This window comes from Cyrtonyx montezumae, unplaced genomic scaffold (genome assembly GCF_038088225.1).
Source record: "Cyrtonyx montezumae isolate F1298 unplaced genomic scaffold, pur_monq_1.0 scaffold_18, whole genome shotgun sequence".
NCBI classification, from domain to species: domain Eukaryota; kingdom Metazoa; phylum Chordata; class Aves; order Galliformes; family Odontophoridae; genus Cyrtonyx; species Cyrtonyx montezumae.
The window spans coordinates 6,961,784-7,250,141 of NW_027071914.1; the positions used below are offsets into that span (position 1 = coordinate 6,961,784).

Here is a 288,358-nt window from a genome sequence, read left to right on the forward strand (position 1 = left end):
GAATCAGGTTATACAAATATAATGAAAACCTACTATTCAGCTCAGTTTATATGGCTCTAATTTTCTTCATAGGCATGTTTATATATCTATGTCTTTTGGCACTGACTGAAAATATTTATCTTGTCATGTTTCAAAAACGTGAACCTTTTTCTCAAACATTCTGCAGCTTACCTTATGCTTTCTCATTGGAAATTGTTATTTATTTATTGTACTAATGCATTTCTAAAAGGATTTGTCATACTATTCAAGGTTTTCCTCTCCTCGTATTGGCCATAGGAATGAGAACTTTAAAGTCATTTTCTGAAAAGAAAGGCAGGATTACTAATGAGTGTATTCAAAACATAATGATACCAGAGTGTTTGCATTCCTTGCAAGAGATAAGTTCGTTGCTGCCAATAAATTTATGACATTATTTGAAGGTGATAAAATAGGAGAAGGGAATGAAAAGTAATTTGTTTTTTATTTTCCTCAAAACAAAGTCAAAAACTGAATGGTGAAAGAATCACTTTTATTGTAAAAGCAGTATAAATTTTTAAAAAAATCTATTATGTAGATGATATAATAAAATTTTATATTTAATAATCCAGAGAGAGAGAGAAAAAAAAAGTCATTCACACAGAATTATATGTGTCAGTAATGGACAAATCTTCTGTATGGCATGTTTCCCTGTGGGACTATAGAGTCATACAACATTGCCTGAAAATTGATAGGTTCAGTTAAAAAAAAAAAATTGTGTGTATGACAGCAACATCCATCAGATTTGCCCTGAAAAGAGAACTCTTATCTGTAACCTCAGCATTAGATTTTGACCATGTTAACCGTATCTTTTATTTAGTGTAAAACGTCACAGTAGGGAACTGAGAAGTAGAAGCTGATCGAAGTCAGAACAGCATCTAAACATTTTTATTTTTTTTTAATGGGAGTCTGCCTTTTTTTTTCTTGTAGCTAGTGTTTAGCCCACCATTCCTGATATGTTCAAATGACTCTTGATGCCTTATGGTGATATAAAATTATCGATATTTATGGAGTGTAACCGGAAAAAACTGAGATGATGTTTAAGATATATATCCAGTTGTTTCTGAACTTGAAACCTGAGATGTGATAGACATAAAGTCCTTTACCTGTATAGAGGAGCTTTGCTGAGGAAGTTATATAAAGCAGCTGGCTGTAACCAGAGTTAAGCTAAAGACACAAAGATAATTATTTTTTTTACAGAGAGGGGGTGCTAATTCTGAACTCTACTTCCTACTTTTTTGTAATGTTGTGAACTTTGTGGAGATATTCCTGATTTACATTGGCAAAGATATCCAAAATTGCCTCTTTAAGACCCAAACATTTTTTAAATGCAGAGCAATACTTTGAGTTTGCTGTGTCACAACGTCAAATACTGGTATTATTTGGCTGCTTTTTCACCTGTGAGAATCAGTTAAAAGCTAATACTATCATTAATATTACTACCCAGAGCTGTTCTATTTTCAGTGACAGTGACTGACTGTTGGTTGGTCTGGTTAGGGTTCACAGGAGCTCTGAAGACAGTCCTACTGCCTAAGGTTCTACTGACCTGTCTATAACTGCAACAGTAAGACAGTAATGCTAGTTCTTAAAATGGCCTTATGCTGGTATGCAGTGGGATAGATGTGATATGTTCACAGGCAACTATTGGAACAGTAGTTCACCAAAATCAAATAGGGGATGCTAATCTATGGACAATTGTTTCAAATCTCTTATGCTCCCTCTACCATAACCTGAGGACTGAGTGTAATTGCACCAGACCTCTGTACAGTAAAACACATCCTCCATTTTGGAAGATTAAGCCTCAAAAATTGTAAGAATCTGGATGTCTTCATTTCTGTGTAGTACTTTGTTAGATAAAATTATAATATTTATTTTAATTTCCCTGGAAGTGTGGTATGGACCATATTTGTAAGAAGTTATTGGATAATCATTACTCTTGGGCACCCTTCCAAATTTCTGCCCCTTGGTGCCTTGTAAGGTGAGCCTTGTTGTTGCTGAATGTGGGTTTTGCTATTAATCTCAGCAGGAATTGGCCTGGGCACATACCCATCATGTGCTTAATCTACATCATATTTGGATTTGACATAATAATTTGATAGAATGTTACTTACATGCGTTAATGAGACCTTCTTTGAGCTATAGTTTTAAATTACTAAGTACAAGCACAAAATCAGGTGGGAAAGGAGAATGAATGATAACTACATATAGAAACATTGAGATATTTTAGAGAGCTTTTTGGATGTATTACTTAACTCAAGATGTAGCTTATTGAGAATGATGATTCTACTCAAGTTTGATTTGGGGTTGGTTTGCCGTTTTCTTGTTTTGCTTGTTTTGTCCTGGCATTTTGAATTGTTTCCCCAAGATTATTAGTATTTCTTCTAGAACTACTTTACTTGTATTTACTTCGTATTCCATGCTAAGTTTATTTTATTTGCTGATTTCCACTTCTACTCTTGTGGTTCATTCACTCATCTGATCTCACTTAATTTGCAGTGCTTTAGATGTACTTTGCATACATGGCTGTAAATGTAAGTTGCTGTTTAGTGCTCTTTCTCATAAGTCGAAATACTTAATTTGCATTTGTCAGCTAATGCCTTACCATCTTGACTGGCATTAGGTCTATGTCCATGGTATACCCTTCAAGTAGTAATGCTGTTTCTGTAGAAAAGTGGTACAGCTCTAAAAAACGCTTTCAATTCAGTAAAACTATTCCAACAAGTCTTAGTAGTTTCTGCTGAACAGAAACATCTGTATATGATGTTTCTCTCTTCCAACATCTTAAGAAGATAACTTGCAAACCAAGTACTGATTCCACAGAACCTTTGTCCTATGTGCACAAAGTTAGAAATCATCAGTCAGGGCAAACTATGTGGCAAGATGTGTATTTATGCTTATTGTGGCGCTGTGGTTATTGTGGGACACAAGCACCTCACCAGGACTGGCTGAGATTTTAGAGAAGTCATAAAAGAAAAGGAATATTGGCATGAGCTCATTTGGGGTAGAAATGCAAGAAGCTTAAAAAAAAACCAAAACCATAAAATCACAGCATCGTTTGAGTTGGAAGGGATTTTTGAAGGTTGTCAAGTCCAACTCCCCTGCAGTCAACAGGGACACCTGCAGCTCTATCAGGTTACTCAGAGCTTGGTCCAGCCTGACCTCCAAGAGCAGGGCTTCCACCACCTCTCTAAGCAATCTGTTTCAGTGCTTCACTACCGTTTTCATATATATATATTTTCTTATATCCCATCTAGATCTCCCCCCTTTCAGTATCAAACTGTTTCCCCTTGTCCTAACGCAACAGACCCTGCTAAAGATTCTGCCTCCTTCTTTCTTACAGCATCCTTTTAGATACTGAAGTGCTATTCTCAGGTCTCCCCAGAGCCTTCTCTTCTCCAGGATGAACAGCTTCAGCTCTTTCAGCCTGTCCTTGTAGGGTATGCTCGATGCCATTGTCGATGTCATTGATGAAGTTATTATAGAGAGTCAGTCCCAGTATTGGCCTCTGAGGAACACCGTTTGTCATTGATCTCAATCGAGTCATTGAGCCATTGACCACCACCCCCTGGGTAAAATCTTGTAACAGCTTCTTTGTCCACTGAAGAGTCCATCCATCAAATCCATATCTTTCCAATTTAGAGAGTAGAACATAGTGTCAGAGTCCAGATAAATGATATCCAGTGGCTCCTCCTTTGTTCGCTGATGCAGATAAACCATCATAAAAGGCCACTAAATTGGCTGGGCAGGACTTGCCCTCGCTGAAGCCATGCTGGTTATCTCGTATCACCTCCCTCTCTTCCATATGCCTTAGCATAATTTCAAGGAGGATCTGCTCAATGATCTCCAGCACAGATGCAAGGCTGACGAAGCAACAGTTCTTTGGGTCATCCTTTCTACCTTTCTTAAAAATGGGTGCAATGTTGCTTTTTTTCCAGTCACCAGAGACTTCACCTGACTGCCTGAATTTTCAGATATCAGTTAGAGTGGCTTAGAGATGTGAAGGGGCATTGTGTATTCTCCATTTGCTCTCAGAAAAGAGCAAGCTGTAAACCACTGTACAGTCAGATTCAAACCTGTATTCCCCTAGTTATTAAAAAAATATGCTTGAGAAGCAGCAACAGTATTAATAGCTTCTGTTTGTTGGTAGTACTTCTCTTTGAATTCTATCGTTGTTTCTGTTTTGTTAATGTACATTGTATTTTACCAGATGATATAACAAGCTTCTTTTAGTTAGAAAGCTTATTGAATAATACTGTTATCTTTTTAATCAAATGTGTAAAACATTTGTCATTTTTAAAACGGAACAATAGATGATACTTTGGCTGTCAAATGCTAGTCACAGTTTCTTTGGGCTTTGTTTACTTTCATTAAGACATTTTTTCATGTGAAATCTCTTACAACTACAAATATCAAATTACATTAAAAGCATCCTTTGAAGGTTCCTTATTTACAAGAAAAATAAATACACTGTTAAATCTCAAAATATTTAATCTGGATCAAAACATGTTTGATAGTTGGTATCACATTGCTCAGGAGTCTCAATGATCATTTTTCAGTAATCTTCTTTTGTCCAGAGAATAAAGAATTCATGTAGAAAATGTTTGATAGCTGAGATAGAAGGACTGTTTCATGTTTTCTATGTTAGTTTAAATGAGCAGTAATTTTTTTTCTTACCTGGAATCCCTGTTAAATAAAGGCTCTCCATTCTTTCTATTTCTTTGAGTTGGAGCCTTGCCTCTACTATTATTCCTTCTCTTAAACTACTTTTCCTGTCTCAATTCCTGCCTGTTTTTTTTTTAACTCCAATGTCCCACCTCATAAGTGGTCCAGGTGATGGCCTTAATGGGGAGGAATTCTGTGAGCCAGTGAGGTCCTCCCACCTAATAAAAATCCAACTAAAACCTTGTATGTCCTTATTTAGTCTTAAAACTTGAAGATGTTTTTAACAGGCCCAAGATGACTTTAGAAGCTTAAATCACTTCTAAAAGAAAAGTATTTTTATTTTTCATCAAAAGCTTCAAACCTAAAAGTCCTAGAACCCTCAGATTCCATTTTTAACAGTACTCTGGAATGCGGTATCCAACAACAGCAAAAAAAAAAAAAAAAAAGAGGAAGTCAACTCTGTCCAAGAGAGCTTAGAAATGAAGACCAAATCCTGCAATCAATTGATGCAGACAAATGCCACTCCATTAATTTAATAACAGGTTTCTGCAATCTGCTTTCAGGGCTGAATCTTACACAAACAGCATGGAGGAGATTTAGACACAGTGACATAATCTTGGTATACATTTTGTACTGCCTTTCAAATGTTTTACTGTCCTTACTTTTTGCAGTCGCTCCTGCCTTCTTGTCAGGGGATATGTATACTGTAGATATTTGGGAGCTAACTGAGTGACAATGTAGCTTAAATTAAGGAATTAAAATATTGTCCATGTAACTGTTAAACTAATGTATTCCACCACTTTGAAGGAAATTGAGCTTTTAATGGTGCTTTCATGATGTGATAACAGGATTTCATTCCATCATAATTCCAAGTGCCAGACATTTTCTATTCCACTCCAGTCCCTGCTGAGTTGCTAACAGTTGCCTCCAATCAAAACACTCGTTTCATCCATTTTAACTGTTTTATTCTGTAATTTGATTTCACATTAAAAAATCTACTTCAGTGTACATCCAAGGTACAACATATTTTTTTATTCTGGGATTAAAATATCTTTGCTAAAAGTTCTTATCCATGGTGTCTTTATCTTGAGGGACACCGTGCAGTTGGAGAATGAGCATATATCAGCCTCAGTAAATAAAATCCTACCTAAATGTATGTAAACCAACTGACTCAAACCAAATACTTCCCCCCCTTTTGCTCTTCTGCTACAATTAAGTGATACTTACACTCTATCAAGTGATACTTGTTTCCTAAGCAACTTATCACACTCAGTTGCTGTACACTGCTGATGATTTCATCTGCTTTTCAGGGATGAAAGCAGTACAATCAGCAGATCATACACTACTGCCTTTGTTGTTTACTTTCCTGCTTTGGAAATGTCTAAATGTATGGTATTTAAAACCTACACAAATCTGAAAATCCTATGAAATTTTTGCTGTGCAAAACCAAATTCTATAGATTATAAAGAGCAGAATCAATGTACACCTGCATGAGTCATCTTGTCTGTGTATGTACTGTAATGGCAATGTGTATGCTGATAGCCTGCTTGCGAATGAGATGGTGTGGTTCACAGACTGTGGCATATCACATCTGAGAACCTGGAATGACAAGTGAAACCAAGATGGAGTACTTTGGAACTTTGTTCGTGACTTCTGCAAATAGAAGACGTATCAAAATAAATTATTGCAAGCATTCTTGAAAATTACAGAATAAAAATTGATCTGATATATGGAAACAACTCTTAGCAGAGTGTTTCTGATACTAGTGCACCTTATCAAGTGTTCTAGAGTTTAGGAAATATCACTTCCAAAGAACAATAAGCATAGCAAGCCATTGATGTGAAGTGAAAGGACTTCTCTGTCAGGGGGGTTTCGCCCTAGTTATTCACAGCACTTGTGGTGGAGGTGGAGTTCTGGGATGGATTATATCAGTATCTCTTCTGTGCCTAGTGACTCCAGTGGCAGTAACACGTGACAGCCTGTCATATCCTATATGAAAACATACTGTATTGAATCTATATATTAACTGCAAACTATTTTATAATTACTTTAGAACAGTTCTCCATATGTGACCTGGGTTGTTGCTCATGGTGACAGGAATACACAAGGGCTGACAAGACGTGAAATATGATATTGTCTGTAGCCTAATTCTTGCAGTGTCACACACAGGCCAACAAGGAACGTGGGACATTACTTCAGAGAATTTCAATTTTATTTGTGTATTCTTTTCTACTCTTCCAAGTTGAAAGCTAAGAGTAAAAATGATTTGCAATTGGCATGTAAAATGGGACCATCTTTGCTGTTTTGCTAGAAATTTATAATGAGGTATTTTTAAAGCTCTCAGTAACTATCATATCCAACTAGGAACTGGGTTGTTTCCCCAACATAAGACATCCAAAATCTTAGATAACAATCCTCAAGTGTGTTACGTGAATGTTTCTGCATCTTGCCAATGTGGCTGTTAGCACCGGTTATTTAATTTCCTTTTCAAACAAATGCACAAACACAAGAGAGAAAGGGGAATGATTTCATTGATAAGTATGTGGGAGATTTTTAAGGCACTGAGAAGTTTTGAATGACAGAGATGGACCAGAACTTCTGTTCAGACAAGAAGTGGTACTATCAAAAGAGCATAGCAAACATAAAACCATTTGCAAAAGGAAAGTATTGTATGATTTTGTATTCTATGTGCATAATGATATCCTTATCTCATAGGGCACATGAAGACAGGAGTAAGGAAGTGTTACTGTTACAGACCCACTCATATAGTGAGGCATCCACACCTAACAAAAATCCTAAGTTATACAGATCATCCAAGCGTGGTTCAGTAGAGGTATTTATTTTTATTTTGAAAGAGTGGGGGCATACATTAATCTTCTATACGAAATGCACCACTGTATCTGTATGCACTGACTTTATTTGAGAGATGTTTCATTCATTTTTACTGGAGAGCCAGACTGAAGTGGGTTTTGCTGCACAGTGTGTCCTGGGCACAGAACCAACGTGCCCTCATTGTTAACACATGCACCAGAGCAGGGAACAACTGCTGGATATATTGACATGGCTTGAATTCTCTGGGTGTACTTATCGAGCGGTCCAATGAAAATAGAGTACTCTTCCAGCCCTAATGCTATGCTAATATCATGCTAATATCTAAATAAGAAATTCCTGTCAGCTTAGCACTGTATATTAGCAGCCTTCGGCCTCAGGTTCTTGTCTGCTTCACGTTCAGATACGGTGTGTGGGACGTTTCTGGGGTGTAATGATAGCTAATTTCAGAGTCAGAAAGAGAGCAGAGATTGGGAGTGTCGGTCGCAGTCCCAAGTTCGCGCTTGCAGGTGAGTTTCACAGTGCGGGATCGAAGTGTTTTCCCTCCTGTTCTGTCATATGATTGCAGGAGGGAAAGAAAAAAAAAAAAAAAGCATATTATGCACCTAAGGTAGCATGATTCACTGCACAGTGTCCACCATCTTCCTTTCAAGGGCCGTATTTCAAGAGGTTTGAGAGCGAAGCAGAGCAGCAGGGTGAGAAGGGGGAGCTGCGATGCTGCCGGGCCGGGCGGATCCGGAGCGGGAGCGGGAGGGGGGGGAACTGGGTGGGGAGAGGGGGGGTGCCGGGGCTCGTGATGAGGTTGGTTGGTGCTGGGTTTTATGGAAATACGCGAATGAGAAATGTCACATTTAGCACTTAAAAAAAAAAAACAAAAAAAAAACCCTTGCCTGTTTTATCCGGAAAATCGTCTTTCCTTCCAGTGTAATTTTAATTGTTTACGAATGAGAGAAGAAAGTGAAGGTAGATAAACCCCAGCACCACCCCACCCCCCCAAGGAAGCCCGGGTACTTCCTTGCTCTCCAGGGCACGACGTGATGTTTCAAGGAAACGACAGCGGATGGGGGCAAAAGGGGCGCGATCCGGAGCCGGTGTCCGTGCGGGACGGGCTGTGCTCGGGGCAGGTGCTGCTCGGAGCCTGGAGCTGCCGGGCCGCGTGAAATGGCTGCCTGCTTTTCGGGGCTGCCGCCTGCTTCACGCTGCCGCTGTTCATTTTTTTAACGTCCCCCCCCTCTCTCCGGCTCCCCAGGGGCAGCACCCGCTGCTCCTCTAAGTGAGGCTTCGTCCCGCCGCCTCCGCATCCAGCGCATCCCTTCCCCTTCAGGGCGGCCGCCGCCTCCTCTTCCTCATCTTCCTCCTCCTCATCTTCCTCTCCGGGCAGCCCCCACCCCAGCCCTGCACCCCTCCCGGCTGCTCCCGGCCCACGTGGCAGCGCCTCCGCTGAGCTCACGCGTGGCCGTGGGGCCGAGTGCGTGCGGGACCGAGCCGTGCCGTGCTGAGGAGCAAGCGGGTTACGCAGCCCGCCTCGCTCCGTGCAACACCCTCACCTCACCGCGTCCCTCCCCCTCTCCCCCCTCCCCATCTCGTTTTCTTCCTCCTCCAGCCTCCCGCAGCTAGTTAAATATTTCTTTTGTTAATTGGCGCCCCGAGCGTTCCCAGCCCCGCGCAGCCCGGGCCGGCACCGCCAGCACGCCCAGATCCGCGCGGTGAGCAGCGCGGCGCCGAGCGGGGATGTGCGGGAGGAGGAGGTGTAAAAGGGGCGACCGGCTCAAGGCACATTTGCGAGGAATCATTTAAGCCAGCTGATATTTTTTTTTGTTTGGTCGGTCTGGGGAGGGGGGGAAGGTAGGCTTTTTTTTCCCCTACTTCTCTCCCTCTCCTTTCTATTTCTCTCTCTTTTTTTCCTGCTCAGGATTTAAATACCACTCAAAGCATCCCTTAATCAGCGCTCGACTCGTCTCCGGTTCCTTCTGAGGCATTAATTGGATCATACGCTGCGTCTGAGAAGCTCGCGTGCTTTACCCGAGGAGGTAAGGGGGCTGCACCCGGTCTCTATGGTCGCTAAGGCACGGTTACCTTCGGGATGACGGCTTTCCCTTTCCCGGCCCCGCGGCAGCTCGAGCTTTACCTGCGGAGGCCCCCTCCCCTCCCCGGGCTGAGCGCGGAGGACGCGCGGGGGGGCGGTGGATGACCCGTGGGAACCGGCGGCGGCAGCCGGCCACCTCCTCCCTCCTCTGCCCCGGGAGCAGCCCGGCAGCGCCGGAGGCCGGCAAGCATCCTAATCCCCTCTTTCAATAAACTGTTCCTCTCCGTTTTCTTCTTTTTCTTCTCTCTTTTTTTTTTTTTTTCTCTCCACGAGAAATACTGTAAGCGCCCATCTCCTCCCCCACCGCCCGCCCTCGTCGCGAGCTCCGGCTCCTTTGTCCGCACCTCGCATCGCTTCGGGCGGTTCCTTGCAGGGACCAAAAAGTTCAGCTGCCCACCGGCGGCACACACGTCCGTGCCAACCTCTCCCCCCTCTGTGTCAATTCCGAATCCGTTCAGCTCCCCCCCCCCGCATTTAAACTGGGTTACAAAGCCGCCGTGCCCTGCACAACTCCTTAAACTTCTCCGCTCGCTGTGATTTATATTCTATCCTAACAAAAAAGGACAACAAAAATATACTCCATTCTCCCGTGGATGACTTTTTTTTTTTTTGTCTTTAATAATGCGTTTCCTTCTTCCCCTTTAATTTTTTTTTTTTTTTTTGCAAGGAAATTTGCTCCATCTCCAGCAGCAACCACTGCTCCTTTTGATGTTGTGGTACGCCGTGCGCATGCGCTTCACATTAGAATTACTGCACTGGCCAGAATAAGTTGGATCTCTTCTTCTCTTCACTGAAACCCTAAATCATATCAAAAGCTAAAGGGATGTTGAGAGTTCGGAAAAAGGGTTACTTCGGGATTTGGTCATTCCCTTTAATAATAGCAGCGGTGTGTGCACAGAGGTAAGTGATGAAGGCATTGCTTTACTTTGAATTGCTCTGCATGTTACCGCTAAGGGGAACGCACAGCTCGGGTTCGAGAAATAAGAAATAACGCGTTGTTATCATTTTTTTCCTCAGTGTCAATGACCCTAGTAATATGTCACTGGTAAAAGAGACTGTGGATAGACTGCTGAAGGGCTATGACATTCGCTTGAGGCCAGATTTTGGAGGTAATTCGACAGCTTTTCCATCAGAGACGTTACATATCCGGGCTGTTGTACCTTCTCCGTGCGTGGCTCTCAGACGTGCGGTGGGTGCTGTTGCTCTGGGGTGTGCGTGTTGCCATTTTCTCAAGCTGATCCAAAGTTAAGCCAATTGTTACTCTATTTTCCTGGCGCAGGGGGCTCTTAATGCGATCGTTTAAACCTTTTGCATATCTGGAATCGGTCCCTCATTGTGTGTGTTGATAATTTGTTAACCTGTAATTAACCCCTCGTTTAACTGCTTTTATCGAGATGCACATCTCTGAAGTTTACCCAACGTTCGCTCCTCTGAGCCCGTGATCACGGTTACTATTTTTGAGTACGAGATGCGCTGCTAAGCGATACAAAAATGTCATTTAACCCCCTGCGTGCTCTCGCTCCCAACTACTTCGTTTATCGATCGGTATCGGACGCGCTCATCGGGGTCCCCGCGGGGCTGAGGCAGATGGGGGCCGGGCCGGGGATTGGAGGGGGGGTCCCCGCAGCCCCCTGCCCACCTCGGGCTGCGTGCCCAGGGCTCCCCGGGGAGCAGTCAGCTCCGGCCCACACGTGTGCGCGTTATATAAAGCAGCGCTCGAGCTGCCGGCGCGCAAAGGGTGAATCCGGAGCTAACGCGCTTCTCGCGGATCGATGGCAGCTTGCTCGCTCGCTCGCTCGGGGGGGCGGGGGAGGGACGGGCTGGGGGACGCTGTTTGTCGCCCTTCCAAGCTTTTTATTTATTTGTTTGTTAATCGTTTCATTATTTATTTATTTATTTATTTGCTGTGTCTTAGTCCTTGTAACTCTGGTAAGAATGAGTTAAGTTCTTCGCGATCACATTGCGGACCGTCTTGTTGGTTTGCAGGTCCCCCAGTGGCTGTGGGCATGAACATAGACATTGCCAGTATAGATATGGTCTCAGAAGTCAATATGGTGAGTATTTAGGGTTTGGGGCTGGGTGCTTTCTGTTGTGGGGGGGGGGACGGTCGATTCCCCCACCTCTACCGAAGCGGAGGGGTGCTCGTTGCCGGCAAGGGACCCGGGGCAGCCTCCTACCCCGGGGGGAGGGGGGCGGGGGCGGGGTGTCCGGAGGGGCGCCGCGTCCCGTCCCACCCCGTCCCGTCCCACCCCGTCCCGTCCCTCTGTTCACGTGGAGGGGCCCGGGGAGGAGGGATCCCCGGGCCGGAGGCACCGGCCGCGCCGCTGCTGGTTGCGGCAGCTCCACAGCGCTTCCCGCGAGCAACGGCGCCCCCTGCCGGCCGCGCCGCCGCACTGCACCCCGCCGCCGCCTGGCCGCCGGGCGGAGGGGTCGCTCCGGCGCAGCCCCCCGAGGCAGCGCGGGGCTCCGCTGCTCCCGTCCGCGGAAATACGGGTGAGGTTTTAATCGCTAACCCGTTTTAAGCCTTCCTTAGTTTCTCTTTCACCTCCCCGCTTTCTTCTAAACGTTAAGAAATAGTTTGCTTTGTTTTGTCTCAGCCGGTCTCTTCCAATTCATTAAAAAGAAAAAAAAAAGTAAGAAAAAAACATGAGGAAAAACACCAAGCAGGTGTATCTCCTGTGTGTAACCGTTTATTTTTATTTTTTGTGCCTCGGCACTGCGCTCGTGGTCATGCTGAGTCAAAATTGACCTATTTGTTTTCTGGGGTTTGTCTCTTATCTCAATTGCTGGAACTGACAGTGCTCGAATGCTGGAGTTGGTTGTGGGTAATAACTCTGTGGTTCGTGTGAAATGCTTGCGTTACCTGGGAGACATTATACAAGTGTGGATGAAACAGGAGAAGGCTCGGATACATGTTGCTGAAGTGGCTGTCTGTGGTTTAGGCAAAACTTTTCTGTCACTTAATGGGTAAAGTCAAATTTTCAAGTTTTTATGTCAGCGTGAAACTGTTTAGGAGACAGTTGGCCCTGTACTGTGGGAATGGCAAGATGGAGATGCTGAAGCAGACAGCAGCACCTGACACAAAATGAATGTGTTGGGGAACATTTTCAACTACATCTGTTTGAAACAAACTTTCCAGCGCTCTTGAAAAAGAGTTGCAAGTGAACATCCTTCTGAGTTCTGTAACTGTAATCTGGAGATAATATTCTGGAAGTTATCCACTGTGTTGGTGTGATCCTTCTGCTACTGAAATATTTTGTGTGCTCTCCCAGTGGTATCTTTGATTTCTCAGAAGTATTGCACTGAATGAATTGGTAAACAGGAGTTTCTTCAAACAGCGTGTAGCCCTGGGCCTGCCTTGGGTGCTGGGTTACTGGTGATTGTCCTGGAAGCTCAGCTGTGTGAGGGCTTGCTGCTGTTTTTACAAGTTAGCAGGAAGACGCTGAATAATCTCTCCCTGAGCAGCATCACCTGTGAAGTAAGGGCTTCTCAACTTTGCATGCACTCGACTTGTGGTTTAGGAGCTATTGCAATCGAGTGTTCTCCTTTCAGGAGTTTTAAAAGCAAAGAATTAAGATTGCGTTGCATCTTAAAACATTTGTTATGAAAGCTGGTCTGGATTGGAGACATATGGCGTTGTTTTCTAGGCAGCCAGGAGCAGCGTGGGAATGGTAAGGGTTTTCTTGGTTGAGGTATTGTCTGCTGCTCGGTGTTATGTATCTCATCTCTTCCAAGGTGGAAGCTTGTGCAATTGCTTTTTCCTCTTTGCTTAGAAGAAGGAAGAATGTTTCAATGACTTCCAGTAATTTGGTCTTCACTTAAAGGTGATACCTTAACAGAATACTGTGATTTGGGACTTGGACTGTGTCTATAAAGCTGCATATTATTTTTAGTATTCTAAAGTCAGTTTATTATGTCTCTGTAATGAAATGCTTGACCTTTGTGGGACTTTTTTAGACTGCCTGTAAAACTGCTGGGGGAGATTATGCATAGTTAATTTTGTCACACAAGTATGTCTGAAGCATTTAAGCACTGAGCTTAAATTACTTTAAGATAATACCTATTTCTTAAAACTGGACATTTGATTTCCAGTGGTTTTTTTTTCACTTTACAACTTAAGAAGAGATTCCAAACCAAGATTATTTTCATAATCCACTTGAATGCAGCACGTTCATTATACAGTGAATTGTACACCTTTACAAATAATAATGTATCTTGAGAAACCTAAAGTAAACAAGAAAAGGGACATTTCATCAAGAACAAAATGGTTGGTGTGCAAGGCCTTAACTTGTTCACTGTGAAGTTGCTAGAATTTTGGCTTTTGATTTAGGAGGGCACCAGAAGGAATACCATTGAATACCAGCTGTATTTTTTTTTAGATGTAAAATCTGAAATGATGAGAGAAAGACAGAAATAATCTTTTGGATTTATGGAGCTGTTTTCTGAGCCATGGGCTTGCTCTTGCTTACCCTGCAGTCCTGGAAAAATGATCGGCCTTCCATTCTTGACACATTCCATGCCCCATACTAATTCCACACCCTTTGGCAGGCAGAAGCCTTATCTTCAGCATCACAACGTTAATCATAAAGTTTATTAGACAGGAGAATTTACAACTACTTATAGGAATGAGATGTAAGTTTGGGATGGTTGTTAACTTACAGAGGTGATGAATACTGCTCATAACCAACTCGTAGTGTAACTGGGCTTTACAGTTGCCTTGCAGAAACATTTTGTATGCAACAAAGTTGAATGTGTAACCTGTTTTCTTGTTTAGCGCTTTGTAGACAGAAACCTCAACTGCCATACATCCTCTCAAAAAACCCCCTAGCCCAAGGGGATGTGCTGGATTTACATGAGAAAAATAAGAGCTTCAGGCATATTTCGTTGTTAATAGGTATCATGGCTATCTGTACTCAATCCTTTTTTTTTTTTTTTTTTTTTTTTTGGAAGAAAACTATTTTTGGAGGAAATAAAGCCTGTATAGTAAGTTTTTATGTAGTGCAGTAATGACTGTGGCTAATTCCACTCACTTCTTCGGACCAGGCCTTGCAGTTGGGTGTATGGTTTATGCTAGTTTTTCTGCAGGTTTTCTTAAAGTTTACCTTATTTATGAAAAGCAAACATGGAGAAATGTAAAAACTACTTAAACTGAAAGGGTTTAATGAATTTGATTTTACATAAGATTAGCTGTGTTACTGTGAGTCTAACACTATATGCAATGTTCCCAGTAGAGTTTCCAGGTGTTTGTTATTGTACTTGACTTTTCTTCTTGGCTTCCTTTTCCTTAATAAAAACTCTCTGTAAAAGAAAAAAAAAAACAAAAAAAAAAACTTTTTTTTTTAATAACCAGTGCTAGCTGAGATGCTGTATTTCCACATCTGGATCTCTATTATTAATTACTGAGCAGACTGCTTGACAACACAGGAACCAAGAAAAAGAGTTGGTGCAAGTTAAGTAGTACAAAAATGATATTATTCAGAAGTGTTTCAATATTGCACAGAATGTTGCACATTTGATCCACTCAAATAAGACATGAATATTTCAGTGGATAATATTGGTTATATGGTGGTTTTCAGTGTCTTGACTTATTTCGTATTAAATAGGTCAGTTTGTTTTGTTTTCCCCTTGGTCTATGGCTATTTTGAGCTTCTAGTACAGGACGTCTTGAAAAGATGTTCCATGGTTATAATTTTTTATCCAGTAAATATATATGATTTTAGGTGATAGTTTGTATGTTTAATTAAATATAGCTAGCTATTCACATTGGGATTTTGTGGGAAAGAGTCGTAACAGTTTTTATTTAAATATTTGCTTATCATTGTTCAGATTTTGGCACATAGGTTTACTGTGTATTCCATGGAGTTAATGGACAGCAGACTGGCTTGTCTTAGAGGGATCCACTCAGATTGTCCAAGTGTGTAATCCCTATATTGAGTGGGAGTTGCAGAAACAAAGGAGCTCTTACCTTCCATTGGGGTGAAATTTACTTGCTTGTGTAAGCTAAACTTTACACAAAGGAGCCTACTGATTTCAGTGCTCTTAAAACACATGTACATCTTATATTTTGACTTTTGCATTCAGAGTTTATTAAAGTTACAGATTTAGGAAATAATACAATAGTCAGAGATCTGAATAATGTCGGTTCAAAGAAGTACGAATGCAGCAGTATTTTGCTAGTAGACGTCTGGCTTTCAGTTGCTTTTGATAACAGAAACCCACTCCTGGCTTTCTTAAAGTCTTCTGTGGCTCCTTGAGGTGTTTTCATTAACAAAGCTCAGAAAACAGGTTTATATAGTGAAAACATCAGAATGTGTGTTGCTACCTCTCTAGTAGCAGCATTTAGCTTAGGTGCAGAAAATGGATCATAAGCTACCTCATCCTAAGAGAAGCAGGGGTTAAGTGCTAAGGACCTGTAGTGTAGAGCTATTCCAAACCAGAAAACTCTGGGTAGAACACGGATAAAGTCAGGTAAAGAAAAATAGTGAGAAAGAGGAGAAGAGAATATTGAAGTAGGGAAAAGTGCCTCATGTATACTGGTACAGGGAGAAGTGAGAGAAATGTTTCCTGTCAGCAGTATCCTCTTTTGTTGCTCCATTGTGGTTGCATGTTTTACTGTATGTGATCTATACAGAGAGCAGGGAGAGAACAGGACTGGAGATGCATTGAAAAATAAATATTAGGAATACTGGAAGGGTGTTGCTTCACTAATCCTAAACACTTTCTGTTGCTAGAGATGGTTTTATTACATCTCCTCTATCATGTGTATATGCTTCCTCATATAATGTTTCTTGGCAGATAGCTTGAGCTTGGCTCTTGCCAAGTTATTGTACACAACTGAAGTACCTCCCAAGGCCCCCATCTCTTTTAAATCTGTAATCTTTTAATCTGAAAGGTTTGTTTAACCTGCTGCTCTAATTATTGTCCAGGATGCCTTCATTCTACGTTTATCTTCCAACTGTGGTGCATTAACATGGATTTCCATTTAGCATCTCCTGTCCTACACAACTAATTCATGCATTTTTCTTTCTTAGCTTTAAGATAAGGAAAAATAAATAAGAACTCCCAAGTTCAGGTGAAAAGTTTATCCATGGGAACCTAAGCAAATATTTTTATGGTATGTTGCATGTGGATTGAAGTTTTACTGCTGGTTTTGATAGAATACGCATAGCCATCATCTGAAATTACTTATTTAGGACACGTATTTGAGTGTAGCAAGTTGGAACCCAACTAAGCTAGTTAAGATGTGATTATACATTATGTATCTTTACATACATGATTTATGTTGTGTGCCAGTATCATAAATAGTAACATTAGGCAATATCTGGAGATAGATATTTTATAAGAAATTAAAGGAGGGAAAGGCTTTTTAATTTCAGAATATTTACTCCATATGTCCTAGCTCCTACTTACAGATTTCAGCTGTAAAAGTCGACTCCTTGTTTCATTTTATGCTTGAGGAATTCCTCTTATGATGGCACTAACCCCTGTATAGCTGTAGTTCATGTGGAACGTTTCTGAGGTCTTCAAATGCCTGATAAAGGGGGAACTCTTGGATATTTGCTTTTCTTTTTTGCTTTCATGTTTCCCAGGTGAAAACTTCTCTTCAGCACTGTTAGATAGAGCTCATAGTAGCTGTAGATTCAGGCTCATGATGTTTTTACACGAGAAGGGGGAAAAAGTGATTAGGTAGATGTTCTGTAGTCATCTTTGTGGTCATCATCTGTTTAGTTCTGTGGCCTCATCTAATTTGTTTTGAAAAAGGAGCTCCTGGGAAGCACCTCAGACTGTTACAGCAGTATATGTTCCTGGTTTCTTTTATTTATTATTTTGTAAGGTGAGTTACACTATGGATTACCAGTAGGCCTAGGTATGAATTTTAATTTCACAGAGGTGAAAAGCAAGCTGATTAGAGCTGTTGGTTCTGTAGGCACTATCCTTCTGCAGTAATAAGAACTCTGCTTTTCTTTTTTCTTTCCTAAAGATAAAGCTTTTTATTCTCACATTTGAATACAGTGGGTGCCTGGTTGCCCTGCAGGTACCAGCAAGAGGTTGGTGGGTTTGATGGATCTATTTTGCTATTCAGTGTTGATCAGTTGTTATAGTGCTGGTAGCTTGCTCTATACAGAGGTCAACCATTGCTCTTTACTGGGCCATTGGATGTCATTCTGTGCAGAGCGGTTTGAGCTATGAATAAGCAGCTAAAGGACCTAAGGAAACCAGGACAGATCTTTTAGTAAATCTATGTAATGAGGAATCTCTGTTTTTAGTTTTTACTTTTTTCCTTCTCCAAGAAGCAGGATGTAATTCTTCTATTTCTTTTTACAGTCAATATAAATAGCTAGTTAATTGGATTGCACTTTGAGTGCTGGTCTTGCAAAACTTCAATTGGTAGGATATCTTCTTGGTTCATTGGTGCTGGTGATTTCTCAAAGTGATTGCTCTCGATGTTTCCTGCAGGCTGGGGTATGGTTGTCAGAAATTTAACGAGATTGCTTTGGAGATGATTTGTACAATTGAAATAATAATTATTGCTGCCTTGTTTTTAGTAAGCCTCGGCCTATAAATATCTAAGTAATTTGACATCTGCCATATAATAAGATAGATTTGTCTGTAATACATTTTATGGTCAGTATCTTAGTGGTATCTTAGTGCTATCATGTGGGAATGAACATGCAGTGTAGTTTGTAAGCTCCTAGTACAGGGCTGCTTTTTCATAACTTCTCTATTGAAAATCACATAAAATCTTTATAGGCGAGCTGTGTAGTAGAATGAAAGATTTTATTTTGTGCTCTATAAATTTGTTACAAGTTTAAGCTATTCCCATAGCAGTGTTCATGCTTCTTAGTGACTTTAAAAGTCTGTCAGTACACCATGACTAAATCCTTATTATTCCTCCCTCCTTTTTTTCTCTTCATACTCTGTGCAGCCCTCTCCAAGATTTATATTACAGCCTTTAGTACTCAACCATGTTAAAGTACAGTCTTATATAGTAATAACTCCTATATATATTTTTTTTCCTAAAAGTAAGCCAAATCCCTCATAGGCTCTTAGTGGTTAGTACCATAGGTGTCTGCAAGTGCTTGTATGAATTCAGGAAGCAGGATTTGGCAGCTGCATTTCAGAGGAGGGTATTCTTCCATGAGGTTGGTTTTTAATACCTCTTTAAAAAAATAAAAAAATGTAAGGAAATGGTATTGTCTTTGGAGTTAAGAGCTTCAGGAATAGTCTAATGTCTTGAGTTATTAACAGTGAAAAATAGGCTACTACTGATGGATGCAATCTGTAATTTAAAAATAGACAGATATGCATAATTACATTGAGTTTATCAGCATGCTGTAGGTTTACAGAAAGATAAATGTGACAGAAGCAGCATTTATGCTTTATGGTAATTTATTTTGCTATGCTTCTATGAGGATTCCTTCCTCACTCACATTTCTTGATAGCAGTGCTATCTACGGTGGATTTGTAATGGCTTGCATAATGCAGGCTGTGTAGGAATAAGAGAATAATGGGCATTTGTATGGTTAGTCTTACTTGTCTGATGGTCAGGTTTTGATGAAGTACGAGCACTCACTTCATAAATTTTGTCTTTGCTTGTGAATTGTCTAGCTCAGTATTTTCAGATGAGCTAATCAGTGCAAAGATTCTCTCAGACTTGCAATCATGTCTACTGCATGTGTCCTTTTGGATGACTTCTGCAATTATGTATGCATTTGCCAATCAGAACCAGAACTTATGTTCTAAATATGAGAAGACATTTAATATTCACAGGTTGCTATATGTGCAACAGTGTAGAATTCCTAAGTCATATTTAATGTAGGCTATTAGAGTCCAGGAAAAGCATCTTGAGTCAGTGGTCTTCCCATGATCTGAGACTTGCTGAACAGGGGAGCTGCATTTTCTGTCTGTTCTGGACGGCTTGTTCATGTCTTTATTGAAGTTAAATCCTTCTGCTTTTTATTCTGTAGATACTAAGAAATTCATTTATTAGGCCTAAAAGAATAAGAATTTAGCTTTGGGTGAAAAGAAGGTGGGACAACAACCCTTCTGAGAGATGCATTTTGTACTTCAGGTGAGGGCTGTTCTAGAAGATATTTCAGTTATATATATTTGAAAATCAGTGGAATAATCCTGGTTTTATTGTAACTGTGCTGAAGGACAAATTCAGCTGTATATGTTGAACAAGAAGTACAAAAAAATCTGTAAGAAGCTCAGGATTGGATAAGGGTAGTATATTAAATTCCCCTAATGTATGCGTATTGAAAACCAGCTGCTTGAAGTGCAGAGTCCTTGTTCTAGCCCTTGCTCTCTGGGGACTGTTTTTTCTTTTCTAATTCAATGAATAGGCATTTCCATTAACTAAGCAACTCTGTGAAAATGGATTTAAAAAAGAAAAACACAGAATTTTCCTTCAGAGTTGTGTGTCCTGATTGTTGCTCCTGAATGCTTCCTTCCTCTGTTGCTACAAGTTTGGAATTGTTGCTGCATGGTAGCCAAGGTGCAGTGAGCTCCTCTCTATTCTAGAGAGTTTACTAGCTTCTGATAGTTGTGGGTAGCAGTATTTGGAATGCAGAGGGACAAGAACCGAGGTCACTTATGCCATGAATGAACCCACAAAAGGCTGCTAGCACATCCTTTTCCTTATCTTCCATCACTGGAATGTGATGTTTTTTGAATGAGAGTAGCTTTGACTGGCTGTTGTGTCAGACATAACTTGAGGATACCAGACATATCTGGTATTTTGTGTGACTGAAATACTATAAGCCTGTCTGTAAGTAGGAGCAAGGTGCCTGCTCAATTAAACAAACTGTGTTCTGTGTAGAAGCACAGTACCAGTCTTGAGAAACTAGGAAGCTAGTCAAGCTGGTGCCATCTTATTGATGTAATTTTTTTCCTGAGATTAATTGTCATGGACAATTTTCTTGAAAAGTTGTTTTGGATTGACATAATGCAAAGGTCACCACGTCTGCTTGTCTGCACTAGTTGTGGCCTGTTTGGTTTTAGTTATGATCTTTGGAGAAAAATGGGACTGAAAAGCATAGCATTAGGTAAAGATCATGTTCAACCCCTCTGAGTTGAGAAAAATGTTTGTTTTCATATATAATTTGAAATATATGACCTGTGGGATGTCTGAGAACTAAGTCTTATGGTTTTGATCATTAGAAGTGTTTGTCATCCAGGTTCTTCCAATGGGTACCTAAGTGTAATGGCCAGAGGTTCCTGCTGCTTTTAAGCAGTTAAAAGCTTTCTTCTCAGTGAGAGTTACATATTTAAAACATTTAATAATTAATTAATCTGGATAATACTGAAGACTTCTGAAAAACTAATCACTGCTATAGGTGCAGACATTTTGAAAATGTTACTAATTTCCATTGTATATTTTTTTTTACGTTGAATTCTAAATCATTTTTTTAGTAGTTGGAACAGAGATTCATTCTGCTTAATGAAGTAAAATTGGTGCTCATGTTTATTCTCTGTATAGGTTTTCCCTTTTTTAATGGCATGCATCCACTTTATTGCATCCATTTAACAAAAGTAGTGAAATAAGTTGAATTTGTTATGATCTGAAAGTGTAAATATGCGTTGCCATTTGCATAGCAGTTATTACCCAATAGTCCAGAAGTCATTACGGTCAATTTTGTGAATCTATATTTATATTTGCTTTATAATGTGTATTTTGAGTTAATAGACCCTACAGCTCCAGGGGAGTTGTAGAGCATTGTTGAATTCCTCTCTTTTTTCAAGGACTGCTGACCTCTGTTGGCTCCCTTCGGGGCATTGGAGTAACAGTGTTAATCTGTGTTTGACGAGATGTGCACTGAAGGAGTCATAAAATTTAAGTAAAATGAAATTAGTATGAAGATCCATTAGGCTGTGTTTCTAAATTTAGGTATGTAACTCTTATCATTTCTTATTATGCAATGACATTCTTTCAGATAACGTGCAGGGAGGAGAGAAGTATGATTTAATAAATGCACATGTCATTATGTACGTATGAAAAGCTGCATATTGCAATGTTATTTCACTAATTGTGCAAGTCCAGAAATGAATGGGGAGATCTTCTACTTGGTCTGAAATCTTAAGTTTTATATGAATGCTCAATCTGTTCTTCTGTCCCATTGCTCTTTTTCAGTGACATTTTGCAATCTAAGATGCATTCAGAAAACCTATCCCTACTGCAATTACAAATATAGCATTCATATCTGGTAGCATATGCCTCTTTAGGTTGTTCAGGATAAAATACTTAAGAACCTAAGTAGACTGAAAAATTGCCTTTTTCTTTTTTTTCCCCCAATTTTGATAGAAGCCTTTTCAAAAGTTGGAATTTTTACCAAATTAAGCACAGGTTCTTAACAATTTTCAGCCAAAAGTATATTATTATAGTTGATATGCAAGTCCCTGAAAACAGATTTCTAATGGAAATCCCAAGAGACCCTTAACTATAATTGTTCTTGTTAGTGTAATGCATAGAAATGTGTTGCATAATGATAGATCAATGAAAACTATATTCAAGTGTTAGAGAGAAATCCATAAATCTAGTTAACTGGCTGCATTCAAAACTGGAGTTAGAAGTACCTAGATCTATGTATAGGCTTTGCAGAATGCTTGTGTAAGCTCAAGTCCCACATGAGTCTTGTTTGGAAGCCTTAATGTGTGAATGTGATGCTGATTTTTCCGTTGAGGCTATTTCTGCCCTGTTTTCACTGACGATTTGTGGATATTTAAATTACAGGAAATGCACTGATATGTCTTCTGTATTTTCTGAGACGTGTGTGAATGTGGTCAGGGTACTAGTCTCAAATTATTGCTGCGTGATAGGTGTGCTCTTGAAATGAATGGGAGTACTTAGCTGTTCTTATTGGCCATAAAAATTGTAATACTTTGTAGATATTTGATTTAAGGATTTTTAAAAGCTGAAGAGTCCAATCATAGGAGGAGTGCAATTTTTCACTGTTAGGCTCAAGTCTGTATGCCTTAACTAAACGTATTGGCGGGGCCATGTTAAGGAGGCTCAGATAGTTCCTACCAGGGTCTAACTTCCACTGTTGATCAGTGGAAGACATCAGTTTACACCTGTACCTTTCTTGTATCTTGTTTAACTTTAGATTAAATGAATAAAAATTCCTTTTCACTCCAAGTTGTAAAATCATCCTAGGGAGTGCAGAAGGTAATGAAAAGTCTTACATGTACATTTTAATTTTGATCACAATTAAACTTTTTTAATTTTTTTAACCAGAATGACACATGAACATTTGAGGTGTCATTTGACATTTTAGAGATTGGCATCTATGCTACAGTGGCATGCTGACTAGGTAAGTTTTGTAATGGCATAAAGACAGCAATCATTCAGTAAAGATTTAGAATGAGAGATTTCATTCAAAATTCTTGCTCTTGTGTTGAAATGGCTTTTGCTGTAATTGGTTTCATGGGGAGAAATTGCTTTTCTAAGGTAGTGTTTCATATTGCATGTGACTGTAATTATATCTTTTGAGTTATTTTTAATAAAAGGATGTCTGTATGCATTTTCTTAATAAATACGCTTGCAATAAATAAAAATCGCTTCTCAATAAATACGCTTGTAGTACTGAAGACTGGTAAAAGTCATTCATTTTTCTTTTGTAATTTTAAATAGTTTACTTTTATTCCTTACTGTGTTAGAAGAAGCATATATTTTTTAATTAGATATTGTGATATTACAGTGAAATAAAGTATTGACTAAAACATATGCAGCCTTTTTATCTTTGTAGGGATTAAGCACCAAAATATTTAGCTGGAGAGATTAATATTTCCACTTAGTTTCTGTCTAGGAAGATACCACAACTCTTACTTCCCCTCCCCTCTCCCTCCCACACCTACACTCTGCTGTGCCTCTCCCATGTTAAAGGTGAATCCCTGTATGCTGGTGCCTGACTATGACTCAGGGGTGAAACTGCTATTTGACTTGGGAAAACCTTTTGAGGTGTCTGCGCTTGAGGAGCATTTGCTGTTGAAACAAACATGTCGATGCACTGTTTGGCTCTTGTGGAGCTTGGGTTGGCTGTGGCTGCTTTGAAATGAGCATTGACAATAGCAAGATGCAATATGACAAGTAACTTGTTGAAACCACAGCAGAAAGATTCTGGTCAAACATTAGCTAAAGCGGAGTACAAAACCTGAAGTGCTGGGAATGATCATTTATATTGTTGAAGAACTACTGTGATTTTGTTGCATGAGGTCACAGTTAAGATTGATCCTACAAGGGAGAAAGGACAGGGCTAGCTGATATTTTGAGGTGCTTCTCCCTCTTGTGTCATGATGAAGAGAAGATTTTTTGTAAGGCTGAATGCATCTCTTCTGGATGTGGATCTCTGTATCTATTTGAATCCAGAATGGTTGCTGCCTTTTAAAAAAATCTCTTTTGAGTTCAGGGAGAGCTGTGAGGGCATGCATTCAGACCATTGTATTTGCTTTGCCTTCTACCTGAGCCTTTGCCTTGCATAATGTCTCACCTGTTTCTAACTGATCTATTTTTGCATCAGTTCTGAAAACTGATATACATCAATAGCGCTTATTTGTCATTTGAGCTTCCACTGTGAATAAAGTACATTTATTCTTCACCTTTATGTTCAACTGTAGAACTGTTGCCTTATACCTAGAAGAGGTCTGGGTGCCAGCTTGTGAAATGTTTTTTTCACAGAAACCAGGAGGAACTTTGTGGTTTTTTAATGTATTCTAGTAGTCAGGAAAAAAAGCACACAAAAAATATGCACCATTTTGAAATTATCGCAACTGAATTCAGAGAGGAGAGGATGTCAGCATTACAAAATGACCTTCAAGCTGTGCATAGAAACCAGAGTGTGGAGAAGTGGGTGAAAGTTTGGAATGAGAAATACACAGGAGGAGTTGTGTGACATAAATTTACGACTTTATTGCACTCGGCATTCTGGACAAAGATTTGCATTTATTTATTTATTTAGAATGAGAACTGTGTTTGGGTGTATGGATGGCCTGAATTTAGAAATAAAGTGGTAGGACAATATTTGCTATTCGTTGTAATAGGTAACAGGGAGCTGAATGTTAAATAAGAGCTTTATAGACTAATAGTATTAATGCACTGCATTCATGCATTATTTTTTTCATGCAAGCTCTAAAAATTGAAAAGTAATTCTGTGCATCTAATGGACAAATCAGGAAAATTCTGTTGTAACACATAAGTAGAACTGCCAACAATTGCTGAAAAAAAAAATATTTTGCTTAAAATTTCCTGCATTCTCAACCTAGAAGAACTGAAGTCTCTTTTGTGTGGCATCACTGAAGTAATAGTGTTTGGCCGTGCTTCTGTGTGATTACATTAGACTACTTGGTACAGAGTGGAAGTAATCATGACAACAGAAAGCCTATGCTGGGATTTGAAATGGGAGAGACTGTATTTTTACTCCTAAGGGTGATCTCTTCTCTCAGGATGTAGTCTAGAAGATTTTTTTAAATATATATTTTAATTTCAAACTCTAGTGGGATGAATGTTGTTTTACGTCACTACCTTTATCAGACCCTACCTTCAGTATACTGTGAAGACCACAAGACTATGTCACTGAGCATTTTGCACATCTTATTAGTATGTAAACCATACCTTACTAATTTAGCTTTATTCTCAGCATGTGAGACCTCTAGCACATTTATTTGCAGCGTATCTGTGCTACTGTCCGTAAGTTCTGGTGCTTATTGAGCACATACTATGAATGTAATGTTTGCATTGTTAAGTGCCTGCTGATTTTGCCAATGATCTACTGAAAGGATATTCATTTCCAATGAAGTTTTTGAAATACATGCAGTGATTATTTGGAAGCAGCACTTCATTGCTTCTTATTTTTATGAAATAATAAGATGACTTTCAACCTAAGTGGTTCTAACTGATGTCCCATGAGTTGAATTCGCTAAGACCTGAAGTTTTTCTGGGGGAAGGAGTCTTCCTGCTTTTTTTTTTTAATGTTGATTTGAATATTTGTGACTGGATCTTCTAGGACCGTTTTTTATTCCTTTGGCAGGTGTGCCAATGTACCAACATCAGTGTAAGCAATTTTCTAAGAAATACTAGCACTGAGTGCACTGAGATTATTATCCTGGTAAGTGGGTGTGTATTTCTTAATTATCAGTTTAAGGAGAGGCATTACATGAGGCAAGTTTATAGCTGTGGAGTTGGAGATTTCATTTCCATTAATGACACGAGGTCTTGTCATGCACTGAGGACAGCAGAGCTGCTTTGCTATGCTTGCTACTAGGCAATTAGTTTGTAAGTGGTGGCTCGCACAGAGGTGTGTTAAGAGGGAGTCTCTTTGTACCTCATCTACCTGTGTTTCAGGAGAATATTCAGTTTGGTGTATATTGATCCGTCTTCCAAATTCAAAGTAGTGAAGGAAGGAAGTAAAAAGGTGCATATATAGTTTTGGGAGAGTGCTAGTGGAAAAGAGTGAATCTTTAGTAAAGATGTTGATGTAGTATCTTGAATTTTTATTTTTTTTTAATGTAAGATATAAACAAAAGCTTAAATGAGAAAGATAGGTTGAGGTAGGTTATGGATGAGGGTTTGGTTTTGTAAATCAGTATTCCTGTATTTAAATAGAGTTTTAGTTGATGGTAGGTCTCATGGATTGCTTAACAGGAAAATACATGGTTCCGTTTTAAACATACCACTTCTGACTCACAGCCTCCATCTTATGTTAAAGCACCCTTAACAGAAAGATTCATCTGTTCTTGAAGATTTATATATCAAATTATATCAAATCTATGAAGCATGTAGTAGGCTTTGAATTTTAAACATTCATTTAATTTTCATTGGACTACTGAATATTGACTAAGAAGTTATACCTGTGACTCTCTTTCTGTTGGTATATGCCACTTTTCCATTGTGCACCCATTTTGCATGCAGTGACATGACATTTTCTTGAGAATCTTGGCCTTAAAAAATGTAGTTATTTTTTCTTGTGCAGTAGTCCAGTTTTAAAAAGTTGGTTTTTTTTCTTCACAATAAAGTGGCAGATTTCAGATGGTACAGACTGCTTTTACTGTAAACTGGTAGACACAACTCATTGCTTTTTAAAATTATTATCTTAATCTCTATGTTGGATTCGAGTTGTTACGGACAGCTTGCCTGGGAGCCCTTTGTTCTTGTTGATTACAGATTGACTGTAGGGAAGGGTAATCTGGGGTGAAGTCAGCCTTCATGGCTTGTATGATTTTCATGAATTTTCCTGTCATGTTCTTGGGGTATGACCACAACAGTTTGGGGCAACACAGGCAGACAAACTGTGTGTGCATGAATGTTGAAATATTTGTTCATACTGATCATCAGCTGGAGTGTGAAACTCTATGTCGTAGCTGTCCTGCTTCACCAGTGTTCTTGTTCTTCATGCTTACTGTGTGTAAAAATTCATTGATTTCTGCCATGTTAGGCATGACTGCAGTGCGTTTTTCCTCCGTTGTGCCTTTGTACACACATGTAGCAGTTCCCATTCCTTCAGTTGCAGGGTCTGTTATGTTTAATCTGGCTGCTAAAGTGAAATGATCGAGTATTAATGGCTCAGCAAACGTAAGCGCGTTTTCAAACAAAAAATGTGAATGTCTGACAGTCAGCCTTCATCTAGGTGGCACAGCTGTGGTTATATCATGGTACTGCACTGTGGTATCTATTGCAGTAATAGCAACGCGATGTTTACCGAGCTAGAAAAAGACATTTTGTGCATTTTGGTCTTTATTTTGCTGAAGATGCATATCCTTTAAGACAAGCATGTGCTGGAAGTTAAGCTTGTAAGTGTTTTGCTGAACAGAGTCCTTTTGATCATCCTGGCTTCAGCCTGGATAATTGCACAGAGCTAAGAGGTGAGGAATTTTCATTGTAATGAATGGTATTGTCATAAACAGGATTATGTTGTGAGTTATATGTGGCAGATTAGACAACCATCAAGAAAGAAAATGTTTTCCAGCAATTATGCTCAGTGACTGAAAAACAAAACAACGACAACAAAAAAAACCTTAAGAGAAAAAAAATGAAATAATACACAGGCAAAATTGTTTCTATGCACAATTCTTTTTTCCCCCAATTTCCCTTGAGGCCTCAGCTGTTCTGTGAACATCCAAGGAGCATGTTGTGCTTCTGATCAGCTTCCCACTCATTCTCACCCCCACTACTTTGCTGTGTCATCTTAATGTCATTTTTAAATACTAACAAAAGAATCACTTTGTTTATCATGCAGAAATAAAAAATCCTGAGAGGCGAAAGAATGTCTTTTGTATGTTATTCTGGCAGATCAAAACTGACTCATAAGAGTAGCAAATATAACTGATGTATTTAAAATGCACAATTCCTGAATTATGGATTTAAGTATTTGATTATAGTCATGAGATTTCAGACTATTTTTTTTTAATGATTATAATTTTTAGAAAGCTTACCTTGCTGAAAAGTATTACATTTAAAATATTTAAAAGTATAGTGATTTGTGATGCTGGATATGTAACTGGAATTTTAAATAACTCTTGTGTGTAGTTGAGCAGTGAACAGGTAAACTGATGGCCAGGTAGGAAGACAGAGAACAGCTTTTTTTCTGGAAGTAAAGACATGGCATAATGTGGAATGGGAAGTGTTAGCCAGCTCTCATCATTTAATGCTTTTCCAATAGCCTGGTATAGGAAGTTACTAGTAAAAGTAGGAATGTGTAACTGGTACCAAAACCCGCAAGTGTTCATTATGGTGAATGCTCTCTTGGAGCTACAAGGTGGAAAAACTATTCCTTGAAAAATCTAGAAGCTTAACTCATTTGCTTCCACAGGAAAGAGAAAAGTGTTGGTTTTAGTATGGGAACTTGATCTTATTGATGGTGCAGCATAATGAATGTCTTAAAGTAAAGAAAAAAATGGTGTACTTTTCTTAAAGTAGAAAAAAAGAACTGCTCCAATCACATGTGAAAACCACTTGTAGTGTATGAATAGCATTGAGAGAATGAGCATTTATATTAACTGTACCACATACTATCAGTAGAAGTATTTTATGATGTCTGTCCTGTATGTTTACAGACCAAAATCAGACTATTTTTAAATTTGATATTACTTATACCATGGGCAATCAAAGTACTCATCTCCACTTCTTTTACAGCCATTGAGAATTGTGATTGGGTTTTCATTCAGCTATGGTTGTCTTGAGATATTTGTAGCCATGTCTTCTCTGACTTTTTAGACAAAAGTATTTTTAGATTTGAAAGAAGGTCTAATTTGGCTCATAATTTTTTCTTGATAGTCTGAGATTTTTCACATGTACCTTCCAAACTGTGGGTATGTAGTGCTACCACTGCTGCTGCTTCTGCAGTAGCAACTGCAAGCCCTTAGAATGACCTTGTTGCAATAAGGACAAGAAAGCTTCTTTTTAAGACTACTCTTTTCCTTTTTTCTTCCTCTTAGCTCCCTTTCTATCCAAAGGATGCCCCAAAAGATTAATTTAGCAAAACATAAAAAAGCATCTACAGAAAGCAATGGAAACATTGCTCACAGTTTCATACCATTATTACTGATTCTGGAAAAATTGCCTTCCTATAGCACTTAGGTTTTAAAAACTAACACTAACAACTATCCTTTTCTGAAAGGAGACTTGTTGCTATTTCACAGATGGAGTTTACATAGAACTTCATTTGTGAAATAGGAACATTTGCCTTGTTGCTTCTGTCTTGCAAGTCTTCAACAGAAGAAAAGGATTACTATGTTGGGCTGTTCCCTTTTTGTTTTCTAAATATAACTCAAGTGCAGTCTGGTTTCTGAAGTACTGCATTAATATGTCTAGATAGCTTTTATTAAAATATCTGCTAGATATTTTATCCTAAATTTTTTATCTAGTAAAATATCACTTTAGTTGCTTATTTTGTAAATGAATGTAACATGGCAAAAATGAAAATAATACTTCATAATGAGCTAGCCTTTTAAGCAGAGTTCTTAATCAAAGAACAGAGTTTTGTGAGATTAATGATTGTCTCCTGCTTATAGGCACCCAACTCTGGAGTTGCGTTCAGAATATTTAGGACTGAGTTTTGAAAACGTGCTCGTTATTCACCTTCCTCTGAGATTTTCATTTCCTCTGTTCTCAGCCCCAAGCATTATTTAATAGGATAAGGGCAATGCTTCCTTTTAAGCCTTATTTTGCATGAGGATGATGTGAACCAGAGTAGCAGAAGGGCAGGAGGTTTAAAGTGAACAGATGGAACTCAGGTAAGCCTGTGGTCCCAGCACAACAGTTGCATCTATTTTCCATAATTATTATACTTATGAAAACAGCATTTTGGGGTGACACAGACTAAATAAAATAACCAGTATTTCATTTTCTCAGAAGTGTTTCTAGGTTTCTGACCTTTTTTTTTTTCTTTGTTGTTTGCTTGTTTCCTTTCTTTGGTTTGATAGTTTTGTGCATTTGCTTATGGTCATAAACTATAATCAAACCTTCCTCCTCATTCAGACCTGCAAAGATTTTCATAGAATGTTGATTGTTTAAAAGTGGCATTTCTTTATATATTTTATTCATTATTTCTCTCTTGTACTAAAAAGGGCTATGTTGTTCTTACACTGCAAACCAAAACTGGGGGACTGCTGTTCTTTGCCTCGCAGATGCACTCCTCATCGACAGGCTACAAATCCTCAGTGTTATCTTTGTCCAATCCTCTAGGTGTTGCAACTGTTACTTTGTGCTCCTTTATATTTCTTAGTTTTTTTATTCCACTTTTTGGTCCATCTATCTTGTCTTTTCTGAGGCCAAGTGTAGCAACACCAGCAGGTGACTTAAGGTGGTTTACAGCTGAGCATTTGTTATTGGTGGTGCTACTGTGTTTATTTTAACGCAGTAATTTTTTTTGTTGGAGTTAATTAACTGCATCATTTATAATGATGGGAAACATTTATGAACCTGTATGTTCATTATGATAAATAGTGTTATAATAGAAATAGTTGGATTTATGGCTCTAGACTACCAATATCTTCCAGTTTTGTCACTTAACAGGTCTCTCAGAAGGCTGCGCAGGCTGGATGCACGTGACTTCTCTTGTTTTGTTTAAACATGTATTTTCATTCAGGAGTCAAAGTGACAGCTATAACAGTCTTCAGACAGTGTCCAAGTCTTTTAATTGTGTGTATGTGTTTCTTTAGCCATATTCTTGCTGTAAATCTTGTGTAGTTTAGCAAATTAAATGAGTGGTCTAGCTGAATTTAAATGTCTGGCTCTAGACTGTTTGTGTCACAGAGGGAATCAATAACATAATTCTTGTTTTGCTGCCTCAAAAAGCAGTGACAGTAGCACTTAGTCAGAGGCTACTGTGAGTATCTCTAGTCAGTGTTTAGAGAAGAAGGGATGATGTATGAAGTAGTACTAATATTTCACCATTTGTTAATTTTTTCCAGATACTGTTAACCCGTTTGCTTAATGGCTTCTAAAATTTGTCCTAGTTTTCTTAACGCTTCCCAAAACTTTCATTACTGATCTAATATAGTGAAAGAGAAATGTATGATAAGAGACTGAATAATGTTTCTGTATTCCCCTGCTTAACTGGTACTTTGAGAATTTTACTCACTGATACTGCCTGTAAGAAAGGAAATCCGTCAGAGAAGACTCTGAACATCTGGAGTGCAAGTATGTAGGTCAACAGCTGACAGTTAAGTTGTTGCTTAAAGATAGTACAGGATAGTATGAGCTAAGAACAGGGGTTGAGCCTCACTTCTGCAGGATAATCTCAAATTTACTTTGTTGCTGTTCAGTGATTTATTCAAGTTACTGTGAGAACATAATTTTCAACATCAGTAGCTTTCCGCACCCTTTTCTGCCATGGATGAAGTGATTTTATTGGTGTTGTTATTAGTGTGCATCAGAAAGTATGGTACCAACAAACTTTGTTACGTGAGGCGTCATTTCTTGAGTAACACTTGCAACTAGGGATAACAGGCCATTGGTGCTTGAATGATTTTTCTCTAGAGAAGAGAGATTTTCCTTAAGATTTTTCTTTAAATTTTCACTGAGTTATCTGAGTAAGCACATATGCCTTTCTATATTAATAATCTATAGCATTTTTACTGAAAATTAATGCATTTCCTTGAATATTTTTCTTGCAAACTGATTACCCTCATTAACAGGGATGCCAATACAATGGGTTAGCCATAGTATGTCTTTATGGGAACTGCTGAATCATGACCTGAACCACTGATTGGTCACCTGAGGTGAGCACCGAGTCAGCCATGGGGCCACAGGTGGAGGTGATACACCTGTGTGATTGGAAGGGGTGGAGCCTGGCTCCACCTCTCCCAAACCCCATTTAAGGGCTGACCACCACCAGGGAAGGATCTCTTCTCAGAGATCCCTCCCACGTTGAGTCCCCTGCGAGCCTTGTCATCCTGAAGGTGAGCCATCTTCTCTTTTGTATTATTTGTATCCTATCTATATAGAACTACTCAAAATATACCATCATCTATACTATTTCTTTGTGAAGTACCATCCTTAGGAGTTATTTACCCCACACATGTCCACATGAGAACATATTTTAATATGTAGAAAGTTATACAGGAAATAAGTCAGCATTAGAGCTGTACTCCACCTAACAACAGAAGAGATTGTTCTTAAAGTGTTTGTGAATCGTTAGAGAAGAATCCAGAGAAACTTATTTCTGTCACAGTAAACAAGGATAAATAAATGAGATAAGATGAATAAAGGCTAAAATTAGTAAGCAGCTACTGATCTGCTCATCTGATCATTGCTTGGGGCAGTGCACAGCTGACAAGTGACGTGTTGACAGACAGCAGAAAATTTCTATTATTAGTCCACAGAAGGTTGGAACTCAAGTAATGTTATTTGACTTTTGTATTGTGGAAGCCTCGCTGTAAACATAGTGTTATCTCTGGAAGAGTTTCTTACATTTGAAAAATCTTCTAAGTCTTCAATTTTTAGCCAATTCCAAATCTGTACTCCTGATGATACTGGCAAGCTCACTGGGAACTGTTTTTTATCAGTCTGATCTCTAAGCCCCATGTTTTCAGGGAGTGAAAGCTCTCTGGTATCTTCATGCTATGTTCTGGAGATGACTGAAATTGAGCTTTCCAGGAGTTACTTCTCACCTCTTAGGACTAAATTCAAGACTATGATTACAGATCAATTGCAGAGGTGCTACTACCTCATTTTTTTGGGGGGGAGAACTCTTGATGCAATTAAAAATGACTGGAATTTCCAAGGACCTTGATTATAGGAAAAAGATTTTAAAAAGCTCCAGTATCACAGTAATTGCCTCTTGTGTTTAAAGCGTTTATTTATTTTGTAATTTATATGGCTCAATCAAGAATATCAGACTGATAGTAACAAACAGTTATTGCAGACTGCAGCTGTATGCCATAATCTATTTTTCAGAGTTGGTATTGACCAATTCCATTTTCTGAATAATCTTTAGGGTAGAAAATTTTAATTTTATTTCAGTGAACTTTCATAGTAGCTCAACTGAAAAAAAAAAAATATATATATATATCTAAATTAGAATAAAAACAGAAGTCCAAGGCCTAAGAAATAGTAAGTTTTAGAGCAGCAGCCATTATATTTGATGAAAGTCATCAGTGTTACTTAGGTGGTGTTTAGTACTCAGGGAAGTGCTTTGTTTCTTAATCTTGCTGTTACTTCTTGTGACAGTAAGTCAAATGAACCGAGAACAAAAGAAGTGAATGAAGTTGAACAGAATAGACTAAAATTAGTAACAGTGCTTTCTTGCTGTGAGCAATGTATAGTTGATTCACGTTGCGAGTCAGGAGACAAATCTCAGTTTTCAGTTTGTGATCTATTTGTTCTGTGTGTTAATAACTACAGAATAGGTCTTACTGACCACATCAACAGCAGCACCCTGTGCTTTGTTTTATTTGGAAATCTGGCAATTGAGGAATCCATCTTTTTATTTATTCACTCTTCCCAAACTGTTAAATGTAGAGGTCTTGCCTATTTGGGAAATTTCACTTCTTTCTTTCAGAGTGTTGATATAGCTGTTTATAAAGTGAGGGGGAGGGGGGACTGTAGGGTATATAAGATAGTTCAACTCTTCCCCCCCGCCTCGTCCTCCAGCAGGTTATGAAGAATGTCTAATCTGAGTGCACTCTGTAAAATGGATTTCTGATTCATCACTTTCTGCTTTCTGAAGATCTTGCTTTAGGTCTTCTGCTTTAGCTACACTGCCTTTCTGTATGGGCCTGCTACAGTCCCTGAGGTCTTCATTTATTTGTATATATGCCTGCCATGTTCTGAACTTTGTTCCATAAACTGCATGTTGAGACAGAAGACAAAATATTGATTTTGAAGAGTAAAGTATCTCCAATTGCTGTTGAGAGAAACAGATATCACAAAGAATACTCCAAAAATAACAACTACGCGCACTTCTGTGAGTTTACATTTTAAATTAGATGTACTACAGTAGAAATTTATCTGGCCAGTGCCAAAAAGTGTCAAACAGCAGTGAGGGGGCCAGTCTAAAGAAGAAATATGTCTAAGCAGGCATCTATTCAGATACAGACAGCTTTTTAACAGGGAGCCATGACACAAGGGAAAGAGGATAAATGGATGATATATGAGGCAGACGAAATGTACAGTTCTGTGCTGTGGAGAATGCCAGCTGTGAAGAGTGGTGTTTGTGGTGTTTGGGATGCAAGTCTGTGAAGATAATGTTGTCAGCTTTGCTTCATAGGTGCAGTTGGACGTGTGTTAGACTGAGTAATTTTCAGCCAGCTTTTTTGAGGCAGAGCTCATTCTTCTGCTACATGTTTGACTAGTGCCAAACTTGTTGGGGCTTTCATCTATTATCAGAGCTTTGGAGTGATTAACATAGGCAGAAACAGTTGTGCAATTACTGTTGTCAGACTAAGAATCCGAGACAACTGGTCTAAAGGAAGGTGCATAGCATAGCTGTGTATCTTTATTAACAAAACAGCTAATTACAGGCAGAAGAGTTATGTTCAGAGCTATTGCTACACACTGCAATTTCATTTGTGACTTAAAAGTGCTTAACTCTACACAAACATTTAAATGTGGAAGAGTCAGTAATAGCAGTTGAGACACAAAGAGCTATTAAATTTTTAGAAGTTATGAGGTAAAGAGTGCAAGTCACCTTGCTGTAAGTTTCCAGGTAACTGCTGGAATGAGTGGGTCTGTACAGGGAGACGCTTCAGGAAATATGAAATAAGAGAAACTGAATCAAAGGAACATTTAGGCTGGAGAAGACCCTCAAGATGAACAAGTCCAACCATCAACCTAGTACTAGCAACTCCATTGCTAAATCGTGTCCTTAAGTGCCACTTCCACACATCTCTTCAGTACCACCTTCAGGAATGAGGACAGCACCACCTCTCTGGGCAGCCTGTTCCAATGCTTGTCACTCTTCCTGTGAAGAAGTTCCTCCTGACACTCAATCCAAACATCCCTTGGGACAACTTGAGGCCATTTCCTTAATTCCCATCACTTGTCACCTGAGAAAAAAGGCAATCAGACTCTTTGCTTCAACTTTGTCACACAGTTGTAAAGAGCATTGAGGTCTCCCTTCATCTTCCTCTTCAAACTAAACAGACCCAGTTTCCTGAGCTGCTCCTCATATATCTTGTTTTTAGACCCTTTGCCAGTCTCACTGGAGTGTATTCAGATAATGACAGTGACTTTGTGTCCTTCTTGTATTAAAGGGCATAAAACTCAACACAGTACTCAAGATACGGTCTCACCAGTGCCTCATACACAGGGACAGTTGTTTCACTACACTGTGATTCAGGCCAGGATGCCATTGGCCTTCTTGGCCACATGGGCTCTTTGCTGGCACCCTTGGCCCCTTTCTTCCAGGCAGCCTTCCAGCCTCTCTTCCAGAAGCTTATACAGCTTCATGGGGCTGTTTTGATCCAAGTGCAGCACCTGGCATTTAACCTTGTTGAATGCCATACAATTGGACACAGTCCATTGATATAGTCTGTCCAGGTCCCTCTGCAGAGCCTTCCTACCCTCAAGCAACTTGATGTTCCTGCCCAACTTGGTTCCACCTACAAACTTGCATTCAATCTTGTCATCAGGATCATTGATAGCAATATTAAACAAAACTGGCCCCATTATTGAGCCCTGGGGATCACCACTTAAGACCAGCTGCCAACCACGTTTGTCTCCATTCGTGCTGGCCATTCAGCCAGTTCTCACCAGTGCACAGTATCTCTGTCCAAGCCATGAGCAGCCAGATTTGCCAGGAGGATGCTACGGGAAATGGTGACAAAAGCTTTACTGAAATCCAAGTGAATAACATCCACAGTGTTTTGCTTGTCCACTGAGCATGTCAGCTCATCGTAGGAGATCAGGTTAGTCAAGAATCACTTGCCTTTCATAATCTTATGCTGACCAAACAAAAAGTAGAAAGATATTTGAGGTGTCTTCAAAAAAAGATACAAGAACTGTTATGGATAAATAGCATGATACATTTCACTGTTTCTGAGACAGGAACAATGCAACTTACTGTCAGATTTATATTACAAGAATTGAGACTTTTGTGTCACCAAGCAAAAGAAGTCTGTGATACAAGTGAAATCTATGATGGATGATTCATACCAGTTTATCTACAGTTAAGTTTTGTTCATGTCTGGATTTACATTTCAGAATAATTTTTTGGATGTGAGGTAGTAATATGTCTTTGCCTAGACCATAACTGGATAGCAAAGCAGTTACTTCTCATCTTTCTGTACTAACTGAAGAAGCAATGAATTTTTTTTTATTGCAAAAATTTATATTCTTCTCACTGTATGCTTCTTATGTCAAATCTTCAGGAGCAATGAGTCACTTCTTGTCTGGTGGAACGTTTGTGTTACGAACTTAAGGGGAATAAGTATGCTTCTTCCATGATGTTGGAGGTATTAAGAATCATCGAATAGCGATAGTTACAAATCCAAGGCCCTAGATAAAAGTGAAAACCAATTTTTCACTTCAGTAAGAAGAAAGATGTATTTTGCTTTTACTTATCTCCTTTCTCATGCCTTATACCTGCATCCATGAGAAAGTTCTATGGTAGAAGTAATTACAGTTTGAAAATCGGTTTCATTCCACTCAGATTTGTGTGTATGTGTATATATGTGTGTGTGTGTGTGTGTATATATATATATATATATATATATATATATCATTTTTTTTACAAGATTAGTTTTGGCAACAGGTATCAAGACCAGAGATCTCTTATGGGACGCCTTGTTCACAGGGCAGAAATAGATTCAGGAAGACAAATGTCGTGTTAAGCCGAAGGAAAACCCTTTAGCCATGCAGGAATGATCTGGTTAGACAAGTTTGGAATTCAAGTTTGTACTGTTTTGATAGTTGTTTTTAGTAGATGTATGCTAAGTGCTTTGATTAATTTCACAGTATGCTTGCAGTTATGCTAACTGGGGTAAAAATAAGGTGTTTCAAGGCAGTAACTGTTAGCTTCTTGTTCTGAGAAGAACGGGAACATGTAATTCTGAGAGATCTGTGTCCTTTTGTAAGACCTCAATTAGAAGGAATCTTTATCTGAAAGACTCTGACTGTAATAGATAAAAACAACTTTTGACCATGTGTTTTCTATAAATACTTTGTAGTACATTTGTTTCCAGGAGTTTTGCTTGTGTAATGCTCTAAGAGAACTTATTTTTTTGAAGATGGCTTTCAAGCAGGAGTAATTCTCACATTTTAAGAATGTGTGGAATTTTTTTTCTTTAATCTGTCTGCATGACTTCACAGTGGCCAAATTATCATCTATTAGCTTTATATTAATTTCATACATAATCTACAATGGGAAGAACTTCAGTAGTGTTTTACCCTCTGGAAAAAACGCATCTGAATCACAGTGTGAGTTTGGGGAAATGATCAGAAATGATTTACAAAAAATTAAAAAAAAAAGGAAATATGTTTCAGAACAATATAATTCTCTTTCTCTTTGGTAATATTCATCCATTTTTTATGAATGGAGATTTCTCTCTGTTTCGGTGTAATACACAGGATGGATTTAAAAACGTGCAAGTAGATTGAGAGCATTTCGTAGGCTGTGGCCTGAAACATCTGAAATGGTTCTGTTACAGCCTGGTTATGGTGATTTGTTCTTTAACAATCTTATCAGTTGGTTCTGACTGGCTGTGACAACTTCACGATGAGAATGAAACACTGGAGAACAGGGGAATTATCAGGGTGATGCTTATTTCTCTCTGCCCCCTTCCCCTCTGCTCTGTCCTGTGTTCTTACAGTGACTTATGTTGTACTGTGCTATTACACAGTTAATTTGTTTTATTCCATTAATATCCCAAAATACTGAAGTTGCAGGATACTAGGCAAGTTGAAAAAATGGCAAAACAAAAACAACATAAAATTCAGCAACATTATGTGTAGACTGTGGATGCTTCTATAATGTACTATGTAAGTTTTTCACTTCCTTATAGAATCATGATATCCTCTCTCTAAATGAGACTACGTTTTGTCTTGCTTTAAGCAACTTGAGCTTGGAGGCAGTATACCAAATGATGATAAAATGTTACATGCATGTTTTTATTTCTGCATGTGATTCCCCCTAGCTGTGGAAAGCATAGTGATGTGTTGGGATCATTACTGCTCAATGTGTAGTGGAGAGAGAGCCATGTTTTTTTAATCTCCATTTTACAAAGTATTTCAGATTTTTAAATCCAGTATTATTGTTCGTATGAGGATGTTGCTCTTGGTTAGATAGAACACTGTTCTAATAACTACCGAAGAACTATAAAGAATATATATTCTTAAAATGGTTTTATTCATTCTTGTCTTGCTCAGAGATAATTATTAGTGCTATATGCAAGTTGCTGATCAGCTTATTGGTCATCTTTTTTTGTTGTTTATTTTTGTTTTCTTCAGAAGTGACATTTGTTTTGTAGCTGGCTACTTGTCTGTAAATTATCACTTTTTAAAATATAATCATGGTAATGTGTATTGATTACAAGCATGCAGACATCATTTCTTAAAACTTGCATCTATTGATGGACTGTTGTGCCTGTTTTTTTGCCTTTTTTGTGTGTGTGTGGGCAGTGTTAGGAACATCTATGCTGCCAGAAGCTTCTGACAGAGGCTCCTAGGGCTACCCAGTGTAGCCCTTATCCATTGTGAATAAAAACCACTACCAACTTAGGAACATTTCACTGAAATTTCTTCTTTACACATTGTGGAAAATGTTATGTAAAAGTGGAAATTATTACTTTTTCTTGTATACTGTTAGATTAAGTTAATGTACATTTCACAGAACTGAAAAGATAAGTATATACTGCCTTAATATCTATTAGATTATGAAATTGTTAATGCAGTACTCATCTGAAAATAATCAGGTCAGCATTTTATTATAAGGCAGGCAAAAAAATAGTAATAATAGTTGTAGGTATCGTTCTGGAAAGAGAAAGTCAGATAGACAACACTTTTACAATTGAAGATTATGTTACCAGCTGTTTTATGGATTGGTCACTGGAGCTCTAATGTGAGCTAATTAACTCTACCTTACATAAGGTAAATTATGCTTCACCCTTTGGGTGTTGCTAATGAAAGACCCCTTAGGAAATTGTAGAATGAACTGCAGGATCAATTTTTAAGTCTGTCTGGTGCTGTTTACTTTTGCTATCGCGTTACCTTATGCCAAAGGGAGTATGAGGAAGCAAGTAACAATTCTTTATTCAGACATACATAAACATAAATGTGCAGAGCATGCCATTTGATCCTACCTCTAGAGCATTTAGCAGTTCCTAGCGTGTGCTGAGATGCGTTTTAAGAATCTAGAGATCTTTTGGAACTATAGTAGACTTTGGCATGTCCAGATCTTCTAGCAATATATGTACTCCCCACTCCACAAAGGCAGGAAAATAACTTCTCTGTCTTTAGTGGTTTGTTCCTGATTACAAAAGAAGTTTACAGAAGGCAGATGAACTTATCTGAAATTCAGAGCCACTAGGCCACAGATGAAGGAAATGTAACTGAATATGAAAGAGGATATAACAATGCCCTGGGCCTAGTTGGCCTTCCCACATTAAAGCTGAAAGAAGAATGATTAAAACTGATAAGGAAAAAAATGAAAAAGAAAAAAGCAAGCTCACAGCTGTTCGTGTAAAGTTCTCTGAGAGGGCCATTTTAAGTTTTTATGTCATGTTGTCTCTGTATATGTACGTTTCCTTGTCTGACCTGGATGGGCATTAATAACTTAAGTTATCTCTGAATTACTTTTTAGGGTGTTTTTTTTTTTCTTGTGATAGATCCAGTGCTTTTATCAATTGTGAAAGCACTATGAGAAATGACTCACAATTTGGATATAAATTGAAAGAAAAAAGTAACAGGTTGATCTGTGGGATACACAACTAAACTTGAAGTTTCTAAAAGGAGCAATGTGAATTATATGGTAAAATCTAATTTTAAACGTGACATCCATGACAGATAATTGGAAGTAGTTGGATGTGAATTATACTAATGAAACGAAATATAAGAGTGGAAGCAAGCTTACAAAATCAAAAATTTCATTAGGTTTTTACTGCAGAGCTTCTCTTTGTGGAGATGAATGTGGTAGTCATTGGAACTGTAATGGTTTTCTTTCCATGGATTGTGTACATGTGTTGTAGATGTGAGTGTTTCCAGCTCCCAGACTTCAACTAGTTAAAAAGTGGAATGGATCTGGTGTACCTTTGTTGCTCTCAAGTGCTAATTGAGTTATAGATAAGTTTAATTTTTTACTATTTTCAGCTGGTCCACCTAGGAATCATTGCTTTAATTAGTAAATTATTATTCAGTTATATCTTTTTGTAGACTATTAATGGTTGAGTTTGTATTGTACAGTTGTGCTTATCTGTTCTGTCAGCTTTTGCCTTAGGACACCAGCCCACCTCTGCTGTGAAGGAAGGAAACCAAGCAGTGGGCCATGCTTGCTTAAGCTTAGAAGCTTTTTAAGCTGTGAAATACAAGGCTACAGAGTGATGCATTAGAAGATCCCGATTATTCAGCTTAACTCTCTGATACAGTAAATGTTTAAAAGCTTCTTTATCACAGGTGCATCACCAGTGCACCAGCCTTTGCATGTTCCAGTGGAGACAGTTTTGCCCCTTCACTTGTGTGCCTCAAACCAACAAACAGCATAGAGCAAACCTCATTCGCTAGCATTTATTTGTGCTGTCAGAGTCAAAATTACCACTGTTGGTGCTAACGATGTTAGATCATATGACTTTGGTTTCCCTCATGGGACTTCATTTTAGTATGAATAATTTTGACCTTTGGATATGTAAGCATTTCTGTTTCTTCAGTGGCACTATTCAACAGTTAGGGCAACTTCCTTCCTATTTTATAGCAGCTAAAATGTTGCAACAGTCAACCTAACATTTATATTTATCTACTACTGTTGTACGGTCTTAGTAAGTGCTATGGATATTCAGCTAGGCACTAACAAGCCCTGATGTAGTAGTTTCTTTTTACACTAGGCTTTGCCTCACAGGTCATTACAAAATCTCCATCTGTCTAAAGAAAATTGAATGCCTGTACAAAGACACATCCCTTCCATGCTTGTGTGAAGTCTTGCTCAGACTTTCCTTGAGAGGATGAAGAATTGCAGGTCTTCTTCAGGAAGTTGCTTGTTAATCTTGGTGCTGGAATTCAGAAAAGAATGCTGTGAAGGTGCTGACTAGATCATGCTTCTTTGAGTTTGAATAAATGAGTTATTTCTGATCTGAGGCCCCCACTGTGCAGGACTGGTGTGTGATCAAAGGAAAAAAAGTAGTCTCTCCAGATACCTACAACTCTCCAAAATATGATGTCCATGTGCCCCCCACGCTTGCACAGCATACTGAAGGCTGAAATGGAACCAACACCTTCACGATGAAGGTGTAAAACACATATGTGGGCTTTTCTGTGTCCTTACCGAAGGGCTGTAAACCATGTTTGTAGAAAACTTCTCTCTTCTTTAAGGTAAATATTTCTCTGTTTCTGCTTCTGATCATGCTACTAAGCTGTACTCTTAAGATGTGTGAAATCTTAGTTTCTCTGTCTACGAAATGGCCTTAGAAATATTTATGTAATGTTGAGACTTGGCTGAGATTACAACCTTGGATGAAAGGTAGTAAATGCAGTGAAATTCAGTCGAGATCCGTTCAAATACTGCAGGTTCAGAACAACACATTTGAGCAACTGCTGCTCTGTCACAGATATCTGATCACATGACTGAATCAACATGCCCTTCTCTGTGTACTAGCAGTGCCATTTGTAGTAGAACATTATCATAGGATTAACGTCTCCTACTTTGCAAATAAATGGCTTAGCTGTGCCTTGGCATTTCACAGCAGCAGGAGGCCATTATCTTCTAACAATGTACTACTTCACTGACATTATCTCTTAAGTTAACACAATATTACAGAAAGACTGTTTTCTAGGCAGGAAACACACAGGCATGCTCTCACACACAAAATTAACAATGTAAATTCAATATTTATGTTTATGCAGCTCATTTCTGCTGATCTTTTGCATCTTCCTTTGAGGTGGGATGGTGAGCATGATGCGTGGGTGTTTTGTTTTGTCAGGAAACAAAGTTTTCATATAATTAGAATGTAATGAAGAAGGGTAGTCTTGTTTTTGTTTGTTTGTTTTCCTGGTGAATTTAGGAAAGTAGAAAATGTATAGGGCTTCAATTAGCAAAAACACACAAAGTAGCCTACTTATTTGGAGGGCAGCTTGCTGAATTATAGTATGACAGAAGTCACTAGACAGGGTTCTGGATTTTGCAATGTGCTATGTGATACCATCACGCTGTTTATGTTCAGTAATAGATCATAGGAAGAACAAACAAAAATCGAAATGCATGCAGATAATTAAAGTGAATGTGTTGAAGCATCCCAGCATCGGTGTGTTGGGAGGAACTGCTGAATATTGACTTCTCTAGAGTTTGATTTCCCTAAACATTAAACACCATTCATTGCAGTAGCTTTATCCTAAGAATTTCTGCATCTTTGATACAATATATACTCTAGTTAAATATCTTCAGTGAATAATAATGTCATTCTCTGTGTTGCAAAGTGGATAGAAAATGTTGTTTTGCAGAACCAGAAATGCATAATATTAGGATGTTTATATGGACAAGCAATCTCGTTTTAGACCTGAATAGTCAGAGGCTTATTTTTTGCATCTAGAAAGACTGTCTCGATCTACACTTTGTAGAAGCAGTTGTAGAACAGCTAATTCTAACATTTGAGAATGTATTGAGAAAGTTCTATTACCAAAATAAGTCCACTGTACTCACTTGTACTGGTCAGTTCAGCTTCCTGTCACAGGACTAGATTTTAATAATAAAACTTGGACAAATACTAAAGTACTACAAAAAATACTTCCCCCCCACCCCCCCCCCCCCCCCGGGATTCTGCCTTTGAGTTTTTAATCTAAAGTACAGCTGGAGTGGGTGGTTATTTTGAAGCAAAATGTTGCTAGACATCATTTTCCCATTTGTCCAAACAACACTGAAGAGCAAATATATCTTACTATATTATCAGTAATCTGTTTGTTTAAATATCCAATGTAGAAGAGGAAGCCCAGTGAATATATTGTAATTCTCAATAAATCCTTCTGTGTGTGATGTGATTAGTATGTTTAGTAACTACCTATGCATAGTAATATACAACGGACTGATTCAGAATATGACATAGAAGAATATGAGATATGAATAGACAGCAATTCTTAACTGTGTTGTAAGCCAAAAGTGTCACAGGAAAATTAAGATACTGCTTAACTGAATTATTAGCTCCACAGCATACACGCGTTATCACATACGCATGCCTACAACTGTAGCCCAAGTAAAATGATGCTTTGAACTCAAGTAGTCTGATGCGTCAAAAGATCTGGGTTTAAGCATGAGTACTCTTGAGACAAGGATGAAAAGGCACTATTCTCTGCTGCTGAAAGATGGCAACAAACTGTTGAAGTCATATTCTGCACAATCCTTTTTCTACTCCAGCAAGGCTGATTTCTGCACTGCATGGAAATAACGTGTGTTAATGCTCGAATGAAAACTTTAGCTGAATAATGAAGGTACCTGCCTTTTTACTATGAACAGAAGTACTGAAGGATCATCTCTAAGGTAGCTGCTACATTTTTAATAACATGACATTGGGGGATAAATAACATTAATAAGAATTTCCCGTATTATCTCATTTATTTTCCTGATACTTTAAGTATTTGGCTACACATGAAAATATTTTTATATACTTAATATATATGCAACAATGAAGTATAGATAAAATCATTATCTTTAAAATCAACGATTCTGATGGAGACTTAAGGAGGGGAAAATAAAGTCTTTTCTAAGGGTTGCTTACAAGTGATGTACCTTCATCCACTTCTTGTAGTTACATTCCACTCACACCTATTCTTTCCCAACTTCTTTAGAAGGTGAATTATCACTTTATTGCAGTGTCAAATAGCTGTAAGACTATAAAGTCATTGATTTACTGTGATCTGTGATGTAGCATCCTGAATTCTTGAGATAGGCAGCTAAGGACTCAAATCATGGCAGTATAGGAGAAGTGAACATGTTTAGCCCTTCTTTCTCAGTTTCTTTCCTGTTCTCTTTTTGATTAGAGGTCTCAACTGAGATGATTTTCTGCTGCCTGTGTGATGGCATATTGTCTTAAAAGAACATTTTTCCATAAACATTAGTTCCATAAGTAATTTTAACTAATGTCAAATACTTATGAATTATCCTCTTATCACTTACAAGAGAGAACTTCTAGTCTTCCATCTGCTTCTCCTTAATTTTCAGCATTATTACACACGCAATTACAATTTCCCTCTTCTAAATAATTCGCTGCACAGTTCATTTCACACAGAAGGTAAATGAATAAAAATTTGTTTTCTTTAGTGTTAGCCTGTTGATTCTCTCTATGTGGCTGGATTTCAACATCCATTTATTTTGTAAATGTGAGTTTTAGTGTTAACAGGTAGTGTATATGAGTACTGTGTAAATTATCCATTGAAATCTGAATTGTTTCTTGTTGGATTTTACCCTTTCATTCTTGCTCTAAGCAAGACTTACCCTAAGCAGAGTGACTGATTAAACTGTGAGCTAAGACAAATGTGGAAAGTTTAAGCATGAGATTTTGAATATGCTGAGATTTATTTATTCACTAGAAAGTTCCTGGAAGTCTTTTACTGTTTCTGAACGCAGAAATAAAACAAACAAAAAAGATCTGGCAGTGATGATAGCAGAAATGTTTTGGTTTTTTTTTTTCTTATAAAACTCAGTTTGATACCTGGAAGAGTTAAGAAATATAAGTGATTAGCAGATCCTTAATAGTTGTTGACTTAACGTGCTTTTGCTTCGAAGTGCTGGTCATGCAATATGGTGGGCTGCCAGATTTCTACTGTCCTGCAGAGAGAATGACAAAATAATGGAGGAGTCTTTTGCTAATTTCCAAGTGAAAGTTTTAGTCAGTCTACTAGGAGAAACAGCGCGTCCTCTAAGATTGCATAATAAATTAAAATGTTGTCCTGAGTAGCAGGTTAGATTTTACTTACTGAGTGTACAATTATTGTGTTGCTAGTTTCCAGTGCAGTAGGCAGTGCAATAAGTACATATATAGTAGTACTTAAGTATCACAGTGATCAAGAGTATATTTAATATATCAGTATTTCTGTTTTGTTCAACTTCATCAGAGTAAAAGACAAGGGTAGAACTTAGTGACTCTCAGCGCAGTGTAATCATACAAGTAAGCTCTGTGGTATGGAGTTCTATGTATCTGAAGAAATCATTCCAGTAAGTATTTGCATATATGCAACTTGATACAGCTGAATACAGAAATAAATATGCTCTTGTTAAGAAAAATTATTTTGAGATGTTTATGTCAGTGTGGTCTCAAATCATAATCATAGTGAAGTTCGAATAAATTTATACTAGCGAATAAAAAAGGTATTTACTGTTTGTTAAACTGCTTAATATTTACTTTTCTGAAACAATATAGCAAGAATGTAAACCAGCGTAAGCATGTGAAATAAAGTTACTGGAAATGGTATCAGATATTTAGGAACTTTCCATGGACCCAGATCTGGAGAAAGGGATTTAAATAGAATCTCAAGACTCTTCTTATAAATGGCCTGTCATCAATTAAGGGAAGATCAGAATTGCAACTGCTTGTGTAAGTAGTACATAAAATTCATAGACCACTATTGAACTTCAGCCTATGTGACACTTTGTACCTCAAATTCTGAAGTTCAGTGCAAATGCAAAATGGATCTATTATTGTATTTCTTCCTAACCTAGTGTGTGTTAACTTTTTTTTGTACTTTTCTCAGTACTGATGTAGGAAAATGCTGAGAGAATCTTTTGGAATGCACTGAAGGATATGGTTTGTTTTAGGTTCTAAACACTTTCCTCAGGAGATCTGCTTTCATGAGGCCTTAAGTACATATTTATCTTCCCTTAGTGAAAAATCTGCTATCGTTTTAGTTACATATATTTCTGTTATTTCATTTAAAGAGTGTTTAATTGCCACAGATCTTGAGAGCATATTTGGAGGTTCATTTTCCTTGCCAAACAGCTCAAACAAGCAAGATTTATATTTCAGTGGGTTCCTAAATAAGTGTGTTTGAGGGTGCCTGCAGCATAACCCTTATTTGTTAATTATAAACTGCTACAGATGATCTAATTTTGCCATAGGCCAGCTGAGGTTTAGCTTGACTTTTTGAACAGTGTACAGATTTGAAGATAATTTAAGAGAAGTGATTAATTGTTATAAATGGTGACATGAATAACAAGTTGTCTAATGCAAGGAATAAAGCAATTAATTTATGGTGCTCTTATGGTCTTAGTGTTCAGAAAGCCCAACATTCTTACATACCTTCTCACTTCTTTCTATCCATCCCTTGCTGAAAATAACCTTAAAATCTTGCAGCATTTCTGTTAGATGAGACTGCAAATTAGAACATGCATCAGTGCCTAGGCTAGCAGTCACATTTTTATTAGAGATATTAGTGCCATAACAATTTGCTCTTTGCATTATATACTTTAGCAAATAGGAACAGAGCTTTGGTACAAGTAAAGAAATATTACCAAGCTATAAAGTATTTGTAGCAGAGTTATAAATCAGAATTTCTAGCCAATTTGGCATATAAGTGGTAAGTGATGACATATCAGACATGAAGTAAAATCAATAATGACATTTCCAGGAAGAGCAGATAAACAGTGACTCTGAAATACTATTTGAAATTAATGGCAACCATTTGCTTATTTTTAGATGGATCTTATTCAACATATTAGAATTGATTTAAGCATAGGGATAGTAATGGCATGAGTCAGTATAAATGTCTCTACAGCAAGGCTTATTGGCAGGATGTTCATAATCCTTTGCATGTTTACAATTCCAAAACATTTGGTATATTCTCATTATTTATTTTAGATTTCAGGTCAAAAGAAAAATGCTTCTGTTTTATGCTGTACTAATAGGTTTTTGTCAATGTATTGATACATCTGTCTGTTGTCTGTCCTTACTTTAACCGTTTGTAAGAATCTCTTCTTGCCTTCTTTATTCAGGCCTTCTTTCTTTTGCTAATATGCTGTAGATGTTTTGACTTTAATGTTCTTAGATGTAATGTATAAAAAAGTCAATATACATGTCTAATTTGAAAATCCAACTACCAATTAAGTTTGTACCTTAAATTTAGCATTACATTTATCTCAAAATAGTTGCACTGCCAATATCTCTTCAGTAATGAGACAGTGCATATGAGTTTCTACTCAAGTACTGAAATTTTTTCTTCATGTTCAATTATTTTTTTCTGTACTTCTGTGATAAAGAACATATAATGGTTGGTTATGGACTGGCTGGAAATAAAACAAAACAAAAATGGAAACCAAAAATACCCGACTTGTCTGTAATACTGTAATGGATCTCAAGACCCCTTTCAGGTGGTGTTGGTACCAAAAGTGGGTTCCATGGAAAAGGTGATTAGTAAAATTGAAGATTTTGTGCTGGCTTTTTTTCCTAATGGGAGGGAGGAAAATGAGAAAGAGATTGAGAGATCACTTCAGTGAAACATCCTCTTTGTCAAGAGTGCAGTACTTAAGATTTCACGTTTTCAAATTAGGCATAATACTAATATTAGTAAAAGGAAAATCTTGGGGAACTTCTGCATCATTTTAATATGATTGAGAAAGAATGTGTGCCAAAATAAAATTTCCTAAACAAATAAACCCACTGTAAGCTTTAACTAACTTGCATATAGCAGTACAAGAATAACACTGCAAAGCATTTTGGTGGCTTTTGAACAGGCAGCAATGATGTTATTTAGGAAAAAGAAAAAATGTTGTAAAAATCAAGCCAGTGAACTGATATGTAAATGCAAGCATTTCATGCATGAATTAACCATCTACAAACAAGTGAATTTCGATTTGATGTGTTCTGTGTGCCAACTGTAACATAGGGTTCTCAAGCAGAAATACTGTATTAAGCACATATGAGGTAGCAGCTCATAATGTATAAGCTATTTGAGTTTTTGCTTGTTCAACACCTGCTGAAGCTGTGCACTCGCTGCAATTGCTTCAAGTCTAATCATTCGAGAGAGTAAACAAAACACTCAAGCTAATGTCTTTTTGAAGCTGTTGAGACTAAAATATTAAACCAAGTCTTTATTGTGGAGTTGGAAAACAAATTCACAAACCTAGTGTTAAAAATTCATCAAGACTGACCAGTTTACCAGGAGAGACCCAGAGAGAGCCATTATTTTCAGGATAGTCTCAGAGGAATTGCAACAGGACTTCTTAAAATTTCTTTATTATTTATTGTCTTTTATTTGTTACTTTTTTCTGGGCTTAATTGTTTAAAATGGATCTTCTTAGTATGTATTATGGAAGCGTATAGCTATGGATGCTGTATAACTGGAAGTTAATGAGTTAGGAATCTATAATTTGTATGGTGCAACAGTAGTTTATTTGGCAGGGAGTAAAAGTGAACATACATGCGGGCTTTAGTACCAACTGGTTTGTGATTATGATTATGATTATTATTTTTTTTTTTGCATGGTTTTATATTAAGTGGGGGTAGACAGGCACACCAACACAGTTTTAAAAAGTTGATTCTAACATGGATTTATTTTTTTTTTGCTGCAACGATAGAATATTTTTATGCTGCAATGGTCTATTGTCAAGAGAGAAATACTTTGTGTCATTTCCCGTTAACCATTTACCTTTACTGTCTTGAGAAAAGTCTAACTTCTGTCTTGCTCTTGATGTTTCCAGCTGTCAAAGTAGTTACTTCCATTTGTTCACTCAAGTATAGATGATAAAAAATATCCCTATTGTATTCTTTCTGATCTTTCCTGTTGTCCTTCTGGTGTTCTTTTCACATTAGATTTTTTTTTTTTTTCAGTTCTTTTTGTGGGGTATGCATGAATTGTGTAATTCTAGCACTCATAGCAAGCTCTCTCTTACTGATCACCTTGAAATAGTTAGGTATTGAGTGCTAGATAATTGTGTGATGGGAGTGGAATGCAGGTGTTTCCAAAGCATTCACATCTGCTTTCCTCATTTTTTTTTTTCACATCCAATGTTCCTCTCAACAGAAGGAAATACTAGCATGAAAAATAAACTTGTAAATAATATCTAATTTGTGGGAGTTTTAAGAAACATTTTTGTTATGAGTTTGGTCCATAAAACCTCTGAACAAAAGTATAAGATGAATTCAATACTTTGTTGATACACTGTTTGAATAGAATTGCCCTTTAGAGGCTGCAAGGTAAACTGATTAAATGCATCTATTTCATGATGAATTTTCATTAGGAGAAAGAAAACAGATTTGTTGATTAACATTTTTTTTTCCACATTATTGTGATAGATGTATTAAAAATTATGGGTGTACATTTTGGATGTTGTCGTGAATAGAATTATATAAGTCACTCATAAGAGTGAAGCAGCAATGTATTTTTTTTATATAAAATAGTGATTTAATACAGCTTAGTCATGAATACGATAGAAACCTACCATGAATCAAAATGGCAAGGTACATGTGAATGTTTACTGCATAGAGGGTAAACATGTTTCCAGCTGTGTCCATCTGCTGAATCCCAAGATTTAGAGTGGATCGCCTTGCTTTCTAAACACAGAATATAGTAATTTAATGCGTGACCAAATCCAAACTTTTAAGGAAAGTGTCAAATTTTGATGGTTGATTAGATAGGGCATTTAATTTAGTAGGAGATGGACAAATAAATGGATCCATTCAGTGGTGAAGCCTGCCAGGTCATTTGTTGGTGGTGGTTGTTTTACTCTTGGTGTATGTTTCTGAGAATTGATAGCAACAAATGTTATGTCCTTAAATTAATCGGTCTTGATAGCGGGAAAGCTTCAGTCTGACAAAGTGTAATTGATATGCTTACAAAGTAACTACTGTGGAAAATGTAAATCAATTATTTAAATGCATAGAAGGTTCTCTGGTACAGATGGGAAACCTTGAAGATTGTCCTCCAATAAAAAGGGTGTAGAAGAATTAAAAAACACTTTGAAAAAATAGCCTCTGTATGTAAACAGGGAATAGTTTTATGTTAAATATGAAGTTTTTGCTAGTTTTCTTATTTTTCACAAAAATTGGCAAGTGCAGGAAGTACTGAACAATGTGAGATTAAAAAAGTTTATTTTGTGATGAATTCTTGTAGTTTGAATATACAGGTTAAGTATGAAAACTAGCTGCTATTTTTATTTTGTTTGTTTGTTTTTGTGGGTATTGCAGTTAAATCTTTGCTAAGAAGTCTTCTGCATCTGTCAAAGAAAACAGATCCTTGTAATAGAGGCACTTAAAATGGAAATTCTTCCCTGTGGGATATTCTGACAGGCTTTGGCTTTGCTGAACCATAACAGTTTAAATATAATTAATGCAGGTGCAATGACTGTTAAAAAAGCAATATTTTTGCAGATTTTTAAAAAAACCATTTTCTCCTTAGAACATAATAATCATCTCTTTTTCATCTGAATACATCACTGATTCTCTTGGAAGCATCTCTAGTAAGTGTTTTCTCTTTGCTGAAGCGTTTGGCTGTCATGCAAATTGGACTTTCTATCAATTTCCACAGGCTTGTCATCAGTATGAAAGAAATGATGTGCGCTTATTTAAAATTGTCCTTTTTACTTCAGTGCTGCCAGCACTCTGCAATGCCTGACATTTTTGAGAGTAGCAACCTGTCACATCCTGGGTTATGGGGAAAGCATTTAAAATACCAAAAAAGCCTACATGACATGGCTCTATTTCTTTTTGTTCTTTTTTATTTATCCTCACTCTCTTCACTGTTCAACCCTATGAAATCTGTACATAGGGTTAGAGAATTCAAGAGCATTGCTTGAGTAAAGTAGCTAAATAACGGTGTTTGGTCTATTCCCACAAGATTTATGTGTAAACTGTAAGGAAACACATTAGTCTAAAGTGCAGTGTGTAGCCTCCAGTGTATTAGACCATGATATATAAATGCTTATAGGAATGTATCTGTGGGAGATTTGTACTCTCCAGAGTACATTGCTTCTTTAGAGACATCAGTTTGTCACTAACAGATTAATGAGCCATTTTAGAGAACTTGGAATCAGCAGGCCAGAGAGAAGAGGAGCAGATTCTGTGAAAGCGTTTAAGAGAAACGAATTGCTGCTGGTGCTTTCTATGTGAGTGCAAAATAACTTTAAAAATAACTGGCACATTGCAATTGCTTGGAATCATTTCCATTTGTGCTTCCTAAGTGGGTGCGTGTAATAAGAGCAAAGTTGGGTGTTTGGGTTTTTACCTAACCATTCTTACTTTTTATTTACACTAAAAACTGAAGATCAAGAAAAGCAACCTAGAAATCTAGTAGAATGTTCTACTTTGAAATATCGGTTCTTAAAGCTTCATTCTTTCATTTTTAATTTTAAAATGAAGAGAAAAAAGATAACAGCCACTCATCTGAACTTCATAGACTCTCCCAACCTGAAAACTCCATGCATGTGTTTTCTTACCTGGGGATAATAGACTGGGTTCAGAAAGAATAAATACTCTGATGTTAAGTGAGATGATACCAAGCTTCTTAAAATGTCAGGGGGGTGTATGTTAAAGGGATGAGCTCTAGCTGTTGATGTATGTTTAACAGGTTTTGCAGCAGGCAGTCCATTTTCCTGTCAGCTTTGTTTGTTTACACCCTCCATAGTTGGTCAAAAGACAACCTGTTCTAGTAAAATGCTGAGTGTAACCCAAACTTATTAATTCTCATTAAATCTTAATTTCTATTCAACCAAAGCCTGCAGTTGGGAGTTTAGAGATTGTACGTCCTTCTAGAAGTAAAAAAGGCAGGCTAGCTAGCTTACACAACAGCAAGCACGTGAATAAATCTTCTGCCACTGGAGTCTCCTTGCCATCATAGAGTGATCTTTCTTTACAAGGAAGGTTGTTTATCAGCAGGGCTATATTTAAAATGTGTGCAAGAGCACATATATGTTCATTTTCTTTTCATATAATACATCTTATTTTGATATAAAAATTATTGCAAAAAACTTAGAAATAAGTATTTTATTATTTAAATGAATGTACATTCATTTCATTATTAATTTTTTAAGTTGTTCAGGAGTTATTCATGATGATTCAGAGCAGTATTTACTTCACATTTCTTTCTGTTTCTGAATGTGTTCCAAAGGACTCGTTTATATTCTAGTATCTCCAGAAACTCTGCTCCAGAAGTAATGCATCCTATTTATTTCCATGGAAACTATTATGGATACAAAGAACACAATAGCTGTATTTGATAGAGCCAATTCTCAGCTACCATTAGATATGCACTCAAAAATCTGAACCAGTGGAGGTGACCCATGGTTTCACAGCTGCTGTAATATCAGCACTGCTAGGAAAATGCTGCCTACACAGTACAATGTTCATTGGTCCAAACATATGGAAGGCAGGAGGCACCAAATCTGGACTATACAGTGATTGCAGTGCAACAGTCAGAGTTGGTGGTTTGTCTGGGTTCTAGAAAATCCAGGAGAATCATCTTCTTCATACCCAAGAAGAAAGTACGCATCATTTTTACCCACTGAGAACTGTGTCTTGTTCATGTTGCACCTCCTTGGACTGCTGGTTTGACTCTAGCTTGTAGCAATTACATCATGTCTCATTCCCACTAATGATGTGATCCAGGAAAATGTCACTTTCAGCCTCCTATGGGTTCAGTAGGTCCTCAGAAGTTCGCATATAGTGCTCTTTCTGTCCCTGTGTAACTATCTGTGGGGCCCATTTGGCACAAACTTTGCAATATTCCAGTGTTGCTATCGTTGTAGTACACAGTGAATGCAAGACAGTGTTCAGTTTTTTGCACAGTTCTCTGGTTATAATCCCTGCTTTGTGTGTTAAAGACCCTCTTAATTTTGTTGTGTGACAGCTGGGCATGGCCATACATTTTTTCCACACGGAGGAATTCACTGAAACCCCCTTGCTCTATACACACTTCCATGTCAGATGTCACACTGCCCCTCCTCTTGCTGTCTGTTGCACAGCAACAAAATGTAATGGAATAACAGTGGGAAGGTTCAAACTCTGCTGCTGTCCCAGCAACGTAGTAAAATTGGAGGTGTTATTTTCATATCACTTGCTCAAATGTTACGTCATTTCAGGTCTGCACATAAAGTCAAACTGAGTTCCTGTGTTTTACTTAGAGTCGATCTCACTATCAATTACTATATTCCTATCTTGAAAAAATATTGTTTTATTATTCTTTAAAACTGCCAGTAAGACATACGTGTTTCTGGTAGCGGTCTCTTCTTCAAAATAATTATTTACTCTCATAAAAGTTTCCAATTATGCCTCTGGTTCTGCTTAATCACCAGTTTATTTCCACTCTATTTAAGCCGTTCTGATTATTTTTCATATTTGATATACTGCTAATAATGAGTTACAGTAAGGGAATCTTGGTAAAGATAGCAATACAAGTGATTACTGTTGTAGTTATTTGCCTTTCTAACTACGTGTATTTTTGTGAAATTGCACATGAACTCAGAATTTTCTTCTCTGGGAAGGGCATGAGATTTAAAATACAAAAGTAAACTAACTTTCTGGTTAGTTCAAAATAGTTTTGGTTCAAAATAGTTTATTCTACTTCAGATACATGACTAAATAACAGTCGCACATAATTATGTCTGAGACATTACAATACTGTATGTATATTTTTTGTTTAAGGTGAGTGTAGTTTAGATTTATTCACTTTAATTTGCATTTGCACTCCTCTGTTGAGAATCTTGCAGAGCATTATAAAGAGAGAGGACTAGATCCTCTCAAAAGAGAAAAATCTGAAGATATCAAGGCGTGTGACTCCAGACTTTGTGCGTTACTGCTTTCAACCCAAGTTCGCTTTTTCAGTCTTCGTCTTATTATCAAGAGATTGCAAGTCAGAGAGCTACAAGATGTATGGCATCTGCTTTTGGATTGGAATGACATGCAGATTCCTGGATGGGTAAAAGTGCAGTATTATAGTTAATTCTGGATGACTTGTCAGAAATGAAAACTGAATGACTCAGTGTCTTGCTAAACAAATTGAACTGATGGGAAACACATAAGCTATAATGGCTTTATTTCCTTAAAGTGTGTGAAATACAGTGATGCTGTATCACAATGCAGTGGATAAATCACTGCCAAGAAACCTCAGTAATAGTTAAGGAGACAAATATTCATAATCTTGACACTGAAACAATAAGCAGTCTGTTAATCTCAGTTTCATAGTATCAGTAGAAATCAGCTTCATATTTAGCACTTGGGTTGTTTGCCTTCTGTACACAAGTCTCTAGCTTGATTCAGTAGCAGTGTGTTTTTCCATGAACCTCATTGCAGAAGATAAACAACCCACCTCTGTTTATTTGTTCAACTGAAGAATGAGAATAGCTGATAAATAATTTGGAGATGGTTGCATCAGAATAAATGGTGAGCTTCGATACTGGGATCTTTTCATGTTTTGGAAATATCATAGACTTCATATCATAAAATTCCCATTAAGAAAAACTACCTGCAAACTTTTAGGAGACACAAATAACTAAAAGAATTATCTCCCTTAGGAAGGGAGATTTGATGGGCTGATAGAGTACAACTTCAATTTTGTGTAGGGTTCTTGATGTTGCTGAGTCATTTGTTGTTGTTTTTGAAGTAAATATTTCCAGAATGTGTAAATGTTTGTATTTTTTTTTAATATATATATGTATATAGCCATTCAATATGATATTTCTTTTCCATTATTCATTCCTAAAAGCCCAATTTTTTTAACAATTAATTCTGCTTTTAGTCAGAGTGACCAAAGTAAGTCACTTAGTGATGTCTTCAGTTCCAGTGGAGCAAACTTTCCATGTTAATATTCTTGACCTGTCTGAGATAGGTAGCTATCAATGGAACATGCAATGTTAGTTGTAAAGAAGATGAGAACTGAAGGGATTTTCAATGATCTGCTCTCAGGGAAATCCATTGCTTTTGAAATAAATCCACTGATGCTTCTTTTGCTTGAAGTGCTTTGTTTTGGTTTGTGTTCTCTACAATTCAAGCACTGGAACATGCTTTCTGGTGTAGAAGTCGTACCCTTTCTTGGTAACTTCATTGGAGTCTGAGGAAGAGAGAGGTTTTACACTTACCACTTTCTTTGTGACTAAATAGCTTTTAATATATTAAGAAACATTTTGCAGCACAGATGTATACCCTTCATAATAAGCAGTACTTAAATATGTTGTAAACAGACAGCTATTTGAATGTGCATAGTAAATAAATTCAACATTCAGGCAAAATCTTCAGCTTCAAGTATTTTCAAAGAAAATTAGCTGGTTTTAAGAATGCTGTACTGGGAAATGCAGTAAAGCATTTTTTCAATGCAACTTAGAAATAACCAGGAAAGTGATGAGAAGGGACTTAAGCCAAATTGCAAATGAGTTCTCCATTCAATACTAATGAGTTGAAATAAATAGCTTATTCAACTCCCCACTGCTGTATGTTGTATTTATAATACACAAAATGTTCCCTAGACTTATTTTTTTCCTCCTAAGTGTCCTGATGATATTGCTTCCAAAATGTTCTAGTAGCTACTTTATATCCTTTTTAATACGTGTGCAGGTATATATTTTCAAGCTACTCTGTGAATCAGTCCTGTTTCTGAAATGTAAAGTAAAATAACTATGTTTTAAATGTTGTTATTCTGAAATTGGTTAATCCTTTGAAATGCATGGAAAAAATATACATTTGCATCTGTCTTTTGCTTTAGATTCCCACAGTCACTGTGAATATTTATGAAATTTATTTCTTTTACTGCCTCGATCCTTCTTCCAGCATATAAAGAGGACCAGAAATATAAAATTTGAAAATTACTGACCCAGGGATGTGTCTAGTTAAAAATGGAGTTCTGATCTGTTTGGCTAGTAATAGTTCCAAGTAGGCATTTTTATCTTTTTTTTCTTTCTTTCTTTCCTTCCTTTTTTTTAGTTTTTAGTGTTAATGATGAAAGAATATATATTTGTATGTATGTGTGTGTGTGTATATATATATATATGTTAAAAAGAAGACAAATATTATTAGAAAATATAAGTAAGAGTGCCAGTTTTCAGATGCAATGCTTTCCCACGCATTAACCTCCCCAGCTTGGCTGCCTATAGCAATTATTTAAATTTACACTGGGAGATATGTGTCTAGATTTATATTTGTTTGCAGTAAATGCATTTTCAGACAACTTTCACACCAAGGTATCTTGTGAAATGAGGATAAAATAAAAGTATTCATAAATGCACTCAACCAAATTAGTTATTTTTTAAAATTTAACTGCAGTAGTAGAAATTTGAACAATGCATTTTAAGCCTTGTGTTCAGGGTAAGTGGTGAACCTATTTATTTATATTTGCAAACTGCATCTCTGTATTCACGTGTTTTAAACAGGCTGTGTGTCCGTAGTTGGTCTGTATTAAGTTCTTCTTGTAGTTCTTCTTTAGGGATTTGATTTAGTAGTTGGGTAGGGATAGTGATAGGAGGATGGTTGGACTAGATGATCTTATAGGTCCTTTCCAACCTTATGAACTTATGTTATAGAAAGCATAGTTAGCACAGTCACTATGAGGCTTGATTTCATTACTCTCTTTCAGTCTGTTACAATTAGTGTCTTGTGCCAGACTTTTTGCATGAGTTGGTTTCTGTTTCATCCGTATACTTACACTAAACTAATTCTGTGAATTTAATAGCATCCTGAGGTCCTCCTTACTCAAACTACTTTCATCATCTACTAGCCACTTCACTTCTTCCACTTCTTCACAGTGAGTCTGTGTTCCTAAAAAGACAAGATATTTGCGTGTTTCTTTTGATATTTATCTTAACACCAGGGGAATTTCCATATATATTGTGAAATTAGCAGACTTTTATTCTTAGTAGTATTTCTGCAGGGTGAGGATGGTCTTAACATCAAAGTGACATGGGACAGTGCAGAAATATTTTGTGCCTAAGAATCTTTTTCAATTTGTTGGAATTTTGTAAACAATTTTTTTCCCTCCTCAATAAGGAATGAATTGAAGCTGGTGTGAACAGTTTTCATCATTTTGTACCTAATCAAATATTGAGATATATAGCTTGATTTTTTTTTAATTGAGAAGTTTTATAAAAAAATATTTAAGATATCCTATTTTGACCATTGAATGCTGGAGCCATGTCAGAAAACTAGGGCCATTTTATGCTGAGTAGTTTTTAGATGGTAAACCAGATCTGTTTCTGGGACATAATCCCTGAACTCCAGCGTCATGCCTTGGCCTTTCTTTCAGCTATACCTGAGCTCCAAATTTACAGATTTATGCAATTCATTTTTATGCACATGTTTAGTTTTCTTCCTCCCCCTTTTCTTCTTTTACTGAGGTGTAAAAGGGAAGGGTATTCTATATATGGGACTTATGTATGACTAATATTAAAAACATGTAGATTGTACTTTAGAGTAAGAACAAACTGCAATATCCCAAGGATAACAGGGAAGTGATTGTTACAGCCCATCTATTTTATGTTAAGATATGTAATTATAATGGAGACTAATACATTTTCTTACTGGCAATAAATGACTGAACATTTTCTTGTCTCTACTTATGAAGTAAATACTGCCATACAGTAGAGCACAAGAGTGAAATTCTTCTGATGTAGGTGGAATGCTCATGCAAGTGGACTCTAATCCTAATTCTGGGGAGGGGGGGGGGAACAAACAAGAAATCTTCAGATCATTAAAATCGACTAGGTTAGAATATTTAACAGGCAAATACTTTTGGTATTAAGACAGGCAGATCAGAGGGTCACCGTTAGCACGCTGGTTTTGTATTGGAAAGGAAGAATTACCAGAGCTATTCCCAACAGGAATGTGTGTTTCTCCTTGCTTCCATGAAAAACAGAAGAGACGTTTTGATGTTCGTGTACTTGAAACATGTGTAAAAAAGAGTGTTTCTGCAATGGAAATGCACATCTCAACAGAAAAAGTTAATACTGATTCATCCCAGACCATACTGCTCTGCAGAAGAGGCAGGGTTAACTAGTTCCTTAGGTAACTACTGCAATAAAGAGCTTTTCATGTGCAGGTTTCAAAGGCCTTTCCTAGTGCACATTTTTAAAGGCACACTGTGTATATTTTAAAGGGAATAATTACACCAAACTGATTTAGGTCTAAAATGTTTTATCAGTGCAGAGAGGAGAAATAGGTTTATGGGTATTATAAATTATAGTATCTGATTTTTATTTCCTTTTCAATGTGCCATTGACAGCGGCTTTCATTCACTTCAGTGTTGGTGTCTTGCTGAGGTTCATCGTTTAGGACTGGGTGCTCTAAAGGCAGTGGAGGGAGATGTGTATTTGAGTGCTTGAGGCCTACCTCTGCGTAACAGTGTGATCATTCACCAAGGAAGGCAACTTATTTCTTGCACCTCTTGTATGATTGTTACTTTTCAAGTACTTGGCTGTACTGTGACAAGGTAACTTCTGGAAATGGGAAACTTTTTTTTTTTCCGTTACAGTACATTTTAGTGATTTTGTAGGACATTTTTGCAGGTCTTCTGAAAGTCTGGGTTGCAAAACTGCAACCCAGGAAAATAAATTTATTTAACTTTTTGGTTTCGTAAGAAATTCTGTGTAGGCTTTGTGCCATCATTTATTTATGTATTTTTTAATGAGAATGTTTAGATGGAAATGCAGTTATAACAGGCACCTATTTATTTGTTAGCCAAAATAAAAATGTTTTCTGTCTTTTGTCACATCCTTTAAAATATGCTAAAGGGACAAGGAAATATAAACTAACAATTGAGAACCAATATTGCAATTTTTTGCAATAAAATATTCATATCTTACATGATATTCTGTTATCCAGTGCTAGAAATTGGTTTATATCATCACAATACACTGAAGGGGACTGTATGAGACAAAGAAAGCCAGCAGTCTCCTAATACTGCTAATATTTAGCCAGATGCTTAATTGTGCTTTCTGAATTGTCCCACTGAAGTAACCAGAGTCACTTCATCTGTAAAATTAAGCATAAGACTCTGCAGCACAGAAACACTGGAGACTTCCCATTGATTTCAGTGCCCAGGGGAAAGTTGACAGACTGAAGAGTTTTTAATTTAGAAAAGCATTTGGATGGGTAGCTGCAATTTTAGAGATGCAAGGGCTTATCCAGAGATCTGACATTGCTGGATATGGTGGAGGCCATGAGGTAAAATTTAGATCTGTGAACATATACTTCCTAGAATTTGTAGGCTTGTAAAGTGCTACAGAAAGTGTAGGTTGTTAGCCATCTGAAAGTATTATTCTCTCTCTCTCTTTTTTTTTTTTTTTTTAATATTGAAACAGCACATCAGTCATAAAAATTCAATCTCTCCTATTTTTTCATTTCTGTTAAGTATACACAAGCTCTTCAGCATGGTAAAAATAAGCAGATTACTTATGTACATTCTGAACTGAAACAAGAACTATCACAATGGATAAACTTGTATATCTGTATGTGTATACTGTCTATTCTAGTGTAAACAATCTTTTTCTTGTTGTTTTTGTAATCACAGGACTATACCTTGACAATGTACTTTCAGCAAGCTTGGAGAGATAAGAGGCTGTCATATAATGTAATACCTCTAAACCTTACTCTGGACAATAGAGTAGCTGATCAGCTATGGGTTCCTGATACCTATTTCCTGAATGACAAGAAGTCATTTGTACATGGTGTCACTGTGAAGAACAGAATGATCCGTTTGCATCCAGATGGGACGGTTCTTTATGGACTAAGGTCAGTGTGAATCATTTCTGACTCTTGTATTTTTAGTCCTTTAATCGTGGCTTCAAATTAATTCCTATTCTTTGCCTTATTTATTGCTGTTCTTTTTACTGCTATGTTCTGCAAAACTGCTGATATTCCAGAAACAATTTCAACTTCAGTATTTTAAGAATGAATAAGGATTTTTTTTTGATAAAATTTGGAGATACACTTCCATTTTTAGTGCAGTTCAAAAACACTTGTTTTAAGAACAGATATAACTGATATTGTAAATACACATTCTGGATTAAAAACCATTTTTAGAACTGCTTCCTCCTAGGATTTGAAATAAAATGAGGATTAGAGGGAAAAAGGAAAATGTATATGTCTGAATTGATTGTTTCGCTAAATTATATATTTCATAAACATTGTTGCTTAAACATTCAATAGGTTTGTATGCCACTCACATGAAAATCAGCTGATTTTTTGCTGAAATGAGGTTTGATCTGAAATGTCTTTCAGCTTAGTGTTGTGAATACACGACTATATCGTCATTAAATAAACAAATTCTTACTGACTGGAGAAATAAATGGAAGAATTTGTGAAGGTTTGAAATGGGAGAATCTCTCTTTTTTTTTTAATCCATCATAGAAAAAAAAAGAAAATAATTCCCTTGAGAGATGTAAATACATTCCTACAAAAGACTACTGACTTAATATGATGTAGTATGTAACAAAATAGAAAATGTTGACTGGGTTAAAAAAAAAAATATATATATATATATAACTTCTGTCAGTTGTACAGTGAATTTGATCCTGAATGAGGAAAGGAACTTGGGCTTCTCAATTCCCTGTATATTCCTTAAGTGAATTGTCTGTAATTTTAACTAAACAAGGTATGGGCCAGATTCTGTTTTCCTTACTCATGCAAATAGTTCAGTTGATGGTCCCAAGAAATTCACCACAGAACTAGTGCTGCTGTTATTTCTGACCCACAGACTGAAGACCAGCACTCCCTCTGTGGCACGAAACAAATTGTAAATTTCTCTGCCTCAGTTGTTCCATTTATTACATTGGAATAGTACCTTCTCACAAGGGTGTTGTGAAGATTAATTAATTAGTTTATGAAGTGCTTTGATCTCATAAAACACTGTGTAAGTGCCAAGCATTATTATGAAGAATTATAAAATTCCAGCCTCGATATGCACTTTGGGATGGTAGCTGTTTCATACGTACAAATCTGCTCCGCTGTCCTTAGAATCACTGTTGCTCTTCTTCTGCATAGCAACACATTGACAAAACGAGCCAATTTTGGAGATAGATGCAATTTTTGGAATAAAAGGGAGACCGCTGACAGTCATAAGGATCTTTCTTCTATTTAGGACTCTAAGATTAATGATGCAGTTTTCTTCACAACACCTCCATCCACAGCAGGAGGGCAGGCAGTTGGATTTTAAATACCTCTCCTCTCCAAAAGAAAACAAAGATATCTTTTACTTCAGTTTCTTTATTAGATCTTCAGTGAGGATAAGTATTCAATAGGGTCTTTTGCTTTTATTTTATATGAAGTAGCTGTGAAATCATTAGTATGTGAATAATTAATTCAATTAAGCTTAATAGGGAAAAGGCTTTAAGTCACAGGAATCTCTTCCATTAAAAGCCCTATTATCCAAGATTATTACATTGCAATCAAGTGAAAAAAAATCAGAGTTTTATTGCCTAACAGACAAACTCTGGCATTTACTCTCTATTAGCAAGAAAATCTCCATCAGCTAAAGAACCGTGTAATAGTTTAAGTTGCTCCGAGGATATTGCATAGACGCATTCCAAAAACAAATAAGGGTCATCAAACACTTAATCTTAAATTGAAATTTAAATATTAACATAATTGAGAATTACAGCAACACAAATCTATCTGATTTTCCTTCTGTAATGTATTCTATCATGGTGTTTTTGCTGGTTCTCGGTGACTCTGATGGTGGAAAATTTTATTTAGGAAAGATATTCTTATACAGAATGCTCTGATTAAGCCTCAACTAATGTGATGGATGCTAAACGTGTATTTAAAGTTGTTATACATAGATTTAAATATATAATATGTGTATGTAAATTACATATAGACTGTATGTAGATATATATAAATTTCGATTAGCACATTTTTTGAAATCTGAAATCTGATGATTCTGAGGTGGATGTTGTAAGTTGAGTCTGGATTGTTGAGCACTAAGGGTAAAGTTTTCAGGCCTTGTGTCTGGAAGAGAAATGAGTCTGTTTTAAATTAGTAAAACTTACTTCCCTTGTTTCTATTTCTTACACAGAGTTTTTCTTGTGTTTCTGTAGATAATCTTTCTTTTACATTGTGATGAACGTTAGAATAACATGTTGGAAACTACTTAAGTGAATTGATTTTCTTTTTTTTCTGGAAAGTGTTTTAAGAAGCTGCAAGCACTAGATGTTTCTTTTCATTTCAGTTATATCTATAGTTTTATTTTTTATTTTTTCTGAAATATTTTTCTTTTTCAATGCACTTTCTTTGAAGAGAACAGCTGATTTGTCTACCTGCTGTTTCATCTTGTTTTGTCACAGACCTTTACAAAATGGTAAATATGTCTTCTGAGAAATAATTGCCTAAACTGCAAAAATCTGTCTGTTATTGCTGTTATCTTTAATTGAAAAGTCCAGGTGGTTTCCACATTTCTTGGGACTATATATATATTTTTAAATTCCTCCACAAATGTAAATTTAATTTGGACCTCGATGTGCAAAGTACTTGAGGAAAGCCTTTCCTGGAACAATATGCAATCCTGCTCAGACATGGAGAAGTAGGATGTTGCAAGAAATTCTCTTCTTGTGGTATTTCCAGATAAGTTCTCTAGACTTAACGGATATGTATAAACATTGCAGAATGTGCTTTTAAGCCACATTTATCCCGGATTGTAATGTTAGATGTTTAAGCAGCAATGCAGGCATTCACTGTAGCCCTTTAGTATATGCACGTTTCCTTCTGAGTAGGCATCCCTGGAACAGTCCCTACTTCTCTTAGCCTAGAACCATGTAATTTAAGGAGAAAGAAAACAGAAAAGTTTAGAAAAGCATTGTTTTAAATTCACTTGATTATGCCATCTGTACGAGCAGATGGGAAAAATCTCTCAGGGCCGGAGGGAAACTACAAGATCAAATCACAAAGAAAGAACTTGCATGTAGGCATGCTCACAGTGTCAGAATTGAAAGGACCTTTGCAGTTACTGCAGTGATCTGACCTGGAACCTAGCCCCTCAGAAATTGCTGTTTTTATAGCAGATGACGTTACATCTATATCGTATAGATCCCTGTGGCCTGTAGCCTGCAAACACTCGTTTCTGAAACAGAAAAGAACAAATGATCGTGTCCCTAAATTATTTTCACATGTGAACTGTAAATCCACATTTAGCACTTCATGGGGATGGTTTGCCAGAGCATGTCATCCCCCCAGTTACTTTCTTAATTGAGTGACTGTTACATTACAGACTACAAAATATACCAACAAGGCTGTCTCTGTTGAGACCATTGTAAAAACCTGATGCTTAAAAATATTTGTTCCAACATTTTGCCTGGAAAAGTGAAAAGTATGTAAAGGAATATGACCTTTTAAAAGACTTTCAGATTAATGCTACTTCTATCAAATCCTTCTGCAGGGTGACAATCACTGCTAGACCAAGTTGTACTGAAGAGAGTGTTGCATGGCTGTGTGTTGCCTAATTAAAGTGTTTATTGAAGATGTGTTCAAAAGATACTGAAAAATGTTAGTGTTTCTCTTCAGCATCAGAACAGAAAAAAAACCTAGGATGGAGTAGCTGTTGAGGAAATGCTTTGAGATATGTTTCGTGACAGATCATTAAATTTTTATCTCAGCTAACCTTCACTAGTGCTGTGGCTGTTCATCTTTAGTCTGTTGGCATTTTCTAGAAGATAGCCAAAGCACATATAAGTTACAAATATTCTTCTAAAGTTGTCCTTAATTACATTTGAATACGCTTTCATAGCATTAGCGTTGCTGAAGAAATGTCATGTCATCCCCTCTCTGTCTGCCACACATTTTTTTTACTGTTGGATTTTCCAAGGGATAATAGAGTAACTGTAGGACAGAAATATCATTAGTTATTTTCAGTAGACATGCAACAGAATAAGTTTTGGTGTGGATAATAATTATCTGAAAAAAATTTATACCTCTCTAGGGGCTTTGCCTTACATTTTAAACAAACAAATGGGAGATGAGAGCCCCATTATTTGAAACTAAGAAAATCTTGATGTACATATGGGTTGAGAAGAAATCTTCCTCTGTTCATGTAGTTCTCTGGTTACCCACTGAGATGCAGAAGTTGTTGAAGCCAAACTTTGTCTCATCATCATCTTTGACTTAGTTGTATGAATTCAAAGTCTACAAGGAGTTTAAATATAGTGCTTACTGTTTATATTGTTATATCTACCAGTTTGTATGATTTATTTGCAAAACTGTCAGAAAACATTACATATCTGTGAATTGGTTATTGTGGTGGTTTGGTACTTTTTTTCTCTTCTGATAGTATTTTATATCCACAAGTACTGAAGGTGTTTACATATATTGAAGGAGATAGAGTCCAATTCCATCTGTCACATCTTGTCTGCTTCACCTCTTTAGGGTTTCTTTAAGCTTAATCTGTTCATTTTATTTCAATACAGCTTTAATTTCAATATAATCTTTATCTGTGTTTTTTTTTTTGTTGTTTTTTTTCTTGTGAGATTGATAGGAAAATATGCTGTATACTGGCCATAGAAATAATAGTGAAAAGTATTGGTGACGGGAATACAACCCCCATAAGAAAATATCTCACTGAACCCAAGAAAAAAAAGACATGGAGAATAATATTTGTTCAGTGTCAAGAATGAAAGTAAATATTGTTACCTTTGTTATTCAGTACAGTGATTACAGAATCTTGGAGATAAATTGAGAGGAATGAATAGATATTAGATCAATAAGAGGCAATTAGGAAATACATGACTAATAGATGGCATGCCTGAATTATGTACATTCAGAAAGGGAAAGATGGTTATGACTTAACCTTGTGAATGAAAATAAAACATTAATAAAACAATTTTTCTCTCATAGATTTATATTTTGTTTGTTTTGTTGCTGCAGTTACATTTGTCAGCACAATAAATAGCAAAAAAGGCTTTTAGGTTTGTTTCAGTAGGGAATGGAAGTGCTGCATATTGTGCTTTGTCTTATGCTAGATATGTTACAGATGGCTGAGATGATACACCTAGAAAACTTGGTTGGGCCTGAGCAAATATCTCAAATTATTATTCCTGTACTCCTGAACTTCTGAAGTCTGCAAAATGGGGTCGGTTTTTCTTCCAGTTACAGACCTTGCTCATTCCTTAGCCATTGTTTTCTTCTAAAATTTGCTATATGCTCTATTTTCTTCTTCATAGTAAAAAAGTGCTTTGAAGTAGGCGGAGGGAGCAGTTATTACCTTAGATTAACAGTATTAAATTACCAATTTATCTAGATGGCATGCTTCTGCTTACTAACAGTCACTTCAAAATCCATGATTTTCACCCAAATCCTGTGAGGCCATTGCTTCTATTGTTTGTAAAGCCACTGTAAATGGTGACAGCCACAGTAAATGGTGAGTTTTAATTCGTTTTACTTATGAAGATTAGGATCTTGGCTAATGACTGCATAGTCATAAGTGATGATGCTTTTTCCTCCCACGGTCTTGCTACTTAGAACATATATTAATTGTGCAGATGGTAGTGGCTTAGCTATGTGTTTGCTTTCTATCTCCTTCTCTCACGACATTTACACCATGCAAAGAGGCTGTATTGCCATCTCCTTATGTATGAAGACTTGTGATTCATCACCTGTCTTCTAAATCAAGTACTAAGATGATATTTTGCTGCTAAGATGCAGAATTTGGATGTATGGTTTCTTGTTTTAAGAACACCTGTGCCGAGCTTTGCCTGAAACCTTCAAGGAAATAACATCCAGTACTGTATTTTCATATTCATTCCTTCCGGCAAAGGTGAAACTTGCAGTGCATATTTTGTGTGGTTCCTAAGATTCACAGACTTCTCTAGTTAAAGAGCCCAAAATTTACAGATATCTGAGTTTCACTGTAAGCTTTTTTTTTTAACTATTAGATGCCAAGTGTGACTAGTATGTGATAGAAGATAGAAAATAACTGCTTACATGTTGTTCTTGCTTTCTTTTATTACTCATATTTATTAATTCTTACAGTTTGTTAGAAACAACAGGAAAAATTGCAATTAAGGTACGACTGATAAAGATAGTTCCTTAAGACTTAATTTCTTCATTGATGTCACGTATCTGTCATGATGACATTGCACATCAGGTTATTACTTCTTTCATAGAGAAGTAGAATTTCCTGTTGGGTTTGTTTTTCACCCGTTCTATCTACTTTAGTGTTCTTAATTTTAACTCTTGTTTACTGTTAAGCATCACTCCTAGGTCATTATTTGCAAATTAATGGACAATTTCTTTTGGTCTTCCTTCATTATTTTGCTCTTCATTTGTTTAGGAAAGTTTCTATGTTGCAGATACATTCAAAGGGAGCACACAGAATTACTTTTTAAAATGGATTTGTGTAATCTGAGAAAATGATTCTTTTCCTGTCAATGAATTCTACCTCTGGTGTCTCCTTACCAAGTGTGTACAACTGCGTACGGTGATATGGGGATTATAATCACTGTACTTGAAGCTGCTTGAGAAGGAGACTGGAGCTGGTTAGCTTTTGAGTCAGAGAGGAGTGTTACATTAAAGAAAGTATGAATGGCTTTGAGGGTTGCCTATGCAATGTGTCAATTTTCCTGAAAGAAATGGTCACAAAACATGCAGAGAAATACCTGAGGGAGGTGGAACTAGAAAGAACTTGTCTCTTCTACTTCAGAGAATTGCAAGCTTGCAAATAGTGCATTGTTCTTGTTACCAAACAATGATGCAGTAGCAAAGGCTTTGTGTAACATTTCTTTTGTCTTTTGAGTTGCGGGTATTCTGGATACGGGAGTCATGCTGCTATTCCAAGTGGGGAAAAGTTACTGGGGTCTTGTTGAAGCACTGCAGTTATTGAACAAGTTGACTAACTAGAAAATGGCTTTGTTAGAATAAGTGAAAAGCTGAGATAGACTGTCTGTACCACAGATATACTTATGTGCCTTCAGTGTTGTAGATTTAAGATTAATGAGTGTTGAAAGTTCAGAAAAATGAAGCAGATTTGAGTATGATAATTATCATCTCTGTGTCTGTATAATGTAAGTTACAATGCAAGCAACACTGCACTAAGGATGCCTATGATTAGACTTCTTATTAATCGGCTTGGAATAACACTGAGAAATTTAACCTTAATAATGAACTTATTAAACTTTGCTAAATCTCTGATCTGTGTTTAGAAGTGAGATTTTCCACCTATGTGACATTTTGCTGAGTCAGTAGCTGTAGCGTTAAGTTAAAGGATCGTAAGTGATGTGTGATGTTAATGATGAATTCTAGTCCATGTCTGAAATATATGAAGGTAAATTTTTAAGAAGTCTTGTGACAAAAACAAAAAGCTTCTGGATATTTCTACCTATGCAACTTTTAATAGAAGGGAGATAGAAAGATAAAGGGAGTATATATTGTGAAATGAATAAGCTTGAAAACAATATTGCTGCTGGCCTACACAGGTCTATCTCATCTACTCAAGACATGACAAAGATCATTTTCATGTGCCTTACTACTTTTCTCAGTGGAGAAACTTGCTTGTTGTTCTTTGTATAGCATAGTTTACTACTGTCCCCATATTGCAAGCAGTGCTGACTTGAAGTCCACATCCATGCTAAGGCTTCCTGTTGAGCTATTAGTTGAAAACAGTCTCTCCAAACATCTTTCCTGTAAGTATTATGCCTCATGCCAGGATTGATGTAAGGTATTATTATTCTTGTACACTAAGAAAGTTAAAACATTCTATCCCAGTAGTTGATGCAAAATTTCATGTCCTATTACTGTTATATGATATCAAATACCAGTGTTGACAAGCTAGTGTTAATAATGAATTTGAAAAATAACATCTAAAAACCATTCACAGTGGAAGCCTTTGATAAACGCGGTATCTGATGCTGGAGAACAAACTTAGACTCTTGAGTTTTGAAATTCCTGCTTTATAAATGTGAATCCCAGAACATACTTATTTTGTTGCTGGAAATTCCCTGCTTTAAAGCCTGTCAAACAGACTGAGTTTGTGAAAAGCTACCTACATCTTTCCAAATGGCTGTGGCTGGATAGCCATTACTTCCACATCTGAGGTCAGAAATGACTGAGAGTTTACCAAAGTGGACACAGCAGCCTCAAATTCACTTCTGAGTCTGCTGAACATGCTGTGCAAAAGATGCTTTCACCTTTCAGACTTATGCCAGGGCTTTCATTCACCTAAAAGTACCTGTGCATTTAATCAAGTAAACATTTATCTGAGATAATAGTCATTGCTGTGAATTTGATTTCCTGAGTTTCAGCAAGTATTGTCCTGTCATATATGAACAAACAGTTTAAGTAAAGACCAGAAGTTATTTTAGAGATTGTATTAAAAAAAAAAAAAAAGACACTTTCTGCAGCACAATATCTACTTTAAAAAGATCCTTGCATACAGGGAATGGCTCCAGAACATGTCCAACTTACCTCAGATAAGCCTTTTTTTTTCCTATAAAACGTATATTTAGTGTATTCAGTTACGACTGATATTTTTCAGTTGACTCATCATCTACCTAAGATGTGAGCTAGTTGAAAGTTTTCTTTGAAGAAAAGGTCTTATGAACAGTGAAGCTCCAAGTATAGTACATGAAAAGCAATAAGGAACACATTCTCTAAATTATAAAAGCACTCAATATGGAAAATAAAATTCATGTTACAGGAGATGTTGAATTAATACATCAGTCATATATGAAGTGTTAAAATCCAGATATAAATATACAGAATGGTAAGTAGAAATATATGTAACAAAGTTATGGAAAAAAAAAACCAAACATTAGAATCAGTTGAAGTTTTGTGTACAGAATCATTCCAACCTGTTTGGCAGATCAGAGTCGCATATCTTCCAAATATAATAATTGGCTTTGTTTATCACAAATGCCAATAACTAACTGTAGAAACCTATGGATCTTAGTATTAAAAGAGAAAATGAGAGAAAGAGATCTTGGTAAAATTAATGGGCTTTCTCCACCATTGTCTATCTGCAGAATAGCCTGAAGAGGAAGATAGTAGTGTATATATACAGAATAAACAGTTCATAATTTGTGTAAGTCAGACCTATCTTAAAATGTTAATTTGAACAAGGGTTATACTTTCCAGAATTATAAAAACAATTGATTCAGAAATGACCCTTAAAGATCATCGACTCCAACTCCTTCCAACAAACAAGGATATGCATAGCTCCATCAGGAGCTCAGAGCTCACCCTGACTTCAGGTGTCTGCAGGAATGGGGTGCCACCACCTCTCTGGGCTACCAGTGACAGTGCCTCAGCTCCCTTATTGTGAAAAACTTCCTCTTTATATCCAATCTAAATCTCTCCTCTGTCCATCTGAAGCCATTTCCCATGTTCTATCACAGCAGATCCTGCAAAAGAGTCATGTATATGTGTTTGGTTTTTTTTCCTTTTATAGGTGTCTATACTAAGACTTTTCTATTTGTGCTAATAGAAATGTGTCATTTGATGACTCTATGCTGTGAATTAGCCTGAAAATCATCCCTTAAATTTTAGCTGTCCTCAATTAAATAGCATCCAGATGGAAATAATTATTTAGATGTGGTATGTGGATGCCATGCAAACAGGAGATTTGTTAAAGGCAGCTTAAACGCACCAGATCTGGCTGTTAATTGTGGTGGAGAATCTCCACTGATGCTTGGTGAACACAGGGCAGAGGAGAAGGGTGAAATTCTATAGCTTTGTATCTCTGGGGGTTAGTTGTTAGTCCATAAATATTGGACTTACACAATATATAGATTTTTATTTATTTTATTACTAGTTATAGATTTTTTTTGCAATCTGTTTTTTGTATTAACTGAAATAAATTGTTGCTAATCTTGAGAATTTTAGTTGTCATTTTAAGTGAACTAACTATTTCCGTAGTGTTTCTGTATTATTTCAAAATGCTTTTTTAGAATGGATAAAGTGTAATACTTTTCGTAGCTACATGCCAACAATTTGTATTTACTTCCTCACAGCATCTGGTTTACTTAGTACACAGAATGGATTTCTGATTTCTTCATGTGCTAATTCTCTTTTAAAAATCGTTAGGAAAACTAACTTTATTTGCAGTCCACTCTCACATCCGTAAATCAGTAAGTGATTCAATTAGGCATATATATATATGATATTCTGCTTGACATATAAACCTGTCTGCTGAAGTAAATTGGAAAAATAAATATGACCACTAAATTACTAATTGTTAAATAATTTATGTTTTAAGAATATTAAATAGATCTTTGTTCTACATAATAAATGACATGTCTTGATTAATACAATCAAAACATTTCTTCTAAACAATGCTGAAATAAAACCAAGTACTTCCAACCCAATTAGCAGGATAGCTTCTCGTCCTTCTTTACATGCCTCCCATGTGCTAAGTAATGCAGTATCAGCCTGTTTCTTTAGACAGTGGCAAGCACATTAGGTGATGAGTGATTCCTGTGGAAAGTTAAAAGCAAAAGAAATAGCTGGAAGTATTCTGTGAATAACTCTGTTGGTCTAAAGAGTGTGACTGTTGAATATTGATGGAGTTGTGTCACTCCATGAGTTCATTTTACGTGAGAAATGTCTTTAGCCCATCTCTATGCAGTTTTGTGAGGGATCAGTTCAGCAAGTGATACCTACAAAATGTTTTAAGGTGCTTTGAATCTACAAATCTTTCCAATCTGTGTTTCTGCAAGTAGATGAGTCTGATGTAATTTCTATGCAGTGCGTAATTAACATTGATATGAAAACAAAATTTTATTATAGAGGTATGGTTTGGGTTTTTTTTTCCCATTTTTCATTTAAAAATGTTAGTGATTCTGGTACTTTTTAAATTACTGCTTTTTTTTTTTTTTTGTGATAGGAAAAATCCTTCTCACATAGAAACTAAGAATGATAAACTCAGTCTGTTCAGTAATATCTAGTCTAAGGACATGACAGTGGCTTCAGAAAGAACCATGAGATCATCCCCCTGGGCATGTAATTTCACAGTGCCCCTTCTAATTCTACGAAGTCCAGCTTGCAGTGTATTATGATAGTTATACCACTCTAATGCCTCAAAGTAGGCCATCAGTACTGTTTTATGTACACTTTAAATGCATGCTTTTGTGGTTTTGAAAACTGGCTGTGAAATCTGGCCAGTGTTGTATTTCTATGAAGTGTTCATGATGTGCTGACATCACAGCTTTCAAAAATAAATAGATACAGTCAAGTAGTTCAGTGCCAAATATTGTGACACTGGTGGTGGTGAAACGTTACCATCTGCTGATTACAAATAGTAGTCACTCAGCAAAATTAAAAGTGAAATGATACCTTAGAATAAATGTGCTGTATCTAGATAACAGCGTTGTTAATATCTGCTAGTATTATGGACCTAAAGTCTGAGGGCAATATATAAGATGTATAGGATATTTTGAGACTTCGGAATGATCTGTGTTGCTTATTCCATTCTTCCTTTCTCTTTATTGACAGTTAATACAGTGATATTTGAAAGGACATCAGTAGGATGAAATTACATTTCTGGATAAGTGCCTTTTATTGTTCTCTAAATACCAAAGCAAAGCTGAAATGTTTATCTGCAAAGCAAGAGACACTGATCTTATGATAATAGTCAATTACAAAGATATTTGGTTTACTCTATTGAATGAATACAGTAGGTTTAATCAGCTCAATTCAGTAGTATAAAACCGTAAAGTTTCTCATTCCAAATTTTTGCTGGTTGCATTGGGTTAAGATTTAGAAGGGAGGTGAAGACAGCTGAGAATTTACCTATATCAACATGAAAGACTTTCTGATGTGCTTAGCTGCTGCTTGTGCTTTCAATATTCACTGGAAATAATGAATCGTATTTCGGATTGTGTAGAAGCTTTCAATAGTGACTTTACTCAGGTAGAGAAGGGGAGATGCTGTCCTAACAGAGGTAATGTGCTCCATGAGAGTACTTCAGGCATGCAGTTAGAGCTGCAGTAGGTGAGGTAACTGCTTTGTAGCAGATTGAATTGTGTATTTTGGGGAACATTGGGTTAGTTATAGAGAGAAAGTAAAAGAGTAAATGAAGAGAGGGTGATTAAAAACCTAATTCATAATGATGTTGTTCTGTTATGTCGTGGGTAGGAGAAGAAGAAATATGTTTAGGAGTGTTTTTTATCTAGAATAATAAAAATATTATAATAAAGATATAATTTATTGGGGAAAAAGATTTAGAAAGTACTGGTCTAACTGAAATCTTACAGTCATATATGGAGGAGGCGCAACTATTCTCATGTTCCAGTCTGTGGCTGAAATTTTCTAATCGCAATTGATTTAATAAGGATTAACCTGTGTCTATTCTATAGCGCTTTACAGAGTTTGCCTTAGTTCTGACAGTTAACTGTCTCCTTGTATGATTGCTTTTGAAGTACCAGTCCCAGTTTAGATCAGGGAAGTTCGTTTTACTTTTGTCTTCAATTTTTCTGAGGGTTAGAATTTTACAGGTCACTGCTTCGCTTTAAAGGTTTTCAAAAGAAACATAGTAATTTCAAGTCTGCATTTTTTTACTGACACTGATTTTTTTACTGACACTTTTTCCCCCTTTTTGGATCTGAGGGGTAATTCTGGAAGAATCCACATAAATTTAATATTTCTATTGACATTTCCCTGTGGAAAATGAGACTTCTTATTCTGACTCACAAAAGCTGGAGGAACAGGCACTTGGGCTCTTATCTTTCTTCTTCTGTAAGAATTACTAAATATGCTGAATTATAATTCAGCTTTTGCCTTTTCTGCTGAAGGTTGTTTTGACTTTCACATTAATTTTTAAGTTGGGTAAAAATCTCCTTCTCCATGGTTCTGAAAACATCTTATTGTCAGATCATCCACTTAAATGTTTCCCAGAATAGGCAAGCAATTAGAAATACCATTGATGATTTTTTGTGAGAGGAAAGGGCTTTTCAGGATTATTTCTGTCACCAGCACCATCTGCCTTGAAGGAAGGATCCGTCCATGAGCAGCTGCGCCCAGCAGTTGTTGGTGATTGGCCATTGCTAACATTTTCAGGATGGGGTAGAGAAAGTTGCACACTTACTTCTAAGAAGCACATGATTCAACATTTAGACACAGATTCCTGAGGGAAACAAAACTTCATACAAGTACAGGCATTGCCATATAGAATGGGAGTGCTTCTGTAGTTGTTACTCTCTAAAGATCCAATGAACTGGTAGGCTGTGGGCAATTTCATACTAGATAAGCTATTATAATGTGTACTTTTTATTCCACATTTTTAGCAGCACCATTATCTTCTAAATCTGTGCACTGAGGCAGTATGTATTTTGTGTAGAAGATGCTTCTTTTTTTACTTTTGCTTTACAGTTATTTAATTAAGCATTGTATCTTTATTATCCAAGAGAAAAAATGATACTACAAGGTATGTATGAAGTTCAGCATACTGGTTAGTACAAACTAACAAATAGACACTGAGAATTATACACCCAATCTTTGTAGTGCATTGGAAAACTCTAGCTTACTTCCAATTCATTATTTCAGAACAGTAAGTTAACTGTTTGTAAAGATATTGTAATACATTTTATTCTTTTCATACCCTTACATGAAGTTACATTCCTTGAACAAAAAAAGAAAAGCGAGAATTATGAAAGTTTGCGGTGAAGGTGTTCCATACATTCTGAAATACATGAAACATTTTTCTCTTAGAACTTGAATGATATTTTTTTTCCTTTTGAAAATGGCACAACTTGTTCAGAGATGTTTTATATATATGATGGATTTTTTATATGCAGAATGACTTGTGTGGAAGGAGAATAAATTTTTAAGAAAATAAAATAGCTGCAGTTACGCAATTTTTATTGCAGTACTGACATTATCATAGTGAAGTGGATGTCATAATTCCTACTGGAATAAGAAACACATTGTGCAAAATGTTTGGAAGTAAAAGTTTTCATTTTTCTAGTGTTAGGCATATAACAGAAGAGTTAAAAACTATGGAAGACCAGAGGAGATGGGCTGGCTCTCTCTTCTAAGGCTGTTTCGTTTGTGGACTGACTCGATCACTGTGCTCGTATTGCTTCAATGTTGTTTAAGTCCTATGTTTTTTTTAGGGAACTTCCTTTTATTTATTCATTATTTCTTTTTAAAGGGAGAAATGAAGTGAATGCTGAAAGACAAAGAGACATTTCCCAGTGATAAAATATTAAAATTCTGAAGTGCACCTCCTAGATTCTGGTTCATCTGCTTCATTGTGTTCCATTGGTGTTATCTTCCAGAGAAGCATGTGGTATTTCAGGGTTACTGTACAAGAAGATTTTTCTGTGAATAGTTGTGTGCTTTTTGTGGGGATTTGAATTATGAACATGATGTTGTGGCTGAGTTTTGGACTACGTGACAGGATAGCAAGCAATGCTATCTAACCTAAAAAACATTTAGAGAGCTTTGTGGGGAAAAAGATGGCACAAAACTAGGCATCAATGCACACAAATCTACAGCAAAATTCTGATCCTTCAGCATCACCATTCTTATACTATGAGGTAACAGCCAAATTCTCCAGTTTCCCATGAGTCTTCTGAGCTGAAGTTCATATAGAACAACAGCCCATCCTTCAGCAGAGACAGGTAAACTAAGAAAGATCACAGACATATATATTTAATTTGCTCTGGAAAATCATGAATGCTTTTTTAATCAACAATCTGAAAAACAACATGTAGATGTCAGCGATTCTGTATGTGTTCTAACTCCCTGTGTATTGTCAGCTGCAAGAATTCTTCCCTATCCTGTATTGCCTTTAGAAAAAGTTTTAGCATCATATATTTAGAGCTGTGCCTTCTAGCCTTAACATGTACACTTAGATGTTTTAGGGAGTGCTTAAATATGTAAGAGTGGGACAGGAAATAAGCAAAGAGAATATTTAAATGTTATTAGGTAGGTGGTCTCAAAATGAGCAAGAAAAGCAAGAAAAGTTGGAGCTTAGGTTGAAATATTCATGACATTTTGAGAAGAGGTATTAGAAGATGGCATATTATAGATTCTATGTGAACTGAGTGTATAATTTCTTTTCAAACTAAACTATTGACACGAATAAAAGCATTTGTACATAGAGAAACTCTGAGCAATTTGAGATGGAAAGATCTTTGCAGTCAGCTGGATATTTGGCTTCAATGATGGACTTGTAGAAATATTCCTTGCTTATCTGTTGTGAAAGCTCACTTTTTATGTGAATAAATGAATGAAAAATTCTGTGAGCTCTCTAACTAGCAATAAATGTCTTTTAATTTCCAGTTTGTTCTGTTAGTACTTCTAGCAGTCTTGTAACACATTTATATCCAATGTTATTGTTCAGGAGAATGATTTGTTGCGTCACATTTTTTCCCAGATTGCCACATAGTTGAAACGGGGTGTGCTTTGCTGCTGCCAGTGCTTCCAACTGTCACAGAGTAGAGCTGTTTCCAAGAAGAAGAGGTGGTCAGTGGGTGTTGATGCAGTACATGGCTTCAGTAACTGATTCTGAGAGAAACAGATAGCAATTCCCAGTCAGCGTGTGCAGAACTCTCTGATGATGTATGTGATGAAGAACTGCAGTCTGTTAAGGAGCATGGTTTCCTTCCAAGCTCCTTGGATTGGTCCTGAAACAGTTAATAGAGAATCAGATTCTGCCTTAATATGCCTTAAGATTTATGGATCTGAGGTGGAATTTCACAATGCCTTTGACAGGACGTGTGTGTTACATTTGAAGGAAGAATTAATCCTTCAATTTTTCTGGGTTTCAGCTTTGTCTTTTACTCGGTAGGGTCACAGTCTGTCAGTGCGAGAGCAGAGAGTGTATTACACAGTTCACATACAACCACTCTGCTCAGAGGAACTATCTGAAATTGTCACCTTCTTACTCAGCATTTCTCTTCTCTTCTGTATATAATAGGTCAGAGCTGCTTCTTTCCAGGGCAGAGATAAGTTTCTACTGCTTCTTATTCCTCATAGTTTTGCAGAGCCAGTGCAGCTCCAAAAGGAATTCAGGTTCTGTCCATCTCCATGTATCAGTAGCAAGGCTGTCCTGTCTCTCAGTGATGTTCTTTATTCAGCAGTGATGTAAAAAGTATTTAAGTTGCTGTTCTGATTTTCAAATCACACTTGAACTCGTAGAAAGGACAAAGTCTATTAGATTTTGGAAAAATAGCTGCTGTATTAAAAAAAAAATTAACACTACTGGGACAATATTATTTTCTTCATCACTTAAATTCTAAGGGTTTTTTTAAGAGTTTCTTATGATCTTCAACTTTGGTCTGAGAAAGGGGCAGAGTTCCAGTTTCTGGGTCATGGAACCTCCTCAAAATTGTGAGACAAGGGCAAATTTTCAGTTTTCTTTGAAGTAATACTCACCTGAATTATTGGGGATTATTGACAGCAACTTCACTTTCCCTATAAGATATTTGGGGTGCAGATTTCTTTGCACTGAAGACTGGTTTTATATCAAAAAGGATCAAAGGTTCATAAAATGAATTATCACAATGTTTTTCTCTCTCTGACGGCAGATAAAAAATGAGTGCTTGAGACAGTTCTGTAATGTGTTTCACTTCACAGTTTTTCCATGAAAGCACTGTTATTCCATTATCATTCTTAATGACTGGTGGGTTGAGTCACAGTGTTGTTTTTATAAAGCTTTTATTTTCTCCATTGTTTGTTCTCAAGGTTACATTATGAAAAAAAAAATCTATATTTTTTTCACTAGGCCAGGCTGTGTAAAAAATATTTGTAGTTCTTTTATGAAAATTGAAACAGCTCTGCTCTGAGTAGGAGGTGATATTCCTGTTTCAGGCATTACTAACTATAAGGAACTGCTGTTTTTTCCTCTGAAAAGATGTAGGTTGTGAGTCATGAATTTAAGATCTTTCAAAAGTTGGTAATTCTTCCATGCTCTTTCATTAGTAATATTGTTTAGCTATTCACCATGAATTGCAAGCCATTAGCAATTATCAGAAGGTTTTTTTGTTGCTTAAATACTTTTGAAGATGAAAGGTAAGTATTTCTATTTTCCAAAGGTGAGAAAAGTCAGGGTAAAAAGTATAAGGAGATGTGAGGAGAGGACAGATTTCATGTTCAATTCCAATGGATTTGCATTATGGATAAGAAATGAACAAGTGAGTTGAATTAAATCCATTATTGAAAACTACTGTTTTGATTGAAATTCTGACCTACTAGTGATATTTATTGATGTGGTTATTTTGTTTTGTTTTTTGTTTGTTTGTTTTTATTTTCTTCTTTATTTTTCTGATAAGTAACTGTGCTTTTTAATGATTTGATAGTGTTCCTACAGAGCTTTTATCCTTTCTGCAGCCTTTGCTCCCTTTTGTGATATTTTCCTGCACCCCTAAATCCCATAGAATGTAAGTTAGGATTGACAGTGCTCATCTGTATAAATGGATGTTTTGCTGTGGCCAGTACTAATTGTGTTTTTTGCCTTTGTTTTGAAGGCCTTGGTTTTGTAGACTCTAGTGGGAAGTGCAGAGGGGTATTAGAAAACTTAGTAGTCAGCCAGGCTAGTAATTCTCGTGAATCTCTTGTGCACTTAGAATGTAGGTAAACACTCAAATGTATTCTTCAGTTGTTTGCTTTTGTTAAATGCTGGAAGATTTCCACTCAGGAATAGGCGAAGGATACTTGTTCCTGTTCTTTCCATTGGAAAGATTACAGGGCTGCTTTATTTTTTATTTTTGAATTTTTCTGGAATGAGAGCAAAACTTGAGCTTCACCAGTAATGATACTAATGAGAAGTATATATTGTTTTTAACATTTTTGAGGTGCCTTGTGGAGAGGATTGTTGAAGCCAGTGTGGAGTAAATTTTGAGTTTGAGGCAGTTGTATTTTTCTGTTTCTAGTGAACAGTAGGTAATTAGGAAGACTGAAGTCCATCAAGAGAGAAGTCTCTTTCTGTCAAACTGGAGCGTGTAAAAGAAGTTTGTGAACAGTTACTGAACAATCTAAATATCCAACATGGAAAACCTTCAATTCTCTGAGAAGATTGTATAAATTGCTAGGCTTCAGTGTCTGTGTAGGAGTTGGGCTCTTAGCAGATGGAGAGGGGGGAAAGATAGGCAAGAAATAGCTCTGTTTATGCTCTACATATCCACTTGGAATACGCTCAGGATATACCTCTTTTGAATACTGGCAGATGCCAAATAGCATTATTTTAATCGCTACAGGTATTACATGTCCTCAGGGGGAAAACGAAAAGATTTTTTTGTGCTTACACTAGAAAGACTTACAGGTACACAGTTAATAAAAGGCTGCAGAACACTTTGGATTGATTCATGTTATTATGCTTGGGATTATTCCTGTTAGATCTATCTGTAGAAGATTTACTGATGGTACAGAAGTTTGTCTTCATGTCGAAGTGAGACACATGGCCTGTGTAAGGGTTTGGTGTTATCTAGAGACACAAATGTGGTCTAAACCTTTTATGAAAACATTCCTGAGAGTGTTTGCTTGTTAATATGGAGGTAAAACATCACTTCATTAGCAAAGCACTGTTGAAGAAAGGAAAGAATAATTAAGTTTCATATGAAGGGATTTAAGTATTAACCCAGGATATGAAGTATGCCTCTTTCTTTGTTCATCTTTGGATTTTTTTTGCCACCTTGCTTTTTTTTGTCTTCTTTGGTATAAAATGGAAGAAATAATGCCATTCTAATTCACAGTGATTTTTTTTCAGAATAAACTGTTTGCTGATCATTAAAGCTTGCAATACAGTGATAATGTGAAAGAAGGAGAATCTGTCTGCTTGCCCACCAGAGTGGCATAACCTTTTTGGAACAGCGTTAGTTACAAGTAACCAACATACACAGTATTTTAGTAAAAATAGGCAAGTGTCTGTAGAAATATATTTTGTCCTTTCAACTATGTGCAGTCAAAGAAAGATTGGAATGAGACGCATTAACAAGCTCTTCTTTTTGCTTCCTAGAATTACTACGACAGCTGCTTGTATGATGGACCTACGGAGATATCCGCTGGATGAACAGAACTGCACACTGGAGATTGAGAGCTGTAAGTACTTCTGCAAATCCTACTTATTCTGTGGTCAACTGCTTCAGACTTTTTTATTTCTGTTCATTTATATATATTTATTTATTTTATATGCTACTAACCTAGTTGTCTCTCTGTCTGATGACATTTAGATCCTTGTAAACACATACAAAAAAATAGCTTTCCAGATGGATTAGTAATTTGTGGCACAAGGATTAGCAAAAGTTATTCTGCTTTGATGGACAGTTTTCAGCTTTAAAAGTCTCATTCAAATGCCTTATTGGAGTTCATGTGAGGAGCACGAGGATTATCATCAGTTCTTTATCCTCCCTAACAGCTGAACTATTTTGGAGCTAGTTTCCATTTATAAATGATGGCAAAAGGTTAGGATTGTGTTTTCAGTAGGTGTGTTATGATCTGTTTCTTTTTCTAACCTCTCTCTGTTTAAGGTTTCAATACATGCAATGGAACTTCTTATATATCCTGATTTAATAGCTAGTCTCTCTGTAGAGATTTCCATGTAGACAAAACTTATGTTGTGAAATAAAATTTCAAATCTTTTTTGCTGAATTATCTTTAGTGTGCTTTAAGTACATCAAATCAAAAACTCACAATCATTTATATAAAGACAATGTTGTAAATATGCAATACTTGATGCTAAATAAGATCGTATCAGCAGTTTCAAGATACATGTCCTTTTTCAGGAGAACCATACGTAACAGATGGCATCTGTTATTAAGTTGAATGGGACAAGCAAATGGGAAGTAATGGCATTAAGACAGAGTTAACAAAAATGTATTTAAAAATACCTTATGCATTCAAAAAATTGTACGGGGTTTTCGTGTGCATGAACAAAGTGATTGTAGCTTGTATAGCAATTTGCTAAGAGTTTGGTATGGCTGATCTTTTTAGCATTCTAGAAGGTGTTCCAGAGTATGATGTAAACTCAAATGTAGTTTTCACTCATTTAGTGTAATTATAAAGATATATCAGAAGCTCTTTCTGGATTGCATTTGTGACACTGCTGTTTAATTAATGTTTACATAGTTAGCAAAAGAGTCTTTATCATTAAAGTTCACTTCTCTAGACTGAAATACATAAATGTGATGGACTTTGGATAAAATCTTTGGTGGGATATATATATTTTTTTTTTGCAGTTCATAAAATCAGTTATATTTGATTATATATTTATATTGATGTCATTTGATTCAGAATTCAATACCTGTACCCTTTAAAAATCAGTCTTTTCTGCTGCTAGTGTGTGAGAGAATTTTGTGCTGATATAACTGTATTTAGGTTTACAGAGATTCTTGAAATTGTTGCACTTGGAATGAGATATACAGTATTCATTATATCATTGAAAGTTTAATTTCCCATGGCAGCTAGAATGCTTATGGGAATGCTCCACTGTGAATCTATCTCTTAGCTCAGTTGTAGCATTACAGTAGTAAAGTGGATTTAAAACGGGATGCTGTGTTTAGCTGGCCTGTCTTTCATTGCAGTAATAAAGGTTATTAAAGAACGTGGATAGAAGTAGTGCTTGAACTGCTCTTTGAAAGAATTTCATGCTGCTTTAGAAAATTATTACTCTTTATATATGTCACTCTGTCCAGGTAAAAATCTGTATAATCTTTATGAATTACTTCAGAGAAAACTCTAGTAGGTAGGGAGAGTAAATAAGACTGGAAGTGACTTTGAGTCATTTTATGCAGATATTCAACTCATAATCACTGATTAATCTCCATAATCTCTGTGCTGGAAGGAGCTTATTTTCTTGGCCTGCTGGTTCTGGTGGACACTTCTTTCACCATTGCTTTCTTGTGATGAAGGATAGAAGGACTCTAAATTCCGTGCCAAGACATAAAATTATACTCACCTCTTGTGTAAACTGTCCTTTTTTTTAAGTTCATATTTCATTTTAAACTTAATGTCTTCCTCAGCCCTGCTGTGCCTGCTACAATATGTCTAAAGGAAGTCGGCATCGTCTCATAGGCTTTGTATCATAAAACATGCGTATCACAAACCATATCCTAAATTTTTCATCAGTGTGGTCCCAGAGCCACCTTTGCCTTTTATCACAGCTGTGTAACTTCTGTAGGTGGTAACATTTCCTGGAACATTCCAGTGCGTTTTTCCTTCCTCACTGATCTTCCAGCAGTGGGATCTACCCCTTGGTAGAAATATTTTTCAATATCCAAAGGAGACGTGACTTAATATTTTACAGCATTCTTCACATTCTGAATTTAGCTACACACTTAAATATTATCCAGGTCTTCCTATGTTTTGTCTGCACAGTGCTTTTCTTGCATAGACCTATATCAAAGATTTTGATAAAGTACAGGTTAGTTGTACTTGGCTTAGAAATGTAGTTATGATCTGGTAGAAAGATCTGGCTCAAAACCTTTTTAAGTTTAGTCATGATAGATTTTTATACCATTTCCATGCCTATTAATGTCTCTAATGCCCTTCCATTCTTCTTTCTTTTTCCTTTGTCCCTCCTCCTATTATTGATGCTGGTTGTCTGGCTTCTTGTTAGATGCAGGGATTACTTTTTTTGCAATGTGTGATTGTATGTACTGAAGTATAGGAGACCATAAATCTAGATTAATTTTCAAGATAGAAATTATGGTAGAACAGGGTTTTATGTCAAAGCTAAAACAAAATGAGAGAGGCTGTATAATCTAATATACAAGAAAAGGCATTTTACCTGCTGTATTATTGAGACTAGATGCTGAAAACACAAGAGAAGATATTATTTGGTTCAGGGAATATCAATTTTGAGAGCTGGAATCCTACTTTTTTCTTTATATATAGATAGTTTGTTTCTCTGTGATCATTTTTAGCTTTGCTCAGAATTAGAGGGGGCAGAAATATGTATAATGTTTGGTTTTCCTAATATACTTCTGAACTTTTACGATGTCTTATCTATAGTGGAGTAATCTACCCACCCTCCCTTTCATTATTTCCCAACACACTAAGTTGCAGGAATATGATACCGGAAGGAAATCAACTTTTCTCTGCGTTCTTTTCTTAGATTCCCAATTTGGAGACAGCAGAAGAGAGCTTGTTCTTTATTAGTTGTATATTGACTTAGTACTCTGCTTTTTGCTTTCTATCTCTGCCACTGTAGTTTGCAAATTAGTTGAGTTTCTGATTTTGAGAAATTTTCACCTGCTTTTCAGAAGTTGTAACTACTGAAAGGAATTCCTTAGCAAATCAGTTAAAAGACTAGAGGGAGCTAAAATGTGTAAAGAAGTACTAGGAAGTTTGCAGACCACTGGCTTGTATTCATAAAAGAATAAAATATTATATTGCACCTTCTCTAGCATTACAGAGCGAAATTTTGTGATTTGAATGTTTTCAAATGTAGTTTCAAATGTAGTATTCAAGATTCATCTGGTAAATTTGGACTGCTGTCAGTTTTAATTACATAGTGACATACAGAGACGATAAATTTCACTTCAGTTCTTTTTTCTCTCATTTCGTAATGTGTTTGGCAAAGCTATATTTATGTTATAGTGGAGTATAATTCAGAATATGCCTGCTGTATGACAATGATATTTCAGGTTTCTTTATTGCTTTTGAATAAACAAGAGCACTCTGAGTTTCTCCTTAAAAATGTATTCTCAGAAACATTTTCCATAGTGTGTTAAACATGTGGCATTAAAAAAAATAAAGTGTTCAAGGCCTACTGTCTGAAGATAAAGCAAACAAGGCACTAAAAACAGAATAGATGGCAGTGTTAGAACAAGACGTACAGGAGTGGGGGATGGATTGCTTTGGTTATGAATGAAGAATGATTGTTTTGGAGATATTTTCTAATCAGACGGGGATGTTTTGATCAGAAATACCTTACAGATCGAATTTATTTATTTTTCAGTATGATGGCAAAAATACTACAGAAGCACTTTAAATAAGATCTGTTAAAAACTTCATTTGGGTAATAATCTAGAAAAAGACAGGATGAACCATGGTAAAAGATTAACGTGTCACTTCCAAAATCTATATAAATGGAAAGCTGAACGTGCGTTGTTTGGGCCACTGAATATCAGAACCTAAATAGTAGTTTATTTCTTATTCTTTTTGTTTATCAAGCTTTGCATGTCCTCTTCAGCTAATTTTTATTTATTTATTTATTTTTGCATAGCAGGCATTGTTCAGGCAAATATGCCTCTATGAGTAGAAGTTGACCTCATTATCAAGGTATTCTTTTTTTCCTTCTTAATTATCATCTATAGGTTGTGATGTCTTAATATGGACTGTAATGTGAATTCGTTGGGACAGATACTACAGCTTTTATATGTCCATAGTACTTTCATTTCAAGAGTATCAAGAAGAGAATAAAAGAGGTTTAATTGTAATGAAGCAGTGCATACTGGCAATAAGAAGATAATCCGCGACTCCAGTGCATAGCTGGAGTGATTCATTAAGGGCTTAAAAAAAATATATCAACAAAAACAATGGATGATTCTTCTGGCTAGTATGAAGAGGGGAATGAAGTTTAAACTAACCATCAGTGTATTTGACTGGGGCAGGTTCTATATAAGTAGAGTACATTTTGCAGTATTTTGATTACTGAGCATGAGCAAAAAAGCACTGAGAACTTTGGTCAGGCTTTTAAGACAGGAAGTAACATCACAGGCGTGATTTTCCTATTACGTTATGGTTACTGTATAATGAAGTACTGTATTATTTTTTCTTTATTTCTTAGTACATCTTTACAACAGTCTACATTTTGGAAGATCTCATCTCAAAAATGAGTGGATGTACAGTTTTCAAAAGAGCAAAGAATGATACAAAAATTCGGTACCAGCTTTTTAATGCTTTGAAGCTTTTGAGTTAAATTTAAAAAGGAATCTAATATCCAACCTATGCTTGTCAGCACGGGAAAATATAGGCAATGTAGTTTTCACAAAGAAATTCGTACCTTGAAGCTCATTTTTATATCATTCCACAGATAAATGTGCAAAATACATAGAATCATAAAAATAAGAGACAAAACACAAACAGTTCTAAAAGTTCTGAAGCGTTTGCCTTTCATAGCTAGTCTGAGCAGCGGAATGTTTTTCCTATTGCACTTAAAGGTGCATTTTATCAAGAAATATTTGGACTAAAAAGGATCCATTTTCTGAAAGCCCAGTTTCATTTGCCAAAAAGTCTGGAAAAATGAAATGTCTATGAAACCATCTAGTATGCTATAAAAAATGTCAACCAAGAGAAAAGAATGTCATTCTAGCATCTTCTCTGATAATCCTGTATACAGTAAATAATCTAAAAGAGTTTGGAGATGATGGATGTGACGCTTCACAGCCCTATTTCGAGAAGGTATGAGTTTTTCAAGGTAAATACTCACTTTTTTTTCCTAAAGTGAGTAATAGCATCTCTGTTAGACCATCATGTACTTCAGGTAGGTATTTTTTATTAACCAGTAGTTTGTTTGAAAGAAATAAGTATTTTAAAAAGTTATTGGAAAGGATATGTTTAGTATTATTCTATATCTTAGGCCCAAGCAGTATATCATCTTTATTGTTCTTATTTGCTTTGGAGTATATATGCATTAATTTAAAAGTTTGCTCTACTGAAATTGTTTTAGAGCCTGTTTTTGATTGAGTCTGTAAGGAATTCAAGCAAAATCTTTGGTGTACACTGTATCTGTCAGTGATGTTAATTGCTCTACCAAGCTGTCCTATTTGAGTTAGATACAAAAATGATTACCAAGTTGAGTGGTAGATTGTTCATGTGTCATTTTTTCACTAGCTCTCACTTATTTTTGTTATTTTGTAGTGGTAGTTCACGTTGTTCTAAGTGCACCTATTTCAGAAATGTGCACTGTTTGCTACTGGATGCAATCCCATTTTTTAGGTCTTAAACCTATGTAATACAGAATCCAAGTTAATATTTCCTTATGATAATAGCAGTTCATTTGCTAGGGGAATCAATTGTTACCATATTCCAATCCAATAAATGATGTCAGAAAATGCTATTGGAAATTTGCTAGAGCATTACCTTGTTATGCAACTTCACAATAATACTTCACAAGGAAATTATTGCAGTTTTAGAAATATTACTGGAATGTTTGTGTATTTGACCTACCATCCAAAGGTATTTAGCTGGAGATTCAGGGTCCATCTTTTATGTATGAAAAGTTTGAGCTGTGTTGGAAGTATTTCAGACTTTGTCATGGTATGGGGTTATTTGTTGGGATTCTGTTGGTTTGTCTAGGCTTATAATTTAGATCTATTGTTTTCAATGTCATTTCTAATAGGGGAAAGCAGGAGTTATTAAGTGGATTATTAATGTATGCTTATATTTCAAGATATATTTCTGGAATAATTCAAGATGGAAGGGACATCAGGGGGTCTTCAGTCCAACCTCCTGCTCTCAAGGTCAAGTCTGAGATTAGACTATGTTGCTCAGGATACTACTCAGACTAGTCCTGAAATTCTCAAAAGATGGAGAATGGAAAAACTCTCTAGGCATCATGTTCCACTGTCTGACCTTCCTAAAAATGAAGAATTGTATTTACAACTGTAGAAAGTGACCAGATTTTGTATCCTAGTATGCTGTATTTGTATTCATCTGAAATATAATGAAAGTGTTGAGAAAACTATATAATAAAATTATAATTTATAAGGTAATGATTGATAATATCATGATAATGCTTTGAATAAGTTAATATATTGTAGCACTATAATTCTGCGAAGATATCTTTGAGTTAATTAGTTATCTATATGCTTTTCTATATGTTTGCAGTCTCCTGGTCCATCTCCCTTTGTCAAATTACAGAGAAATGTTCTCTGTACAGATTTGTCTCTGTGTTGTCATTCTCACAGTAACATAGAATGGCTTAGGTTGCAGAGGAGCTTAAAGGTTGTCTAGGTCCAATCCCCTTGCCATGGGCAGGGCTGCCCACCAACCAACTAAATCAGGCTGTGCAGGATTACATCCAAACTGGCCTTGAGTTGCCTCCAGGGATGGGGCATCCACAACCTCTCTAAACAACCTGTTCCATCATCTCACCACCCTCAGAGTAAAAATCTCTTCCTAACACCTAACCTGAATCTCCTCTTTTAGTTTAAAGCCATTTCCCCTTGTTCTGTCACTATCAGACTGTAAAAAGTTGGTCCTCCTCCTGCTAGTAAGCTACATTTAAGTACTGGAATTGAGGTCTCCTCATAGGCTTCTCTTCTCCAAGCTAAACAAACCTACCTCCCTCAACCTGTTCGTCATAGGAGAGATGCTCTAGCCATTTGTTCATCTTCATGACACTGCTCTAGACCCACTCCAAAAGTTCCACATCCTTCTTGTGCTGGAGACCTCAGTCCTTAATGCTGTACTCCAGATGAAGCCACACAAGGGCAATGTAGAGGGACATCCCTTGCCCTTCTGCCACCTCTGTGTCGATGCAGCCCAGAATCCTGTTCGTCTTTGGGGCTGCAAGCACATACTGCTGGCTTATGTCCTGCAAGTCCTTCTCTACAGGGTTGTTCCCAAGGAGTTTTTCTCCCAGTCTATATTTGTATCTGGGATTGCCTCAACCCACGTGTAACACCTTGCACTTGGTTCTGTTAAACCTCATTACAATCTTGAGTGCTACTTTTTAAGAGTGTCCAGGTCCCTCTGGATGGCATCCCTCCTTTCTATTGTGACAATTCCACTACTCACCTTAGTGTCATCAGCAAACTTGCTGAGGGTATGCTGTTTGTATCATTGATAAAGATGTTGAAGAGCACTGGTTCTAGGATGTACCACTGAGAGACAGTATTCTTAACTGGTCTCCATCTGTACACAGAGCTGTTGACAACAATTCTCTGGCTATGACCATCAAACCAATTCTTTGTCATCTGAACAGTTCACTCCAGCAAATCCATATCTTTCCAATTTAGAGATCAGGATGTGGTGTGGGACCAAGTCAAAGGCCTTGCACAAGTCCAGGTAGAAGACATCAATTCCTCTTCCTTTGTCCATCAGTACCATCACTGTCAAAGAAGACCACCAGACTGGTTAGGCACAATCTGCCTTTGGTGAAACCACGCTGGCTGTCGTGGATCATCTCCTCATCTTGCATGTGCTTTATCATCTCTTCCAGGAGGATCCACTTCATGATCTTCCCAGGCACAAAGGTGAGACTCACTGGCCTGTAGTTCCCTGAGTCTTCCTTTCTTACTTTCTTGAATATGGGAATATTCTGAATCTTGTTATGATTTAAGCACTCTCAAAATAAGGATTCTTTTGTTCTAGAATAATGAGAAATTTCAGAAAAACATGAGACTGGGTTAAAAGTTTATATTTGTATATACATATAAAAGGCAATTTTTTGTGTTTTGCAGCTGCACAATCTATAAGTCATCCTTATTGCATATGGAGCATTTATATATATGGTTACTTATATTCAGTATCACATGACTTGGGCTCTTCTTGTGGTTGTTGTGGCAAAAGTTAGAGAAGTTGTGTAAACCTATGCAAAAATCTTACATGATAATGGGGCAACATATTGGGAAAAATAAAAATAAGAAATTGATGCAAGTCGGTGTGAAGACAAAAGTATAGTTTTCCACTTTGACATTGTGTGTGTACTGTGCTCTAGATAAGACTACATAATATTGGAAATAACTTTTAGTAGTTATCTGCAAATGGAATTAAATACCTTCCTGCATCCATTGTATTTTATTGATTAGTGAAAGATGATTATACAAGGTTTTGATGGCTTCTGAATTACTCAATAAAATTATTTTCTGGTAAAATCTTAGCTCTTATTCTTGTCTCTGAGATGGTTAACTGACAATCAGCATGTATTATACATGCATATGTGTTCAATAGCAGGCACAGCTTTTTTCAAGGCAAAGACTTGTGGGCTGCTAGAAAAATGAGCTTAATTTAAGCACAACAAGCACATGAATTTTACTGTATGGGAGCTCATCTGTACACATCTAGTGCTTTCCAAGAAAGCAGGAATTTTCATCCTCACCACGGCCCAGAACGATCATGTCTTTTGATCGACTGACTTCTGGAAGACTGGCACATATCAAAATGTTACACAGACAACCTGATACTGAAGTGCTGGTAAGTAGAGTTTTGCTTGTGAATTTTGTTTATACTCTTATTTTTGTTTCTGAACCTCTGTAACCTGTTACCTGAGAGATTTTCTTTTACTGTTTTGGGAAAGTTCTGTAAAGGGTCACCTATTTACCTATAGTTCCTCTATCTTCTTTTCTATGCAGAGCAAAAATGAATGTTATCAACAGTAATATCAGTAAGTCAGTCAGAATGGTCTTAGGGATGTCTTCAATGCCAAGAACCTTCTCATTCTTATACAGCTAACATATGCATGGCAGCAGATAAGCATCAAAGGAATGGATAATGCCACAAATATGATGATTTTACACCGTAAGTTTCTTACTTTGCTGTGACATACTTGGTATTAATGCTTCTCAGTTCATATAGTAATGAGAAATCTTTTCTTTTCAGGCTTCAAGAACAATCTTCTGCAAGTCTAGAGAAACTTGAAATCATCTTATTAGGTAAATGTGTGATACTTTTCTTCTGCAAAGCATAGCTAGATTCTTATCAAAGCTTGTTTGCTTGCTCAACAAGATGAGCTTCCACTCAACTCTGGTTTGTTTGTTCTTTTTCAGTTATGGACAATTTTAATGAGAGTTTACAGTTTTCTCTGAGGACAGAAAAATGTGCATCTTGCTGAATGCCTGAAATTCTTATTATACTCTAAAATTTGTTCTGTACAGTATAGCCTTGCATTTGTACTTTACAATGACACATTCTGTACTGCTGATAATACTATTGAATTGATTGTATGGATTTGGAAAACTTACTTTCATTATAAAATTATTTGATAAATATTTTAACTTTCTTAAAAAAAATAAAACTGAGTTTTTACCTGATGTCTGTGTGTTTCACTATGTGTATAAAGGAATTCTAAACAGAAAATGTTGGAAACTTTTAAGTCTGCTAAGATTGGAGACACTGCCAGTTATTTTTCTGTTTATTTATATTCCAATTCAAATATTTCTCTTTTTATTTTAGGTGAGCGAAGTTGAATATTTTACAACTATGTGTCATCTGGTTGTGCTCATTATCAATTTGTGCTATGGAGCGATGTGTGTACAGGCTTTTAGCCATCTTCTTCAAAGGTCTGCCTTTGTGCAAATGAGCAGTGTGCTCCTTTTTGCACACACTGGAACTAGCTCTTATTTGGCCTTGAGACTGTATTCAGGGCCACATTGTTCTGTGGCTTGATGCCAGCTCACTTTGGTCTTAATGGATACCATGTATATGCTTGACAAATTAGGTCATTATGTCTGTTGTAAATGGCACGTCCATCTTTTTTTTTTTTTACTGAACATTAAATTGTAGATGTATGCATGTAACTATCACTTAAAAATGATTTTCATTGTTTTAATAGCCATATATGAGCAGGCATCTTAACAACGGTCTCATACTTAGAAAATATCTTAAAATAAGTTCCTTATTACAAAAGCTCATGTGGGAACAGTATTAATCTTGCTTTTTTTTTTTACAGCTGGCACTTAACAAAAACAGATTTGGGTCACAAACTAACTCTGAAGGTGAACTAAACTTGGAGGCTGTGGAGGGGTCTGAGAATTACTGGTTTGTGAGGTGGTATACTAAGTCATTGGATGTTTCAGACACTGCCTATGAAATGTATTACCAATCTGGTATCATCTTAGAGGCAGATGAAATCAGCTATAATACCTTTCCACGTCAGTATCCTTAATGGAAAAAATGTCCTGTTGAGAAAAATTTATGTTGAGGCAAATCAGAGAAGATATGAACACATGATGGATGTACATGTTTTATCATGGACTTCATAATAATAAAAATGATCATATAATTCAAGTTTTCTTGAAGTCTGAGATTATGAGATTAGCAAAATGCAGCCCTTGTCATTGCAGAGTGGCACCCTGCAATCTTATCAGGGGTTTGATGGCTGTATGTTGTTTAGGTGATTTAGGTGAGTTTAGTGTCTCTTCAAACCCAGTTGCAAAGGATGGAATTTCTGTGTGTTAGTATCAGATTTATTGTCTTTATTATGAATTGATATTAATGATACATTTGAGTAAGACTTGATGGCTGGGGTCATGCTTCAATTTCTCATCCTTTATTTTTTATCTGAGTATGAAATATGCTGTTGCCAGAGGAAAGATCTCTCTTGAGAAGGCAAAAGCAGTTGTTCCTGCTAGAGCATAAGTCAGTATCTCCAACTGAGTATAGCTACTGTGACCATGGCATCTTGAATTAATACGGTGGTATTAAGATAGATGTTTTGGACACTAGCAAGATGCCAGGTTAAACAGAAAACATGTGATTTGATGAAATTATTTGCTCCTATAGGGAAAATACAGTCCTTTTGAATGCAGCATGTTTACTTTAAATGCAGGGATTTAGGCAACCTAGAGCAGCTGCTTGTTTATGTGTTTTGTTTTTCCTTTTTAAATCCCTTTTTCCCTTCAGGGATTTGGATGACTGTAGGAAGTATTTTAGCCAGAAGGTAGAGTAAAGCTCACTGGGTGGACTCCAGCTGGGACTGAAAACACAGCGTTGTTGGTTCCACATGATCATGAGTTAACATGAGGCCACTTGACCAGCCAAAAATGAGCTCAGTCTGTTAGAGAGGAGATAATACCTTCTTGTAAGTGTTGTTCTTAAAGGCGTGTCTTGCAGTTATGACAAATGCACCTCCAAATTTTCTATTTTTCTCATGAATATTGGCTATTTCAGAAGGTGTCTGACCTTCGAGGAAGTAAGCTCAGCTTTCAGCTCAAGTGCTATCATCCCTGGTGAGTAATTCTCACCGCTTCCAAAGGAAGGATAAATGTAAGCCTTAAATAATTATAAAGATGATGAGTAGGCAAGCCTCTTAGTTAGAGCTTTCCTTATCTAAATTATTTTTCCAATCGTGATAAAAATATCAAAGTATACATTAAATATATCTGAGCAAAATATCAGAATCAATTGCACAGAGGAAGATAACTCGCAGATAGTGTGCATCTGTTCTTTGCAGAGTCAAAGAAAAAGGGCAGACAAACTGATGTGGAGCTCTGCATTCTTTAACCTGGACTATTTTCAGCCCTTTGGTAATCAGTATCTGTCCACTGCATTGCGACTCTCTGCAAGAAAAAGAGAATCTAACAGTAATTCGGTGTTATTTCCTACAGTGTACATGGAGCTTTATACTTATGATGGAAATGGCTGATTCTAGTGTAGTTTCCCATTCAGCGTGAATGGAGGATTGAGTGGTATAGAGTTGTAGTCTTTATTTCATGAAAATCTGACTCAAATAAACAGTAATCATGTGCAAGCTTTTACTGTGTCTATATGAGAAGAGATGTCTTCTTCTAAAGACATTATTGCAACTGGAACAAATGGTCTGAAAGTACCGTTCGTGAGCTGAATGTTTCTGATCTCTTGTAATACTTGTTTGCATGTAGTGACAGGTACAGCCTTTCACAAATACAGTTCTATTCCAAACACTTGTATGAGAATGGGAAAATACTGACATCTAAATCATGGTATTAAGGATTTCTTGCAGAAGCATCTGCTGTCTTCCATGTGATAGAGTGTATAAATGATGTTTTTCTTGTACTGTCCATTCAGAGAACTTGTACGATCTTTTCCAGATATTTAATGTTGGAGTCAAAGTTGAACTTTGAACTTCACTTCCTGGTGCTAGATATCATCCTCAGTGGTTAATGTCTACCATGGCTGTATAAGTAGGTTTAGCATAAGGGCTTAAATGTTTGCAATGTGAAATCCTTCCCAACGTTTCCAATTGGATCAACATAACCACATTTGAAAATACAGCATTACAATGGAGGGAAGAAAAGCAAAAAAAAAAAAAAAAAAAGAAAAGAAAAAAGAAATAGTTTATAAAACTATTTTGTCTGGTTTTCAGAATAAATGTGGCAATTTTGTTGAATGAAAATATAATTCCAGTTCTCTTTTCCTACAACTTTCTTTTTGATGAGGAAATTATTGCATGTTATTTACTGGGTGTCTGCAGGTAGGTTACACATTGTTGCATTTCCACTTGTTGAGTCTGTGTAGAGAGATCTTGGGTTATAACTGAAATGTCTGAGATATCTGTTTTGCAAGGATAGACGTGCTGTTTATGAAAGCATGACTTCACTTCCATAAATCTTGGTAATGGTTTAGTATTTCAGCTGTAGGATGTGGGTTCATTCCTCGTTCATTTTTACTTGTCCTTATGCACTACAGAATTTATCTGAAAACTGATGATAATAAAAAGTGGGAAAAAAAGTTCTGTTACCCTGAGGCTATTTTAAGAAATAAAAGTAGTCCTATTGGAATTGATGCCTCGCATGCCTTAAAGAGTACTCCCACTTTTGAACATGTAGAAAAGCAAGATCTCAAAAGACTAGCCCAATCAGTTTAAAGGTTATGTGTGGTTGAGATTGACAGCAACAAGTATAAACAGATAATTTACATATAAATGATTAAACCTGCAGTTTTATAGCCCACAGTCGTACTTCCTTTGTAACAAGGAGGAATTTTTCTTCGTCTTTTTTTCATACACTTATGATTCATTATTGTATTCCTAACACTCAAAGGGTGCTTTTTAGGATCCTACTGCAGATTCTCTGCTTCAGTGGCCTGCATATTTCCCCTCCATTGTTGTGTAACACTTTTTTTCCTAATTCCATGTTTATTTTTTAAATTCAGTTTTCGTTCTATTTTTTACATAACCAGTGTTAATTTCTTCATCTCTTCAGTAAAAGAACCTGTAATATTCCAGGCATAGAACCTGAGACATACCAAGAAAACCTATTCTTGATCATTTAATCCTTTAACTACTAAATGCAGGGGAACTGTTGACTTGACCAGATTTTTCTGGCATAGGAGAAACCTGGACTAATCACAAGCCAAGATGATCAAAACCAAGACTAATCACAATCACAAACAAAAAGTGTCTTGCCACATGTCTATAAAACTCCAGCCACTCTTAAAGCATCTAGATTCTTGAAAACTTCCATTAAGTTCTTCTGGACTCACAGCCTAAGAATTTGGTGATAAATCCTACAATATCAGGCTGACAGACTAGCACTAAGGTGATTTTGTCCATCTATTTTAAACCAAGTTGATTTTCTCATATTTCCATCTTATTAGACCCCTTTGTTATTTTAATTCCAAATCTGTACCATAACATGAGGTATGTTAATTGTTTTGTGAAGCATGTCCACATCCACGTTTGAGCAAATCTGAAACTTTTAACTGGGTGTTTTACTCATAGGGTTTGACATAAAAGTGATTTTAGGCTGTTTGGATTTGATTGCCTTTGATATATATCTCCATCTTTATTTGTACGAATAATGACGTATATATATTTCTCTGTTTGTATCTCTTAAGTGCTCTAGTAAGAAATGCTCCACTCAGTAAGGGTATTCCTAGATTTTTCCTTGCTATGTTTGGTGGTATGTCTGGACTCGGTGCTGGTGCAAATATGAAGAGTTGTGCATTTCTGTGTCTCTACCTTGCCATGTTATTGGGAATGAAAGCAATCTCACTTCTGACGGTTTCCTGCTGAACCTATGATTGTTTTCTAGGTTCTTGTATTGAAACAAGGGATTGTTCTCCTTTTTCTAGACCGTGTTTAACAAAGCATTCTCCAGAGTAGGTGCAAAGCTGGCAGCACAGTGAGACCTTGCATCCTCCACTGTCAACTGTGGAAACCTTGGGGCTGCTTTCAGCACAATGGCACTGTTACTGTTAGAGGCACAGTCTCCAGAGAAAAATCACCTCCAGGTGCTCACAGTAAGAGCTGGAAATGTTGATGATTTTAAATGAGCAACAGAATGATTTGTTCATTTATTATTTTTTAAATTTAAATCTGCCAGATGGGTCAGGTGTATCCTTTTTCCCTCTAAAGCTTCCCATGGTGCAAATATTTATATGACCATCTTTTTATTTTTGAACCTAGTATTCCTTTTCATGAGTGGATCCCATGTGGTGGTGCGTAGACCACTTCTGAACACCAGAGTAATTTGCTGGAGGCAGTAGATGTCCTAAATTTTGACATTAATAAGGTTTCTGACATTGACTCAAATGACTTTCTTATAAACAGTGTGGAAAAACACAGATCAGAGGGAACCACATTTGAGAAACAGCACAAAGAACACGATTATGGAGTTTACTAGAGGGAAACAATTTTGAATCAAGTCCATCTTCAGTGTTTTCATTAATGATCTGAAAATAATGAAACATGCCTAAACCTTTAAGCAGCTTGAAGGATGGAATTAGGTTTTAAAGGATCTCAGCTAGCTGGAGAGGTGGCCTGAAAGTATGAAATTCCAAATTTTATACGTAACAGTGGCACCTCAGAATTGGGAAAGGACTAGCTAAGATGGCAATCCTTTGTTGGGGTGCAGAGTGAACATAACCGCAAAAGAAAAGAAACTCCAAATAAAATGAATAAAGTTATCCTGGGGAGGTGCCATAGACTGCAGCGATTCTTTATGAGCATAGATCCCTTACAAGCAGTAAAGGTAGTTTTGATCTGTTTTCCAGTAGAAGGTCTTCTGCATTTTCTACACATGGTGGCACAGATTTCCATCTAAGATCCTAAGATCAGTAACAGTAAGTGTTTTGCTGTTGTGTTGTACAATACTGAAGCATGCATAAGTCTTTCGTTATTTGCCACTGTAGAACACACTGAGGTTTATAGGATCAGACTTTGTATAATTTGTGTTGAGTTTTCCTCTAAAATAGGCATGGAAAATAAGTATTATGTCTGAATTACCTCATGTGTGTGATTTCTGTGCTCTGAAAACAGCTTAAGAGGGGACAAGTACTAATGGGTTTTTTTCCCGTAGACAAATAAGACGTCGTCTGGCTTCATTACATTGTATGTTTTATTCGTTGTTTCTTTTTGCTTTTGACAGTAAAATGAAAAGCTCATTAAAGCTTACAATATTATAATCCAGCAAGAATATACTTGATGGAAGACTGTTGTTTAATGTCCTCTGGAATTAACATTGACATCGCTAGGTTTTGAGCAAATTCAGATTGTCAGTATTCCTGCCTTTGCTTGTTCAAGAAGTTGGCGACATTCTGTGTTATTGCTTAGGATCTAATATATTTCTGTTGAACTTGTTTTGCTTCCTATATTTTGCTCTGGAAATAATAATAATAATTTTTTAACCTTCATTTCATCTCTTTTTCTGTTACTACTTAACATAAATAATTCTTTGGGGAGATTCTGATTGTACCAGTTATAGCTGGCCTTAATGTTCCAAAATAGTGTAGTGTGAAAAAGAAGCTGTGATATGGTTCCACTTCTCTTTACAAAACAAAGTGATGAGGAAAGAGGATGGTAAGCTTTATCCTTATCATATTTATTTATTGACTTTAACCAGTGAGTTTCATGTTCTAAGAATATTTGGTATAAACTAATTTTGGCAAAACTAACAGAATATGTGGAAGAAAAATTACGTGCGAATAAAATAAAACATTCTTCCACTTTGAAAATAATATACAGTATTGGTGCAAAGTACTTTTCTAGCTGGAAGTTCTAAATTAAAGAGCAGCGTTTACTGTTTTGTAACATATGCTTGTGCTTGGTGAAAGAAAGGGAAGAAAGCATGTCAAACAGCAATGCTTAGAGTATTAAAGTTTTAACAGAACGTCAGAGAAAACTGGAAACTGGTTAATCCACAGAAATCTGTCATAAAGATTGCATTGTAAGGTTGTTTCAGCATGAATTCTAGTGACATATGGGAGCTTAAAATATAATCTAATGATATATCTATATCGGTGAGATGTTTACATAACATGATTGCAACAGAGATGTCTTTTCTTGTTAATTTATTGGGATGATGACAGTTACAGTGTTTTTAGATCAATGCAAAGAACAAGTTCTACTCAACAGCAATTTTGTCACTGGAACCCAAATATTCTTTTTCTTATTATACACATTTAAGAAAAAAATAAATTGTGCGTCCAATGTGGAGTGTGCTGAAGACTGGCAGCCTGCTGCACAGATCTGTGGCGCTGCTGTCTTCTGCTGCCATGAGTTGCTGCTCTGACCATCAGTGTATGTAGCAAAGAAACAACAATAGAAAAACAGCACAAACTGACTTGCCAAAGTGGAAGACAAAACTTAGTTCAGAGGAGATTGTAGGGAAAGAATTTCATACAGGATGAATCAGGTGAAGATCTTTTCTAGTGAAACTGGAATTCTAAAAATTTGTCTGTAGCCCTGAAGAAAAATCCTCAGTTATTTTGATGTGTTGCAGTTTGCAAACAGGTTTTTTGTTACCATGCTTCTTGGCTTATAGAAATGTTACTATAGCAAAAAGTGTTTGAGTCACAGTGAATTTTTGTTACTCATATTGCTCTGAAGGAAAAGTTTTTTCTGTTTGTTTATTTGTTTTCAATCCAGCTGTTATCTTCCTGAAGATTATTTGTAAGATGCTGTAATATAGCACTAATGATCCGTATGATTTTGCTAACATTTCACAGGTGAGCACGTGTAAGTTTTTTGTGAAATATTTTATGCCAGTCATGGTACTTAGCTGATGAATCAAATACTGGGACAGGAGCTCAGAAATCTTTTTATTGGGTTTCTTTTTTTTTTTTTTTCAGAAGGTAATCCTGTGCTAAGTATTGTGGCTGAGGTTGCAGCTTCCAGCAATTGCACGTGTCAGTGAGGAGGCATTTCCCAGCAGGTGCCCCAGGTGCTCAGCTGGGGGAGGCATAGCAGGGGGTGGCACTGCACGTCTTGGTGCTTCCCAGGGAGGCATGATGGCCGTGTCTCTGCAGCATGCTGTCCAGAACACACAGGAAGCGTTGGTGCATAGGAGGTAAAGCTGTCATCAGCCTTATGCTGGTAGGGCTGGGAGCTGGGATGGCTCAGCTCTCTGCAGATGTCAGGGACTCTTGATTCTCACCACTTCTACAGCTGCTTGTATAGATGTGTTTCTATTTAATAGTTGTTTTGAGTACATTACTGATGGACTGAACAAGTCGCATCTGATACACTGCTGTAGAAGAGTTCTTTTAAATCGGGATAAAAGTTATGACACTGTAAATATTATATTGTGTGGCTTTCCTAGGTACTCAGGGAGCAGATTTGTGCGTCTGAATATTATACATTCATGTGTTCTTACTTCTCTCTCCTATCTTTTCTTTCTCCAGCTAATGATAATGGGAGAAGAATTAATGCTTAACTTCGTAGATTCGTTAGTAGCAAGGAACAAAACTGCAACAAAATATCTTATGTTTAGAGCTCTTTGTAGTTGCTGGAATATTTTCGGTATCTGAGAGAACCATTTTTATAAGTCACTATTGGCTTTTGTGTGGTAGGCAGTGTCATGTTGGAAAAACACCATATGACTGCCTTACTACGGGCAGTATCATAATGCAAGTACACAGCTCTGCAAATTAAGGTAATGAAGGCAGACTACGGGGATCTATTGCTGGGTTTATGATCCTTTGTGCTGTAATCTTTGTAAACACCGGAGAAGAGAGATATTTGGGGGTATTAGTTCATTTTTTTCATAGCTCAAGTATATGCCAGCAGTATACCTCATGTATCTATGATGCTTTATGCATCTTGAAGACATATTGGTGTACATAGTTTACAGTAGATATAAAAATGTCATGGTTTCACAGGCAAAGTATACCTACTGTTTCACAAACAGGGTTTGTTTGAAGTTGGATTATATTTTTTATGATTTTCCTATAATATGAGACCGATCTTAAAATAAATTATATCCTTCTGTTCAGGAAACTGTCTTTTTGCTTCATGATGCCATGGAAATCTTCTAAGTACATGTTTAGATAACAAAACAACTTTGGCGTATGACCTGTCTCGTGAGTTAGGGCTAGGCTCACCTAGGGATGATCAAGGTCAGGTGTCTGCACTTAGAGGCGCTAAATATTTCCCCGGCTCAAATTGCATTGATGATATTTCATAATTCTTGGTATCTTAATTTTCTGTGCTTTTGTACATTTAAGGTATATCCAGGATAGAGAAGTTAACACTGCAATAACACTGGAAGGAAGGCTTAGTGTCTTAATCTGTGCACATATTCTCCTTGATGTTTTTTCATTTCTCGGCTGCATATGCACAAAACATCACTCAACTCTGAGAGACAACTTTCATGTGATTCGTATCTATCAATTGAATATATTAAAAGCCAACCAGGTGACATCATGCCATACTAAAGTTGACAAAATGTTGTGCCTCTCAAAGAGGACTCATTTATGAGATTTTGATTTCAGTAAGAATAAGCATCAGGTGTGGTATTGCATCAGACTGGGAAACAAATCTGAATTCTGATTCTACATTTACTACTAGTCTAGTACTTGTGTGGCATATCATGGCATATATCTGTGCTTATTGCATGTATCTTCTATTATATAAAAGCTTCTCTGGCTAACAAAACACACTGTAAAAACTGAAACAGTAATCCAGAATAATTTGGTTTTTCATAGTACCGAATATTAGGATGAAGCTGTTCATAATAGTGTAGATACAAGTGAAATACAACGTTTTCCAACTGAGGATGTTAATGTGAAGTAACTACTGAATAGCTCATTGTATTTCTGGGTTATCAACAATATCAGCATTTTTACCTATCAACATTATGCCCTAAACATCTAATTACCTCTTTAAATAAAGCTGTTTTCTATTTCCACGTACTATTTTATATTCAGGCACTCCAATGATTCCCTGGAGAAAATACACTGTGTAGAGACTGGCCCCATTATTGTAAACCATACAATAAGTTAATACTTCAGTCCCTTACACATTATTTTTTCAGTTACTGCTTTCTTTTCTTACAGATTCCAAGCAGAAATTGATACCGTTAGGTAGTATGTAAAAGTACTCTAATGTGTTTTGTCCCTCCATGTAGATTACTGACTATATGTGGCTTTTCCTGCTAGAATAGAATTAACAGTTTATATTGTATTTTTTTATAACTTCACTTAAAAGATGACTTCATACCCTACTGGATGTCATATATAATGTTAGAAATTAATTCAGTATTATCTGTATATTTTCAAGGGAAGTAAATTATTTCAGGTAATCAGATTTACAATCTCAGCAAGTTGAAAAAATAGAGCAAGTATCTTGAAATCCAAAGGATTAAATGCACTTCACCTGATTGCATTTATGTAACATATGCATGAATTTCTGATTCTGTTCCCTTTCTCTATTTCTTTGCCCTATATAATTCTACTTTTTTTTTCTCCCTTCTACTAAACAGAAAAATACTTTGTATGTAATTTTCAGACACACTCAGACCAGTTTCTTCTTGTGTTTGAAATGTTTCAAGAGGTGCACCTTATGTCTGGCTGTAGAGGAAGTAGAGGTTGGGTAAAGTAAGACCATGGGTGCAGTGAGGAGAAAAAAATGTTGCTTTTGTGCAGCATAGTCTTCAACAGGGGATGGAATTACTATTTCCTTTTAAAACTATGGTGTATCAAGTGTGAGAATGAATGTCACAAAAAAAAACAAGATAAGAATAAACCATATTGTGGGTGTTATTAGTAGTAGCAAGCTTGCAAAGACATGAGGATCTGAAATGTTTTTTTGTAAACCCTGACAGGATGGCTCAAAGTTCAGGGCAATTCAGGACTGAAGAGTTGGGTCAGGAGGTGAAATCAGAAGTTTGAAGCTCCTGGCTGCTGTTAGGGAGGGAAGAAAAAATCACCATGATCTTTACATCAAGAAAATCCTATTTTCCTCTGAAAATTGCAGTTAAGTTTGCAGAAGACTGTTCAGCAGTTGAGTGTCATTTGGGCATTCTTCACATGAATCCAACTCTCACTGAAATAGATGTAGAAACATGCACTTAATGTGCAATAATGTGCAATTGAAATTCATTTGATAAAGTTTTCTCTCACTAAAAAATATTTTTCTTAAACTTTAGAAATGAGTCTTTAACATATGTGTGGAAGTGGATGCAGTTGTACACGTTTCTATGGATTAGGTCTGACACATTTGTAAATACTAGTGTATGATAAAAGCAGTGGAGGATAACTGAGATTCTTTAATTATTTTGGACAATAATCTGTGGTGTGCCGATCCAATGAAGCAGGATATTCTGTTGAACTATTCTGATAGAGGTGGTATTACTCAAAAAGTTCTGCTAATTTACTGAATTAACAAGGAAAACAGTCTCATCTTTCAAACAACACAAGATTGATGGGATGAGGCACATGACTTGCAATTTACTTAGCCGTAATAAGGTACAGTGTGATATTTTCAGTTCAAGGCTGGGTTACAAATCTAAATGATGAGATTATGCTATTACCTGCTTTTTTATTGAGCGCAATATAAAAGTAATACAAAATGTACAAAGGATATTTCTTGAGATCACTGATAGTTAACCATGATTCCAGATATAAATGGCTTCATCAATGTGTGAAAACCACAGATGATAAAAGCCACAAGAGTGAAGCCAAAAGGAATAGGATACTGATCAGCACAATTGCATCATGAATCAGTCCATTTTTTACTGCTTAAAACTGATAGTTTTGATAAGTATGTAATGGATAAAGCTAAAGTAATGGACAAAGCATATGCTTGCACACATTTTTCAAATTTCTTACTGCTGCTTAGCCGCATTTCAGCTATAAACCTTTTCTTATTAAGGGAATTCGTTATTAGAAAGAGGAAGGAATGATATTACATGACAAAATACCATGTCAAAGCCTCTAGCTGCTTCTCAGTAGCATGTTGAGCAAACGTGTTGTAAGTGCCAATGAGGCGAGACTGACTCAATTTTCAGTAACAGTTGATCTATCTTTGTGGCATTATTCTTAGACAGAAAATAAGCAGTTGGAATTAGTATACATTTGGTAGATTTTTTCACATTCATTTTTCACATCATGATGATATTGAAGGGTGAGTATGAGTGAATATATTTTCCTTAGCTATTGCAAATTCTTTAATGTTTTCCTGTACTTCATTATATTTCTTGAGAAAACTAGAAATTCATAACTGTTCAATAGGAAAAGAACTGTATATGTTGAAAGCCTTGAAATTGGTTTCTATTAATGATCAGCAAAGAATATATAAATAATGTACACACATACATTGATACATAGGCCAGCTTGAGGTAGCTTTTCTGGTGTGTTTTTTGGTTGTTTTTTTTGAAGCATCAGTTGCCTGTTTCAAGTACTAGGTGAATGTTATTTGTACTAATCCATACATGGAGTTATTTCTTATGAAAGTTAATGTACAAAACATCAGTGGAAGAAGTGGAATGACTCTCTTTCAAAGCTCAGTTATAAACTAGTTCCTTGCATCTCAGTCAAGTTAAATGATCTATGTGTTTAAGGTACTCAAAATGTTCTTTGTGCTCCCACAGAAATATTTATTACAAATAATTTGCTGTTTAAACTGTTGACCAGGTGAAGAGAGTTGTTATATCTTTTTGCTGCGACTGCTCCATGCAATTAAAAGCATGAAGAGTTCCCTGTAGTGTAATATCAACACTGGCTATTTTCAACAAAGAAAGAAATGTGTTGTTGATTACTATAAGATAGAAAGGTGATCCAGATGAAATCTTAGATGAAAATAATGTAGCATTTCTATATTCTTACCTTTTTTCTTTCATTGTGTGTATAAACACTTGATAAGTATGTTGGATACTGATAAAACTGGTTATGTGTAGATTGCTTAGAAAGTAATGTCACCTATTTCTGTATTATATGGCAACTGCAACAGATACAAAGAGTGCAATATCGCTATTTGATAGAGAAAATTCTCAGCTACAAAACACCATTTTTAAACATTGTCACTGTTAGCTATTCATTTTCACAACTGATGAACAAGAATCTGCATGCTGTACTCTGGTAAATTTGTGGAGGCACCCACTGATGGCATCTTGAGCTACTTCTTAGATAGGGGATTCATGTCACCACTGCATGGAATACAGTTTTCACTCAGGCTTGTAGTGGTGACACCATATCTCATCACCACTAATGATGCAACCCAGGGAAGTGTCACCTTCAGCCTCTTATTGGTTCAGTAGGTCCTGACAAGTTTGCATCCTAATGCAGTGTTCCAGGTTTGCCACCAATGCATTGAAGTGGATGCTCAACTCCATACACGGTTTCCTGGTCTTAATCCGCCAATTCACACAGTTGAGATGATTGAGGCTCTCCATTTTGTCAGTGTCCATCACTGCCCTGTTGCAGGGCAGCAAAATGTAACAGTATATCAGTGGGAAGGTTCAACCTCTACTGCCATCCCACCAACATCTTTCTCTGACACCACAGACCAACACAATGAAATAGGAGACATTGCTTTTGGAGCAGAATCTGTATATATGCTTCAGTTATTACATAGTGAAATGTATGAATGATTTCATGTGACTGTGTCCCAACCTAAGCATGTTATTTTCTGTAGTGCCTGCAGCATTTCCTAGTTGTGTTAATTTCCAGAAGAAACTGCTGTGCTGTGTGTGCTACACTTTCTCATCTCTGAGACGTGGAAGATATGCTCTCAGTATGACTGCTGTTGTGGATTGTTAATGGTGAGATGTAGAAGTGCAAAGGTTCCAGGACAGAGAATTTATGTTATGGACTGTGCTTCACAGATTACTACTCCACAGAGATTTGAGATGCCAGTGCAGCCAGCACAGGTTTTTCAGAAGCAAATTAGGAATCACCTATTAGAATTGTAAATCCCCATGAGATATGTTAAGTCATGTTTTAGTCTTTAAAAAACAAACAAAAAAGTTGATTCCTACATGTTGCAGAGATTTAAAAGCAGTGCTGAGGCGAGAGTTTAAATACCTGAGTTTGTAGATGCAAACTGTAGCTTATGGTGCTAGTGGCCGCCACAGAAATTGAGACATTGCTTTTAATCAACAGCTCACAGTCACTTCACAGAGGATAATTAATGTCACTTGCTGAGTGAGAGCTGAGCTATGTTACCAAATTCTCTGAGTGGGAAGGAAACCCACTGTGCACTAACAGGGTAACATTTGCACCCTACACATCATGCCCTGAAGATTTTCTTGCCACTGTAAAAACATTTTTGCTTAGAAAATGCTTGCAAAGTAATTAGGAGTTATTAGCTAGTATGTATCTAATGGACACAGTACAGGAGGGATCCAGTCATTTCTATTGTTTTGGTGATTTTGTGGACTTCCAAAATATATATATATATATCTTTTTCATTCAGGATCATCTACACCGTTGACTGTTTGTATTCCAGCCAAATTAGATGCTAATTAGATGCTACCCTAAACTATTTTTTCCTCTATTTCCTGCTTGTTCATGGTTTTTTCCCTCTGCTCAAATCTATCACATTGGTTCTCCCTTATGTGTGCCACCAAAGAAAACTTGTGAAGGAAAGTTAGCACTGAATTCTTAACCGTTGCATGGACACCAGTTTGCAGGAATGCTGATAAGAAGTATGCATTCCAGGAAGGAATTCTTAACAGATAAACTACAACAGCTGTAGCATTAGGATTGCTTCCTCATGTTTTCTGTGAAGGGCATAGTCCCATCCGGCTGTTGTGCAGTAGCTGCAATCAGCTATGTTTGTATCTGTGTGGAAAATGGCTCCCTTCTGTACTTTCATTAATGCTTCAGCTGTGGGAAGGCAGATGAAGAACATTAATTAGTGTCATACTGTACACAGTAGGGCAAAGCTTTGCCACAGAGCAGCTTCATTCCTACTCCTCTTTGACATCATACTCTCTTTTCTCGTACAAATGTTAGGTCATAACAAAGTTTGCATAAATTTGTCCGAGTCAAAGCCAGATAGTTTTACACATCTTCAAAATCCTCTTGTTTGCTAGAAGAATATAAAGTATGGAAGGTTTTCAGAGAATCACAGGGTGTTTGAGGTTGGGAGTGAACTCTAGAGCTCACCTCTTGTCCTGGCAATGCTGCCACAGAAGAAAGCCTGGCTTTCTCAGAGCACTAAGTTATTTTAAGCCTTAAAAAACAAACAAACAAAAAAATAAAAACCAGATGTTCACTGAGATTTCATTATTGTAATTAACATATGGACTTTGTACATCTCAGTTAGAGGTTTAACTGCTCCAACCCTTCCCTGTGATCATTCCCTTAGATTTCATTCACAGTGTTTTATGGAGTGAGAACATGTTACAGAAGCATATTGTCCAGTACTGAATATTTCTCTTTCCACTTTTTGAAAAAAGACAGCTTAGTAATCTGGCAATGCCATGTTCAACCACATGCAGCTGAACTGTTTTGTTTTGTTTTGTTTTATTAAAACCTTAAGTTGTAGCAGTTGATTTGAGGAATTGATAAAATATGGATTTAATTCACAGTGTTTCAAATCACAAGTTGTTATTTTCCTTTTACTTGAAGTAATTTTAAGAAATGCAGAGCAAACAATTTCATTTTATGATAAAAAATTACTGAATTCAAAATGCTAATTGTCAATTAAAGTGTAATGGTGTTCCAGTTTCCTTTTGTTGAGAGGACAGCCTTGAGGCAAAAATGAACACTTTTGAAATACACTGCATTTCCACTTAGAGACTCTGGAAAGGCCTTTAAAAGTGAGGTTTTCAAAATAATTTTCTCTCTCATTATTTGTGTAATTATCAAAGCTCAAAGCTTTAGTCCTGATGCTTTATTTGTTTCACACTGCAGATACATGTGGATTTAATAACAGGAGGGTTCATTAATGCTGAGTTCCTAATATCTGTTTCTTTCATCATTAATAGCACTGGATTTTAACTCATAAGTATAATGCGGATGAATATTATGAGTGGCTTAGTGACTTCATCTTTTCATCAGTGGGGTAGTCCAGCGACCTACCATTACTTCTAATGAAGTTGACAGTGAATCTAGTGAAAAATGTTGACCGCATTCATTTCAGATAGTAAAACTGGATTTGAATTGACAAAGTTAGTTACTGTAATAACTTAGCAAAGGTAGACAATACAATATGCTTCTCTACTAGAACTGCAAAGGAAAAGTATGTTTCCCTGCGTGTTTTGCAGACATAAGATCTGATAACTTTCTCCAAAGCTAGTAAAAATGAATGAAATAATGTAACAGAAAATGGTAATTACTGAGTTTGTGATTTCGGTTTATTGTTAAAACGTCAACTATTGGGAACACATAAAAATTATCAATCTGTTCTTCAATGGGTCCTTCCAATACCTTTAAATAAATAAATGTGGTCATTGCTTGTTTAGGCATACAAGACATGCTGAGAGGGAATTAGAGAAGTCTCAGAGTGAGTCAGCTTTAAAAATGCAATGGAACTGCATACATGGCTGAGGAGTTATTCTCGACCATCCTGGCAGATGGGACATGACCACTTTATCCAGTGGTTTTCTCCCAAAGGGAACAAGGCTCACAGTAGAGGCTGCAACTCCTCCATGTCCTCTTACCATGTGGTTCCTCTACAGCCACTTCATCCCTCTGGGCACTTAACAGCATGCAGAAAGTCTTGTAGTTCTTTTCATAGACTGTGTGTTAACATAGGAAAATAAACATATTTCAGTATTCAGACAGTATTGCTTGGTTTGGACCAAGGGTTTGGGAATGAGTCAGAAACTTCTGAAAGCCATACTGGAGAAGCAATACTTTTCTCAGTCTAGGGAAAGGAAGGGTCTAAATGACACCAGTGGAGGTCTCTAGCAAACATAACAAATGTTGATCTACACATTTGTTATTACATTTTCCATGCCACTTTATGCTTTGGAACAGGTGTTAGCCACAGTATCCTGGCAAAATTATCTATTTGCTGATTGAATTCTGTCCTGCTAAATTCCCCCTGAAATTTTAATTGGATTTTTTATTCCTCACTGTATGTCATAAATTGCTTTATGGCGCTGCTTTTTGCAGTTAAATGACTGCATTTAATTGGTAGGTGACATAGTCCTTATCTTCGAATACAAGATAACAAAATGTCTTATCATTTGTAAAGTGATTTAAAATTTATTGATGCTGATAGCTGTAATTCATGAAATCTTCATCACGTAAAACTCATTCTTGGTTCCCTCAGTCTTCTCAAGTGATATAATTTGGCTAAAAAGGGCACTGGAGAATTGTCTAAATGGACTGTGCAAGTAAAAGTAAGCTATTTCTTTCTTAGAAGCGATCACAAACAACTGTCCTCCCCCCCACCTTTCCCCACACTGAGAACTGATTTAGAAATGTTATGTAGTATGTAGACTATAACATTTACTAAGCTGAAGTGTTCTGTGTTTTCATTAGGAAGACATATTTTGTAAGTATGCTACCAAAAAAATTGTTATTTTCTGTGCTTAAGGCAGTAAGTTAGCAGTTCATAACAAACTATGCATGAACTTGCACATATCCTAAAAATGTACTTGAACTGAGTTGAGGTATGAGTCATATACAATTCATAGTCTAGCAGAGGTGAAGTAAGCTAGCTTGTAGCCAAAATCTTCCTGTGCATTTTTGAAATATTATACGTTATCTTTTTAAAGAGTTTTTTCTTTTTTTTTTTAATTGTGGCTATGCTATTTTTTCTTTCCAAAATTTTATTTGATTTCATTCTTCAATAATTCAAGTGCTAAGATATATTTAATATGTGTAAACAGAAATTCATTTGAGGGAAAATTGTGCTGACTTTCAGATGATCAGTTTCTAATGCTGTCTAGTGTTATCATGATAATAAAAGCAACTGAAGATAGGTATTATAAATACTTAATATAATTAATAATTATATATAACCCAGTATTAGTTGGGTATTCTTTCATTTGGTATTTTCATGATGAAAAAAGTTTATTGGCTGAACATCAGCAGATGTAAACTCTCATAACTCTATTGACAGTCAGCACCACCATTTGAGCAGCTGCCACTGTATCAATCTTTCCTCAGAAACAATTTCTTACTGTGCATCCTGAATTATCAATGACTGAAATATTGACATACGGTAACTGCAGAATACAGATGATGTAATATCTGATATCTCCACTTATGGTAAAATAACACTTTTAAGATTATTCTCAAAAAAAATCATTGGAATTCTTTTTCGAAGAAGGCATCATTCATGAATGTGTAGTTTAGAGTCTGTTTCTAAAGTGCTTTGTTATCATGAACAATAAATAGGACTGTGTGGTGATTTCCTTTCCTTTGCTTTTTTACTTTGTTTTTCCCTCAATGTTCACTGTTATATGCTTTCTTATGCATTAGACCATACTACTCCAGTACTACAGAGATAAAATATTTCATAATCCGGGTAGTTAAAAAAATCTGCATTTTTTCATATATACTCTCATGAAAAAAAAAATAACACCACACTTTTTTTTTTCTCCTCTGTATTCTACTTTTTGCACAGCATTACTTGGTTTGCTTTTAAATGTTGACATTATGTTAATTTCATGTCTTCAACTGTTGACCTTATTCCAAGTGTTCTGATGATCAAACAGAAAATGATAACAATATAGTGCCATTTTCCTTATTTAATGAGGCGTCAAATAGCTGTAATGGTTAGGGTCATGAATAATTTGGTTCGGTGAATAGGAACGCAGTTTGATCAGTGCACCATAGATTTTCATTTTATTTGTTCTAATGTAGCTACACTGCTTCCTATGTATAAGATTTCATTAAAAGTAAATGAATTAATAAACTTTGTAAGGAAATTTGTGATTAAATTGCCCTCCACTTACCAATGAATATTATTAGGCCTTTTTCCCCAATTTATGCCACGTTCTACAGATATTGCTCCATTTTCTAATGGCTTTTCTGATGTTGAAATGTTTTTATCAGAGATCTTCAACTGCATGTACAGTAATGCTGCAGGAGGAATTTGGGGTGTTTCCAAAGAGAGGCATAAGTGAGCGTGTAGCATAGAGATGGTGCATCCTCTCAGGAATCTGTTCTGAGCTTCACATTTCTGCTGCTGGTAGTTACTGTGCTTATGACCAGAGGAATATGTGTGCTTTACTTTTGGTTTTATGCATGAAGAATAAGGAGGGGAAGCCTTCTCCCTAATGTTCCACGTGCATTTATATTTATGGCATTTGTTAGTATAGAGTATACTATTGTTGGCCCAATGGTGCCTTTGAAGAAGACTCCAGCCTGCGTTAACAGGTTCTGCTAAGGGCTGGTTTTATTCACTTCTTTTTGTTTAATTTTTACATGCACCTTTTCTGACATTTTTTTTCAATAGCACTGCTTTGATATGAGTTTGCAGATCTTAGTTTTTGGTTTCCTTAAAGAAAGATAATCCTGTTTCTTCCACTTGGGCAATCAGGCATAGTACTCTAGCATACCCTTTTAGTTTCAGTAACGCTTAGTGCTTTGCAAGGCATGAAGCAGTTTTAATCTGTATTTTTTTTCTACAAGTGCTTGGTGTTGGGAAAGTAGTGAAGATTCTTAGCCATTTCAGCACTTTACACGCTAGCTGGGTGTAATGACAGACTTTGTATCCTCAAAAACATTGTGCAGCCTAATTACATTTGCCTAATTACAGTTCCGTGAGATGTTTCAAGTTAACATGGCTGTTAAAAGCCACTTGGGGCAGCTCAGCTCTTCAGTGTTCCCACTTCTAACTAGTGACAAAATGACATGATAAAACTGTAATGAGATTGGTATCTTCCTTTCAGTGCCTTTCAAAGATACGTGTTGCATATTCTCATTTATTCTTTGCTGTCTAAGAGGCCTTTCAATCTAAGCATTGGACAAATAGTTATTTCATCCAAAACTAGTGATAAAATCTGTCTTAAAAGATACTACAGCACATATGTATATCAAATATTATATAAAGCTGAGAGCACTACAGGTATGACAGTGCCTTAATAAACAAATCAGCACAGTGAAGCGCTGATGTGCTCCTGAGCTGTGATAGCCTCATGGAGGTGCAGCATGCTACAGAGAAAACAATTTTCATGCGGTAACAGAGCTCACCGTATGTGCAGCCTCTTCCTCCTGTGCAGAAGCAATGCATTTTCTGCAGATAAGAACTTTTGAGCTCCACATGATACGTACAAGACAATATTTTCCAAAGTAAAGAAATGGAGTGCTATAGAATCTCAAGTGAATATATTGACAAACTGCTTGGTATTTTGTAAAAGAATTGAAGTCATAATTCCTTCAAGAATGAAGTTGTGCAGTTGTGAATTTAAGAAGAAATAGTGATTAGAAAGTACTAAAACAGCACTTTCCATTACTGCACTGTGTATTATACGTTACTGTATTATTCATGTGTTTTTCTCTTAGTAAATGACTTCAGCTTTTTTGAAGAAGGATATTTATTTCGAAGACACGAGAGAGGTGCAGTCCATATGGGCCTCTCAGCATAAAGATGTGGTCCTTTTACTTTTGTATTTGAGGCTGATTTCCTTTTATGTATGTTAAAATATTGTACTGGATTCTTTTTAATGAACATTTGCATGCAGATATCCTGCTTTTCTAGCCCAAGAGGCAACCTTATGTAATAGGTATTTGCATATTGACACAGTTGTGATACTAGATCTAGAGGAAAACAGAATAAAAGTCATGTGCATGTGTTAAAATCTACTTGCTGAAAGAAACTCCTTTAAGGTTTGGCATTATATTTTCTGTTGGATCTACTTCACAAAATAAGCATAGCCTGAAGCTGTGCCTGGAGTTGCAATTTAAAAGAAAAGTGAATGCTAATCTATAGACGATTTTTTTTTAACTTCTGAAATGTGAAATTCAGTGATGAAGTCTTCTTGATGTAGTGCCCGTGAACCTTGCAGCTAAGCACAGAGAGTGACACAGAGATAGAAGGTAAAGCAGGACATTTCTTGTAGGCTAGGATTTCACACGGTTTTATGTCACGTAGAAGGACAAAACTTTAAACTAGGCTAAAGTAAGTGAACTCTTCTGGTGTCCAAGAAGAGAAAAATCTGAAGGGATGTTGTTTCTGTGGTGGATTTTTCTATAGTCATCTGCTTACTGGAGAATGTGGGGCCTTGCATCCTTATAATTTCTGTGTCACTTGAATGCAGTGATGATTTTTCTCTTTATCTGGCCTTGTCCTATCTCTATAAAAACACTTCCTGATACCTTGTGCATAACTATCCACAAACATTAGCATCTTGTTACCCGCTGAATAACTTTTCATTGTATGCCATTTCTAAAGCCTTGAGGCTTGGGGTGTCAAAAACATTTATTCTCACCTCTTTCAGTATCCTTGGAAAGTAGCTGGGGTACTGCCAACCAACCTTTTCTGTCTTATCTGATATAGGTGTCACAACAGAGTTTCCTACAGAAAAGTCCTCTGAGCCTTGAGGCACGCAACTCCCACTGAAATATTTTGAGAACACAGCCATGTGGTTTCCTGTCCCACCTGGGCTGTGTGAAGGTCATACAGGACTGTTACAGGTCTCTTACAGAGGGAATATTGATGCAATTCTAACAAGATCAGAGTCTGTAATTAACATTCTAATAAACTTCATTTACATGGTATTGTATAAATAGTTCTCTGCAGCATGAGTACATGTAATTATCCTTGAAAGAGCTTTTAGGAGACAGGGAACTTCATTGAGATAGGAAGCAATATTAAAAAAAAGTTTCCAAATGTGTTTGTGAATTACTTAGAAACAAAACGAACAGAATAGAACAAAAAACCCTGTTCGTTAAGTTTTACTCATTAGTAAAAGAAAATTAATTTTTGCAAGCTCAGTTAAGTGTCCAGAACCAACCTCAATTATGTGTGGGCAAATACAGCTTGTTTTTTCTAATGTTCTAATGGTGTCTAGCTATTACTGATAACAGCTTATAGCATATTGCTATTGGACAGCACAAGCGAGCAGTGTTTCTATTCTTTATAACAAATCTTTACTTATTATGTTTTAATAACTATGATGTCTTGAATAACTGAAGGTAAGGATGGAATAATATTCCAGAACATTGCCTCACACAATACTGCAAACTGTCATCTTAATGAATAAATATTTTCCTAAATTGAGCAAATGACACAGGCACTAGACAGCAGGGCTTTCTTCTACAGATTACATTTTTCTCCTTGCAGCCTTGGATATTTAATAAAGCTATGGAATAATTAAGCAAAGTGGAGTATTAATGCAATTTGATAAATAATATGTTAAGGTTGCCAGATGTTGTGGGTTTGTTTTTTTTGTTTGTTTGTTTGTTTTTATTATATATTTTTTCTCTCATTTTTAAAATAAATCAGCATTCAAATAGCAGGCTAATAGAGGGCTGTGGGGGATCTTAGGTATGAAGACCAAATGTTGTCAGGTATTAAGAAAAAAAAAGCTTATCTAGATGGTGCTTTACTGATGCTTTTATTTTGATATAGCCATCTCTTTTACTTACAGTTATATTTTGATATAGCCATCTCTTTTACTTAAGTAAGAAAATTGATATTTATTTTATCAGAAAAGTGTATGAGCTCCATCATCACTTCCAGAACACGTGTAAATGTTTTTTATACAAAATTTCTTCTGTATATTTTTGAAGCCAATGAAGTCAAGTGAAATAGAAAAAGTAATAATAAGCACAAAAAAAAAAAAAGCAGAATTCATCCTCTTTTTTTTCTTGTTATAATGATGAGATCAATAGAAGGTGAAAATGTAGGTATTTGTTTTCTCTATGTGACCTTTATCTGTAATAAGGATAGGCAGAAGGAGAAAAATTGTTATTTTTACCTATCCAGTGTGGAGGCACTTTTCATTATAAGAGTTCTGTTACTGAAGACATGGCCTCCTACTCACGTGCAGAAGACTGTTGCTTACAGTTGTTCCCAAAAATCAGAAACAGTCTTCAGATATATTAAAAAAACAACTGTGGTTTAAGAACTTTTCATCAATCTTCAAAGCTATCTCTTAGGAATGCAGTTGAAAGATTCAATATATATTTCCATCAGAGTGTTACACATTCATCTCTTTGCAACCATCTTTATAATATCTTTAATGTTACAGAAAAAAAAAAAAAGCCTTTTAAATTAAACATCAGTTATACATATCCTCGTTTCATAGAATCCTAAAATGGACTGGTTTGGAAAGGACCTTTAAGATCATCTAGTTCCAACCCCCCTGCTGTAGGCAGAGACACCTCCCACTAGACCAGGTTGCTCAAAGCCCCACCCAGGCCTGAAATGCCTCCAGTGTGGTGACATTCACAACATCCCTGGGCAACCTGTTCTGGTGTCTCACCATCCTCACACTAAATAATTTCTTCCTGATACCTAATCTTTAAAACAACATAGGAGAGAGTTCAAATTGATTATTTAGCTGAAGACATTATCCATGTAAAATCTATTAAATATTTAACTGTTTAGCAAGACTGTCCTTAAATTAATTGTAAAATCTGCAAGGTAAATTCTGCCAAAGTATTTGCTCAGCTACATTCATTCATAGCACAGTAAAACTGATAAGTGAAGACCAAGCAGCAGTGGGTGAAAAGAGGCTGACTGGGTTCCAGGTACTAAAAGGCCTTCAAAATTGCTTGAGCTTCTTATTAAGCTTAAATCATCTGAGCTAGGTGAAACAAACATTGTTGGTCTGAAATTCTCAATACCAAAGCTTGATAATGATTTCTTTTTATTTAACTTTGTCTTGACTTCATTGAAAATTCTGGGGAAAAGTAATTGTAAATGAAGAAATAACATTTTCCTGCATCTTGGAAAACAGTTAAGTACTTCATACGAAGAGTATTCTGAAAAAAAAAAAAAAAGCCATTGTCTGCTTAAGTCTGACTGCACTCATCTTTTGAGAATGGGTATTTTCTCATGAGTTCCATTCATTTCATGATTTTATAGAGCTGAAATAGGTCACTTAAGAATTTATGTATTCATTTTCATCATATTTACAGCAGCTGCAGTTCATATTTAAATATCAATTTGTTACTTCTGCACAAAGGTTGCTTTCCTCAGCAATGATACATAAGTTGTAATTTACTATTGTGCATGTCTCTTTCTTGCTTCTTCCACATGGGTGATAATCAAGTCAGGCTTCATGAAAATAGACGATTATTTTGTATTTCTTAATGTTGAGATTCTATGCATTCTGCATGTCGACTTTTTATTACAAGTTTATGAAAATAGCCCTTAGTGCAGCCAAAAGTAAAAAATAACTGTGGTGTTTTCTTCTTTGCTTTTGTTTGTTTGTTTGTTTCTCTTGGCATGTAAGGTGTTTAATATAGTTAGTTGTGTGTTCAGGAACTCATCCTTTGATGTGATAGGGGAACAAATTAGCCCGAAACTTTACTGCAGAATTGTAATGCATTACTAATCCTTTTTGTTTTTGTTTTTTTCTATCTATCATCAAAAGTAACTTCCATGTTTTGTTCAAATAACATTTTCTTAATGTCACCCATGCCATGCTAAAATCCCCTTCAGAGGCAATCCGGAGTTAATCAATGCAAAAACTGGCGTGTCATTGTCAGCATCTTCATGTGAAAACTTGGTCCTCTGCTAAATAAAGTAAATGACTTAGAAGAACTCAGCTCTGAGCTAGGATGTTTCTAAATACTATATATGTGTGTAATTATATTACGTTGTTTGTTAAAAATTAGAAACTAGACATAATTTGAATAGCGATGGAAATCACTAAACTTTAGAAATTTAAGTAGGTAAAATTGGACCTAATAGTGTACAAATACCTTTGTAGATGTAGGTGCTAGACAGTGGGGTTTCTAGTTGTTGATGGATTCTGAGAATCAAGACAGTTATGACAACGTAGCACCTGTTTTGACCTAATTAGACATGGTTAGCTTCATACCACTGCATGACTTGCTGCGTGTAATCATCTGTCACTTGAGGAAACCTTAGATTTGAGGATCTTCATGGTGTTGAAGCCAATGCCTTGGATCACTTATAGGGGGGAGTAAATCAGCTTTTGTAAGCAGAAGGATTAAAAGAATTTGCTACTTTCTAGGTGCTAGAAGATTTTTGAGTATTGTCTGACTGATGTTTCTCTGTCTATTTCATTCTTCTGATATTTTTATTTTCCTAGGAATATTTTAGCAGTAGAAATTTACTTTCAAAAGCACTTTGTAGCAAATGCCCTAAGGGACAAATGATTTTCATGAGTTCATTAGGGAAAAAAAGCAGCGAGGAGGTTTGTGTTTTAACAGGACACCTATTCTGTAAGGCTGCAGGGCATGCAGTGAGCAAGAATCAGGCCAGAAGTGCTTAGATTAAAATGATCCTTGGTTCTAATAATACCATAAAAAGTCTACTCTGTGAGAATCAATTGTATTGTGTCACTTGTCCAACAGAAGACCTATTTTTAATAGCAGTTTTCAGTCGTATGTTGGTCACATTTCCCTCTTTGCTTTTCTTTTCCCAGTCCACTCTAGGTAGTAACAAACCATTTGTATACGTTGAAGATATGTATATATATTTGAGAATATTACCAATTTAATTAAAAAATCAGTTGTATTTCACTGTAGTCAGAAAATGGTGCATCCTCTTTGTATCCAAATCATCAGAGCCTCAGGGGAAGAACTCTTTGAAGTGAAATGTAAAATGAATGTTAATTTTTTATACAAGAAGACAGAATGTGGGGTAGGCAGGTCAGAAAAAGGAGAAAGAGAAAAATGATGTACTTTTTCCAGTTCTTCCAATGCCAGATGTGTTCAGCTATACATAAAATCTGCCTTACCTTCTCTTCATATCACCTTATTAACTTCAATGTGCAGTGACTTGTATTCCCCTCAGCTCTGAAGGGCTCTGTAGACTCAAAGAAATACTTCTTACTCTTTCTGACTGTGTTTTTGAATGAACCAGTGGATAGTGAAGAATGAAGTGGTGCAGTGAAGCAAGTTTGAGTGCTCTGACGGGTTTCAGGATTTCAGAATATGCTTTGCTTGTGAGTTACAATTTTGCAATGAAATCTTAGCTGTTTGCTCTGTGCAAACAAAAAGCTGCTGAAGAAATTGCTTTAGAAAGAATTTGGTGATTCATGGTATAAAAATAAATAAAATGCACATACATTGATATTAAATGTCTTTGATTGATCCATTGCACAAACAGGATTAACCATCTATGTAACCTTCCTTATATAGTATTCATCTCATGCTGCAGGGCCTTTAGATGTGAAGTTTCTCAATTAGGTGGTTCTGAATCTGCTTTTAAATAGGTTACTATGTCCTAAGAGTGTCAGTTTAGAGTATGTTTTTTTTATTCTTAATCAAAACATTTAGTCAGGTACAGGTAATGTCATCCATCAGTTCTTTCATTTTACTTTGAGAAGCTGTGTTGTTATGAGAGGCTACTGAAAGGAAATCCAGTTGTTGTCAGAAGAGATTCCCTCCCTCTTTCCCTCTCCATGAATCCATAGATTTTTGTGTGTTGTGAAGACAATTATCTTTTATAATACAGCTGTGTATCCTCCACAGAATGTATGTTGTTCTTGTAAATGGTTGTTTTATAATAGTATTTATTTCCAGATTCTGCCATAAGCTGATTTCTCATATGTTTTGCATTGCTGACCAAAAGGCAAATATTGTTGGTGATCAGAAATATGTGCAATGACAACTTTTGTTGAACTTCTGGACCTGCTGGACAGAAATCTTGCAGGACTAACGTAGTTGTCACTGTTGTCTCATTGTTAAAGCTGAAATGCTTTTCCATAGCTTGGACCTATATTGAAAGAAAGATTCTGTTCCCCAGTGCTCAGATAATTTGCTGATTGTTCAGAACAGAATTAGATGAATTCATGGCTTCAGAATCCTATCTACATTCTGGACGTTTACACCATCTTATACATTTACCTATAATTTCTCTGAAATTAGCAAGTATCTCTGGTGTTTATATGTTTCTGCAGCATTAATTACAATATGTGGATCACTCAAATCCTTATATACAGACTGCTTGTAGATGTATGTGTGTACCTTTGTATCAAATCTAAAATACAGCCCTGCTGTGCTCTGTACAAACAAAAGCATCATGAGGCAATGAATCCAACTGATATATTCTGTGGGTTTTTTTAAGTTAGCTTTTTTTTTTTTTTTTTTACATTGTGCGGTGTCTCTGATAACTGCCTTGAGTGTAAATAAACTCATGTTCTGTTAGTAACTTTACAGCTCCCATTTTCAGTTGCCCGTATTCAAAGAATCTCTGAATTTTGATTTCTCATAAGCTGACTGAAAACACAATAGGTGTTTTGTAGTTTTTGTACGAAGAGGTTTTTATTTTTGCATTCTTCTAGTTGTTTGTTTTCCTTCTATGAGGAGTGACAGATGATAAAGCACTGAAGTACAGGCAATGATAAACACCCTGTCCATGTTAATGGGAGTTGAGAACGCTTTGCTTCTCGCAGGATTGGTGCCATATTTCCAGTGCAATGTATTGATTTGGTTGGCTGCCTATGTGTGATGCATGACAGAAATGAGAAATTGAACTTTCTGAATCTGAAGTAAATTGTGCTGCTGATGATATATAAGTGATTTAGGAAAAAGCAATCAATCAGTTTCTCTGTCCTGGTAGCAGTGCTATCTACAATTTAATATATGGTAAAACAACAACTCTTCTGCAATCAAAATCAAACAGACAGTGCTACTTGCTAACGTCAGATTCTTCCAGAAATGACTTGCAGAACTTTGTTTTTAGTATGCTGTACTTCCTTCATTGCTGATTTTATCTGACAATTTAGAAATATTAAATTCATTCATTCTGCTTTTCTTGTCTGGGGCCATAGATCATTTTCCCTAGACTATTACTGTTTTAAATTGGTTGGTTTTTAAATAATTTTAACTTGTAAGTAGAGATGTTTTGAGTTTCAAATACCTGCAGATGGGGTTTATTATAACCAGAGATAATTGGACCTTAATGCCTGTAAAACATCCGCTAGATACATGAATAGATCCTTTCTCTTTTCTGGCAGATGTTTTGCAGATATTAGACTCATATCCAATTATCTTTGAGTACTTCAGCAGTTCGTAGTAGCATTTATGTGAAGATGACTGTATTATTCTTATTTCCCCTTTCCCCATGTTATGCAATGAAAGAGGTAGCATATCCTTCTTGGAAGGACAGAGAGGTATTTTAATAAAAGCATGAAGAGACTTCCTAGAAGTATTCTTACTAATAACTGCTAACTAGTCTTGTCATTCAGCATCAAAGCCTCAGCTTATCGTTTTCCTCAGCGTAAGAAACGTAGGCAGCAGGGAGTTCTGCACAGTTTCCTTAGAGCAGTGCAGAGGTGCATAGACTGGAATCAACTTGAATATTTTTGTGAGATTTTTCAAAGGAGTTCAGCTCTCCTCAAGAAGGAGTTGTCAATATTTACCTAGTACTCATTGTGTTTGAATACAGGGAGCACCCTAACCAAATCTCTCATCTTTATTGGTAGAGAGGGAGATCTGGAAGTATTGTGAATATGCTGGAAATTAAATCCTGGAGTTTTTTTCCTGCATCACCCCTGGTAATTATATGGTTCAGGACCAAACTGTGTGTGAGCAGTTGGTCAGAAAATTTCTACTAATAGGTGTTCAGAAACAAACAGCATGAAGGACCATTGAGGCTCTTGATGAACGTTTTTTGTTACACGTTTTTTTTTCCTCACTGTAACTTATTTTATCACTTCTATTTAGTCAGAAAGGAAAATAAAAGACTGATCTATTTGTTGTAAAGCTCAGCAATTAAATTGCCTCAAAATGTTTTCTTGATTAATCCTCCCAAATTCTGTCAGTGGTCTTTTATCTGGAAAGTGCCATTGAATTAGTAGGTTTGAGATATAACAAAAGCATAACTCAGTTAGAAATCTCAGTCAGAGTTTAGAAATTATATTGCGTGTTTTTCCTAACGTATACATCAGCACCATCCAATTTACTATTGTTTTTTATATGTTATGTTGTCTTATGTTACTTTACTGAAAGCCAAGAATGAAACCTGTCAGACAGGAGGTGGCAGTATATAAGGAAACAAAAAAGCTATCCAGCTTTTAGTTGAAGATGGAATTGTGACCAGAAAAGTAAAAAAATATCACGACAACCTGATTTATTTCAAGTCTGCAGTTTTGGTTGTACCATATAAGCCCTGGAAAAAAAAAAAAAAAGACCAAAGAATTCACAACAGTTTGAGAGTGTTTTTCTTTCAAATGTCTCAATGATGTGGGTGTTTTTTTCCATGGACAATGTTACTAATGTTTCTTTCTCTGTGTGCCATTCATCTTCCTTGAAAACACCTTTTTAAAGCAAATGAAGTAGATATAGTAGTACTTCAAATCTAGGATCATGTATTGAGTAGAAACAGCTTTTCAACAAGTAGTGCCCCAGTGCTAATTTCCTGCCAAGCAACAGATTTCCATTAGTCCTGCATTTGTCTTATGTGTGTCTCAGCAAGGGCAGTCTTTTTTCTACACACTGTTTGGGAAAATGCACAGCCTGTATTCTTAGCAGATTCAGGTGCTAAGTAACAATGTGCAAATTTAATGTTATAAATTCTGTTCACTGGAAGACAACTTTTGTAGGTATCCGTTGGAGAACCAGAGGACAGGCTCTGGCAGGATAAGGCATTTATACCATCAGTCTAGGAAACAGAAGAACCAAAGTTGTGCTAATGGTGACAGTGTCAGAACCTGGTGTAAACTTGGTGCAAAAATAATGAAACAATAATAAAAAACAAAATGTCTTAAATTAAAAGTGAAAAAGTATCATGCAATTTTTCAAGCTGTGTGCATCACAGCTGGAGTTTGTTAGCTCAAGAAACTAATTTGTTTCTTAGCTTGTTCAGTAATTAGAAGGGCCTCACTATTTCAGGCCACTTTGGAAGTGAAGGGAATTTAAAGTGTTGCACTCTTCTATCATGTAACATTTACTGTCTTGAGCTGTCCTTAGGCTGTGGAGGAGATAGAACAAGGCTAACTGAAGAAGTGAAAGATAGGGAGGAAGGCTCCCATACAATTAGGCAGTTTCAGGAAATCATGACTAAGCATCAAAATACATTATTTTCTCATGAGAGCAAAACAATTCCCATTTCCTGGGTAACTCTTAAATTTGATTTTTTATCATTATTTTTTTAATAACTGATACTATAAAACAATTTAAAATCAGTTCCAACAGTTCTTGGCTGAACTAAGAGTGCGTTGTGCAGTTACTGGAAATCATTGTACTGTTCTTATCTCTAAATAGAGAATCACATGATCAACATGCAACCATTCTATGTTGTAGAATTCTTCATGAGCTAAATCAAAGCTTTTAGGCTCTTATAATTAAAAATGTAGGTCTGAGCATACATTTTTGTATCACAAGGTGCCATCAGCATGATTGCTGAATCATGGTTGCTGTTTGTTTAATTACAGAGGGTAGGCCTGCCAACAGATATCATTAATCTTGGCTCCTTTTCAGACCTCTCATGTTTTAGACTCTGAAGTAATGCACAATCAGTACGAAGATTAACAACTCTGAGATTCTTCATTTCACAAAAAATAACTGTAGAAGAATGTAGTTGATTTTGTTCACGATGCTGTCCAAACAGATGAGGAAAGCTAAATATTATCTGAAGCTATTACTTCAAATTATGTTTATATTTTCTTCTTGGTGAAGCAAAAAGCAAGTATGACTGGCAGTGAATCAGTAACCACTGACGGTAAGCTTTGTCTTGTTCTGAATTTAAACTCTGTTTCTTAAGTTCTGGATGCATCAAAGGCATACCATGTTTCACATTACAGATCTTTTTCTCCCTTCACTGTTGAATCTTCTTTAGAAGATACAGTCCTCTTTTTAATTTCGTTGATGTTGTCTATTAGTTAGTGTTTTCTTTATTTTTTATTTTTTGTTAATGACAAGGTTAAGAAAACTTTTTGTCACTAATGAAAACAGATTTTTTTTAATTTTTATTTTTTCTATCAATGTCAGCAACTTTTGAAAGAACAGGGTTGCATTTTGAATCCTTGATGCTGAGCCAGTGCCTCACAACCACCACAGTAATGAGTTTCTTTCTAATATGAAATCAGTATCTTCCCTCGTTCAGTTTAAAGCTATTGAAATTCAACCAATGAAGTTATAAACTGCATATATCATGAACTACTCTTCACTGTTTGGGGATTGGCTGGGCATTGTTGGGCAGGTGACAAGCATTTACATTACAGGTGTACATATGTCAATAGAAAGAAAGTTTTCATCACATTTTTCTTTTTTTTTTTCTTTTTCTTTTCCTTTTCTGTCTTAGTAAATAGCTTTTATCTCAACCCATGAGTCCTATATTGAAGAGAGAGAGCAAACAGCTGTGTGGTGTTGAGCTGCCTGCTGGGTTCAACCACAACAAAATGAAACTTAGAATTACCTGTGTCTGTCTGTGCATACATATCTATTCTATCATTAATATTTTAGTTTCAGGAATATATTTGACAAATTTTTTGAATAAATTCTCTGGACTGTTCTCCATTACTTGAGAAGTGATGTGTGTTTTAACGCTTTGCTCCTGTTTTATAGATGGCTATACGACTGATGACATTGAATTTTACTGGCGTGGGGGTGATAATGCAGTCACAGGAGTCACAAAGATTGAACTGCCACAGTTCTCCATTGTAGACTACAAGCTTATCACCAAGAATGTTGTTTTCTCTACAGGTTTGTGGATGGGAAGCTAAAATGGGAATTAACTGGGGAGACTGAAAATGGGCTAATTCTCAGTGTGCAGTTCAGGATCTGAAAATTTTTAAAAAGTGAGCAGTTTAGAACAGCAACTGAACTTTAAAACAAACGATTTTTATTACACCTTTTACATTGTGTAAGGCAGTACTCGTTAACCTATGAAAAGAATACAACATACTCAACAGTCATGTTAAGGCTCAGTCAAGTTTTCTAGCTTTCTCTGAAAACTGACCAAGACATGTACGCCTCAGCACCATAACTCCCTACAAGAAATAGCTCAGCTTGTAGGAACTTTTCTCTCACTATTTCTAGATACTTTTTGTTTCGAGCAGTGGATGTGTTGGGCTAATTACTTTGTCTTCACCATAAAACTTTTCATATCATCCTTTCACAAGATCAGTAGTATGCTAGCAAACATATGACTTTCTGTAGTCTGAAAAGGTGCTGTATAACAAGTTGCAATGACATTAATCATTCAAATGAGTTGCATTATTGCTATTTGGTGTTCTACCTACTTGAAAAAGCTGCTAGGTATTAGACTAGGAAGAAAAAAAAAGAAGGAAAACAAACAAAAAATCAAAAGAAAGAAAAGAAAGCAGAAATGGGACTCGAATACATGATGATTTTCAGATACATTTTTCAATGAGTTTCACACACCACAATTTTTCTGCTGTCAGTGACGAAGGGGAAGTGTTGCGATGCCTGGAGAGAAAGTTAGAATAAAGGTTACGCTGAAGGAAGCATACTACAGCTTGTCAGCAAAGAAACATTGTTCTGTTTTGAAGCTATGAAGTGTGTTTTGTCTGTTGATTTTTGAGTATTATGATTACTAGCAGAAATGAACCTAGTCACTTCCTTGTACCCTTCAAATAAAAGATTAATCTCAATTCATGCTAGAAACTCTACAGCTGATTATTCAGGGTCTTTCAACTCTCTGTGTAGTCTTTGTTGCAGGAAGCAATAAAACTGAAATGGCAGGAAAATGTTTTCAGGCTTTTTACAAATAAATTATGGCCCTACCAAATATTCTCTTTTAGGTGCCTACCCAAGGCTGTCTCTCAGCTTTAAACTTAAGAGAAACATTGGTTACTTCATTCTGCAGACCTACATGCCTTCTATTCTGATCACTATTCTGTCCTGGGTTTCCTTCTGGATTAATTATGATGCTTCAGCTGCAAGAGTTGCTTTAGGTAGGCATTTTTACATCTCTCATAGTGTGCATTAGCAGAATTCTTTTCTTGCTTCTGGCATGGTGGACAGTGCATGGTTTGAAAAATAAATCTGTTAGATCTGGCTTGTAAGCTTTGTATTATTTGAATCAGTGTTTAAGTCATCCCAATTTAAATAGGAATTAAAGTGATTTCATGTCTGAATTAGCTAAGTGTATAATCATTGTAACCAAAATTAGCCTAATTGTTTGTGTTCTCTGTTGTTATTCTACTGCTGCTTCTTCTGTAAAGAGAATGCATTTATTTTGCTATTGCTCATGGCAGTTCAGAGCTCTGCACTATAGAATATAAATTGCTTTTTCTTTTGGATATAAATTAAATAAAGTTTTACTTGGGTTGGATAGGTAATGAATATCTATTGCCAAATTTTGTATAAATCAGATCAATTCTTTCCAATTTTGTTCTGATACAGACAAGTAAATATCTGTAAAGGACAATTGAGAATTTGTCATTTTAACATTATAGAATGCTGTCTGGGTTTTGCTATGCCTTTTTGTGTAGTGTTCTATGGTAAGATTTGTAGTCTACAGACAGCACTGAAAATGCTAGAGGAAAGCAAGATACAGTGACTCATGCCTGGTAATTTGTAACTGAGGCTGTTCCAGTAGGTAATGGTTCAGCTGGTTAAGAGTGTACTTGTACAATCCAACTACTGTTTGTTACTAGAAATTTTCTTTGCTGTACAAAAAAGTTTCTGGCAAAGAAATATGAGCCAAGGTTTTATGTTCATTTTCCTACCAGGAAAATAAATAAATAAATAAATGTAATGAAACACCAGAATCTACAATTCTTTGCAGCACTAGCAGTTGATTATTATGAACTATGATACTAGAAATTTTAAAAATGAATTCAGTCAACAGACTTCTCCCAATTTTTTATTTATTTTTTTTATTTTTATTTTTTTCAGGAATCACAACTGTCCTCACGATGACAACAATTAACACTCATCTTCGAGAGACTCTTCCCAAAATTCCATATGTGAAAGCCATTGACATGTATCTTATGGGATGTTTTGTCTTCGTTTTCATGGCTCTGCTAGAGTATGCTTTGGTCAACTACATCTTCTTTGGCAGAGGACCTCAGCGTCAAAAGAAAGCAGCAGAAAAAGCTGCCAGTGCCAACAACGAGAAGTTGCGAATGGATGTCAATAAGGTAAATTTAAACAGATATATGTTTTAGCATTGCCCCATGATTAAAGTAGACTTGCACTTCTGCCAGACAGAGCTTTTAAGTGTAATTCCTATTAGAAAATGAAGTAGGGTTATTATGATCTTATCGTAGATTTCTGCAGGGCCTCGTACTTAGCTACTTCAGCAATGAATGCTGCCCTCTAGCCTGGAAAACTGAATTGTTTTTTTCTAAAGCATGCACTCAGATAAGCTTTACTGTAAGGTGTTTTCTCAGTTAAATATTTCTAATCTGTTTGTGAAGGAACAGATCCAAAATGATGGCTGTGGTTAACATTCTAGTAAGAGCTGTATGGAACATGGGAAATAAAACTTAAATTTAACCTATTTAATAAATCTTTCAAATGCTCTGGATAAAAAATATTTGCTACAGAAGTGTTTAAAGCTTGAAAAGTTTGCATATTTTCAAAATAAAATGGCCTAGAATTATGTTGACTAAATGAGAAACTGCTCAGAAATAAAGTATCAACTTGCTGTGCACTTAATTCTGAATCTGAAAATGGTCCCCTGGGGAGGGGGAATTGAGGCAGAAAAGACATTTGCCAAGATGCACACTTTTAGAAAACATGTCCATTATGCTTAATGAAAATGAAACACCATAAAGCCCTTGTCATTTTTCACTGTGGCAGTTTTGGATGAGTTTCACACTGTGCCAGATCTGGGTTGAATGCTAAAATGTACTCAGTGTGAAATGTATGAAGTTTTACACACATGCAAAATCAGAAACTTAATTAAAGTTAAATTCTCTCCATATTTTTTTTAGTGGTAAGATTTTGTGTTCTTTGTTCAGCATTACATTCCAAAGGGAAATAAACAAATTTGAATTAAATAATGATGATAATATTTTAAATCAGAAAATGATTATTTGTGAGAGGAAATGTAAGTTTCATACAGCTCTGGTAATGGAATTTCTCATGTTTGTTCAGAATTTCTGCACTGTCATAACATGTCTGTGGACAGACGGTGAAACTACAAAAACCATCTCATACTGATAAAGCAAAACAGCTATAGTTTTTATAGTGTGTATTATTTTATTGTCTTTTAAGATAGAAGGTTATATTTTTGTGTGTGAGATCTCACCTCTTCAGTAATTTTACTTTTCTTTTAATTTGGGATAAATGATTAGATTAATTTTGGTGGTCTGTTATCATAGATAATTCATTCTTAATTTAATATTACAGTGTTCTTAAAGACTGTTTGAAATCCCAAATACACTTTTTCTTTCATTATTATTACATTATATGTCATAAGTAAACATTCATGTTACAAATAATTATTATTTCATTTTTCAAAAGTAATTTTTAACAATTTGTTTCCCTTTAAACAATCAAACCTATGAACTAAGAAAATCCAGTAGCACTGTTTTTCTTGTGATATTCTCTACATACTTATTCATATGATAGATCTATCAGACATAGAATAGAATACCAAAGTCTATTGGCAAATTACTTATCACAAACTAGAACTGGAAGGCACCATCTAGTGTACTAATCCAGTCCAATAAGCAGGGAAAAATACCTTGGATGTCTATAGCAGGAATTCACCAGGTCACAAAGTTAATGGGGAGCATAATAGGAAAAACTTCTTGCTACCTATGTTTTTGAAATTCAGCCTTTAGGTTAATTTCCAGACCATTATGGTTCATAATCTGTGAACCATATCTTTAGTATCTGTATAACACTGATCTGCTCATCAAGTTTGCAATCCTTTAAGTAATGGATAATGAAATGAGAGAGGATAAAGAGGTAGAAATTTGTCCTACTGCACGTGGACTGCTTTAGGGAGGAGGAGAGAAGTTGATAGTTGCTCTTTATTTAACAGCAGTAAAAAAAAAAGATTTATACTCAATGGATCTGAATATTTTCTCCTTGAAAGGGGACCAGATATTAAATAATTATTTTGGTGTACAAGAACCAGAAACATGTCTTAACTGTAGAAATTTGTTCAGATCCAAATTTTCATCAAAACCCAAGTATTCTGGAATAGGTCCAAATGAACACTCCATCTCTAATTATGATGCATTATCAAACGACTAGCTTTATGAAGTATGAGTATTCTTTTGTGGTATTACTAGATTCCTCATTTAAATGGAATCTTCTGAAATTGTGCTTGTGGCTTCAGGGATGATGCGAGAAAAGATTAAACCCACAAATAAATCTCAAAACAGAAGGATGAAAACTTTTATGCAACTCTATTACTATATTCAGCATAGACTTTGTAAAGTCCTCTTCCAAAGCAACAAACACTGCATGAGCATCAGACATCAGAGTGATCATACTGGTTGGTATGATCATACATGTGGTATCAGTTCCTTGATCAGGGCTCTTGTTTTTAAAGAAAGGCTGTGGTTCCAACTCTGGAAAGAACACCTTATGAATCTTTTTCTGGACATTGGAGTCCAAAAATACCCAGGATACCAGGGTGTTAACAAGAAACAGAATGTAGGACTTGGATTGTTTTACTCCGGATAGGTAACCAAACAGGAATAATCGGATAATGATTTGTTACGTCTTGCCTCCAAATTCTATCTTCCTCATTTGCACCTGTGTTATTCATGCTGAGTTTTAATTATATTCATATTTTTCTTCATAGTTAGGTTAGCTATGTTTTGAAAAGTTAAGTGGTTAATGTAAATTAATATTTCTTATATAAAATTTGTTATATTTATTCAAAGTAATTCAATTTGCCACTTCGCAGAAGAGTTCTGCATAATCTAAATACATCATTGAATGCTGCTTAGCAATGATTACATTGCAGTAGTAATTCAAACCTTAAGGTTTCCAACCTAGCTTGAAGCAAATTGATGCTACGAGAGTGTACAGGCTATATACCTGAAATACATGGTGAAAAAAATCACATAAATAAAATTCTACCTCTAACACTGCAATCATGCTGTTGTCATTGTGAGTATTAATACTCACAAAATTCCTTCTGGAAAAGAAGGAAAGTATGCCAGTGCATTATGCAACTCTTCAGATAAATTGTTTGTATAGAAGGGCTGCTCTGAAAGTAATGCTTCCTATGTTATTATGTTGGCCCATTATGTCAGAGACAGGTGTTGGTGGGATGGTAGTACAGACTGAACCTTCCCAGCAGTAATTAGTTACTTTTTGTTGCTGTGCTACAGATAGCAGCATAGGGGCAGTCTGACAAAATTGTATCTGCCATGGAAGTGCGTATGAAGCAAAGATGAGTCATTGAATTCCTGTATATGGAAAAATGGCACCTATTGGCATTCACTGACACTTGTTGAATGTTTATGGAGATCAAACAGTGGATGTGAGCACAATTAGGTGGTGGGTGGTGCATTTCAGCAGTGACAGTAGTGATGTGAAAGCCAAGTTCTCAGCAGCTGTGCACAGAAAAACACAAAATGAAGAGCATCTTGATCAGCTCGTTGACATGAATTGGCAGATGACAGCCAAAGAGCTGTATACAGAGTTCAATATTAATACACTGGAAGTGATGGTGACGATGCTGAAATACCTCCAAGTTTACACCAGATGGGTCTCATGACCACTCACAAAGGAACAGAAAGAACACCGTATGCAAATTTGCACCAATATGAGACTGAAGATGACAATTTCCTGGATCACCAATCAATCTCCTGGTATATGTGAGTAAGAAGATAATGCAGTAGAAGATTTTTTTTTAAGAGGTATCTTAGAACACGTATGTGTACTGACTCACTGAACTTAACAGGATGTTAAAATGTTATAGCAACTTGAAGCCCCTAAAATTTCAGTTTAAAATCTCATATCCTCACTTCTGTGCATCGCAGGAGCTAGTGCTGTCACTGTCCAGATTTCAGTGAAAGTGTTCTTTCTCCTACAGAAAGTTTTCCATTTATTTAAAGCACACATAAAACTGCATGAGAGCTGAATCTTGAGTCAGGCAGGTAGGATATTCCTTACAGCTTATTGAAAGGCATGTTGTAAAACTAGGAATAAACTATAGAAATTCAGATATTCACCTCGATTTACATTCTAGCATTATCAAGGTATAACTGCAAATGGAACAACCAGCAACACACAAGATGCTCAGCCAGCCTTTCCGTGTGTGCTTGAAACTGGAGGGTGTGACAGGAGTGAAATTTGAGGTAGCCCCAGTTTTAGCCTGCAGTACTTTGCAGAAGCAGTCAGAAGGTGAAACATTTCAATGAAACGTAGTGATATTCAACGTGACATCTGAATAAAGGTCAAGTCGACTGCATGAGGGTTGGTTTCTGCAGCCAATCTCCTCTGAATGCCATGTTTAATTAACATAAGAATGGTGCGTGTGCATTCCATTTGTTGAAAGCAGGTTATCCCCTTTACTTTTATAGTACAACTATAGATCTGTTATCGAAAAGTGATCCTGAATTAAATTCACTTTTGATTAGGAAAAAAAGTCTGTTATCCATTTTAATATTTATTCGGATTGCAGGTAAATAATAACTTCATTAAAAAGCCAAATGGTAAGATGATGCTTGATGAAGTCAAAGAAAGGTATATAGGTGCAGACTAGAATAGGTGTCTGGCTGCTTAATCTTGGGGAAAAAAAAAATATGTATCAGTTCTGAACAGTTTGACAGAGTTTAATTGCATGGCCGTGGGTCAACTGATTTCATTAAGAAAAAAAAGAGAAAAAAATAGTAACTCTTTATGATGAGTATTATGTGCTAGGAGATATTACCTAGTTGTGCTCATGAATTTTGAGATCACTGAATTGTCTCATGCAGGAGTGGCAAGTGGTAAAAAATTTTACCGTAATGAGGAAGGTGGATGTTTGTCAGCCCCTGCTACCTTTCTTTTATCAATATCGACTAAGATGATCATCTGTTTAGTTTCTTTCTGCAAATAAAAAGATTTCATTAGACTACTCTAGGGGAAATAAATTTCAAACTGTAAAAGTCATACCAGAAATATTTATAAACAGAATGATAGTACACTGAACTGATAAGACATTTCAGTTCCCTCTTGTGTAATTTCTGCACATCTATACTCTATTTGTTAATTATGAAGATTTATCTTTTGTTGTGATTTTTTAAGCTGTAAGATCATTAAGACTGAAATAATTTAATTCTTTCAACAATAGTAAATAAAGAAATAAATCCCATGTTAGAACATTTAGAACATTTTTTCATGCAGTATTTCAGAAATATTTTTTCCTCAAGACATTTATCTGCACTACTGAGTAGAGTTTTTTGTTGTTTTGTAGAAGTGTTTCATTTTTAAGATACAATCAGAATCGAGAAGTTGATTTGAATTATGGTTTGGCAGTCACAGGGAGGGAAAAATTGAAATCTGTACCTGAAGTTTCCCAAAGGGATGGCAATTACCTTTAAATATTATCAATATGAACTTGTATGTGTAACATCAAGACTTTGTCATGTATTCCTTCCACTAAAGTTTGCATTAGGATGAATTGCCTTGGCCAAAACTGGGATGGAGGAAGTTTCTTCTCTGAGGAATCACACTGCACTCCTGGTTTATCTTTCTTGTTTTTACTAAGATGCTTTAGTCAAAAATGAGTAGGTGAATAAATAGTAATCATAGTACTAAGGGAGTTTTTATATCAGCTTTGAGTTCAGGATAGCAGCAGGCTGTTTTCCCATTTCTCCCTATCTTCCTCTTGCTTTTGCCTATTTGACTTGCTGGATTTTGGTTCAGAATGTTTCAATCCATGCAGCAGTTTGCACAAGTTCTATTTCACCATTTTGATTAAAAAACAAAGTCCCTGGTAATTCTTTCATTGTATTTGAGCACCTATTCTGGAGTGTCTCAAGTGTAGAATCTTGAATGGATGGGCACCAAAAGGAAGCATATGTTTTCAACAGTTTCTCTAGAGTTCTACAGTACATACAACTAATGTTGTTTGTACTGTAGAACTCTAGAGAAACTGTTTCTAATGATAATGATCAAGAAATTACGTATGTTAGGGAGTAACACTAGATGCTTAGAAACTGAATTTTAAGTAATTCTCTAATGACTTGTAGTTCTGTGTCCAGATTTCACATGTTCACCAAGGTTTTTTTTGTTTGTTTGATGTGTTTTTTTTCCCCTAAACTTTCACTGACCTGATTTCTTGCTTAAATTTTTAGGCATTAAGTTAAAAGTTTGAGAGCCAAAAGAAATTTGCAGTTGAATATGCAGAGTTTCTCCACATTTTTTTTTTTTTTGTCTGAAACCAAGAACTGTAACTTGAAATTATGTCAGCCAATTTTACAGTCCTCTAACTGCATACTTCACAATTTGACGTATAGGTGTATAAGATAAATTGAGTAAATGCATGCTAATGTGGTTTCATAAATAACCACCTCAGTCCTGAAAATAGTTTTAAGTCTTGTACAGACAGTGGAAATGCAGTGTTTGTTACATTCTTAACAGCATTGTTTCACATACACATGTTTTGAATTATTAGGCATTTCTGTTTTATTAGTTCAGACAGCCTCATCTCAGTGAATTTTCTATACAGTTGTAAGCAGGTGCTACTTGAAAATTATCTGTTCTTTTTTCTTCCAGAGTAAAAACTAGCAACAGCTTATTCAAGACTACCTATCTACCTGTGATTCTATGATACTTACTCTCTTGTTTAGTCAATGCAATTCCCAGAGAATAGTGGCTTCTAATCAGTAAGGCAATTACTGATTAGACTTACTGATGATGTTGAAGATCCTTATTATATATAATGTGCATTTTGTACTTCCACTTAATACTGTCAGAGCTATTCAGGCTAGTCAGGAGTGGGATGCTAGTTTTCAAAGAAAAGCTCTGCTTCAAAGAGGTGGGAAACAATCCTATGTATAATACTAAGATTTTATCTCTACCAAATTAAATTATATATCTAGGCATGTAATGTTTTCGTGACTGTAAGGCTTTCATTGATAAAGGGATATTTATTTGCATTTTCATTTCTTAACAGTATTGGTTCACAGGACCTATAAATACTGAACCTTTATCTCCAGAGTTAATTTCTGTAATGGATTAGCTACTTATGTTCTCCTTTAATAGTTTAACTTATAATTTTCTATTGATTAATGGCAGCTTTACTTAACTAATGGAAATTTCTTTGGAATTTATAATAGTTTTGTTTTTCAAGGTTTTTCAAGTTGGAAATTTTAGTCCTGCTGTCTGATGAACAGAATATGAGAAAGAAAACGAGTAAATTTTATATATATTTTCTATTTATCAATACACATTTATCTCTTACTGCTAGACTCTTTGGCATATCAGTGAAACTTTCTCACCCAGGTGCTGGTTTACTATATATTAATGCTCTCAGAAATGTGGTCATACTTGGAGGATTCCTAATGTGCATATGTCTTTCTGCATGTATGATTGTGAGTTGCAATATCTTTGTATGTTATAGTTGCTATCTTTGTATGTTATAGTTGCTAATATATTAGCATAAGAGGAATTCCTCAAGATAGCCATCATTTTGGAATTTCTAAATAGCAGGAAGAATATATAATGGTAACATTACTACATTTCCCCCTGTATTCCCTTTGAGGCCATTAAAAAGGTCATGGCCACTTCCAGGGTTCTGGAATCAACTTTTCCACTGGTTGACCTGAACCTCTAAGTGAATATCATTTATATCATATAATTTTTCATCCACCTTTGATTTTTTTTCCCTTTTTAATACAAAAATACATCCTTTTGCATGGTTGCTTAGCTTTGGTCATTTCTTCTCCACTTCTGTGTTAACCTTTTTTTGTTTTATTTCCATGGCCCTTGCTTCTGCTTTTTCCTCATCTTTGCATCTCCCCTCTCTTCCTTGCCTTTGGGAATTTGTCCTTTAAGTTTGAACTCTCCTGTTCACCATAAAGAGTTTAGTTCTATGGTTGAACAATCTTTCAGCACCAGGAGATCTTTCTAACCTTATTCCACCTCCTTTTGAAATCACTTTTTGCACTTACTTTCCCCCAGAATAATTTTAACAATTATTTTCATGTCATCATATCTTCCTTGGTCACAGTGACCAGTTGGAAAAAATACATTTACATCACAAAGTTATGTTACCTTGAGTAGCAGGGCAAGGCAGTAATAGCACCTCTGAAGCCAGAATGTACTTATGATAATTGTTGGCTTAGAGGTCCCTGTATCTTTTAATTAGTTGTCCTATTAATACCCTAGAGTGCTTTAATTTTAAATGAAAGATAATAGCTGCCATATCTCTAAGGAAACTGGTCTTGATTTTATTAACTTACAGGACAGAAGAATAATTGGCACATATCATTGTCCAGAAATGTATTCAACAAAGGTATCTTTCATTGTTTTCTAATGTTTTTATCCTCAGAGACTTAAGATTCAGGTCCTTACCACTTAATGGTCATTAAAGATCCCATGGCACTTTTTTTTATAGAGTGGTCATCTCAACACCAAGCATCTGGCCAAATAACAATTTTTGTAACTGTTCTGCTTACCTAACATTCCCCACCACCACTCACCCACCCCATAGTTTCGATTGGCTATAGCATTCTCCATTTCCTCAACTAAAATATAGTGTATGGTTCTGCACTGTCAGTCCCAACATTTTACTGCAGAGGTGATTGCACTTCACTGGGAAGTGAAGTGGTTCTTCTTTTTCTAATGCTTGTAAAGCGCTTTGGGATCCTTTAGAGTGGGCAGTGCTGTGTACAATTAATGTAAACCATTACCATTCTATCTCAAGCTTCTGTTAGTCGCAAAAGCATGTTTTATTTAGAGTTGGGCGAACCTGCTGGGTGAAAACAGCACTTCCAGCTCTCTAATCTGACAAGGAACCTGTGGTCAGAGATTGAAAATTTAGATTAATTTATTTTTGTTATATTTTGTTGTTTCTTTTATTTTCGCACTCAATTGTAATTCTGAATTGGAACTAGGAGTTCTTCTCATTGGGAATTCAAAATACCATTAAAAATGCAGTTCTTGTAGCTCTCAATCTACTGTTTCAGGTTCAGGAAGGTCAGATTAGTGCTAGAGAAGCAGCTGACGTTTGTGGTGTTTACGTGGCTATTCTAACACTTGATGGTTCGCCCATCCCTAATTTTTGCTGTATTTTGAATTATTTCTTATAAAAATTCTTGAAATGTTGAGAAACGCTTTGTTCCAACTCTTATATCAATGTGACATGTGCAGAAGACACTTTGCCCTAGAAGATAGTCTTAAAATATTGCTGAATGATCTTTCTGCCCAGCATCACTAGTATCACTAACTGCTGCCAAAATTGCTAGATAGCTGCAGCAATTTGCTATGTTAGGACCGTATATTCAGTAAATCTCTTACTTCAGTGATTTTAATGTGAAATCCAATGTCAAACGAATCAAACCAAAAAGTCAACTTGAAGGAATGATACAACCTGTACGCTAAAACATATTTATATCAAATATATCTGTATCTGTCGGACTAAAATGAATTTTGTTGTGTTATGTAGGAGTACAAGTGCATAAAGAGCGCTCAAATTTCTAATATATGGATCAAAAGGATAAAATGTTTAGAGTAGATTCAGCCCATGAATATTAAAGTTATGAGCAAATTTGATGCCAAAGCCTTTCCAAAGATAGTATCTCAAAGCACATAACACTGTATATCACCCATGCTCTAGGCTTTGAGTTAAAAATATTGCACTAGATGTTATGTCAAATTTCCCCTTGTGTCATTTGGACTAAAACTTCTTTTCTCTTGATAAGAGCATGTGACACTGTGTACAGTGTAGTATCCAAATGGCTTTGCACCCCTCTTGTAAGACAATTTAACTACTTTCTTTTAAATATTCTTAAATTCAGGATAATGGAAGCCTTATTTTTCTGAGATCATATGACAAAAATGACAGCCAATTTTGACTTACCACAGAAATTTCTTCAGCATTTTCTGAATAACAGCACTGATTCCAAAAATAAGTAAATAAAAATCACAAGCTCTCTTGAGAAGTTTTATACATCTATTTGATAACTTTTCCATTTGCTTCCTTTTATTTGTATTACAATGACATAACGGATTTTTTTCCTTAATCCTATTCAGTGTAGATGAAAATTGACCTGATGGCCTTCCTGGCTAGAATATTTCCTTCCCATGTTCAGTATCATACTGTGAAGTCCTTAGAGGAGTTTTGTCTTGGATTTCAGCCCAGCTTTTCTATTTTTACAGTGTTCCTCAAAAAAAAAAAAAAAAAAAAAAAAACCCACAAAAAACAACAACAACAACAACAACTTTATTTCTCTAGCAAGCTTGCAAATTCAAAGATTTCATTTGGTAATGTTGGCTGTTTCACACTGAATCACTAAATCTAAAACTAAAATAGAAAGAAACTTAGAGGTGTGCAAACTCACAGATTGAGGAGAAAATGGGGGGGAAATCTGGCATCTCAATGATGGCAATTCTTAATGCATCACTTGAACAGATGTAATCACTCAAATGACAGTGTTTCAGTCGGTCTGAAATATTTTTGCGTGTACTTGTGTTCCCAATCCATAATAGTGTGCAGTGGATCCTCTTTGGAAGTTAATATTTTCAACTCATTGTGCCATGTGAAATATTACAGAGGAGATTAATGCCATGTTATTGTTTAGAAATCCATGAAAGTCACAATTTGTGCACTTTTAGAAATTGTAGTATACATTTAAGATGTGATTAATGTAGATGAATGATTCTTAAAGGAGCTCTGGGACAGTTCCATTTCTTATTAGATGCTGAATGTATGTGCACTGACATCATTCAAGTCTGTGTATTTATTTAGCTGCTAATTGGCCATTATTGACTTTTAGAATATTTTGTTACTCACTATAATTCTATGATTCTAACACATTTCAAAATATATACATAGAGGAGAAGCTGAGGAGAATTAGAATTTCCTAGATAACTTATATGTATTTATTTTCTCTAAACCGATTACTTTGAAGTTCTCCAATCATACTTCAGATCTAATTCCAGACCAACTAGGAGTAAATAGAATTTACTTAATCTTTGAAGTCCACTTAATTTTCTAAGTTTTATTTACAAATATGCATTATTTTTTTCTCTCTGAACTTCTTTAAAAACATACAGTAATTAAAACTACCCATTGAAACAGCTGTTCATTGTACATTTGATGTGATTACAGTCTGAACTCTGTATGTGTATATTTTCCTTGCTCAAAATTGTAGGCTTCCACTATTCCAGTGTTTGGGTCTCTAGAGCATGCACACCACACTTCTGTAGCACATTAGTGCTGGGGAATAGGGATTCCACACACGTATGATTATACTATGGCAGCATCTTTCCCAAGCAGCCAGCTGTCCTGTTTGGAATATGGGGACTGACTGTTCTCCTATGCATTGCTCAGGGGTTCTGTATATTGAGGCAGAGAGACTTTGTGAGTACATAAAGCTTTTGTCAGAGCAAGAAGCTTTTACTTGAAAGAAACAGAGCAAACCAAAGAAAAAAGCAGGCCCTTTTCCATTTGATTTTCTTCCAAAATCCCTGAAAAGCACAATAGTAGCTCCAGATACCATAACCAATAGCAGAATTCCACATTCAGGAGCTGATCATATACACCATTTCTGAGTATTGCTTCTACTCACTAAACACTGTATCTAGGGAGACACCGTCTATTCTGTTATGTATTTTCAGCCTTATTGCTCCTTGAGTTTATAGATAAACAACAATAGTTAGGCACAGCTATGCATAAAGCCTTTCAGACAGGCTGGCATCCAAAGAATCAGTATTTTTGGATCTAGCTCTTGTCAGCATGGCTTCAGTTTGTAACTGACTGGGCTTCTTTTCTTACCTTATTAAATCTGCTGTCTTGTTTCTTACAGATGGACCCGCATGAAAACATTTTGTTGAGCACTCTTGAAATTAAAAATGAGATGGCTGCCTCTGAGGCTGTGATGGGGCTTGGGGACCCTAGGAGCACGATGCTGGCCTATGACACTTCAAGCATCCAGTACCGGAAAGCTGGCTTACCCAGACACAGCTTTGGTCGCAATGCCCTGGAGCGGCATGTGGCACAGAAGAAAAGTAGGCTACGGAGACGTGCATCTCAACTGAAAATTACCATCCCTGACTTGACTGATGTAAATGCCATAGATAGATGGTCGCGCATATTCTTCCCTGTTGTTTTTTCCTTCTTCAATATTGTCTATTGGCTTTACTATGTGAACTAAGAAACAAAGCCACACAGGAAGCAAGAACTGGATTTCTCTTCAAATCAGTTGTACAGCCAAAAGTGGGACTTAGAAAAATTCTATTCAGGACAAAAAGTTATTTTAAAACACCTTAGTTGCTGGCCCACTCTATGGTCTGTTTTTATAACATTTTGGTTGTTTCTGCTAAATCATAAATATGTAAATTTGCAGTATGGACATATCCCCTTTATGAAAATATTAAGTGTATTTCAAATGTGATGGCAAATTAGATTCTGACAATCATCTCTGTCTCACTGTCTCTCACAGCTTCTTTTTTTTAACGCTCATGTGAGTGTAGTGATACAAATTAGAGAGGCATTTGAGAAACGAATTTTAGTTTCAACAGCAGTGTGTACCACTCATTCCCTGAGGAACTATGTCCAAGACACTCATGTACACATATTAGTGTGCACTAAGATATTATCATGCTTATGAAACACACACTTTACCATTTAAAGGTGTAAACTTGAAAACAAATAGTGCCTATCATCTTTCCAAGATGATGATGGTCAGAGGTTTCCCAACCGCATTCAGGTATTTCCTGCTATTTATTGAAAGAGCTAAACCTTTGACTGATAATAATTGGGTTGGGTGTTTGCACAGATACTGAAGCAAAAAGCACTAGTTTTGTTTGGGTTTTTAAGAAATAGCATATGCTCACAGTCCCAGTGACTGTAGCAGTGATCAGTAGAGGAATGTAGCAGTGGTTTAAAGAGAAGTTAAATGATCGAGTCCCGAGTGGGTAGATGTGCTGTTGTTTTGTGTGGGGGAAGGGGAATTGTTTGTCCAATGTGCCAAAAGTTGGTTGACCAATTAGTAGTTGAAGGAAACCAATGGTGCTCTGCCATTCTACTGAAAGGTAGAGAACAATTAAAAATAAAGGACCAGGGAAAGTGAAGGCTACATATTTGTAAAAGAACATATATATATACACATACTGTGCAAATGAATGTTGTCAGTCATAGTACGTACCTTAGCCTGAAATATTCATGTAGATTTGTGTGATTTCTTTACAATTTGTAATCTTTCTGGTGTTATGCTTACCACTGTCATAATGCTTAACACGTAACATCCAGATTGACTGAAGGTATCGTACCTCTTTTAACAGAAAATAACTCAGCATTCATATTTCAGTACAAAAATACTGATGAGTATTTTCTCAGTCTGGATTAGGCAATACCATTTCACTTTTTGTTTTGTTTCACTTAATAGACTGTTTTAAAAAGGAAAGATTTGGTAGCTATCACCTTAATAATTTGTTTACACTATAGCATGGTTTGGGTTGGAAGAGACCTTGAAGACCATCTAGTTCTACCCCCCTGCTGTGGGCAGGGCTGTGACCCACTAAATCAGGTTGCCCAGGGACCCATCTAACCTCGCTCTGAACATCTTCAGGGCTGGGGCATCCACAACTTCTCCTGGCAGCCCATTTCAGTGCCTCACCACCCTCTTGGAAGACTCTCTTAGGGTGTTTTCATTGGAAAATATACCTTTTTTTTTTTTTTTAATTCCATAGAGCTTTAATTTTATAGGAAAAGTAGATTTTGCCATTTAGTGCACTGTGGAAAAAATTTCTGTAACGACAAAAGAAAACTTTTCAGGAACTGCATAAAAAATATGAATTTCTGATGGATTCTACAAAATTAAATTCCCAATATTGTTTGACTGAAAATATTTATCAAAGCAAAAGCCACATGCTATTGTATCTGTGCTACCTCTAACATGTTCAAATTGCTGAAATGAGCTCAAATTTCAGTATCTTCCAAATATCAAAGGAAATTTTTTCATGTATAGATATTTTTCCCCCATATAATTTTGTCAGTGCTTTAAATTAGTATATAGGAGTACTTTTGATATAATACTTATTTGAAATTTTTGTCCTTACTTTAAATGAGTAATTTTCCAACATGTTACTGAGCTTTTCTTCTCTCTTTAACAAATAGGAGGAAAACAGTTGTGGGAAATATAGGAGGCCTTTTGACTTTGCTTTGAGCATAAAACATGTATTCATTTTTCAAATGAGAGATAACTAATTGAGCCTGAAAAGGGATTTGCTGGACATAGACATCACCTGTTGTTATCAAGGGAGTTGTGTATGCTCATGTCCAGTTATGGGCTGTGATATGTAGTCAAACTTTCATCCCATGACAAACTTTCCAAGACAAGTTGTTACTTTTTATTTCAAATGCTTTCTGGCTGCATTTCATGCACAATGCAATAAGATTTGCAGATGAGTGTGGAATTTCAAGTATGAATCGTGTTGCAATTTTTCCCAATTCAAAGAAAATTACAAAAGTGCCACATCAAAATACAGAATTTCTCTTCAAAGTCTGTTCTTCAATAATGGTACCCATTATCATAAATAAAAGTCGTCTTATAGTATTATACTGTAAAAGTTTTTCTTTCATTTCACAAATTCCTTTCCATTCTTTGTGTAGGGTTGGGTTTGTTTTGCTCTTATATTTGTTTGTTTCACAGAAGTATAGTGTGAACACAGGGAGCTCACAGCTTATTTATATTCCTCAAATATGAAACTTTACAAAGCGTATGTTGTTGGTCAGTATTTACTGTATGAAGTAATTATGAAAGCCACAGAGGCTGAAACCTTAAACTGCACATTAGTTTATCTGAAGTTATAGTATAAGCCATAATACTCTCTGATGTCACTATTCAGAGTGTGAAAGAAAATGTTTGGTTTTTGCTCAGGTGTCACTAGGAAAGATGTATTACCTGGAAGGAAGGAGATCTTTTGCTTTTCAATAACCTTCTGACTTTTAATGTGATATATATAATTAGTGACAGGGAAGGTTTCTTCCAGAAATTGAGTGGTTTTCATTTTGTACTAAGGCTAAACACTGTGATACAAAAAGATGCGGGTAAGAAAGTATGGTGAGGCCCTCTCAAGGGAAGAGTAGAACTCAAGAGCCCGTGGTGAGCACTTAGTCTTTTTTCTGAGATACTTGAGTGAAAGTGAGAAATTATGCCAACATACATGAGGTGTGAGTAATAATGTGCGTGCTACCCTCCAGGTAAACTAGAATAAATTTACTTTTACTTTAGAACTAACAGAAAATATTCTAGATCCTACTAATTCTGTTGATTGTTGCTAGTTTCAGTAAGCAAAATATAAAATTTAATTTTAGATGTATCCTGTAATATAGTTACACGTTTTATTGTTCTAGACATGATAGCCAGCAATTAAGGTGTTTTTCATCTTATTGAAATGCATTGGCAAATTATGACTATAACATGGCACAGTTTTAATGAAATATTTGAGATCAATCTGTAAATATCTACTGTATATGACTGCTAGTAAGTATGATACACATTTTCAGAACTTAAAATCCATGCAACATATTTCCGTGTTTGCATAAGGAATGTTATGTTTCTATCCTATTGCAATTTATGATTGGGAAGAAAGACTCAAGCAATGCCATTGCGAACATTACTCATTCCCAGGGGAAGAAAACAGATAACAGTATGTCACAGAGTTTGCCACTGAGTTTTTCATAGAGTTTTTACATTCTAATACTAGGGATATAAAATCTGTAAGGTACAAAAGCACAATGCATAGAGAAAATGAGTGGTGGTTTTGCACCTGGGGAACAAATCCTTCCTATTTCAGAAAAAATATGCATTAAAATTAAGGTTTGATTATTTTTCATTACAATTGCTAGTCTGTGTTACAATTCTATAATTAACACAGACCTGGACAAGTGAACAAATGTTAAACATTATCGAACTATATGTGCAAATGGACACGTGTCTGTATGGACATATGTGTCTATATATACTCGTGGTGAGTATATATATACACAAAACACATTCATATGTTGGTGTGTTAAAGGAATAAGCTAATAATACTTTTGTTTCTACCATCAACCAGTGTATGATTATATTTTTGAGAAAAAAAATGATTAATGTATTTAAAAAAAACCAACTTACTATACAGGGTAACTGGGCATTTCTATATCAGCAGATCAATGCATATAATTCATACGAAACATTGCACCATTTGACATGATGGTAGTACTGTACCTTCCAGCATCTGAAATTAGTCTAGTCCTCACATTGCTTGCCTATTTCTTCTCTCTCTTTTTATAACAGCATCGTCCACAAGTAAGTCTTCAAAAATGACAGTTCTAAGGGAACAGAGGCAAGAAGAGAAAATTATTAACTATTTCTAGAAAACAATCTAGAGAAGGATGGCCAGGGTACAATACTATATCAGTAGTGACCATAACATTTTGCTATGTGTACATAGAACATACAGTGTGAGCAACCATAACTTAAGCTGAGCGTGTGTAAATATAATCAGATTTCTTAAACATTTTTAACTTCTAATTTGTACTTTATGGTAAGGCAAAAAGCTAATTCTATGGTTTAGGTTAATGTGTCCTAAAATGTAAATAATTAAATAAGCTGTAAATGAGCAGTCAATAGATACAGTAATTGTTTAGTGACTTTTTTTTACTAAGTACAATAATTGCAGTGCTCTAGCAGAGTAATTTAAACACCCTTTTGCATAAACAGATTTGGATACCAGATATGGAAAAAAAAACAGAAAGTACTGAAGTGCAAAATAACCATTTCAGCTGTATTACTGCTAACACAATCGGCTCAGCATAAACAAATAAGGACTGATTTTCACATGCAGTGAGGTACCTTTATGTTGCTCCCGTGAGTGGCGATGTGAGGGAATCCAGGGTAGGTGAGAATTCAGTTGTTGATGATCTCATTACAGGAAGTCTGCATACTGCATCTCTTTCTGCAATCTGTATCTTTTATGGTATCTAACAGTAGAATTTTTCTTTAGAAAAAAAAATATATATTTGATTGTCATTAGATAGCATAGTCCCCCAAAGCCAAAGAATCCTCACTCCAGAAATTGTTTAAAAGGGAATTCTAATAAGTCACTGCTTAACACCAAAGGTAAAGCTTAATATAATGCACTAGGAACTTTGTCTAAATTTTTAAGAAGCAAGTGGAATGTTGATCAAAAATACTGCCCTATTCTACTTTGTAAAAATAGTTATAATTTAAATATCCGTTAATAATAAATTGAAATAGATCATCTCTACAGAATATGCAACACAAACATTTCATAAGTATAAAATTATTTTCTTTGTAAGTGCTTTGACAAAAAAAAAAAAAACTTAAGTGATGAAAAATCTCACCTATACTTTCATACTAAGGGTTGTATTTTTTTAGTGTTTTTTCAGACATAGGGTCATCTATTCCAATTTGATAATATTTTGTATGTTTTCACTGTTAACAGTCATTGATAAATATTCACCAGGCTGTATTGTTCATGGTCTGTCCTGTTACTTTCATTGAAGACAAAAAGAGCATCCAAAACATGATTAATTCTAACAAGCTGACTATGATTTGACTTCTATCACATTTTTATTTGCATGGGTGTTTAAATGGTTCTGTTAGTACTGTCTTTGCACAGTTCTGATTTATCTTTTTTACTTAGTACTATTTACTTCATAATGTAGTAATCATCAGCCTTACTAATGACCTTGTAGCCTTTCTTATATGCACATAATGCACATTTTCCAATGGCTAGAAAATGCAAAATACTAGTGGATATCATCGCATCAGATCTTCATGTCTTTCTCAAAAGGACTGCTAACCTCTGGGATACACGAGGTAGTAAAATGATGATTGTAAATGAGTAGCACATAAGAGATATTTTCTTGAATTTAAAATTATTGCAGCCAGTTTCAGCATGTAAATATATAATAATGTTGGCTAGTGTGTAATTCTTGAACTAAAAAAATATAAATAAAGAAAACCTAAAAGATGTATACGTAGTTGTGTTATGTTGGGCAGGCTGTTTTCTCAAAGCAGGAGATGACTTAAGGGTCACAGCTCCCATCTGAAGTGAGTACCTATGAAATTTTGGGTTGGAAAGGGACTTAAGGAAGCTGGGTATTGACTCATTAGAAATGCAGGTTTAATATGTGATGGGGGAACCCATAGCGCAGTGTAGATTTGCCTGTGCAGCAATTGGGAAGCTGGTCATCTCAGGAACATCAGCAATATACAGTGAGATGCTGACCACTAGTCAACAAGAAAATGCTGGGGAAGGGACCACTGAAAATCTTCCCTCAGAAGTTTGGTTACTCCTTTGAGTCAAGACTTCTGAATCTATTGCTGATTACTTGCTGGTATCCTGGTCACAGAAATATAGCAGTATTTGTTTGTGGTGGGATGGTATTTCCTTTTAGAGAAAAAGGTCTAACAAGTCTTATGCCTGTCTATGTGGTCTTAGTATAAGGAAAACTCATATTTTGTTCCTTCCTCTTTCTCCTTAATATCTAGCAGGGGAAAGTCTGAATGTCCAAACTATTGATTCCTTTAAGACACTGGAAATAGCACGTTTTCCTATTGGAATTGTTCTATTGCATAAAGAAAGTCTCAAAATTATCAAACCATGACAGAGTGCTGTCAAGCATGCCAATGAGGGGCAATCATAAAGCTGTTTTACATCTGCTGCCTCTTTTGTACAATAATTTATTAGCATTAGTGGAGACCAGAATATGGGTCTCTACTTGCAAGACACAATGTCCACTAATGCTACTGTTTTGTTGCTTCTTCTGGCAGGTCTTGACCATTAAATAGAATTCAAAATTAATGTGTATATTTGCTCTGCTGTGGGAATAATTCGTGCCTACTAGTTTTTCTCATTATACATCAGCCTGGCCAGAAGCTCTAGTAAAAGGGATTTCATATTTGTGTTTCAAACCCTAAATTTTGCTACGTGGGTGAGATGGCAGGGTATTATTGGTAGCCTTATGTGTACACACCTGCAGGTCCTGCCACAACTTGATTCTCCTTCATCTGGCCCAACCAAGGGAAGCAGATGGAGAACTAGAAAAGATAAGAAAAGGCTGCCAAAGGCTAAAACTGCCAAATCGTCATCGTAGTCTGAAAACACAGGCAGTAGTAGGTAATTCCTTCTGAAGTTATCCATCTGGTTACCTCTATTCCCAGTCTCACAACAGCACTGTTTTAATAACTGATGTGTTCTGTCGCACTTTTTTTTTTTTCTGGGAAAAAAAAAGAGACAAAACAAAACACTTTTTCTGTAAAGAAGAACCAGAGATTGAAGATGGAAAGATCTGGAAGTCGTGCACCTGGTACTGAGGTGAGGAGCTGCTTGTGGCAGGGGTGCTGGTACTGTACCAGGAAACACAAAACAAGAGTAGTAAAATGTTCAGTATTTACGGAAAACTCAAGCATTATTTTATCTCTTCACTCTTGAAAATATATTTGTCTCTTAATCTTCTTGAATGGTAGAGCTGAGTTCTGAGAAAAGACTAAAATATTAGCATGGTTGCTTTGCTACAATTACATGATGTACAGTTGCCTATTACTTTCAGATATTACTATATGCTTGAAAGAAATGTATTTCAATTTTAACACTGTTTCATGGTTTTTGTCTCTAAAAATATTTATATTCATTCAGAAATCTCATTTCCAAACTTAAATACAGCAACCCTTTTCCCTATTGTATCTATATACACATTTGACATCTCATCCTAGTAAGTGTTGTATGCTATTCACTGGCACAAAAAATAAGTCTTAAGGTGCCGAGTATTTGAATAATCTTTAATTTTTTTAAGACTTATTTTGTGACTTGTGTATCTCTTTTCATGAAATATTGATACTGACTTCTTATTGCTAAATTGTACTGTTTAATATTTAGTGATAATCCTAATAGATAACAAAGCATTATCTATTAGTTAATTAGAAATTATCTAACAAATCTCAGTTTTCAACTTAAATAAGAAAAATCAGTATTTAAAGGAAGAAATGCACTAGCCTTGATGACCTGTGAAAGGATCAAGTAATAAAAACTGGCTTCTAACACACTGAATCTACCTCATGTAGAATAAACATAACGTTAATAACTAAACAGCAAGTACATTCACTAATGCCAATTCTTTGGTTGTCAAAATTAATGACCAGCATGACAGCATTAATTATTAAACCTTGTTATGCTTGTAGGATATTTAGACTAAGTAAGTTATCATGATGTTCTTATGAATGTAGGCAACCAAAGTTCAAAAAGAATGACTGTATGCAGAAATAGGGTTAGGTATTCCAGATATGTAAGTTGCTTATGTAAATAGAAATACACTTGACAGACTCGCCAGGATGAAGATCTTTTTGTTGTTGTTTGTTTCTTTTTGTTTGTTTCATTACATTTTTACTGTCAGGGCAAAACTTCTGAATTCTTGGAAGAAAAGTATTTTTTTCCCTTTTTCTGATGGGTTGTCAGAGATGATTTACTGCATTCATTTTGGTGCTTTTATGGCTAACAGAATGCTTCCAGCTGTGACCATTTTCTAAACTTTCCTTTTTTAGGAAGAATATAGCTATGGGATAAAATCTTGAAGTTCTGGGTCTTGGATTGACTCAGGTTCCTTTACAAATGCTTTCAAAACTAAGTCACATAAACGGTGCACATTTTCAGTTTTGGTGCTATTCATTTTTCAAATGGTACTTGATATGTTTACAATATATGTGTATGTATGTTGATGTACATTGTCACACATACATACAATTCTAAGCTTGGCAGATATTTCTGGTGACTGATGCTTTCTAAGCTTTAGGATCTCCTCGTTAAATGTTTCCAAAAAACTTGTCTGAAGAATGATTGAACACCTCAAATTGAAATTTCACAGCACTGATGTTTATAAAGATACTTTGAAGAGAGATCACAGGCAGGCACCTCAGGATTCAATGTCACACAGGTTGCAGGGAACAAAATCCTTTTTCATGCTCCTCAACATTTAGCAAAAAGGGCAAGATGTGCAGTCATAAACCCTAACGTTTAGGTAGTCTAAGGCTAAGGAGTAGTAGAGGGGTTTTTGTTGTTGCTCTGATATTGTGAAGATATTTCTGCTTCCATGACACATGAACAAATTGTTCCTTCAAGTGAGAAGGCATTGTCAGGAGAAGGAATGTGGATAACATAGATGCCAAAACCTCCATGTCAGGCAGCAAGATCTATCTGCAGTATTTGCAGACACATGTAATTGTTTTGCTGTTCTTCTGTATTTCACATTACAAAAGAGGTTTAAAATGTATCTGAAATAGAAGTATGTGCAAACATGCAGCAGAAAACTTCACTGATAAAAAATAAAAAGAAAAAAGCACGAAAACCATAACATTGGGGCAAACCTCCCAAGGAACATCAGAACCTCATCAGCATTGCCTAATGCACATAGTAGCCATATTATTGTCTTTAATTTCTAAAATAATAGATGAGTTTTGATTTTGTTTCATTAACAAGATGTCATTCATATATGAGATATGCTGAAAGTACAGCTCTGAGACATACTGAAGTGTGAGAACTAGGTTCCTGCATCTCCCTGCAGTCTTGGCCTCCTTGACCCCTCCAATTGCTGCAAAGGTAAGACCCATCAATATGCATGTCGATGAATTACAATCAATTATTTTGCAATTGTTTGTTGCACCCAGGTCAGTTTGATTTGAGGAATTAAATTAAAGATTCCCATAGCTTTTTCATACTGTGAGTTTAGGATACTTATGGGTTTCTAAACACATTTGTCAGACAAACAAAAAACCTGCTGGCAGATGGGAGTTAGCCTGAGGTTTACATCACATGATATTCCTTTTTTTCTCTTCTTGAAGAGAGAAATGCCCCTCTGCCATCCCCAAATGTTTGGTGTAATGTGAGAGAGTGAAGGCAGCAAAGTGCCTGTAGAAAAACCTTGAGCACGTGGCACTGCTTAGGTCACAAATATGTAGTAACAACAGGACAGATCTACAAGATCTACCTCACAACTGTTGTTAAATTCAATGTTAATTACACTTGTGCTAGATACATCTGTGCTTTGGAAAAGAGCACCTTTATCCTGCTTATCACTTACCATACTGTCATGTGATCTGTTGGGTATCAACTTCATGTAGCTATGAACAGAATAAACAGACACCCACCACATACCTGCAAGGACTGTGTGAAACAATGAAGTTACAGAGATGTCAGAAATAAAGGCTTTGTAAATAGCTGGCACCTAGTTACTTTGCTGCAAAGCTGAGATAGGCAGTGCCTATGGTCTCCCAAGTATTGCTGAATTTTGTTACTGTACCAATTACAATAGAGCACTGCCAGTATTAAAAACAGTGAAGCATTTGCTGTGCACTTAGAGGAAAGGGGTGTAATTAGTTGACTGTAGGAGTGTACTGTGATCCTTAGTATTTGTTTTCCTCTTAATTATTTATTCTCCAAAAGACAAAGAAGCTTCAATTCTGGAACATTTATTTACAACCAGACAAAGCTACCCATTGCTTCTAGCTGACCTGAGATAAGCTGGATCTTCAACAGGACATTCCTTTAAGACAAATGATCCAATACACTTTATTTCCTTGCAACCAGATCCCTTTTTGACTGCTATAGTTTATTATGGTTAGTCCATCATGTATTATGTGATGTCTCCAGGACCCATTCTTGAACTTGAAATATCACAAGACTGCTACAATACATAATGCTACAGAGAGCTGCTAAAATTATATCCACTAGAAATGTGCTTTACTTTGCAGAATGACCCACTTTAAGTGTTATCTGTTATTTTCTGTTTGTCCAGTTTTATCTTTCTCAGAAAATTTTCATGGAAAATCTGTTTATTTGTGCTTGTTGTATATTATTTTATAAAACTTGGACATTCTCTGAAATTCCCCTAGAGACAAAGCATGAAAAGGGCAATTTTGACTGCCTAACCATGTAAATTCTTTCAGACCATATATAAAGACAACAGTGACAGATTGGCTCCAGGATCTTAAGGCTTCTACTCTTACTAAACAGCACACCAAATAGAAAAGGTTGTGAAGCAAAAGTTGTGCTAACATATAGGTAATGACAGCTTAGTTGTGCAGTTTCAAAGCATGCCCTATGATTTCACATTTAAAGTTTTTGTGTTGTTTTTTTTAACTTTTTTATTTTATTTAGGTTTTTTACTTCTAATTTGAGTGTATTGTAGGCTGTTTTCAACAAAATTAAAAAAGAAAGCATAACTTTCTATTACTGTGTTATTGTTTCACCTTCTGTAGAGGGGAGAATGGCTTTTAATGTCCTTGGGATCCTAGATCCTATAAATCACTATTTATTAAGAATTACAAGAAGTACATTCTTAGGAATTCTACCATAATGCCTCCATAGGGTGTAATAAGAAAAATATATGACAGGACTATTACATTACTACTTGATATGACTTCCTGACATGGTTTAATAGTCAATAATTTATTCCACTGAGTAGATGTTTACAAGAGTAGATAGAAGAGAAGCAAGTTAAATTGAAAGGATTATTCTGTTTGATTTTTTTTTCTTTAAACCTTCTTTAGATGGTAACAAATCAGATCCTTTCAGGCAGAAAACAACTCCTCAAACATAAGTGATTCTTCATGATTTTTGTTTTGAGAAAGCTATGTGAGTCTGGGAATTAATGAATGTCTTTTAATCATCTGGACACCAGGAAAGTTCATACATAACCTGAAGGTTCATAAATTATAAAAAAAAGTTCTCTTAAGCTGATTTTAATGAAGAACAAGAGCTTTCATAGGTTAGACTTTGAATGGGAGAAGGTTAATGTAGACAGTAATTACAGCGCTGTGAATACTGCTGGAAATATGGTGTTATTCTGCATATTTATTTGGGCTACTTCTATATAGGAAATAATTCAACAATTTAAGGAATTGCTACAATATTCAGAAACACAAGAATTTGTTTGCAGGGTCTGATGTTTATGTAAGGAGGAACTTAAAATAATCCACAGAATGGTGAAAAGGGCTTTTTCCATTCTTCATAAATGTCAGCACTGTAAAAGAGGATAAGAATATGAAAATTTTGTTTAATGGCATTCTTTGCTTCAAGTAGTAGATTTCTACCTTCAGAAAGTGTCAGCTTTGTAGAAAAGGCCCTGGGAGACCTTGGGGACGATCAGCTGACATCAAAGACAGTAGTGTGCCCTTGCAGCAATGAGGCCAGTTAAACTTGAACAGTATTAGAATGCATGCACCTAAAGAGAAAATCTTTCTTGTTGGATGATGGCTATACTTAAATACCATGCATTGATCAACAAGTCCTCTTAAAAATGTAGTGATCTGTCCATAGAGTATTGATCCAGTAACAAATTAATTGTTGACTAATTTCTCCTTTTATTTTAATTGATAATAATAAAGAAAATTCAGTGCAACTGAGACTGAGTGCAATATGAGCATGTTTATTAAGTTCATTGCTCATATATCTACTTCTCAAAATCAAAAGTATGTTCCATACAGTGTCACATTACCGTGGTGTATTTGGAGAAACAATTAAGTGGGATAAGTATAATGTTTTCTATACTATGTCCTTACTCGTCTTTGTTGAAATCTAAAATGAATATGATCTCAGTGTGAAGAAAATTAAGTATCTAAATTATATGTGTGTTTAATATTGAAGTGATGATCCAAGTCTAAGAGCAAGTTTTCTTCAGGTTTAATCATTTAGTTCCATTACACTGAACCAGAAGCATGATTCAGAGCCTTTAATCACTGAGCATTTTCTGTTTTTGTAAAGGTTTTAAATTTCAAGGTTAGTCACCTTCTTGTACAAGCAACACACTGCCACATGATTTGCCATTGTTTTTATAGAAGCTTTTTGCAAGCATCAATTTTTCTTGGTTTTGTCAGGCAGATGCTATTCCACATCCTAAAACCTGCTACCTTAAATACCTCTTTAGTCCCTTGTACACCAGTATAATATCACACAGTTATCACTTTTTTATGGAAAGTAAAGGAAATGCTTTACTCCTCCCTACTTTCTCTGTAATCTGTATGATTTTAGGATGGCAGGAAAAAGGCCCATTTGCATAGCAGCAGCTATTTCATTTGTATTATTCCTTACTTTAGAGCTTTTGAAGTGCACATCAATGGATATAAGTTCATAAGTTCATAAGTTCATAAGGTTGGAAAGGACCTATAAGATCATCTAGTCCAACCATCCTCCTATATGTTGATTTGTTACCCAAGAAACAGCATAGAATTGTGTTAACTGATCATCTATTTATAAAATTTGTAAGATCATATTCTGATCCTTACTATTCATAAGGTAAAGCTGAATAATAAAGTTTGGGTGTGAGCAATGAAGAACTGGGAGGTGATAAAAAAGGACATCATTGACTTTTCTCAGTACTCAATCCTATAAAGCACTAATAGAATCCCATTTTCTCTGGTCTCCTATCCTAGGACTCTCTAAGGTAGAAACTACAGGAGAGGTTTTGGTATCTCAAGGAACAGTGTAACTGAACAGCATAGGCTTCTTGGGACAGAAATAGAGGCAGCTCAAAACAATGGGAAGTGACTCTAGAGAGAGCCATTGTGGTGATCTGATCTAAAGCTGGAGTTGCAACAGCTACAGAAATATGAGCTCAGGTAGATGAACCAAATTCTTTGGCTACCTCACCAAAATTGTTCTGAGGCTATCTGGAACTGCCACAGCTATATGACCAACAGCATCGCTGCCCTGTTAAAGAGCACTGCTAGCAAAACCAGCTCAGTGGATGTGTGCTTCTCCTTTCTTGTTTAGTGATCCAGCCTAGCTGTGGTGCATGCAAGTGAGTTCAGGTAGTTAGATTAATTGTGGAATGATCATTAGATATAAAGCTACAATACTCTGATAAACTTTAGAGAAATATATGTATTCATCTACCTACTGACATAAGAGTAGAGATGGTTTCTGCATCCTCTACACTACTGGTTGTGATTTCCTACTTTATATGAAGCCTGCACAAACTTTCAGCACAGGCAGCACAGAGTAGGGGCAATATAAAAAGAGCACATTTAATTGAGACTCTTGTTGAAAAAAACTGCACTTGGTGGTGTGGGACAAGTGACAAAGGAGAGTGGTTATTGGTGCAACATAAGGAAAGTCTCATTAAAATTCTGTGGATTTTTATTTGGAAAACTCTTGCTTTGCCACAGTAATAGCTGCTCTCACAGCCTGATGTGCTCCGTACATTCTTTGTTGCCTTTCTTAATGTCTTAAAATTGACACCTGTGTCTCCTTGGTTGAAGTTTAGATGACTGTTTGGAAAGACAGAATCTTGGTTTGGCCCGAACAGTCTGATGTGTTCCCTTGCAGAATCAACCTTGCTTGGAGATTACTTTGCTTGAGTACCCTGCAACTACAAGAATTTTTTTTAGCTAGTTTTGGACAAATTACTTACTTGTTCATCTCAGTTCAGAGAATTGTTCTCCATGGGACTGCATTTTTTCTATGAGTATGTGACCTTTCTGGGCCCAAGGAGAAGTCTTTTCAATTGGTAGGGAATGCTGACTGAAAACTGGAAGCTCTGTTAAAGTTGTCAGGCTTTGGCATTTGAGACAAATTAAAACCACGCAAATTATGTTTGTGAAAACATCAGGGAAGGAAACAATGGTATTGCTGCTGGGAGCTCAAGGTTTGAGATGTTGTTTCTTGATTTTTTAACATCTTGGGCAATATTCCAAATCACTTTTCATGTAATTGATGAAGTGTTGTAAATGGCATAGAATACCAATATCCCAATTATTAGGATTTCCACCAAAGGCGTGGGAGAAAGATATTTGTCCCTTTTCTGTGTATTTGCTCTGGCTGGGAGTCTCCATCAATCCCTTGAAGTTTTGCTCTGTATAATATGGTGTGCTTCTAAACACAAATACTTCAGAAGATTGTTGTTGTTTAACCCCAGCAGGCAGCTCAGCTCCACACAGCAGCTCTCTGACTCTCTCCAGGTGAGATGGGGGAGAGCATCAGAAAAGTAAAGGCAGGAGAACTCATGGGTTGAGATAGACTGCCTACTAAGTAAAGCAAATGCACTATTCACTTTTTCCAATCAGAGGCAGCTGTTCAGTCGCTCCCGGAAGCTTAGGGCTCAGCATGCATAGTGATTTCTTGGGAAGATGAATGCCATCACTTTTGATATTCTGCCTTCTTTCTTCTTTCCCTCAGCTATTATTGCTGTTCATGAAGCCATATGGTATGGAATATCCCTTTGATCAGTCGGGGTCAGCTGTCCTTGTCCACTCCCAGCTTCCTGTGCATCCCTGGCCCTTGATGGCAGGGCAGCAAGAGGAGCAGGAACATCCTTTTGCTTCTCAACAACTAAAACATTGGTGTGCTTTCAGCAGAAAGATAAAACTTCATAGTAGTGATGTTGGGAATGGTTTTGATTACACTGCCCCTCACTGCAAAACATGTAAGAAGGGGGCAGTTCATTTAATATGGGATGAAGATTGAACTACCATGTGCCTTTTAACATGCTACAAATTAAGAATTGAAACTATTTTACCTCAGTGCGCAAGGGACACTGCATGCTTTGCTAACACGTAGAAACCTGATGTGCCTGCAGGCAAATGTTTGGAAGTTAAGAATGATATCAATTCACTTCTAGGGACTGTAGACATAATTGAATCTTCTGAGAAATTAAGTATACAAACACTGACTTTTTAAAAGCTAGATAGATATTCTTCTATCAAGACAGCAACACATAAACAGCAGTATCTATTTTTAAAGGGAGAGTGCAGAGAGAGAGAATCCAGTTGTAACATGAAAAACATGAGATAATACAGAAGTGACCGTTTCAATCAAGTTTCTAATTGTTTCTAAATTATTCTTTTTATCAAATATTTCTAATATGTCCATCCACCCAGACCGGATATCTACTGTATCAGTAAGTATTTACCCATTGTGCTGTGACAAAATCAGATTGTAGACCTAATGAAGTTGGTAGTGTCTTATTCGCTCACGTTTGGAGAAAGGGAAGGTAAATGTCAGTGTGTAGAGACTTCCAGGATACTGTCTCTATTTGTTTTGTCTTCTATGATTCTTTTTCGTATTTGCAACTTTGTGCTTTTTGTCAAAGAATAGTTAGTAGTGATAATTATCCATTAAAAGATTTATCTCTACTTCACATTCAAAACAAGAGCTTTCATGTCATCTGGAGTTGAATAATTTTGATACCAATGGCTACTTGGTGAATTTGGGTTGAGTAATTATACGTCCACAGGGAGAGAAAGGCATGCTGCCAATGCATTTCAAGTGCTATCTCAGCAATGCAAAAGACTTGGCATTTCCCACTGTCATTTTTCATTCTCAAAGTGCTGTAAACATATGCTGAAGAAAATGCTTCCAGTACCTGGGAAGAGTAGCCCAGTACACTATCAGCTCTACTCTTCTGCACATTCTTAGTCATTTTGTGAAACTAGAAACTAGTGCTAACCCAGGAGGTTATCACAGAAAGAACTGCTATCCTTTTTGTTACCATATTTCTCCATCCTCTCTTTTTTAGTAATCAGAATAAGACAAGTAATACTCTAGCCCTTTCCCCCACTAGCTATATGTCACGTAGCAGATACCACATGAACTGCTATATTTCCAGAGAACAAATTTTAAAGTCTAATTCTCAGTTTTCTTAATCTGTCCTCATGTTTAATCTGGGAAACAGAATCAGGAAAGAGATGAGTATATTGCTGCAGTTTAGTACCAGTGTTTCCAGTGACTTGGTAAGTTACTGAATTCCTGGAAAAGCCATGGTTTACATATATCCTCCACCATCTGGAGTGTGGGTGGAAGGCATGCTTGAACTAAAGGTGTTAAAATTACTCTATTAATGGTTTTGGATGATTTTTTCCTTAGGAGAACAAAAAGAACTTCAGCCAGTTAATTATTTTATCTGAAAAATATAATGAAAGGACATAATAAGGCAGAAACATGGGTGTTCATGTGTGTGTACATCTATGTACATGAAAAGAATGCTTTGTTACAATGATAATAGGGGTGATTTAAATTATTTGTTTAATATCCTTATCTATTTTTCCATGTCTGCTGACACAGAGAATTTCTCAGCTTCCTGCGAAGCTTTCTTCACTGGTCCAGACACTGAAGCAGTCTGTAAAAGGATTCTGAGGTTTACAGTCTTTTCATTTTGTAATGACTTTAGTTGGAAATAATTTTTAAGATACATATAAATTACTGTTGACATATGTTTTCTGAAACTGAATTCTACAATGTAGTGTGGACTAACCAAGCAATGTTCTGAGAAACAATGGAACAGAGGATAGAAAACAGCAGTGACATCCACCTTTGTGCTGGGCATAGTGCCAGTACTCCAGAGCCACACAGGCACCTGTCTCACATTCATGCTTATAATTCAAGACACACTTATTGACATATATCAACAATTTCTTCCTCAAACTATGATAAAAACAAATTCCAATTGTATTTTCACTTATGTTGCTTTACTTTTAGACATATCTGAAACTCCAGCAACAACCAATCTTTTACTCATTCCCCTCTTTTTACTTCAGGTTGATTTTGCTATTTTATTTTATTTTTCTGTCTTCACAGCATACTGCAGGTTTGAGTCTTTTGGAGCCAGAGAGAAACTGGTATCAAGACGTGCTAAGAATGTATTGTAGTTACTAAGGAAGTGGTTTCCCAAGCAACAGTAACCACACGAAATTTGACAGAATTTCTTCCCAAAGCAGATATAGTAATATTCTTATCCTTGATAAAGAAAGGGATACATTCCATAAAATACAATTTTCCTGGTAGCTGAAAAAATATGGACGTGCCAAGTAGTCCTGCAGCATGTGGGCAGATGCTAGAGGCAACATTCTCAGTTGTTACACATTCAGTGATGATATCTACCATTCAAGAAAGCCATGCCAATGCCTTGGTTTGCCCCAGAAATTGGAAGAGACATTTGCCAGCTTGATGATGTCAAAAAGTGTGGGAAATTTGCACTTTTTTGTTATTAGTAGAAGGTTCAGAACCAAAGGTAATGAAGTTGCATTGTTCTAACTTCTTTGCAGTGGTGCGAATGAAGTTATTAGGAGTCAGCTAATCATCAGGAGATCAATCAAAGGACACAGTGTCATTGCTATTCTGTTTTGATCAATAAATGAAAATAACACAATAAAGGTTGCTCTCTGAAAACTAATTTAATCCTTGCTCCTAGAAAGGAATTGAAAAAAAAAAAACGTGTTCTATGGGTTAATAAGCAGAGCTTTTTATATGTTTTCTCAATAGAAAATGTGAATAATTTCTACCTGCTTCTATGTGCTGGCACTGTTCATAAAGAGCTCCATACTGCAAGACAAAGAGAGATGACTCATTTTTCATTTTTCAGGTACTAAGTTTCAGGTACTAAGAAAATCAAAATTTCTTTCAAAAATTTGTCTTTAAAAAGTGATTCTTTATATCCACTTCATGTTTATGATGAAATTTTAAAAGAAAATGTGATGGTATGTATTTGAGCCAAATCTCAAAGGAAGGTATGTATCGAAGGAGATATATTCTCGTAAGTTATTAAGGTTCATGCTGTGTTGGTACACTCACAAGTTTTCTGAAAACTTAGATTTTGATTAGAATAAGATTTTTTTTTTAGAATTGTACAAGATTACAAACTTCTTATCTTCCAAACTGCAGATCACCATGTGTAATGAAACGTAGGAGCTGTGAAAGCTTTTAAAGTTTATGAAGAAACAATTATGTGTATTATGAAACTTCATCAATATGGATCAGGGCCAGCTCTGTCCATTTCCAGATGAAATGGATATAATTGTAAGTCTCCAAGCACAGACACTGGAGTGAATGACAGGGGATTTGGGGGTTTTGCTGGCTCTGGACATGTATCAGCAGTGCCAGAAACAAACTGGCTCATTGGAAGTTTTAATCTTATTTCACTTATTAACCTTTCACTCATTTCTACATTTGTGAACTGCTTCATACAAAGATCTGTCTTTTTAAACCATCTCTCAACTCCTCTTCAAGTTCCTGAACTAGTATTCTTCTTAGGTAGTAAGTATTCCTCTCAGTTAAGTAAGAGGTTGGAAAATGTGTAAGTCCTTCAGAAGGCTTCCTTCCAATGCATCCTCCATATACATACTAATGTGCCTAGAGTATCTCCCTTCTGAGGAAAGGCTAAGAGACCTGGTACTGTTCTGCTTGGAGAAGACTGAGAAGGGATCTTTTCAAGGCTTATATATATCTAAAGTGCAGGGGTAATGTGGTTGGGGCCAGGCTCTCTTCAATTGTGCCCAGCAACAGGACAAGGGGGAAAGGGCACAAACTGAAACACCAGAAGTTGCATATGCAACCTGTGCAATCTGGTCTAGGGAGCCTGCTTTGGCAGGGAGATCTCTAAATGTCCCTTCTAACCCCACAATTCTGTGATTCTGTGATATCAACATGAGGAAACTTCTCTTTTACACAGCACTGAAACAGGTTGCCCAGAGAGAGTGTGGAGTTTCCTTCTCTGGAGATATTCAAATCTGCCTGGATGCCTTCCTGTACAACCTACTGAAGGGCACCTGTTTTAGTAGGACTCAGTGATATCCAGATGATCTCCAACCACAATGATTCTGTGATTCTGTTTATCTTTTTTTTTTTTCCAGGGGTAGCTACCTCTGCCCTAGAAGGCCTCTCATTTTACCAGGAAGTATTCACTGTATGCAGACCTGATAAAGGTGTGAATTCTGTTTCAAATAGTGAAAGTACATGAAAATGCTTTATATTTTCAGATTTTATGGAAGAAATGCTTGGGATTTTATATCATTTATTTAAAAGGTTGGAATTCACTAAATATGTGGGTTTTTTGTTGTTTGGTTTTTGTTTGTTTGTTTGTTTGTTTGTTTGTTTGTGGAATAATGTCCCTGTATCACAGTGCCAAGAAATTCATGAAAAAGCTAAGTGACAGAGGTCCAAGCCTGCTGCTATGGCTGGAGTGAATTAAAAGCTCTTCCTTCTGAAAAGAGGAGGAGGTCCTCCTTGTCCTTGACTACTGGGATGACAATACTTTCTTACTGCCTAATGTATAATGTCTAGTGACAGAAAAAGTAAAAAAAAGACCAGAATTCTCCAACTCTGCAGTTAAAGTTATTTATAATCTAAATGTTAAAGTTACTTATAATCTAAATGTAAAAGATTTGTAACTGTCTCTTTGAATATTTTCTTCCAGATATCAATATATAGTTATAGATAATATAGTTTTATCAGAGGCCAGATGCAAGAACTGATTTAAAATTTATAATTTGTTAGGCTTTTAAAAATGACACTCAGGAATTATTTATCTAACTAACCTGCCTGTTCAATCTGCTAGCCGTAGATCCCTTCACTTGCTTTTTTCCTCCTGACGTATGTTCTTTTTTACACTACTCATTTGCTTCTTAGTATGAATTTATCACACATTCTGTACTTATCTATATAATGAACAAGTTGCCTCTTACTTTTCTTTATTCAGCATCACTCATACTCCTTAACTCCCCAAATTATGATCAATATTTTTCTCACCTCATCCCCACCCAATATTCATTTTAACTTCAGACTTTTCTTTCCTGCCTTTTCCTTCACTTCCACCAATTCCACATACAAAATTTGATCAAAAATTTCCTCTTTTCCTTCCTAGTTATGTTTTACTTTTACGTACAAATGAAATAGCTCTTGTATCACAAGATTGAGATTGCACACCCCAAATGCTTGATGTTGAACCAGTATTTTTAAGAACTATTTCCTGCTGTGCCAAAACCTGCTTATCTGAGTGCATTATGGGAACAGGTGGTCCAAGCAGGAGCAGCAGTAGGAGGCCCTTAACGGGGTATTAAAAAAAATGGTTGCTTGGCTGGGGAACAAATCCTGAGCAGAAGGGTGGAATTTTTTTATACTCTCTTCTTTTTCAAATTCTTCCCTTCTTAAACATAGGTTGCTCCAAAAGTAATGCCTCCTATTATTTCCGTGAAAACTGCAATAGATACAAAGAGCGTGATAATACTGTTTGATAGAGCAAATTCTCAGTTACAAAATCCTATTTTTCAGTATTGTAATCACTATTAGCTATGCTTTTTTACCAGTGATGAACAAGAGACTGCATGCTGTACTTGTAAAAATCTGTACCAGTGGAGGTGACACACTGTTGCTGTCATACCACAAATACAATAAAATAGATGGCATTACTTTTGGAACAACCCTTGTAGATCCACGCTTTTAGCATTTGATATGCTACAAGAACAGTGATTTAGCTGAGAATTAGTTTTGCTGAGAATAGGGAAACTGGTGCTGTCTCTTGGGAAAGATAATTGCAAGCACAGATAAGGAATCAAATATGGTGGTAAAAGATCACATAGTTAAGTGGCACCCTGTAGTGAAAGACTGACAGATTTGCTTTAAAGTTTATGTTTCCTTTTTGCTTTTGATATTAAATGGAATTTTATTTATATAATTAGCCCCTAATTTTATCTGTTTGTTTTCCTTCCAGTTGACTTATTTTTTGTCGTTAAAAAAAAGTGAAAAGAAGCAAAGCCTCAGTGACAAAAAACAACAAAGCCAACAAAATCTGGTAATTTTTCAGAACTAAAAAATACAAACTGTGAGAGAGTAGTGCAATGGAGTTGACAGGAGTTTCTGATGGCAGGAAGGACTAAACAGACAGTCAAGTCACCAAAGTGAGAGAACCAGCAAACAGTTGGGGTGGATTTATCTCCATAAGCCATGAAAATATAGGGGAAATGAGGTACTCCATGAGGATACAGGGAGTTCCCTGTATCAGTTTATCACTCCCAAAGTCTGTCTGACATAGCTGACCTTAAGGGAAGACTATTTTAGATAATTGTTTCATTCTTTCTTTCATGTTCTAACAAAACTTTCCTTCAGAGACTGTAATTTGACTGTTTTATTTTAAGGAAATATGGGGCAGAGACACCTTAACCCTCTGGATATCTCAAACTTCTGCCATGGAGTGATCAATATTTATGTTTCAGGAGGACTAGGGGGAGGTTTTGGCCCTCTATCTGCCTCCAGTATTTTGGTGGATGTTGAGATAGACTGTGCTTTACCCAGCATAGCAATTCTGATGGTGGAAACATCATACCAGAAAGCAGCAACAGCCAAAAGATGCAACCTGTGGCTCCTTACTATAGTCAGCTGCTTCTGAGGTGTGTAGCTACATTCAGAGAGGCAAACCCTGTAAAGTAGAAAGTAGTTTTTTCTTTTTTTTTTTTTTTATGGAATATCTGAGACATTTCAATGTTCCTCCTGATATTTAAAGGTGCAGATAACTATCGATGGATATTTTTGTAGCTGTGGATTATTCATTTCTGGGGATTGTCCGTGTTTTCTGTCATTTCTTATGACAGTTACAGGCAGTCAGCACAGTTGAAAGTTTTACACATTTGCCAAAACGTCATACAGCTTCTATATGCATATTGACCTGAATTACTACCTCCATCTGTTTCTTTTATTTCACATTGAATTTAAACAGAAACACTGTGTGCTGAATGCTGCTATTCCAGAAGAGTCTAAATTTCACCAGCCCGCTTTTTAATGACTACCTCCTCCCTAATTGGAAACTCTATCTTTCATCGATCCCATTAAGTCAATTTTGTTTTCAAATGATGGTGTACTCTAAGGAGACTGCTGATAATGTCTTTACACATTAAATTACTTGCTTTTTGAAGTTATGGTGGAATAATAAAACTATAATAATTCATACATAATATATGACATTTCTATTCTTTGATCGTGTCTGATTAAAAATAATAAAAAATAATAATAATAAAATAAAAGAAAATAATAATAATAAAAAATACATGCAGAGATTTTGGGACTTAGTTCCAATTTTTTTTACTGAAGACAGAAAGAAAAATTGTTAAGGATATTATAAGTATTTTTTGTTGTTTGGCATTGCTCTTTTAATACAGTTTTAAAAAGATACTGAGAGAAAATGTCTCAGTTTTCACATGAGTATCTACATTTTCATGATCAACTCATTCAAGCTGTAAAAGCACAGAAGAAAATATGGAATATCACTATTTCTGCAAATATTTTATAGTAGTAATCAGACTTAATCAGCTTTCAAATTAAATCTCTAGACAGCTAAAAGTTTTTCTAATGTTGTAAAGGCTGGTCCATAATTTTTCTCCAGAATTTTATAGTATGCAAATACATTTTGTTTGTTTTCCCCTTACTGTAATTAAAACCGGGAGACCGAAGAGTATTTGTCTTTATTAAACAGGAGCCAATCATTTACTTATATCTTCAGTGTACTTGGAATCCCCGTCACTTACGTACGTCACTTACGTGTTCTGTGAAAACACTATTTTATCAATTTTAGATTTTTTTTGTTCTGGGCACTCTAATATATTGTCGAAGTGTTTCAAAAAGCCAACCACAACAATCTATAAAAAACAAAACCTTTTTCCCTACAGTTTTTTAATTTGTTCATTAACTTCGTAACTACTCTATGTCTACAAGTAGCTTGCCTGCAGAAATGTGGTGACTGTTAAATATTTTCTGCAAATCTTTTTTCAGGTATTACTATATGATTTCTAACATGATGCTGTTGCCTGGGTTATAGAGAGATCGTAGTGAAGGTTGCAGAGTGAACATTTACATACACAGGTATGTGTTTGCTTCCCAGGGACAAATATTTCATTATTCTTTAAATATTTCAGTGAAACAACAGGAGGAAAGTGAAAACCTTGCCTTTGTTCTTTTCATTTTCCTTTTTATCCTTTTCCCTTTCATTTTCCTTCTCTTTCTCCTTCACCTTTCCTTCCCGTTTTCCTTTTCCCCTTCTTTTTGATGTGTGAACTCTAAGAGAAAGGCAGTTATAGGAAATGCTGAGTTGAAAAGAAACATTTTGGAGTTGCTTTAGGGATACTAATAAAGGAAGGTAACTTTTTGTGATGTCCTAAAACAGGAAGGAGTTTAAAGGAAAATCCTTCCTTTGTTTTCCATGGTTTACTTGAACCACAGTAATTCTAAGGTTAAAATACATTCATACTATTTCTTTTTAGACATGCACTAAACGTAATGACTTGTGATCGTGTTCAGTTACAACACATCGAAAGCATTATCTTTTCTCATTTCCTCTTCTTTTAAAGGTTAGAGCTACTTGATGATTGAATAATAATTTTGACATACTTTCCTAGCAAAACCTTTGTCCCATTGTGTATTTTGGCTCAGTTCTTGTGTTACAGAATGTTACAGCTTAGTTTTTAAATAATGTAATTTCTAAATCCAAGGAGCAGTTAAAATCACAGCTGTTTTCCTTCTTTCAGTTCCTGATGTTTTCTTTAGTCTTTTACACCCAAAATGGAATCTATAATGAGGAAATGCTCTGACTGTTTTCAAATAGTGCTAACTTATGTTCTTTAAATCGTAGTAGCTTGTTAATTCCATGTTTTCTTTCTGACAAATTAATCCACTTCAAAGTACATTCATTTAAGAACTATTCAAACAATAATTTATGAATTGAGCTTGTATCTTGAGGATCCAAGTAATAATAGGGACACTTTCTAGCAACAGCAATTGTTTTAGCGTGTAATGTCTTAGAAAGATTATTTCTAAAGTATAGATTTTAAATCTATTTGGCACTGAAATTTTATGTCACTATTTTTACTGTCACTTTTCTGCCAAATTATGTTAGTTATATTCTACCTAGTTTGTAATGTATGTAAAGATTGATGGGCACATGAGTTAACTTTGATTTCTATTTATTGTATTTTCTAGAAGGCTTGTCTATGTTTTAAACTCTGTGGTAAGTCTGAGCTGTCTGCATTATATTTCACACTTATGTCACTTAGTGTTGCTCGCTCTAATGAATATATGTGCTTCCAGTACAAACACTTACAGTTGCTGCAACTATTACTCATCTTGTAAAAAGAGAAAAAGCAATAGAACTACTAGAAACAGATTTGCTTAAGATGCATTTCATTAAATAAACAAATGAAAGTATATATGGTAATAAACACAACGTCCAGGAATAACTGTTTCAGTACATCTTCAAATAGTATAACATTTCTTTGTTGTTTCTTTCAACATGTATGGATAAGACCTCTTCCTCTCAGAGAAATCAAACAGCATGTTTTTGAGGTCTTCAGTGCTAAGAGAGCATGACACTTCACTTGACTGAGATCTCAGAGGTTTCTTTCTCTATAGCCATAACTCAAAGGTACAGTAGGTGACTAGTAAACTCAGGCATCACAGTAAAGGATGTAGAAAAGGAAAACAACAGTGTAATTAGCTAGTACACTCATTCTATGTGCAAGCCATGTGTTCTCCATGTTACCACATCCTGCTGGCTCTTGTATTTCTTCTTACATTATAAATGAATAAAAGAATTCAGCTGTTTAAGATTTCAACTAATACTCAAAACTATATTCAGGATTTAGAAGCAATTACAGTAAGTCCGGTGGCAAAATTCAAGTCAATATTTAGAAATGTTAGAGCAGCATAGAGCTGGGACTTTGATTCAAAACTGTCTCTCTGAAGAGTTAATTTTTAAAAAATAAATGGTCAAATCCTGAGAGTCTTAGTAAGGTTTGGTTTATTCCTGGATAACTGTAAGGAAGGAATTATCAATGACTTTTAGTCTAGCATCCAGTCTATTAGAAGGTTTTAATAATATACAGAAGTGTTTGGAAGTAATTTCTCAAATGTGAATAGCAATATGAGAATGAGTTAATTTTTAGTGAATGTCACATAGCAATATGTATTCTAATTTTTTGCTAAACTTTACTGATTTCAGAATCCGTAATAGAAATTCCAAATCACTCCTCACCGATCTTTGCATCTTTCTCAGAATACTGTGACAAATCTTTCACTCCCTAAACATACTCTCAGAATCTGATTTCTTTTTCCCATTTTTTCTCTTTTCATAGTCTAGTTTCCAAATTGTGTTTATTTTCTGACATTTTTTCCAGTAGATGCTTTTATTGTTTTGTGTTATTTTAGTATTTACCTTCAGATGTTAAAAATAAGAATCATTTTTCTTCTACAGTTGTTGAGACCTTTTTTTTTTCCTTAACGTGTTTCAATATTGAAATAAATTCTAAGAACTTGATGGCTTTGTTGCATGATGGGATACAATGAGTAGAGAGAATTTTGTATGTCAGTTCTACAGAAGTTACAGTTTTGAGGTAAATATTGCTATTCATCCTTCTTTCAGATGCATTCTTATGAACTCTATTGGAAAAATATATATATATATCCATAGAGCAATGCATTATAATGCACGCATTACTGTTTTCTTACCTGGCATTTTCTTATCTACTTTCCAGTAGCACTATGAAGAGTAAAAGATGACCACTTAGTATAGCTGAGCTGTGTGTTCCCAATCTATGTCTTATTTTTAATTTTTCTACGTTTTTTCCTCACATCTCCATCTTTTACCAATTCCTTTGTCTAATTATTATCCATATTCCTCTAACACTACTCAGTCTTCAAAAATCACCTGTCTTTCTCTTTCTTTGAGGTTAAAGGTACTCAATTTATTGTAGAGATCCATTTTCATTGCTTATGTTCAACTGTAAAGCACTTTAAGTTCCGTGTATGGAAGAAATTAGGTTGAGCTAAATAATATGAAACAATTCAGTTGAACTTTTCTGACTAGAATCACAACTTTCAAACTTTACAAGAGAAGTTAAGATAGCAAATTAAAGTGATCTATTAATCTTCAAGGAAGAACAAACCATTGAGAAGAATTTCACAGATTACCTTTGATTTGCTAGTGATATTATTGATGCCACTAAAATCACAGAAAAAGCTTTTGGCAGTTATGATAATGTTCACCTGGAGACTTGGGAGGATTTGTAGAGCAGTAACATCTCACTTAAACTGACAATAAAGAAAAAAATTACTCCACAGAACAGAGTGATGTTGGATTGTATTATAGCGAGAAATGACACAATCTTTAAATCTAAAGGGAAAAAAACAGATGTAGAGAGAGGTATATATAAGCCCAGTTTGTTTACACTTATTAATAATTATCTTGTATGTTACTGTACATTAAATTGGGATATTTTAAATGAGAGTGTTTTATTACTCCAGTATTTTAGTATTATTGCAGGAAGAATGATTATCCAATTATCCTGGTAGTTCACATATAAGCATAATTTATTTTACAAAGATGGGTGACCCTGCAGTTCAACATAGTACAAAAGTTGTCCTCTATATAATGCAATTATTTTAAGCACAAAATGCCAAGTAAATTAGCAATTACAAGTATTTCCTTTTAGGAGCTTTTGTCCATACCTGATAATAAAGATTCAAAACCTTTTCAGAACATCATATATATTTGCTTTATAGAAAATAAGAATAGGAAAAGGATGAAAATCAGTAAGGATACTAATAGAGCACATTCTGCCACACAGGAGAATTGTCTCTCATGAAGTCATAGATTTAAAACTATGTGAGTCTTGTTGGCAATAACAGAACTAATAATTAATTGCGCGCAATGTGTGAAGTCTGTATTTTTGTTATTGGTTCACTCCTATTTGCTTTCTCACAGATAACCTTCTCTGACTTGGTTCTGATATTTTAAATAGTTTCTGCCAAGCAGAGACCCAAAAGCTATTTGGTATTTATAGCAAATATATCGAACATGGCTCCTAAAGAAAAATAAGCAAAGAACACATCTCTTATTATATGATAATGTGATCTCACTTTATGTAATCATGTTGCAACACTTCACAGTCACTGATTTAGTCTAGCTTAAAAATAATCATAAGAGCAGATAAATTGATTTATGATTCTGGATTTATTTGTTTCAAATAATGTTTTATGGCTCAGAGATTTCATTTAAATATTAAATTTAAATTTTATTTTAGGAATTAATGCAACTTGCATGAATATGTGTTATAATATGTCAGTAAATCCTTTGAAGTCTGCATTTATCTTGGCATCGCAGTCCATTTTCACAGATGCTCTTGTATATTGACTATATAACCAAGTGAAACTTTTGGCATATACAGCTCTACTTTTACATTTATTCTTTTAATGAGATTAGTTTTCATGGCTTTTGAAATGTTTTCTCATAAAATGGTCATTTAATTCTTGTCCTTTAATTGTAATAGACCATTATCACTGCTGATTTACAGTGCATTATCCTCTTACAAGCAAATTTAATCACAGGAGCTCTACTTCCCTCTAAGCTCTACTAGAATATTGGAGAGAAAATTCTGCCACATATATTATTTAGCAGTTAACTTAATATTTTTAAAAGTTAAAAAATATCTTGAAAATCAACCGAACAAAATTGTTTATTTAAGTGGAGAGAAATTTGCAGTTATCTGAATGGTTAGGAGAAAAATCTATCAAATCTATCAGAAAACAGGTAGGAAAAAAAAGCTGTTCTTGCATCATAAAAGAAGAATCAATAAATGTAGAAAGTTACCTGAATTATATTCTCTCTGTTAATAGATAATTTTAACTCACTGATGTTTCAAGCAGTTTAAGAAATTTTCTTCGTATACATTTAATAATTTAGATAAACTTTATTACACATATATAATTGTATCATTTTCCTAAGGAAATAGTAAATGATGATAAGATATTTAAATTTCCTTTGTCAGGATTCAAGTGAGGCTGCCTCCTGTTTTGCTCTCATATGTCTTTATTGTGCATTATGCTGATTATTCTCCAGAAAATTTTGTAAATAAATATTTTAGAAAGATAATTTCTGTACAAATGTGATTAGTTCAGCTGATGGTTTTACTTGGGAAAGAGATCTTTGATATCTTCCCCTTGATCTGAGACAAACAGGCAAACTCCCAGCCAACACTGAGCTTGCGTGGCATATACTGCTGCATCTGGGCACATTTAAGTCTATGGGGCCCAATAGGATTCCTCCCAGGGTACTCAAAGAGCTGGCAAGACCTCTCTCAACTAGGAGACAGTATTCTTATTTAAGGAAAAAGCATTATGCATTCGTGTCTTCCTTACATTTCTGCCTCATTAGGATTTGTTCTCTGCTCAGAGTTTGAAATATAAGTGCTTTGTGAAATGCAGTATGCAAGATGTGCACTGTGTATGCTTTGAACCCTGTGAATAAAATGATGTTGTAATGCAATAGCTTCTTTTAAAATACACAGGTGTCCATCTTTCACAAGAACAGATATACAAAAAATTAGCAGAGTTCCTCCACTTATGCTGTTGTCCATTATGCCTGAAGTGACGTGCTTCCTAACAAAAGTATGAAAATTCAACAGTCCAAATTCTGGACTCTTGATTGATGTACAAGGTAAATACAGGTTTAATTGAAAAGACCCTGGAAGGGTATGTGCTCTGCCCTTCTCGCTTTCAAGGGAGAAAACATTCTTTGCAGTAGAGGAACAATGTGGTTACCACCATGTCAACATCACCTGAAACCATGACAGTTGTTTTCACTGGAGTTTCAGTTAATTCTTCTCATGCAATTGATTTTTGCAAACTTAGCAACATTATATATTAGGAAATATACATAACTGTGTTGTTTCCTTTTATTTTTTTTAATTATGTGCTTACATTTGTTGATATTCTAACCTGAGGTGGGTTGTACGGTAAGCAGTACATCATAATGTGGCTTACCACCTGGATTTGTTTGTGTTTGATCCTGACAACAGTCAATTTTCAAGTGATGGTCAGAAGGGGCAAGCATTTAACTGTTTTTAGAATTTTTGTTTTATATGCTCCAGAATTAAGCATTCAGAAACTCTTTTACTCCAGGATGAGCCTTAAAATAAACAGTGTATCAGGATTTGGCAAATGGATTCTGAATGCTGAGTCAGAGACGTGTGCAAATGTTGATTTCTAAATTGAATTGAGAATCAAAGTTAAAAAACCCCAGATTTTTAAATGTTACTTGTTAAAGTTCCAGATATATCTGCAAGGAGAAAATCGTATGCATTCAAAATAAACAGTAGGAAAAAATAAGTATGGTAATTTAAGCAATATGTTTACAAGATAACATGTAATCAGAATAAATAATAGAAATGCAAATGCAATACTAATTTCAAGAATTTTATCTTGTCAAACAAATCACTTAATTATAGCAAAGCTTTCAGCTGAAACAAAAGATTGAAGAAAGGTTTTCCAAGAAATGACTATGACTTTGCTAATGGTCTATTTTTTTATTATGAAATGCCAGATCAATAAAAAAGAAGCTTTCCCTTTGAATATTATATTTTCCTAAAAAATGATCCTTTTTCTTGTCATCAAAATAAGTTAGAATTAAACAAAAGACTGATTCTGAGCAAAACAGGATTTCCCTACCCACAGCCATTGTAGTTCCTCTGGAAGGAAGTCGGTATTCAGAGTTATTACCTTCAATTTAGTAGACAAAAATCAGAGATGGTTCCCTGAAGCCTAAATGAATATGTTATTGTTACATATCTAGTTTTGATCTTTTTCACTCCAATGCCCTCTTTCCCTTTAAGCTGTAAACAGCTTAAAGAGTGATTTTGTTGCAACACATGATGCGAATTTCTGCAGACTCAAAAGTCCATAGTGATACAAATCCATGCCCAGCTCCATTTGTTTAGTGTAATCTTCAGCTGTTCACACTGTGCACAGTCCGTTCATTCTGGGTTGATATAGTTAACTGACAATTATTTTATTTCTTATACCCTCATCATATCTGTGGACCACAGGACAGATAAGTATGAAACACTCTGTTGTAAAATTCAAATGTTCTAAAGTTTTAAGGGATTGGAGATCATTCAATAAAAGTGAAAATTTAGTATGACCTGATTTTGAAGAATTGCTTAGAAGGAAGCATTTAACCTGAAATAGATGCTATACAATTACTTTTCATATTTTTTCACCATCACCAAGAACTCAGAGAGCAGGCTGCTAGTACGTTCCATTTATTCTTGTAGTATGAGATTCTGGGCAGCCTGTACCTTGGGATTACAGATTTGTCCGTCTGATTCAGTGTGTAAGATGGCATCACAACAGCAAATAACAATGGCAAGGCCTGCAAGGTCAGCCCAGGCAATGACTGGATTTCCTGTTGAAATGCTAGGTTTATTCCAGGTTACAGAGGTTTATTCCTGAGAGTGATGGAGGAGTGAGTTGCATAGCAAGTGATTTCATTTAGCCATAGTGCTGACTGCTGACTCGAACAGGGTTAATACTATAACAGAAAATATGTGGCAGGTCACTGCAGCTGATTTGCCTGGTTACCTGCAAGATTAAGAAGTTCTGTGTATTCCACTGTGAACAGATCTTCATTTGTGGTATCATATTTGTGTTTTATTAAGCAATTAAATATTGTAAGTACTTCATTTTCTGCACTTGTATGTAGACTACTCAGTTAATTTTGAACCAAATTGATCTCTTTGCTGTAGATATACAAGGAAAAAAAAAAAAAAAAAACCTCCAGAGGTTGTAAAATGTTTATGATGAGTCATTAAATGCAAATGTCATCCAAGATATTTAAGGATTGATTTTGGAATATTAAGAGATGCTATAAATTACTACAGATTTTCTGGTTTTGGTATAATCTTTTTCAGATTATTTTAAAATATCTTTGATATTTTGTAAATGGTTTTAAAGCATTTACTTTTTGACAATGGACACAGGCAATGCAGTCTCTGGCATTATTTCCTTCAGCATAGTTAACTTTTTCTTGTCTACCACGAGCAGTATTACACCAAACAAATTAATGGTTAAATATGCCTCGCATTTCTGTGTCCTGAACTTCTTGTTTTAATTTCTTGTAGGCAAGTCTTTGTGTCTGCCTCTCTGGAGACCCCTACATTAAGCCTGCACATCTGATTAGATTCCAAAATGTAAGAGCAAGGCATCAGGTTCTTATCCATACTCTTGAAATTGTATGTTTATACAATGTTTATTACAAAGTCTGCATACATATCTTTTAATGGAAATCTATCAAACAAATATTTCAATCTGCTATGCATGCAAAAAAATAATTTTGAATCTACGTACAAAGAGTACTCATGTGCAATGTTACCAACAGTCATGTTGTTCTGTTTCACCACAGAATATCAGAAGCTTCTGTCACTGGAAGTAGTTGACTAAAATAATATTTTGTAATCCTGAATCCAATGTTGCGTTAAACATCTCATTAGAAGCAATGGTAGTATTCTAAGCAGCCTTAAACTTCCTTGGCTGTAACAAATTATTTAGAATTTTCAGAGTAAAATGTATAGGTGATTTGTTATTGGAGAATCTGTTAGCCCAAAATACTGTTTTAATAAAGAAGTTGAAAAGCAGACTAGAGGAGTATGTGATACAATAATAACACCTTTCACACTGAAGGCATTCTGTAGCAATTTTCAGTAATGAGCTAGATAGTGTGGGTGCTCTGACTGTGAAGGGAGTACAAATACTAATAGCCACAAATTATACAACATATTTTTTGTTATACAGAGATTAGAGTAAGGAAATATGCTTGAGTGGAATGAGGAAAATTGCTTCCAATTCTGCTCACCTACCCAAAAATCATTTAATAAAGGTATGAGCACTTTCACCTCAGCACAAATAGGAATTTGATAGCTAACTTAACAGGCTTTTTTTGTTTGTTTGTTTTAAGCAGTAATTTCCAGGGTTTTGCACCCCCTTTCACCAGTGATTCAAGGATCAAAAATAACACTCATGCATACACCTTCATCTCAAGCAGTCCTGGAAAAAAACAAACAGCAATATAGCTGAAAGCCAAACAACATCATGACAGAAAAAGCTTCAGAGAGAGAATGCATAATTGAGATTTTAAGCACTTTATAGTTCTTTGGTTTCAGATAATATTTTACTATTCAACCAACTACATAAAAAGCTTCCAGACTCAGTTCCTCCAGATTTCTGCATACATTGTACCCAAAAAAATCTCATGCAGTGTGGAAAAATGATTTTTGTTTTAAGAGAAAGAGAAAGAAAAGATTCTATGTCCGTGTATTCGGAAATCTGTGCTGTAAAGATTTCATAATTAATGATATTAGGGAATAGGAGAGAGAAAAACTCCTGCTTTGTATGTAATGCATTGAAATGCTCTGTGCAGTAGTGCTTTGGCAATGAAGTCAGTTTGTTAGGTCTAATCACAGAGTTATGTAGCATTAGAAAAATTCCTTCTTGTTGAGGTAAAAATAGTAAAACTCATGGAGTAATATGAGTCAAACTTTACAGCTCTGCATGAACTTTTGCTGGAGAAAAAAAAAATTTGATTATCTGAAGCGATAAAAGTCTGTGTTATCCCTAGTTAAAGAAGAAGTGGAAAGTTAAAGTAGTTATGATTTACTCTGATTGGAAAGCTAGATTCAGTTTCAAAACACAATGTACAGAAAAGCCGATATTTGACCAACTGAGACAGAGATATGAAAATGTCCCAAAATTGGTACACCTAATGAAGTAGAAATAAAATCTTTGGTCTGTTAAGCAAAGATTTTGTTATTGCAAAGATTAAAGGTTTCTTTCTTTCTGAAAAACATCAGTAGTTAAACTATGGATTTGTATGCCAGTTTCCATGGATAATAAAGGTTAAAACAATAACTTGCAAACAAAAGTATGTGGGATAGTTATACAACAGTAACTTTTTCTACAAGCTGTTGGAAAACTTTTTTTATTATTTTGACAATTATTTCTCTTGTAAGCTCAGGCAAAATCTGTGTTCTGGAACATCAGATCCACCATTTCTTTCCTTTACTTTTAAAATGATCAGATTTGATCCCTTCCTGGATTTGAAGGGGATAGTGTCATGAGTTTCAGTTAACTAATGTGGCTGAGATATTTGTATGTCACTGTGAAAAGTTATCACTGCCAGTTGTAGAAATTCAAATTCAGAACTTGTTGCTTCTGTGAAATTTTCTTATCACCAGAGGGAAACACTCTAGTTCTGAGAAAAATTCTTTACACGTTTGGCTTTAATTACTCTCTGTTTTTTTTCATATGGTATTTGAGATATATTTTTCCATATCGTCTACCTTTTAAATTTTGTTAATTTTATTAAATATCACTCCGAAGTAGAGAGAAAATAATTTGGTACTGCATCTAGTAGATGTTGTGCAGCAACACATATCTCCAAATGAACAAGAGAACAGATAACGTTTCAGGTGTAAAAAGTTCACAGAAGAAAGTGACGTGTAGGAGTTATTTACCAGTCTGTCAATTTTTGCAACAGGGAAACCAGTGAAATCTCCAAAACTTTTTAGAGAATACTATTTCATTTCATGCCACAGCATTTGACAGGACAGAGGGCATTATGCTAAACAGGCTGGCAATATAATAATCTGCAATGAAACAGTCTGCTTATGACAAAACAGATCATTGCGTAATTAAAAATATAACTATATTGACTATTCTGTATTAATTCCTGCTTGGACAACATCAGTTTAGATAAGCCAGAATCCCACTTGTACATTTGTTAAATGAACAATTCTATATTGTCATGCTGCAGTCTTGAAGGTTCCAAAAATGCTGTCAGAGGATTATGGGAGAGAAAAAAGGATGTTCCCTAAGCAAAACCTAACCTGTTCAACTGCAATCTGTTAACCTTTTTCTGTTTTAATCCTGTAATATCATAAAATCTTTGTGTGGTTGTTTTCTGAATGGTTTTGAAACTACTTTCTTCTATTAATATTGTTCTCATAATTACATTCCTAATAACCAGAAGAATTACCTTATAAATATTCTGTCTTTTTCTAACTACAGTGGCAGTGATGTGTTCTTAAGCACAATCTGAACTGATTTTCTTAAAATCATCCCATGTGTATACACGGTATGTAAAATGCTACATTTGAATTAATTCTTCCCACTATTAATTATTTTTTATTAATGTGCGTGTATGTGTGTATTAAAGGGGGGAGGACTGATGAGGAGCAACTCATCTCTAAAAACAACATTTTGGTGTTTGCAAAATATATCAAAAGCTGCCATACAAGGTAACAAATCATCTCCTCAGTACTTCCTTATTATACAGATAGTTCTTAAACATGCTGTACATTATTGGCTGCCCAATTTCCATTTGTCATGTTCCAGGGCTATTCTCTAATCAGAATCTGTTCCCAATAAATTGCTTCTACTTTTCCTTTTTTTTTTTCTTTAATTTATTTATTTAATTCAAATTTATCCTTGAGAGGTAGAGAACAACAACTGAAGTTCCATTACAAGCTAATGAGTTTAACATTTTGACTTTTGGTATTATCAGTAAAGAATATAAAAAAGATATGTGGACCCTGCACTCTAGTGCAACAAAATGTCACTTCAGTTGAACTCTCTTAATTTGTGAGAAGTGCACTGCTTAATGGCATAATCTTAAGACAATCACATTTAGTTTTGAAACATAATTCCTTCATTTGTAAAGTGTTAAGGGTATAGAGAGAGTGTCAGTTTGTCTGGTCTAATCACAGACATTCAAAGATGTTTATTCTGTAGTTACTAAAGGGAGTGGGAGTGACTAGTTCAGACTTTTGCATTGATATTTACATGTCTAAGTGAAATCATACTTTTCTGATGCTGTCTGTCTAATGAGTGACAGACAAGAATAAATTCCAATACTATTTGGAAATTTTTTGTTTGCATAGATGTAAATAATTTTAAAGTCTTAAACTGGTAAAGCATAGAATAGAATCAGTTTAACATGACTTTGGATATGTTGTCTCCAAGATAGAATAAATGTCTCTGTTCTGAAAATTTCAGTAAATTCTGTGAAAATTAATTGTAATCTTTTTTATTAGTACTGTTATTTTAATTTTTCTTGATAGTATCTAACTTTTGACATGCTTCTGTATGCTGAATTCAGATGTTAAATGCCATTGTATCATTATTTATTTATTTTTATTTTTTTATCAGCTCATGTTTTTTGCTTGTTCCTTTCTTTCTTTCTTTGGTTCCCATAATTACCTGTTGGAATTTAATTAAAAATAGATTAGTGCACTTTTGGCACACATAAAAATCAATTTTAGGTATAGCTGACATTTTTAGTCATAGAATCGTAGAGCAGCCTGGGTTGAAAAGGACCTCAGAGGTCATCTAGTTTCAACCCCCCTGCTGTGGGGTGGACCCAACTAGAGTAGGCTGCCCAGAGCCACATCCAGCCTTTCCTTGAATGCTTCCAGGGATGGGGCGTCCACAACCTCTCTGGACTACCTTTTCATTAAGGGATGAACACTGGAACAACTTCCTCTTAACATCTAACCTAAATCCTCCCTGTCTTAGTTTAAAACCATTCCCCCTTGCCCTATCACTATCAACCTGTGTAAACAGTTGCTCCCACTCCTGCTGTCCCTTTTCGTTATTTAAAACTGAAACAATATTGAGGGCTTCTTTTAACATTCTTGCTGGTAAAGCTGTCCTTTCTGAGGCACTTAAGCAATAGATGGATTTTTTTGTAAACATGGTATTACAGCATATCTTACAACCAGTAGAACAGCTCAAAATGTAGTTCTTTCTTCTGCTTCACAGTTCAATTTGGTATTGTTGACTACATCAAGAAACATAGGTATATCTTGAAGCAAATACTATTACTTGTTCTGCTTATGTCAGATTAAGTATTTAGACATTTCAAATGGAAAAAGTTTTGGACAGTATAGTCAGTGTTGGACTCAGAGTCAAGAGTAAAAGAAAATTGCTCTCAAACAAGCTTTTGGCTTGTTATGGAGGAAGATGATTACTGTAATTAGTGACAGTGAAGATGTACCTCTTTATGAAATAGGTGTGGATGAACTCCAAAAATTATTATGCTGGCTGTCTAGCCAGAAAATATCAAAAGGGGACACCTGCGTTCCAGATAAAAACAGCTGTAAATATGTTGTTACATAAGCACTTGCTCTGCTCCCAAGTACTGTGTGTCTTGCTGTTGTCAGTCTGAGCTGGAAAACTGGTTCTATTTGAAGGGAAAAAAAAAGAAGAGAGGGAGACAACATTTAAGAAAAGTTCCCTGTTACTTCACTTTTTTTTCCTTCATGTTTTCTATTATTTGTGTACCTTTTTTTTTTTTTGAGTTCAACCCAGGAATTCGTCGTCCCCATCATCTGCTGTAATTCACAGTGTAGATAGTAACCTTTCTTCTCCCCTCCTACCCTGACAACTAATCTTTTAAATTTTGTATGAAAAATGCCACAGCCTCTAGAGGAAGCTTGAGAGTATATCTGTCCTTGCATTCTCACTTTTTCTTAGGGAATGGAGACATAGATTTTAATGACAGTTTAAATAGTAAAGGGTGTGAAATCAGGGTCACAGCTTCAAACAGCTTTTGAAAAAACAAAAACAAAAACTTTTTCTGGACATTTAAAAAAGAAAACAATTTCTGAGTCTTATTTTATTATCTATTTGTTTGTTTATTAAATTTATGAGGAAATAATTTTGCATTGAAACCTAGTGGCTCAAAACTTTTAGAAGAATAAAGCACTGGAATGTTTAGGCTTGACAAATGCAAGATACATGACACTTATCTTTTCATGACTGAATTGTTTCTTGCCTTTTAGAGAAGTAGAAATTTTGAAGAATAGTTGCAATATTGAACTCCCTCAGTTTTTACGGTACTTCAAATCCACGTAAAGCAATATTTGAAATATTATTTTTTTATCTTGGAGCTTAAATTTCATGTAATTCATGTATTAGACAAGACAATTTTTGAAGCTGTACTCACGTATCTTATCTATTTTGGGATGGTTTTGCTTTTTTAAATGTAATGTATTTATTTTCACATTTGAGCATGCCTGTGAACAGTTCTTATCCGATATTAAGTGCAACTTCAGCCAAATTGTCTATTATCCTTTGAGCGTGATGTAAGTCCTACTTCTCATATATTTTTCAACTGTAACTTTATAGCCATTACTGATCACATATAGATTATTTTTCTTATCCTTATAGTGTTGCCATCTATGATAGAGAAAGAATGAGGAAAAGCTTGTAGCAGTAACAATATGAAAATAGTACCTTCAGACCAAAGAGAGAAATATTACATATCCAAGCAAATATCAAAGAGAATAAGTAAAGAAAGAAATCAGGAACACTGGGGCTAATTAGCTCATTCTTACAGAAAACACAAGGGAAATTATGATATCTGGCCCAAAAGTACATACAATCAAAATAAGATCATTTATTCCGTATAAGTTTTTATTTCATGAAATAATAAAGAATATTATTCAACTTCCTCTGAAATCATGACTGAAGTAACATTCATTACTAGAACATTTAGATCTAAAATAAATCTGTATGAAAAATTATGCCAGACTTCTAAAATGAGGACAATATCTGACTTGGTAGATGATGGCTAAGTCTTTCTGATTTATTTTTTTTAATCAATTTAAAAGGACAACATATTCTGCAAAATGTGAACGTTTTATAATAGCCCCTTTCCTTCCAAAAGCAGAGATCTGAAGAGGCCTTATATTTGATGCTCCATTTCCCAAACTAAAATCCCCTGCCTTGACATTGTTCAAGGTGAGCTTAAATAGGGCAAGACACATGCTGTTCTTACAGCTGTATTTGTTCAGATGCACAGTTCCCAACCGCATGAGGCTACCCACTCCCTGTACTGAATGCCAGAAGATAGAAATAGTGGAAATGGATAGGGAAGATAAATTCATTTAAAGGTCTTGTTATTGTTAGTACAGTCATGCAGTGCAAACATGTTATAATTAACAGTATCAAGCGTATGATTTTCTCTTCCTTGCCATGAAAGAAAATGAATTACATTGTTGTTTCGTAGTGATAATGTTCAGTTTTGACTGTGTTTAAGAAAGCAAAGAATACCTTCCTTCTTCTTATCAATGAATTGCATACTTTACCTTTTTTTTTAATTATTTTATTTTCTTAATTTCTGATAGAGTCCTTATAAAAGAAAATAAATGTTAATGGGATGCCTTCAGCAGTTTAATTAAAACTTTCAGTCTTGATTAAAGTATGCAGACTACACCATAATAGATTCAACCATTGACATTTTAGAATATGCATTGCATTCAGAAGAAAATGTCCCAAAGGGGCTTTACTTCCTTCTAAATGAGAATAAATCATGACAACATTTGAAGAAGAAAAGAATATACAATGTAATAAAACAAATTAGATACTTGTAGGTATAGATGAGGATGGTGAATGTTCAACCAACAATTCATAGTACTTTCCCAATTCAAAGGTTTGCATATGTATAGTATACATATATATATATATATATATATATAAAGTGTATACTTATTGCTATAATTAATTTATTATCATAATGGATTAAATAATATATATAGGGAAATATATATCTTCTCATATGCTGGAAAAAGGTCAACATCACTCTCATTTTCAAGAAAGGAGAAAGAAAGATCCAAGAAATTATAGGTTAGTAAACCTCACCTCTGTGCCTGGTAAGATCAAGGAACAGAACTCACATCCTTCTGGTAGATAAATGAAGACACTTGTGAGGTAAGGAGGTGATTTGTGACAGCCACGGCTTCAACAAAGGCAGACTGTGCCTGACTAATATGGTAGCCTTGTATGATGGAGGGACAGCACCAATAGATAAAAGAAGACCAGTTGATGAAATCTACCTGGACTTCTTCAAGGTCTTTGATATGGTCCCGCATCACATTCTTATCTCTAAATTGGAAAGATATGGATTTGATGGGTGAGCCATTTAGTGAATAAAGAATCTGTTGGATGGTCATAGCCAGAGTGTTGTTGCCAGTGGCTCCATGTCCACATGAATGCTAGCCATGTATGAGGTTCTCCTGGGGGTCCAGCACTATTCAACTTTTTTATCAACGACGTGGCTAGTAGGATTGAGTGGACCCTCAGTAGGTTTGCAGATAGCACCAAGTAGTGCAGTTAAGGCAGTAGGAGGAAGGGATGCCATCCAGAGGTACTTGGAAAAGCTTGAAATGTGAGCCCATGAGAACCTACTGGGATTCAAAAAGGCCAAGTGCAAGGTCTTGAACTTGTGATGGGTATGTCCCAGATGCAGACCTGTGAAAATAATTCATTGAGAGCAGCCATGCGGAGGACTTGGTGGTTCTGATGGATGAAAAGCTTTATGCAAGGCAACAGGATGTGCTTGAAGCCCAGAAGGAAAACCATATCCTGGTCTGCAACAAAACAGGAGTGGCAGCACGGTGAGAGAAGGGATTGTCCCCCTCTGCTCTGCCCTCATGAAGCCCCATTTGCAGTACTGCATCCAGGCCTGGGGTCTGCACCATGGGAAAGATGTGGAGCTGTTGGAGCAGGTCCAGAAAAGGGCCACACAGATGATCAGAGGGCTTTATTCTCCTGAGGAAACTGGCAGCCCATGGTGTGTACAGGTTCACTCTTCTCTGGGTGGAGAACTGGCTGGAGGGCCGTGCCCAGAGGGTAGTGGTTAATGGAGTTAAGTCCAGCTGGCGTCCTGTTATGAGTGGTGTCCCCCAGGGGTCAGTTTTGGGGTCCATCTTGTTTAATATCTTTATTAACGACCTAGACGAGGGAATTGAGTGTACCCTCAGTAAGTTTGCAGATGACACCAAGTTGGAAGGATGTGTCAAACTGCCTGAGGGTAGGGAGGCCCTTCAGAGGGATCTGGATAGGCTGAACAGCTGGGCTGAGCTCAATGGGATGAGGTTCGATAAGACCAAGTGCCGGGTCCTGCACTTTGGCCACAATAACCCCATGCAATGCTATAGGCTTGGGGCAGAATGGCTTGAAGAATGTAGAGAGGAAAAGGACCTGGGGGTGTTGGTTGATGCTCGGCTTAACATGAGCCGGCAGTGTGCCCAGGTGGCCAAGAAGGCCAAAGGCATCCTGGCCTGTATTAGAAATAGTGTAGCCAGCAGGAGCAGGGAGGTGATCATCCCCCTGTACTCAGCTCTGGTACAGCTGCACCTCGAGTACTGTGTTCAGTTTTGGGCCCCTCACTACAAGAAGGACATTGAGGCCCTGGAGCGTGTTCAGAGAAGGGCAACAAAACTGGTGAGGGGCCTGGAGCACAAGTCTTATGAGGAGCGGCTGAGGGAGCTGGGATTGTTTAGTCTGGAGAAGAGGAGGCTCAGAGGAGACCTTATTGCACTCTACCACTTCCTGAAGGGGGGCTGTGGTGAGGAGGGGGTGGGCCTCTTCTCCCTGATAAATAATGACAGGACGAGAGGGAATGGCCACAAGTTGCGCCGGGGAAGATTTAGATTAGACCTGAGGAAACATTTTTTCTCTGAAAGAGTGGTCAGGCACTGGAATGGCCTGCCTAGGGAGGTGGGTGAGGCACCATCCCTAGCGCTGTTCAAGAAGCGTTTAGATGAGGTGCTAAGGGATTTGATTTAGTAGTTGGGTAGGGATAGTGACAGGAGGATGGTTGGACTAGATGATCTTGTTGGTCCTTTCCAACCTTATGAACCTATGAACCTATAGCATCTCTCTTATGAATAAAAATTGAGGGATCTGGACTTGTTCAGCCTGGAGAAGAGAAAGCTCTGAGAAGACGTCACTGTGGCCTTCCAGTACTTGAGGAGAGCTTATATACAGGAGGGAAATCAACTTTTTACACAGTCTGATGGTGACAGGACAAGGGGGAATGATTTTAAACTAAAAGAAAGGAGTTTTAAACTAAATATGAGGAGAAAGGTTTTCCCTGAAAGGGTGGTGAGGCGCTGGCACAGGCTGCCTAGAGAAGCTGTGGATGCCCTGTCTCTGAGGGGTTCAAGGCCAAGTTAGATGAGGCATTAAGCAACCCTGCCCATGGCACGGAGATGGGAACTAAACGACCTTTAAAGTCTTTTCCATCCCAAGCCATTCTATAATGTGATGATTCTGTGAATATATATTAAGCGCTATATAAAAATACAAATATGAATATGAATGAGACTCTGTATATGTAAAAATGAATGTGCTGCAGACAGTATTGGTATCTGGGGATCTGCCTTACTAATGAGGATAAGTAGAGTGAATCTCTGCAAGGAAATATGTTCTATGCTTTTTGAGAGAGATTTCAGGATTTGGGTATTTCTTTCAGAGGGAGTGGCAGGGAAGACTATGAGTGGAAGGGGGAAGAATGATTAGCTGTGTTAAAAATGAAATAAAAAGTGGGGAGGTCCAGGTGATGTGCAGGATCTTAGCATGTTCTATTAGAAATTTTGCTTTCATCAGAAAGTTAAATAAACTCCCAGCTGATGTCAGGGGAGATTGAAAATGGTTCATCTCAGTAATTTGCAGAAGGCAGAAAATTGTTCACCTAAAATTACAAGAGAATATGATTCTATTACTCAGTTCTCCATAGCAGTCCTACTCATTCCTTCCTTTATTCCTTCTTTCCCTCCTTTTCTCTGTCAGTTGTGAATGTGTGACACTGCACTACGATGTAATTTAATCACTGTGGTGCAATTTTTATTTAGGTAGATCTCTCTATAGATGTGTAAGTAATGTCTGTGTTTAAGGGATGTTGTAACTCAGACTCTTACTTGAGAAGATATGCTGGATTTTAAGTCTTCTAAGTCTCAAATATATAATTCTATTCCTATTGTCAACCCATTCCTTTGTAATAGCTTTGCACATGCCATTCTACTTTTAGATCTTCTCAGTGCCTGTCCTAACATTCTTCGGTATGAACCAGTTCCTGCTTCTTGATCTCTGAGCTAATCAGATTCAGGCAGATCTAAAAACAACAAACATATTTGTTTGCACTGAGCCATTCTGTAATTGCATGACAAATCCTTCCTGCTAATATAACCTGAGTATATAATGGAACTATTATGACTCACTCTGATATTCAGTATGCATAGACTCGTTCTCTTCATTTTCTGCTTAGATGAAATTAGCAGTACACAGGTGCATCGAGATCAAGAACAGACACCTGGAGTCTTTCTTCAATGGGATAGTTGCCTAACTCATCTCACTTTGTTAGGCCTTGTTTAGTTTTAAAATTAGTTGTTTTCCAGAATGATTCATATCAAAGAAAAATATCCCTTTGGAGTGCTTAATAGTCTTGTGCTCATTAATTTTATTTAAAGATATCTCTGATGATTCAAATTTAACTCTCCTTCAACTCTGAAACTTTTTTTGCTATCTGGGTTTCCCAGAGTTGTTACATAATTTCTCATAGGATGAGGAAGCTCAGTTATTAACATGTTTTACTTGAAAATATTTTTGAATGAATTGGGCAAGAATTAAAAATAAATAAATAAATAAATAAATAAATAAATAAACCCAAACCAAAACAAAAACAGCCAACAGCTGAAGAAGAGTAAGTGTTACTTATATCAGTGAAGACTACAAGTTTATATGCTATCTTGTAAATGGGCCATGAGTTTATTTTCCCTCAAGAAGTGTCCCTGAAACACTTCAGGGAAAATTCACTTTAAGACTCAGATGCAAATTCAGAACTCTCTTCAATTATCAGCTTCTGTGAGTATCAGTGTTCTGTAATTATTACTCATCATGGATTACTTTCTACTTTAAGCATCTGCTATGAAAGTGTGTTTCTCTTTTGAACTTTTGGGGAAATAATAATATTAGGAAAACTGGAATTGTTGGGTTTGCTCTATTCTAGGATGATAATGATATTAAAAATTGCTTCATTCTTTTTGTTCTAATATCATTTGTAACTAAACAAACCACATTAATAATTGAAAGAAGGAACCAGTGAGTAATATCTAAGTTTTGAAAAGGTATTGCAAATTGTTCAGGCTTTAACACTATTCTTCTGAATATGTTACAGATGGAGCTTACTTGTAAGTTAGCTATGCATAGAGGAGGCATAAATGAAAGTTGTCAGTATCTGAACTTGAAAGAATTTTTCAGATAGTACCTATTACAAAATTCAGGTTATTCAGCCCTGTTATATCATTCACTTCTCAATCAACTTTTCTTTTTTTACTGTCCATGTTCTTGGAAGTCATTCAGTGCAGTGAAAGTACAGATGGATTGAAAGATGCATATATTTACCAAAAGTGTCAAACCATTTTTTTCTCTCAGAGAGCTCACAGAATAAAATTATTATTATTATTATTAATAATAATAATAATAATAATAAATCCTGTAGAGAAACTCTTTGACTTGTAAAAATTGCATGTGAACATGGTTTCTGTTTGATGTATTGTTTGGTTGCCTAAGACATTTTGATTAATATAGGTAAAATGTCTAAAGAATCACCCATTTTATACAGGAGGGATTTTCAGTTAATAGTAAATTGATACCCAAGAGATTCTGAAAATGGTCTGAAGCAAAAATTCATTCACTTCAGTTGTTACTTTGGAAAAATTGCGTGTGGGAATTGAGTTATAAAAATGTTTCTTTTGTCACTTTATATACCTTCTTTTGCTTTTTCTCTGAAGTACTGTGATCTAGTTGGTCTGTTATTTTACAAACATTTTAAGACATCAATGTCCCTGAAAAGTGTAATCCCTCTATCCTCCCAGTAATTTAATCCCAGTCTCTATGCTGTTTTATCATTTCTTCTGAGTCAAGTCAATGAATCACCATATGGTGATTCTGATGATGCAAATGATTCAGTTTATTACTGTTGGTTGTAGCCATTTCATTTTTTCACAACCAGAGTAGGTCCTAAATGTCCCACTATACAAGTCTCCTAGCGTGTCATCTTATGAAAACTTTTCTATACCTCCTTGCCTCTGTGTTCTTTTCAATTCATTTTTATGCTTTTAATATTTTTTATAATACTTTTCAGTTTGAGAAACCACCTAAAATTTTTTTTCTATTTTGCTCTGAGTCCTTTTTTTGCATTACTCTGAAGTTCTAAACTTCACCTTGACTGCTATGGAGGAAAAAGCTTACATCTCCATAGGCTCCAGGTTTTATTTTTGATTGCAATATTTTAGAACCTCTACCTATATTTATATACTTGGAGTTTATCCCCTTATGTGCATTAATTTATATTCATATTGGATATCATCTGCAATTTTATTAACAAGTCATGTTGTGTTGTGAGATTTTTCTTCAGATCTTTGTAGTAACTTCTGAATTTTTATGGACCATTTAGCACAGACAGTTTAGGATGTTGCCTTTTCTTTTTTATTTTTTCAGATCATTTGCAGTACATTTGCAACACAGGTCCAGGATGTAATCCTTTGAGACTTCAGTGCTAAACTCCTGTACTGTGCAAAACTCTCATTTGTATCTGCCTTTGTTTCCTTGCTTAACATTTTGAGAAAAAGATTTTCCTTTTTCTCCTTAGATATAATCACTTTCTCATTGAGAAACACAATGGCTTTTTTGTCCTTTATTCATCTAAAGGTTTGAAAGTTCACATTTACTTTATTGAGACGATTTATCTTTTTTTCAGTATATACCAATTCCTCTAAAAATGCTAATACTGACTGTGGGCTGAGACTTTCCTCTGACTCTTCCTCTGTCTCTGGACACTGTTGTAGAAGTGTTTTCTGTACATCCAATTTCCTTCTTTGAAATGAAAAAATTGGCTTTATATTTGACTGAGAGCTTGTGTTGTAAGGTACAGTTCAGTTGTTCATTTGTTCTTTTGAAAAATATCAATCCTTATTCTGAATTGCAGTGGTCATGCAGAGATGCATAATTATTTTAAAACATAAATCCCTCTACTGCTTCTTTACAAAGAAATAGAGTGTGGAGATACTGCTCCGGGTTACTGCAGAAAATTGAATCTAAGAACAAGGTGCTACAAAGCAAGGTTGTGATAGTCATCCACTTACTCAAAAAAATAACTTTGAGATTTAGGGAAGAAATGAGGATCTAATAATGAAAATGTTTTGTACAATGAACTGTATTTTACACTTTGGGAGAACTAGAAGACTCTTTCTGTCCTGAATGATTAAATATTACCTAATAATTTTCCATCAGGTATGTTAGGCAGGTGGTGGCTGTGGTAGTGTATCCTTACACATGTCCAAGCTTGGTATTTCCAAAAAATTCCTATGCCAAAAAGAGAAGCAGGATGTTGAGAAAAAAAACCAAACAGACAGACAAACAAAAGCCAACACAAAAAGCAGACGTAGAGGGGAGCATCTTTTCAGATATAGAAAGAAATAGAAAGAGATTTGTTTTATGTTCTTCAGACCACACAGTAAGGGTAGTTTAGATTAACAAGCTAGGAGATTTCCTTTGGAGATTGTTTGTGGTTGATTAGTGTATTCTTTAAGGTGGTACTGATTTATCAAAAATAAAGTTGGGTTAATTTTTAGTGGTTTGGGGGGCTTAGTTAACTTTTTTTTTATTAACAGAGGAATGTATTAACGAAATTAATGTGGAAAAGGAAGAGGAGAGATTGTTAGTTTGAATGTAAAGATAAAAATCAAGAGGAAAAGGAAAAGAAATATAAGCAAGCCTCACCGAGAACAACAGGGTTCTATTATGTGTCACATTCTGTAGTTGCTTTTTAAGTTTTTCCAAAACTTAGTGAGAATGGTAAAGAAAATAAAACAGAAGAAGGAAACTGAGTGATGATACAGTGTTAAAAAGTAAATTAAAGAGAGAAATAAGGATACATAAACCACTACAATTTGAATCAAACTGCTATTCTTTATTTTCTTAGTCTTGGAAAAATTGACTGCAAAGAGCTTATATTCTGTTTTTATTTACAATTTCTGTAGTTGATTTAATGTCATTGATTTTAATAGTACTATATAAGATTTGTAGCAGTGCAATAAAATACAGCATTTTGCTTTGATTACTGAAACTATATTAAGCTAGTGTTATTTGGGGTTAAATATTCAGTGCCTGGTGAAATCTCTTAAAATATAGCATTCATAACTATATCACTAAAAAATCCCATGCAGTTTAACCGAAGGCTAAGAGTCCACATTTTACATCCCATCTTCCCTCTCTCTCTGTGCAAACAGCCTTAAATATGAATATCCTACTTTCACTATACATATGGATCATCCAGTAAGCAATACTAAAATATCAGTACTACCAGTAAAAGTCTATTTTGCACATTTCACTGAAATAGTGCACATGAGGTGCATTTAACCAAACAAAAACTAAATTCCAAATGCAAAACAAACAAACAAAAAAAAAGTACATACACAAAATAAAATTAAAAAAAAATAACCCTTTGATGATTAAGACAGACTTGCTCCGTTCTTAAATTTTCCTTACTTCAAAGGACCCATTTTCTCTCACTGAGTCCTATGGAAGAATATTTGAGGAAATTTTCTCCCTGTGGTTTCTAAATTTGTTTTTTGTGTTTGTGATTACAGTCAAAATCTGAATAGTGCCCAGTGAAACTAAATCTCCATATTAGCCTTCTTCCAATTAGGGCCACCAAATTTTTTTTTCTTTAACAAAAGAGCAACAGGTTTTATTTTCAGTTTTTCTTTGGCAACTGCTTTATGGTCTCTACCTTTTAATTGACAAGAAATGCACAGGTTAGATCCTGTACGTGCAATAGGAAAAGACTGTGATGTTCTGTGATTACTGACAAATGCTTAGGCAAATTCAGATTCTGTTGACCTTCAAGTGTATTGGAAAGCCCATCTGTCTAGACAGGCTTTTGCCTGATAGGGTGCATTCTTTGTCTAATTGCAGTGTTATCCCTTTTGTCATGTTAACTAAACTAAATTTCATTTGCATGCACATGGTTCTGTTCAGCGGGTAAGACAGATTGTTTTGCTCAAGTCTGTTCCCAAAAAAATCTCAGACACATTTGAATGTAATATACGACTGTTTCTGCCACTGACTGGAGACCCATGTAGCTGTAATTATCTTCTTAAATACATGCTACGGGAGAAATGTTGACAATTCCAGCACTGTTTCATTCATTTGATAGCTTTACTATTGGCTGTACCAATACATTAATTTACTTTGATGCTAAACTGAATTAGTCATGTCTATAAAATCTCATCAGAGTTGCATTTCTTATACTAAACAGAAGTATTTCCAGCTGGTATGGCAGCTTGTGAGGCTTTTTTTTTTTGGCAGAAATGTCATGTAATTTACCAATAGTTACAAAACAAGAGTTACTTTCAGTTTATTTTATAGGTCTTACTACATAAATGATAACTTCAATTGCTCAGGGAGGTTAAGAAAGTTCATCAGATACTGGTAATCAATTCACTGGAAACATCATGTTCAGCACTTTGCAGTGTCAATTTAACACAGGAAATGGAACAACACTCATGCATGCCTTTGTATAAAATGAGGTCCAGTAACTGTTCAGACGTACTATTATTGCAACAAAATGAAAAGAAGGGGTCAATATCTCTCCTTATGCCCAGTCTTGATCTGTCTTGAAAGCCAGGACATTCAGCCATTGTAGCTTCATTATCCTGTTGAATATTAGTACCTTCTAATGTTTCTCTCCTCGTCATTGTTGATTATGAGGATATTAAGAGTATATTGGAACATGAATAGACTTACTTGAGGATCAATTACAATACTAGAGTAGTATTTTCCAAGGTTCCTAACAAATGAGGAATTTACTTTTAAAATTTTCTACATTGGATGCTTAGACCATAACTTTAAAGATAAAAAAAGGGGATTGGGGTTAACTGAGCTGAGCTGGGGCCATACTAGAGGAATACAGTTGTGTTATTAGGAGTAAAGGCTACTTGAACATTGAAGTAGAAAAAAATCACATTAGCAAGAAAAGCTATTTCAAGCAGTGTGTTTATTACATAGGTTATATGTAAGTACTCCTGATTCTTAACAGAAGTACCAAAACCATTTGGCATTTGATAGTTTTCCCAGGTGATAACCTATGGGAAAGAGAATGATACTGTTTATAACTTAAATTACTCTTACTTAATCACTCAATTTTTTGTACTGTTACCCAGAATCTCTCATAGAACTTACTTGCCAATCTCAATATCACATGTAACGTGGGTTTTCATTAACCATTTTTCCATATGAACACCCGCCTGTTTTTATTATTATTCTATTCCACTGTTATTTTACTTTGTTAACTCACCACTGGCTCCAGAATTGATAACAATGACATGCTATTTTTGTTGTTCAACATACTGCAAATTCAAGTATTAATTTAAAGAGTATATAGCAAATAATTGAAGGGATGTTTTTGTTCCCAAACCAAAAATCACTTCCCTCTTCTGACCTATGTTAACAGGGGTTTGTTTAGGGTTTGTTGTTTTGTATTGAGTTTTGGGGCTTTTTTTCCATATTTTTTGGTAAACAGTTAAACATACTGAAGCCCCAGTGGCATGTGTGATTTCTTACAGATGAACTTTTCTGCCCTTGGATAAGTAAATCCAGGCATCTGTTTCTATAACACCAGCTGCTAAATGGGAGGTCCTGGTCTCAAACATCAGCCTTTAAACTGAGTTGTATTAATTGAGAGTCTTTTGTTTCTGCAGGATCAATGAATGAATTCTGTAGTGAGCAATGCAGTAAAGAGTAATCCTGTGAGCCATACAGTCTCAGGCTGTGCTATATTAGTGTTTTGCTAAGGGAAATAAAGGTGACAAGCTCTGATAATGGTCAGTGCCTTACACATTCTCAATCAGACCATAAAATCTACAATTCATAAATCTGATGAGGCATATTTAAAAAATGTTAATTTTTTCTTTGACAAAAGTATATTTTTTTCAAAATTTCATAAAATCAGTTGTTCCATTCAACATTTTCTGACTGAACTTAAAAAATTGAAAAATATCTACTTCAAAACATTGAAAAAGTTTCTTTAAAATCTTTTTTTTTTTTTTTAAAGGAAAGTAAATCTATTGTAATTCAAACTCATTCTTCTAAATGTTGAAGTAAGTTATCTTCTCCTAAAAAAAAAAAAAAAAAGCCCTGTTGCCAATAGAGCAGAGGGGCTGAGATGATGTGCCCTAATCAGAAATGCAACAAAAATTTCTTTAGAAATGCAAATTTGTTCCAGAGTTCCAGTAAACCACCTTTACTATAATGTAGTCTTCCTGTCTGAGAATTCTGAAGCAATACTCTTTTCTTTATCTATGGTAAAACCAAAATTTTTTCTGTCAAGATTATATGTGTTACTAGGATGCTATTTTTAAATATAATTTAAATGATACCAATGTTATGGATTATTCTTATTGTCTAACAAAAATTCCTTAAGTATAAAACTGCATATTCATTTATGGTCTTTAATTTTGCAGATAGTTTTCACAGATTTAAATTTAGTTCTTGGCTATGGCTTTGTTCTTTACGAGAAATCTTTTTGTCCTTGGTTCTTGATTTAAAAAAATCTCCTCATATATTTTTTTTAATATTTCATTTTTGATTTTTAATAGAGTGACTGTTAAAGAGAACAACTGCTGTGGTAATTGCTGCAATATAAAGTTGGCAGCACAGGGTGCATACAAGCAGTGTGATTAGGTCCGTAGATTACTGCTTTTTCTTGCTAAGAAAGTGAACTGTGGGTCTCTGCAGAACTTGTTATTTCTACTTGATGTGTATCCTTCCAAATAATAAATGACAAAATAATCTGTCCAACTGAATATTAATCTGATTAACCATAGAAATTAAAGAATACAGCATCTCAACATTACTTGTGGGTAGCAGTGACTGTATTACATTTCCATATGATTTGCACAAAGTTAGAACAAATTAGTGATATTAATAGGAATTCCTTGACTTAATTCTCAAGATTTTTATTCTCTCGCATCCCCAAAGTATACTTTTGTGTAGTTTGACCCTATCAACTCAAGAGCACTTTGATATATTAACATCTGAAATACTGGCATCTGAAAACAGTGTCTAAGTGTGGTTTTGGAATTTTCTACACTGCTAACCTCTTGGTGTATGTATACATGCTATTTCACAACTTTGAGCCTAAGGCTAAGTTTCTTATGGCCCACAAATCCAGGTGTTATTTCCAAATTTCTAACATATTTCAAATACTGAGAAAACTGTACAATTGCGACTGCTTGTGAGGGAGGTGGAGTATGGCCCAAGAAAAAGCTCATTGTAAGGAGTTTCCATTGACTTAAACTCTTTACAGACCCTTAAGGATAAGAAGTAGTTGTCAATGCCAATCGCTTCCCATACTGAGTAATGATTTATACCTTATTATTACTTTCCTTTTTTTTTTTCCAGGTAGTGTCTCTGAAGCAGACAAACAGTGGGATATAATAAAAGCTTTGAGAGATGTGTACATGAAAAGCTAGTTTAATTCACAGATAAATGACAACCATGGCACAAAGCATGTCAAATGCAGGCATCTGCTTTAGCAGGGGAAATATTTTTGTAGCAGTAAAATAGCTAGATCACTTTTTATGCAGAATTCTGTTCTTGGGTCTAATAAAGATTCTGAACAAGATATTGAACAAAAAGTGAGGTGATTAGCTTTCTTTTTATTCTCCTAAATGATTTAAATAGATTCAAGCATTCAATTATTTCAAACACTCTGTGAAAGATAAGAACATGCAGTGCTATGTGGCTTTCTGGCTAATATGAAATGAAAATTTTCCACTTCAGATGTAGCTTAAAAGCCAGAACTGCTAGGATTTTCCCTATTCTTTCCAACTATCTGATGAAATTGTCCATTTCATGTCAGCTTTTAAACTTCAGCATTGTCCAGAAATTCAAAGGCATTTGAATTCAGCCATGGGTTCTCCAGCATGCTGATTTAGTACAAATGCAGTGGTAGTCAAGATAGCTTATAACCATTTCTGACTCAAAGCAGTCATATTATCTGAATCTTTGCCCATATCTCTTTGAGAACAAATAATAGGCTTATAAAAGGTTAAAATTCTTTCCAAAGCAAGCAACATGTTAGTTATCAACACTGATTTTGTAGTTAACTATTGCACAGGGATTGATAAGGCTTAAGTCATTTCTTAGTTCTTATGCATATTTGGTGTGTTTTCTTCTATTTTTATGTGTTGGGATTTTAAAGACCACTCATTACGGTTTATGATGCCTAAATCGTGTTGACACTTACCATTTAAATCTACACTCATGTCTTTCCAGTTGTCCTTTTTAACCCGTTTAATGAGGAAAACTACCAAGACAGTGAAGCATCATTTTAAGTAGTCATGATGGAAACAGTGTTCTCAAAATATTACTGATTAGAAATACTGTTGGCAAATGTATGACCTGAATTTATGTATGCGGCCTTTCTTTCAGCATAATGTCACTATTATGGCTGTGTAAAATACAAAACAGTAATCATTATTGTCCTGGACACATTTGGTCAAAGAATAGGCACATATCTGAAACATAAGAATTTAAAGAGATAATGTCAATTTTTTTACTGTATTGTTACAGAAGTTTCGAGATGTCATGTCAGAAATTAATATTTAGATTTTCTGTAACTGAAGTATTCAATATATGCTTATAATGCATATAATCACAGGTATATTCTGAAATGTAGCTTATGAAAGTGTTTCATGCACAGAGAAAAAATAATCATAAGCCAGAAAAATATTTTATTTGAAAAATGAAAGACATATTTCATTACTATCTTGAGATAGCATCTGTGAAGAGGAAATACAAGAGCCTTTGATACTGTTCATTTTCAAAGACAGACATTTGTGAGTAAAAAAGCAAGAGTTATGCCCAAGAATTCTTGGATTATGTGCTTTGGTTTACCTTCATTATTATGGATACGTGTATAAAACCACCTTTAGTATTTGTTCTCATATTAGAAAGCCACCAAGAAGATAGCAGTTAAAAAAAAACAAAAACATTTATAGTAATATTTATATTGATATCCAACAATATTTTGTTATTTCAGAAAATGTTTCTGAACTTCAAGATTCCATCTTCCAATTTTACATTTGCAACAACTTTTCCTCCATACTATTTTAATTGTTTTCCCCTTCTTTTCTATATATTTTATAATTGTATTTATCATTAAATCCAATTAGGAACATTAAGTCCAGTACTCACCTATCAGTTAATATTTTCTTTCTTGTAAGAGGAGTTCATAATACAGCTGCAGATTTTCAAGATATTTGGAAGGTTTCTGTGTACACAAAACAGTTCCAGAATTGCATCAGGCCTAATAGTACAAATACATGTTAACCTTGAAAATGTTAAGTCAAAGATAAAATCCCTTGTTCATTCAATTCAGTAGAAGTAGGAGTTCCGCAGTTTCAACTTGATAGGTTTTTTTACCACCCATCTATTGTTAGTGTTATAAAATCCATCCTGCACAAAGATAACATGTGTCAAGCAGCCAATATTAAGATTTATGTATACAATATTGAATTCTGCTCTTAAGATTGACCAAAAGCTTGTTTTCTACTGGAGGATCTGAAGTGAGTCAGTTGGCATAATGAAGATACAATAAGGCACTGTTAAAAAGTACCTCAAAATTTCAGTTCTGAACAAAGCTGTGGGACTCTCTTACTTGTCTAACTTAAATCATTTATGTTATCCAGGTGTGATGAATATTAAATGATCTATGGAGGAAATCATATTAACAGACTTCTTTTATTATTGGAATGACTGCAGGGAATTATAGGAGTCACTTGAGTGAAAGATGTGCAAGGCAAAATAATAAAATATGGAGATTGGGTAATAAATCAATTTGATCGTATATGAAAGTAATAAATATATAGAAGCTGAAAAACTGACTAATGGAGCCAAGAATTTTCTATTCCTAGAGGATTTAGCTCTTCCTTCTGCTGTACAGATACAATTGAAAACACCATGACTTTCCATGATATATTTTTTACCATTGAGTAAGGTACTTTGACTTGTAAAAGTCTGCTAAATTGAGTGTACTTACAGAGTTTTATAACAAAAATGTTAACCTACACAGGTAAAACAGTTTCTCCTTAAAGACAACAAATTGTTATGACTTTATGGCTACTGAGCAATAGTGCATTCCAAGGATATGTATTACATGTACTTGATCTGCAGTATAAAAACAGTTAACATTCCATTCTTTTCCTTATCATGAAGAAGTCCTAGATCAGGAAGGGACAATTGTTTCGAGAACAAGAATCCTTAACCCTCTGACTTTTCTTTTTTGAACACTACCTTGTTCTGTTTTGTTCATTATATAAATCTTGTACAATAGATAACTGAAATTACATTGTCATTTGGCAAACTTTAAAAATGTTGGCATGTCATCTGCATTTTTGCATCTGAAACTTCTGGTAATCTTCCAGATGTTAGTTCTTTTGCTATAAACTGGATAGCAAAAACTTCAACAGTTTTTGTTGTTGTTTTTTTTTTTTTCATGAAACTGTCACAAAAAATAAATTTTATTAGAGTGATTAAATGCTAAATGTACCTAAAATATCTTTTCATGTTTTTGCTTACCTTGCGGGCTGCAATCTCCACTTCATGCCTTTTTCTTTAAAAGATTGTCTCTCATTTGCTCAAATAGCTTTTCTTTTTAAATTTGTTCTATTACAGTCCAAAGAAAACTCAAAATAAATCAGAAAATTTTGTTAGAATTGTCACTTTGAATCAAATTTTCAATTCCCAAAAATCATTTTTAAGGCGATTTTTTTTTTTTCTTTTCATATTGCACTCACTTTTTCCAAGTAACAGTGAAAATAGTTATTGGCTTATTTTTCTGTTCAGAATAGTGACAGATTAGAAGAAGCTCAGAGCTAAGTACAAAGCTATTCTATAGTAACTTGACTTATACTGATGGCAGGTCAAAAATGACAAACCCCATCACTTCAGTGACCTTAGAATGAATGTGTTTCTCTTTTTTTTTTTTTTTTCCAATTCACTGGAATATGCTTAAGGATGTTATATGTTAGAATAAGATGTTGTTTATTGCCTACCAATCATCAAATGGGTAAAATTGCTTGTGAGACTTAACTTTTCTTTGTTGTTAGGAAGAACAGTCACTACCAAAGCCATGTTCTTTATGTTTTTTCTTAAACAGATTGACTTGGACTGTATGTAGTCAGGAGGCCTTTTCCAGTGAGCTAAGCACATGTCTGGGAACTGAACACGGCAGTGTACAGATAACCTTTTTATTTATTATTCTTGTTCTGGCTTGCAGCTCTAGAAATAATGTATACTTCATTACATTTCATTATTTTTCCTATTTGGGATGCTGACATACAAGCTATCTCATTGGTGTAATTAAACATAAAAGAAAGCAGTATAAACTTAACTTTCTTTTCTTCTAGACCATTGTGAATTGGATCTGAATTGCCCTATTTGGGGTTGGACTCAATGATCCCTTGAGGTCCCTTCCAACCCCTATGATTCTATGATTCTATAATTCTATTTTCTTTCCTATGCCTTAATGTCTATGCTTTTACTCATATTCCTATGCTTTAATTTCCTACTGCCTTAAATTAAGGCCATTAGATGGATAACTGGAAAATAAAGTGTCCCTGTTGAACAAAAAGGCTGTACAATGTCTGGAACAAAAAGTCTAGGACAATGGATATGCATAATCTGAAGATGCCTATCAGTACTTTCATATTACTTAAGACCTCCAACTTGTGCATCTTTGACATGAAAGTAGAACCAATCATTCCTGAATAACAGTGATGGAAGTATAATTGTGTATGGGGCAAATGCTGTAAATTCACTTTAGCGGAAAGACACTTGAAACCTCCAGTGATTCCTAGTTTATGTTTCTTACCTTTCTGTTTTTATTTACACTGTGAAGGGATTCTGATTTTTTGGATAACTGCCTATGTCTCTTTCACAAGTGGCCTGTGATATCTAATTATTTATCTAATTAATTGCATAACAGACAAGTGTAATTTGTTCTTACATCTCAAGAAAATATAAAACTTGTTACCCCAAAACAACAGAAGAGGCCAAAAATAGACAAATGTACTTATGATTCTGTAATGAAACACAATAAAAATAAGATTTTTGTTAATTGATTCATATGTTTTATAATCCATTAGTCACTATTTTTTGAGCTTTGTCATAATTATGACAAAGAGGGCAGAATTTATGTGCAGAAACTGTTGCCTTTGAATAGAATACTTCAGACAACACATCTATTAATATTTCATTCAACTGTGGTGTAAATTACCACTTCCTGCCTCACAGAGACAAAATTCAACAGGCATTCAAATAAAACACAACTAAAAATTCCTGAGCAATACTGAAAGCATTAACTGATATCTAAAAGAGAGAAAATATCTCTTCTCGAGACTGTTAAAGGGAGAGAAGTGCAGAAATGGCTTTGGTGAAGGGAAAGAGTGAGGTGTGAGAAGTACTCCTGCTGAAGAAGAGAAATCACTTCAGAGCTGGAAGAGTAGTTGGTGGCCTAGACACATTTCATGGTTAACTGAAAATTTGCTGAATATTATTAGTAGACAGTATAAAACTTCAGACTTTACAAACTTAATATGTTATCATAACAGGAGTATAGATCCCCAGCGATACTATTTTACATTATTCTGGAAAGAGTTGGTTTGATACTGATTAACTTTTTTTCACTCTTGGGAGCAAAGGAGAATTCAGACTACCAACTCTTAGTCTTATAAGGTTGTGCTACATGAGTCAGAACTAATAGAAGCTGATTACTACTTTAAAGGGAACTGTGTAAAATTTAGGTGCACTATGAATTGAATTAGTGATAGAACAGGAACAAAACAGTTTCAAGGTGGGACTGGAAGGCAGCTGAGGGCTTCATTTGAGTCAAACTAGGAAGACATCTAATAAGTTGCATGGCAACAAGGGGATCAGACCCAGCCAGCACGAGTTCACAAAGGGCAGGTCGTGCTTGTCCAACCTCACCTCCTTCTATGACTGGGTGACCAGACAGGTAGATGAGGGAAAGGCTGTTGATGTAGTCTACCTGGACTTCAGCAAGGCCTTTGACATGGTCTCCCACAGTATTCTCCTGAGGAAACTGGCAGCCCGTGGTGTGGACAGGTTCACTCTTCTCTGGGTGGAGAACTGGCTGGAGGGCCGTGCCCAGAGGGTAGTGGTTAATGGAGTTAAGTCCAGCTGGCGTCCTGTTACGAGTGGTGTCCCCCAAGGGTCAGTTTTGGGGCCCATCTTGTTTAATATCTTTATTGATGACCTAGACGAGGGAATTGAGTGTACCCTCAGTAAGTTTGCAGATGACACCAAGTTGGGAGGATGTGTCAAACTGCCTGAGGGTAGGGAGGCCCTTCAGAGGGATCTGGATAGGCTCAACAGCTGGGCTGAGCTCAATGGGATGAGGTTCGATAAGACCAAGTGCCGGGTCCTGCACTTTGGCCACAATAACCCCATGCAATGCTATAGGCTTGGGGCAGAATGGCTTGAAGAATGTAGAAAGGAAAAGGACCTGGGGGTGTTGGTTGATGCTCGGCTTAACATGAGCCGGCAGTGTGCCCAGGTGGCCAAGAAGGCCAACGGCATCCTGGCCTGTATTAGAAATAGTGTAGCCAGCAGGAGCAGGGAGGTGATCATCCCCCTGTACTCAGCTCTGGTACAGCCGCACCTCGAGTACTGTGTTCAGTTTTGGGCCCCTCACTACAAGAAGGACATTGAGGCCCTGGAGCGTGTTCAGAGAAGGGCAACAAAACTGGTGAGGGGTCTGGAGCACAAGTCTTATGAGGAGCGGCTGAGGGAGCTGGGATTGTTTAGGCTGGAGAAGAGGAGGCTCAGAGGAGACCTTATTGCACTCTACCACTTCCTGAAGGGGGGTTGTGGTGAGGAGGGGGTGGGCCTCTTCTCCCTGATAAATAATGACAGGACGAGAGGGAATGGCCACAAGTTGCGCCGGGGAGGATTTAGATTAGACCTGAGGAAACATTTTTTCTCTGAAAGAGTGGTCAGGCACTGGAATGGCCTGCCTAGGGAGGTGGGTGAGGCACCATCCCTAGCGCTGTTCAAGAAGCGTTTAGATGAGGTGCTAAGGGATTTGATTTAGTAGTTGGGTAGGGATAGTGACAGGAGGATGGTTGGACTAGATGATCTTGTAGGTCCTTTCCAACCTTATGAACCTATGAACCTATAAGTGTTGTGACCTCACTTCAGAGCAGCGTTTGCAAATGAATAGCTTTCTCAGTAATCTCTTAATCTTTTCTTACTAGATTATTCCCTTTTTTAACCTATTCAGATATCGTTATTCTTTTTCCTTCTTCAAAACAATGTTCTGTTCCAGAAGCTGTTCACACTTTCTCTCTTTCACTTTGATATTCAGTCTTGCCAATTTGATTTGAAGTTCTCATTCTTTCTGTGAAATCACCATACTCTCTTGTAGAACTCAGCACTACTGCATACAAACTCTGCTGCAATAAAGGAATTAATACAAACCTTTGTAAAACTATACCTGTCATGTGATGAGGGCCTGGAAATGAAGCTACACTATTCACAACACTTCTGTATACTCCTATTTGCTACTTTATAATATCTCCTTTTATTTCTGCCAGATAAACTGTTCTAACACCTTGAGAATTCATTGATACTCAAGTATGTAATGATTTAAGTACTGTAGTAGTCAGAAACATACACTGCACCCCTTTACTTAAGAGAATCCTTTTAAAATGCCATCAGTAAGAAAGCACTGTATTTCTTCATAATCTTAATCATTATTAATAATCTATTTGCTTACAATATTTAAAAACAAAGTAACTTCCTAGAGAGACAAATTTAGCTAATCTGATATTTCTCCTATCTTGGGATAATGAGATTCAGTAACTTGGAAAAACAAGTTTTGCTGAAGGACATTCTTTGTCTAGTGAGCTGCGTATGTAAAAATAACACTTTTTGTAAGACATGTCATTACTCCAGGACTTGTTCAAATGCCAGAAAGATTAATTTTCTCAAAAAGAATGGATCCAAACTTAATATCTTTAGCTTAAATATAGGAATATATACTTATAAAACATACATATGTCTATAAGAAATATATTTTATATATATATATATACACACTACCAGACAAACACGTATTTTCTAACAAATGCTCCATAGCATCAGTTTACAGGAATGTAAATTAGAAGCAGTAACATGTAAAGAGTTATTTCATAGGGCAGAAATAAAATGTGTAGTTCATGAAGTCATCATTAAGATACCACAGAAAAAAATTCTCTTTACTTGATAAACTAAATGTAATCCAATATGTGATTTAATAAATTATTTTAAAAGATTTTTGTTTACAAATGTCATATTTTTATGTTCTCTAGTTCTCTGATAATACTATGTCTATAGAGCACTGTAGTAGTTACATTGATGTACTTTTGCTCTGTGAGGTTTTCCTTTTTGATTGACTTTTATCTTGTGAGATGGAGGATATCTCACAGGATAAAGTCAATCAAACAGGAAAACCATGTAAATATAGTAATTTAGTCACTGTATTCCAGCTTTGCCATTCTGTTGAATATCAACAAAAATTGTGTATTTTGCATTCTTACTATAAATTGATATAATTGCTTAATTTTTTTTATTGAATGTTCTCTAGAACTACCAGGTGGAGACTGCAAAGCTCTGAAGTCACAATGGCAACTTGTGAAACTGCTGTCCTATTTTTCTATGTGGAATAACACCTACGCACGCACTGGCATCATCTTGCGCTGCCAGAACTTTCTATAACAGTGTCATTTTTGGTATTATTTTTGTTTAACTTGGTAACAAGGAGAACTGTCCTTCATTTCCTTAGTTTTACTTTAAAACCACAAACATGTTAGTTGTAGGTGATCATTTCATAACCTCTCTTGGAAACACGCTTTGCAATTTCAGCTCTCCTCCCTGTCCAGCTGGAGACCTTTGTTTTTCATCATATCCTTTGTTGACAAAAAAAAAGCCCCACATTCAACAGGTTTTCTTCTTTTCCTTCTTTTCAGATAATTTCAGAGTACATGAAGTTTCATACTGCAACCTGTCTTTCCCAGATTAATCAAACCCAGCTCCTTCAAAGCTTTCTCATATCTTGTGCTTGCAGGTTACTTTTTATCATTTCATTCCTAGGATTTTCTCCACTTGATCCCTCTGTTTCTTAAGTTGGACACAGTCTGCCAGCAGAGATCTTAATAGTATCACATAGAGGAAGTAATTGCTTTGCTTCTTACACAATGTTTGCCTTTTCCGTCAGAAGCATAATATTCTTGATTTTTCTGTAGTTGTGAACTAACAGCTGTTTTGGATACATTGCCTGTTGAAAAATAGAAAACTTGTATTTATTCATAGCAAATTGCTTGCAATAATCTTGTATGTTTTATCCTAGTCCTGTCTTTTGTTGTGTTTTTTAGCTTTTAAAGAATGGTATCATCTAGGAACTTAATAAATACATGCATTCATCATTGAGATTGGCATTGTATCTTAAGAGGAGCTAATGAAAATAGATGAATTTAGAATCCCATGAGGCGTTTGGATGCCTTTGAGTAGTGCCTGTCCTCTAGCTGTACAAAATTAAAAGCTTGGAGGATATTCAAGTCTGTAAAAGTTGAAGTACTCCTCAGTTTAATTAAACACTTTAGCAAAACAGCAGTATTTAAAAATAGAAAACTTACAGAGTTAAAGATGCCACAGTTTTTCACATTTCTCAACAGATCACCCAATCAAAATCTATCAGGAAGATGACTGTGTTGTGTAAGAGACGTTGCCCTCTTTAAAATTCACAGCCATATAGTTTCATGTAAGATCTTTGCAGATACTGAAAACATTATGCCTTAAAGTTTTCACTAAAATTTTCCATTTGTACACAATAATAATTTGAAGAAACTTATGAGTGGGTAAGATTTGCCTCATGTACTTTTAGTCATTCATTTACAGTCTCATTTATTCTTCTGAAATTTTGTTTCCTTTACATAATTCTACACTGATTTTTCTGAGTTTGCAAGTGTGTGTAGTGTCAAGGGGTTCAGAATCATTGCCATCAGTAGATAGATTTATAAATGTTTTAATCAGAATTTATAGTATCATTTATTTAAAAAACACTTGAAAATGCATATGTAAATAGCTTCTTGGTGACTGATCATTTCTTCATTATGAAAACGCTATGCAAAAATATTTTTAAATGCAATTAACATTCCAACAACAAAAACATGTCCTTTCCAGATGGATCTGATGTCAATGAAAAATAGTATTTAGGATATCATGGAAATAACATCCATGTTGAATTTTTCTTACTTTTCAAATGCACCAAAATTCTGGAAAAAAAACCAAACACAAACAAACAAAAAAACTTTTTGGTTTGATTTTCAATGAATTACCCAATGTTCTGCATTTTTAAATTGGTAAAATTATAATAAATCTTATTTACATGCCCATATTTATGATAATGTTTCTGTAGTTTTTCATGGAAAAACAATGAAAAATGCCCAAGACTTCAGAAGTTTTATTCAATAAAAATGCATCTGCCAGATATGAAAAACCCAGACATTTTTGCTTTTTCCTGTACGTCTATATTGAATAATTAGAAGATAAATGCCTCATTGGTTTGACTATTACCACTTAAGTACTAGTAAGATCACTTAAATGGAGTGTCACTTAATGATTGATCTACCTATCTAGGAACTGCTTCTTCTTCTACATAGTCCAGCTTTTCTTAGGACAGTGTTAAAAGAATCCTAGTTGCCAGCCTGTAGTCAAAACAAATTTTGGGAATGGAAATGTAAAGTGTTTTTCTGAAGTAACAGATGATAGTAACAGGTGATAGGCTAGAAAATTGAAAATGTTTGAATTAAAGAAACTGCAAATGCAGGCTGGATGAAATAATAAAGCTAAGGAGGTTGCAGTAAAAACTGACTTTACCATTACCAGTACTGGATGCAGCAGCAAAAACAAAAACAAAAAAAAAAAAACAGATTCAGATTGTCAGCTGTAGAATGCAGGAGGTGTGATGCAGCAAAACAAAAGCAGGAGAAAGCCTTGCTAACTCAGTGTAATCAGCTCAGCTCTTAAAGGATAATGGCAAAAGACCTCTCATAGGAAAAGCTTACCCACTAGAACATGGACAGTCCTCATGTTCTTCAGGTGATTTTGGAATGCAACTCATGATTATTCACAGTGAATACTGTCAATACTGCTATGCCAATTCATTCACATATGTTTCATTTTATTTCCCAGAACATAACTGTGGACCAGAACACCTCATACTAGGAACTGGGTGGATCACCACCATCAAGCTGAAAAACTGATAGTGCTGATAGTCTGATTTCAGTGAAGGCTGAATTCAAGGTCAGATCTACTTGGTAATCTAAGCAACATAATTCTGGTTGTTTCTGGTGCTTCTTGAAAGGCAAATTTTTCCTTGGGGAAGAGAACATAGAACTGCATAATTTAATCTTACACAACTTGTTAACTTAATCTTGTTTCTTTAACAAACTCTCATAGTGTTCTGATATAGATTTATATACTGCAATACGGGAACAATACTGCAATGCGGGAACCAAAAAGATTTTTCAGTTTGGTTTCATATCTCTAATCTCTTTCTCTGTAGGGTGTCTACCTAATGATGATTTTCTGATCAGAGTTTAATTAAGTTAAGCTTTATTTATGTTCTTACAATTAAGTAAAAATAGTTTACTAGATCCTGCCTAGGTATGCCGAGAGAAACTGTACAGTAATGACAATCCAAAGAAAAAGAGTAAAAATTACAAAAAGACAAATAAATTTGTAAATAAGGCAGAGGAGACAAACTACACAACAGGCTGTTTTAGATTGACTTTCAGAGAGTGAAGTGGTTCTTAAATAACAGACAACAAGAAGTTATCTGTCATAAACTATTATCTTCCTGTCCATATAAACAGATAGATAACTTTTCTTCTTGCCACAGGTCTTTGCTTTTTAGAGCTTTCTCTGGTGTGTTTTAATATTTCCTTTAGGTTATTTCTTTTCTGAAGAAATTTTTTGCTTTCCGTTGCTTCTTTCTTTCTTGGACTTGCTTTTAATTCTGAGCTGTCATATGTAACCTGACCCTTCACAAGTTCAGAGCAAACACACACTTTGTCTTCCTTCTGTCCTAAAGGGATGGTAGTGAGTATGATAGTACTGGTATATCTAGTTATATATATATTTATATGTCCTTTTTCAAGTTAGAAGTATCCATCTTCACATATGCAAAAAGATTGTTATATTTGTTATCTATTTTTCATTTTGCTTATTGATCTGTGATTTATACAAACTGAATTTCAAATGAAAGAATTGTTGGTTTTATGACCATTTGCTTAAAAATAGCGAATGGTATCACTGATGCAAATGGGATATTCCCTGTTATTTCTTTGGAAACAGTCAACTACCAATTCTTGTTGAATGTTTTGCCTCTAGTATATGACTCAGAAATCACAACTGGTACACACCAGTCCACAGTGTCATAATATGTTTCATCTATTTAACTATAAATGAGCTAGATGGACCAAAAAGGACAAGAAAGGGAAGGAAAAGGAAAAGGAGTATTTGGTTTGATGTTTTTTGTGACCAAGAATATTCATGCACATTTAACTCTACCATTTCAGTTTGTGCTATATACACTGAGATGTAGACTAAGTCTGAAATGTGGATCTTGCAATAGAATCTGATTCTAAAATAGGCAATAGATAGCATTTTGGGATATTGATACTGTAAAATCCCAGGACCAGACTGGGAGGATAGATTTAATATTATTAGAAATAAAAGATAGTTCTGAACACATTCATTTTTTATCTTCATAGCTTGGAGACAAAATACTATTAGTATTGGATAGGGCCATGAATTTCTGGCTATGCTTGATGACAGACATTTTTCTTGTTATTGAATCAAGAGCAGTCTGTATGATTTTTCAGACTGAGTGGTAAAGAGAACTTACTGAGAAGAACTGATCAGAAGAAAGAATTCTGGATTGATTGACCCTGATTTAATTCAGTTTAACTTTATATAAATACAAAATAACTAGTTTAATAATTACTTTTGTTATCAGAAGGGAAAGCTTTGAGAAATCTAGTGAATTTGTAAGTCAATTCACCTGTGAATTCAGCTCAAGTTCCTCAGTATGGATGAAGCTTTAAGGGGTTCTTAAGGTTGCCTGGTTAGCTGTTTTCTTCTTTTTGGTTTTGTTGTGAATTAAAAATATGTATGTCTTCAGAGTCATCTCTACAAACATTTCTTTTTCTTGCAGGAAATGGCCTCAAAGCCACCAGATAGATGGCTGCTCAAGAGGAGAACACTAGGAATATGCAGAGAGCCCATGGGGAATACAGAGAGAGACTGATCAGCAAAGAAATCTGCTTAAGATGTCAGAAAGCTTAGAAAAAAAGGTAAGGACTAAAAAAATATGTATGTGTGTTCTTTTTAAATTTAGTAAAATAAAAACAGGAAACATTTATAAAGAAGATTTATACAAAAAAGATAATGTCTAGCTCCTGTGGAAAATATGGGAATATAAGTTTAACATTGTCTTCTTTCTGAGGGTAATTTTTATTTGTGAGGCTTAATGGAATCCTTCATGCTGGAAACATCTTTGGAGACAAGTGAAAATAATCTGTTAGTTGCCATGGACACATCTGTGTGAAAACCTTATATTCCTCTTTTACTGTGTGACTGCATACTGATATTTACTATACAGGAGACTGAGTATGCCCATCTTAATTCCTAACATGCACTGTGATTTTTATGCAACTCCCTACACATCTAATTTACACAGCTTGCTTTCATTGTAGTCTGTAACAATTTTGGCAATTTCTTGTGAGATGCATGGCACCACAGGCTAAATGATAGCTCATAATAATCCAGTATCTTTGCTTTAAAGATAATTGTGAACATCATTAAATGAATGTTACGCCAGGGGGAATGGGTATCCTTCCAATAAGGCTTTCCATTTATCCTGTGGTGTCAACACAGAAAATAAACAATAATATGCACGAGCTTGTTGAGATTTTGGGGATTGGAAATGTACTGATGTACAAACAATGAAAATCAGTATATGTGGACAGCAGTAAACATTTCATCTTCTCCAGAAGTTCTAGGTAAAATATAGGTTGCTCTTTGTTTCAAAAATCGGTCTAGTCAGACACTTCAGAATGAAGGATTACATATTGTCATTATAATTGTGTTAAAAATAAAAGTAACAGGAACTGAGGGATAGTACTCAGAGTACTCAGCAGAGATTATTTTCTTTCCTTAACATAATGATAACAATAATTCAATCATTGTGAAAATGTTTTTATGAGGCTGTGTATGAGAACTGCCGAATCACGGCCTGAACCACTGATTGATCACCTGAGGTGAGCACCGAGTCAGCCATGGGGGCACAGGTGAAGGTGATATACCTGTGTGATTGGAAGGGATGGAGCCTGGCTCCACCTCTCCCAAACCCCATTTAAGGACTGACCACCACCAGGGAAGGCTCTTTCATTGGAGATAAATCCTACGTGGAGTCCCCAGCAAGCCTTGTCATCTTAAAGGTGAGCCATCATCTTTTGTGTATTATTTTTGTACTATCTATATCGACATACTCAAATATGCCATTATCCATACTGTTTCTTTTGAAGCACCATCCTTGGGAGTTATTTACCCCACAGGCTGTAACAAAAATTGTATTAATGAGATATCCAGCTGAGAGATCTGCTACTCTGTTTATCAGATACAGAATATATCGTGCAATCTGGGAAAAGACTTTATTCCGTTTATATTTATTCTATTCATTCTGGGTTGAATGCAGGACCAGAACTCATAAAATACTCAGAATTCTGAGACCTCTGGAAGGAATGAATTGTCATAATTTAAATACAGTTGCCTATGTCTGCCTCAGACTGCACTACTGTTAGTGAAAGCACTGGAATACTTTTCCAGAACGTGCTCTGCAGTTTTGCTTTGACTTACCTATTCAAGCTACTTTGCTTTCATCTATGTAATACTGACAAGACTTGTATTGACACAGTTCTGCAGAAGACATAGTGCCAAAGCTACAATACAGTGAGGCAGTGTCAGCATTAGTGAAACCAAAGGAGATACAGTGATGAGAACACAAAGCCAGTAACTCATTAATGAAGTTACTTCAACTTAGTAATGTATGGCAAAATTTCATGACTATGGATAGTTCAAAATATAAAAATGTCTGCCGCTGGTCACGTACATTGTCTGTGTGCACTGGCAGCTAGAGGCTCTTCCCACCATTTCCTCTTCAAATATATATGAGATAAGAGAGTCTGCATGTTTCCTGCTGTGGTACGCTAGGAAAGAAGCAGAATGTTCCGCATGTGATGTTTTGGTAAATCAAATAAACTGTTGTTGAATTGTCAGAACTGAAATCTTGTACCATTATCCAAAACCATGATTTGTAAGAAGTACTGTGGATTAGTCGTTTTTTTTCTCCCAGCTGAAATTCAAAAATGGAGAAGGTTTGTGAAAGCGCTGTGAGGAGGTCTTTCACTCCAGCAGTGAAGAAGTTTTACGGAGCACTGCTGATCATACAGTCCTCCTGAAGGCCTCCCAAAATTCTAATTCCACTTCTCTGGTTGGATTTGGAAGGCAGAAAGAGCAAAAAGTTTGTCTTCTATGAGAAAAGATAGAAATAGAGAGTAGTAGTAGTGTGTATGCATGTCTGCCCTGATGTGAGTAAAGAAAACAGTTAAATGATAAAACGCCCACCCTCCAAGAATGCAGAAGCAGTAGGCAGATCTTTAAGACATTTCTGGCTTTCTCTGTGAGCCTGAAAGCTTCCGTAAACTCAGTGGGATTCATCATATCCTCCTTCTGTCAAAGCAAAAGACTTCCATCAGTTTATGTAATAACATGGTAATATTGTTCCTAATAAAAATAGATTGTTACAAAAAGAAAAAGAAATAATTCTCTCAGAGATCAAATTCTGTATATCCAGGGTCCTTTTTGTGGTTATATTGAAAAATTTTCAAATTTTTTTTAAAACAATTTGGATTATTCCACAATAAAAATGAATTAACTTTATACATTAAAAGAAAGAGCATCTTAGAAAAAGCATTTTGTAACGTAAAACTTCTCCTGTGCAGTGTTTTTAATTTGAGCGTTTTTGACATGAACCTGATATTTCTTGGTCAATTAACCATTACTGATGAACAGCAGAGTAATTCCTTGAGCAAACTCATGCATAACATGTTGGCATTTAATTCAGTGCAGCCTGAAGGCATAACAGAGAATGGATAGAGCCATCTGGGAAAGGAGAGGGATTGTCTCCTGAGGGAACTCCACAATCTCCCAGATAACTCTCTAGCAGAGAGGAGTGCTTTCAGCATCGTGTAATCCTACCACTTGAACACATTTTGACACTGTACTACTTATTTCTAAACCACTGATCATTTGTGGTTTCTTAACACCAGTAGGTAGCTAAGCTCCACCAGCTGGCTGCAACTGGCTCTTATCTAATACGTGGCAGCTTCTGGCCTCTTCTGACAGGCCATTCTGTAGCCTCTCTGCTGCTAAAATCTTGCTACATTAACACAATATATCATTGAAAAGGGAAGTTAACTTTACCTGTCTGCTATGTGATTAATACAGAAACAGGATCTGCTTTATAGGTCAGTCATTGCAACACGGAACTGAAGGATAGCTGTGAGGGCCAGACTAGATCATTACTATCCTTTTCCTTTTCTTTAGCAACCACTCTTCTCACTGGAAAAAGAACAGAAATGTGCCTTGTGCTGTCTAGGAAATGGGAAGTCCTGTCTTCTGTATTGTTTTTGTCTTCTGACCTAAATTAATGCTGTTTTATAATTTCAATTGTAGCCGGCTACAGAAGTACTTCAGATTGTGGGGGTAGAAGGGACAGTACCTATGAAATAATTGCGCTGATGAACTCAAAAAGTACATTCGAAAATAAGCCATGAGTATTTTATGTAAGGAAATCAAAGACAGTGAAGGATTAGAGAAATTGGAATTGAATTCAGAAGTACTTTCTGTGCTTCCTTCTTGAATAAAGTGGCTGCCTGAATTCAAAATGAAATAGACAAAACCCCAGATGATGATAATTTAGGCAATAAAAGATGTTCTATGTGCTTAATCTCACGCCCTACCATAGCATCTGTTTCCAAAATAAATACAGATGGAAAAGTAAGGTAAAGAAAAGATGCATAGACAACATTTTATAAAGAACAAGTGGAAACTACACTAATATCATATTAACTTCTCAATTATGCAGTTCTCTTTGTTGTTCTTGATCAACAGGAGTATTGTTAGAAATAGGAAAAAGCAAGGTGATTGTAAGCTTAGGTAGGCAAAGTAAGGTTTTAAGAGGTACCATGCATTTATTTTATTTACATTTTATTTCTCTTCAAGATGTTATATATAGTGAACAGGAGTTACTGAAATCAAAAAGCATCCAGTGACTGCACTTTAAAAGGGCAGTGTACTGACCATAGAACAATGTTACAAAAAAGAATAAAATGCATAACTCTCCCAGAAGCTACGTCATTGTTTCCTTAAATAGATGAAGATTATCAATATGCAAGCATTAAATGCTCCTTTTCCAGTCCTCTCTCAGAACCACAGGGCTCAGTGCTCTGGAAAATTAGTAAATTTCTGTCTGAAATGCAAATGCAAAATTGCCAAGAATATGGAATAAATTCATCACAATCCTTTATTTAATTAATCTAATTAGGAGTTCAAGCAAGAAAAATAGAAAATTATTCAACTGAAGTTTCAGTGAATGACTAACATTAAGCTTTAGTCCTCTTAATCTTAAGAGAATGTAAACCTTGCACACAGGAGTATTCCTGTGGAGGAGGAAATAAAGGAGGAGTTATTTAAATTGCTGCTACAACTTGTTATCCATATTTTTAATAGTATTGTTACAAAATAAATGAATTACCAAAATACTTTTTTTTAATCGGCATAAGGCAAACAACAAAACTACAACAAACAGCTTTTGATAACCTGTGGTGTTATTTATTGTTATTTTTTAACCAGTTTCTACATGGTTACATTTCCCCTACAGAAATGGAAATGCTGATAATGAAGTCTCAGGTTAGAGAATGCCTACCTACATGCTAGTTATTTCACTAAGACAAAATGTTGATTGATAGGTGGTAGATTTATGGCTGATGAGAATTACATGTTTCCTGGCAATGACCAACTGATTGAAGAGAGTTTAAGGGGTGTTTTGATGTCTAATTCAAAGGCAAAATGTCTTTGCAATATTGCTTTTTCAACTTGGACCTCACATTCTTCATCACATATGGTTCAGGACTTACTGTGGAAGACTGAAGGACTTTATTTTTTCCCCTTAATGCCAAGCCACAATTTGTAATACCACATCATTCATGGATTATAGCTTAAGGAAACACGCATGAAAGTAAGGTTCATTTTGTTCATGAACAGTTGAAGGCTTTCAGTGGATTAAATCTAATATTTTCTAAAGTTTTAAAAATTACAATACTTAGCTTTTTTTCGCAGAAGCTGTCAGGTTCTGCAAAATTCCCAGCTCTTTCAGTGCTAAAGGTTATATCTCAGACAGCATTGTTTTTAGAGGGGGAGGGGGGGGCTTTGGGAGTTCTTTAGGGTACATATCTAAGTTCTGAAATGTCTCTCTCTTAAATGTTTATAGTTCTACTCTCATTTCCTTTACTTTTTTTTAAGTAATTCTTAAGTTACTCAAGATGTAAGTGGAAATAATGTCATGTTCCCAAAGCAGCAAGTAAAATTATGCATACATTGTTTATTTGCAGAGTTTTTGTTTTTTTGGTGTTTCTTTGGCAGGGTGAGGGTGAAGAGAGAAGGTGGCTTCAGGTTTTTAAGTTTTTACCAGCATTTAGGTACACTCGTGTCCATTGGTATCAACAAGTTATAGTTCTATAAAGATGAATCATCAATGTTTTCTTTGATTTTAAGTCTACATAACCAGCGGCGATCACTTTAACATGAGCCCAAGACTTCCTCAGCATCTGCCCCCTCTTTGTTAGGTATGTTGGTAATGATGAAGAAAACCATAGCTATATAAACTGGACTGTATGCCATTTCTTTTGGATGCTTGCCATATTACAGATGCATATCTTTTCTCCACTTTATTAAATTATTATTATGAATTTACCTATTCCAAGCTAGTTTGTCATACACTGGTGAAAGATCATTTTTAAAATAACATATTCATTTGTTTTCTGTACCACTTTGGATTCTTCCATTTTATACTGTGGCATCAAGGAAGTAAGACAGTTCTCTCACCTTACACTGCGCAGACATTTTTTTCTTTGTGGAAGCCTCTGGATCACAACCTGTCAAATTTGTTCCGTTTGCTTTTTGTACACCAGCGTACGTGGGGTGATAGAGCAGCATTTGCAAAATTCATTGTGAACTTCCTTAGAAATTCTGTAAAGAAATAAGTTAAAAAACCCAACAAATAATTTACATTTGTTAGGTCATTATCTGATATAATATTATTAATTTAAAAATAGGATTAAGTTGCAATGAAACTGCCACTTCTTCAGATGAAAGTCTAATTTTTCTTTTACCTAGCAACATTCAGATGTTGAAGTTATTATTTTTTACAATATTTTATTTTCGCTGTATATTCCTCTTTTAAAAAAAAAAAAAGTCTCAACATCTTATTAGTCAGATCTCTGTGACTTTTATATCCCCTGCATCTGTTACATCACATCAGGTTGTCATGGCAATGCTACAGAAATATTCAGAATCATAAGATCTTGTTTCTAGCCAGGTTTCTTCAATTAAAGCAGTTAATTCAAACTTGACTTTATGTCTGTGTATCTCTTGAGACTTCACTCCAAAAGTCCTGAGATTAAATCTAGAGAAGGAGGGTGGTGCCCATTTATAGACATACTTGAATGTTATTACACTAGCAGACTAGCAGTGCTCATGCAATAATCACACTTCAGATTTCTTCCCTATGCCTGACACTGGAGGTATCACTTTTGGAGCGACCTACGTAACTTAAAATTCTTGCTATCTGTAGCAAATCTATCTTGCTCTTTTGAATAGTGACTTTTTCCAGACATCTGCTGAAAACAGTATGAGTTCTGAGCATAACTTCCTAATTACAGGCAAAGTACTAGTACTAGTCTGCAAATTGTATAAACCTGATCTTTATTCCATCTGCCAGAAAAATATGAAATGGTGGACTAAAAACATACAGTTTTGGAACCTTATTCAATGCTTCCATTCTGATACTGTCTGATGTGTTCTTTCATAAAATGAAATAGAGAAAAAGCATCAAACTACCGAAATGAAGGAGAACTGCCTCAAGTACACGGGAATCTTGTTTATTGATGTAAGTCTGGTGGTCTTAATTCATACTGTATTGCATGGACGTGTTTAAAGTACCTGAAATATAGATATCAGATGCAGTACTGTGTAGATTTAAGGGGATAGTGTATATATCCAGCCAGATTTTCATGGCCTACGCTGTAACAAATACAGTGCCACAGGAATATGAACTGTACTGGAAACTGCAGTTATTCAAACTGCTTAGAAACCAACAAGCTTTTGGAAACTTTACATCATTAATATCTGTCCCTTAATGTTAGTAAAATAAAATAATAAAATGCAACAAAGATATTGCCAAGTTTACTTCAGGAATTAATTTACCATTTTTTGCAAGTCCTTCTGTCCCAGGTATCATGACACATTAGCTAATTGGTTCTGTGACCTACTTAGACTTGTGTTTCTCTTGCCTGTGTGTGTGTAAACCTGCCATTTAATCACAGCATCAATTGTGTGTCTCCATTCAGTGCAAGCTCACACAAAGATCTTGTTTGTTTAAACAGAATGAGAAATCTAAGTTATTCCAATTGAAATTCATAGAATCACATGGCTGGAAATGACCTACATGATCATCTAATCCAACCATCCACCCATTACCATTGCTACCACAGGTTACTAAACCATATGTTGTAGCTCTTCATCCAGATGCTTCTTGAATGTTGCCAGGGGCAGCAACTCCACCACCACCCTGAGCAGGCCATTTCAGTGCCTGACCACTCTCTGAGAGAAAGTTTTTCCTTATGTCCAATCTGAACCTCCTCTGGTACAACTTGTGGCCATTTCTTGGGCCCTGTTTGTTGCCTGGGAGAAGAGTCTCCTCAGATGGTTTCTGACTGAGCTATGGTATTTGTATGTACATCCCAGCGCGCTGCAAGGAGAAAATCCACTTTGTGCTCTGACATCTGTGAAAAAAAAATAAAGTATTAAAGAAAAAATGTGAGCTATTGTCTAATAGAACAGTATTTGCTGGTACTCTGGGAGGTACTCTAGAAGACGCTTTTGTTGGAGTACAACCTGTGCACCTGAAGAACATGGCTATGGTATGCTCTGGATTGTATGTGCCCCTGAAAAGAATTCAGTTATTCATTTAATCCATAAGTATCTTGCTTAGAAAATACAATTATGAATATATTAATATGTAAGTGTCTCTAGGCAATTTGATAAAATTGAACAGTTTTTCCAGTTTAATCTCCTCTTGAATATTTGGTCCACTATACTTCTCTCTTTTCTCAGAAGCATCCTACCACTCTGTAAACTCTAAAATACATACCAGTATGCACTTGCATGGATTTACACAACTGATACTAATTTGGAGAAACTACGCACTAACTCACTCTGCTTATTAACTGTTTAATACTTTTTATTTTTAAATTAATTACTTTGACTCCAAGATTTTCTAAGAGCCAAGTAACAAGATCGGGCTAGACTTCTATCTAGAGAACTATCAAGTTAGCTCTGCATGCAACTGTTAGAAATATTAGAAACACTGGAGAGAGGAAAATATTTTTTTTTTTCCATTTTGTTTTATCATAACAAAATGTAAGTGCTTCGATTGAGCTGCTTAGGTTTAAATTTTCACTAAAAGTCTGTGGTAAGCCTCTTAACTACTTTACAAATAAGTTGCATTTAGTAATGTACAATTAAGAGAATGCTGCTATAGCTTATAAGTACTTCTTAATAATTCCTATAGTGGAAAAAAACAAAAACAACATTTATTCAGCCTCAGTTTCACCTAAATTTCACATAATTTTTACATACAAGATCAAGCAGGCTCTGTGCATATTTTTACCTGCTTGACTTTGAATCTCTTCAAGGCAGAAGGATATAACTTCATGAAGAAAGTACTGAGTACAAACATATAGAGATTTGACATAAAAAACAAAGGTTACTTAAAATAAAATAGAACACCTACCAGAAGTATATGTATATCTGCTTGAATATACAAGAACTGACAATATAGCCAATGATCAACTCTCATTTCAGATTAAAAAAAAAAACAAACCATAGTTACAGTAAAAATATCTATATCTTTACTTGCTGTAGTGTAGGGAATTAATTATCTGACAAGGCTTTGAGGGTTTGATACAGGTCTATTGAAGTTAATAAAAATATGCTTTAATGATCTTATGAGATCCAAAATCACAGGATCAATTCACAGCAAAGATGAAATATACTTTTAGATGTTTGTAGCATTCTCCTTTCCATCCTCATGGCCACCCTTCCTTTCTATGCCTTAAGCTCTTTGCTGGTTCCAATACCATCCCTGCCTTTCTTATATTTAAAGTAAAACTGATGATTCATAGTGGAGAGTATGCTTTATTCCTAAAATGCCAGTGCTGGATTCTGAAATCTAGTGTAGCTGATAAGGATATACTTATGCAGAATTTAAAAGCTACTGCAGATCTTTGTACAATGCGGTGGTGGTTTTATTTTATTTTTGAATCCCAATATTTTAAATGGCCTAAAACTTTTATCTTGAGATATCATTAAATTCACTCTTTTATTGTTTTAGAAAATGAATATAATGCAGAAATGCAAATGGACTATTGTCTATCTTTTTTACTCAATTCTAAATTAAAATTAAATGGAGATAGGCTTTTTAAATAAAACGACTTTTTCTTTCTGGTTTTAATGAGGAGTTATTTTATAGAGCTATATTCACTTTCTTCACATCTCTGGAGTGTACACTTTGTGGAATTAGTGTTTTCAAACAAACATCATGTGGTTTTCAGGAGATTTAAGTATTACTTCATAATACACTGTGTACTGGAAAACAAGATTTTAGGAAGATCTAGAAAGGAATGGCATTTTTTCAACTGAACTTCTTTTTTCCTAAGATGACTTTTGTTTGAGCACCTATGAAACTGATCCATTCCTTTACCACATTGCTGAACTATTTGAAAGTTCTTTCAAATATGTGATATAACAATTCTTGGGTTCTTGAAAATTAACATGTCCTGTTGCACAGTGTGTCCCATATTTCTCACCCTAGCCTGCGTTGTGATGTGAAACCCAGACTGTAAAAAGCCATGCTTAGTAGAATTCTGAGCAGATTAAGTGCTTGGCAGGAAGAAATAGTTAAAGAGGAAATAATCTTATCTTCATAAACAATCAATATTTTTTTTCTCCTCGGATTAGGGCTATTTTTATTTCACTGCTTCTAGTGAAGAATAAATAATCAAATGACCAGATTGTAATGTTCCAGTGAGAGGCTGTGTTGCCTTAGCGTATCTTCAGTACAGGTCCTTTTTCAAATGTCAGGATGCCTGAATGTCATAGGCAGAATCCTCTTAGGATATGCTACTTCAACGATTATTTGTAAAAAGAGGAAATGCAGAGAAGGGTTTGAGAACTGCAAATCAGTTTGCCTTTAGACTAATAAAAAGATTTTGACCAAACTTTCAGCTATCTTGATGCCTGCTGTGAAATGTAGAGGTGGAGAAATCCTTGGTGTGAATGTGGGAAAAAGACCTTCCCTTGTATGTTACCAAGGGCAACTGGAACTAAGCCACAAACACTCAGCAGCAAAGGTTAGTTCTTTTGTCTGGAAGTGATGCTGGGAAAATCACCTATAATTAGGCAAATGCTCTCAGTTAGTCCGATCAAAATTTCATGTTCTGTTTCCTGAAATATGTACAGGAATTGAATGCATAGTTTTATAGTTATTTCTATAGTTATTTCTGATTAGGTAGTTAGGTAGTTATTTCTGATTCCTGGTTTTTACAAACATGAACATTCACTGTACTGCTCCTGTAGTTTCCGTCCACATTTTTTCCATCTATGCTAATAATTCTGAGAAAAATAAATAAACAAATAAATAAAAGACACAGCTTCTGTTTTGTAGATAGCAATAGTAGGATATGTTAAACAAAACTCAGAATATTAAAGAAAAAACATGAATATGGGAAACTTCTTTGGACTAAAATGATATTGCAGAGGTTTATTCTGGTGAAGGAAACAGGACTGGGTAGACTGATTTCAACATATAGAATATCTACTAATTTAACATACAAGGGAAAGAAGGGCTACATGGGCTTTATGAAGCTACAAAGAACAGGGATCACAATTAAGACATTGATAATATTTTTTATAATATAAAAACTAATCAAATGTTTGGTAGTACAAGATGTTTGTCATTTGTAGGCCCTGAACTACTTCTGCCCTGAACTGCTTATGGTAAAAAATATATTGTTTGGCTGTAGTAGCACATTCTACAGCATTATGCTCAAAATGAATGCTCGGCATGTCAGTTTGGGTCACTTAAAAGCTACATCTGTGATCAGAACGTTCTGTTCTGTTAGCTTCCAGAGTTAGTTGTTGTGAATTTAGCCTGTGGGCTGAAGTAATCTAAAACTCAAAATCTTCAACTGAAGCTTCAAGCCTTTCAATGGCAGAATGCCATTCTTGTAGTAGAAAATAGTCAAGGATGATCTCCTGTGTACTTTAAATGAAGACATGAATCTATGCTCATTACTGGTGGGTCTAGAAAGAGAAAGGAGAAAGAGAGCTCTCTATCTCAGAAATTATTCTGTGATATAACCAAAACAAAAATCCTAAACCTGATATTAAAACCAAAGCTTCAAATTTTTGTATTTGGGCTGTAGTAGAAAAAAAGATACTTAATGTATCTAACTCCTGCAGTTTTCAAACACAATCAGCTCTAAAGTTTGCAAATCACATACTAATTAATTTTGTAACTTCGTATTACAGCAGTTCAGAAAAAAAATGCATAACTTCAGCTCTTTACTCAGAGATGAAAGCAGGAGTACTATTATTGTTGTCAGTTTCACAAACTGATTAGGAAAGGATCAGTCCATTCATCATTTCTTAAAAGTAGATTAATTTTTCAAAGTTATCAAATTTATCAAAGTTACAGGCTGTATAGGTAATGAGACTAAAAACTAAACACTCCAAATATGTGTTCCATTAGAGATTTTGTATTTTCTGGATTTTTTCTTTCTTGATGAGCCAATTTTTATTGTGCATGCATATTTTCACCTACAGTCACTGAAATGGCCAAGATACAATTTACTTTCATTCAGAAAGCTATGTATGAACCACAGAATTATAAAAATTACTTAAATTTTATTTAGATGTCAGATCCAAAAAGTGCTAAAGTTGGAAGAATAGTAAGAGGTCTGATTACATGATTAAGGCTGTATACAATTATTTTGTAAATTCAGGTACTTCTAGTGTAAGGATTTCTTGTCTGTAAGTATGGTGAGCAGTGAACAGGAATGATATTAAGCTAAACAAATTTGAGGTTAATAATTTTGTTGCCTCTTTTAGAGTATTTATGGTAAATAACATCATTTATTAAAACTAACTAGCATGAATGCTTTTGTACTTTGAATACGGTAATGATATTTAAACCACATTACTCTCAAATAATGTAAATAAATTCTACTTCAAAAAGCACAGGAAAAACATCTCAATGTCAAAAGCATTCACCATCTTTATGAAGATATTTCATTTCACCTTATATGTACGTTATAACACACTATTTGATGATCTATTATCATCTGGATTCTGAAGGGGAGACAATAGCCTTACAACAGTGGATAAATTGTCTCCTTGAATTGATCATTTTTCAGAAACAAGGTGCCAGTTTGATATATTCATTTGTTGTTCCTCAAATTTTGTTTAGTGATAATGAGACTCCATGAGATTTTCATGCTTATCCCTGAGCACTTTGAAAAATACAGTGTATAAATGCTTCTAGAAAGGCTTGGTACTTTCAGGTCTTTCACCATTACAATCAGGTCTTGGAAACATCAGGTCTTTGCTAAGGTGTAACAATTTTATACATCACTCCAAGAGTAACACCTCCTATTTTCTTTATTGCAAATTACAATGGACACAAAAATGCTGTTTGACAGAGCAAATTCTCAGCTACAAAAGATTTTTTTTCAGCATAGTCACCACCATTAGCCATGCATTTTCACCAGCAATGAACAAGATTTTACTTGCCATGCTCATTAATATCTGCACCAATGGAGATGACCCATTGTCACCATCACCACTACCTCACTGTGCTTACATCCACTGTTTGGTCTCCATCAACACTCAGAAAGCATCAATGAACATCAGTGGGTGCCATTTTTTCTGAATGAAGGAATTCAGTTTCACACCTTTGCTTTATACATACTTCCATGTCAGATGTTATTTTGTCAGACTGCCCCTCTGCTGCCATCTGTCACATGGAAACGAAATGGAAAGGAATATTGGTGGGAAGGTTCAACCTCAACTGCTGTCCCACCTACATCTGCCTCTGATACTGCAGGCTGACATAATAAAATAGGAGGCATTACTTTCAGCTCAGCCTTCATAGTTACTAAAATTGTTAGGGCACTTCAAATTACTTAAATGAAGCTGTGAAAATTAATGAGCAAGTCATACCTCATCCCACTTTTGAAATTTGTCATCTCACTACTTCCAAGCACATTTTACCTCAATCTGCCTTCTTTGTCACATAACAGTTAGACTTGAGAGACATAAATGACTTTTTTTTCCAAGGAAGATAATACTAAAAACTTAATGATGTCCTAAGCAGTCTCTGTAGTTCTGTACTTAATTTATATTGGGATACTGTCATGGTTTAATGATTTTTTTGGTATGATATTCCACATCATAACATCATGTAGTGCATTTAGAGTTAAAGAGTTAATGCTCCAGCTCCATGGATCATAGACAGTTCCAGATGTACCTGTCTCAGAAGAGAAGAACTACATTCCGCAGAGGACTTTGCATTGCTTTGCATTTTTACGTATTTATGCTCAGAGGGAAAGATAAAAACTGACTGCAGTCACGGGACACTCTCTTTCCTTTGGGATCTGCCCAGCAGTGGGTGCTCACTGCCGTCCGCCTTCAGCGTTAGCGTAAGGACTTCAGTTTATTGGACACTCGCTCTTGCTCATTTTATTTGATTTATTAGCTTTAATTCCAATTATATTGTATTATATTGTGTTATTTTGCTTTCCAGTATCTTATTTAGTAAATTAGCTTTCCTCCTCAGATCGTTGCTGCTGTTTTGTTCCTGGGCCCATCTACCTTTTCCCTTTTCCCCTTTCCTGGGGCGTGGGTCCGTTGGACCATGCACCAATCATCACGGAACTGGGCTGAACCCGCCCGTAAACCATTGACTGGTACTGAGCCATGAGTATTCTCACACCATAACTGTTCAGTGTCAATGTTTATGCAGTAAGTTATTCCTATATATATAAAATTCACAAAGATGGTTCTTTAGAAACTCTAAAAATGCTCTATTTTCTGCTATGTGACTGATTTAGTAAGGGGTTAATTGCAAATCATAATAGATATAAAAATAACCCCTATTTAAAAAAGGAGGTCTTGACAGAGGCAAAAACCCGAAATATAAGTTTTGCTTTTCAGATTCTAACAGTGAGATCTTTATCTAGAAAAGTAATTTCACTGCATTAAAGTCAAGATACAGGCACTTTATTCTTGCAAATAGATTCTACACACATGGCAGAACTTCATGAATAATAATCCTGATTTGCTTTAAATTTAAGGCTACTGAATACAGAAAGCAATGATTTCATTTCATTGCACTATAAGCTGCAGTGACCTTAACTTAGTATAAATGTGAAATATACTCTACCCATAGTTCTGTACTAAAACTTGGATACATTTTTCTATGTTAATAGCTTCCCTTGGAAAAGGATAATTTGATGGAAGCAGAGAAAAAGGTCCTGTTCTAACATTTTAGATAAATGAAATATATACTGTCCTGACTCACTGTAAATCCAGAACACAATCTTTTTGTCATGCATGTTCTAGTTCTTGGTTCATCTACCAGAGAGTTCAATGCAGGTTCCATTTACTACCATTAAAGTTTTTGTTTCAGAGTAGAGATATTGGAGTGCCATCCTGGTGCCTTGTTTTGTCCTCAGACCTATTTCATTTGCTCATGGATTCTCTTCTGATGTGAATCAGCTAAATTCCTTTTTGGGAGTGTTGACGCAGTTGACAAAATAGGCTCAAGTGTCTCTTTAGAACTGTTGAATTTGCTGGCTACTTTGGTTCCTGTTGTCCACGGTTTCCTCAGATGCTACTGAATACAGTTCAGTGTTCCCATACAGCCTCCTACCAAAAAGCCAGAGTACTTAATACTCACTCAAAGAGTTACCCTACAAAAACCTCTCTTACAGGCTACAGTGCTGGTTTCTTTTCATTTTATGCCATTTAAAATAAAATAAAAACAATAAAGCAGCCAAGTCTACTTCATAAATTAGTAGCTATGGGCAAGGTGAGCAAACCACTCAACACAGCTGGTCCTGTCTCAGCCCACAGGCATAGCCGCCTGTGTAAACCATGTCTCTTGAAAAGTGGACCCCCCTCTCTCAGGCTGTCCTGTCTGAGGCAGAGAAATGATTCTGCAATCATGTGGGTTGATGAGACCAGAAGCAAACATCTAAGAATGTGAAGCTGCTAGTTGATGCAATTTCACATAGAGGTGGAAAGAAAACCAGTAACATTGTTTGAACACATCAGTAGAGGCTTGAGACAAAGTTTTAAAATATTTAGGGACTGATTATGAAAAGAAGACCCCAACAGTTTTCTTATCTGGCAGAGAAGACATTCAGAAGGAGCAGAAGTGCAGAGTTAGAAATACAGATGGAGAGAAAATGCACTAAAAGGGTTCTAAGGTAAGTGAAGATCGTGAGGGAGAAGTACAGCTATTAGGAGTCAGAACACAAATAATAGCTGGAAAATTTTGAAGGGTTCATGAAGGTAAAAAACCTATTATCAGTTCAAGGATCAATGACATAGACATAAAACCTGAAATGTTCTCATAGAAATCATACTGGCAGAACCTCTAATACTGACTGCTATATTTCCAGGAGGATATTGTTTGAATGCACATGTAGGCTGGATGAAAACAATGTGATTATTAGCTTAGTGTAGAGTACTAAATTAGAAATATGAGCTGACAGTTTGAAGTGTGTGATAACCACAACTATAAGCAAAAACCATATTAGTCAGATGAAATCAGCTAAGGGAAGTGAAACTGTTGTGACTCAGATTCAGGCCTCGAAGTACAGGTTAACAGCAAATGTCATTCAAAATATCATTTGATAAATCTTGGAAAAGATTGCTTCATCTGGCTGTATCTTACGTTAAAAAAATAATGAGGAGAAATTTTAAACTATTCCAAAAGCAAATATTGTACTTGTTAAGATACAAAACAAAACTTGCGTGAGATATCTTTGCAAAGCATGAGACTAGAATAAATTAGGATAAAGGAGAGAAAAATGGAAGGGATGACCCAGATTATTTGCTAGGATATATTTGCTTCCCAGGGACTTGCATTGTTCCCATGCCTACAGGAGTGAGCTTGCTAACCCACTCTAAGTGGTACCTCATTACAGCTTCTGCTGTCTGCTTTTCACTGAGCCTTACCAAGGTTCATGGGATGCAGCCACAATTTTGCACACGATATTTCTCTCTTTTTGTTTTTCAAAATTGGGTTGAAATCCATATCATATGGAAAAAGCTTTTAGAATATAAGTTATGCCTTCAAAGGGAGAGTTAGAAATGTGAATTATATTGTGACAGGCTAAGGAATTTTCCCTGTAGACTCTGAGTGTATATTGCACTGACTAACGGATATTCAGATCCCTGAATACTTGCCAGTTTCAGAATTAAAACATATGTTTGGTAATTCAAGACCTTCAAGTGCATACAGGTCAGTTAATAATATTTTAAAACTTATAACTGGATGAAGCCACAACACATAGCCAAATTCAGAAGAGAAAACTGGAAATAATCCTGCTGATAAATATAACATTATAATTAGTCTTTTCTATTATTTATTGGCACTATATATTATATGATAAATTAGTTTTCAACATTGGGAAAATTGGAAAATATTAGAGTATCTGATACAATGCAGAAATGTAAAAGAAAAGGCCTTTTTACCTCAAGAACTGCTGGGAACCCAGATTGCCCCCACTGAATACCTTACTTTGGTGCTAACTAGAATTAGAGGAAACTGGAGTTGGGAGAATGGTTGACTTGTAAAATAGATAGACTATTTGAACTTTCCTTTAGAAAAGTGTTGACGTTCACCTCAGTTATTTGCCTGAAGTAGGAATGTGAATACCGTTTGCTGTCGGTCTTTATTTCAAATATGCTATTTTCTTTTTTCCTGTCATGAACAGAAGAAGCAGGAGCATCAGTCAAACTTAAGGTATTCTGGAGCAGAACACTTAGCACTACTTTGGACATCAAAATCTCAAATCTTGCGTCAACTATCTTGCAACTCCAGAGCCTTTAATTTGAACGCTTTTTAAAACTGCATTTAGATTTAGAACTTGTCATTAGTGTGCTAGACACTGTCCCTGTGTGACTATAACTTCCTTATACAAGAGTATCTTCAATGTTTTTAATTGTTTCTGAATGATTAAGCAGGATAATGTATTTCCATTCACATTTCCACTGTAATGAACATCCTCACCCTGTGAGTAATTGTTATCCTTAGCAGATGCTATTAGAAGTGCACTTCTTGAGTATACCCACAATTTCAACAGTTCTTTCTATTCTTCTATTCTCTTTCCAGTAGTAATTCTTTCTGTAAGTATTACAGAATATAAAAATACTTCTGGGCACTGAAGCACACACATACTGCACTGCTAGTAACTTGAAACTAGCTGGAACATATGAGACATTGAAGGCTGGAAAAAGTCATTGAAAAAAGCCCTTGTCAGTGTGATGTAAAAGATGCAGTTTGATAGTCAAGGAAAATCATTACCTTTTTTTTTAAAAATCTCACACAGATGTGCAGGTTTTCTCAACAAAGTCACAATTTATTTCAGAGTTCTAATCAGTTATATTTGTCCCCAAGTAACACTTTGTCTTAGAGAATAAATACAGATTTCTGTGGAAGTAGTGTGCAAAAATAAATAAAATAAAATAATAAACAGTAATGATAGGCAGCACTTGAAATAAATTGTAGGCCTGAAAATCTTTTACTCTGCTCCCAACAGTTTTTATGTACTATATTGGTCTTTAAAATGGCATTTGTTTCTAGTGACTATTCTGTAGAATCTGTGGATCAAAAATCTTAGGTAAGAGATAAGATGGAGTAGCTTGAGGCACTTAAGAGGAAGTTAAATTCTCTCTGCTCACCACTGTGATACAAGAATATAATCTTAACTGCTTATGAAATAAATGGAAAGCACGTTTCTGTGAATGTATGTTCAGCCAATAATGTCCTGAATGGTTGGATCAAGTTTTATGATGTTATTCATGGTCTTAATCTAGAATATTGTCAGCAATCACTGTGTACATGGTTGCAGGGTAAAATATCTTCATCACTGCTTCACTCAGTGCAGAAGTATAACATGAGGAATTTTTATCTGCACATTTATTGTGTTTCAGTCACCATTGTGCAGTCGTTACAATTTTGCTCTGATTTTGGACAGTTTTAGTTTACTTATGTCCAATTTGATTAGGCATATTTTTTAGGATCTTTCCAACAAATCCTTTGTATGAATGACTTATTAATTTCAAGTTTAAGGAGTAGAGGAAAGGAAAGAAATTCTAAACAGGCTAAAGTAGCATAACCTCCAAGACTGTTTGTGTAGCTTCAGAGTTTGACACTTCGCCTTTATCAATTAAAACTAGCTAAAATTCAGTTCCTAGATAATTCTGTAAAATATATTTGCTTTTTCTGGATGTGTCTCCTAGACATCCAAAAATTAGGCACCTACTCTTGGCTCCCACTATCATAGATAGAGAAAACAAGTTATCTTCATAATTGACCTGTCCTTGGATATTAGCTTACAGTGAAATTAGACATCTTTCAAAAGCACATCTTTCTTTCCAGCTGAAGGCACTCATGATGATCAGCTTGGGAATTAGTATCTTTGCTGCAAATTTGTTTCTTTCAATCTAAAGCATACTGATGTGGCAGAAAGATTACTACAGGATATTAGAAAAATTCAATACAGTTTTATTAATCTGGCAACATACATCATGCACACAATGGTTGAAGTCTGTCAAATCCTTCTGCATTTGGTTTTTCTGTCATTTTACTTTGGGCATTCTCAGACAAGATAAAAAAAAACAAACATGTTTTATCCCATGCAGAGTTAAACTGAACTGTCATTGTGCAGATAGTTACCTAGTTTCCATAATATTACATCTGATGAAGGAATATTTTTAATTGTTACAGGCATAATTTTACTTAGCAGTCTGGACTGAGTGAGGAAGGTATGTCTTTTCATATGTTGTACAGGTAACCAAAGGAATTCATTCTCTATTGATGATACTAAGCTACATTGATGACTTCTTATTACATAAACCAAGATATAGTAAATAAACATAAATGAGGATTTTGCTATTTTAAAGTTGCTAGGTAGATGTCTCTAACTGATTGAATCTTGGATTTCAATTGCAATATCAGTTGTCACTTGAGACCAACTTCCATTCTACCTAAATTACAAAAACAGATTTCCTGCAAAATAAGGTCCCTGAAGTACATCATTATCAGTTAAATAAATATGCTGATGTTGAAGAAAAGCTCTGGCATAATGCTTTATCAAATGTTGATTAAGTTGATGTATTCTTGTGGAACATTTAGGTTTCTGTATAATCAATCTTTCCCAATACAAACAGTTTGGTTAAAAACACTGCCTCCTCTCTCTTCTGTAACATAATCGTCTGTAATATAAGTAGTTCCCCATAAATGAAATGTAACATTTCAACATGGATCTTCCTCTTCCTAGTGCTATTACTGGAATCCTGTGGAGTAAAATTCTTGCACAGACAAGAACTGAAAAGATTTCCATCTCCATTTCCTCCAAAGCTACATTTCCATAAAATTATGAGTTGCATTTTCTTCTTTTGATACTCTAGTACAAAACTGGCTATACCACAAGACAGGAAGAGTAGTGAGGAAGAGCTGACTCACTGCTCTAATTATAAATCTGAAAACTAATTAACCTTCCTTGACTAAATTAAATTCCAAAATAAAAAGAACAGACAGAAGCCTTTAAACAAAGATTTAAAGCCCACTAGAATATAAAGTACAAAATATATTCAGGAGGCTGGTTTTGAATTTGACATTGATTAAGATGTACCATATATGCAAATAATGCATTCAGCACTAGTCTGTGAAACAGGCTTTCAGAGCTTAACAGCTGGGACAAACATTGCCACTACTAAAATGTACTGCAAATAGCTCTGTAAATTTATAATCAAATTCTTTCTTGATGTATTGTTTCAAATCAAAATTTGTTTGTTCATTGTTTATAGTTAATTTGATGAATCCCACTTTATTCATATTGGAGAACAAAACCCACAGAATAAATTATTCCTGGAAACATTATTTTTTTCGAAGTTATGCATAACTGCCTTGTGTAACTGATAACATCTTTGCAGATTAGAGAACACAATTCCATTTTCCTCACTGTAAGAGAGTGGGCTTCACGAGTCCAAACAATAACAACAATAATAATTTCCTTCTTTTTTTAATGAACTGGCCACTCATTTTTAAATTCAAAACAATCATAGAATAAATTAAGGGTAGATAATAGTGAGAAATAGAAAAAAGAGTGAGAACGTGAAATCTGATGTAGATAAAGGTTCCAAGAACCTGAGACCTAGTGGAAAAATTTGTTTTGGAACAAAATTTTTTAGGACACATTGACTAATATGAAGTTGTCTGAAACATGTCAGAGCTGGTGGCTGAGCACTCTCTCCTGACAATCTATCTGTTCAAAAAATGTTCTCATCATTCTAGATAACGTTCACTGTACACTGATTTCTGAACTTTGAGGTGTGAAAAATGTGGACAAGAAATCTTAATCAATCTGCTGAGGATAGTAAGTCTCTCTGGAACTGCTGAGGTTGCCAACAATACTGACCTTTCTTGGGAAAGAGCTCAATAATTATATGTAGGCACTAACCAGTAACAGTTTTTTTTTTTCCACTGTGAATACAATTTTAGTTTCTAACTGTCTTACTGATAACAGCTGCTGTTTCCTATCTTTTGTTTATAGTGGATGGAAACATTGCTGTAATGTGCTAATTAACTAGACTGTTATGTTTTACCCTAATGAATTTTTCTACTTTGTTATAAAAAATCCAAATTATCTCTCCAGATATTTCTTTTCTTCCTTATTTCTAACTTGGATGTAATTGGTCTTGATTTCTATTTTTTTTTTCTATTACTTTCTGCTATTACAGAGAAGATACGGAGGCTGGGCAGGCTAAGCAACTTTTTGTTGCCAGCAAGGGAATTTATCTTCTGCTTTCCTTCCCTACTTGAGTCTACTTGATTCATTATCATGGCAGAAAAATCTTTTTGGTGTTTATTTTGTAATAAGTTATTAATTATATGCGTATGTGAAACTCGTGTACAAAAAACTCAAACAAGGAATTCATTCACTATTTTCCATCAGAGGCAAGTGTTCAGCCAGAGGAGGGCAGGGCCCAGTACGTGTATTTGTTTCTTGGGAATACAGATGTCATCGCTTCAACACACCCTTTTCCTCATTCTTTCCCCCAGCTTTCATTGTTGAGCATGGTGTACAATAAGCATTATCCCTTTGGTCAATTTGTGTCAGCTGTCCTGGACAGCATCTTGTGCACCACCATCCTCCTCACTTATAGGATAGCATGAGAAGCTGAAACGTCCTTGGCTCCATGTAAGCACTGCTCAGCAACAAATACAACATCTGTGTGCTATTACTAATATTTTCATAAATAGTACAAAACATAGCATTGTACAGGCTGCTATGAAAAAATTATCCCAGCCAGGGCTATGACAAAAGGTTATTTCTCCTGCTCTTGTTCATCAGTGTGCTCTTCATGCAGCTTTACTGGCTAAACTGGTGACTGGAAGTAAATGAATATAAAAGAATGTGAATGAAGTAATGTCACCAAAAGATATATTTATCAAACATCCATCTCCAAGTCTTTCATAGATTTAGAGGACTCTTGCAAAAGTCTTAGCTTTTAGTTAAATACTGCTGGAAATGTAATTCTAATGATTGCTAATCTCTTCCTTCTCACAAAAAAAAGCCCTGAAAATATGGTTTGGCTTTGTCTTTTATAATAGATAAAAAAAGTCAAAGCTCTTCTAAAAGAAAAGGTTAGACCAGATTTTCAAGTCAGCCCGAGGTTTAGTTTTTAACATCTTAATTTCCCAGTTGGGAACAACTCTTCAAAGGAAATGAGTTTCCATTTAGACACCAAACATGGAATATGAATTGAGATCCAGCATCTCCCAGCTGAGCTACATGTGGGAGCAGTTTTACAACACTACCTGTCTCTCACAGCATGCTTACTTCTATTGAAAGTTTGGGTCTGATTATACGTGCCAAGTGCTTAGGGGAATGTGAGCCACAGTACTTCCAAATGATGATAGTCTGCTTTGAGCTAAAACATGAAGTAGCTACCTAGCTCAGACAGCATAGTGAAGGCATTACATTTTAAGCACATGTTAGTATGTAAATAGCTGGTCAAATTAATTACAGAATGCACTCTTGAACTCAGTATGGATCAGATACAATGGGTACTGTAGATCCAATTCAATTAATTATTTATTTGGCTCAAAATAAGGAGAGAAATTTCCACTTATCTCAGATTAACTGTTGCCAGACTAGGGAAGTCTTTTGTCTGCAAAGAGAAAAAAAGACTTCACATTGCTTGATTATACAAAAAGCATCTAAAATTCAGCTCGTCTTTTTGTGCTTTGTTTTTTTTCTTGACGATGAAAAAAAAAGTGGGCCAAATAATGCAGTTCATAAAAGTTCTGTAATGTGATATTTTGCCTGAGTTTGCACAATGGTTATTTTCTGAAGCTTTTCACTTTTGTATGCACTGTAGAAATCTTCTTTATTCTTGTTAGGCAAGAAATTAATTACTCTGTTTTCACATCATGGCAATTATAAATTACTTTGGTCTACAAATAAATGTATTTTTTTGCTTGTTTTATTGATTCAGAATATTCATTTCAATTGACATTCTGTGATATAAGTTCATAATTATAGATTGAAGAATTTAATCCACTGAATTTACTGACAAATTGAAATAATATTGATAGCAACATTTAAAAGAATACCAATTTTAAAAAACACGATTAACACATGTTGTCACAATTCAAGCATTCATAAGGTATGAACAAACATTTAACAAAACCAGGTCATGTTTTGCATACTGTCTGATCTTGGAAGAATGTAGTAAAACATATTTTTCTAGAATGATTTTCATGATGTCATAGACAAATAATTTACCAGATTTCAAGATCTCTATCAAATTGTCTTTACACTGACGTTTGAGAACATAACAAACAAGAAAACATAATCTGAAACATACTATGTTTTGTCTCCAAGCTCTGAATTGCTTATATTTGACGTGCTTTCAGGCTAAATATCTCTGAACAGAGTGCTGTATGCAGAGTGCAGATTTAATTTGGGCATATTTTTATATTCAGTCCACTTGGAATTAGATGTTTTACTTATATATCTTTTATTCCAGAATAATATTTATCTAGGGAAATGAAGAGATTTTCATATCTCATTTACATTAAAGAGACAGTGGGTTAGGTATGAAATAACTCCAGAAATAATATCCTAAAATGATTACATAGCTTACAGGCATATCCCAAAATCGTAGCTCAATGACACCTTTCTCTTTCACGTTGTACTATCCATGTGGCTTCTAGTTAGACAGAGTTCAGACACTGGGCTGCTTCCATTGTCTATCGGAGAGTTCTTATGGAAAGATTTTTTTTTGTTCTGTTTTAATTTTGAGTTGTTTATTTTTCCAACTGTTTATGACAAGGATGAAGAGAAAAAAGTTTTTTTCATATGTCATTTATCATGAAAGGTAAATGTATGCTTGGCTTTAACCTTTTGTTGCCTATCATACCTAAAGTTTTCATTCAGGCAAGTTGTTAAACTGAGTGCTCAAGATGTAAGTGAAGAGCACTACTTACATTTAAGTCCTTCCTTGATCTTTTGATTCGTATTGAGAACTGGAAAGATTTCTTTCCTAGTCTGTGAGTCACTTATTTTATTATAGACGTGAATAATTTCTACTGGAATAGTCATGGCTACTCCTGACTTAATTGCATTGAGTTTCACACACCTGGACAAGGAAATCAGAGAGGGGTAACTCAAGCAGGTGGCTCTGGGTAATAATTATTCTTGAGCAAGTAGTGAGAGGGTCCTTGGCTCTTCAAAAAATTTAAAAAGAGGAAAAAAAAGTCTCAAAAGGAGCAGAAAAGAAGGAAAAAGATGATGACTGTGTTGTATTTTAAAGAAAAAAAAATGAATTTGATAAATAACCAAGAAAAAATGAATATTATCGAGCAAAAGCCCTGCTTAATGAAATCTACGTATAGGCTGAGATTTGTCTTCCCCAAAGGTACTTGATCTGCTGGAGAGGTAAGATAAATCAAGAAAAGTTTTTTGAGAAATTTTGGTGTGCGCTCTTGAAAATTTCTGTTTTTCCCCATTCTGTGTTCATGGTACACTGTTCAGAGCATATTTGCTACCCTGAATTGGTGATTGATACCTGCTGCCTGTAAATGTTCAGCTAAGGTTGTTAAGATGGTTACATCCTAGGGAAAATCTTTTGGTTTGGTTACCTGAGGAATTATTTTCCTAACTTGAATGTTTTGTTCAAGCTTCAGGCAGAGGCACGGATGCTTGAAGATAAGTGAGTTCCTGAATCTTGCACGCTTATTACACTTCCCTGTTTCTTATACTTAGAACAAAATAAGCATTATCCTTTTTCACTTTGTTAGAAAGAAAAGCTCTTAAAAAAATAGGCCCTGTGTAGTGGAATTGCCAGATTACAGCCTGAATCAATGGTTGAGTACCAAGTGAGAAGGTATGGTTAACCCAGGGAGCTCAGGTGGAAGGAAATTCCCTCCCTCCTCACCCTCATTTATAGGTTAGCAGCTGAGAGAGTGGTATCTCTCTGGGTAAAGATTGTGCTTCTCTTGAGCTATTATTAGAAGGGGTGAGTATTTTTTCTTTTTTTTTTTTTAACCTGTTCTGTAGGGTTTGTAGGTCCTGTCCTTCCCTTCTTTGCTATATATCTTGGAATTATGTTTCCTAGCACTATCATTCACTAACTGCAAATCCTAGATCTTAGCTTACTGAAGGCTTCAGTTATCATGAAGAACAACATATCTTTATCAGAAATAGAAAATATAAGTTGTCTTGCTTTTGTATGTATTTTAATAAGTGAACTCTGTTTTAAAGCACTGGTACAAAAGACAAATAGCACATGATTAACCTGTGCTAGAAAATAGTCCTCTACTTTTTTGTTTCTCTTCTCTTTATTAGTTGTGAACTATCCTATAGGCCTTGACAGTAGACCAGAGAGGTCCTTGCTGTCATATCACTGAAGGAAGTCTTTCTTTCCGCAGTTTTAGCTTATTTTCATGGTTTGTTATTCACTAAGTTTTTAAGTACCATTCTTATTCTACACTTAAGTGAGAGTTGCACTGCAGTCTTATACAGATAGTAGTCTCTTTAGATAATTCTCTTTTTAGAGGATAACTGAAAATATATAGAGATATAGAATATATTCAGTTGTGTTATTGTAGTGATCGAGAAGAAAGATGAATACCGGACATCAAAAATCCCATTTAGACCAAGTCTTGAAGATAAGCCTTTTAAGAAAACATCTACAGATCTATCTAGAGTCTCATTCTACTGTCAAGTCCCTTGTTTTCCGTAAGGCAGGCTTAGCTGTCAGTTACAGCTTATCAACATCGTCACAGACTCCTGGGCCAGATGTGCCTCATGTAGCAAGGGTTGTTATGCACCCTTTTTTGAGCTGTGCTTGAGTTCAGTGTTTGCTACAACAAGACTAGTACATTATGTTTTGTACTATGTGGTTCTTGGGTATGTACTTTCTCCTAATAATTTGCTGTCAACATTAACAATCCAGCAGGCAGGTTGTTATGTATTGGGGAAAGACAGGAAGATGACGAGTCCAACACAACAGAACTAAGTAGTATCTTAAGATAGTTAAGATCTTAAGTGAGATATTGTGAGAATTATTAACTGGCTAATCTATCAACAAGGTTATGATACCGTTATATATCAAGAATTTCTCCGATTGTGACTGTTCTTACTTCACAAAAAAAATAAAAGACTGTGCTCCATGAGATTGCTACCTGCTCTATCTTGTTTGAAGAGATAAAAATTTGATAAAACAACTAACTTTGAAACATCTGCATCCATTCTTACCAGAATCATTTACTTGCTTGAAGGCAGCATTTTTTTTTTTTTATTTTTTGAATAAGGACTTATAGCTTTGAATTTCAGCCTGATTCCTAACATCAACTGTTTCTGTTTGGTAAATGTGCATACAATTTCTTTTTAAGTTATTCTTGCCTTAGGTCATGGGCTGCATTCTTGAGGACTAGAATATTTCAACCTTCCTCCCAGCTGTGTGTTTTCCTAAGAATAAAAGTACATCTTCTTTGTCCTTGAGCATGAAATGCATGCCCCAAGCCTTAAAGAATGTATGCTTTAAAAAATGTAAAGTGAACTAAACAGAAACAAAGTGAGTGTGCTTTGTGGGGGAAATCAAAACTGTCCACCCAAGTGAGCTCATGGTGAGCAAATCTCAGTCTTAATTTGTATTGTATTTTGAAGACTCTATCTTACATGTTCTGTGGTTTATCTGTAAAGGAGAAGATTATGTTCTTTCAGATTCATGCTTAGAAGAATTACAGAAGCTGTGATATCTTCTGTTTGGAAGTTGACTCACTGCTTTGGGCAAAGCAGGGTTTCTGTGTAAATTTTTTCTGAGTCTGAGTAACTTAATAAATATGGAGATTTGTTCCCTTTGCACCCCTCTTCCCCCAGGTGTCTCAAATTTTTCAGACTAGTTCATTTTACGTTGTATTTTTGAATTCTATTGCATAGCATCAGTTCTTGAAGATGCTCTTTAAGCATTGCTAGCTCTGAGTTAAAAATTGGCAGAAGCTGTCATTGTCCTATGGGTAGAATAATGGTTTGTTGCCAGTAAACAAAAAGGGATTTTGGCAGAATTTAGACAAATGGTTAGAGATCTTGCAAAGGGGAGCTCTTACCTGATATGCATGTGCTGTGCAGTTCGAATTTTTTCACAGGCTGTCTTTGGCCTTCAGGGAGACTAACCCTCAGAGCTGAGGGACAGAAACACTGCTTGCTAAAGGGGGTAGAACTTTGTTCACATCCATATGAATGCTTCTGAACCAAGTAGTAATTAATAGGAGATATCAAACTGAGCAGACAAAATTTAAAGTATTTACTGTCAAAAAGAATGGTTTAAGTTTTATACTTCTGTTAAAAAATAAATAAGGAAAATGGGAATAAGAATGTTGAAACTTCACCCTGTAAGAAACAGTGATTACTCATTAACCTTATACCCAGGAAAAAAAGACCAAAAACCTTTAATTTGGTATTTAGTGTAATTTGAAATAATAGCTGTGATTTTTTTTTATTGCTTTTTCCTTAGACAGTAAATCCTAACTGAGCTCAATGATTTTGGCAGCTTTAGTCTGATATAAATTCTGTCATTTCCTTTGGCACCTTAAAGGTTTTTATTCTGTCATGGCTTTATATTCCTTGAAATAGTTATCAAATTATTAGCATGCAAATACGTAGATGTGCATTTCAATATTCAGAATGAATCTGCACTTTCAGTCCTTCTATCAAAGGAATTTAGGGTAGCAACAGAATACTATTGTGACAATTCATCAGACTCTAAGTTATATTGAAAATTCTGAGTTTTTTTTCTTACCTGTGTATAGCAGCCTTTGCTCTTCGAGAGTAGGTTACTTGAGAATCTGGTGAGATACTCTAGCACAGCTCAGAAATGTTGAATATTCGCATTCATTGTTCAGCAACTTGTTTGCAAAGAGCTGAGAAAGACATTAAGATCAAAAGCCACCATGAAAATGTTGTTGTCATTAGATTTTTACAACCCACTTGTGTCTGTCAAATATGCTTTTATTATGGAATAAGTTCTTTTTAATTCTCTGATCTCAGTGCTTCAGAAATCAGTAGGATAATAGTGAGCTACAGTCTACCTTACCTTGTCAACCATCCAGATTATCAGTCAAATCTTAGTGAATTGTTAAGCCTATACTAAAGGATCATAGCTTAGAGTTTGGTTGTTGTTTTTGTTGTTGTTTTCATTATTTCTGTTATTGGCTTTGTTTTTCCATAGTTTTTAAGTTAAAACAAAACTAAAGCTCATCTTAAAATTTTAGCATTTAAAAAAAGAAAAAAAAAAAGAAAAAAGAAAAGGAGCTGAGAAAGTAGTATGTACAATATGATATTTCACTCCCTCTTTGTGGTCGGAATTTACTTCCTTAAATATTTCCAAGGCAATTTTGGTGGTAGAGAGGAGTAGGAAGGGGGTCTTTTTTCCTTAAAAGAAAGAGGATAAAAATTTACCTGAAAGATGCTGATGTCTAATATCACTGAATTCCAACTGAAAAAATGGAAGGGAGGCTTATGATACTGCTCTTGGCATAATTCCTGCTTCTTGTTTGTGTCAAAATTTACTTTCATGTTCTACTCTGCATAAAAAAAATGTGCCTTCAACCACGGAAGCTCCTGTTGCTAAATTGCAGTGCGACTTTCGGTGGAGGAGCATCTGTGTATTTGCTGTTAATGGTCTGTTTTACGTCTTCGTTTGTGCCTAGTGTTGTACCTTACTTTTAAAAGTGCTTTTTAAATCTGAAAGGTGTAAGACCAGGGGAAGAAGTAAAGCCTTGCTATCAGTTATCATGTGAGCCATAACACAGTGGACAAAGGGGGAAAAGATAAGGGACTGTGGGCAACATTCCAGAAAGACAACTAGTCTTTTGTTGTAACTGTAAATAGGAAGAGACTTATGAAAATTTTAATCTCTGAAACTAGATTGTTTTGTTTTCTGATTTTAATGAACTCCTACAACATTACTGAAAATTGACACTGTTGGATAACAAAGCATAGTGGCTCAGGTTTTCTTTTAGAGATTTTTGGTTTGTCGTTTAGTTGTAATTATTTCCTACTCTGCCCCTAAACCTTAACTGAAGACACAGGCGACTATTCAATAGCATGCATGGTATTGCTTTTCATGAGAATCTAGAGCATCCTCCATAGTCAAAGAAACTATCCAAATGTGAACTCAAGTGATTTAATGTTTTGTACAGTCATGCTCTCACTGTGGTATAAAGTAACAGCAGCAAGAATATGGGTGTCATGTGCCAGGAACTGATGACTTTATGCAGCACATATTACTTATAGAACATTCAGGTAAATTTTTGTGTATTGGACCATTCTACCTTGAAACACTCATATCTGGTGGTGGCATCTGAAAGAAAATGAAGGAATTTATGCTACTGGTATTCTTGACCATAAAGGCATAAAGTCAAACTATGAAACATTGCAGAATATAAGGTATTCTTGTAGCAGTGGAGTACTTTAAAAATTATCTTGGCATTTAACATTATCTGCGAGAAATATTTCTGTGATTAGATGTTCTGAACTAAAAGGTAAAGTAGAGAGAATTGCATCAAGAATCACCTTGGAATGGTACCAAGAGTGAATAAAACTGCTTTAGCTCCTCTATGGGCATATGGAGTGCAGTTTTGTTGCACATTTTGCTTGTCGACAACTCTATTATCCTCTGTACATTAATATTTAGCTCTGGTCATTGAAGAAAAAATGATACTCACTTCTAATAGAGTTGCTTCAAAAGATCTGTCAGAAAAATGGTTCATTTGATGCTGTCTACTGACAACTGGAATGGTAAGATACTATGACTCCAGGCTTGATAGCGTATAGGAGACTTGTGTGCTGTATTTACCTTTAATTAATTTACCAATCCAGCAGTTTTTTTGGTAACATCTACCTGAGTTTATTTTAGTGTTGTGATAAATATTTTATCATAAGTTAGAAGCTATTTACAGTACTTTAAGTACTCATGTTGAAGTCCATTTTTATGTTTGACTTGTTTTTGTTCCAAACAAGAGAAGACTTTCATGGATATCCGAATAAGAGTTTAAATAAAATGAAATATGTTTGGCTTACAATACGGCTTTATTCACCATGACAACCAATATGTTTTAGTTCGATTGCACCAGACTTCTTTAGACTCTATTGATCTCAGTGCTATTTAAAAATGAATTTGTGTACATAAAAAAAATCTGTTTTTCAAATAGTGTTTAGAAGCAAAGTAAACTCTCCCTTTTAAGTGGGCATCCTGTTATGTGAGCCCAAATTAAGATGAGATTGGCAAGCCTTGCAGCATGTTTGTCTGATTGATGTTCAAGGTCCTTACAATTTGTGGAAGGTTAGAAAAACTTACCAGTTGATCTGAAAATTAGATTGTCAGATTCAATACCCATCATGAGGCTTGGCATTTAAGTAACTTCAGCAGGTATCATCAGGAATTAGAGAGAAGCCAGTTCTTTAAAGATGAGTACATTATTGTTCAACACAAACACAATGAGAGCTGAAGTGTAATGTTTTGTTGCATGCCAACATGATATTTTTTGCATTACAGTAGCACAAACTTATAAGTGGTATGACATGAAATAGTAAACACAAGTATGTTTATAGACAATCCCTATCTAAAGAAATTACAGTGAGATAAAAGACATCATGGGTCTAATGCTGAATTTCTAAAAAGCGTGGATGTGAATTGATATTTTGGGGTAAGTGTTTGTCCTATTAAGCTAGAATAATTCTGTTAGAATTCTCACTGATGGTAGCAACATAATAATAGATGGCAAAAGAGGTTTCAAATCTCTTGGTTAAAATATGTACAGACAAAAATAAACATCTATAGCAAAAGCATGCCAATCCACCATTTGAATAATGGAGATTTTTATTAGAGAAGTATTCATTAAAAGATTTGTCACTCCCTCAGTCTTTGGCTCTTTAATACATTGTATACATGTGCCTTTTTGTTTCTCACTTTCAAAACAGTAATATATTGATTATACATTTAAGCAATTTTTGTGGAGTCTTACAAATGTTCCCAAAAAAGATTTCTGTGCTGATATGCCATTGAGAAATCAAGTACTTAGCTATGTTACTGGAGTATTTATTTTGCACTCTACTAGTGATATTTAAAACTCGGGATAAGTTTTTGCAAACTAGTTCTTTCCTAAAAAAAAAAAAAAAAAAAAAAAAGTGGGATGCAGAATGAGTCCCACCTAATCATTATAATAATATAATTAACAGGCAATGCACTTGAGTTATGTGGAACTATTTTTAGGGTCATCCTCATTCTATACAAGATGGTCACTTATCTCTTCTTTACGAAACTATATACTGCACAACAAAATTACTCTCATGCATTTTGTCTGCTCCTTGTCTCTATAGTTCAACAACATACCCTATAAATTAAAATATATACATAAGTATTTTTCTTTCTTGGAGAGTAGTCCATATTACACATCTGAACGTACTGCACAGTCAGATATGTGACTTCTCTGACAAATCACAAGTATACTGTTTGTTTTCTAGGAGTACAGCGAAGACTGATACCAGTTAGAACTTGTTCAAACCTAAAAGCAAAACTGCTTTTGGTCCAAAATTTATCAGAAAATGCCTGTACATCCTCCTGGTCACAATGGAGGGAATTTGTTATTATTTGTGTGTGTATGTCTATGTGTGCACACACACAAGTGCTCATACACATGTAAAATGTGTGGTTACTCATTTAAGTTCCAGAAAAAATAATGACTGATTTTGGTCATCTGTACTAGGTTTGGTGCTGTTATCAGTTCAATATTGCTATGGAGAGAAGTATATTGCTGTGTAGTCACTAGATTAGTAGTTTAAAATTGTTCTATTGGAGTCAATAAATATTTCCATAGGTTCTTATTTTAACCTCATCCCACATCTTCTGATAGCTTTACAATTAATGTCTCCTGTCAGTGCCCTCAGGAGGATAAAATATTAAATTCAACAGTATAAGTTCATAATGCACCAATTTTCTGTCTCCTGCTGCCTTCCCAAATTTTCTAAATACCTGCAGTATATCTGAGTGTGGGCTCCTAACTGGATTATTTCTGTGTATAGGCTCTGGAAGAAAGATTAAGTAACTTTTGAAATCAAACTTTTTATCTTAACCAAAAATATTTTTACTTTCGTAGTGGTGAGGTTTTCTTCCTGATGTGGGTAGAAGCTTAAACATACAAAATATCCTAAATGAGATGCACAGTGAAGATATTTTTCTTCATATTCAAATGGGAATTCTCACATTTCAGTTTGTCTGTTGTCACTTATTCTGTAACTGGGTACCACTGAAAAGTCTGGACCAGACCCCTCAAAATCTCCCTTTAACTTTTTGATATCTAATTGCTATTGTTTCTCCTGGCATCTAACATATTTACCTGTCTATAAGCTTTTCCACTATATGTGGATAGCCTGTGTTTTCTTCACCATAATCTTACACTGCTGTTTCTAGTTATTAATTGTGTACCACACTAAGTCACCCATCCCTACTTGGAAGTTAACTGCTGAAAGATATGTTGTTTGAATAAGTGATGACTAAGTATGAATAATATATAAGACAAGTTTTAAATATGTTTCTTGCAACTTTTAATCCTTTGAAAGAAAATAATAATCCTGCCCTGTACTTTTTCATTCCCTCTAAATTCCCTCTAGCTTTTCCATAACTGATGGAAGTGTCTTCTACAGTAATTTAGGCCTATAATTTTTCCTCTTTGGTGAGCAGTTTTAGAAACAATGACATTTCTTTGTGTAAATATTCTAAAATATCTTAAAAGAATCAGACTTTTATTTTTAAAACTGACCATATATTAATGTCATGTACTTTGTATTCTCTACAGTTCTTCCATATGCTTGTTTTTTTTATTCTCTCTCATGTTAGCAAGAGTTAGATTCTGTGGATTCAAAACACAGTTTATTTTAACAATCCACGGAAAACAATCTGAAGCTGTAAAGTAATTATATCAGATACAATCAGCTAAGTGTATAACAAGAACCAGTCAAAATGAATCATTAAAAATATACCCTTTTAACCCATGTGCTTAGGCAGTTACCTTTATTCCACCATATGCTTTGCTAATTTTTCCTCATTACACATGATGTAACAAAGTTTTCTTTATGCCTGACTGGTAAGTGCTATTATCTTAAGTTTGTGAAGAGGTGCTAATCTTCAGCTACTGAGATATAACTTTATGCAGCACTGAAATTTTTTAGTTGATTAGAGAAATTAGGCCTTAACTCTGAATGAAGAGATGGTAGTAAAAGACTTCTGCTGTGTGTGTGTGTGTGTGTGTGTAGTGATCCAGCAGGTAAATTATCAGATTCCTTCTGCTTGATAATAACTATCTTATCAGAGCCTCTCACATTACCTTGAATAAAAAGCTTGATAATTGTAATTACTCGTGATCCAAAAATCAATGGAGGGACGTGCTGTTTAACAGTCTTTGTCTCTAAACATACTTGGACTGGACTGAACTGAATGTAATGCCTTCTAATTGATTATGTTGGCCGTTGATGTCAGAAGTGGATGCTGATGGAATGCCTGTACAGGCAGAACCTTCTTTTGTTGCTGTGCAATGGATGGTGGCCAAGGAGCATTCTGGTACAATGGTGTCTGACATGAAAGTGTGTGTGAAGCAAAAGGTGGCAATGAATTCCTCCATTCAGAAAAAAATGGCACCCACTGGCATTCAGTGATACTTGCTAAATGCTGGTGGAGACCAAATAGTGGATGTGAGCACAGTGAGGCAGTGGGTGGTGTATTTCAGCAACAGTGACAGTGGGTCGCCTCTAATGGTACAGATTTTTTCAACATGGTATTCAGGGTTTTCTTGCTGGTGAAAATAGTGGTGATTATGTGGAAAAATGATATTTTTTAGCTGAGGATTTTCCCTATCAAATAGTGCTATTGTGCTTTGTACATGTTGTATCCTTCTTAGGAAAAGGAATAGTACCTTAGAGATGGACAGAAAAAAGATGACTGTGTCCATGCAAATTGGTTTTGTATGTGTTTTAAGCATCAGCTCATCAGCTATAGAATTTCTTGAAGAGCAAGACTTCTTAACCACTTTGTTTGGGAGGGAGAAAAGGGTAGACCAGATCCGTATTTTTTTATTTTTATTTTTTGCAGAAGGTAGATCAGCTGATTTGTGGGAAAACTTTCCAAGTGCATATGGTTTCAAGCTTAACTTGAGTCAGTACTAAGTCCTGCTGATGTATCCTAACTACTTAGATCTCAGGTTACTTTGCAATCTCTAGAAAAAAATAGTTTTCAAATATTGTGTATTGCTCAAAAAACATTTTCATATTTTATCTGTTTTGCCCAGGCCTTAGAAGATAGTGGGTTGCAAATTTAGTTTAAAAAAAACTGGCTGTTTTTCAGACATTGTTTCATTGGACCTGTGCTGCATAGAATAATTTATTGTCTGACAAAGTTAATTATTCTAATTATGTTCACCTTTGGAACCTGTTGAGCAATTATTTACTGTCTCCTGATTTTGAGTAATCAATTACACTAATTGCTTAAAAATGTTTTGGTTTAATCTGGCTAGCTGCTCTCTACTTTAATTGTAATAAAACATTTGGGCTTTGGTTTGCTGTTCCTTAAAATTTGCCTTATTCAGCTGTAGCGAAGAAAGATGTTGATCTCCTAGTAAACTATGGGTGATTTATATAGAGCAAAAGTATAAATAAAAGCTGTCATGAACTTAGGTATCTAAATGAAGAAATAAATCACACCTAAGCAGTTCAGATGAGCTCTCTCCAGTTGTACAGCTTTTCAAGTAATTTAAGCAAAGGTTTCCATGTTTTCTAGTAATTGTTCCAATTTCATTAAGTGAGAAAGGGAATGTGACGTGTAGTGCCCCTGGAAGTGTGCAAAACTCCAATGGATTATTGTAAGTCAATCTAGTTCTTACTTCTGAACCTGTTTAAATTCAGTTGTTTGCTATGGGTGCACAATGAAAAGACTTCAGCGTTGACTTACATGCTACCATACAGTGCTTTGGCATAAACTACTTTGGTGTAGGCACTGGAAATTGGGAGTGGATGTTACTTAAACAGCTTGCCTATAATGTAAAATAATTCATTGGTTTCAGAAGAGCATTAGTATAAGGAAAAGGAAAACATGATATTAAATCAGAGCAAGCTGCACCTGGAAACTGCTAATTCAGCAAATAAATTGTCATTAGGGTTTTAAACTTGCAAGTTAATTGAACAGAAAGTAATTTCTTCTACATTAAAACTTTTTTACTTTAATGTCTTTACAGAATTGCCATAAACAAGCAGAATGTGAATCAAGAATGTGGAACTATTTGTACTTTGATAAAATAAGTTCTTTGTATAAAAAACAGTGCAAGCTATCAAGTGACAAATGCTGCCATTTCTCTCCTTAGCACCTGGCTAATGATCCATGACAGAAATATCAAAGCTGAATGATGACAGTACAGTGATATGGTTTCATGGCACAGACTTTACAGCAAAGGCTTCAGTGATGTGTTTTAGCAACTTTGATGTTGAGGACTAACACTGAAAGGGCTTTCCTGTCCAAATAAATTAGTCTAGGTGACAGAAACAATTTTCATAGCTCTGTTTGCTGCTGGCCCTATTATCTCTAAGATCTAAGTGTGGAATATGCAACATAAATAACATTCTGTAATATATTGTTAGGATCACATCTGAGAGAACTCACCTGTAAAGCAATGGCTACATGATTTGATGGGCTGAGTTTTATCTCATGCAATTCTGTCAAGCAGAAAGTGATAATCATATAAGGCTCAATGTGATTTCATGATGTGTACCTGATACTATGTTTGCTTCCCTTCCTAAGTTCTTGTAACCTCTCAGAAACTAAGAAGGATTTCCTTTAAACAATGAATTTTACAAGAATATAGACTCTGCTAAAAGATTAAAAAAAAAAAAAAAAACACCCAAAAAAACTTCCTCTCTTGATGATGTGGCTAACTGCTGTGAGAGGTCAGGGCTGTACAGTAGAGAGTTATGGTTCTAGATGTACTGCTCTTCAGATTGGCTGGTTAATTCAGACTGTGTTGACTATAAAGCAGTTACCAGGGGTTCATCTAACAAACAGTGAAGAAGCTGCAGGAATCATGAGTTACACTCACCAAAACTTCAAAGCTAAACTCAGCTGAAATTTTCACCCTTGGATATAAGAGGAAAAAAAACAAACGAAAAACCTGCAATGTTTTATCTTTGTATGGCTATGATCTGATTCTGCTGTTTAGATGTTACTGTTTATTAACTTTAAACTGATTCTATCAAGATAGAATGTAACTTATGCAATATAGGAAGAGTTTCTGCTTTGGCTCGATTCTCCTTGATATAAATACCTTAACAAGTGCTGTTGAGAAAGTATACTTTTTCTAAAATGGCATTATGTAGTTCCTTCACAAAATGATTATAACGATCCTTTCCTACCATTAGCCAGATTGTTTGCTGTAAGTTGTTGCAAATTTTTTTAGTTATCTAGCTACATCAGTGAACAAAATGGAATACATGTGCACCAAATTAAAAAATGATTGATTTCTATTTTCTTCATCCTATTGACAAAGCAGACACAATTTATTAAGAAAAAAATAAGCTTTTTGTTATGTTTTTAATTTTCCCCTCCTCTGGTACTTGTTTGATTGAAATTATAGTAACTATGGCATTTTTCAAAACCTACAGGACTTTGTTCCACCAATTCAGGTACTCATTGGACCTTGCTGTGATCTGAAATGGCTTACTAAGCCAGCAAAACAAATTATTTTCTTCTGGGTTAATGAGCTGAATCAGCTCAGTTGAAAGACATGACCAGGCAAGGATGAGGCAGGACCACATGGCTGGGAGCAGACTTGTCTAAAAGGGTCAGGGAGAGTGAGTCTTCCCCATCAACATGCCAGTGAGCTGTCAGATCTGGTGAGCCATCTTGTGTTGTTCCATACAGAATGGTCTGTCTGCAGAGGTCGTAGAGAAGGGTGACCAGTATCTGATAGATGCATCTGCTCTGTAAAAACAATCTATATCTCATGACTATTGTTTTTTCTTCTGTAAATCTGGTTGGGAAAGCTCAAATATCCTGTCTAATTAGTCAAGGTCAGCAGATTTTTTTGAAGTAAAAATTCTCTGTGAAGTATTAAATTGTTGTTAGAGAGAGAATATCTACTTCCTTTTAACTGAAGTGTTAGGAGTTAATTACTGAAAAACAAATTTAAATAGGCAAAATATCTGAGCAATATGTGCAGTCTTTGCTAATTGTTATGTTTACACATGGTAATTCATAGGAGAATTACAGTGCTAAGAATATGATTAAAACAGTATTTAGGAAAATGACATCTAAAATGGATTCTATTAATGTGTGAAGATTGTGATCACTGTTTGAAGGGGAAAAACTGAATTAAAGTATTTGATAAAGAACTGATATAGCATTGGGCATGATTTATTCGTCCTCAAAGAACTTGGGAATTAACGGTGAATAGTTCTGTTGACATGAAACAATCCACAGGAATGGAAACATCCAAACAAAAGAAAAAGATTCACTCAAGCCTCATTTAGATGTTTATGTACTGAATTTTGTTTCTTTGACACATAAACAATGATCACCAGTAGATTTTGGTGAAGTCCATTGTAATGTTAATTTTGAGACAATCTAGTTATTCCATCAAGAGAACACTTCAAAGATACATGTGCTTGAGGACAGTACTCACAAGATGCACTTAGATATGCCAAGTATACCAGCTTGACCCTTTCAGCTGTGATGATTACCTGTTCTGAGATAACACATTCAGGTGAATGAATAACAGGGGCCATAAGAGAATCAATTGTGTGCGAAGCAGCATGTAAGGTTATCAGTGAAGAAAACAGCACACAATTGGGTAGGTTAAAGACATTAATAATCTACTTGCAGTGAAAGGAAAGAGCATTCCTTATGCTGTGAAATGCATTGTGAATGTTAAATTTTGATTTCAGTGTTTTTGTCCTGCATCTCTTATCTGTTTATGGTCCTCAAAGCCACAGAACTCCAGAGTTACTCATCACCTTCATGTCTTCTACACAATTAATACTGATATTAAACTACTCCAGTGCAATCCTTCACTGGGCCAGCAGTGTGCCTGCTGCAGGGTGAGAAGGGATTGTCCCGCTCTACTCTTACTGATCCAGCCTCAACTTCAGCACTGGGTGCAGCTTTGGACAATGTAATATCAGAATAATCTAAAATGTTAGAGGGCATCCAAAGGGGGGGCTATAAAGGCAGTAATGAATCTAGAGGGCAAGACATATGAGGTGCAGGTGAAGTCCCTGGATTTTTTTTCAGCACAGAGTAGGCTGAGTGGAGGCCTCGTGATAGCTCCTCTAAGGAAGTGAGTGCAGTGCTGAGCTCTGCTCTCTGGGAGCAGTAGCAGCACCTGAGGGAGCAGCATGAAGCTGTAACAGCTTGGGGGCAGGGAAAGGCTTTGCACCAGAGTACAGTGGGCATGGAATGCACTGCCCAGGGTAGTAGTCACAGTACCAAGCTGCCAGAGTTCAGGGAGCATTTTGAGGAAATGTGTTTTGTTTTCTATTTCCTGAATGCTCCTGTGTGGAGCCAGCAATTAGTGATTAAATAAAGTGAATAATTAGAAGGCTTATTCATAAGCATTCCCTGGAAAGTGAGTGTTCTTCACCTGTCTGAAATGAATAGGGAGTTTGCCCTAAGAGAAGACTCCTGAAGTAGTGAATTCAGTTAGTTGTCTTAAAATAAGTTATCACTGTGCTGCTGGATGCCAGGCTCAAAAATGAATAATTGTGCATTTGGATTCCTACGGAGAAAAAGGATGAACCAAACCTAAAACATTTGATATAAATAGCTTCAGAATGTGTCATTCCTCTTCCAATTCCATATAGCCACAAATCCTTTATTAGACAGCACTGTCTCTAACATTCAAGTAAATGGTTTTGATTCTTTTAATTTAGCCTTACGACAGATACCTGATTTGGTGTCAATCAGCAGTACATAGAGCATAATGATGAGCTTTTAATTAGTTCATAAGAAATATGTAGAATGGATGGAAGTCTTCATTTGAGTGAAAATACTGACCATTTTCAACTTGTCTGAAAAAGGAATTTTGAGTCTTTTACTTGTCTATTACTGTTACAGTCCTTGTCTGGAGAAGTAGTTCAGTAAGAGATGCAAATGGCATAAGAGGAGAAAAAGTGACAGTGTCATCAGAAGCAAGTGTTGCTTTGTAGATGTTTGTTTTCTTAGTTCTCCAATGTACTGAACTATCCTATTTAAGTGACCAGATAACCCAGGCTTATACTGCTTTAGTCTGGATAACAGTTTTTCTATTAAGGCTGCCGTTTTCGTATGTGAGCTGAAAATAATGTCTTCTAAAACAAACCCTAGTTCTTTCTAGCATTAAGTAATATTAAGTAGTAACCTAATCAGTGAAAATTGTTTGATTCAGTGTTTGCTCTCACACAAACAGAGATGACAATGAACACTGAGGCTCTGCAAGTGGACTGAAAACAATGTTTTTGTCTGCTTGATATTCAGTAGTTAAACTTGCACGGTCCTGTAGAAGCTGAATGTAGGAGAAATATGAGTCAAAAGTACTGATCTTTGAGACATCTCTGTGATCAGTTAAGTGCTGGAACAGGGAGGTGGTGAAGTCACTGTCCTTGGAGGTTTTCAGGAAACATTTACACATTGTACTGAGGGACATGGTTTAGTGGGGAAATATTGATGATAAGGTGGACAGTTGGACTGGGTCATCTTGGAGGTCTTTTCCAACCTTGGTTGTTCTATGAATTCTTCTACCCAACACCAAGCAGTTTTGAAAATGATATCAAGAGAGGGGGGACTGAAACCCTTTGAATACTTGGTTATGCAAAATTTGGACAAGGTGTTGTACAGGAACCAAGTAAGAAGTGACCACTTCTACCTAGACTGATGGTTGTGTTTTGTTGAGTTTTTTTCCGTGAGGTTGTGTGGAAAAATTAGTGACAGAGTTCAGACTTGGTGGCTCTCCTGTGGGCCATATTTCTCTGTTGAAAATAATTGACTTTCGGATAGTGTTTAACATTTCTCAAATGGAACATCAAGGCTGGAAAGGCTTCTGAGTAGTGCTGTCTAACATGAAATCTTCCTGCCTATTCTAGTTTGTTTCCTTTTAGGACAATAGTGGAGCTTTCTAGATTTATGAAAATAATTCCGAAAGAACTCAGTCCTTAGAGCTAGAAGCAAATGAAAAATACTTAATTGTGCTAGTTATAAGCTTTAAAAAAAAAAAACAAAAAAACTCACCTCACTTGATAGCTCTCTGTTATGGCTGAAATTTTGAATGGCAGCTTAAAAAAAAAAACAAACAGCAAACAAGCTATGCAAGCCAATTCTCTAGGACTGTTTTTCTTTGATAAGCAAACAGGATTTTACTGTAAGTTGCTGAATGCCTTTATCTTTCCTATTATGCATTATATTCTGTGCTTGTTACAGGTGAAAAAAGAAGAAATGTAGCTTGTTTGAATTTAGAATACAAGTCATAATTCCTCATTAATAAAGCTCAGAAAAGTCGATTATCTTAAAAAGTTGTCAGGGAACACAGACCATAGTCATCAGAATCACCAGTGCCAGCCTCTGGGTTTGTATGTTGTTTTTTGTTGGGGGTTTTTTGTGTGTTCTTTATTTTGTTTTATTTATTTAGTTATTTATTTATTTAATTAATTTATGTTCATTTGGGCAGCGTGGCTGTTAGCGACATATTCCAAGTTTGGACCTTGTCAGCAGTCACTTAGATGAGGAGGTAAGCAGTGTAAGGACATCATTTCAACAGAATTAGAGCATGAAAGCTTCATCAGCTTTATCTTGGATTTATCCAGCTCCTCAGATACTGAAAATTTACTGCAGCACAGCACATGCATAATTTTTTGGGGTGTAGAATCACGTTCTTTTCCTTTTTTTCTTTTTTCTTCATGAAAGGAGGGAACAGCAGGGAAAACAGATGGAAATTTTTTTTCATTATCATTATCTTGGTTCATAGATTTGACTTGTATTAATTGATTGCTAGTGGTATTTTTACCTGCTTTTCATTGTTCTGTTATCTTCATCATTCTTCCCTTCTAGTGTGTCTAGTTTAGAGTCAGAATATACACAAGTGCTGTATGCATAGACAGAAGTTGGAAATGGCCAGTTAAGGTAACAGAAAAAATTGCTTGAATGTGTCTGATAGTTTACATAAGACAAAGAACTGTTTCTTCCTCTAGCAATAAAATGTTATTCCTTCATGTTTTAGAGAATGGTATTGAGAACAGGTAGAGACAGATAAAAACATACTAAATCCTGATGACTAGAATCATTTCCTACTGTAGAAAGGAGAGGTTACTGTATGAATCAGTCCAAATCATGTTTACTACTACAGATATTCCAGGTTTACCTTCACTAACAGTTTCCATGTCTATCTATCGTTGTTCTGCACTTAGACCAATGCAATAGGAATTTTGAAAGGACAGGAGATGTTTCTGAAGTGTCATGTACATATCTTGAATGGGGCTTCTATTCTTTACACAGAATTTGTTTGAGGAGCAGTGATTATGGAGATGTTGGCATCCATCATGATTTTTATCCTACTAAACTGCCCAGCCCTCTAAGGAGTGTATTCTGCTGGATGATCACAGTCATTCCACACTCACTGACTGCTTTTGCCAGACTTCAGCCAAATTAAATTAAGTACTATGTAGGAAGAGTCTGATTGTTCATTGCACAAAGTTGGAAGAAAATTAAAAAATCTGCTTCTGTTTTCATGCTGTTAAATACCAGTAGTAATCTTTATTGTTAAATTTAAAAAATAATCTTTATTCTAGGGTGTTTGCATTCTGAGGTGTTTTTTTGTTTGTTTGTTTGTTTTTAAGGGGGGTTGTTTTGTTTTCAAACAATTTAGCTAAATATTAGGTGATTTATACCAACAAAACAAGCAACTTTTAATATGTTTTTAAATTGTAAAGCAGTAGTTATTATACAGTAATTGATTGAAAATTTTAATATATTATGAAGTATTTAAGGGCGCTGTAATTTTGTTTATAGCATTTGATTATCATGTCAATTTACACCCTGGGCAGAAGAAATTGGCTGGATAGCAAACAATAAATTTTAATAGATTTACCATCTGCATCATTTAGCATGGCATTTGGTGATTTTTGTCCTGATGTGACAAACAAGTTATCCTTCTTTGGCACTACTGGCCTTCAGCATTTGGTTGACTGAGTTAACCATGTTGTTTCACAGTGCCTGATCTCTGATCTGCACATTATAACGATCTCTTAGATGTAGACATGACGTGAAACTCAAAAACAGCATGAGAATGCTCTGCAAGAGCTACCATTTCTGAAGTGCTTGCTACATTCTGAAGATAGTAGTGGAAAAGAATGTCTGCTGAGAACAAATTGCCTGATCAACATTCATTACTGGCACTCAGGGCTTCCAATGGAAAAAATGGTGAAGGAGGCATTAAGACTATTAATCACAATGTTGATTTACCAAGTAAATCACCTTGGTTTTAGAATATGCAATTGAACAGTTCAGCTGAGAGTGAAGTCTGCAATCTGTTCTTTATTATAGGCAGCTGGGCATCTACAGTTTGCAAGGAAGCTGTGGTAGGTATGCAGCACAGGTAGTCTGCACTTGTGTTTGTACCAGCAATTTTATGAATCTCTCTATGCAAGATGCTTCTATTGGTTATGAACCTGCCATGATCATTTATTTGGTCTACGCCTGTGGTGCTTATGGTTGGGGCATTATTTTCCTTAAATTTTCCAAATTTAGGCCATATTGCCATGAAGAGAAGACTTCTGTACTAGGCTTTTATATTTCAAGTGATATACAAAGAAAATGCAGTGTGTCCCACTGTAAAATAGCATTGTCATCTCACGGTAAAAGGGAGCTGGGGTGCTCCTGAGATGGGAGATATTCTATGCCTCTTTTTTTTATACCTGCTTATCCTAACACAAATAAGAATTCAATGTGCCAAGATGAACAGATTTTATATAGTCTGCAAGGATCTGAATGTGCAGAAGATAAATAGTTAGTTTTGAAATGTTATGTACAGAGTTCTTGTGCATTCAGTACTAAAGTTTTCTTTCAATTTGTTGCTTTAAAGAAACCCTGTTTGACTCATAGAAATAATATGAAAGAAAACAAGGGGTGATAACCACATAGTGATAGTATACTAGGGGAAGTTGCAAGAGTTGTATAGAAAATGGAGAAAAATCAAGATGCATAACCTTGCAATGCTGAGAATTTTAAAGTATTTATACGGTGTTTTGAATGAGAAATTTGAGGAATGGAAGAAAATTAAAGGAAGGCAGACCTTCACTGCATGTTAGCAGCCAAGTTTCTATTTAAACACCATTTCCATTAGATAACCTAACACCTTGATTTCAAGTCATTGCTAATTCACCCACTTGAATGAACTCAATCCTATTAAATGCCAAAATTCTTCTGAAGATATTGAATGATTTACTAGACTTAAGCTTATAATCTTACCCTCTCTTTGCCACTATTTTTTATACTGTGTCCAAAATCCATATTGTTCAGTAATTACTGTCATTTGCTGTGAGAGACAGGGAAGGAAACCAGATAAAGCCTAGTGTGGATGTAGTAACAATTTCTTTTCTGTGCCGAAAACAGTTCTTGACTTTCTCAGATGTTTTCCTTGCTCTCACCTTTATTCTTTTGCTTCAATTTTGAAATAAGCAAGTCGAGGAACAAGTATTTTGAAATTGTTCTTTTTCTTTAGCACTATTTTATATCATTTTTAAAGTTTAATCTGGACAATCTCATGCAAGAAGCTGTTAAATTGTACAAAATCATTGCCTTTAAACATAATTGATGTTATGGTAACCTATAGGAGTATGAGTGGAAGACTGTTTTCCCACTGTGCAATGGGAAGAGCTTAATGAGCTTACATATTCTAAAGAAAAATTCCTCACGAGTAGGATATCAACTGTTTTTTGGGCCCATTAGGATGGAACTGGAAGTATTTAACTGTACTATTAAGAACGTAATCATGTGGTTTTGTGTGTATGGGAGAAAGATCATAGATCACTGTTGCTGCTGAAATACAATGCATCCAAGACTATTGTAGATAGTGAGGAGTTACAGATTTATTTTTTTCCTCTATAAATGGCTCATGTTTGTCAGGCTAGTACACTTTGAGTATTGTTACTTGGGTTAGCTGAACAAGGAGTACTAATCAGTTTTGACTTCTAGATTCTTCATAAAAAATATTTCAGGCATAGTCACCTCACGAATGCAGACTCTAAGAATTTTATTTTATTTTATTTTACTTTTGGAAAGTAATTGCTACTACTAGCACTGCTTCCCTGGGGCTAGGCTCCTGCATTTAAATTACTGACTTGTCTAACTCTTCATGGTGAAGATGCTGGCAGGCAGGCAAAATTTGCATTTCAGTTGCTGTGAGTACCAGTCTGACATCATTATTTTTCTAGAGATGGAAAATTTTGTCCATGTTTTTCTTGTAAATAAGATCTTACTGACATGTTCTTTCTTCCAAAGTAAAGATTTTTTTTTCTAATTTCATGCTAGGATTATTGCTTAGATCTTTGAAATCCATCTTATGCTATTAGAATAGTATAAGAAGGGTAATCTTACTTTATTATATTATGCACCTTAGCTAATTTGAGAGCATTTTTACATGAATATTATATATGCTTCTTTCCATCTAAATTGAATTTTTAACAAGAAATTTACACAGTTTGTTGCAGTAACTGTGCTGACAACAGAAGTTCCAGGTGATACTAAGTATTTCTGTAGAGGGTACAGAATACTTTACAGGCATGAATAAACTCCAAATTTCAACAATCTCAAATTAAACAGAAATAGGCAGAATAGTAGAAAATGAATAAAACAACCATCCTGAGTGTATTCTAATCTGCAGTTCACCTTCTCTTCTGCATTTATGCTTTGACACAAATGTGTCAGTCCTTAGACTAAGAAATTCTACGTAAGTTCTAGTTATTTCTATGGAAACTATGACAGGTACAAAGAGCACATATAGCAATATTTGATAAAGCAAATTCTATTTAAGAAAAATGCTATTTTTAAAACACTATTTTTCAGTGTACTAAGAACTGTTAGTTATTCATTTCCCCCAGCGATGAACAAGAGATTTTTGTTTCCTGATGTGACAGCCATGAGTGTATGTCTGGAATGTGGCTTGTCTTTCACATTGTTCTTGCCACTGTTGAAATACACTGTTCACCAGCTCACCCTGCTAACATCCTGTTTGTCTTCCGTAAATGTTCAATGAACATCTATGGGTGCAATTTCTATTGCGTGGAGTGATTCAGTTCCACATCTTTGCTTCATGTGCACTTCCATGTCAGATGCCATTGTGTCAGACTGCCTCTCTGCTGCTGTCTGTCTTATGGCTACTAGATGCAACAGGATATTGATGGGAAAGTTCAACCTATACTTCTGTCTCACCAAAATCTGCCTCTGATGTTATGGGTCAACATAATAAAATAGGAGGCGTTACTTTCAAAGTATCCCTTGTATATCACAGAATAAGCAATTACATACATTATCCAATCAGTTGCTGACCGTTGTGATTAAAAGAAAACGCTCATTTCTCATAAGGATATTGATTATTACCCAATTTTATCTTATTTTAGATAAATTTTTGCTATATTTCTGTATAGTAGTGGCTACAAGAAACAGAGCAGGGAAAAACTTATTAAGAGAGCAATTATTTGTTCTGTTCAAAGATTCTTACTAAAACAACCCAGCCCTGTGATTATTTGTTGCACTACTTTGCTGTGTACCTTGATAGAAAACTATAACTCTACAATGTAAAGTCAGTGTACAATGTGAAATCAGTTTGGAATGCTCAAGAATATCAACTGTAAAATGCAGTTATGAAAGTTAAGACAAATGAAATACTATCCAATGTTTTTGGATTTGTAAAAGTTCTTGAAGAAAATATACCAATCCTGGTGAAACACAACATGTTTGTACATATTCTGGGGTTGAAGCAAACATGTATGCTTTTCATCTTTGCTCAGTTAAACAACATCCAACTCTAGAAAACTTAATGAAAAAAGATTCTGATTTACAGTGATTTGCTCATCAAAACTGAAAGTCCATGCAGTTTCCTGTAGTGGATATAAGATTAGTCCTCCTTGTTGAGATAAGTCTATCACAAGTCTCCATTGGAACAGTTTTGATGTTTAGAATCAGAAACATTGATTGTCACGGGTGCTTCTTGGTCTGTGTAGTTGAATGAAATGGCCTTATATTTATCCTGCTCTGTAAATAATGTTAAGACTTGTTTCTTTATGTAAGCCAGTTTTTGTCTTTGATATATAACAAGTGTATGTACTGGTAGAGGATGGGGAAGGCTTTTTTGTTCACTCTCCCCTCTTTTTTGATAACAATAATAGCAAGCCAAGTGAAAACAGAAAGGAGTAAATTCCAAACTTGCTGGTTCCAAAGGATTTATTTATTCATTTTTGAAACAATGGCTGTTTTGTGTAGCTTGTGATGGAAAGGGGGAAAAATGTGACGAGACAAATGGAGCTTTCTGCCTTTCCATCCTGAAAACTCCTAAGCCTAGAACAGTGTTGCCTTTTGAGTTTAAGCTCTGAGTTTAATGCTAAGTTTCAAATCTTGTTACAAATTATCTCTGGTTCTTGAGTGTCTCTTTATGAAAGGAAAAGCAGTGATTTTAGTTGTCCTCTAGCTTCAATAAAAATTTTTCAATAGAAAGTGGAGAATTAATATCAAGGCAAATAATCCAATAAATATGGCAGAATGCTTGAAAGCTCTGTGGTGTTTGGCATAGGTGGAAAACTTCAGCTCTTACCCAGAATCAATTAAGAAACACTGAATGAAAAATTTTAAGAGCAGAGGTAAGATCAAATCATTACTTTGGAAATGCCTCTTGAAATCATTACTGTTTCCAACAAATGGTTGACAGTTAGCTTTTAGAGATCAGAAGTTTCCTATGGTTCTACTTCAATAGTTGTGTACCCTTTCCAAAATAGTAGGTAGCAAATCCATGCACTTCTCTGAGGGTGAAGGATCCTGTTTTGCTTTGCTATAGTCTCAGATTGAAACTTTATTGAGTCAAGCTGTTGAAATCTTTTGATCTCTCTGGTCTGAGAGATCAAAATTAACATATGATTTTAGAATTTTGTTGGGAATTCCACAGATACAATGCTGATGTAATTTATTCCCATGTTAATCCTTTAAAATGTCCTGAAAACTCTTCAACAGTGAGATTATATTCATCAATCTGGGGGGGGGGGGAATCAAAGCATCAGTTATTCATGTTTTCATGTTTATTTCTGAATGTGTATTTCCTTCAGGAAATCACGTATGGTCAAATGCCAAGTATTTCCACAAAAGTGTTTATTTGAGCAACAACTGAAATGGCTATGTGCGACTGAAATAATGATCAGGTATGAATTTTGTGGTAGTATATTTTTCAATTTTAAGTAACATAGATTGGCAGTGGACTTCACTAGAGAACAGTGAGTCAGAAAATCAGTGGTAAGTTATAGGTGGATAAAATGCTATCTGCTTTCTCATATGAAATAAATTCACTGTATTATAGCTATTTAACTAAACGTTTTCTCATCATCTATTCTAAACCTTGGAAAACAGATGATAAAATTTGAGAATGGTTTGTAATGACTTTTACTTCAGGAAATCTGGCTGGATATTCTACAACTTTTTTTCAACTTTAAAGATATGGTTTACAAAAAAAAAGCAATACACAAAAAAAATTGTGATCAATTACAGTGTCTGATTTTGTCTTTAGAAGGTTTGTAGAGAAAGTAATGGATGAAGCGTGCTTTCCTCTGAGCATGACAAGAACTGGTTAGAACAGCTTCATAGCATTAACAGAAATAAATAAATAAACCTTTGGTATAATTGAAGAAAAAAGCAAACTCTTAAACAGCAACTTTGCATATAGTTTTCTGTTTTTAATCTGGTAGAGTGAGAGTAATGTTTGTATGCAGATAACTGAAGCAGTGCCTAGCAGATAAACATCTTTAAAAAAAAAACCTCCACCTGATATTTACCTGTGCTGGCTTAAATTAAGCTTTCTGTTTTGGGAATGTTTTTACTTTATTTTTCAGTTGCTAGGGAGCAGGTATGTAACTGGTTGTCTTGTAGTTCTGGCAGTCATTTGCAAATGGACATGATGGAAAGTAACTGAATGAGTGAAGTCCACATAACCCTTGCTGAGGGCTGCTGTTGAATGGAATGTTGTGCCAGGCATTTGTATGTGGAAGAGCTGAGTAAGGCACTGTACTTCAAAGTGGAAAAGAAAGGACTAAGGTGCTTAAAATTCAAGAGAAATTAGGAATGTAGGAATTATAATGGATTTGAAAGGAACTAAGTTTAAAATCAAATACTGTGAGTAATTAGCTCATGAAATTCCTTGCCAAGGATGTTGTAGATGCTCAAGTTTAAGTTAACCTTGTATAGGGACTGGACATATTTAAGGGAGAGAGATCCATGCAACACTGGGGGTAATGAAGTGGAGACGTGAGGTGGTAGAGTAGAAGAAAGCACAGTAATTAGCTGGAATCTATAGGAGGAACTCATGCTTACCATGCCCTTAATTTTTCTTAGGCATTCATTTACTGCTACTGTTAGAGAAAACAATACTGAAGCATGGAGACCTTCTGTTTTGTGTGACTGTTCATAGTTAGTTTTTAGATAATATATTGACAAAACTGCAAGTAACAATACTCTTGGCTGTTATATATTCTTTAATTATATATACATTCTCTTACAGCAGAGACTATGTAGTGGACTCGTTTAAGATTTTATCTTGTGCTCTTTCACTCCAATTAATTTCTTTTCACTTCAAAAATCAAATGAGTTCAGGCTAATTTTTTTTTAATTCTGTAAAATTTCTGGAGAACTCCACAAGAGACCATAATGTTTTTAGAATTATTTACAGCAAGAACTTTCTGGAACTATTTGTCCTTACCTGTTTCTGGAGATTGATGCTAATTTTAATAAATTAACGTTTTTCTTTTTCTTGATCTGAATTCTCAAGCCTGTGTAAACTCCATGTCCTGTATCCTGAGCAAGCAGATGCTGTAAACCAGCCTAGGTTTCATAAAAACCCTGTTTCAAGGAAGTAAAGATATTGAATGTTGTTTACCCTGAGCAGGTGGAACAAATAAATTGTTTTTGTTGTTTCCTAGGCAGAAACAGAAATAAAAAGTACTAAAAACCTGAGAGTCATAGATAGAAAGCTAATATTGACATGAGATAAAAGACTTCTGTATAAGTTCCTGAAAACTATTTTGATATCTCTAACTTAGAATGGATTGCTTGTCAGTATCTCAACATTTGAAAAGTTTTAGCTTATTGTAAACAGCTCCTTGAGCATTTTTTTCACGTGCTCAGAGCAACCATTTAAACTTGAAGCTATTCATCAAGAGATTGTGCCATGTGTCACTTAGTAACTGTACTTGGGTATTCATAATGTAACAAAAAGGAAAATACCTTGTGTAAAGTTCAGTCAACAGATTTTATTTTTCTCCTGTTGCCCATGATTGTGTTATCTTGTCAGACCAGCTTTATGTTCTTTTTGAAAAGCTTCCCATTCAGAGCACACAAAGGATCCTGGAAATCTCTATATACTGCTGACCTTGCTGCTTTTCCTTCCCTGTCCTCTAACTCTTCCTAAAGGCTTTCTTTTAAACCTTCCTCCTTACTGCCATCCAAAGCCTCTAAGTAAAGTATTTCAGTTAAGTAATTGTGACTCTGAGCCCAGTTATCATCTAATATCTTGGTTCTAGTGCTGCTGTTCTCTGCTACAATGTCAACTCCTCTGTGCGCCTCTAGAGAGAGAGAAGGGATAGAGTCATTGTAAACAAGGTTTCCTGGAAATAAGTGATAAATTCAGGCAAATGGTAAATATAGGAGTGGAGGAGAGGAGAATATTAGATTTGATTCCTTCCTCTTGATGAAGACGGTGGTGGGTTTGAGGCTTGGTTTTGGTTTTTTTTTTTTCTTTTTTCCTTCAATTTTATTTGTTTTCCTACATAGCTGGTCATGAGTGATGCTCCCTAGGAGTCAGAATTAGGGCCAGCCCTGTTTAATGTCTTTACTGATGAGATTGAGTGCACGTTCAGTAAGTTTGCAGATGACACTGAGTTTGAAGGGAGCGTTGATCTGCCTGAGGGTAGGAAGGCTCTGCAGAGATATCTGGACAAGTTGGATCACTGTGCTAAGGTCAATTGTACAAGCTTCATAAGACCACGTGCCAGATCCTGCAATTGAGTCAGAACAATCCCATGCTGTCCTACCAAGTTGGGGCAGAGTGGCTGGAAAGCTTTGAGGAGGATCTGGGAGTGTTAGTCATCAGCCATCTGAATGCCAGCTAGCAGTGTATACAGGGTGGACCAGAAGGCCAGCAACATCCTGGTTTGTATCAGAAACAGTGTAGTCAGCAGGAACAGGGAGGTGGCCATCCCTCTTTACTCAGCACTGAGGCTGCATCTCAGCTTTATTGACATGCTTCTGCTCCTTTTTTCTCTTCAACTGTATGGTCACAAACTGGATGATGTTGAACTTAAAAACAAAAACACAAACTCATATTGGGGAGAAAATAATGTCACTTGTTAAGCTTTTTGTGTTTTGATGTAGCCTGTCTCAAGACCAATGTAAATAAAAGGCCACACATTCACCTTAGTCTGAACAAATCTACATGGAATTGTTTTTATTCCTTCAACTCTAAATCTGAAAAATGTGCTTGGAAAGAAAATGTTAACTGTAAAAAGATGCAGAACAATGCATGCTTCCCTCAAACTAATGGTGTCAGCATTCTGGGACTGTGTAGTTTTCTGTTGCCTGCCAGCCATGCAAACAATATATCTTCAGGAAAGCTCAAAGGGATGTTTGAACTTCACATTTTTCAAGGCTGGCAATGTTTAAGGGAGATATCTATGTACGTTTACAGTACTTTAAATATATTTAGTGTATTTTTTAATGCTACTAAAATGACTATTACTCATTTACTCTCCATGATTTTACATATTTTTGCTTGAAATTTATTTTCGCAGGAAGTAGCCTTGTTTTTCCAATGGTAGTGTATGTTTTGCTTTTTAGAGGAATATAAATAATGAAATAAATCACCATTTGCTAAAAGTCAGTTTTTACTTAAGCTTATACAGAGTTTTGCAAATTCAGCTGATTTATAAAAATCTAACTAGACACTAGTAATTCTTGTGACTCTGTTTTGCAAAGAAGGAAATTTATTGCTTTTTAAAAATTACTTGCCATTCAAATGAGAAGGAATAACAGAAGAAAAGTGTATGTGCGCTGATTCTTATTTCAAATAAAATTATAAGAAATATGGGTTATTACCAAAACTACATTCACAGTGTTTCTAGCCAAATTAAATAACAATGAATTGAATGTTAATGCTAAAACTAGCTGTAAAGTATGCATTCGTAAACATGAATGGATGCATTAAATGAAGACATGAACGTAAAAAGATGATCAAGATAAAATAGCAAAACTTTACCAAGAGTCTAGGAATAAGTTAAAGATGACAATGTATACGGGAGATGGTATAAACTCTGACAAAAGAGTTAAATGGAAGTAATTTGTTTCTTCAATTCCATCAAATGAAAGGAAAATACAGAAATGTATCAGACATTAAAACTAATAATGGATATGTTGGATATGTTTCTCAGGTGCTGAGGTAACTGAGCTGGAATATGCCATGCATGATATTCCAAATATAAAGAAATAGAGCAAGACAAATTCAGACTGAGTAGTGGGAAAGCAGACTTCATGGACTTGCAAATAATGAAGTGCATAAGGATATTTAGGATGAACACAATGAATTGTCACTAAGAAAAAGTTATGATGAATATGACTACTATCCTAGCCAGTTTAGATGAGAGTAAAAGCTTGCTGATGTGTTGCAATGCTAGAAAGCTAAGGGCTGTAAAAGCAAACAGTAACGCTGAGAATTGTGTGGGACTCTGGAAAAAAATGATGACAGAAGATATTAAATGATCATTTGAGACGCTGAAAAGATCATTAAAAAGCAATAGTGATACTAAATAGAACTTGGATTTCTGCCCCATCCACTCTCTCCTACACTCTGAAATAACAGAAGGCTTTTAAGGCCAGAAATTATGATGAACAGCCATCTTTATAGATCCTTTTACAAAGACGCTTAAGGTAATAGATCTTCTCTTTCCTGGTAAAATGAACTACTTCATATCTGCCTGCAACTCAAAACTGTAATTAACCTTTCACCACCAAACATCTTCCCCATTCCAACTGCCCACACTTACTGCAGAATGTGGTTTAAAAGAAAAGTCAGGAAAAGCATAAAGAAGAAAGATAATGGTGTAAACTGTCATAACCTGTTGAAAAGATTGACTCTGAACTGCAAATACAGATAGTTCCTCTGCCATCTGTTATACCTGGAGATATCTGGCATTTAGCTACAACAGTGTCAGGTGGAAACGCTACAGGAGATTTTCTAAGGTCATAGATATGATAAAAACAGAAAGCAAGGATGCTGTGAAAGTGTTAGATGCCAAAACTGATTTCCTGGTAAATATGAGCTTGATGATGGAGAAATAAAGGAGTTCCTCTAGTGCTAAGAGGAAATATAAGTAAAGGGGGTACAGAAGGAAGTACAACCTTCAGCTTTTCATACGGTCCAGGGACAGGTGCATGTATGTTGACTAGTGAGATAAACTCCTGCAATATAAACTGAGAATTCTGAGCATCTAACCAGAAGCTGTTTGTAGGAATTTTCAAGTCTATGAATCTGTGTGGGCTTGGGATTGGCATCTGCCCATTGATGACACAGTCATAGTCTTGGAAGAGATTTGTTATTCTACCATTTAATTTAGCCACAAGACTGCCTGTGTAGTCTTTTATCATTGAGTGGGCATCCTTAAAAGTATAGCTAGACTTTTTCATCTATTGCTACTCAGAGCAAATCTTATTTTTGTCCAAGGAGTGATTTATGAAACATTAACTGGCTTGCTTTATTTGCTTGCTTTTGTGAAATTCCTTGTATAAACTTGTCAGGTCAGATCAACGCTTACAAGCAAAGGAAAAACTTTTCAGTATAGGCCCTGATAATTTTAAGAAATGAATCATGTACATAACTAGCCAAGTGGAAAAAAAAAAGATTAATTTTCATAGTATATTCATCTAGTGGAAAAATAAACTACATTCAGTTGTACCAACAGAACCAGAGGAGTATTAATTCTGAAACACAAAGTTGGGAGGAAGAGTTCTGCAAACCTAACCCAGAAAAGGAGGGAAGGTGGCAAGAGGAGAGAGAGATTCACTGAGTATTTTCCTGACTAAAACTTACATTTGAAAGGCCAAAGAACGTGAACTTCTTTAGTCACGGTGTTAATGAGAGGTTGTCAAAGTATTCAGAATGTGACTTGATGAGTTTAGTTTCTAAATGCAAATCTGTAGTGATGAAGGCTATCACATTAAAATAAGGTCAGCTGAGCTCCATTAGTTCACACCATCTCTGAATAACCACATTTAAATTATTTCTATTGGCTGTGAACCTGGTTCAAAGCTCATTTTTCTTAAAGAAATTTTAATCTATGGAAAGGATCCACAAACCTACTACAGAAAGGTAGTAAGAAATTTTTTTTAAAGACTGCCCACTTTGATCAGACTACAGTATAATTCTAGGAACTCAAACTTAGTTTTGCTACTATGTTTGTTAGGCAAATAATTAAGGAGATTTAATATGCGATTTTGCGAAGTTCATGGCAACATTAAGGACTTTCTTTCACCAGTGGGCTAGTAGTTATGTTCTGTGGTGATGCAAAAGATTAAAGGCTATAGCTGCCCTAGCACTGAAGACTCATAGCAGCTGAATTTCTTACAGGAAGGCAATCTATGAGGAGTAGCATGAAAAACTTGATTTAGAAGCATTCATCTCTATGGAAGATTTAAAATGACTTTTGACTCTCTCTACGTAATATGTTTTGGAAGGCAATTGAAGTCTAAGCAGGCTTTTATAAAAATAAAATAGGGACAAAAGAGTTAGTTTTATTCACTTAACAGTGTTGACAACAGTAAAAGGTAATTAAGGAAATAAGACTGAAATGAAAATATTAGCTCCAGCCAATGTCAGTGCTATACACTTGATGCTCTGCTATTATTCTGCATAAGAAAGCTTGTTAAGATAAGCATTCATCTTATCTCAGGCATCATCTATGTGTTGTATGAGCAAGAAAATGTCTTGCTTGTACCATCTCTGGGCTCCAAAATGCTTCTCTTGTTCAGATTGATCAGAACTGGAAGTCTTGTCATTACTGTCTTGAATGGAAGTATTAAGAGAAATATAGTTGGTTTTTTTTTTGTTTGTTTGTTTATCTTGTTTTTATCACCCAAATCACAGACTGAAGGCTTTAGGCAAGAGCCGTGTACAACTCTAAACTAAGATAACTGATAAGAAACCTCTGAACTCTTCACTTGGAGATGCTAAATGTGCTTGTGCACTTGGATATTGAAGATAGCTTCTCCAAATGTGAGAGACTGTCTAGTTCCTGTGTCACTATCTTCTTCAATACTCCAACTTACTTTTTTATGTTACCATGTGCAGAAATAGAAAATCATGAAATACTTTTCATAAAAGAGGGCCAGTTCAAAGCAGATCACAATTGTAGTGCGTGTGGTGTTTATTTGATTTCCAAATACCTTTCATTGTCTACTTTCTTTTACGTTCTCATTTCCATCTGGAAGCCTGGGAAGGCAGCTGGCTTCCCAGCAGACACCAACTCCACAATTAGGTAGCTGGCAGGCAGCTCTTGCTTTTCTGTTTGTGGAGACTGTCTGTCTTGCTCTCTACCTCATGGTGCTCTTGCCCAGTACAAACCATTTGCAAAGGGAATCTGGCTGCGATTTTTGGCTTTCAGTCAGGGATATAAAGAGTTCCGTTGGCTCTGTAACAGCAGTGTTGTAGTATATGACCAGGCATTAGGAAAACATATGGACTGTAATGAATTGAAACTAGTTTGCTGGTTTATCCGTACTCTTTCTGAACCTCATAAGGAATATGCTATTCCTTTTGACTATAACCAGTCTGTCTCATTTAGATGACGCAATACTTTTCTTGTCCTGTTGACTGCAAATCAGGAAAATCTCCAAGTTGTTTTTTGTATAGTTTACTGGTGGGATGTTTCATACTGCCTATAACATCTGAGTGGCACTATTCTTTGGGGTTATTTATAAGCTTATTTTGTTACTGTCCTTGTATGGGAATTTTAGGTTCCCGTAACTCATAAATATTGTGAATTTCAATTATTTTTTTTCCTGATATTCAAAGCCCCTTCAAAGTTTTACTGCACTTTCCTTACTTTTCTGAGAAGGGGCAGGACACATTCCGGTAGTCGTTTGCTCATTCTGGGGTTGGCTTGTCTACAGATTAAAGAAATAACAAGTTATCATTCAGAAGTCTCTTCGTAACAACTGGAGCGAATATACATTGTATAATATAGGGTCCCTCAACACCATCCCTCCCCACCCCCCAAAAATTAACAGAAATAATGTGAACTGAGTTTGTTTAGAACAACCAGCTGTGATTCCTGTTGTAGCTTCTGAGCAGTTCTCTCTCTTTTCCTGTAGCCTGGGTCCTTCCCTTCTCTCCTTCCACTTTCTTACACTTTTATAGAGTTTTCCAAAGCTCTCAAAATCACCACGTTCAGATTTGAGGACTTCTATTATAGGCTGTGCTTCTCTTTTCCTGTAGCAGGTTCCATCTCTGTGAAACATTATGCATATTTTAGGGTCTCCAAACTACAACTAGACATGCTACCATTGTGGAGGGGGAAAAAGCTATACTGCTATTTCATTAGTGCTTATGAGTTTCAGTAAGAGGATGTGCCAACACAACAAGTAAATTTCTGTGGCTGTTTAATCTCACCTGGAATACATAGAACCTAAAACACACAGAAACAAACAAAAACCTTTGCTCAAATTGTCATGTACTCGACAATTTTTGCTAAGTTATTTTCCTGTGCTTCTTGGAGGACACTAGCCACATTCCAATACCCATCCAAACCTTTTATCTGGAGCTGATTTTCCTCTGCTTTGCTCCTGTCATAGTCTGCCATGTTCTTCAAGTGGATACACTGTGCACGTTCTTGCAATCCACCTGATCTTGCAATTACAGTCTTACTTATCTTTCTGGCTGCTGCTACCATCCTCCAGCTTCTGAGATTGCATCTGCCTAGCAAAAACAGCACGCCAGGTGTTATTTGGCTTCAGATTTTTGTTACAAGATTTTTTTTATCATCGTCCTGTTGCTAATTTGAACATCTTGGCCAGATTCCAGTGCAAGTAATTTCTTTCTGTCTGTCTAATTTTCCCTGCCGTTTCCACTGCAGATCTTATTTGTCATTACTTTGCAAGAGTGCTGAGTGGTGGTGGTGTTGAATTTCCAGTGTATATTTGTGTACTGGAGAAGAAAATTGCAAATGGAGTCCAAAAGGACTTTAACAACTTCTTTTGGGATGAAATACTGCATTAATATCCCAATTTGATGAGAAAAAATAACCTCCAAGTCTGATAAATTTAGTTCCAGAGGATTTCATACAGACGTATTTATTAGCAATGTCTTACTTATATTCCTAATTTATCAAAAACAATCTCAAACTATAGTTATTGTATCTGAATATCTTTGATCCAAATGTCTGGGATTTGAGTGCAAGGAAGAGTGGAAGAGAGAGAAAGAAAAATGTGGTTTCAAAGGGTTGTTTGTTACAAAGCAGTTTGAGGTAAATAAAGCTTTGCAGCACACAGGTGTACATTGCAGATCCCAGAGTGACATAGCATGGCAGCTCAGCTACTAGCATTAGTCTAGCTGTGGTGGCAAGGAGTGCATATAATATTGTCCTGCCCAAGGTCTGTGGCACATAGTACAGGCCAGGGCCCTACAAGAGCATTTCCACTGAGTCTTTTTGTGTTTGTTCCATATAGATTGCCTGCAACTCAGTACCTTTGTTAGGTAACCCCATTTGGAGGAGGACATAGAGTCCTGACCTCAGAAACTCACTTTTTTGAAGGCATTACAGATGACTTGGTTTAGTACATACATAATTTTCAGGAGTTTATCTTCATCTGCTAAATAGTAGAGATAAACTGTTCCCTATGGCATGGTTATGTCACATCTTTATCTGTAAGTATATGATTCCACTACATGAAATAAAATTCAGTGTTAGTACTATGAAATATTTTTCATTTCTAACAATTTGATTTTTAAGTGATGTAACTTGACTCAAAACAAAAAACAAACAAAAAAAAAATCAGAGAAGATCTGATCTATGTCTATAGATATGTAAGGTGAGGAGATATAGTTAGAGTCTATAGATATCTAAGGAGTGAGGCAAATGTATGAGGCTGGACTATTCTCTGCACTGTGCAGTGATAGGACAAGGGGAAATGGCCACAGACTGTAGCACAGGAAGTTCTGTACAAATGTATGTGGGAACTTCTTCACAGTGCAGTGATGGAGCACTGGCACAGGCTGCACAGAGAGGTGGTGGAGTCTCCTTCTCTGAGCATGTTCAAGACCCACCTGGATACCTACCTGTGCAACCTGGGCTAGAGAGCTGCTTTGGTAGGGGGTTGGACTCAATGATCTCTAGAGGTCCTTTCTACCCCTAAAATCCTGTGATTCTGTGACTTTTCCATAGTCCCTTCCATATTGATTTTCATAAGCATTCAGAAAACTAGGAATGTTCCTTCTCACCTTTTAGCTCCCACAAAAGTCATAGAAAATCCTCTGTATCCTTTTTTTTATTTTATTTATTTCTTTATTTTGCTGAGAATATGATTTCCCTCTGTTAAATTAAGATTAATCTCAAGGGTTCACAATTTAATCTCTGAGATCATGGGAACTAGGATGGCACTTATTTTAAAATAATATATTCCACAAGATCAAGTGGTGATTATTGATCTTCTACAGGTCAGTAGTTGAGATGTTAAGAGTTTGTTCAAATGTAGCTCTGATGTAGAAAAGGCACAATTCAAGTGTTAACATTCTGAAGCCCATATTTTGTTACACTATCTAAGGCTGTGCTTATCTGAGAATCTGAGTCTCAGTGTAGTTAAAAATCTTTTTTTATACCAATGCTACTGGATTAGCTAGCACAGAAGTCTTCATCTGTCCCAACAGCAATAATACATATGATTTTACCCATTCACTTCAGTGATTATAAAATTGAGGGATTAAAAAGTGGCACTGCAACAGTAGTTGTCACGAATTACTGCTGGTCAGGTTGTCTTTGGGAAAAAAAAAAGAGAGAGAGAGAGAACCAATGGAGTTAATTGAAATGCTGCAAAATCATAGAAAGATAGAATAGTTTGGGTTGGTAGGGTCCCTTAAACTCACCTAGATCCAGCCCCTTTACTATAGGCAGGCACACCTCACTGGGCAACCTGTTCCAGTGTCTCACCATCTATGAACTTATGAACTTATGAACTTAACCCAATTAATCTCTGAGAAGGCTGATTGCCACTGAAGGTCACTTCCAACCCAACCGTTCCATGGTTCTTTGGTTCTATAGGGATTTGATTTAGTAGTTGGATAGGGATAGTGATAGGAGGATGGTTGGACTAGGTGATCTTGTAGGTCCTTTCCAACCTTATGAACCTATGAACCTATGTGAAATCACATGAAAATTATTTTAAACTGTGTAAAAGTCGATTGGAAATTATACTCTTGCTATAACATTGAACTTGACATCTTAAAGAAATTAGAATAGTAGTGAGTTATTTGAAGAATAACTACCCAGTGCATGAACTGTGGTGCTATTTTCGTGTACCTTCTTGCAGAGACAGTATTTCAGAAAGAAATGCAGACTCTCTGGCTTAAAGGCTTACAGGAACAGTCCTGTAGTTCTTGCTTATGTAAGTACTAGTTAAGATGCTTGCTGTGATAAACTACTCTGCTTCCTACAGCATTAGATGTTCTTCTGAAATGATACTGTTACAGTGTTTCATGGAGTATTTCTAAACAATAAGAGAGATATAATTTTGATTGTCTCTTCTTGGATATCAGACTACTCTGAGATATTCAGAACATGCAAGAGTGGAGCCTGGTTTGTTGCTGCAATCCCTCTCCTTCACTGCATCAAACCAGATTGTATATATTTGGAATTCAATGAAAAACTTAAATAGAATTCTTGTGCCTTATTTTTCCCCTGCACCTTGGACACCTTGTGGGAATTACTTCAGTTAAAGGACAAATGCTGACCTGATTAGTCCAAGTGCAACATGGTTTTAGTTTCAGATACAATGGTTAATTTTCAGAACTTATGTGATATTTTATCCTGATCTGTAACAGGTAAGGAAAAGCAGAAAACAATGGGGACAGGAAACAAGGATTGAACATTCTTTCCCATGCATAAGAAGTAGGTCTTGCAACAAGAATTAGTTGGTAGTTTTGCTCCTGAACTTTTTTTTTCACAGAAAGCATAGCATGTGATCTTGAAAACCATAGTTTTGTTCTGGTCTGTACTTGTCAGGTTAGGAGTACCTTGCTCTGCCACTTGCACTGGGACTGAACTGGTGCTCCCGAAGCCTTTTTCTAATCTGTAGCCTAAGACAAATTCATGGTTTATGTGTTTGATGTGATTTAACTTTTTATAAATAGGGTTACCAGTCACCACGTAAGCACAGTAGTTCAGCACTAAATATTTTCCCCTATGTAAAACCAGAATATAGCTGAATGCTGCTACAAAACATCTATCCTGAAATAGCATTGTGATTCTGACTCAACCTTACAAAACCCCAGGAAAATCAGAAGTAATGCTAAAATTAGCATCAGATCCTTTGGTCTTTAACTCGTGCCAGAATGCAAAGTAAATGCTCTGAAGGCACTCCAGTGACTCGCAGCCAAGACGGATCAGAGGGTTAACAAGATTTTGTTCATATTTGGGCTCTGCTCCAGCAGAACACTTAGGCATATGCTCAAGTCCTGCAGCAATGTCATGACAAACATTTCTGATTTTCTGTAGGTAACTAGCCATTGTTTCACTGAGAATTTCAGCCTTAAACATCTTATTACTCAAGGGAAATCACATAAATACACAGATTAAGAGTGAATATACAGATAAGATGTTATTCAAGCTGATTTATTTATGCAGTGATTAATTCTGGTAAGTTCCTAACATGAATAAGAACCACAGTAACATCCTCCTTCCCTCAAGTGTTAGACGACTCAGACTGTATAAATGTTGTGAGCATGTATTGTGTCTGTGTTGTTTTCAGAGGCAGCCTTCCCTGCTGGGCTCTATTCCCTACACTGTGCTATGACCCTAAACCAGAGAATCGCAGTGGATTTGGGGTGTAATTGATAAGTATTTGCATAACATATTTAAGAACCATCTCTTGTTAAGAGCTAGCAAAATTGATGAACTTCAGGGTTTTTGTCATTGTTCACCTTAAGGTACTTTCTTTACATAAGAATTGAAGCTAGAGTTATGCTCACAGAAGAGTACAGATTGTAATAATAATCTAAAAAAAGAAACTCTTCTAATTATTCAAGTTAAAGTGCATATTTTCAGTTCTATATGCTACTGTATCAATTGCCTCTTAAAAAAATTGTGGCTTTGCTGTACTTTTCTGAGGAAAGATTACTGTGTTCCCTGTGAAGCAGGCAGTTTTCTTTCTATGCAGTTATTATAAAATTCATCAATTAATGTTGGTAGGTTACTGAAGTCCTAAAACAAAAGCTATTAGAGAATGTGAGGAACCTCATTTCTTGTAGTGCAAGAAATAAATTCTAGAAGTGCTCTTCTCTGCTAGGAAAACAAGCATATTAATTAAGGCCACAGCAAATCAGAAGTGTTCTGAATAATTGTTTGGAAATCTTTCACAGATACCATAGCTTTCAAAAAGACATTTTTGTCTACAGCTTTTTTTTAATTTTTTTTTTTTAACAAATAGCCTCAGTAAATATTCGTCCTTGTTTTGCTAAGTTTGTGAAATACATCAGCAACCTGATTCTGGCAGAACAAGGGAAATGCAATGGGAGTGTAACAGTACATTCGTTCTACAGGTTTGTCCATGCACCTGCATTTATGGAAATTTTAATACTAATTAAAAACACCCACCCTGATGTATTTGCAAACTGCTGTGGCTCTCATCTGACTTTGAGTAGTCCTAGCTGGGTTAGTAAAAAATGATCTTTTGGGCATCTTGATATATGCATTTCTGTGCATATGTATTTACATATTTTTATATAGAACTTAGATGTAAAATCTTGTTTGTCTATGTTCTAAAGCATCTTGTGCACTAATTGCAGATCTGAAAAAAAAATAAAACCATTTTGAGTGTTTCAGGTGTGCTAGGGGCTTTCTATTAACTTTCAGTCATTCATAGGTAAAGAATGATAGACAAAGTTTTTAAACAGCAGCATATGTAGAAAATACCATTCCAGCCAGCCCTGTTTTGCTAGTAAGCACCAGGTTTTGTGCCCTTGGTCTTTGTAATGCTGTATCTTCTGAATGTCTCTGATGAGATGAAAGGAGGGTATTTACAACAGTAGAGAACCATTTTGCATTGGAGAGGAGAGAGTGCCTGGTAATGGAAGAATGAAAGACAGTAGAGGCTGGGGGTAGGGTCTTCCAGGTGCTGATAAGGAGGGAGAAATAGGCTAAGACGCAGCAAACTGGACATCCAGAGGGAGAATAACCACAGCTTATAGGAAGGGAGTACAGGTTACCTCCTTCCTGCCTGGGAGTCCTTCAATAACTGCAGTGGGTCAGAATCCACGCCCCTCTAATGCAACTTCATGACAGTCAGAAAGTGAGTGATGAAGTCGGTACAGATAAGCCAAATGCATTGACTCACGTGGATCGTATGAGGAATTTTCATTTTGTCTAGGAGGCAAATATTTGACCCCACACTACATGAGTTTTTGTGCAATGCCAGCATTAAAATAAAGCCAGAGCCCCATTACTGCAGTAATTGGGAGAGAAGGAGAGAGGAGAAAGAGGAGTAAAAGAATTCTTTTTCTCTCTTTTGAAAATCAAAGTGAATACTGTACAATAAGAGAAACAGTGAAAACTGTAGAGTTTTTGTAGATACCCACTAGTCAAGAGCTGCTTATATGACAAGATTTAGGATAAGCTCTCAGTTCTTAAAAATCTGCCACTTTTCCTACATGTCCCAGAATTTCCACAACTTTTGGAGCCAGATCTCCTTTTCAATTCTCTTTTTCTCCACAGACACGATAATAGCAGAATATATTATCCTATTTTTTAATGTATTTATGGATTTCAGGACCAAATTTTAGAGGAAATTAAACTTACTACTTTTAAAGGTCTACTGATATTATATATTTTCAAAAATATCAGTTAATGCTAAAGAGCAGGACCCTATTTGGACATCACAACAGTAAGTAGGTATTGCTGATAACAATGTAAGCTCTGAGCATTAACATGTTAATGTGAGGAGGCCAACAATCACCAAGGTATTTGTTTCCACCTACAAGTTTTGGGCTGAAAAATTCACAGTCATATATATAGATACGAAAAATAAAAGCTCCTTTTTATTACAACATTCCTTTTGCGGCCTACATGTTAACTGATTCCTCTCCAATGTCTGGGTGAGCACAGCCAACCCTTCTTGTAGGATCTTAACAAGCCACTGAGTTCATCATCTCTCCCCTCCCTCTCGTTACCTGGAGCCAAGAACGCTAAAGATGGAACAGTAATGTGAATTCTTTGAGCTTCTCTGCTAGGTAGTGGGGAATTCCAGGAGTGGCCTCATTTAAAAGACCAAACTTTCCAAGTTCCCACCTCCTCCTTTCTTCCCCCCCAAGTCCCACGCATACTTCTTTATAAAGAAAGGGAACTTTGCAAAGTACTTGAAGCCTTAATAGTTACTACTGAGCCTCTCAGGGGATCGAAGGATCTTAGTCAGTCCAGTCCTGCTTTCAACCCAAATAATAGCAGTTAACGAGGTGGGAACATCATGCATCTCTGAATCTCACTCAACTGTCCCTGATAATTGTAGGTCAAGGTTTCCTCTCCAAACAGAATATTTCTGAAGAGGTAAGAAATTGCTTTTTTTCCTTACCCCTGTTTGTCCTCGTATTTAGCTACGAAAGTGCTAGGGCATGACTGTCTACCGTTGTCCAGGAAAGGGCTACTTCTCCTTCCAGGCTGCTCCAGTTGGAGCCAAAAAGTCGATGATGGATGTTTAGTTTGTATTTTTTACAGTGTCCTGACTTACTTTTAGTGCATCTCGGCGTAGCTGCTTAATTAACTGTTTCCAAAGCCTGAGAAACCATAAATCTTTACCCCAGCAGGGACTACATAGATAATTTTCTCAGTGATGAAAGGCAAACAAGATAGTGTGTCTCAGCAGGATGCCTCTTTTTATATGGACAGATATTCCACCTTAATAGTAATGTTTTGTTGGAAGTCATACAGACTGCTTTAAAAAAGGGAAATGGCATTTTCATCAAAAAGTTTGATTATTTTTGAAATACACCTAAGGTATTACTTAAATTAGAAAATGTTTACAGGTCAAAGTGACAACCTCCCTTGTCTGAGGAAACTGTCATCTCAGAATATGACCCAACCAACAGTATCTGCATTGAATTCAACATGAAAAAGTGGTTTTTAAACATCACATTTTTAAAACGGGCTTCAGTAGTGTGTGTATGCACACACATATACATGTATGCATGAGATTTTATATAATACAAGTATTAAAAGATTTATAGCATCTCCTCCCTCAGCTTGTGAGCATTTGGACTCATGGTACAAGATAAATGACCTTTAAAAAGTAAAATCATTGTGCTTATTTTGAATTCCAAATATAATACTGGAAGTTAATATTACAAATCTTTCTGTTTAAAAAATGTGTGTGTATATGTATGTATATATACTTATATACATGTCTCGGAGCCTGCAATTGTTTGTAGGAGTGGCAGAAAACTTTGTTTCATTGGGTTTTTACATTTTGTTCATTGGTTTGGATGTTCAGGAAGAAATGTTGCCGTCCCACATAATTTCAAAATTCAAGTTGGACTTCTCTTATGACCTTTCAATTTTTTGGATAGTTCTCTTATTGTTCCCTTGGAATTAAGTTCTAAATACACTGAGGAGACAATACACAAAAGTGGGGAAAAAAAATGCTTGTGACTATATAATATGACAGTGGGCCCAAGTCTAAAGCTTTAGGTTGTTTTACGGAAGTTTGACTCTAATGTTAAAATGAGGTAAACCAGGCACTAATTTTTATCAACAAACAGCTGGCACTATTGTTCTGAACTTCAGGACAAGGTTAGGAGAGGCCCACAGAATGATGTGAACCAATATTTAACTGCATTTTCAGGTGCATCATTCAATTATTTGTAGAAAAAGGACAGGAAAATTCTGATCTGTGGATTCAGGAGAAATAGCTATTTTCCTGGTAGCTAAAAATTGGATCCTAATAAGGCTGATGCAGTAGACCATATGTCCCCATAGTAGGTGTGCTAAAAAGCATAAGTGCTTACTATGGAAAAGTTATTAATGATACAGCAATGTAAGTCTACTTGGCAGAATGTACTCGGGGACTGTGCCAATGAAATGAAGAATCTCTGCTTCTTATGTATATGGAGAAATACAACAAGAATCTACTCAGCAGATGTCAAAGCTTGCTGTTTATCTTGAGGTCTTCCCAGTTCATGTGGTTCTCCAACAATATCTGAGTAAACTTTCAGGATCATTAAGAAATTTGCAGGCATGTTTAGGTCATGCAGAAATGGTGACTGCTCTGAACTGTTCTGCACTGTAACACAAGAAGTAGAGATTGCAGATTTCTCCACAAAGTTAATGAATAAGCACTTCACCTTACAATATAAGCTGTCTACTTTGCCGCTTGTGTGGTAAGCCTAAAACAGGAGTATATGTGTTTCTCTGTGCTGTAGCCCTACTCAAATCACTAGAGCTAGCTGTCTTTAAAAGTTACTGCAGGGTGGTTTCATATGTAAAAGTTCAAAAGTGAAATGTATAATACTTCACCTCTCTGTGTCAGTAGGATATCTTCAGTCTTACCGTTTATTTTGATCATGCTATGGTTGTCTACAAGGGGAGTCTTTGCATATCTTAATAATACATAGCTGATTAGCAAGTACAGATGATTTTGTAGAAGCTTTCTTTAAATCTCTCCAAACAGTATCTTTCAGATGATAGTTTGATTTGGCTTTTTTTTTTATTTTCTTTGGGGGGGTGGGGGGGCATGAGTCGGGAAGGGAGAGGTAGAATTCATGAATTTCATTTTTGTCACCTAGAGTACATTTATACCGTTTCAGGACATATCTAGCTTTCAGCTTACTGGTATTAGCTTTGCAATTTTTTTTTAATTCAATTGGATTTGAATAAATGGATTAAGAAGCAAAAATCCTTACCTGAAAATCTGCTTAAGGCTGAGAAATGAAGATCCCTGATTCTGCCAGTTACATCTAGTACACTTCCTTGGCTTTAGCATTTTGCTATTAAAGATTGTAATCTTTCAGGTGAGAAGCAGAGGTAATTCCTTCCCTCGTCATAGATTAGAAGCATGATTTTTAAAATGCAGGTTTCTAAGTTGTAACTTCAAGGATAGTCAGGAAAAGCATACCCTAGAGATGAATTTCCAGGCCTATAAGGAGTTGCAAGTGCACCGAACTGCTTCTGATAACAAAAATTACTTGCTGTAAGCAGTGAGATACCCTGAGCTCATTTCACCTTGGCCTCTTAGCTGTCATAACTAAGTAACTTTAATAAACTAAAATTAACTAATGGAAAAAAAACAAACAAACAAACAAAAAAAAAACCTCAGAACTTAGTTTGTTCTGAAAGAGTTTATTCACACGTCATAGATACTGTTACACAGCAAAGCACGTATTTAGTTACTGATTTCAGATATTATCTCAGAGAAATAATGAAGTAAAAACAGTGGAAATGCAGTCAGGCAAACACAGACACTGAGGTGGGGGTACCAAGAAATTAGAGCTGCGTTTTGTTTAAACTATAGCACGAAGTAACTTTTCCAGCAGAAAACTAAGCACATGCATGGGAGTACAATATAGGAAAGACTTTAAGCAGCATAAGCAATGAGAAGAGGGAAGAAAGGTGATATGGCTTGTGAATGTCATAGCTTAAAAATACTATGGCCTAGCATTTAAAATGCTGGTTTTTTGCTTCAGTCCTCCTTATTACTCCATTTAATTGGGAAATGTAATAAAAAATTGCTGTATTTTTCACAGGTAAACTTGCTTTTTCACAGCTAATCTGATTTAGAAATACTCATGTGTTGATACTTACCTGAGCTTGCAAATATTGGTGAACAGAAAAACAGCACATCCATATACATAAATAGCTAGCTGTATTCTGAAGACGGAGTCAGGAGGTTATAATGTGAGATATAGCTCATATCAGTACTGGAATTGAAAAACATTTCTTAGCTTTCCAGCATAACAAAATCTCAGGAATCTTTGTTTCCTAAGCAATGAGGTGAGGTACATTCCTATTGCAATGGCTATGCAGGGAATTATACCTTGGTATTTTTCACTGAGCAACCTCTGCAGTCTGCACGGTCTGCTGATGTGGCAATCAGTGTTTCTGAAATACATCTGTACCAATTACTTCTTTCAGTGACACAAATAATACACATATGCCATTTATCCGTAGTATACCAGGAGTTTTACCTTTCCTGAATAGTGGCTCAAGGATATTTAAAGCTAGATTTCCAAATGAAACTGTGTAATCTTTCTTTTATGGGGAGTGTAGGTATTGAGCATCTTTTACTGAGAAAAGGAAGGAAAAATGGCTGAACAACATCAGGGAATCTGATTAGTTACAGGGCTGTGGGATGCTTCTGTCACAAACATGAGACTCAAAAAATCATGTTTTATTTCTATTCTTTTATATGTGGATCCAAATAACACAAATATTTGCTGGATATGTGTTCTATTGCATGCATTATCTGGATGTGATGTCACAATCCCAGTTCCTGAACTATTTCGGCCAGTTCCATTTCCTACCACTGAAATTGCTTCACCCTCAGCACGTATGTTAACACCACTGAGTTCTACTCATCACAAATATCCCTTCATGATTTATTTGAGTTATGGCAAGAAGCTACTTGATGATATCACAAAAAACAGCCAATGTGGCCTTCACATTTCTGCAGCATCTAAGACAAAATACTGTAAAGTGTCTGTCACCCTCTATCTCTGAACCTCACTTGGTAATAAACTGTAAAGATTGCCAGTGGTGATGATGATAATAGGGCATTGAGCCAAAACCAAAGGACAAGTTTCACCAGGAAAATTATACCTCTAGTGAGATAAAATGCTGAGGCCTTGTGACAACAGCCCAGTCATGAATGGATCTGATCATTCCAATGTATTCAGAAAAAGTGATGAGTTTCTTTTATATTGGCTAATAATATCAGAATTTTGTCTATTCTCCACCCTGACCACAAACTCTACATCAGATACTTTATTTAATTCTGTAGAAGTTACTCCCTTCGTTTCTGTAGGAAATAATCTTTCTATTTCCTATTCTTTTTGGATAGAATGGTGTGGAAAGGATGCAAACATCTCTAAAACACTGCAGGTTGGCTCCTAAGATAAATATCATTCTGTTGGTTTTCTGATCAGTTCTTTAAAAGTAAAGTCCTAAGCTGGTTTTGAGAAATGATTTCACACTTAACGCTGCATGAATGCAAAGAGTGCACGACTGAGCAGTTTTAAAGGGATAAAATTCTCCTTGTTTGTCTCACATTTGAGTTTTGTGCTTTAATTCTTCCATGGGTGAAATTGATTTTTGCAAAGCTTTGAAAGAAGAAGAAAAATAAAAACAAGCACACAAATCTGCTATAGCAATAATCTCATTGTAATTGATGTGAAGATGAAATTCTTCACTATGCATATAATAAGGTGGGTTTTTACAATTCCCTACCTAAGTCTGTTTGAAGTACTCTTATTTACCTCATTGGATCCTGTAGGCCAAATTAAATTCTGGTGTGTTGCCAGTGAAAAGAACACTTCACTCTTGGGCTAAATTTGACTTGAAATATTTGACCTCAGAATGATTTCAAGAAAATGGTGTTATCTCTCCAGTATCTCCCTTGAAATGGATAACCTTTAAGTAACACTAGGTTTAAGATTGATCCTTTTTCCCATTCCCTCACTGTGTCGGTAGTCACTGCATATGATAAAATGATTAATAGTTGCTGTTCTAATGTAATTGAGACATTCATCTTGCATGCTCTCAAACTATAAAAAGCCTCTCTCAATATATCTTTAGGTTAGTTGTTAGTGTAGTTCTGATGCATTATTTAATGGATGAATGATTTCTTTTAACATACTTTAGTGCCTACATTTATATCAATGTTGGTTATATAAACAGTCAGGTCTCCGACTGTGAAGGCTTCGTTGCCAGCAACTCTGTAGTGTGAGAGAGATCCTATTTGTTTCCATCCCAGATGAAGCCACGGCCAAACTGCAATTTGTCTTTCTGTATGTACAGTCAGCATAGGTACAAAGTACAAAGTCAATGGAAAATACAGGCACTAAGGGACTAACGGACAAGCTATTTGACGTGTGTATCCTGTGCCTCTTGTACTCCAAGGGATGGATCTTCAGTACAGCTGTCATGTCTCTTTGGCCCTTGCAATGCCCAAAATCTATAAGAGTTAGGAAGGGAACACCTGCAACAATGATCTTGCATCCAGCCTTGACTAATCATTGATGCATGCTTATTTCAAGAACTGATTTTGTTTAATTGATTTTACACAACTATATGGAGGAAAAAAGGGAGAACAGAAACAACTGGAGTACTGAAAGACAGTCAAGCATTTCTGATGAATTTTTAATTTGATCTTGTGGAAAGGATGTCTGTAAATCTCAGTGCTTTAAATGAAGTTTAGTTTGTTATTAAGAGGAAAGATTGTTCTTTTTTCACCCTCTTATTAATATTAGTAATTAGTAGGAAAAAATACTGAGGTAATATTGGAATATTGAAATGCTACGTTAAGACACTCCATGAAGCCTGCTTTGAGGAATTAGAGTTTGAATCTCACTTCCAAGGTACCTATTTTTTTCTGCCTCTAAATTTTAGTGGATTTTAAAATCTGTATAGCTCACACTTTCAAATTCCCAGACTTATATTTTTATTCTCATGCAATTTAACTGGTACATCGTGGTTAAGACAAAAAATTGTGCTGTCCCATTTGAGAGAGATTGTTCCAAATGATGTCATGCTTTGTAGTATGCCTCTATGCTGAGAGCAACTCCAAAAATAACAACCCCGTTCTTTTGAATTTTTAACCTTCACTAGACAGTACTGTCTTTCAAGGAGAATTTGCTCTGATGACATAATCTCACACACGTGGTCCACGATTATTGCATTTTAAACACTATTCCTCATGCTGTATTTTTACAGCATCCTGGTTCAGAAGATAAACATCATTATATATGCTTGTACAATATTGTATATATCTGACAGAATTCTAGCCTCTATTCTTGATGTTTTTCAGTATGTCACTAGCTCTGATTCCCTCCTATGTCTCTTTTCACTCATCCTCTGATACTGCCAGCATTTTCTGAGGTCCTCGAAGGGGTCGTGACTATAAGAGAAGATTAAAAAACTAAAGAAAAAAAAAAAACCCTAAGGCTGCTAACTCTTTCCAAAGCCAAGATAAACTGGATGGAAAACTATGGGTTGTGTTCTAAACAAGTCATTTGTTTCTCTTAGTTTCTTTCATCTTTCCCTAAAATGTGTGTAACTTTTTTTAATGTTGCAGAGAATGTCAGGATAATTTTCTAAGGCTTATTTGAGTCCTTTGTTCAAAGAAACTCGAGGCAGAACTAGATAATAGAACCTGCTTTCTTTCCAGACTTTAATATATTTCTCAATTCAGTCTATATTAATATGATTTTTTAGTGGAAGTAGTTTAATGAAAATAGATCTTGGTTTTGGGAAGGTATAAGTTACTTTTGTTGTCACCAGTGATTTATTTCAAAGAGAAGAACCCACAGAAACAAAAAAAATAAAAATAAAATAAAGGAACCTGAAAGTTGGCAGATAACTTATTCTGAATATTTTGTGGGCAATGCTTTTTGGGTTGATTTGTATGTGGGGGGTGAGGTTTTTTTTGTTGGTGATGGTGGTGATTTTTTCATTAAAATAAATGTGCAGTAGCACTCTGCTTTCTTTAACTCCTGTTTTAAAAGTATGGATGGAATGTCATTTGCACTCTGCTCATTTGGGCACAAACCATATTATTTCAAGCCAGACATTCTTGGAGTATCTTAGAGAATTGTTTCTCAGAACAAATTATTCTCTGTTGTACGTTTGCAGAATGAAAAGATGGCGTTTTACTCTGACAGTGCTGGCAACTCTGTTAGAGAGATGAAGTTTCCTCAGCATCCTTCAGTGTAAATTGGTGTAAATTGCCTCCTTCAAGGAGGCATGGCAGTTCTTTCAATAGAAATGGAAATTAAATGAGATCCAACAATTAGACTATATTTATGTAATGTTTTAAATTAGCTTATTGACAAAAGGTTGTATCTGTAGTTATTGCTGTTGGTATTACAAAACAGCATATGTGTACTTTTGTGCACATCAAAGCTCATTAAAATCTGGAAAGACAAATAGAGCAGGAACCTATAATGTCCCCTTAGCAAGTTTCCAAACTGCAGGAAGATTCAGATCTGAGCTTTAACCATGACTATGTGATAACATTTTTTCAAGTTACATATTAAATTGTTGGCTAGATTTGACCTTAAGTTGATGTGAAGCTAAAATGTCTTTAATGAAGCACTGATCTGAAGTTATTCTTTTCCTTCCATTTCCATTTTCTTTCACCTATGAATCAGTTGTTGCTTTATTTTTCAATTTCAGGTTTTTTCTGCCATCGTATTCCCAGTACTTATCTGTCCATGCATACAGTTTGTTGTATAGACTGAATTACTCTAGATATTTTATACAATAGTACCCCAGTTTTGATTTTGACTGGTAGGTATCAAAATTACTGACTGATTTGGACCCCTTGGTGATCTACTAGTAAGGTCTATTTTAAAGTATATGATGGTGTTGAGTTTCCCACCTGTGTTGTTCTATTGTAGTGCAATGATATGATAGTCCACACTTTTTAGATGCTGCCTTATAGTACAATCTTTATTGCAAGGATATATATTTTTTAATTTATATGGAGCTGTGTACTACATGAGTTTAGGCTTTTGAGAAGACTTCTTATTCTAAGATATTCAATTTCTATTATCTGTTAAGGGTCTGCAGTTCATTACATTCATCTGAAATAGTTTCCTGCATCATTGTTGAAACTGCCACCAATATTACATCTTTACAATAGAAATCTGAAGACTTTCAGATGGAAGCAAAACTACATATCATTTTAAGATTTGGGCTATATATGTAACAGATCATAACACTGAATCTTTTCGAGTCCTTTTACTGTTATAACTCGGGAAGGGAATATTTTCTTTTGTAAATACATTTTGAAAAAGTTACATTTTCTGTGTGCGTATTAAAAAGTAACAAATAATTAAACACTTATCAATAAAATTACTCTAGTCTACTCAATATTTCTAATATTGATTTCTTCCAGTTTCAGTACTGAGAATAACTAAATCAAACCTTCATTTCCTCTCTCCACACACTGGTTTCTATCAGTGTGATGATGCTACTTATTGTCTTGCTCATTTGTGTTCTGTGTATTTAATTTAGAAAACATTGTCAAGGGAAGCTGAAGAATTTTTAGAGGACTATGGTCTGTTTGTTTCCATCTACTAATTTGTTGTGTCCTGTTAGCTTCCTTTATTTTTTCCTGTATCCTTGGCAGGGAGCAGAAATGAATACGACTGTGCTCTGTTGAACAGCCGCCACTGCCTCAAGCTGTTTCTGCAGCTCACCTTGCCAAAATGCTTTTTCTTTCCAGTTTTCTCTCCTTGAATAAAGGGGGAGCATTTGAACAGTGCTTATCATCTAGAGGTTACTTTGGAACTAGCTGGATTGTCTTCACAAGGTGACACATCTTCCTCATCCTGAGGTGGGATACCAAATATGCAGAAATTAACAAAGAAACTTACAAACATAGGCTTAACTAAAAAGTTTTGGTTTTATATTTCTGCTGCATTTTGAGCATATTTTAAGGTAAATTGCAAAGTGTTATTAAATATTTCATTTCTTCATGTAAATGAATTCTCTACTATGTCATTTAGTTTTGATTTTTTAAACTTATCACAATGGATCCAATCTTATAAACTGTTTCTATCCAGAACAGTGTAATTTCTCAGCAAAAAATCACAAAAAATAGCAGAAAAAATCAAAGCAGCTATAGTGGTAGGAATTCCTTCATATATTGATAACTTTATAAAAATAAGTACCTGATCTAGTGGATGGCAACTCTGACCGTGGCAGGAGGGGTGAACTACTTGATCTTTGAGGTCCCATCCAACCTCAGCCTTTCTGTGGTAAATAGCTATATATCAACTGTAACTGTCTTATATTTGCTTTCAAATCTTCTGTTGAAATGATATCATCTTGCTCCGTATGTGAAAATCGTATTTTGTAGTGAGAAATTGTTTCACATAGGCTAACACATAAGTGGTTAACAAATGCAGCTGTTATGTCAAACTACATGGTCTTTGTTTCAGAGCTTTTGACTTATACTGCCTCTGACCAATATTGTAATGGGAGAAGTGTCCAAACTACATCTGCTAGATCCACCGGTACTCCCATTCCTCTTGCTGTGTAATTTTTAATGTGATATCTGATGTGACGCAGCTGACAGAGAATTCTGATCATTAATTCAAACTTAGCTGATGAAAATGAACAATTAGTAATTAACTGAATGCGATGTGCTGAATAATTAGTTAACATTACAAATATCCAAAGTGCAGATCACTTTTTTAAACACATATTTGAATTGTTTGAGAAGTTATTCAGTTATGCCAGCTTTGGATACTTTGTGTTAACACTTCTAATTGCAACCTCAGTTTACTAAAACAATACAATATTCCTAAGAAGAAGGCAGATGTCAAGGTCAGACAATCAAAATGTAGGTTATGACTAACAATAGGTCTTTGGCTATGGAGTTAAAACCAGCAAACATTTGTCCTCAGTTGCTGTATAGTTATTTAAAGACTTAGAGCTAATTCCCAATCCCCAGCATAGAATTGCAAGTTGTTAACAGATTGTCGTCTTTGCTTGAACAGAATCACTATGGATTTATTTAAAAGTTAAATCATAATGCATCTCTAATTCTAGTTTCCATAATTTTATTTTATACAGGAAAACATCCACTGGTAAAGTTAGTGATTAACACACTGATAGCAAGCATATTTTATTAGTGATCATTTTGAATAATAGAGGCTATTTTCGAAAACATTTTGTCTGCTGATTTTGAACAATGTTTAAATAGAAATGTAGCCCTGGAGCAGGAGGGAAACCTTTGCTCTTAAGTGCTTCTATTGGCAGGCCAGGGCTGAGGTGTCCTGGCTCAGATGGGAGGTGGAAAGATCTGGGTGGGTGAGAAGCTCTGCTGCTTTAGGCAAGTTGCTGCTCCTGCTGAAGCCTGGTGAACTAAGGGAGTCAGCAATCCCTACTTGTTTAGCATGAGCACTACAGTACTCCTTCCTTGCACTATCTGCTTGTTTGAATATTACACTACTCTGGTAAACAAGGTTTGTAATGGGACAGGAATTGACTTAGTGTTTTTTTTTTCAATATTTTTTAATATAATTTTCACCATTTTTCTATACTGAAGAAACTGTTTGATTCCAGGAAGGAAAATAAAACTGCTGGGGAGTTTAAAATTTATTTCTATTGAAATCAAATTCCTTCTTTTCCAATGAAAACGAATTAGGTAAATAATAAGATATCTTGTAATATACATTCTTTAAAAATACTGTTTTGCTGAAAGAAAAACTAGAATTGTTTTTTGTAGGGACTCTAAAGCAAAGGTTAAAAGATGTCTCAGTTTGAGTGAAATAGTCCTTTGGGGATCTTGGGGCTTTTTTGTTTGTTTCTTTTTGGGTGTTTGGTTGGGCTTGGTTTGTTTTGTTGCTCTTGTAGCTTTGTCTTCCCCAAATATTTCTAGAATCATCTTTCATGACAGGTCTTCATGTGTTTATTGATGATGTTCATTCAAATAGCTGGGAGCATTGGAAATGCTCCTTACTTAAAACTAGAGATTTTGATACAAGTCTTAAAAGAAGAGGGGAAAAAAAAAAGCCAAAACACAGCTCATAAAGAATTTGAATTCCACAGTTGAAAAGAGGACTTAGTTCTGGTGAATCCAAAATAGGTTCAGTGATCTTGACATGTTCTAGGTGAGGATAGTCTTCAAAACAGAACCTTATTATTATAGCATATAATTTTTTTTACCTTGTATATTCAAATGAAAACACTCTGACTGAGAAATTTTGGCTAATACCATAAGAAGAGAAATTTCCGTTTGCCTTTCTTGAAGGGAAAGAAATATTTTAGAAGTGAAAGAGATACTGGAAGGAAAAAAAAAAGAGCTAGCAGATGGATTCGATTGTGCTGTTTCATGGCGTGTAAGACATCCATTTCATCTTTCCCTATTTTTATTTCTGATATTCCACAGGAAACAGTAGCACCAATGTTCTTTGTTATATTTTTACTCCAATGGGGGGGGGGGAGGCTTGTGGGGCTAATTGTGCCAATTAAAAAGATGATTCTTTTAAAATTGACTTAGTTATTTGAAAGATAACAGCTGAAGACCAGAGTGCATCAGTGAACCCTTCAGTCTGATAACTTGACTCTTCCTATGCCTGATTCTGCTTACTATAGGAACACGCAAGACTAATCAAAGCACCTCATCCAGCATTTCACCTTGCCTAACCAGCACCTGAGTGTTACATTGTGCCTCAAGTTGCAATAAATGCCAGGAATGTCTATAACATCCATATGTTACAAGTCAATTATCTACTTCAGAGGAAGTAGCTAGAAAAATGCTAGTTGGGGAAGAGGTCCATCTGATTCTTTTAAAGCTAGCAGTTTTCAGGAAGTTTGCTTGGTACAGCTCCAAGCAGTTTTTTTATTTTTTATTTTTTTTCTGATTATGATGGGAGGCTCACCTGTACAACCTAGCCTGCACAGAATATAATTTCATTTTTGTATGCATCATTCAATTTTTCCCTAAGATGATACTAATCCTTATTAGTCTGCTTTAAATATTAAAAGTATGGTAAGAGAAGCTTAGGTGAAGCTAAGAAAGCAGCCTCTCCATCTTATTTTGTCTTCAATTGTCCCTTCAGTGTTGTTTCTGTTTCTGCCATAGCACATAGCACTGTTTTGGGTAGCTCTGTGGACCAGTCTCAAAGGCACAGTTGCTCTGCCCAAAGCACAGCACTGATCACACAGAAGGAGCCTTGGGCTCCACTGTACCCCACAGTGAGGGAGGGCATATTTTCTGCTAGAGCTGTGAGTAGCCATTGGGCCAAGTGGATTCTACTTCAGGCATTTGCACCAGCAGGTCTGACTCTAGTCAAGCAATTGACGAATATATCTTCAGAAACCAGGAGCATTAGTAATCTGGAGGAGAGGCAAGAGCAGAATGTGAAAAGACAGCATTTTACAGAGATAACCTCTGGCTACAAAGATAAAATATTGTATTCAGAAGAAATCCTACAGCTTGGTAAAGAGAGGCCTTGGAATAGAAAGGCAAACTTAAAATCAGAGCAGATTTATCTCTCTATTATATTTCCTTATAATAAGCAGACCTTTTCAGAAAGATAATTTGTTACCCATCTACAGAATAGGTTCCTCAGAATGAAATCTTTGTATAGACAAAAACGTGAAAGGTCTTGGGTAAGGCAAGGTTGAATGTGAGGTTTGTGCTAAATGTAAACCAACTGCACGCTTTGCTCCAAGTCCACCTCTGTGAAAAGAATCCCAGTAGCTGCTTTTTTATGTCAAAATTTAGGTTTTTAAATTGACAATATAATACATTTCCCCATTGGTGTTATAAGCCAGGCTGGAATAAATTTGTAAGTTCGAGGTAGGTCAGCTTTTCATCTGACTACATCTTTGATTACTCCAGTGCTCTTCTTATTGAGACTGTGTGTATGTCTGCTGCTGATTCAACAGTGGGATTTGTGTGGATGTGGAGTCTTCTGTATTCAGTATATCCCTGATTCAGAGTGTCCTGAAGAACATGGGGCTGAATCATTACCACTGGCAGTGCTCTTGGTCACTGTATCTTTTGAGAAGGATTTCTATCAATTCAGCTTCTTCTGAGTGCTTCTGGCTTAACTAATATCTGGAATGCTTTTTAAAGTAAAGCTCAATTTCCCACTTATATTTCTAGATATAAATTAAAGGCAGCCCCTTAGAATCTCTATTAATCAAAAATTTGCTTTTATAAAAGAGAATGAATTAACATTAATGGCTAAAAAGTATTTGGATATTATTGTGTAATAGGAAAATCCTTTATTCCTTTTTGTTCTTAATCTACTGGAGGAAAAAATAGTAAATTAAGTAAATTCATCAAATACAGCATGCACATTGAACATAGTTTGTGCTGTGAAATATAGCTGGTTTCTAGCCATCGAGGTGGGGAAAGGGGAGGAGAAGAAAAGACAGTTTCAGCTGTCTTAGTCATTTCCCATCCTTTTGCATTTGTGGTATTTTGTCATCTCCCTCTGGTGGCAAATATCTGAAATATCAATCACATCACAGCAGTGGGGGAAGGGGAGGGGAAGGAATCTTTAAGTCTATTCCCAGTGCTCTGTTGAAACCAACACATTTCCAGTTACAAATATGCGAAGCTTAACAGCCCTGCTCTCACTCTCTTGAGCTTACCTGTGACTATAAGAGAATGAAATATAGGTTGACCTGAGAGCTGTGATGTGTGCTATCTGGTTTGAAACAATTTCAGGAAAAAAAGGCAAGAACAGAAGCTCTTGGAGCACGAACAAAGAATAGGATTCTAAATTTTCATTTGACATAAAGCACTAGTCTGCAAATTGAATAGTTTCTAGCAAAGTTGAGTATTGTACATGAATTTTTGGGGAGGAGAGTTTGTCAGCATGGGAAAATGAAGGATGCCAAAGGGTAATATTTCATGTTCTGTTTTTTTTTTTTTCTGTTTAATTTTATGTATAATAATGCATTGACTGTTTGCATAGCTTGCTAGATGGCAGTGAATGCTCTGATGGACCAGAACAAATGTAATCATGCATTTTTACACACCCAGTGATGAGAAGCAGGATATGTTGTTTGCTACTCAGTGGGGTTTGCACTTGAGTATTATTAGTGTTGTCTTTTGATAAAAGTTTTTCTTGTTGATGTTTGTTAAACTCTGTGCTATTTCAGTAAGCACTAGAGATAATAACCCAGCTTCATTTTTTTTTTTTTTTTTTGGTCAGCTCACTCACTGCCCCCTTTGTAGAGAATGTCCTGAGCATTTCAAATGCTTATGCATTAAAAATATTCAGCAAGTGAGATAGAAACTTTTAAAAACATAAAAAGCCTCCATCTGATTTAAGGAATAAGAGATATGTCTTCACTATGGCTGTCCTGGGTAGTCTAACCACTTACAATATTCAAGAGCCAGAATAATTAACTTGAAGAACTTGAGTAGTTTTATCAAGTTGGCTGTATCTTCTTTGGCGGAGGTCCTATGTACATAGCAGAATGCGTTCTTCTGTATCAGCACTAATGCTCCATTTAGTCATCAGTCCTTTGTGTCGTTACAGTTCATGTGTAGAATATAAGTAGGTGTTCTATATAAATAAACCCCCAAATGGGAACCAGATGCTGAACTTTCTAGCTGACTTAACTGAACCACTGATAGGTGATATAATATGCCCGGCATCTGCGAGTCAGCGTCAAGATGTGCTCTAAATACTGTTGAGAACAGTGACAGCTTCTGGACGTAAAGAACTCAATGTGCTCTCATTACCGCTGTTGGAAATTGTTCCCAAGGGTTGTACTTCTCACTTAATTCAGATCACTTATGTAATTTCAGAGTATGAACTGTTCCAGGGAACTGCAGTGTTCACTGATTTTTGCACTGTTCGGTGAACTTTCTATTTAAAGGTTTCCCAGCGTTGAGGATGGAGCTAATGCATTAAGTTCAGCAGTCTCAAAGAACCCTGAAAGGCTCAGATTAGAAAATGCCTCTCATAAGATGTCCCCTGCCCTGCTTAATGGTCTGAGTGAAAAAGCAAAGATACGAGCAACTTCCAGTCTGTTGGGTCAGGGCCCAGACTCACCTGCAATAGCTATCTTCATTAATCTTGTGTTTATAGTGTTGAAAAAGTAAGTGCTGCCTGCAAAGTGCGATAGCTTCATAGTCAAGTTTGATATCTGATTCCTGGCCCAACTCTCAGTGGAATTTAAATTGGCTTCCTATGTGCAAATGTGTGAAGGCTCAGTGATTAGAGCGGCTGGAGATACAGCAGAGAATGCCTGCAAGTGCTGATGCTGTGCCTGGCTTAGCTAATGAGCTTTCCACAGCCTTCCTTGCATGGAGTATTTGTTTTCTCTACAAGAGAGTTTTATGGAGTTCATCCTGTACTGAACTGAATTTTTTAAGCAAACTTTCAAAGAAGTCCTATTCTCCTTTTTCTGCTGTTACCAGCCACCCTGAGTAGTGCAGCTCATAATTTGCTGAACAGACCATTTCTGTGCTGAATACAAAAACGCAAGGTGATGAATGGACAGCTGTGAAGCTGAATATTAGTTCAGCAAGCAAGCAAGCCGTGGACAAGATGTAATTTTTGTTTATTTGTTTATTTTTTAAAATGAACCTCTAGGTAGCACAGAAGCTATCCCTGCAGCGTCTGGGTTTTTTGTTTGTTTATTTGTTATAGATAATATAATAAAATTTTTAGTTCAGCCCAAAGCTGTCACAATGACGTAATCAGGCATGCACCTACATCTGGAGGTAACTGGATGATGCAGTTTCTGAAGCACAGTGACTTGAGATCTAAACAGGACTCAATCTTCATGTAGAGAGCTGCCTCCCTCTTTCAGTCTCCCAATGGTTTAAACTCCTGCTTTCTAGAGAAGGAAACATTCAAGAAACTGAGCTATGTGATGTATGGGGACAATCCTGTGAGCCAGTTATCTGAACACACTTTGAGATAGCAGAGCAAAACATTTGTAGGTTTATATCCTGAGGTAAATTCAAAGCAAACGCTGGGTTCATGCTGATACCTTATGCATGCATGCACCTTAAAAAACCTCATTGAAACAGATAAAATAAACATCCTTACTGTGCTTGAAAACAATTGAATGCAGGTACTATGTCTGTTGAGCACTTGACAGATTTTTTTTTAATCCAACTGACCCTGAAACATGGAATGTCTTAGGTTTGGGGATGGAAGTTTGTGGGACTTTGTTGGTTGGTTGCTTTCTTTTTCTGTTGTTTTTTGGGATTGATTTTTTTTGTGTGTGTTTGTTTTCATTAGTCAGATGATGATAGCTGAAAGAAAGAAGACAGTAGTCTTAATTTGCAATTGGTTAATCAGTTTCTGATTAGTTAGTGTTTCATTCTATAATGTTTTTAAAAGTGCTGTTAAATATTCATGTCACTGTTCTGTAAGATTGTAAAAAACTAAAGGTAGGAAGTACAAAGGTGAAAACTGTGATTTTTTTTTTTTCCCTGAGAATCCCTTTTAACAATTTACCATAGAGATGATGAACATGAGGAAAATAAGGTTAGATTTCCTTCAGATTAAGGGGTCAAGCAGAAATTCAAGTGAGATTTCCTCAAGCGTGTTTCAACAGCAACCCTTTCAGTGTTGGGTGAGCTTTGGGCAGAGCGTGCTGCTCAGGCCAGCTGGCTGTCATGGGAGGGCAAATCAGTGCTCTGGAATAATTGGTGGGGAATTATGTGGACATGGTAATGGGGACTGTTTTAGTTCTCCATGTTGGGAGAACAGCAAACTGTTGAGATTCATATTATGTCAACAGATAGATCACGTAGCCAAAAAGCACAGACATGACCAAGTTTGCAGTAACTTGTCTATTATATGCTGGTGAGTTTTCAATTAAGTTTTTGCTTTTCATTTAATTTCAAGCAGTATTCCTTTATAGGAAACATCCAAGGGTTACTTTTCTTCTTCTAACCAAAGCCATTTGTCTGAGTAATTTATGTCATGGCTTTCCATTTTCTCCCTGTGATTAGAGCCAAATACACAGGGCTTTACTAATCTCTTTACAGGGATTTATAAAATATCTTCTGTTTTTGTGCTAGTTGCAGGTTCCCAAGCCACATATTTGGCTTCAGTTCTGGGGTTTGGAATGACCTGGAAGATCAAAGCAAAAGGCATCCAATTCACCGTGAGCACTATAACTTATAGCCAACAATTTATAAGTTAGGAATTTCCACGGATACAGAAAGGATATTGCTTCCAAAATCTCATTGACATACAGAGATTTTTGGACACACTTTTTAAGCCTCTTTCAGAATCCTATGCTGAAATGGTCGAGCTCTTCTTTACTTCCCAATGAAGTGTTTTTTTATTTATTTTATATTCTTACTTTTTAATAGTTTATATTTAATTTTTGCCCCTTCTTGAGAGACTTATCTTTTGCTCTTGCCAACTCTGAGTGATGTTGACATTCCAGTATAATTATACTTGATAATTTTTGTTGTGGAAAATAATTATTCATTAACAATTTCTGGAGGACTCCCACTCCTTCCAAAAAATATAGGCAAAGTGTTGGGCCTTGTAAACATGGTCAGAACGTGATCTTTGGTTTTTGAAAATTCTATCAACCTTTTTTCATGTTGTCATTATGTAGTAGGCTTATAAATGTCACACAGCAAAGACAGAAGTATCTGGCTTCCTGATAGCCTCCATGAAGGAAGCACATTTAAATCAGCCTGTATACATAAAGCACTACTATCTATTGTGAAGCAATTGGCACCTGATCCTGGAGTATTCTTTGAATTCCTGTCACATTCTTAAACTTTCATTTGTTACTCTGTTAATTGTTATCATTTTCATAAAATGTAAGGTGTATTTTGCACCAAACTGTAAGTGGGAATTGCCAGCTCAGGAAAAAACTCAGCACAGAGTGCAATGACACGTACTATCTTATATTTTCTACATTAAGTCTTACATGATCTAAATCATAGGATAATGCTGCAGTGGAGATTTAACTTGATAACTTAATTTCTAGAGAACATAGACAGATAACAACGTATTCTTCAAATATTTTACTTCATTTCCAGTCTTCTGTCACGCCTTCCCTCTCATATTCTGCTCTTCACAAAGTATTCTACATTCTGTCTTTCTTATTTCCCTTGTAAATACTGGAAGAGCAATTCTGGGAAGCCCTTGGGAATGATTTCCTTGACTTATGGACTTGTTCTGCTGCTGGGGAAAAGTATAGTGCAATTATTTGCTTTAATATGTCCTGCAGTATTTCTTTCTAACACATGATCGCAATGTGTTAAAATTGCCAATAAATTGTCCCTATGTAATGTTGTTCATGAAGAGTAATGCTGACTGCTAGAAAAGTTAAGATTTCCTAACTAAACAAACTAATCCTAATGGCTGCCCTGGCTTCCCTAGTCCCCACTAAGCCTCTTGTTCTCTTGACTTAGGTTGAGATGGTCTTTCAGATAAGGGAGTGAATAACAGAGTGCTGCAAAACACAGAGATGAAGACTTGGAAGACCGTTAGGAGTGGCTCAAAACATTCAGGTGCTCCTTTCCTTTAGTTTTCATGTGTCACAGGGGAGAGAATCTACGCTTGTGGGCATTCAGAAAATTTGCTGTGAGGTCCCACAGTTGTGCAGGTCTCAGAACTGAATCTAATACAAGCACAAATATTCTATTTGGAATATCTGGTTCAGTCATTGTTTCTGCCCTGATTGCATGCCAGTGTCCACGAATAAGCTCATAAGCCTCTGTTTCTGAAGGCCACAGAACAGAAATTTCTCAATTAACAATTTATCAAATAACAACTGAAATCCTATCAATACATCCTGTGTTTAGCTGCTGTTTATAAAATGACTGTGCAGGCTAATACTCTACACAGCAAATACCAAAGCCCAGTGTCTTTGCAACAAGGTGGAGAAAGAATGTAAGGAGATAATGTGTGTTTTCAGATGCACTGTTTTAATTTTCAAACAGAAACAGCAGGGGTTGTAACAGGAAGAACCGAAGTGCATGTCAAGAATAGCAAAATAGCTTAAACTTTTCAGAAGCGATTTTTTTATAATTTTACATTTAGGAACTTCACAAATTCTATTAAAATATTGTTTAGATATGGTTAAGACTGGAAATTGCAGTTATTTCTCCTCTAACCTTTGGTATTCTCCTCAACATCCTTATTTGTCAGAAGCACTTAATTCTATGAGCTCATTATTTTTCCGGAACTAATACATTTTCCTTATCTTCTAATTAACTGCTGCTCCTAGCATATTTATGATGGCATGCTCACATCGACTGTGACTTCTTTGCCTTATTTCAATGCAGGTCTCTTGCTGCAATTGACACAGCTGATGCTTTGACATTATTCATATTGTCTTCTGGTGCCTTTTGATATCTTCCATAATTCTACCTGGTTCTGGTTTGGCAATGATGAGAATCCAGATGGATAGCTTCTAGTAAATCTCCCTGTTTAAATTTGTGAGAGGCTTTAACAGGTAAATTATGTCAAAATTCCTTCTGTTTTCTAAACATTTTTTATAGTTGTTCCTTAAGATTTCATTTCTATGTAAAACACACTATGAGTAGGCAGCACATTATCTAGCTTTTCAACTTGAAGCAACATTTCATGCGTCTCTTCTCAAAGTCTCACATCTCCCATTCATGCTATGATTGCTACTAATCTCTTGAAGTTTCAGCTGAAAATAATAAATTCAGTGGAAAAATATTTTCAGTTTTGCTCAATCTCTGTCCTAAACTTTAGTCTTAAATTTATCCAACATGTGCTGATAAAAGTAAAACCAAACAACAAAAACATCTCCACCTGATATTTTATATCCACTCATATGACAAGTGAACTTAGTACTGCTCTTTTATAAAGTTATTTTTTAACAGATTTATGGCTTTTTTATTTTTATTATTATTTTTGTATGGTGCTTGAAGTGATTTAGTCCTTCAAATATGCAGGCCTTGCAGAAAGTTGAAAATTGCTTTTGTATACATTAGATATGACAGTAATATCTATTCTATATAGTGTGTAGGTACTGTATATTTTATATCAATATTTATATTACTATACATAAAATAACAATTCTTACTCTTTATATTAAAAGTTACTTAAATCAATCTTAAATATGCTTGTAATATTGTATTGTTAAATACTTATCAAATTGTAGGATTATTAACATATGCTGAAATTCTCATGTTTCATGATGAGGATACCTCACCAAGTTAATATCCTCACCAGAGTATATCTGCAGCTTTTACTCTTTTCTATAAAATTTTATATAGAGTGTTTATTAAGTTCTCAAATTGCTGACTGATAAGCAAATGTAGCTTTTGGGCTTAATGTGCTGACAATGATTTTTTATTTATAAATGCAGTATGGTTCTCATGAGTTGCAGTGCATGAAACCAGTCTGCCAAGTGTAATGAAAGCTGCAAGAGTTAGAAAAGAAATTGAAGTCATTTGAAGAGGTCATTAATTAGAGATAGGCTTAAAAGGGAAAGGAAAATATCTTGTTATTCTATGGGAAAACCTATTATGTAGATGTGGTGGGCTTGTAGAACTGGATGATTTATTTCCATGTCAGAGAGAACTTTATTGGAAGAGAAGGATGTTCAAAGTTTCACTGTGCTACAGTTCATAGGCTTTTTCTTTCTGAATAGGGAAACCTGGATCTTCTGAGTTATAGCCTATATACTATAAGAATAGTACTTTTGTGAGTTATGAAAAATAAATTAATGTGTTTCTATCTGGAATTCATCAGCAGTGACTTTTCCTTGCTAAATAACTTCAAGTATAGTTGTTCACTGGAAGGACCTGCTGGATGTGCGAACACATGTTGAAAGCCACACAAGCTTTGGTGCATCTCCAAACTCTAGACTAATAAGTCATGTTTTCTGTAGTCAAACCTAAACTTCTATCACCAGTAAGATTCTGCTTTTCTTCTCTACCTTCAAATCTGGAGCAGATTTCTGCAATCTCTAAGGTTTCTTCCCTTTTTCTTTGCCTGCATTCCTGTTCTATTTTATCCTTCATCCTGAGGAAGTACTTCCTTCAGTGGCACTGTGTTTCATGCGGCTGCTGATTCATTTCCCCTTCTTCTCTCCAAGGATCTGTTCAGCAGCCATCGAACAAATCATTTGAGGTGACAGGAGCAAACTTTACTTGAAAAAGCAGCAGCAAGGGGGTGGTAGCTGGTCTTGAAAAAGAGCAATCCTGAAAGTTCTGGGAAATGCTTTTGACAATTCCTTCCTTTCTTTTCACTCAGAAGTGACATACAGTTTGACTGAGTTTGGTGACATCAAAGAAGGGCCATAAAAATGCAAAAGTGTGTGCACATTGCTGTTAGGCCTCACGTTACTATTCTGTTCTTCCACGCATTCTGGAAGATTTCAACCACAGGGTTGAATAATTTGCTGTGTATTAGAGCACAGGTCCTTTTCCTGGGCCAGGAGATGCACACAAACTTCTTTTCTGTTTACGTAGGATATGGAGAATCCTTTGAATCCCAGAAGCTGAGATGTCCTCTTCCTCCAGTTGGTCATACTGGAAGTTGCAGACAGACATCTGCTCTGGGACAGATAGGAGAATGCAGCTGGCACACTGTGAGGGAGAAAGATGGCAAAATCAAAGGAAGTGTGTCCCTGTAGGATCTTCTCTGGGCTTAGGTATTTGACGCATGACCACTTCTGTTACATGAGAAGTGTTTGTACATGTGAGGAGGCCTGCACCAGAACTCTTGGCATAATGACCAAACAGTGGGAACTGAGCAGTCAAAGGTGTTTCTATTGTAAAGGTTTAGCAAGCTAATGAGACAAAAATGCTTCTTCTTAGGACCATCTATAATGTTTCTTGCCTCCAAGTAATCTCTGCTATGCCAGCCTCCTGCTGACTTACTTTGGTTCTTGTGCTGCGAAGTGGGACTAGCTATTTTCCTGCAGGCATCTTTCCTTTTCCTCTCAGTTAACTTATGATAATATGAAATGGTAGAACAGCTTATTTTAACATCAGTGTTTGCACAAATGCGTTTATTGGAAGCAGATGGCTTCTCAAGTGCCACAGAGTCATTTGAAGAGACTGACTTGAACGTGGTGTCCTTTCCCTTAATGTCACAGAGTGCTGATATATGAGTACTTCTCTTAATTAAATATCCAGGATTAGAAGGTGGGGTCTACAAGCAGTCTTTTACTAGAAATTCCAGTTTCTCTCATTTTCTCAATAACAGACCTATTAGTGTTATTCAGACACATATAAACTGAAAAGAGAGACAGTTTTTTCAGGACTTCTCTTCCCAGAAGGCTGCAGCATGTCAGAAGAGTGCTTTCAGCATTGGCCTCCTGTAGCAGAAGTGTTAGTGTGATGCTTGTTAGTTCACTGTTGTGGTATTTTATGCAAATGGCATAAGTGGAGAGGCAAGAAATCTATTCAGTAAGTAATGTCATCCCTTAGAAGAAAAGAATAAAATAAAGATTATAGGGGAAAATGCTTTATTATCATTACTTCCAATCATTGCTTGCTGGATTTCAAAATACCGACAATAGGTCAAGTGCTTTTAGGAGACCTGTAAGAAATGATTCTTTCCTCAGATAATTTACAGTCAGTGCAAACTGTCATCTGTTGGTGTGTTTGTGTATTTTCCTTTTTTTATTATTTTATTACTCTTTTCCACAGTGAGACAAAAAAACAAAACATCAGAATTTTCTGTTGTCAAATGAAGAGAAAATAAATGGGAGAGGAGGACTTCAATATGAGTAGGGAGTCATTATTTATTTGATTTGTTGAGGGGAAAATCCAGATAATTATCTAGAATGTTGCAAAGCTTTGCCTGTCAGCCTTGATACATAATGAGAATTTGTTGGTAGACATCCAGAGGGAAAATTGCTTTGAATTCTTGCATTGCATTTTACAGTGAATTGTTTCTATTTGAATGAATGGTGGTTCAGTGCATGGATATACAGTGAGCTGTAACAAAAATAAACAGCACTTGGGTCACCAGACAGGGACACACCTGAGCCTACACTGAGCTGTCCCCTTCAGTGTGAGTAAGGCATGAGTACATTTCTTCAGGGATCACTGGAAAAAAATGGTTTCTTTCCAACACATTGTGTCTGACTCTTCTGTCAAGCTGAAATATTAGAGTACAGTCTTCCTGTCACATATTTCACTGAATGCTGCTCAGACCTCTCAAATTAACTCACTTTGTCCATTTCCATACTTCTGTCAAATTTTAACTTTTATCGCAAACTTCGAACTGTCCACCTTCCAAAGCTTTACGTCTCTTTATTACAAACTGTAGAAAATGACTGCATTTCTTGCTGAAGATTTATGTTAACATTACATTCTATTTGACAGGTGAAATTTTAACTGAAGGTTTACTGATCGTGCACCAGGATTCGTTTTACTAAAAATGTAAATTAGTTTTACTGGATAAATTTCAACCCCTTCTAATCTTTCCTTGTATTTTCTATATTGATTTAAATTAATTGTTATTCTGGGGATTGCAGGCTCTTCCTTATGACTGTCTAATGACTTTTACCAATGCTTTATCACACTCGCCTTGAATTTCAATGATTCTGAATACGTGGAATTTCAATCTTCACTTTAGTCTAGGAATAAAATCGATTTTTATAAATTAAAAATTATTTAATATGCTCTTCTTTTTGAACAGCAGTGTTGAAGATCCCAGTTTGCCAGTGTGGTTTCCTTGTTGTATGTTTTGATTTAAGTCCACATTTTCAGAGCATTTATAAAGAGGCATTTTTACCAAAAGCTTTAGTCTTGAGAGGTCCTGGATATAATTAAGAACTGATATGATTTAGCTTAGGCTTTGTGCTGCCATTAATGGTTGGGAAGAATAGGAGAGGATAATGTCAAATTTCTTACATTTAGGATTTCTGTGTTATACATTGCTACACTTCACCAAAATTCTGAGTTTTATCTAATCATCTTGGAATGCTGGTGCAAATTGAGTTTTTCCTTTAGCTCAGGAAATAATGAGAATAGAGTTTAGAAGAAGGAATTTTCATGTCTGCTTCCCAGGATTTGCACAAACTATTACTCACAGAAGAATGAAAAGTGCTGGAGTGACTGTCTTGATAGAAAAAAAATCCAGAATATCTTGACTCAACTTTCAAAACTGGAGAATCCAGTGGTAATACTCTTTGCAGCAAGTGACAGATATATCTGAAAGACTTCAATTATCTAGCTAAATCATAGAGACCCTGTAATTAAAAAAATTAATTACAAAGACTTCCAAACCATAGCTGTTGTATGCACAATTAAAGTAGGTACGGGTATTTTCCAGGTGTATCTACTTCTGTTCCTTTGTAGTGGTCATTTGCAGCCATTTCATTTATTCAACATAGTATTCTCATTTTGGACCAGTGATAAGATGTTTTATATGCCAGTATTTCCCAGTGTTGCCCTCCAGTGTGTTTGCTTGAGGCAGATGACTGATGATTTGAAATGAATGAAATGCTTCTTCCATTACTCTGTTACAGTTCATTAACAGATTATACATGCAAAAACATCCTTAGATATTTACAAATCAGATTCATCACCAAATTTGTGAAACATGCAAAACATACATTTAGTCTCGTCTGCTGGATGTACACAAATAATCCATTAAGGTGATTTATGATTCCTACTTGTCTTATCTTGCATGATCAAACTATAATCAATAAGAAGTGTTCTTTCAGCTAAGAGATTTATACCTGGTCATAGTTTAAAAGCCAATATGCACATAAATATGACTTTGAAAAGCTTTTACTTTTATGCTCTGATGTCTTTGACACATAGCTACTGAATTGGATTCCTTATTACAAAGCAGAACCCATATTTTAATAACCCTAATTCAAATAAAGTGGTGTGGGTGGGTGTGTTGTCTGTATAGTGACTTAAATGCTTTTCTAGCATCTCTGATGATAAAACATCTTCTCTCAGAGCCTTAAACAGTAGTGGAAAACTTGAACAATTTAATTTGAGTCAGCTGACTCAATAGCTGAACACTTCTTGGCAAATTCCTTTCTCACTGTTGTCGTGTAAGCCAGTTTGCAGATTCAAGGTAATACTGTTGTATCCATTTTAGCATACATTTATATGTTACTTGTTTTTTTCATGTTACTTGTTTTTATTATATTATTGTTTTTATTATGTTAAGAGTAATCCCCCTTCTGGGTTCCCAGGTGTTTGTTGTAGGTACAGCTGAGGAGAAATTCTGTAAAAGTAACATTTGTTGTAGTATTAATAGTGACACCTCAATTTCAGCCACAACAATATTAGCTGCAGTTTAGTACTGGATTAACAGTAGGAATGCAGGCATGGAATATGATGGACAAATCTCAGTTCTCATAAAGAAGAGATGCAAGAGAAGGAAAAGATCCGTTTAGAAGAAAAGCAATTCCTAAGTTGGGTACGCTTTAATAAAACAAGATAAATCAGGGTTGGCACAATTTGCCTGCATTGTATTAGACAGGTATGATGATATTGTGACATAGTCTGTCCCTCTGCCCCATTAGTCATGGGACAGGGACAAATTGGCATGAGTTTGGAATTATATCTGTACAACAGTAAACAAATTAAACTCCATCTGTGTCTGAAAATAGTGACATTGGATTATGAGAAAATATATAACTTCATCAAGAGCTGGTTCTGAAGTCTTTTATTTTCCTATTTATTTTGTATCTCTTGGGACACTGAATATGTGTTCTGCTACTGGAGAAACATCTAACTAGGTTTTAACACATAGGGAGAAAATGAAGTTTTCCTGTCCTTTCTCTGCTCAGAGATGATGTTTACAGTATGTAATCTGAAGAAATTGGGAAGGTAGAAAGCAAGGAGCAAAGTGTAGAGTTGAGAGGAAATGGAGAGAAATACAGCAATGAATATAGGAACCTTGTTCTTATTTTCCTGTAATACAGTGAATCTTAAAGCAATTTTCTGTAGGGGCGACTGTTTGTTTGACAGCAGGTGAGTGAAGCATAAAGGCAGGTATTTGCACTGGAGAGCCAGAGCCGTCCCAGCACAAAGGGCATCATAGATGCGATAGAGGCTTTCTGATAAGGCACGACACTGTAGCAAAAGCCAGCCAAAGACCATGTCTGAGCTACAGCTGTGCTAAACAAACTGCTTTGTGCAAGGGTAATACAAATTTCACATTATTAGAGTTACATTTCCCAGTGACATGATGTGTTAGTCTTACAGGGCTTGCTGTCTATTCTGTAACTCTAGTTCTTTCTTTGTTTTTATTAATTCTTTTGACAATATATAACAGATTCTGTCATCTACTGTACTAAATCCTTTTGAACCTGTTTATTGTCTTTTTTTTTAAGATGTTTGTCACTATGTTTTGTGAATACAACCGATTTATTCAGATTCTCATGGGATTAAATGAAGATGAGATTT

General features: G+C 35.8%; 1 protein-coding gene across 2 annotated transcripts; it reads left to right on the forward strand.

The window, feature by feature from the left end:
• The first annotated feature begins 10,360 nt into the window (after positions 1–10,360).
• Positions 10,361–136,567, forward strand: GABRB2 (gamma-aminobutyric acid type A receptor subunit beta2). Of its 2 annotated transcripts, XM_065734509.1 has the most exons (10): positions 10,361–10,492; positions 10,610–10,701; positions 11,579–11,646; positions 59,634–59,854; positions 78,999–79,081; positions 120,404–120,541; positions 121,603–121,755; positions 122,702–122,946; positions 131,175–131,225; positions 134,740–136,567. In XM_065734509.1, the coding sequence occupies exons 1-10, from the start codon at positions 10,416–10,418 to the stop codon at positions 135,085–135,087; spliced, it is 1,476 nt and encodes a 491-aa protein (XP_065590581.1). In that variant the 5' UTR covers positions 10,361–10,415; the 3' UTR covers positions 135,088–136,567. The 2 variants fall into 2 exon arrangements, with proteins under 2 accessions (XP_065590581.1, XP_065590582.1); XM_065734510.1 differs by lacking the exon at positions 131,175–131,225.
• Positions 136,568–288,358: the final 151,791 nt, after the last annotated feature.

Coding starts and splice junctions, on each gene's coding strand:
- GABRB2 (XM_065734509.1), top strand. CDS start 10,416: ATGTTGAGAGTTCGGAAAAAGGGTTACTTCGGGATTTGGTCATTCCCT. Junction 10,702..11,578: donor CTTGAGGCCAGATTTTGGAG/GTAATTCGACAG, acceptor GTTGGTTTGCAG/GTCCCCCAGTGGCTGTGGGC. Junction 121,756..122,701: donor AGCTGCAAGAGTTGCTTTAG/GTAGGCATTTTT, acceptor TATTTTTTTCAG/GAATCACAACTGTCCTCACG.